Genomic DNA, 228,770 nt, shown 5'->3' with positions numbered 1-228,770 from the left:
CCAGACTGTCTGGTTCAATACCGGACACCTGGCAGCCCTAGCCTCACTTTTCTGTGGAGGAGGTGTGGGGTTTAGGATGGAGGCTGGGTACTGAAGGGTGCATGGGGTGCAGGAGATGGTGTGGTGTCTGACAGGGTGTTTGGGTGAAGGAGGGGGTTGTGACCTGGAGCAGGGGGTGCAGAGGATTTGGACAGTGACCTGGGGGGGGGGGGAATTGGGGTGGGGGTGGGGCAGGAGTGCCAGAGGCAGGCTCTGGCTGGGAAGTGCTTTCCTAAGCATCTCCCAGCCTGCAGCACCCCCAAGGCAAGCTGGGCTCCCTGTCTACTGCAGTTCCAGACTGATAGAAAATACAGGCTGTTCCCTCCATGTGGCTCTCAGCTCTGTTATTTCGAAATAACGCGTCTATGCACAAAATGCATTTCAAATTAGCATTTTGCTATTTTGAAATAGCGCGTCCACACTGAGTGGATGCTGAATCGCATTTAAGGCTGGCTAGAACCAGGTTTGGCACGGCATCACGTCAGGATTTACTTTGTGTGGTTGCTGCCTGAGGCTATCTAAGGCCTGTGTTTAAAGGGACCCCCCCCCCCGCCGGACAGCCGGTTCTCAGGTTTCCCTGCTTGCTTGCCTACCTCGATGAGGGACAGCAAAGCATTTTGTCTCTGCGTGTTCTGGTTGCCCTCACTCAGGACACCACAGCACTCTGCAACACGGAGCTGGAGCTGCCCCTGGGCACTCTGGTGCTTCTCGCAGTCGTGTTGCTGTGAGCCTGGCTGCACTTTCTGCAAGCTGCCATCCGGGGGGGTCCATCGGGGGCTGTCAGGATCCAGGAGGCCCTGCGGGAACACTTTATTCTGAGGAACACATTTTATTCTGAGGAACACTAAGAGCCTCCCTGGTCTGCCCCACTGAGGGCTTGTGCCTCATTCCTCTCTCACATCCTTCCACTTACCCCACCCACCCACCCCCCTTCCTGATGTTAAATAAAATAAACATATTTTCATGAATACAAACTCTCTTTCTTTAACAGAACTGGGAGGAGGGTGGGGGGGATGAAACTCTGGTGAGACTGGGGAAAGGAGGTGGGAGAGGGGAGAAAAGAGGGCGGGAGAGGGGAGGGGAAAACCTGGGAGGAGGTAGCTGAAAGGCGGAAGCAAGGGGAAAAAGAGGGAGGGGAAGCTTAGGGCTCAGGGTTGGGGGTCTTGCCGGATGAACTTGATTTTCATACAAACCGGCTCCTGGGTCCGCATGTGGCCTTGGTCACCAGGCTGGCAGCTATCCTGCCATAGAGGGCTGCATTGCTCCATCTAGTGCGGAGATCATGGATGTTGGGGGCATCCCCCCCAAACCTGAATAAGGTCTATGATCTCCACCTTGGACCAGGAAGGCGCCCGCCTTCTCCAGCCCGTCAGGCTCCTAGGAGCTGGCAGACTGCTCCTGGGGAGCAGTGGAGGGCTGGCTGCCAGTGGCTTGCTGGCTCATGTTTTGGGGCCACTGGATCAGGGGCAGTGACTGCTGGCTCTGGGCTGGCAGGCTTGGAGCTGGCATAGGCACTGTGGCCAGAGTCAACCCCTTTAAGGGCTCTGGGGTGGAGGGTGGGAGAGGAGTGTTCTTGGTTGAGGCTGGAGTGGCCACCAGGGCACCCTGGGAAGGCTGGAGGCCCCCTATTTCGAAATAGCTATTTTGAATTTGGCGTTATTCCTTGTGGAATGAGGTTTACCAAATTCAAAATAAGTGCTCCGCTATTTCAAATTAATGGTCATCGGAGCTTTCTTGCGCAAGAGAGCATCTACACTGGCACGGATGCTTTTGCGCAAAAGCACATGCCAGTGTAGACGCTGTCTTGCGCAAATACTTTAACGCAAAAACTCTTGCATTAAACGTATTTGAGCAAAATCTTGCCAGTGTAGACATAGCCTAAGTGATAGGCAAAAAGTAAGCATGGCTACAGAAGGAAAATCAAATATGAACACGCCATCTAACCTATTCGAATGGGCAATATCTAGAGTAAGCAGTTTTTTTCACCCCACTGGATATTACAGTCCTCAATATACGAGTTTGTCCCTCAAACCTGAGCCAGTCTCCTCTTTGGAGTTCTCTGTCTTCTACTCAGCATCCTTGTTGCTTGCAGCATATGTGAGGGCAGGAGAAAGGTAAAGCATGCCCCCGTGTGGTCCGTTTTATACCTTCAGTCTGTGGGCTTTTCTGTGCCTCTCCTTATGCTTCCTAGACTGGGGTCTGTCTCTGCTAGCAGCAGGCAACCTGGACAATTCTCTCACTGGCAGCCCTTACACCTCCTTCCCCTCTTGAGGAGGTGTTGCCCCCAGCTGCCATGCAAGAGCTGGCCTCTACCACCCTCCCACCTCGATGCCCATGGCTTCCTGCTGCAGAGGAATCAAGGCTCTTTCCCATGTTCTCAGCAGTTCCTAAGATGGAGAAGGAGAAAAACACTCTCCACATTCCACTTGAACCCCAGAACCTAGTGGGGCCCAGGCTAGTCGATTTTGTGTGCTCCAGCCCTGCAAACTTCCCGATGTTGAGGGGTGAGCCATGAGCCTCGGGGGTCAGAATCTGGCAAGCCAGGGGCTGCATCCGGCCACTGAGCCTTATGCTCCCCACCCGCACCTTGCCTTTTCCCTGGAGGGTCTCAGCTTAAAACTCCTTCTTTCTGTGGCCAAATACCTTAACCTGAGCTACTTGGAAAAAATCATTCCCAAGAATCAGGTGAAACTCTGAGGTGTTTCATTCTGTCACAGTGAAAACACTTACCAAACCTTCCCGTACATGGGTTTTAGCTGGTGATACAGGGATTGCCTCACTTCAAGGAGGCATTTAATAACAACTGAGGAATCTGTCAGAAGGAAGGCAGGGATGGATGGTGATAGGTTTGCTGTTGTTACCTGCACAGCATGTGCCATGTTTGTCTTTGGAAGAAAGAAGGGATTTCATCTGCACTAAGTGCAAGCTGGTCACCATTTTGGAAGAAAAAATTAGAGGACTAATATGCAGTATCGACCCTACATTCTATCAGAGAGGATGAAGACTTCCTCGATAGAAGGCAGCGTTTAATCCTGCAGGCACAGCAGGCTGAAGAGCCAGTCAGGGCAGAACAGGACAAGGAAGAGAACTGGCAGCATGTAACCTCTAGAAGGAGAAGGCGGCCAACTCAGGTTTCCCCCATCCCTGTAGAATTAAGTAACCGCTTTCAGGCTCTCTCCACAGGCTCCGTGATGGAGAATGCTTTGGCAGGGACCTCTCAGGGACAAAATCAGAAGGGAACACCATCTACCAGAAGACATGGGATGTGTAGTCCGAAGGATGGGGGTTCCATGACCCCCCTCCCAAGAAGAAGATGGCTGGTGGTGGTCAGGGACTCCCTCCTAAGAGGGACTGAGTCATCCATCTGCCGTCCAGACCTGCAATCTTGAGAACTGTGCTGCTTACCAGGAGCTTGTATTCAGGATGTGACTGAGAGTCTTCCCAAAGTGATTAAACCTTCGGATCGCTACCCCTTCCTGCTTCTTCATGTAGGAACTAATGATAGGGCCAAGAGTGACCTTGAGCGGGTCACAGCAGATTATGTGGCGCTGGGAAGAAGGATCAAGGAATTTGAAGCACAAGTGGTGTTCTCGTCCATCCTTCCAATTGAACGAGGTGTACCGGTAGTTCGGAATAGGAAGCCTAGTCCGAACTATCTAGTTCGTGCCGCGTGTAGCCGCGGGTACGGAGTCCGCACTAGCGGACATTTAAAAATGGTGGCGCCCGGCAACATGCAAATGAAGCCCGGGAAATTCAAATCCCGGGCTTCATTTGCAAGTTCATATGACTACATTAACCACCCTAGTTCGAACTAGGGTGGTAGTGTAGACATACCCCAAGAGAGGAAAGAGCATCTTCGCGGGCAGGCTTGCAAACCTAGTGAGGAAGGCTTTAAACTAGGTTTGTTAGGGGACGGTGACCAAAGCCCTGAGGTAAGTGGGGAAGTTGGATACCAGGAAGAAACACAAGGAGGAATGAGCAACAAAGGAGGACCCCTGATTCGGATGGAGAAGGTAGGGCAATCAACTGGTTATCTAAGGTGTTTGTACACAAATATGAGAAGCCTGGGAAACAAACAGGAAGAATTAGAAGCCCGGGCCCAGTCGAAGAACTATGATTTGACTGGAATAACGGAGACTTGGTGGGATGACTCTCATGACTGGAGCATGGAAGGGTATAAACTGTTCAGGAAGAACAGGTGGAGGAGAAAAGGAGGAGGAGTTGCATTGTATGTAAGAGAGCAGTATGATTGCTCAGAGCTCCAGTACTCAGAGGGAGAAAAGACTGTTGAGAGTCTATGTGTAAGCGGGGGAATGGACCCGCTATTGTGGGGAACTTTCCTGGCTTCTATACCACCCCGGTGAAATGGACCAGCAAAAGGATCTGAGGGTATGTCTACACTACAGCGCTAGTTCGAACTAACTTAGTTCGAATTAGTTAATTCGAACTAAGCTAGTTCGAACTAACGCATCTAGAACTAAAAACTAGTTCGAACTAGCATTTTGCTAGTTCGAACTAGTAAGTCCACATTGAGTGGACTCTGAACAGGGCTTAAGGATGGCCGGAAGCAGTGCCGGCAGGGCATAAAAGGAGGACTTAGAGCATGGAGATGCTGTCTCAGGCTAGCCAAGGGCTGCGCTTAAAGGGTCCCGACCCCCACCCCGGACACACAGTTCTAAGGGGTGCCCCGCTTGCAAAGAAGTTCTGGCTTGGAGTGCCCTGAGTGCCCACACTGGGCACATCACACCACTCGGCCATCAGCCCGGCTGCACTTGCTGCAGGCTGCCATCTGGGGAGAGGGAGTAATTGGGGGGCTGCAGGAGAGCTTCCACCCCCAGAAGCCCGCAGAGCCAGCCCAGTCCTCCCCATCGGGGGCTCGTACCCCATTCCTCCCTCACCTCCTTCCACTTACCCTTCCCTAGCCCCCCTTCTTATTGATGTACAAAATAAAGATAACGTTTCTTCCAACATTGACTCTGTCTTTATTGAAAAAAACTGGGGGAGACTGGGAAAAGGAGGTGGGAGAGGGGAAGAGAAAGGCTGGGAGAGGGGAGGGCAACTAACATGATCAGGGGTTGGGAACAGGTCCCAGATGAAGAAAGGCTACAGAGACTGGGACTGTTCAGCTTAGAAAAGAGGAGACGGAGGGGGGACAGGATAGAAGTCTCTAAAAGCAGGGGTTGGGTGGAGAGGGTGCATTCAGAAAAGTTCTTCCTGAGTTCCCATAAAGAAGGACTAGAGGACACCAAAGGAAAGGAATGGGTATCAGGCTTGAAACTAGTAAGAGAAAGTTGTTGTTGTTCACAAAGCACATAGTTAACCTGTGGAACTCCTTGCTGCAGGAGGCTGTGAAGGCTAGAACTAGAACAGAGTTTAAAGGGAAGTGAGATAAAGTGATGGAGGTTGGGTCCATGGAGTCCTATTAGCCAGAGGGTAGGAGTGGTGTCCCTGCCCAAAGTTTGTGGAAGGCTGGAGAGGGATGGCACGAGACAAATGGCTTGGTCATTGTCTTCGGTCCATCCCCTCCAGGGTCCCTAGGGTTGGCCGCTGTTGGCAGACAGGCTACTGGGCTAGATGGACCTTTGGTCTGACCCAGTACGGCCATTGTAAGCTCAGGGCTCAGTGTCGGGGGTCTCAGTGGACCCCCTTGATTTTCATGCACACCTGGTCCTGGGTGGCCAGGCTGGCAGCTCTCCTGCCCTAGACGGCCACTTTCCTGTGCCTAGTGCGGAGATCGTGGACGAGGTCCACGATGTCCGCACTAGCCCAGGAAGGTGCCCGCCTCTTGCGGTCCAGGGCAAGCTCCCGGGAGCCGCCAGCCTGGTCCCAGCAAGAGGGGGTGGGCTGGGGGGCATCGGGTGGGTGGCTCTGTGCCATGCCAGGTGCAGGGTCTGCTAGCTGGGTGCTGGCAGGCTTGCACCTGGCACGGGCACCGTAGCCAGCCCGTGCCCCTTTAAGGGGTCCGGGGCCGGGAGGGGGGCATAGAGTTTCCCTGGTGTTGGCCAGAGTGGCCACCAGGGAAACCTGGGGAGGGCTAGCCTCCCACTAGTTCGAACTAAAGGGCTACACAGCCCTTAGTTCGAACTAGCTAGTTCGAACTAGGCGTTAGTCCTCGTAAAATGAGGTTTTCCTAGTTCGAACTAAGCGCTCCGCTAGTTCGATTCAAATTCGAACTAGCGGAGCGCTAGTGTAGCACCTATTAAAGTTAGTTCGAACTAACGTCCGTTAGTTCGAACTAACTTTGTAGTGTAGACATACCCTGAGTCCCTGCTCCCATTTCCTTTACCCCACAGCTTCCCAGATCCTGAGGGCTTCCCCTCCACTCTCCTGAGTAGCAGAGTCCTCGAAACCCCAACAAGGCTGGGCCCAGGTTTCCTGGGGCTTAATCCCCGACCTTGTAGTCACTAGGGGCAGGAGTTAGGGTGTCCCCACTCCGAGGTGCTCTCTTCTCACTGGATGCTTTCTTGGCCCAGTGATCATTTCATAAGGTTCAAAGCAAATACAATTTATTAAACATCAACTGATTAAAGAGAAAAGAATAAAAAAATGAGACTGGTTAAATGAGAAGACACAGCCCTGCTCTGTAGCACAGGGACATCAAAACAGCAGTCTGCAGAGTGTAAGGACAGTCCACAGTCTCTTCCTTAGAGGCCCCTTAGAGGCCCTGGATGTGCTACAGGGGGGCTGCAGGCTGGACACGCTTGCTCTGGCAGTGACCAAACAGCCTCAAGCTCTAAGTGGCCAGACCCCTCTCCCAGTCTGGCCTGCTGGGCCTCTTGGCTGGTGATATCTCCCTGCCCAGAGCCTCTCCCCGCACTTCGTTGGTCCCAGCTGCTCACCACACCCAGCTGCAGGCTGTGCTGCTTTGCCAGCCTCCAGCTCCTTGCATTGCTTCTCTGACCCTTTTGGCTCTCTGAGCACTGCCAGTCTGCTGCTCAACACAGGGTCTGCGTTCCTTGAGCTGTGTGTGCCTGGCTCTGTTGCTGCAAAACTGCCCCTCAGCACAGCTTGCTCCTCTTAGCTGTCTCTCAGCTCTCTCCTTGCTCAGAGAGACCCAGGAAAATCCCAGCTCACAGGGAGGACGGGGCCTGGCCTCTCACTTTCCTCACTGGTCTGTCCAACCTGTCAATCAGGCCGAGCTGGAGTGTTGGCTGCTTTCCATTGTCTCTGGGGTCTGTCAGTCTCATGGACCCTTCCCCTTTTGACACTGGGAGCTGGCGAACCAAAAACTCCCACAGAGTTTTAGTAAGGGGCTCACAGTCCCCTTACATATGGGTTAAGTTTGGAGGTGGAAGCAACAGGGGTGATGTTGTGGTTGGGGTCTGCTATAGACCGCTGGATCAGGTGGTTGAGGTAGACGAGGCTTTCTTTGGACAACTGAGAGAAGCTTCCAGATTGCAGGACCTGGTTCTCCTAGGTGACTTTAATCACCCTGACATCTGTTGGGAGACCAATACAGCAGTACACAGACAATCCAGGAAGTTTTTGGAGAATGTTTGGGGATAACAGGGGCTCAGGGATCCCTGAAGGATGGTTCGATCATCATGAAAACATTACTGGGTACTCCACTTAAAAGACAGGGGGAATAAAAGAGTAGGAATGAGTGTTGTGCTGCTGGGATTTGCATTTGGATCACTATATTAAACTTATGAATGTTCTTGAAAAAGGGATGGACAGGGACTAATATAAAGCAGGCTGAAAAGAGTTACAAAGGCATCTCTCAAAACTGGGTGATTGGGCAACACAAGGGCAGATGGAATTCAGTGTTGATCAGCAGGGCTTGCCGAACTGCAGCGAGCCCTGCTCGCCAGCCGCGCTGTCCGGCAATCTGCGCATGCGCAGATCACCTGAACCCGGCTCTTCCAGGTTTGCAATCTACTCGCCATGGGCGAGTACATTGTATTATTGGTCAAGCCTTGTTGATAAGTGCAAAGTAGTACACATGGGAAAAACATAATCCTAACAATAGATACAAAAAACGATGGGGGTCTAAAATAACTGTTACCACTCAAGAAAAAGATCTTGGAATCATTGAGGATAGATCCCTAAAAACATCTGTTCTTTGTGCAGTAGCAGTCTAAAAACTAAAGAGCTACTTCTAGACTGGCATGATTTTCCGGAAATGCTTTTAAGGGAAAAGTTTTCCGTTAAAAGCATTTTCAGAAGAGAGCGTCTAGATTGGCACGGATTCTTTTCCGCAAAAGCACTTTTTGCGGAAAAGTGTCCGTGCCAATCTAAACGCGCTTTTGCGCAAAAAAGCCCCGATCGCCATTTTTGCGATCGGGGCTTTTTTGCGGAAAACAAATCTGAGCTGTCTATACCGGCCCTTTTGCACAAAAGCTTTGCGCAAAAGGGACTTTTGCCTGAACAGGAGCAGAATAGTATTTCCGCAAGAAGCGCTGATTTCTTACAGTAGGAAGTCAGTGCTTTTGCGGAAATTCAAGCGGCCAGTGTAGACAGCTGGCAAGTTTTTCCGGAAAAGTGGCTGATTTTCTAGAAAAACTGGCCAGTCTAGACACAGCCAAGGAGTATTGGGAATCACTAGAAAAGGAATAGATAAAAAGACAAAATACCATATTGCCTCTATATAAAGCCATTGTATGCCCACATCCTGAATACTGTATGCAGAGGTGGTCCGCCGCATCTGAAAAAAGGTATATTGGATTTGGGAAAGATACAGAAAGGGCAACAGAAATGATTAGGAGTAAGGAAGAGCTTCGATATGAGGAGAGATTAACAAGGTTGGAACTTTTCAGCTTGGAAAAGAAATGACTAAAGGGTGGGGAGATATGTTAGCTGTCCAGAAAATCATGAATGGTGTGGAAAAATAGAATAAGGAAATGTTATTTATTTCTTCACTAACATAACACCAGAAACTGACCCAATTACATGTATAGGCAGCATATTTAAAACAAACAAAATAAATTATTTTTTTCACAATCAACTTGTGGAACTCTTTGCCAGGAGATGGTGAAAGGCCAAAACTATAACAAGTTTCCAATAAGAACAAAACAAGTTCAAGGACGAGAGGTCCATCAATGACAACTAACCAGGATGGGCAGGGATGGTGACCCCTAGCTTCTGTTTGCCAGAAGCCGAGAATGGGTGACAGGGGATGGATCCTGAGGATTGCCTCTTCTGTTTATTCCTTCTAAGCACCTGGCATTGGCCTCTGTTGGAAGACAAGATACTGCACTAGAAGGACCTTTGGTCTGACCCAGGATGGCCAGACTGATGTTCTTAATATACAGCTGAAATGTATCTGCCCCCTTGCTGTAACCCACAAGATTCCACTCCCCTTCCAGAGCTAGATAGATCCCAGGACTCCTGATCTAGTCTGTCTCTTTCCACAGAGTTAGGAACAAAGTAAGACTATCCATTACAATGTTAAGGCTAACCAGTGTCCTTTAAGTCACTTGCCACAAGATGTGAGAATATGTTAGTTTTTGCCCCTCCCCCCCCAAAAAAGTAGAGTTTTCCAGTACCTTAGCAGCCCCTGGAGATGATGTGTGTGTGAGGGGAGAGGTTGGGTGTGATGTAGTGGGGCATCTTGCTGGTTGCTAGGCTAGGGCTGTCCCCTACTGGCCCTGTCTGTGAGCACGGCCCAGCAGGGGGGCCAGACACTGTCCTGACCGGTTCTGACTGGCGGGAGGAAGAGGGAGTCTGGGGCTGGAAACATGATGGAGACAGCCTAGGGAGGGGGCTTGGAGACTAGGGCCTCAGGCATCCCGCCTTAAGGGGTCGGGGGCATCCTAGCCCTCCTCTTGTTGCCACATCACGTCTATGCTGTGTTGTATTCTGGAAAATCAATAAACCCCTCTCTGTTCTGCTGGCTGGTGAAGACTGTTCTGGCTGCTACGGGGGTGCTGAATCGGGGGAACCCCGACTACACCATCACATCGGGGGAGGCGGATGGGGTTGATGTCCCCCCCTCCCTATTTGGTACTTGGCTTATACTGAGCATGCTCAGTAACATTACTAAAGCCTCTGTCCTCAGTATACCTCCCCCAGTGCTCTCATTCCCCTCCCCCCCACCATCATGGCATGCACAGGTCGCCTCCCGCCCCCCCACCAATATCTGAAATGGTGCCCCTGGAAGTGAGTACCCAGCCACCCTCCTTCTTGCTAGGAATAAAATGGGATCTTCCCTTCTCACCAGCTTTAAACTCCTTTTTGGTGGTTTGCTTTTAATAGACGCCCGGGTCTATTCAAAAGCGTCAGCTAGAGACAATATCTCATCCACATCTCATTTACATTTCTGTCCTCGACACTGCTTTACATCCACCTGACACATGCGTAGGAAATGCTCTTGAGCAACAAGCTCAAACATTCCCGCAAAGCCTGTAATACCTTTGCCCCCACCTGTTTTCCCATCAAATCTTTCATTTTGTTCGCAAATTTCCCATTACTTGTACCAATATTAGGGATGTAAGAGACTAGTTGACTAGTCGACTATCTGACAAACAGAAGCTTATCAGCTAGTCGACTAGTGATGTGACTAGTCGCTTCCCCCGCTCTTGCTGCCTCTATCAGAGAGAGGCAGCAAAGGGGGAGAGGGCAGGAGTTGATGCTGGGGGGGAGCCAGTTTAAGAGCCAGCTCTCCCCACCACCATCTCTGCGGGGGGAACAGGGGAGGTAGAGGAACAGCAGAAATGGTGTAAACAGAGACTGAAGTAGTCTCCGCTTACGCAGCTTCTGCTCCAATTCTGCTTTTGAAATGGGGCTTTTGTACATTTCAAAAGCAGAAGCCCTGCAGGGAAGTGCGGGGACTTCCCCATTGGCCCCGCTCCCTGTGGAGCTTCCTTTTGAAATGTACAAGAGTCCTGCTGAGGCTCATGTCCATTTTAAAGGCTGAGGCGCTGCAGGGAGTGTGGTGCCAGTGAGGAAGTCCCCACTGTCCCCCTCCCCCCTGCTCCCTGTGGGGCTTCTGCTTTTGAAATGTATTAGCCTCGCTGGGCTCTTGCTACAGTTCAAAGGCAGAGGCGCCCTTATAGATGAATCGACTAGTCGATGGAAATCCCTTTGACTACTCGATTAGTTAATTAATCTAAATTTAACATCCCTAACCAATAGCCCTCTTAAGAGTGTTTTTCAATTTGTAAGTCTAAAGCATCATAGAATCCTAGAAGATGAGGGTGGGAAGAGATCTCAGGAGGACCAAACCTTGCGCAAAGCAGACCAACCCCAACTAACACATCCCAGCCAGGGCTTTGTAAAGCCAGGGCTTAAAAACCTCTAGGGATGGAGATTCTACCAGCTCCCTAGGGAACCCATCCCAGTGCTTCACCGCCCTCCTACTGGAATAATTTTTCCTAATATCCAACCTAGACCTCCCCCACAGCAACTTGAGACCATTTCTCCTTGTTCTGCCACTACTGAGGCTCCATGCTCTTTGGAACCCCTTTCAGGAAGTTGAGGCAGAAGCAATGCACAGAGGAGGTACAAGGCGGCACATACCTGCCCCCCAAATGCCATGCATGGGAAGGGCAAGGGGCCAGTAGGGCCAGAGTCCCTGGGCATCTTGGGGAGGAGGACTAGTAGGGGAGCTTGGTGTCCATAGCAAGGGTCTGGCTCCCTCTGCACTCACCGGCAGTAGCAGGGGAAGTGCAGTAATGTGTCCCCAGCTCTGCTCTCCTGGCTGCATCACTGGGGGGGGGGGAACGGGACCACCCCCACACTCGCTGGCGGGAAGCAGAGCAATGCAGCTGGAGGAGCAGAGCAAACTGAGGCCATGTTGCTCTGCTTCCCCCGCCATTGCCGGTGAGTGGGGGGGTTGGGCCCCCACTGCCAGGCCCAGCTTCCTGGCCCCGCTAGTCCCCCCAGGACACATCGCTCGGGGAGCAGGGTTGGGGTGGAGCCAGGTTGGGGAGAGGTGGAATCTGGGGTGGAGGGAGGTTGCCCCGGGGGCTGGTCACATCACCCCTGCTCTGGTGTGCAGTGGTCCTCCTCTGGATTCAGATGTAGCAGCTGTTCTGACCAGCTCTTCCTTCAAAGCTAATTCTGCAATAACCCTGCATCTCTTCCTTGATCATTTCACTTCAGGACTCTTCTGTTTAGTTTTACTATATTGCACCCAGACAGGCGACTGTAAATGTCTATATTTAAACGCATTTTAAATCGATGTCCTCCTCCCATTTGGGTTTCCTGGGGAAATCTGAGCTGGGAAACAGATGCACAGGGGGTTTGGATCAGCACATGGTTGTACTTAGGAAAATACACGGGGAGGAGACAAGAGCAGACTGGCTTTGCAGTAGGAATGTTTTCTAGTTGCATGTTGCAGTTCTCTGGCACTGATTTCACAGCACTGACAACCCCACGCATTCAAAATGAATGAGACAGGCCTCAAAAATTCATCCGATTGGCTTACCAGGCATGAGCTGTAAAAAGAAAAATAATACATTTGGGCAGCTTTGTCGTTGAGCAGCTTCTGGATTTTGAGTCTTTGGTAAGGATGTTAAGTATCGACTAATTGGCTAATTGAATAGCTGGTGCATTTTGCATCAACTATTCAATTAGTCGATAAGGGCACGTCCGCCTTTGAAGTGTAAAGGCGAAAGCGCGGCGAGGAGTTCGGGGTCAGCGCAGCTGATCCTGGGCTTCACATGGCGCTGCAGCTTTGAAATGCCGTGAGGAGCCTGATGCTGGGCTCCCTGCGGCATTTCAAAGTGGCAGCACCGCACCGATCCCAGAGTCAGTGGGGTAGACCCCAGCTGATCCCAGGCTCCATGCAACACTTCTGCTTTGAAACGCCACGTGCAACCTGGGGACACCCCAACTGGCCCTGGGCTGCACACGCAGTGTTTCAAAGCGGCAGTGCTCCTTGGAGCTCAGGGTCTGGAACCAGGCTTCAAGCAGTGCTGCCGCTTTGAAGTACCCTCTCCTCTTCCCCCTGCCCCTTGCTGCCTCTATATAATAGAGGCAGCAAGGGGGAGGGGGAAGCGACTAGTTGACTAGTCAACAAGTCCTTCACATCCCTAGTCTTTAGGGTGATCTTAGGCCATCTTTTCAAAAGTTTCTCTAATCATGAGGGACTAGACACGCGTGGTTTTTTTTTAATGAAAGCTGTGAGTCTCACCAAATCACATGCCTCCAGAAGCAAACACCAACTATTGTGAGGCATGCAATAAAATCACAAGAGTTGGCAACAGCGATTCGTGGCCTGCCATTGTACTTTGTAACTATCTCTGTTTCAAGAAGGGATGGATCAGAAGTAGAACCGTTTCCCCAAAAAGCAAACAAAGCCTCTCTCCCCACTCCACCTTGAATGCTGCAATGCAGCACCTGACGCAAGCATAGTGTGTTTGCGTCCTCTGACATTTTCCCTTATTTTTCTGCCCTCACAGTTTTGCACCTGGTTGGCTACCCCGCTCTATCTGCTCTTCTTACGGGCCTGTGGAGTAGCAGGAGCCTGAATAAAATAAGGTTTATGCACCATGAAAGTGCTCAGATACCATAAGCAGATGCGCTGTGCAAGATGCAGCATACAATGGACTAGATCTAAACCATAACACATGGTGAGATCATAACTTCCAAAGGGAGAAAGGGAACACTGAATGGCGCTCAACCAAACCCTGACCGCTCCACAGGGCTGCCCTGTGCTGTTTGCCCAAGCCCTGCACCTACGATGAGAATATTTTCCAAACCAAAAATCAGGACACATGCTCTGACAAAGGACTGTTTTCTGATTTGTTAATTTATTGATTTTAAAAGTTTTAATATTAAATCATAGGGCAGCAAGTGAGTGGGGTGTTACAGGGTCTCCATGGAGGTGGTGAGGGTTCTCAGCAGAGCAGTGAATAAGTGGGCTGGGGGGTACAGGGTTTTAGTGGAGGTGGTGAGAAGTCTCAACAGGGCAGTGAGTAAGGGGGCTGGGGGTGCAGAGTGAGAGGGCTGCAGAAAGAATACATACACACCTGACGAGAGGGACTTGAACCCATGACCTGGCCCTCACAACCTGACTGGGGGGAAGATAGGACTTGAACCCCCAACCCTGTCTAGCCCAGGTGAGTGCCCTAGCCCCCAGGCCACACTGGAACCTACTTTACCACCAGGACGCCCCTTATCCCTCCTGTGCTGGGGCCGCCTGGATTTTGGCCGTCACAACCCGACCGGACCCGACCCGGGGGAGGGTACAGGCTGGGAGTACAGGGTCTTAGTGGAGGTGGTGAGTGGGCTAGCCTTGCTGGGGGCTTTCTCTCCCCTGTCCCCCACGGAAATATTTGCTGAAATATTGGAATTTCTGGGATATTTGTATGGTTTACGGGGAAAACAGGACAGAATATTTGAAATCAGGACTGTTCTGGAAAATCCAGGATATATGGTCGGCATACCTACTCCCCATCCTTGGGCAGGATTGGCATTGCTGCTTGCCAGAGCCCTCCCTGCAGGAGTCTGTGGCTATTGATGTCACTTGATCAGGCCTGACTCCCTGCTGCCTGGGGCTGGCATTGCTGCTTGCCCCCTGCACCACACTTTTCTGACAAAAGTTGGCACTTGCCCCATTTGCTTTTGCCGGCCAATTGAATCAGCAGCACTCATAGAATCACAGAATCATAGAACTGGAAGGGACCTCGAGAGGTTATCGAGTCCAGGCACAGCAGGACCAAGCACTGTCTAGACCAGGGCTACTCAACACGTGGCTCGCAGGCCACATGCGGCCTGTGGCCTGTTTGTTTGTGGCCTGCAAGTGGGAGCGAAAACAAAAAAGTAGTCATTATAACGGTCTTCTGTTGATACGCGTTTTAGTAGTTAAATTCCTGAACTGTCATTGCTCATTTAAAGTATTGTCATATGGGTGAAAATTGGGTAAATATTGCATTTTATTAATATCAGCAGAAGTGACTTAAATGGGGCCTAGGGCTGGCCTCACCATGAGGCCAACTGAGGCCACCACCTCAGGTGCCAGCTTGTGGGGGGAGTGCCACTAGGACCCAGAGTGTAGAAAATTGTGTCTGCTGCTGGTGCATATGTCTTCTCTCTGCAGTACCATGAGAGCGCTAGACCAGGAAGAAGGCAGAATTGAGACCTTTCAAAGTTTTGGCCCAAACAAGAGGGTATGGGGGCGTCATTTGAGCTCCCCGCCTCAGGTGCCAAAATGTTATGGGCCGGCCCTGATGGGGCCTGTGTGTTGTGTAGTCTTGGCTTAATCTTTATATTCATGCCCGTCACTGTGAAAGAAGCTATTTGCATATATTTGCGTCTATATTTGCATGCATAGGCAACCACACTGAAGATGCAGCCCTTGGCATGTGCTGTGAGTATCACTGTGGCCCCCGGGGCCTCCAAAGTTGCGTAGCCCTGCTCTAGACACCATCCCTGGTTGATGCCTGGCCAACCTGCTCTTCAATCTCTGCAGCCAGGGAGTTTCCACTCAGCAGGGCCAGTGCCCATGGTTGCCCCCCAAACAGGATGGTCAGCACAAGGCTTAAAAAGGGGCCAGTCCCAGCTGACAGGGGACCTCTCTGGTCACCCCGCAGTCCCGGGCAGGAGTTTGCACGTTAACCATCCCCACCTGGGGGGGGGGGGGTGCAGCCCCGAACTCCCGGCTGGCTCTGGGGGAGGGGGGGTCCCTCCACACCGGTCCTGATCCGCGGTGGCGAACCCCAGCTCCGCTTTGCACGACGGAGCCTCCTGCCTGCACAACCCGGGTCCCTTTAAGAGCCCGGCACGTGCCAGGGGGGAGGGGGAGGGATTTGCATCACACGCGCTCGCGCCCCTCCCTGCCTCGCGCCCGTCGCTTCCCGGGGAGCCTCCCGCGGCTCGCGCGGCCCCTTTAAGAGCTGGCCTACGTGGCAGCCGCGAGAGCGAGCGAGCGAGCGGCCGCCGGGAGCCACTTCCTGTAGCGCTCGCCGAGCAGCAGCAGCCGCCGCGGCAGGGGTGTGAGCCCGGGCGCGCCCCCGACACCCGCCTGCAGGAATCGCCCCGCCGCCGGGACCATGGGCCGGAACGACCTGATGAGCACGGCGGAGGACTTCGCAGACCAGGTGGGGGGGCAGGCCTGCGCCCCCATGCAGAGGGGGGTGGGGTTTTACCCCCCCATTGAAATATATGGGGGGGGGGGTTGGTCTGTGATAGCTGCCTCTGGGGAAAGGTGGGGCCTGTCCCCATAGTCCCCCCAGCCCAGAATAAATGGGAACCGGCTCATCCCTGCCATGAGGTCCTGCCCCTCCCAGATAGTGGGGGGGAGGGGAAATCAGTCAGTGCAACTGGGCTAACACCCCTACACTATGGGGGGGGGGATGGGGGAAATCAGTCAGTGCAACTGGACCAGCACCCCTACACTATGGGGGGATGGGGGAAATCAGTCAGTGCAACTGGACCAGCACCCCTACACTATGGGGGGGGGGGATGGGGGAAATCAGTCAGTGCAACTGGGCTAACACCCCTACACTATGGAGGGATGGGGGAAATCAGTCAGTGCAACCGGACCAGCACCCCTACACTATGGGGGGGGGGAATGGGGGAAATCAGTCAGTGCAACCGGACCAGCACCCCTACACTATGGGGGGGGGATGGGGGAAATCAGTCAGTGCAACCGGGCCAGCACCCCTACACTATGGGGGGGGGATGGGGGAAATCAGTCAGTGCAACTGGGCTAACACCCCTACACTATGGGGGGATGGGGGAAATCAGTCAGTGCAACTGGGCTAACACCCCTACACTATGGGGGGATGGGGGAAATCAGTCAGTGCAACTGGGCCAGCACCCCTACACTATGTGGGGGAATGGGGAAACCATGATAGATCCAGTGGGGGGGGGGGCTAGTGTGTGTCCCTGCCTCCCAGAATGAAGTGGGGTCACACAGGGGGGTGGCTCCCTGAGAGGTTCTGGGGTCTGCCTCTGTCTAGGTTCAGTACCTCAGTTGGAGATTGGGTGCCTGCTACAGGAGTGGGCAGCGGAGGGTCTGCAGCCTGCAGAGGATGGACTAGATTTGGGATGGTCTCTTCTGGTCTTAAGTGTATGAGCCTCCCCCTTCTCTTCCCCCCGCCTCCCAGCCTCAGGAATAAGGGGGGCTCAGTCAATGATGCCTTTACTGGAGGGGAAATGAGGCATTCGCCTCCTTTAGTTTCAGGTGTCTAATAATTCACCAACTACAGGAGGAGGAGTAGGTTTTGTTGCCCATGAAGGAGTGTGTCTCCCTCCTCTCAGCCCACCTTGTGCCTTCTTTGAATGAAACTGTCAGAGCAGCATTACAAACCCCCCTCTCTTGGGAGCCTGGCTCCTTCCTCAGTGTGAAGGGACCAGTAAAAGGGTGGGGAAGGCCAAGCCGTTCTCCCTAGCGTTGTCCAAGAAGTGTCCAGGTGGCATATAGCAGTGGGGAGCAAGGGATCTGGGAAAACAAATGTGCAGTGAAATGATAATGGGAAATCCGAACCCCAGACTACTTTGCTTCCATGTTAAGAACTGTTACATGGAAGAGATGTGGTAGGTCTCTGTCCGTGCTTTCGGTTCAGAACAAAAGTGGACCTGGGGATTGTTAAATATTCCTGTACGTACGGTGTTTGTAGGTGTTGATGCCAACCTCGACAAACCATCTTGTGCTGTTGTCTAGGACAGATGCTTGGGATAAGTCAAAGCTCAGAATCTCTCATCTTTATAATGAATGGAGTCCCTCTTTATGACAGTGTCCTAAAGCAAGATCTTTGTTGCCTTGGTGACCAGTATATTTAAAATAGGTAGTAAACATCTGGCTGCCTAGAGATAGAAGTCTAGAGCCGGATCAAGTAAGACTTTAAAGTGAGATGAAGGTTGGATGATGCATATTACAGGGTCTAAAATTGATATGCCACCTTTGAATCCCTGTCACTGAGCCAGCACTGGGGGGAAAAAACCTGCCATTCATTATTTTTTCTAAACAGATGGCTTGTTAGGGCCAGATTCTGCTGTCTTTATGTTGCTTTCAGTGGGACTTGGTGTGGTGTATTGTAGCGCTCAGCATGAATAAGGGTGTCAGAATCAGGCCCAGTTTGTGGTGTTGACCCATCAGAAGTGGGAGTCCAAGACACACAGTTGCAGTATTGTGTTCATAGCCTTTGCTAAATTTTATGACACTTCAGTCCTAGCTGTTACTGACTCTTTTTTTTTAAATACCTGTGTGTTTATTCCCATGTGACTATTTCTGGGATCTTAAATGTTTTGTAAGATTTCCTGAAAGCCTTTTTGTCCAGCACAAAGCCCTTTTTGCCCCTTCCTGGAATAACTTCTCACTGAAACAACTTTAGTTCTCTTTAACCCCATTTTATTTAAAAGTGACTATTCTTAGCTACGGCGTGTTCCTGATGTTTGCAGACTCTCAGCCATCAGATTGCAAAATAACTAAGTTTTGCAAGTAATTTGTTTTGCTAACTTTAGGTCCAAATAATTGCCCTCTGCTTATTCTAACCACTACATATGCTGCTAAAAACACAAACTCATAAAACCGGGGGAATCAGTTTACAAAACAACAAACACTGGGTATATTTTTGCCTAGTGGGCATTCTTTATAAGGGAAGCTATTATCCCATTTGGAACAAAACATTTGAACTGGGACTAGACTAGGGATGTTAAAATGAGGTTATTTTAATAATAAAAATTCTATCGACTACTTGATTAGTTGATAGGGGAAGGCAGCCAGCTCAATCCTGGCTTGTGCTACAAACCCTGCTACAGCCCCCCGGCTCCTACTCTGTTTTAAATTGGAGAGCTGCAATGGGATTTCGTCCCCGACCTGGTGCAAGCTGGGACCTCCCCCGATAGGGGCTGCTGCTGAAGAAATCTCCCCTAGTCCTTCATTCTACGCTACTGCTTCGGACAGCGTGGGTGGGTGGGGCCAAGCGGCACCGCAACAACCGTGCTGGGGGGAACCGACTTTTAAGACTGCTCTCTCCATCACCAACTCCTCCCTTCCCCCGTTGCCTCTGATATAGAGGCAGCAGGTGGGGAAAGAGGAGTAAATGCAAGTAGTCGACTTGACTACCTGATAAGCGTAGGCTTATCGGGTAGTCGACTAACTGACTACTCTTACACCCCTAGATTAGACTTAAGATTTTTCTGATTCCTGGGCTGGGTCTCAGATTAATACAGTAAAACTCAATAGTCCGGCATCTAATTGAACGGCACTCCAGATAGTCTGCCATCAAAATGGCAAGAGCCTCGTGAGTGAGCTTCAGAAAACTCTAAACTAAACTAAAACATGACAGTATACTGTATACAGTATGTACAATAAAAAGGGTTAAGAACACTTTCGATACGTGTGTGTGTGTGTGTGTGTGCGCGCGCGCGCGCACACCAATTTATAGTACCTCCTGATAGTCCGGCACCACCTAGGTCCTAAAGGTTCTGGATTATCAGAAGTCTACTGTACCTAAGATTTGGGTGCCTCCCCATTCCTTTGTTATAATAGTTTAAATTAGTTAAAACACTCTTGGTCTATCTTCATTGGAGCAGGTATAATGAGCAATTCCATTAATTATTAGGGCGGCTGGAACTTGTAACCTTTGGCACAAAGCACAGGCCTCTCCCCCTTGACCTGAAGCAGTAACGCTGTTAACAAGCTGCACTAATAAGCTTTTAAGCTATATGTGGCCCAATCACTAGAGGGGAACATGGCACAATTCAGAGTGTTACAGAGCTGGCAAAGTGTTCTGAAGGGGAGGCAGATTGGGGTTGGGATTACCTTGACTCTTTCTCTTATGCTTCGTGAGCAGCAGTACAAGAGACTCTGTTTTGTTTGGCACTTTCTCAGTTGTGAGTGTTAAATTGGGTGGATTTTGCAGGTTGGCATGTATGGGTGCCTTAGGGTAGAACCAGCTGCCCTGATTTCATGAGGTGGGAAATAATAATTTATAGCACCTAGTACAAACAGAAGATGCAGTCCCTTCTCCAAACAGGTTTCGGTGTAGCTGCAGGTTAGAATTGTTGTTTGTTTGGCATAGGCCCAGATCTGCCATGAAGGGGGGGGTGGGGGGGAGGAATCTCCATAATTATGAGTAAAACTTCTCAAGGATCAGTGTTGAGGGCTTCTCGATGAAAATAACATGGTCAAGACTGTAAGTCTTTAAGTGTGTTGCCAAATACTGTCCGCATGATCCCAGGAAGACAGCTGTAACTAGGCCCTCCAGCATTGTCAGCGCTCACTACCTGGATTTGCAGAAGAAGTTGCCTTTCTCTGAGGGAGCAGACTGCACCACTTTGGCCTCCATCCCTGGGCCCCATCCCCAGCATGGGGCTTAAGGCTCTGGTGTCCCCTGAAAACCCACCCAAGGCTTAATTTGTCCCCAGGCTTGCTGGGGATGAATGCATCTGCTGTGCAGAGTGATACTTGTTCGCTTGCTAGCATCACTTTGCGCACCAGACTTGCTAGCTAGTGATAGATAAATTACAATGATTTGGACGTGTGTACGTGCACATGTATTTGTTTTCCATAAAACTAATTATTTTTGGGGAAAAGTGTGAGAGCAGCCACCAGTGAGCACTCGGATCACCAAATAATTTATCCCAAGAACTCCTGCCCTATAGTCTGCTTTCGCCGAGTGCTGCTTTCCAACTTTTTCTATATCATAAATGTAGCTGGAGTCGACTTACCTTAAGCCAGATTTCTTCGGTGTCCGCACAGAAGGAGGTCAACAGGAAAAACTCTCCCATTGACTTCTCTTACTCCTCGCGACTGTCCGGAGTACTCAAGTCGATGGCAGCACCCTCAGCATTTGATTTAGCGGGTCCTTAGTAGACCCACTAAATCGAACGTCGGAAGATTGATCTCTGCAGTGTTGATTCTTCATTTCCTATAGACATGGCTTGACTCATCCTGGGATGCAGGAAGGGAGGCATCATTGTCCCCACTTTATGGATGGGAGTTTGAAACATTGAGAAAAGTGATTCATCCAAGGCCAGAATGTAGAGTTTTGTGCCAGGACTGAAATCGGATCCTCAGCCCAAGAGTGGGAGCAAGGAATGCCAGGCCCTGGCTCATGCTTCTCTTCATAGAGGAACAGAGTGGCTGGGATGGGTCCTGTGTCTATCAGAAACACATGACTGTAGACCACATGTTGCAGTCGAAGTTTCTCCCTGCTGCTTACTTGGCAGCTGCCTTTGCCACTTTGAGCCTACCGTCACACATTCAGGCTTAAACAGCGGAGCCTCTTTCCTGATGAACTTTGGAGCACTCTTCTTCAGAGTGCCCCTGCCGGTATTTGGGAGACGAGATCCGCAGGTGCAGCATGGCAAAAGGAGAGCTGCTTATGTAGAAAAAGTGGCCACACTCAATGTGCGGGGGTCTTGTTCAAACAGGATCGTGTGTATGTGGGGAGTTCACTTAACCACCATGGGGAAATACAGACCTAGGTTTGTCCATGGGAACAAGAAATCTGTGTACGTTCCCCTTCCGTGTTCCCTGTAAGATGCACCTGAGTGGCCACTGGGGAGAGATTCAGATTGCTCACAGCTGGCAGCATGTGTGCCTGTGGGTGGTGCACCTCTACACATTCCTCAGTGCATCTGAGAATTTATTCCACACATGGATGGAAAAAATTAGAGGGAGAGGATGGAAAAAATTAGAGGGAGACAATGGTAAGAAGTTACCTTGTCCATCTTGTCTTTATAAGACGTCTACATCAGACCCCAGAACAGAATCCAGATTTTCTGGCTTCCAGTTCTGTGCATAGGGTCTTAAAACCATGGTTTATCTAGTCTTCCTAGCTGCTGCTTTCACTGTTGCTTATTCCTTCAAAAGTGCCGTTAACGGGCACAATGCTTTTGAGGTGTGTCTATATAGACACAGAGTCACTGTTTCAAGACCTTGAAACTTAAAAAAACAAGATGACAGGATATGAGAACATGGCATGTGGTTGGGAAAGATGGCGATCATTTCAAGAGACAAGGTGGGTGAGATAATTATCTTTTTAGTGGGCCAATGTCTGTGTCTGAAAAGAGACCAAGCTTTCAGCAGCAACCGTGCAAATCGCCTAAGGGAGTAATGTGTGAGTCAAAGGTTAGAGGTCTTTATTTACTGGTTGGTTTAGGATTAAATAGCCTCCTTGGGGAAAGATTCATGAGAAGGGACTTGATCCAGGGAATGCTGGATCCCTGTGTGTGAGGTATCTGTGCATATGTTTATTGCTAAGCTAAGAAGAGTATTTAAATGCGTCCTCCACAAGGCTTTTGGTTTACTGCTCTCGTAACCGCTGTTTCCCAGGAGATTTGGCTGTGCCTGTGTGAGATGCAGTCGTTACTATGGTCAGTACAAGGGCCACAGAATAATAGATCATTTGGATATTCGTGTCTAGAAAGCACTAAGCTGCATGTCCAATGACTTTCATAGTCTCTCCTCTTCCTCATTCGAATCATTTGTGTCTGTGACGCTCATCTGATTGAGTTCTGTTCACGTCTAGCTCCCAGGTAGTTTCAGTTGGCTAAGATATTAACTTCTGTTGTAATCGGTTACCATGAAGGGTTACACAGCTGTACACCAGAGGTGGCTGCATTGCAGTAGAGGTTGAAGTGATTCTTGTCTCTAATGTGCACGCTGCTTTAGGGCATGGAAATGAGGTGTATAAATCATGATGACTAGAGAGGATCTCAAGCTGTAACACATGGCTCAGAACTTCCATAAAATGTGATATCTGGCCCTGCCGTTCTAGTTTGGTCCTGTTGATTCAGTCCCAGCACTGGAAATAGTACTGTAGAATTTAGACTGGACCTAGCTCTCACTAAGTTTGGTACATAGCAACTTTTAGTCCTAAAATACTAAACCATATTAACTAATGGTATAATCTCTTCCCCCTCCCGCTGTCTCCTTGGTTTTGTTGTGCATTCGTTTTCTGAATTTGATTCCTTTTCTTTGTTTGCTATGAACAGTGCTTACATGTAATTTAGTAAGCTGCATAAACGCATCTGTTTGTGTGATGGGTGTCAGAAGATGGTTTGTCTTATGATAAGGTTGCCTAGCATTGCTCCTGCCTTCAAGCTATCCTACTTGTCTTCTGCTGATTGGATGGCACGCTCTCATGTTTACTAGTTAGCATAAAAGTCTTTCCTGTATGAGCTGAGCAGGGAGGGAGTCTGAGTGAGGTTGAAATTTTAAACTTGCTGTCTGGGTGACAGGGAGGCAAGCCCATGTGACTAATGACCACAAAGGATGGTCGTTTCTGAAGCTGATGCTGGCAAGTAAACTTGCTCCTTGCTTTTAAAGGGAATGCTTATTTTACCCCCTTTCCATAGTTTTGTTCCCTCTGAGCTTCATGACATGCCCTCTGCTATTTCCCGTTCTTGTGTAGAAGTGGCCAGGGGAGGCTTCTCCCCACCTTTCTGCTATCCTGCTCCTGCTTTACTGAATCATTTTAACCTCTATCTCTCCCCCTCATCTTAGGCCTATATTTTTAAAAACTCCCTTTTGTAGAATGTATAGCTTCGTCCTTCCAGAGGCGACTGGTGTCTTCAGGGGGAGGGGATGCAGGGAGGGCCACCCAGAGGAGAATGTGGCAGCACCCCATTTAGCAGCAATTTTGGGGGTGTATAGTGGAGCATGATGCACCTCCTGAGTGCTACCACGAGTCACCTATGCCTCCTTCTTTGGCTTGTTAGCTTGATTTGTTGTTTAACAGTTGAAACCTCCTCTATTGATCTTACCATTGTATCTGTTCATCTGGATCTCTTCCATCAAGGAAAGATTCAGAAAGGAAAAAAAAAAAGCTAATTGCCTCTTATTTCTCCTAGCTCTACTCATATGACCACACCCTGAATCACCTTACATAATTTTGTCCCCTTGTGCAGTGTTTTCTCACGCATGTGGAGAGTTTTTCCTGGGCCCTGGTCTACACCTAAAATTTAGATTGACTTAGCTGCATAGTGTAAGGCCTGTGAAACATTTCACACCCTGTACAATGTAGTCTGGTCAACCTAATCCTCACTATAGATGCAGCTACGTTGGTGGAAGGAGTCTTCCATTGACCTACCTACCGCTTCTCCTAGAGGGGGATTAACTGCAAAAAACTCCCTTCTGTGCCATTGTAGGATGTGGCACAGTAGACCGCACCTATCCTTAGTTAAACATCTCTACAGCTCTTCATACAACACACAGCCAACTTGTGGAACTCTTTGCCAGAGGATGGTGGGAAAGCCAAGACTAGAACAGGGTTCAAAAACTAGATAAATCCATGGGGGATAGGTCTATCAAATGGCTGTTAGCCAGGATGGGCTAGGATGTTATCCTTAACCTTAGTTTTGTTAGAAGCTGGGAATAGGTGACAGGGGCGGGATCACTTGGTGATTACCTGTTCTGTTCATTCCCTCTGGGGCACCTGGCATTGGCCACTGTTGGAAGACAGGATACTGGGCTAGACAGACAATGGGTCTGATGCAGTCTGGCCGTTCTTATGTTCTCTTCAGCTTCTGATGTAGCTGAAGAACAGAGGGAAAAGCTGCTGTCAAGGTGGGGAATCCTTTCTCCCTCAAAAAGGCAGATGTGTACAGAATGCCCAGGGAGCGGCATCCATGCTGTGAGAGAAGCCAGGTTGGTAACCCACATGCTTCCATTGAGGTCTTTCGGCGGATGTCCTCACTCCTTGCCTCTGAACTCTAGGAAGAGCCAGCTGAAGATCAGCCACCAATGACTGAAAGTAGGGAGGTGGGGGTGAGTCCACCAATGGCCTAATGGTTACAGCCTCAGCCCCCAGAGCCTGGGGTTGTGGGTTCAAGTCTCCCCACCCACCTTGGGAGCAACTGGTCAGCCACCATCAGAGTAGGTTGGGTTTGCATACATTTTGGATGTAGAGGAAGAGGTGGCTGTTCAAAAGTGTCTGTTCCCTACCCCTTCTATGAATTCACTTGGCATTGGCACAAGCTGCTCAGACACTTAGGATAGAAAGTCTTGGTTTGTGTCCTGGATGTAGCTAGTCCAAGGGTAGGCAGTAATTTTCGCAGGGGGAGCCACTGAACGAATTTTGGTATGTGGTCACAGGCCGGCTCCACCCCCAGAAAGGGGAGGAGCTTTCAGCAGAAGGGGTGGGCCTAGGAACTTGCCTCTCGGCTCTGCCATTACCATGTTGTTTGGCAGCCACCTGGGATTGTTGCAGGCTGGTGGCTCTGGCCTCTGCTGGGGAAGCGCCGTGACTGGGAGCCGTGAGCCATTGAAAAAGGATCCTGCTGCCTGAGGCGCCAGCTAGAAATTCAGTGCACAGGTAGCAGGATATAACTAGAAAGTGGCCAGATGCAGTCTGCAGGCTGGATCAAAGTGTTAGGTGGGCCGGATCCGGCCCTCGGACCGCATCTTGCCCAGCCCTGAGCTAGTCTGTTGCCTAGGAGAGCTTGCCTTAACATCCCAGTGGAATACGTTCTAATGGGACTCGGTGCTATGAGCAGGACAGGTGCCATTTGCTCCCTGGAAACCCAATCTTCTTAGCAAGCTGTGGGTCAGCGTAAGCACAGAACTGCTCTGTTTATAAGGCCAGAGTGGATGTAGCACAGGCAGGGCTAAGCACTGCACCGGTGCACCTGCAGCGCTTTCATGAAGGCGTTCAAAGCCAACGGGGTGTTTTCCCATTGGCTTAGTTAATCCATCTCCCTGAGAGGCAGTGACTGGGTCAGTGGGAGGCGCTCTCCTGTCAGTATCGGGCTGTCTGCACAGGAGGTTAGGGATCAGTATAACTAATGTTGCTCAGGGGCGTGGATTTTTCATACTCCTGAGCAATGTAGACCCTAATTATAGGTCTGGCATGCAACTCAGATAATCTCTAGTCAAAACCTGGGCTTTTGAAGGTGGGTCACAGCCTGCCTCTTGCATTGTGCATTTGAGCCTTCCCTTGCAAATCAGCCACTGTTTCTTAGCAGTTCTTACCCATGCTACATTCTTTGTACACTCTGCCTGTTCGATAGTACATCCCAAATACATACCGATCCCATTCGGCTTGTTCTAGGAAGAAGACAAGGTTGCATCCTATTTCTGACTTGCTGGTTGTGTATTCCTTTTGCTTGGGGATTTCTGGTGCAGTGCACTGATAAAAAAGCAGGGAGTCCCCAACTGGGGAGTCCTGGGCTCCATGTAGTGCTGCTGCTTTGAAATGCCATCAGGGGACTGTTTGAGTCCCCTGCTGTCCCCATGTTCCCCACAGTGCTTTCACCTTTGAAGACAGAGGCACTCTTATCGACTAATCGAATAGTCAATGCAAATTGCATTAACTATTTGATTAACCAATTAATTGAAATTTTACGTGCCTAATGTTTATCATGTTGTACAACACTTTCAGTTATTTCCAAGCTATGGGATAAAACTTGCTTGTAATCTTTCTATCCAGTACTACTTAGAGCATTTCACTCTCTTCTCCCCCCTCTTTTTTTTGTTTTTTTTGTTTTTGCCTGTATGTGTGTCAGACTTTTCCTGGTGGAATGCTGTGCCACTGTACAGTGCAGAATTTGTACAGAATTTATGCTCCTTGCAGAATTTTTGTTTTCCCATGGAATCAGTGATCTGTGGTCAGAGTGTCATGCACAGGCCTGAACTTGGTTACGGACAAGAAGGACAGCAAGAGCCCCAACTGTGTTCAGAATTTTAAAATATTCACAGAATTTTTAGGTGCAGAATTCCCCCAGGAGTATTGTAGTTTGTGATTGTTCCTTTCTCTGCTACACAAAAAGGCCCTTCTAAATCAATCGCTGTATTGTCAAAAGTGCCTTAGAAGTTGGATCTATAATTCATCTTCCTTCCCTGATAAGCTTATCCTCTCTCAGGAAAGGTCATGTGGTTTTCTTGTTTCTAAGCCAAGTCAACATAATTGCCTAATTGTGGAAGAGAGTTTATTAATTTGTAGAGGTGGATTCTGGGACAATGTAGGTTCAGGCCTGTTTTAAAAAAAATGGGAACAAAATCACGGTATTTGTAGCTGAAAAATAAACCGCACGTTTACAGGCAGATGATAACATTTAAAGTAGGCCACGTTTTGGGTTTGAACTCTTGGATGACAGGTTTAACTTTATGTGCACTATTGATCAATTTTAGAGGATTTGTTTATTTTTGCTAGTTGGGGTGCATGTAGTAGTTTAGTTCTAAGTAACTCAAATGCAGTTTGAAGATCTTTTAAGCTGCCATGCAAATGAGCTTTTTTTTTAAAAAAAAATTCACTTTGGTAATTTGTCACATCTCCCTTGTATGTATTGGTAATTTGTCACATCTCCCTTGTATGTATTAATTAATACTTTATTTATTTATTCCATTTGTATCTCCCTAAATGACACAGATCATAAGAAATGTCTCTTTCCACGTTTGCTTGTATAGCTGTTTGAAAACTAACTATAGTAAGAAGTCCTGAAGTATAACATTCTGTTTGTACTTGGTTGAGGTTTGTGTTCAAAGTATGTTTAACTGACTTGAATGTTGACCCTTTAGACTCTGGTTGCACGTGACCTCCGAACTAGTGCAGTTTGCTCTTCTGATATTAACTATCTACCATGTCTGTGTTAACATTTCTGCTCCATTTTTATTCATGCTGACCTTGAATAGATAGGCAGCAAAGAAGGTTTCCAATTTGCACAGCACTTGGAACAGGCTTTATTAATTAGTCAATTATTGTAGTGGGAATAACTTTAGAACTACCTCTAATATCCTGCCACTCAGTTGTGAAGCCAACATTGTGAGAGCTGCAAAAACACCAACTAAAACCAGAAAGTGAAACAGATTTGTTTACTTTCATTGTCCAAACTGTGTAAAAATGCAAGAAGTGAGCATCATAAACAATGCAAAGCTAATTTAATTTTCTTTATAAATATACATTTTTACTGGTTAGGTTGCTTCATTCTCTGCCAGTATAAACTTACACGCTTCCATTGAAATTAACTGAGTTGCACCAGCAGAACATGGTCAGTGTTGGCTGTGATTTTTTTTGTTTGTTTTGTTTTCTTCTTTTAAGTTCTTGTTCCCTAAGGCTGTGTCTACACTACAAGGTTTTTGTGCAAAAACTGGTGGAGCATCCACACCTCAAGCGCATTTTTGCACTAGAAAATTTACAGTAAAACGGCAGAACAGAGGGCTTTTTGAAGTAGAGTTATCCCTCTCCCCACGAGGAATAACTCCTTTTTGAGCTACAGCTCTTGTGCAAAAAGGCATGTGTGGAAGCTCAACAGGGGCTTCCTGCAGAAAAAGAGCCTATCACAAAAAGCACCGGGGCTCTGATGGCCATTCTGTGACTGGCGATCATAACTTTCTTGCACAAGAGCGTTCATGCAGTGTGGATGCTCTCTTGTGGAAAAGCACTTTTGAGGTGTGGACGTGCTTTTGCGCAAGAAGTTTTTGTGAAAGACCTCTTCTGCAAAAAGCTTCTTAGGCTTTGTCTGCACTGCAGGGTTTTTGCACAAGGGTGCAAGGGGACCAGCAAAAGACATATACACAATGAAAATTGTGTATTTCCTCTTTGTGGCATTCCTGAAAACCTCTGTGCAATTAGGTTGGTTGGTTTGGTATTGTGATATTTTTCCCGCTCCCGTGTGCTGGACTTAGTTTAAATTCTAGCACTGAGTAAAATTACTTGAATCAAGTACAGTCCCATAAATAAAATGTTTTTTGTACATTATGGCTGTATCTACACTGGCCACTTATTCCGGAAAATCAGCCGCTTTTCCGGAATAACTTGCCAGCTGTCTACACTGGCCCCTTGAATTTCTGGAAAAGCACTGACGATCGACTGTAAAATTATCAGTGCTTTTCCGGAAAAACTATGCTGCTCCCGTTCGGGCAAAAGTCCTTTTCCGGAAAACTGTTCCGGAAAAGGGCCAGTGTAGACAGCACCGTAGTCTTTTCCGCAAAAAAGCCACGATCCCCAGCAGACCAGGGAGACGCGAAGCAGCTTTTCTCAGCAGACACCTCAGCTTGAACATAAAGGACTGAGGGAAGTGAGGTGTGGGAGAATAAAACTGAGCTCTGGAGAAATGTTTGGCTAGAGTTTCCCCTACAGCAGTGGTCCCCAACGCGGTGCCCGCGGGCGCCATGGCGCCCGCTGGGGCATTTGTAGGCGCCCGCCGACAACCCGGGCTGGCCCCGGCGCGCGGCGCACTGGAAGCGCCAGCCCCAGGTGCGCGACACTCACCGGCGCCTAGTGCGCGGCGCTCGGGCGGCCCCAGCCCCGGGGCACATGCGGGCACGCGGCGCCGGTGCCGGGCCCAGGCACGCACCTCGGGCGGTGGCGCCAGCCCCAGGCCCACGGCACAAGGGGCTCAGGCGGCCCCGCCCCCGGGCGCCGGTGTGGCCCCGCCCCCGGGTTATGTTCCGAACACTTGGTCGTAACTTGATTTGGTCATAAGTCAGAAATACCCTTAAATGCGCTGTTTGAAAAACTTGACGTACATGGCTCTCAACTCGAAAATATTATAACGGGGTTAATGGGAGGTTGGTCATAAGTACTGATGGTCGTAAGTCGGCAGTGGCTGTAATCTATCTTTCTCACAATAGCAGCATGACCTAAGGGTCAGGTTTTTTCCAGCCTTCTGTCCACTGGATCAGACACAACTCTCGTTCCCAAGACAAGAAGCTGTGTGCTCAGGTCCTCGTGCATTCTGGTGGCTTTTTTTTTTAATACTTGGTTGCATTGAACTGCAGTGCTATATACCTGCCTAGTTCCTCTTCCTGAGTAGTGATCTTTGTTATGGGGTCAGTTTTCATCTACAGTCAAACCCTAGTGTATAGGAGGAGAGTCTTGGATCTGATTCCACAGTGTGGAGGGCGCTCCTGTTCAGTGTCCATTAAGCAGAAGTGTATGGTCTGATCCATTGGCATCAGTGGCAACATTTCCATTGACTTCAGTGAGATCAGGGAAGATGTTAAGGCAAAGGTATTCTTAAACTAGTGTGATAGCGAGAGGGTCCCAGCACATCTGCGTTGAGCAGGATCTTGTGGGGAAAGTGGGATGTGCACATGCTGGTGACATATCTGCAGAGGGGTGTGGCTCTTGATTGCTTTGGACATGACTCCTCCTGCCCTGTCTGCCCATGCAGTTCCTGAGAGTGACGAAGCAGTACCTTCCCCACGTGGCCCGGCTATGCCTGATCAGCACCTTCCTGGAGGATGGTATTCGCATGTGGTTCCAGTGGAGTGAGCAGAGGGATTACATTGATAGCACATGGAACTGTGGCTATTTCCTGGCCTCCATTTTTGTGTTCCTAAATCTCTTCGGACAGCTGAGTAAGTGGCTCTTGAATGCCTTGCAAGGCAAATGCCAAAGCATGCTAGTGTTTCTGGCTTGTGTTGGCACGGGAAACCTGTTTTATTTTTCTTGGTGCATCAAGCGCTTGTTTGATGATGCTTCATAGGTTAGTTAAAGGCTTTCCATTGACCTCTCCTTGAGTTTGAGTCCACATGGTACCTCTTGGTCAATGAAAACTCTGAGGGAGTCCCTTAGTCCAGGGGTGGGGAACCTTTTTCGAGTCTGGGGCCGCTGACCCACTGAAAAATCAGTCGGGGAGGGGAGCACACAAATGGGAAGCAAAAAAAAACCTCACTGTGGCCCCCAACTGAGGAGGCAGACTCTTCCTCATGTTGCCCTCACATACCAAAGCCTAGTAGATTTTGTGCATGCCAGCTCTGCACTGGGGGGAGGGTCTGAAGCACCAGCATAGGCTCCCCAATGCTAGGGGGAGGAGGGTCCTAAGCCCCAGGGGCTGAATTCAGGCAAGCCAGAGGCTGCATCCGGCCCTGGGGCCTGAGGTTCCCCACCTCTGCCTTAGCTGAGAGAATTAAATAGATAATTCTCACTATCCATGTAGCCAGATCTTGATCAGTCATTCTGTAAATAAAATACTTCCTGTAATTTTTTTTAAGAAAGGGAGAAATTACTCCAGAATGTAAAGATGATCACAGTGCCATGTTTTTCTTGTCTTAGCCCAATATTGGATCTTGTGGAAGCTACTGTGAACTGGGAAAAACATTTTATGCAGGAAGCATTTAAAGTGCAGTAGCACCGTGTTAGTTCGCAAGGATTAGGAAGTGAAACAGACTAGTTTAGCTTCTGAGAGAACTGTGAAAGGTATCCTTGGTGAAAGAAAACTAAATTTTTGCCTTGATCAAATAATAAACTTTGATACAGGACTTTGAAGACTAGGAAAGTAGAGAGCGTGTATGACAACTTTAAAAGGGGGAGACACAGTATTAAAAAAAATAATAATAATAATTTGCAAAGTCTTTTTCCCCTGTAGATACTAGCTTGCTTGATTGCTTAATAGATTTCTTATAGCCAACAGTTTTCAGCTGGGAAATGCAATCAGTTTTCTACTGAATGCAAGATTTAATGGAAAGCTGCTGTTTTATATCCTGTAGTCTTGAAAGAACTATGGTATTCTCCCATCACCAACCTTAGAAAGGCAACCTCCAAGCCATACTTGGCTGTTTTTTTTTTTTTTTTTTTTTTTTTTTTTTTTAATTTCTTGTAACATTAAGCCTATGTGTGTACCACAATAGAGCTGAAGTCAGTTGACCTTGGGTTCTGGTTGCAAGGCTAAAAGCAGCTGTATAGACAGGGTGTAAAACCCACCTGCTCACCTTGTAGAGTTTGAAAGAGTGGGCCCAGCCTGAGCCCATAGGTCCACATTATAAGTCTCAGCCACGGGAGCTGGAGTTAGCTGACCAGGACCAGCTCCAGGTCTCTTATTGCAGAGCAGTTGTACCCTTATGAGACAGCTGCCAACTAGGATGATGTGCCGGGGACTAAACAACACACACACGTTTGCTCCCTTGCTACATCCCCTGGTGGAATAACGGGAGGGAGGTTCTTCGGGAGCAATAAGACAATGTCTCACTATAGAGAAGCTCTTTGGAGAATGCAGATTTTAAAGCTGACTTCCCCTCCCCGGAACCAAATGTTTTGACCCGCGATGCCTCCTAGCAGAGGCTCTAGCCTCTGACTTGGCTAAATGGTGTCCTTACCCTGCTGAAATTCAAACAAACCCAGCTGTTTCCTGTATGAGCTGGAGATGGGGTAATGCTCTTTTATTTCCTTCCCTCAGGCGGCTGTATCCTGGTGCTGAGTAGGAACTTTGTGCAATATGCCTGTTTCGGGTTGTTTGGAATTATAGCATTACAGGTAGGAAACCCCAAGTTTTCCAAAGTCTAATCCCTATCTTGCAGGCCCTCCCCACCAACCCCTATGGGACTGATCTAAGATGAAAGCCCTTCCCAATGAGCCAGTGGCCCTCCCTTAATTGGCCATGATCTCTTATGGCAACATGGTTACAGCTGTTCTTCCTCCAATATGCACCGCGGCCAGGTATTCTCCTTGGATGCTGATGCAGATTAGGGATGTGAATGGGTAACCAGTTATCATCACTAGTGATGGTAAAATGTCTTATTTGTGTAAACGTGTAACTGCTGAAATTTTTGCAGTTACATATTTGGGGTGGGGGGGAGAGGAGGCAGGAGCTGGCTCCTGTTTCTCCCCTCCCCCCTCGTTGCCTCTGTATCAGGAAGCAGTGGGGGGAGAGAGGGGCAAGTGGCTCTGCAGGATCACTGGCTCCTGCCTGCCCCCCTCCCATACTGCTGCCTCTGTATCAGAGGCAGCAGCGCGTGGGGCAGGCAGCTCTCCACTGCGCTGGCTCCCTTCTCCCCTGCTGCCCCATTGGTTAACCGTGTACTCAGGTACACATTCATATCCCTAACCATCACCCTAAGTGGGTGATACTTATCAGTAACTGGTTAACTGGTGCCTGGGAGCAGCCCCTGGCCACGGCCTGCTGAGGGCTGTTTCAGCCAGACTGGAGCAGCCCCTCACCCACAGGATCTTGCTTAATTGGTTAACCCAGTGGTTCTCAAACTTTTTGGGCTCCGGAGCTCTTTACATGCGTAAAAAAATTACACAGCGCCCCAGTGATCCTCTGATTGTATGTGTTGTACCTATCGCTGTTTCCAGTTTGTCAACCTCGCGGAGCCCCTGGAGATGTCTGTGCTCCATGGAGCACAGTTTGAGAAACACTGGGTTAATCAGTTAAACCTAATGTTTAACCAGTTAACTGATTAAATGGGATTTTACATCCCTAATGCAGACAGGATCAGCCAGCTGTAAGGGCTTGGAAAAACTAGCGTTTAACCAATTGTGTGCCATATAGTAGGAGGAGGGGGTTTCTTTTGCAGCTCAGTGGCTGTCTCTACACTACAGGCTTCTTGCGGAAGAACTGTTTTGCACAAGAGTTTCTGTGCAAAAATTCTTGTGCAAGATCGCATCCACACTGCCATGGGCTTTTGTGCAAGAGTGTCCATGGCAGTGTGGATGCTCTCTTGCGCAAGAAAGCTCTGATGGCCAATTTAGCCAAAGGGGTTTCTTGCAGAAGAAACTCCTCTTGCCCATCCATGCTGCCTCTCTGTGCAAGAGGGCTTATTTCTCATGGGAGGAGGAATAACTCTTGCACAAGAAGCCCTCTCTTCTGATGCTTTACTGTAAATGTACTTGCACAAGAACACACATGCAGTGTATACGCTCCGCAAGTTTTTGCGCAAGAAGCCTGCAGTGTAGACATAGCCAGTGAGTATCAGCAGCCTACTGCAGAAGGGACATATAACTACTTTGGTCTTGACCCCACAGGGATTGCTACGAGAATATCCCACAGTGGGAGGATCCCCATTTAATGTAAAACAACCGCCTCAAAAAAACTTATTTTGCACAGGAAGGTTTTTGTTAACACTTTAGACTTTATCTAAAGCAGAATACTAGGAGCTAGGGCTTCTGGATTGTTTCCAAATTTGCCACTGGCAAGTTGTGTAATCTTGGACATTTAAATTAGCATTCCTGCCTCTGTTTTCCCCATCTGTATAATGGGATGAATAGCTGACCACCACAGAGGATTCATAGGGGTTAATTTAACTATCTGCAAAAAGCTCTGAGAGTCACAGACTCGCCGTGCTATAAAAAGCACCCGGGCTAATCCTTACCACCTTCGTCCAAAATGGATTCTAATAAAAGCTCCTTATTGTCATCATGCCAAACCGCTTGCTAAACAAGTACCTTAAGACATGATTAAGTTCTGCACTTAATGAACAGTCCTAAATGCTCTTTCTTCCCTTCTCAAGGAGGCAGAAATGGATTAAGTATTTTTTTTCTCCCTTCCCAGACCATTGCTTACAGCATTCTATGGGATCTGAAGTTCTTGATGAGGTAGGTCCTAGTTAATGTCACATCTCTATGCTAGCTGCACAAACATGCTTTTGTGAATCCCATCCAGGGACAGGAATGAAGTGCGCTTTATGATGGTCACACTTCAGGTTGTGTCTACGTGAATCTTTAGTCAATACATATGTCCGCACAAAGCTGCTGCAATCAATATATGGCTTGTGCACGTGTATGCTTGGCTCCTTGTGTCAATACTGTACATATTGGCCAGGAATATGTCAGTGTGTAGTGCACCATGGGTAGATATGAATGTTCCCTCTAATTGTCCATCCATGTGTGGAATAAATTGTATGGACACCAATGCATGAGCACCACTAGTAGAGAAACATGCTCCCAGCTGCTGCCATGTGTGAATGTTCTGCTAATCAGCTGGGCCGTGTTTGAATTTCTCCTGGGTAGCTACAGCAGGGAACAGTGGTAGATACCCCATTGTGCAGCCTGCCACCATCCAGTGCACTTTGGGGGAAGTTTTGGCAATGTATGGTGAGGCAGAAAGGAATCATGAGGGGTGATTTGTGAGCAAGGAGTCAACTCCCCAGGGTGAGAGACTATCCTATATATTTGCTCCTGTTTTTAAAAAAATGCCACAAAATGCATGCAGCCTTCCTTGCTGTCTGCAATCTTTGATAAATGCCTGGAGCTTGCACAGCTCTGCACTGTGGTTCTAAGTGTTGCAAGCCCCGAAGGCCAGATCCCCTTGGATCTCAGTCAGAAGACCTACTGAATCAGTGGGGAACAGGACTTCTTGCAGGGCAGATTGCTGTGGGATGTAGTGAGAACCCATTCAGGTTTGCTGGGGGCATTCTCACTCTTTCAGGCAGCATGATCTTTGTGACTCGTAGAGCTTGCTGGATGGTATGGCTTTTATTTTTCTTGCACTGACATGAGGATTTTTCTTCTCTTTGCCTTCCCTCCCCCCATCTCTCCCTTCCCCAGGAACCTTGCCCTTGGAGGAGGCTTGCTGCTGCTTTTGGCTGAGTCACGGTCAGAGGGGAAAAGCATGTTTGCCGGGGTCCCCACCATGCGGGAAAGCTCCCCCAAACAGTACATGCAGCTGGGTGGCCGTGTGCTGCTGGTCCTCATGTTCATGACACTGCTACATTTTGATGTTAGCTTCTTTTCGGTAAGTATCTGGCACAGAACTGAGTCATGGCTTTGGGCTTCCCTGCTCTGTCCCAGTCTGGATGGGGTCCCCATCCAGCAATTCTTCTCGTGCGATTCCTCCTTGGGTTTACTGGGTCTTCTGTAAGATTGCTGGATTCAGGCCCTGTCAACATGATACGCTGTGCTCTAACCTCCTGGGCATGTTATGAGTTAATGTCTGTAAAGCACATGAGCTGCTTAGCATGAGGTGCTGGGAAAGGATAAAGTATCAGTCTCTTAGCTAATTGAGTTTTCAAGCAGTAGGATAATATATTTCTTCAGGTCTGAATGACAGCAGAGAAACCCCAACCCAAACTGCTCCCCTCTTCAAAACAAGATCTTCGGTTAGGAAGTGCTGGCTTGAAGCTAAATTCTAGCGACTGGTACCAGGATCCCATGCAAATGAGTCATGTTAATCTTGCCATTAGATTATTGTAATGAGTGCAGCATTCAGATGACTAAAGGCAGAGGGAAAAGAGCCTTTAGTTACTGGAAGAGCAGATGTCAGATAATTTAGCAATAGACTGGGGCAAGTTATCTGTAGCATGGCCACCTGTTGAATTGTCTTTACCTGGATGCTGCAGTGACTACATCTCCCTACATGCATATTTCTCTAAGGCGCTGCCTATACAAAGGCAGCATGCAGGGTACAGGCCCTCTATACGTACACCCGGCCATGAAAGGTTCTGGCTGTGGGGAAAGATTCCAACAGCTCTCTGCTGCCAGATGTTTTCTGCATGGCAGGGGGAGATCACAGGACACGACACAGCTAAAATTAGCAGTGCAGACACGGGAGGCACAACTTGGGTGTGCAAGGGCTATATAGGATTTATACCCTGGGTGTTCAGGTGTGTAAGACACTCAACCCACATCAGCTGTGGTTTGCTATCTGTGCTACAGGAGGCCCCGACTTATGACACAATTGGTTCCAGGGGAAGCATTGCAAGTCAGGGGTGTCATAACTTGAACCCTCATTTATGGTAGCCGCCACGTACTGTCGTAAATGCGGGCTGAGAACATAAGTCCGGGGTTTTCGGCCCCTTCTGCACTTAACCATTTTTGTAAGCACGGGAACTCAGGAGTTTTGTCAGAACTCAGGCGCCTCCTGTACTTGCACCTATGCTGAGTATGCCGTGCTCTATATGTAGACCTACCCTGACAGAGCTAGGTGTAATCCTGACTCTCCTCTCTCCTCCGCTGTTGCAGATTCTCCAGAACATCGTGGGCACAGCCCTGATTATCTTAGTGGCAATTGGCTTTAAGACCAAGCTGGCTGCCTTGACTCTGGTCATCTGGCTGTTTGCCATCAACATCTACTTTAATGCCTTCTGGACCATCCCGGCCTACAAGCCCATGCATGACTTCCTCAAGTATGACTTCTTCCAGACCATGTCTGTCATTGGAGGGCTTCTCCTGGTGGTGGCGCTGGGGCCTGGTGGCGTCTCCATGGACGAGAAGAAAAAAGAGTGGTAATGGGAGCAGAGTAGCTTCCCAGGACACAACAGCTTAGGTCCAGGACTGATGCTCTGTGGATTCAACAAAAACTGCCAGCATTTTACATATACCTGCCCCATCCCCTACCTTCCCATTAAAGGCACAGATGTCTTGAATTTAATTTACAGTGGCACCAGTAACCTGATGATAGATGATGAATCCTACTTCCTCCAGGAACACTGCCTAGGCTTATTGCTTTGAACTCCCTAGAATTGGAACTAACCCCAGGAATCCACATTTCAATGAGTACTTCAGTAATGGCTTTTAAATTTAAAGTACTGTGAGCACATCCAGAGCAGTATCATTCAGTGTGCTATTTGGTTATTTTTTTCAGTTTCCTTTTTAACTATCAAGTGAATTCCCTATTTCCCCTTGAACTAAAAATCCTCTTGTGTGTATAAAATCCAGCCACAAGTTAGAACATTGTTTAAGTGGAGAGTTAAGACATTTGGTTTTTAAAAAATTACAGTATTTTATATACCCAGGCTTAAGCAAGGGGAAGGCCTTTCCACACCCAAAGACAGAGAGAGGGAAGAAAAGGAATGTCAGACCTAGCTGCATCCTTCTCTAGGTGAGGAAAGGCGGGGAGCGGCATTTCCTGCAATGAAAATGGAATGTCACATTTCTGTTCCGGAGTGAGGGTAGCAGTGGTTTTATGTTGCTTCTAACATCTTAACTCTTTCAAGCAGGTTAGTAGGAACGGTCTCAAGACTTCAATTTTCAAAAGTGTGCCAAAATCAATCCTTTCAGCATTTTTTCACCCACCCATCCAACAAGGCTCCGACTCCCACAAAGCTCCTTTCAGCACCCAACCAGTATTTAGCTAGGTGGCTCCAGGTTCTTTCAATTGAAGCAGAAGCTGGTGGAACCAGTATTTGTGGTGCTGTGGAAGACCCTGTTCCTGGCACTGAAAAGCAGATGCTCATATGCTGAGCATTTCATAATGCATGTAAGTTCACATCACCTCAGCAGTGGGTTCAGAGCTGTCTGATCTCCCAGCCTGCAGCACTCTTTGCTTTTTTGATCCATTTCTGCCATCTTGTTAGATGCTGTTGCTCAGTGAAAAATAAAATTTTGCAAGTACAGAACTCTCATGGAAATGCACCTCTGGCATCCAACACACATACTCATGGGCTGGGGGAGGAGAGAACACTTGGCCAAGCAGACTTCATTGTTCCTGCACTAGATAGTATGCAAAAATCAGCTGCGTGCTGCCTTACCGTGCTGAGTCTAGGTCCTATGACTCAAATGGCACCTGCCTCAAAGACTTCTAATGAGGAACCTACGGGGCAGTGTCTTAACAGCTGGGGGGGGAGGAGGGAAGAGAAAGTAACAAGCAGTTAATCATCACCTGTGCATTTTGCTGGAGAAAATGATTCCCTAGTTTAACTGAGTTGAAGGGAAAGAGGCTCTGACTGTCCCAGCAGTGTAACACCTCTCATCCACCCCTGCAGCAAAGGGGTGTTTGTACTAGTCCTACTAACTTGGATTCTTGCCCTGTGACCTTAATTAGCAGCTAACTGGCCTGATTTCTTGCACCAGGGGCTCCCTTCAGAGTAGCTGCTCACATCCCCATGTGGAAAAGCAGCACAACTCACCATCTCCGGCAGGCAGGCAGCCAGCTCCTGGTCTTTCCTCCCCCAGGAATGCTGCTAAGCCCATTGACCAGGACAGTGCAACTTAACACTTTTGCCTTCACCCTGAAAAGCAGGATTCTCAGCAGGTGGGATTTTAGGAAGAAGCCACCTAGAATGTTCTGTCATTTACCTCACTCTAAGGGAGAATGGCCTCTGCAGAGACTGGAGGGGTGCTCACTGGACAGAGTCCTTAAATTCATTTGCAATCAGGAGGGTTTAAAGAGTTACCCGTGTGGCCTTTTTTTAAGAGCAGGTTTGGTAACAGTTTTGCCTCAATGGCTCTTGCAGTGCCTGTGTCTTCATTGTGCAGGAAAGTAGACCCTCCTCTCTGACACCCTTTCTGTATTGAATGAGACTGACTTTCACCCTGCAGTTACTGATTAGAAAACATCAGTTCCCCTTCTCTGCAGCAATAGTCTTTCAAACATTCCAGCTGTGGCAGATGATTCAAGTATTTATAAGTTAAAAGGTAGAAAGGTCTTGTAACTACCCCTTAAACTAACTTATAGCTGATTCCCTCATCCTGGCCAGGTAAGGAGCTCAATCACTTTGGAAGAGGGACTCTCAGACACTAACTGATACATGAAAGTCCTCTCTCCTGTAGGAAGTTCAGGCATCACAAAAAGCATGTTCCAGTTTAGGAAAAATTCCTTTGCTCTCTTCCTGACTGTACAATACCCAAGCCATGGCTTCTTAGCCAATATGTCCTTTGCAAAAGGGCTAAGCTGTATCTCATGTGCACTGCTGTACCACATCTTTCCCAAAACTGATGCAGTGACTTCTCCCACCATAGGAATGCTCCCTCAAAGGCAGGATGTCATCTACCAATTGGTTTTGCAAAGTGTTCTGAATTCAATTTTTTTTTTTTTTTTTTGCTTTGTGGAAAGAAATAGGTATAAAATCTCATTTTATGCTGTATTTTGTATCTTAGTTGTGTTTGAAAATGTTTTGATTTTTGGAAACCATCAAAATAAAACTTTGGCATCTTTGTTGTATCCAGCCTTAGTGCATGGTTGGTGACCCTGTTGGGGACGGTGTTCCCTTTGGCGTATTAATATCCTCTATGCCACAGGTAGCAGATTCCTGTGGGGACAGGAAATGGAATAAAAATGGCAATCCTTTCAGCAAGAAGTGCTACAGAGTGGCTTTTATATCAAGAATCAACCCTAAGAACCCCTCCCCAATTTGAGCTCCAGCTTACTGAACACCCTATCCCACCCCATCCGAAACAGATGGCTGGAACCTGACAATAGTTCAGGCAAGGTCTGACATCAGACATTTTGGTAGGATCTGTGCCACCTGACCCTGTGTAGAACACCGACCCTGCTACAGAACTAGCTCCAGCCAACTAGTATTTCACACTTACAGAAAAGTTTATTTGCCATTGGCTGCCGCCTTGAAGCTTTTGGGTTTTCGATGGTGACTCTTAAATTTCTTCTTTAAGGAACTCAGCTGTGGCTGTGGAGAGAGAAACGTTGCACTGTCTTTTCAGGAACCGCTCCCTGCCTCTGGCCCAGGTGACCACATGTGGTCAGGGCCAAAAGTCCCACCAAGTTGCTTGTTTTTCAAGCTGAGAATGTCAGTACAATTCCAGTCCTGATCACTGAGGACACGAGGCTAGTAAAGGACAAGACTTGGCCTCCAGTTCCCCATAGCCCTTGTTTAAAGTCCTTTCCCTTTCTTCCAACACACACCGTGTCTGTACCAAATGCACCTCATAGAACTGAGCCATAAAATGACATTGCCTTCCTCTGCTCCTACCAGGGGAAGAACAGACAGGAAATCCATCTCCTCCCATCTGGGCTGTCTTCTACAATCATCCTTTTCTTCAGCAAGGAGGTTACTTAGGCCCACTTTACACATTCAGGGCCTGAATTCCTGCTGTGTCCCAAGAACAGGTGAAGAGCTCCACAGGCAGAATCGGGAGCACCGAGAATGGGCAACAAGAGCCAGCCTAAACCTTATCAGCCTTTTTGTTCTAAAAGGGATCAATTAAGGGGAGCTCCACAGGCAGAATCGGGAGCACCGAGAATGGGCAACAAGAGCCAGCCTAAACCTTATCAGCCTTTTTGTTCTAAAAGGGATCAATTAAGGGGAGCTTAGCAGAAATACATTAAGGACCAAAGGGCACTTCTGTCTCCTCGGTCTAAGATTTCCATTCTTGAGGCAGCGAGGAGTAGGATTCAAAAGCAGCATCAGGCATTAACAACATCCCCAGTTACCCTTGCTGAGATAAAGAATAGAAACCCAGTACTCCAGGGTCTCAGCCAGTCACTGACTTCCAGGCTCAGGAAGAGACAAGCCTCCACAAGATTTTATACTGTCTGACCCCTTCTAGCATCAACCCCTCTTAGAGGAGAGAGCAGATGGATCATTGGTCTAACAGTCTGTCTAGTGTAATGCTCCTCACACAGAGGGGATCACATCTGATTTTGCAACCACTCCCCCTTGATGCGGCTGTGCATAGCAGCACAGCACTCACCTTTCCTCTTTTCTTGCTAGCTCGTCTGGGCTCCTCCATCTTCTCACTCTCCTCTGCGGGCCTGGCCACGTCTTCCTCGCTGTCCGTCACAAAGTCATTCTCACCTTCCCCATTGCCTTGCACCGTGGGCTTTTTTTCTGGGAAGAGTTCAGCTAAAACAAGAACCAACGTGGGATCAGTTTCCTCTGTACACTGGTTGCGACTTTGGCTCAGTCTCACTCTCAGGGCTTCAGGGACAACTTTCTTAAAGGTGACTTTGTCAAACTGAAGTACCAGATTCCAGCCCTTTCCTAAGCAAGGGCTGAGTATCCTCGATACCCAGACAGCACACTACTACCCAGACACCTAGAAGACACATATAACCCCAGTATTTCAGTAGTAACCATCCAGCACCTTTATTAGCCCAGCTACAGGGGGTATTCAGTGCACACACTTCTGTAGCCTTACAATCCCACCTCTGTTCCAGTCTCTTTTGGACAGGAACTCCATGGGATCCATTGTGCCTTGCAGGAAATCCTCTGCAGGGTGGGTGGGATTGTAGGCTCCAGCACTGTTCTGGGAAAGGTAAATCGCCTGTGAACACACAGGTTCCGGCAGGTCCTGAGGTGACCACCTCCTCTTGTACGATCTCTGTCTCAGTGGCAAGTGGTGTTTTAACAACGAAGATCTGGAGAAGATTAACTCCCGCCCAGTCTGGATTTTGTGCGTAAGAATCACCACCTTCTCACATACAGATGTGCCTCATGTTTCCCCCTGCTGGAAGAACCTCAGTAAAAGCACTGGCTGCTCCAGTCCTGCTGTTGCCTTCCAGTGCTAGCAAAGGAAAAGCCACATCTCTTTTTCCCAGCATTTTGTTCTTTTGCTTTGCAACCAACAATAGATTTTCTCCTCCATGCTGCCAACAGATCTGACATTAAATTAAGCTGGCTTCGTGGCTTCCCAGCTGATAAGCCAACCAGAAGCAGGAGGCATGGGGAACAGAAACAGAGCCCCTTTAAGACGGTTAGAAAACACCAAAGTTCCTGCTCACATGGGTATAGGTCACTCATGCTGTCATCGGTGTCCTCTCCTTCCTCTTCACTGGACATAGGCTCCCAGAATTCTCCCTTTCTGCAGGGCTGCCTGCTCCCATTGGCCTGGTCATCTCGCCGCCGCCGCTGTCTCTTCTGCAGGAGGCAGGCAGGGACGTACTCCACACCCTCCTTCTGGCACTCCTCATCTGACAATAAACCAGGCAGGGCTCATTCACAAACAATGCAAGCAGTTCAAGAATTTGGTAGTCTTGTTAACACACACAGTGGACTAGAAACTGAGCATGGTACGAGGCAGAATGTCAGAAATGCAAACCCCGTCTATAAGCAGATTTAGAGAGACTTTAAGCACACAAATGCGGACCGAGAGCTGAAACTTGTGTCACACCTCCCCATAGTTCTCTTTCTTGCGGCAGCATAGAGGGTGTACGTTGACTGTGAAAGGTGTCAAGCTCAACCGACTTCCACACTGGAGTCCATCAAGGCAGTATTTCACCAGCACTAGCAACACTAGCTTTCCACACACACGGCCTCAACTCGTACTGGGAGATAACTATGAGGGCTGCAGCTTAGTTCAGCCTCCCTGGTCCATTCAGGACTTGGCTTCTCTGATAAGAATGCCAGTAATATCCAAGGACACTGTGACTGCAGGGGAGATGGCTTTTATGAAGTGGCTACTTGCTCACTAGAACCTGGACTGGGATATGCCAGTTTGTTTCATGGAGGCCATCAGGAAGCCATCAGATGCCAACATTTAGTCACTACTGACCTGGCAGGATCTGACTGGGTTATCTGAAGGTGAACACTGGCACCTATAACCTGCAATCCCCAGTCCCTTTGCTGACGAAACACAACTATGCTGAAACATAACAATTCTCGATGAAGCAAAACTACATCAAGAGCAATGTTCCCTCTGATTTTTTCCATCTGTGTGTGCAGTAAATTTTGTTATGTGCACCACCAGTAGAAGCACATGCAGGGAGCTGTAGCGGTCCGCTACTTAGCTGGGTGGCATCTGAATCTCTTGTGCGTGGCTGCCCAAGCACTCGGCTTACAAGGAACACGAGTTAAGAGCCAGACTAAATTTGTCTTAAGCATTAACAATTATCCACAGGTTCAAGCTGTTATGCAGGTTTACATTAGTGAAGTCCAAGAAGTTCTCCAGTTGTGCTCTTCTAATAAGTGGCTAGTCACTTAGCAGTTGGAAATGGAGAGGAACTGGTGCAAAATTGTATTTAAGGGCAGCTAAAAAAGTAGACAATTCTCTAATTATATTTTCAGCACAAGTGATAGTTGCCACAAGGATATTAGGGGATCACAAATGGAAGGAAACCTGTCTACAAGACAATCCCTGAATTAAAGCGTGTAAAGAATTGCTACTCTACAGTAGACACTCCAGTTTGTTTCCTAAAGGAAATTACTAATCTCTACTTTTAAGATCACTTTTCCCTGCTGGCCAGAAGAAGCATACAAAGGCCTTGCTCTGTTTCTACCATATTATAGAATAACTTCCAAACACTCTACACATGCTAAGCGGAAGAGCGCATTAAATCATCAGAAAGGAAAGAGCAAAAACGTGACAGAAAATGAGAGAGGCACTTACATTTTTTCAGCGCTTTCTGATAGCGTTTTCCTTGGACATGACGCAGCACGTGCTCCGGAAGCTTGTTGATGTGCCTGAGAGTGAGCTTGCAAAACAACTGATGGCTAGAGAATAAATGAGAGTTTAGTAAAGTTATTAAATAAAATAACTTTTAGAGTCTCTGCACTAAGTAGCCAGTTCAGAGTACATAGCTCCCAACTCTATTTTACAAATGCTTGTCCAGCCCACAGGATGTTGACCCACTTAAACACTCGGGTATCACTACCCCCATTCAACATGCAATTAATATTAGCAAGAGCTCCAAGTGACCATTAAGGAAGAAATAGACACGCACGGATTCTTGGTACTGGGCACAATGTGTGGTTCAAACTCGCTGTAGTCGAATGCTCTTGCTGTCTTTATCAGTCTCAGATACTTCTTGCCACTAGTATAAGCTTGCAGCTCCGGCATCCGACATGGCAGCTCATGGCCCGTCAACCTGCATCTCACCTGAGCAGCCCATAAGAGAAGAAAACAGCCTATTGGAGAAATGCAAAGGCCCCTGTGATTTTGCAGCTCCTAGGCTAGGCATAAAGTTCTCACTCTGCCTCCCTGGCTCCAACACCACCAAGTGACCTTCCCTGCAATAAATAGAAATCAATGATTTAAAAAAAAAAATCAGGTTTCTTAATTTAAATCTGATTTTTTTATTTAAATCAGATTCTATTTTTTTTTAAATCATCAATATTAATTTCTCATTTAAAAATAACAGTTACAATTAAATCTTATCACAAACATGCTACACATACACTCACAGTCTCACAAACATGAATTAATGGCTCTAGTCTGTCCAGCCTAACAACCAGCTCTTGCTTCTTCAAAGTTTGGGGCTTTCAATTTCTATTTCTCAGCAGACTAAATGTGCAAAGACACAGGTTAGATAGGACTGTTTTTGTTCTGTGCTTTTGTGGTAGTGGACATGAGCCAAACATGGCAGAATTAGTTAAGGCATTGTCTAAAGATAGAGACACAGTATACAGGAAAGGACAGAGGCAGCATAGAAAGGAACAATGGAGTGGACTGGAAAGGAAAAGGGACGACATTATTCTTCACACACACAGCTTCCTATATTCCTCTATACTTTCGCCATAGAAAAACTGTCATGACTCCTGGGTGTAAGAGTCCCTGTCTGGGAATAGTTTGAACAAATATGTTCCCTGGGTAAAAAACGGAAAGGATGTCAAGTGTAAGCAGTGCGAGAAGATTATACAGGAGCTAGCTGCAAGAATGAAACATCATGAGGAAAACTGCTTATTGGAGGAAAATGATGTGGATCTGTCTGAAGAACAATGTGGATCGACTTTGCAATGCATCATTATTCTAGACTCCCTCTATGCCTTTTAAAGTATGTGTGACTGAACAAGTAAATTCCCAAGCTATTTGCTCTGTTAGATATTGCTAGAAGAAAAAGTTTAGCTTAGCTAATTCTTATAGCTTAATTAGTTAACTATGTTTAGAATCTATCACTTGAGTATACAGTATAGAAAGTGGCATTAAGAAATCTAGAGTTACCAGTTGCCACTGTCATTTTGTTTTTTTATATATACCCCTCATTTTGGAACATTATAGCCACAGACCATAATGGTGGTGCCATTTTACTTCATCAGAAGTCAGCTTTCCAAAAGGAACCCCATCCTACACTTGTTTTCAATGGGGCATACTCCAAAATTAAGTGCACTCTAAACAGCCAATCTTAGCTTTTTTGGTAACTTGGCATCAGAGCTGCATAAAAATGACAGTGGTATTGGGGAAGAGAGCTAGTTGTAGAAGTTTTAAGGATACTGTAGAGTTAGTGTTCTGATGACTTGTCTGTCTGAGTTAATAAAATTTGAAAATTAAAAAAAAGTGTAAGGACAGCCAACAACTCAGAAGATTGCTGCGATTGCAAATGTGAAACATTCATGGAACATTTCAGATTTAGTTGAATAAAATATAAGTACTATTGTGTTTGTGTGTGTAATTTAGTTTTTACTATTCCTAAAGTACTGCTGCTGCACGGCACACATAATGGCTGTGTCTAGACTTGCCGTTTTTTCCCGGAAAATCAGCCGCTTTTCCGGAAAAACTTGCCAGCTGTCTACATTGGCCACTTGAATTTCCGCAAAAGCACTGACTTCCTACTGTAAGAAATCAGTGCTTTTTGCAGAAATACTATGCTGCTCCCGTTGGGGCGAAAGTCCCTTTTGCGCAAAACTGTTGCGCAAAAGGGCCAATGTAGACAGCTGAGATTTGTTTTCCGCAAAAATGGCGATCGGGGCTTTTTTGCGCAAAAGCGCGTCTAGATTGGCCATGGACGCTTTTCCGCCAAAAGTGCTTTTGCGGAAAAGCATCCGTGCCAATCTAGACGCTCGGTTCCGAAAATGCTTTTAACGGAAAACTTTTCCCTTAAAAGCATTTCCGGACAATCATGCCAGTCTAGACGTAGCCAAAGAGTATTATGTACCATTTCCTAAAAAAAAAAATTAAAAAAATACACGAGGTGTAACCCTCTTCGATGTTGTAAAATGCTGCCCTGAGCTGTCAATTAACATGGTTTAGTGATCAGATTCGCACCCCTGTTTGAATAAATGGGTGAGGTGGCAGCAGTGGGAAATGGAGGTGAAGCAATGACTTAAATCGCCTTGACTTGCATCGAGCCCACACACAGCAGGGGAGGGAGGAGGCAGCGGACCCCTTCCCTGTGCACCGCGGGCGGGATCTAGCGGGGAACCCTCCCCCAGGCTCATACTTCCTCCGGCTTGGACCCCCCGCCCCCTCCGGGGCCTCTCGCCCCTCCCGCTTGCCTTGTTGCCCGGCTCGACGAGGCGCAGCACCGGGTGCTGCTGCAGGAAGCGCTGAACCTCCTCGGGCACCTCGCACATGGCAACGCAGGGAGTCAGCCGGAAGTCCGGAGCCTGGAACCGGAACCATAGAGAAGAGCGGGCGGACGGACACCCTCCCACTTCCGGTGGGAGCCGGAAGAGGAAGCGGGCGCGTGCTACCCCGGGGCAACTCGCTGAGGGGATCTCCCTCCCCCCCCACCGCCATGGCCGGGTGGAGCCGGTTGTTGCTGTGGCTGCCGCCCAGGCTCAGCTGCCAGGTGAAGCCGCGGGGTTGCGGCGGGGTTTCAGGGGGCGGTGCCCGGCTGCCCGCCCTTCGCTCCCGCTGCAGGCTGGGGGGAGACGGGCCCCGCCCCTTTGCCCCCCCCCGGCCTGAGCCCGCCCAGCCTCGGGCGTGTGAGGGGAATGTCTCTCCTCAGTCGGGGGCCACGTCACGGAGTGTGCGTCCCCCTCCTCCCCCGACTGACTTTTCTGTGGGTCAGCGGCCCCCGACCCCCAAAAACTCCCCCGCCCTTGTCCTAGTGGGATCACGGGGGGAGTGTTTCATTGTGCAAGACACGTGGCCTGTTTCCAGCGGGTTAAAATGTCCCATTGAAACACAATGCACGGGGGAGGGGAGAGGATCATTCATCGCAAAAGGGAAGGTCAAAATAACCAGGAGCCCTGTGGCTCATTAGATACTAACTGATTTATTTGGGCACAAGCTTTTGTGGGTAAAACCAGTTCGTCAGATGCTGGCAAACGGGAACGTGTACAATGGCGGCTGTCAACGACTCTCCATCTGTCTAGTCACTGAAAAGTCACGCAGCATTCTAATCCGTTCCAAAATCTTCTGAGGATTCATTAAATTCTAAGTGTTTATTACTGCAGGGTTATCAACCACACAGTGTGTTTCCTAAGTGTTTAGTTAATGTTTCTGACTTCCTGTGAGCCTAGGCCAGTGCTGAACACATCCTAGTTGCTCTGCTTGCATCTGCAGTCAATGCCATCACTTCTGGAAGGTTTTGTGTTTTATTTTTGTAAACTCGATGTTGAGCTTGTGAGATGACAGAAGGCCAGAGAGAAATGGGACCTCTTGTCAGGGATTGATCAGCAGCATCCAGATCTAAATGAAGCTAATTCTAAAATTTGACCAATAAAGACTGACAGCTGTCAGTGTGTTATTAATCAACATGGTATTGCTGGTAGGAGACAAGTTATTTGAATCTGGCCGTGGCTGTTAAGTGGTAATATGCCATTTGATTTAATGAAGATCCAAAGTTATGAAATACCAGAACTCTGATGACATTTATATTTAGGAATGTGAAAGGTTAACTGCTAAGCATCATCCAGTTAAGGGTTACCCGTTGGGGGTTGGAACAGCTACCTGCCTACCACAGGCAGGGGCCCACTCCAGCCTCATGGGTCCTGTCATGGAATGAGGCACTCCAGACCACGCAACCCCCTTTAATTAGTTAACCAGTTAAACCAGGTAAGGGCAATAATTTTTCATGGGGGGGCAACTCCAAAAATTTTGTAAGTGATCGAGGGCCACACTCTACCATTATATTAATGGAGGAGGTGTGGGGGTCTGGTATGGAGGTTGGTTGCAGAAGTGGTTGTAGGGTAAGGGATTGGGGTGAGAGACCTGTGAGGGAGTTTGGGTGAAAAGGGGATTGTGACCTGTGGCAAAGGACTGGGTTGAGGTGGAGGTGCAGGGTTTGGGAGGGGAGTATGACCTGGGGTAGGGGTGCAGAAATTTGGGTTGTGACCTGGGACAGGGGAATGGGGTGCAGGGTCTGGGTTGAGTATGGATGCAGGAGAGAATTCTGGTCCCGGGGAGGGATGTAGGAGGAGAATGTGCTGGGCCTAGGAGGTGGTTGTGACCAGGGGAGTAGTGCAAGACAGGGTGCGGGGATTTGAGTTGTGCTGGGGGCAGCAGATTGGGGTGCAAGGTCTGAGAGGGGGTTGTGACCTGAGCAGGTTGTAGGAGGGGGATGCAGTGTATGGAAGGTGTATAGGGGCTTTGGCAGGAGTACAGAAGGTTTGAGTTACATGGGGTAGGGAGAGAGAGGCTGGGGCGCCAGAGACAGGCTCTGGTTGGGAGACCTTACCTGGCTCCCAGCCAGCAGCCCAGCAGTTTTCTTAGCCAGGGGCCCTGCTTTCCAACCCCTGTATATTCTCAGGGGAGCTGCAGAAGCCATGTTTACTGGTCTGAATGGAATGATGTATGGGGGGATGAGGGAGGAGGGTCACTTCACATGCTGCCTGTCCTGCAAGCAGGCAGCTGCTATTGTGTGAAACCAGCCAATGGGTGCTATTGGGGTAGGGGCAGCATGAGAAGCCTGGCTCCCCTCCCTCCAGACTGTCAGCATTCAGAAACTCCCAGGTGGCCCTGCAGCTGGCTTTCCAGAGTGTCAAGCAGGGGGAGGGCAGGGCAGGCAGGGAACCGGCTGAGGCTCTCGCCCACAAATCATCTTTTGCCCAGGCCTGGGTTAAATGCTACATTTAGTCTACGTCTACACTGCGCTGTTTTGTGCAATAAATATGCAAATGAGGCAAAGCATGGAATATCGTTGTGCCTCATTTACATAATTAATGAGCAGTCACTTTTGTGAAAGAGGCTTTTGCTCAAAAAGAAGCCGGCTACACGGCTCCTTTTTGCGCAAAGCCCCCCTCTTGCGCAAGAGCCTTTTTCCACTTTTTTCAGGAAGAGTGGCTCTTCCGCAAAAGCCTCTTGCGCAAAAAGCAGGTGCTCGTTAATTATGCAAATGAGGCATGGTGATATTCCATGCTTTGCCTCATTTGCATATTTCTTGCGCAAAACAGCATGGTGTAGACATAGCCCTTAGTGGTTAACCAAGTAAATGGGATTTTATATCCCTAATTTATAGCAAGGGTTAGAGTTAAGAGAGAACAAATTAGGATGCTGTTTATGATTTCTAATACAGAATGTTATGAAGGAGTCTTAATTGAACTATATGCCTACAGTTGGAATTTGATTTTAAATTCTTTACATTGTAATCTAAATTAGAATGATTTAGGGATAATAGTTCAGATGAGATCTAGCAAAATATTTCCCCTGCAAAAAAGAATACCATTTTCTCTTATTTGGTAATGTTACTATAACAACCATTATCATCTGAGACTAATTGCAAAATAGATGACATCAAAGGGTAAGTATCAGGCATGTACATCCTACTCTATTAGCCTCATTTAGCACTGACACTTTAATTGACAGGTTTTTTTCCCTTTCTTTCTTCTCCATTTCTCCCCTCTTTTTCTGTTTTATATCTCAAACTGTGTGCCCCTTGCTCCATCTTTGTCATCTGAAGAAGCGGGTTCTGCCCAAGAAAGCTCATGATGCTATTTATGTATTTGTGTTAGTCTCTAAGGTGCTACAGGACCATTGTTGTTTATTAAAGCAGAATGGCTACAAGATGTCTGTCTTTTTGTTTAGATATCAAACTGTTTGCTCAGAAACAAATTTTTTGGATATCCTCTTATTAGAGCACATTCTGGTCTGATTCAGCAAAATAAAGGTAAGGAAGAATTTTTTGGCTCCTACTCCCTATTTGTCTTATTCCAGAAGGTGTCATAATTTAGTAGCCTTGTACATGTGCTGCATTGCAACAATATTTGGTATGGAGAGAGTGAAAAGAGGAACAGCTTCTGCTAGGTAATTATTTTGTGCTTAAAAAGTATTAGGATTCAATGTAATTAAAAGCTGTTGAGTTCTTTCACCTACCCCAAAGAATGCTGGGAAGGTTAACTACCTATAAAGTTTTCTGACAATGCAAATCTCCAAGTATCTTATTAATAGATACATTGTCAAATGTAAATAAAATAACTGACTAACATTCCATCAATAGAATGGTAGCTTTGGAGCACGTTCACTTTCCGTTTCTGATGGTGCAAATCCTTCCGGAATTTAGCTGGGTCCTTACTGCACAAATCCTTTCTCATTATAATGTATTCCAGAGATTTGCTTGAGACCCTGCAGACGTAGAAGTTCCTCAGCAGCCTCTGGTAAAACTGAAGAGGATGACTTACTCAAATGGGGCCTTTTACTGATCCCCATCACCACATTTTGTCTTGGTACATGGCAGGTAAATGCCACCATTTCATTCTCCTGAGATATTTATTTGAGTACTTAGGAAGGAGTGGAAACTGTTCAGAATGACCGCACTCGAAGACATGGCCTTAGTAAGTGACAACATAAAGGCCAAATTTGACTTGGTTTTTTTTTCCTTTGTGTCTATTGGTAAAGTCCATGCATGTTTTAGGATGGGAAATTCATTGTCCTTAAATTCATGATTCAGTACTTTTTTTTTCTTTGCCAAAATGTAGTAATCTCTCTTCATATCATAACCTTTCTTGTAATAGACCAGCATGACCAATGATGGAGGAAAAAGTCCTGACGATGAGATGGATTTCCTTTCCAAATTTGAAAGAATTTGTTATAAACAACTCCACAGTATATGACACTGTTGCACGCTAATACTTGCACATCTGTTCATTCCTAGGTCCAGCGTCGGAAATGGAAGCTAAAATTGATAGCAGATTTGGAGTCAAGAGTAGCATCAGAGCCCACTCCTCTTCCTATAGAGTAAGTGTGGGAGCTGAGTTGTTACTGTTAATGTGGCTCCAATGATGAGCTAGGAACTTTTGAAGTGGCCCTTGCTCCAGGAGGCTTACTAGACAATGTACAAGTGAAGGAATGCCACAAAAAGTAATGTGGACAAGCAAGGAGCGAAGTTAAATGGTAGTTCCACTATTTTAAATAGGAACTGTGAACATGTCCCTGGGAGAGGCATCATGGGGTGCCAAAAATATACTCAGGACATTAAAGACGTGTGAAAAGGCAAGGTCCCTGGCTTGTAGAGCTTGCAGTATAATTGAGACAAGAACGATGCACAGGATAATCCTCTGGGTAGGAAGCTATTAGAGGTATTGCCAGGGATGAGATCATAGGAGCAGCATTTCTTACACAGGCAGTCAGAGGTGTGCCACGGAGATATGGTGACCATACGTCCCTTCTTTCCGGGACAGTCCCGGATTTAAAGTCACCCAGCGCTAGCGCAATACAGCAGCAGCTCCCCGCCTCCACCCAGCACATAAGCGGCTCCCTTGGTGCTTTGCGCGGGCAGCCAGAGCCGCTGCCAGTGGCGCACGGTGTCCAGAGCGCCAAGCTTCCATGGAGCATGCGCTGCTGTCCAGCAAGCCTCTCCCCCCACCGCGTGGCCCTTCCCTCCCACTGTGGGACTACCTCTGCCGTGCACCGCCAGCCAAGCCTCCTCCATCCACAGGTGGCTGCCACCGCTGCTGGTTGGGGGTCAAACCCAGCAAGCTGCTCCTGGGAGCTGCCACCAGAGTCCCAGCTGGAGCGCTGCAGAGTGGGGAACATTGGGGCTCTACCGATGCGCTCTGTGCACAGCCCTTTCTCCCCCGCCCCTTCCCACTCCGCTGGGGAAGTGGCAATGTGCAGACCTGCTCGCACAGCTGCGCTTCGCAAGCCAAATCTGGGAGGGTGGAGGCTTTCTCATCCCCCACCCCACCCCTTGTTGCTCCTCGTAATGGGAGCCAAGGCTAGTGCGGGGACTGGAATGCAGCGCTAACATTGGCACTGCAGGCGGCCCAGCTCCAGGCCCGACAAGCAGTCCTGCCTTGGAAGCAGCTAGGGCCAGGGCTGCGGGGACTTCTGGGGCCCGACCACAGACTCCAGCCCCGCAAACTGGAAGGCAGAAGGTGGGGGAGGGGCTTGGAGAGAACTAGGGGGAAGGAGGGTGGGAGAGGAAGGGACTTGTGCTGAGGGGAGGGTGGGCAGGGCAGGAGAAGAAAGAAAAAAGGCACCAAGGCACAGGGTGGAGGAGAAACAAATGCCAGGGGGCCAACTGGAGATAATGAGGAAAAGGGCAGGAAAAGGGAGGGGAGGTGTCAGTGGGGGTGGGAGGGTGGAGGGGACAAGGTGAGGAGAGGGGAAGGGCATTGGGGGCAAGAGGAAGCGAGGGGAGGGGGAGGTGCTGGGAGAAGGGTTGAAAGGAGGGGTGGGCATGCAGAAGGCGGGGATGGAGCAAGTCGTGCAAGAGCACAGAGGGGCATGAGAGGAACTGGGGCAGAGGGTGTTGAGGGGATGGGCATCAGGAAGAAAGAGGGCAAGGGGGCAGGGGCAGTAAGAGAAGGGGGAGGCACCAGGAGGGTGCAGGGGTAAGAGAAGGTGCAGGTGCCAGGGGATTCTGGGGGTGAAGCAGAAGGGCAGACACCTGCAGGGGAGAGATCAGCACCAGAGGAGAGAGGGTTCGATGGGGGCCAAACTCATCCCCTATGGATAGGAGGATGGTGGGAAAAGTTCTTAGAGGGGGTTACTTTTACTTCTGATCGTGTGTCCATCTTGACCCTGAGAGTCAGGGGCATAGTAAACAGAGGTCGGGGTGTAGGTAATGTGTCCCTAATTTTGGTTCAGAAAATATGGTCACCATATCTGGAGAGAATAGAGTTCAAATGGCCGTCCTTAAAAGGGCCATGCTTCTTTTTTTTTTCTCCCCTCAACAAAAATCCTTGGTGTTCCCCATTAAAAGAAATTGTTTAGTGTTCCTTGGTCTTAAAAAGTTTAAGAAACACTGCATAGGAGGGACTTAAAAGAAGAGAGAGTGCTTGGGATTCAGTCCACAGCCTACTGAAGTCTGGAAAGATTCCCATCGATTTCAGAGGGCTTTGGATCATGCCCACAGTACCTGGGTTCTGCCTGAGCATGGAAACAGTTTGTCGGATGGAGTCAAGCAGTGTGTGAGAAGGGTTCTGTTATCAAACGGCCATCCAATATTGACTCTGAAAACACTCCCAATATGTGCATGTTTGGGGGTGGAAAAAGGAAGGGAAATCTCTCATGTTGTGTTAGCAGGACCTTGTTTGGCTGCAAGTGGCATGGAAAGGAGGCGATCTGCATCTGTGGATACAGTCAGAATACTGCTAACTGATCGTACGATGAATTGATGTAACCTTTTCTCTTGTGCCATCTAATTATGAAGCCAACTGCTTATCTCGGGGACAATGACCATCCCCTTTCCCCCATCCCTTCAACACGCTTTTTTTCACTGTTGCTGGTGCCTTCCTTCCTTGCGTTACTTGCCACCTTGCAAATTGTCCTTGAGGGAATAACCAGAAGGAGAGAAATCCTAAGTGAAATTACATAACTAATTGCATTTGTCATCTCAGTGCATCCTGTTTCCCTGCAGCCCCGTGGAGCTGAAGGAGCTGGAATACAGGTCTGTAAAGGTCCGAGGGTATTTTGACCACTCCAAAGAGCTGTATATTTTGCCTCGTTCATTGGTGAATCCTGAACGAGAGGCCAGAGAAGCTGGAAGCCTGACATCCAATCCAGAGAGTGGAGCAAATGTCATTACTCCTTTCTACTGCACAGACCTAGGGTGAGTATGTTCAGATGCTAACTAACAAATCATGTGCATAGCATACTACTGCAGTGCTAAAGCCATGCAAGTGAAACCCTGAAGAGCATGCAGCTTGTTCCTCCCCTCCAAAGGCTGAATTGAAGCAGTTGGATTTCTTGTATAAATCATTAGTTTTCCCCTTATAGGGATCTTCCTGATAACCAGTAGGGCCGCTGAGCCTTGTCTTCTAATTACGTGTAAAACCCATTATAATCCTCAACATTTAGCAGGCTGAAAGGTAGCCACCAAATGCATGGCTTTCTAATCTCCTTGGTGAATCATTCAGGAGGTAGAGTAAGGTGGTGGGACTCTTCTTTTACTCATGAAGGACTTTTCCTCTTTTCTTCATTTTTCTGTAGGATCACAATTCTAGTCAATCGAGGATTTGTCCCTAAAAAGAGGGTGAAACCAGAGACAAGACTGAAAGGACAGGTAAGAGGAATAAAGCCTCACAAACTAGAGCTTTGCTCTGTTATTCCCTGGGACAAGCTTTAAATATGCCAAGTAAGGCTTCTCTGTGTATTTGGCACAAGTAGGTCATGTGACTATGCAATATCTTGAAGTGGAAGGATACCTTCTACTTCTCAAAGCAGATGGGCTTTTTTCCCTCACTGGCTTGGATGAATGTAGTGGTTTTTTAAACTGAAAAACTGATACTGACTTGTTCTCCTGCTACACCACACACACCTCTGTCCTAACCTGCTGCACCACCAGTTCTCCCATCCCTGGGCCTTTATGACCCAGATAAATATTCACCAGAGCCCAAGTGAATTTTGAAAAGGTGTGAGCTGCAAAGAAATCCTGTTGTGGTTTTTTTCCCCCTCCTTTCTTTAGATCCGAGATGAAATAGACCTCATTGGGGTGGTGAGGCTGTCAGAAACCCGGAAGCCTTTTGTGCCTGAAAACAACATAGAAAAGAACCGCTGGCATTATCGTGACCTAGAGGCTATGGCGAGGGTGACTGGTGCTGAGCCCATCTTTATCGATGCAGATTTCAGTAAGACAGAGGGGAAGCGAATTCTTTGCCTTTTGTCCAATTTGCATGGGCCTTTCCCCTGCTCAGTCTGAGACTGGTCTCTTACTCTGAAACCTGTAGGAGGCAAGTGAGTCCTAGTGCAGTCGCTGACATAATCACCTTGCTTATTCTTTTCAGTGTAAAAATGGTATTCATTCATTAATTGTTTTAGACTTCAGTACTCTTTTTATAGCCCTAGTAACTTAGGCATTTCAAGACAGTAGGTTGGGCACAGAGATATTGCATCTTTGTTTCCTGTATTTTGCCACGTTTACTGTCTTGAAGATTTTCAGCAAGGCAGAGTGACAGCTCAATATGAAAATTCTATGCTCTGACCTTCATTCATAGAGCAAGTGGCCAAGCCAACACCCATGTATGTATGAAAACACGTTTCATGTGTATGGGCTCAGGAAGAAACACAGCACTTGTTCTACATACTGCTACTACAGCACAAATACCATTTACATCATTTACCATTTACTGTCTGCAATAGCCGTAGGTTTTGCAGAGCTCAAGAACCTTGTGGACACAATAAGCAATAGGATGGGGGAGAGACTGTCCCCATTGTACTTCTGATTCTAGAACAGTCAGGTGCAATGCAGCCTATTGCTTTATTTTACCATAGCCCCTTGAAGCCCTACTCGTAGACCGAAACCACATTGTGCTAAGTGTTGCTTTAGGCATGTTTTTAAGCTGATATATTATATAATGCTTATAGGGAGCACAGTCCCAGGGGGACCCATTGGAGGCCAGACAAGAGTGACCTTGAGGAATGAACATATGCAGTACGTAATAACCTGGTAAGGTACCTGGCCTGCATTTATTATTACTTCTCCTTCCAGAATTTGAAGTGTCTCCCTCATATAACATTGACATGTTATGTCTGTGGGAGGGTTGAAAGTGAGAGACTAGAAAACGTGGCTTTTCTCCTGCTTCACTTTGTGGTCAGGCACAAATCACTAAGCCTTTCTGCATTTCCCTATCTGTAAAATGAGCCTAATTAACGCATGTAAAATGCTTGGACACTTGTTGATGGCAGATGCTCCACTAACACAGATTACAACATTGTACTGCTCTGCAGCTGCAAAAGTGTCTCACCCACTGAAGCTGTAGCAATAGAGATGTAGCCGTGTTAGTCTAATCTAGCTGAAACAAAAAACAGGACTACGTAGCAAGGAAAAGTTCCAAGGTTGGTATTAGTGTGGTATGTCCTGTGGTTGTTCGTAAAAATCATCCTGAGGTTAGGTGATTGTCTGTAGGAGACTATGGGTCTGTCTCCCAGAACCTCTCGGAGTGTAGTATCCTGTTCTAGTTTATTGATAATGTGTTGGATGGGTTTAAGTTGGGGGCTATAGGTGAAGACAAGTGGTGTTCTATTGTTGGTTTTCTTGGGTCTGTCTTGAAGTAGATGGTTTCTGGGTATTCGTCTGGCTCTTTCAATTTGCTGACTCATACAGTTACCTTCATGCCTCTAGCTCCCATCCAGAACACACCATACGATCCACCATCTATAGCCAAGCCCTTCGATACAACCGCATCTGCTCTAATCCCACTGACAGAGACCAGAAACTTCAGGATCTCTACCAAGCATTTATAAACCTCAATTACCCACCTGGAGAAATAAAAAAACAAATTGAAAGAGCCAGATGAATACCCAGAAACCATCTTCTTCAAGACAGACCCAAGAAAACTATCAGTATCTAATATCATTAGCTCACAGACATTTACCTTCCTCCCTCCATCTCCCCTCTGTTCTGGAATTTGATTTGTGTTCACTTTTTGTGATTGTATCCCTTTGGTATATATGGTCATGCCTATTTTCTTCCACAATTTGATCTGAGGAAGTGGGTCTGGCCCATGAAAGCTCATCACCTAATAAACTATCTTGTTAGTCTTTAAAGGGCTACATAGTCCTGTTTTTTGTTTCCTTTCTGACTGGCTCTTCCATTCCCATTTGCAGGTATGGCTTGTGTGCTGCAACATCCTACATGTGGTACAGAAAGTTCATACAAAAAATACCCCTCTGAGAGAAGGTCCTTGTGGATCATTCCCCAGTGCAACAGACAAGACCCCAAGCTGTTGGAAGACCCAAAGAGAAGGAAGTGCTCCGGCTGTGAAAGAACCAGAGTTCAAAATTGCAGGGTTTATTTGAGTCTTCATCCCAAGCTGGCTCTGGCTCCTCAAGTGCTGCTTGTGGCTATGCTGCTCTGTAAATCAGTGCAGCTCATGAACTGGCCTAAACTGATCAGCTTCTGAACAAGAAATCCGTATGTTCCGGCATCATGATTCTAGCTACTCAGTGAAAACGGAGCTTTAGATTCCCAGGAGTTAACTGCTACTATTATAACAAACTCTTATTGAGAAAGTGTGATTTAGATGAGGTTGGCTGGGTAGTGCTTAGGCCATCATTTGCCTTACCTGTTTTACAAGGGGCACTAATTTCAAATTGATGGCTACTGTTGCCTGCAAGGTGATAATTCAGGAAATGCTTTATCAATCATAAGGAGACAGCATGTCTAGTTTGAGTATGCCTGTCATGATTGTGGAAATGATTAGAAATTCCTCATTTAAAGTCCACTTGTGTCAAACAATCAGGTCCTCAGGATTATTTTAAGAATGCATGTTACAGTGCAAGGATTGCAGATTTATAAAGGGCTCTTGATATATGTGGTCTTGTGCTCTGTGAATCTGAACCAGGAACTGTCTTAACTGTGGGGCAGATCAGACCTCCTGCACTTAAAGCTTCCTTAATGGGATAGACACCTCCCACTCTTAACTAGTTTTTCTTCACTCTGATCATGCCTAAATCTGCACAAGGGATGGGGGAAAAGAGTGCACCTTTCCTTAACCCATAGTCCACTGGTTACAATTCTTGTGCAAAATACATGGGAGTCAGTATTCTGATACCCTGCCCTAGTTCTGTTAACAGAGTAACTTCCTTTGAGGGGCAGGACCTAGCTAACATCCCTGCTTTGTAGCGGTAATCTTACTCCTACTGCATCAGGGGCTAGCCAAGTTAGTCGGTACAGGATAAACTTAAACAATGAATGGTTGGGTAGCACTTTATCAGTTAACAAAAACATGTAGATGTATCGTGAGCTTCTGTGGGTATAGCCTACTTTTTGTGAATTCCCTTCTCTACCTACACTCCTTACAGCATTCAGAGTTAAGTACTAAACACTTAAGAATTGGGAATGGTAGTTAGTTTTACACCATAGGGATAGAGGGTCTCTTTAAGACTGCCTGCTGAAGGCTAGGGCCACCAAAATTCCTCTTCTCATGTAGGAAGATGATCTGAGTGAGACTACTGGAGCCAGTGAACCTGTAGGGGAAGAGCTATTCTGTAGTGTGAGGGAGCAACTGTACCAGAGGGAGTGGGACTCCATCTCACCTGCCAGCATTCCAGTAAGTAGCACCCCCATTCCCCACCAGTGCTGTGGCCATTTGGGGGGGAGGGAAGAGGAGAGAGCACCCCCCATTCCAGGCAGCAGCTGGTAAGTCTGCTAGTAACTGAAAAGCTTAACTACAAAAAAAGTCAGTATTTATCCAGTAACTACCAAGTTATTGCCTGATCATAGCTCCAATACACTGCTGTGCTGTAGTACAGCAATTGTTCCCTGAGGCAGGTTAAAAAAAGTATTACCTTAAAATCAGTATAGACTACTCGTTTTAGCAGCATAGGTTGTATATTCGTTACAAAGAGCCTGAGCCCTGCTAGTTATGTAGATGCCCAAACAAAAGTAAGCACTGAAACCTTGGAAAACACACATCAAAACTAAACTTCTATGGACTAAGATTCTAAAGAGGTGTGGTAAGTAATCTAAAGTGACAATTTACTATGGGCAGCTTGGTGCTTGCCTATTGTGATTATTGCATCGCAATCTTAAAAAATAGCTAAATAGCCTACCTTTTAAGTCTCAGACCTGTCAGTCATGTGGCAGCAGAGCTTCTACAAAACACAAGCCACTTCTACATCAGGGATGTTAAATGGCATTTCATCAACTAGTCTTTTTTGGGGTGGGGGAGAGAAGAGGGGAACAACTGCAGAGCAGCAGCAAGGTTAGGCCCTGGGAGCTAACCCTACTGCAGCTCTGCCTTTTAAATGTATGAAGAGCTGCCACTCTATACATTGAAATGGAGGAAGCACAGTAAGGGGAACTGAACAACTAAAAGAGCAACTAGTCTTGCATCCCTAACCTATATCCCAGTAGGGATTGTACCACCGGTCCAGTTAAAGCTATTTCTAACAAATCCACAAGAACATGGCCAGGGGAGGCACGTACATAAAAACCAGAAGGAAAAAAGTCCCCTTAGGAAGTTGTGTACTGACAGGTGAAGTGCCACATTGCACAGGAGCTGCAGGTTCAGTTCCTACTTTTGCAGCTGGAGTCCTGAGGCGTAGCGCACAGCCACAAGCCCCCACTTCCTTTAAAAATCTGTACAGCTAAGACAGCATTTTGAATTGATTTTTCTGGTGAACGTCACTAGGTTTTACAGTAACTATTAAGACAGAAGTTACCCACCATTCTACACACTAGCAGCAAGAGGTGAAGGGGTTTTTATTTCAGTGAGTCTTGGCAGTAGGTCAAGGCTTCCTTTTCATAAGCTAGGTTTTACACTCCATGCCTAGGGCACTGATCACTCAAATGCTAAGACAAGAACCAAAGGTACTCAAGTGCTGTAAACAACAGCTTATGAAACCCATTCCAAAGCAGACACCATGCTGAAACACCTTTAGACTTTATTTTTTTAATATATACAGAAAGATGGAGACATCTAGTACACTTAGCCCAACTTGGTGGCCAGTTCTTTAGCCTTGGCCTTCTCGAGCTTGGCAATGCGAGCCACTGATTTTGGCCCCAAAACATTACCACCCCAGTGACGACGGATCTGGAGAAAGATTCAGAAAAAATGTTAGACAACCTTCCCAGAATAAATGTCAAGTTATTAGAATTAGCCAGTCCTGTATTCCACAGGGTGAAACGAGTAGTTCAGTTTCTACATTAATGTATGGCGGGCAGCCACCAGTCACTGACTCCAGGGCTGTGTCTAGACTGGGCGGTTTTTCCGGAAAATCAGCTGCTTTTCCAGAAAAAGCTTGCCAACTGTCTACACTGGCTGCTTGAATTTCTGCAAAAGCACTGACTTCCTACTGTGAGAAATCAGTGCTTCTTGCGGAAATACTATTCTGCTCCTGTTCAGGCAAGTCCTTTTTGCGCAAGAGGGCCAGTGTAGACAGCTCAGATTTGTTTTCCGCAAAAAAGCCCTGATCGCAAAAAAAGGGCGATCGGGGCTTTTTTGTGGAAAAACACATCTCGATTGGCATGGACGCTTTTCCACAAAAGCACTTTTTGGCGGAAAAGCATCCATGCCAATCTAGATGCTCTGTTCCAAAAATACTTTTAACAGAAAAGTTTTCTGTTAAAAGCATTTCTGGAAAATCTAGATTGGCATGATGCAGCCCAGGTGTTTAGTGTCCAAACATGTGCTGTAAAGACTGTCCATTTCCCCCCCAAATGATGGATGTTTAGTGAACAAACCCACAAGAATGAACCAGTTAGACCCTCGATTTCAGGGTTTGTGTTCACTGAATCTGTACATAATTTATACAAAGGAAGGAACACTTGACTAACAGTGGAACACATGGAGCCATAATTTTAACTCAGGGAAGTTCTGGAATAATTCCTGGAATAAGGCCTATGGAAAGTACCAAATGGTTCTGTACACATCTGAGCCTGACAGCCGCAGTGTTTATTTCTAGCTATTGGCATCCAAGTAGTGTTTTCAGCTTCTCACCAGTAACTAAGGAATTTGGAAGTGTATAGACACTCAGACATGGAGACAAGAGGGCCAGTAAGGACTGGGATTTTTACCTCATCATATCTGTCATTGTAGTTGGTCTTGACAGCCTCCACCAACTTGGCTAGGGTTCCTTTATCCTCACTGAAGAGATGCTAGTATTAATTTCTTTGGAACACCAACAAATAGCAACAGCAACATTTCTGTTGAACCTTTTGTCTCAGGGTTAAAAAGCTCTTAATGCCACATAATTTTTCAGATGAAGAAATTCTATACACACATCATTGTCAAAAGGTCCACCTTTACTGTTAACTACCATTTAACACTGCCTCTTCATGCTGCAGACTGAAACTATTCCCTCCCATCCCCCCAGTGTCAAATCAGGTTCCAGCCCAACCCCAGATGTCCACACTGTAGCAGATTTAAAAAAGTGAACAAAAGGAAATATTTCTTCATATAATGCAGTCAACCTGTGGAACTCCCTGCCAGAGGAACTTGAAGACCATGACTTGGTCTAGATAAATTCATCAATGGCTATTAACCAAGATGGATAGGAAAGATACCCCTAGCCTGTGTCACCCATTCCCAGCTTCAGGAAGTAGAGGGGGTCATTTGATTACCTTTCCTGTTTATTGCCTGTAGAGCAACTGGCATTAGCCAAGTATCCTGTCCTCTGACAGTGGCCAGACTGACCTTTGGTCTGACAATATGGTTAATTTTAAGACACCATAGTCCAAGCCTAAAATCAGGTGTCCTGAGCCAGTCAGCCATAACTCTTACTGCTGTGCAGATATATCCAGAGTGACACCTCCATAAATAGGGGGTTTATTAGGCCCTATTTACAGTTCAGTTTGCTTACTCTTCCAAAGAGCCACACCAGGCTTCTATTCCAGACTGCTCCCCCACCCCCCAGCAAGTCTAACTATGGGAATTAGCGGTCAGCTCTCAGCTTAAGACACCACATTTAGATTTTTAGAGGAACACTTACGGGTTAACCTGTGTGAAGGCAATACTGGTGCAGGTCTTTCTGTGGACCAGCCGTCCCAATCTGGCCTTGCCCTTGATGATACAATATGGAACTCCCATTTTGCGGCACAAGGCAGGCAGGAAGACCACCAACTGGAAACAGATTAAGGATATGCAGTGTCAGAGTCCCAAAAATAAAGGCCACCTTTTGGTTTTGTGGCATGCAAAGAATAAAGTGTTTGGCAATTGCTCAGGGTTAAAAAGCTCGTGTACTTTACTCTTCATGGCTGAGTTTCAGGTGAAGAAATTCACACATCATTGCAATGGCCAAACTCACTATGTAAATTTCACAACTTCGAAAGAATCTGAAATTTCTCTTGTGTGCATATTCTGTAGGAGTATGCTCTTTTCTATAAGTGTCAACGTAACTGCCTGAGCCAGATACCAAATCTGATTAGCAAATCAATGCCAGTTATGGAGTCACCCTTTCCTAGCTCAATGCAGCTAGAGAAATATTATTGAACTACTGATATTGCTCCAGAATTCCCTAAAATAGCAAAATCCAATCCAAAATTGAAGTATTAGAAAAGAAACCACGTACCTCAATGGGGTCTACATCATGGGCAATCACTACCAACTGAGCTTTCTTGTTCTCTACTAAGGTAGTGACAGTGTTGACGCCTGTAAAGCAAGATCGCTAGAGTAAGGTCCGTTATTGCCAAGTTTTTGAAAGAGCCAATACAAGGCCTTTGCGTATTACATGGCTTGAACATAGATCAATAGTTAAGGAATATTACTTTGATATTTCATGCAATCACCAGCTTCCATTATGATTTTAAAGTGAAGAACATTATATGGACAATCTGCTATAGCTCAGGGTTAAAAAGCTCGTATTGTTTGCTCTTCAGTTTGTATTTCAGGTGAAGAAATTCGCACATCATTGCCATAGCTTGTCCACTTGCTTCTGTCTTACATAGATCAGTGATTTGAAGTAGCCTGCTTTTCTGTAGCTGAATGCTTCAGTTGAGGCCTTGATTCTCTGGACACCACAGCAAGTTCAAACAAATGTAGAAAAAAATAGTTTACCGGCTCGGAGGACAGGTGGTCTTTTAGTAGGAACATCCCCCTTTCCTGCAGCTTTCTGTTCAGCACGAGCCAGCAGCCTCTGTTTCTTCTCTTGCTTGGTCTCAGGTCTGTATTTGTGAGCCAGTTTCAGAAGCTGAGTAGCTGAAAGAAACCCAGATTCTATTAGTTTTAAAGCCACAAATTCCCCCCTTATCTCTGCATGACACTTTTGTGCATCAGCGATCTTGGTGAACAGTCATCATTAATCCTCAAACAAATATTAACATCATTTGCACAATATCTTTTTATACTAGGCATCTCCAGTACTGATTTTCAGCTTTGTTTCTCTGCAAGTACCTTCTCATTTGCATGTCAAGTCAGGGGAGCCAGAAAGGTTTCACTCCTACCACCATAAATCTCTACTCAGTATCAACTAGGGATGTTAAATATCAGTTAATTGATTAGCCGATTAACATAATGAATTACTGAACTATAATTATTCAACTATTCTATAGTCCCCGGGGTTGGGGCCAGCAGCCAGTGCACTCCAGTCCCACTTCCAAGGAGCCCCCTGCCACTTTGCAGTGCTGCCTCTATCACAAGCAGTAGCACAGGGTGGTAGTGGCCCTGGTTGGGGTTGGGCAGGCTATCTAAGCTCCCAGAGCCGGGCTGCCTGCCCACCTGGCTCCGAATACACTTTAAATGCAGAGCTGCAGTGGGGGTAGGTTCTGGATCCTGCGCAAGCCAGGACTGAGCCAGGATGCTGGCCAGTCTGCTAAAAAGTATACTGGCAGAGCAATGTGTGTAGTCTAGAGCATTAGCCATAAGCTTAGTCGACTACACTAATACATCCCTAGTATCAACCAAGTCCCAGTTTTTGCAAGAACTATGGCTAAAGTCTTTGCTGCCCCTCTCCTTGTAACAGCATATTTTCTCTTACCCTGAGATAGAGAGTTACTCTACATTAAACTGAAAATTCTTCTACAGCTATTGTTTTTATAAACCATTTCCTTTTCAACTCCATTTTCCCCTTATTCTACCAATATATCTAACTGCTGTTCCCTCCAAACCCAACTCTATCCAGGAGAATGCCCATTTACAATGATGCACCTGGGCCCCATGCTCTCCAGGGGCGGTTGTATTTTTGGGAGACCATGGAGAGTGGAAATGATCTAAAATTTCCCAGATGGTGAAGCTTTAGTCTGACAGCTTTCAGATAAGCTCTTGACTAGAAATACAAATCCCATCCCCCCCCCCCCCAATCAGTATAAGAACTGACACCAAAGCCTTTCAATTAATAACTATCCTGTATATTTAATGTGTTAATCATTATGTTGTGCCAGTGCCCAATTGCAGGTAGAGCCAATCTAGCAGGCAGGCTAGAAAGTTTTTTGATCTAATTTTTACCTGTTTGGCGGTCCAAAGCCTGGGTGAACTGGTTAATTGCAGGGGGCACCTTCAAACGTTTATAGAGGATGGATCTCTGGCGCTGGAGTCTGATGTAGCGGGGCCATTTCACAAAACGTGTTAGATCGCGCTTGGGTTGGATATCCTGTCCTGAAACATAGGGCACAACTCAGATGGTCCAAAGCCATGCAAGCACCCTATGGAGCTCAAGTAAGAGTGCATCAGCGATCTTGGTGGATATGCATGTCAGCACGATCACTCAGATAGCAAATATTCTTTTACATCATCTGCACACAGTATGAAAAGCTGCTGTTCAACTAATTTAGCAGTCAATACGCTGGGGGAGTGAAGTCTGGTCTCTGTTAAAACTAGAGTTTGAAAGTGTTATTCTACCCTGACACCCCATCCCTTCTACTTCTAAATCCAGTATTTCTGTCCCTAGCTTATCCGAAGTGGCATTTTAGCAGGTGGTGTCTGTGCAGCTAGTATGTCTGAACAGAGTTGTGAAGCATGCCATCAACTTCAAATATTACAAAAGTGTTGGTTACACCTGGGACAAACTTAGTTACATGCCAAGACAAATAACATTACCTATTCAGAGCATTAAGTCTTGAACAGCAGCTGAAACATCCCAAAGCAACCCAAATACCCATTTACTCACCAATGCCAAAGTTCTTGGGCCTCTTCTCAAAGAGAGGATTTACAACCTTCTTGGCCTCCTGCTTCTTGACGACAGCAGGGGCAGGCGCTACCTTCTTGCCCTTGGCCTTTTTTCCTTTTGGCTGTAAAGGAACAGAGATGCTAAGTGACCTCCATTGCTTGGATGATTGTGAAATTGAGAGCCTATTAGCATGCAAGGCTTGACCCTACCCTTGCAGTAGTCCTAAGGCCTCAACCCCATCATCGTGATTTTTAAAACAAAGCCTCTGGTAAATGATTGATCTACACAGCAACCCATTTGTATGATCTTTTACTCTAATGCCAAAAAACCTCTTAGTGCAGGTGGTGTCACCCATTTGGGGTTGTAGCCACTATGCAATGGGAGCAAAAGCCCCCCCCCCAAAAAAATAAACTGGCATCTCACCCTCTCCTGCAATACTTGAGCTAGACGTGAATGTTCTTCCTACAGAGCAACTATTTCACAGGAAGAGCCAGGGGGCTGGTTTGGATCCAGGTCCAGCTTCACCTCCCCTCCCCCAAAGAGCAGGAGCTTTGAAGCTTCTTCATACTAGATGGCGGGTGGGTCCCTGGCTGGGGGCAGCTTTAACCTCAGCCCGATAGGGAGAGGATGGAGCGGGGGTCGGGGAGGAAGGGATCACGTAACAGCCTCTGCAAGCCACCGCGCCATGGGCCTGCGCAGGGACAGGTCCAGGCTCGGCCACCCCCGCTCACCCGTGTCCCGCAGCCGGGAAATGAGCCACCCCAGCGACGCAGGAGGGCGAGGCCCAGGCCAGCTCCGGCTGCCGCACACCCCAAAAGACACCCCCGGCCGGGCCCCTCGGGTTCCCGTGCGTCCACCCCACCCGGTAACGCCCGGCTACGGCCCCGATTATGGGGTGGATGGCGGCGGATTCAACCCTCTCCCCCCCAGCCCACCAGGCACTCACCATCTTGGATTGAGGCGGAAAAAGAAAGAGCGAGGCATACTGGGTAATATATGTATGGCGTTAGAAATCCCGCGTGAAATCCCGCGAGAATGAGAGATGGGGAGGAAGCGCACTGGAGCGGATTTAAAGGGGCCGTGGTCTATTTTCTCTTAAAGGCGCAGTTGCCCATTTTCAAGTGAAGCTGAACCAAGGGACGCAGCTTGTGGCACGCAGCGGCGGGACTCGTGAGACGTTCTTGCGAGGACCCCGTGGTTGGACGTCAGTAAGGAGCAGCGCTCCAACTGGGGGCATTCCAGGGAAGCCCCATTTCCCTTAGGGAATCAACTAGCTTTCCCTGAAAGGTGCATTGGGTACCGCTTAAAGTGGTCGAGAGGTCCCTTCAGATCTATGGGACGAATGGTCACCCGGCCAGTTGTCTCTTGCAAGTGAGTGGGGGAAGTATCTGCCACAGGGCGAGCCAGGCACGGATGCAAAGCTTAGAGTTTTGCACCTGGCTTCCCCTCCCCTGCTCAGCTCGAGTTCAACATGCAGTCACTTTGCAATGGGCCCCGCTGTCAAACTGGGCCAATTTAGGGGAGTGCATTGGTGGTGGGCGCCTTGTGCTATTTAAAAAAAAAAAACAAAAAACAAAAAACCCACCCCCCACACACACCACACTTTATTTTTTAATCTTCGGGGGTAGCCCTGCTAGGCTGTCCCTGGAAAAAAGTCTAGCAGCACCTTAAAGATGGTAACAAATGATGTAGCTGGTGGTATGAGCTTTCCTGGGCACAACTGCAGCCAGCTGAAGCAGTGGGTTGTGTCCGCGAAAACTCAGGATACCAGCTACATGTTTGGTTCTTCTATAAAGTGCTACCAAACCATCTGTTGTTTTTTCTGCAACAGACTAACTCAGCTACCCTCCCCCTAGAGTTTTTCCAGTGACAAAGGTTTGGAGACATCCTGCAGTTTCCATTCCACGTGCAGGACCTGCCCTTCAAACACGGGATTGGAGGGGGGGGGGAGAGTCCTGGAACCTTTTGTAGAGTGGGGGGGCGCTGGAGTCATGGAACCAAAGTGCAACGCCTGGGGAGGCTGGAACCCACTTCCAGCCAGGGCAGGCACCCCTAGTGCCAGCTCCCGGGGCGAGCGGTGCCTCTTCCAAGAGCAACGCAGCCAGTCTGCGGCCGGGCCAAGAGGCACAGCCCGGAGCCTCCCTGCAACTTTAAAAACGCCTCTGCTCCCTCCCCGGCGCTGGAAAGGCGGCTCTAATTGGGGCCAGGATTGGCGTCCTCAGCAGCCAACCACCCGCGAGGGGCGGGCCGGGCGAGTCGAGGGGTGATGGGGAGCCGCGGGGGCTGGCTGCGCTGAGAGCAGCGGGGCTCCGTGCGGGTGATACTGGGAAGCAGCGCCTGCGGGCTGGTGATGCCCTGTGTCTCCAGGTGAGTAAAGCAGCATGGGGGGGAGGTTGCAGAGCAGTAGCCTGAAGTGCTGCGAGGGAAGGGGGGGGGGGTTGTCTGTAGAAAGTTGTCCCCCCCCCCTCTTGCTCTGCTAAGGGCTGTAAAATTAATGCACAGTCTAACACGACAGCCCTGCAGGTAAGCACTCACCCCAGCAATCGGGGAAAACAATAGCTCCTAGAGATACTTGCGCCAAGTCCTTTCCTCCATTCCCAGGGAGCTGGCGTGCCAAGGAAGTTGCCTGGAAATAGCTAGTCGTAGGCCTCCCATAACTTCTCCTTACAGCCCCTGACAGGAACTACTTGGCCCGTGCGGATTCGTTTAAGCGGTTGTGGATATTTCAGACTGAGTGGCCCAGTCCTGTTGTTGTTGGTTATTCAATTGCAACCCTTCCTGGCTCAAGTATGGGAGAGCAGACTAGCTTTGGTGGGTTCTCTCTAGCAGGATTAGGAGTGTCCTAGAAAGCATGTAGATGTGCCGTTTAAAGTTGTGATTGCTATTATTAGGATTTAATATTTTGTGGGCTGGGGCTTGTAATTCACTTTCTTTCTTCCCACCTTTTAGTTACAATATAATTTAGCACAATGTCACAGCAGCGAGTCCTGCCTCAGAGTAAAGAAACCCTCCTTCAGTCCTACAACAAGAGACTGAAAGATGACATCAAGTCAATCATGGATAACTTCACAGAGATCATCAAGACTGCTAAGGTGGGTGACCATTTGAGAGAAGGCAAATACCCATTTGGTAGTAGTCACTAAGGCATGGGTATAGGAGTCCATTCCAGAGTAGATGAATGGCTGGAGCCCCTTTAATTCTAGAGAAAGGGGCAAGTACTTGTACATAACTGATGATGCTCATGTAAAGCTTGCTTAAAAAAAATCCAATAAATAGAACATTCCCTTAAAGTATAATATAGTCCACAGTTAGATTTAGGCAAGCTATTTGAGAGGTCAGTTTCCTGCATCACTTAAAGGAACAGAATTCCACTACTACCATCACATTCAACAACTATACTTCAAAACACTTACCCCAGACGTATACATCCTGGAGATGATTCCTAATAGCCTTCAGCCTGTAGCTCCTGTCACAGCTGTAGGATTCCTAATTCCTTGCCCCTACCCACTCACTGCATTTATGTTTCTTCCTTGTATTTATTAACCATTCTTTTTAGCATGTAATATATAGCACAGTCCTCAGGACTGTGACCCACCTAGCCCAGTCCTCGCCTTCTTAAATCAGTTTCCTTATGTAAAACACATGTGGGTGAGGCAAAGGCCAATTAGCCAGTTTGGAAAGGGTAACACATGGCAGATGGAGCATTAATGAGTGCACTGAACAAAAGAATAGACCTGTTCATCATGCTAATCTGCTGTAGATAATCTGATCTGACTCCTTGTTTTGTAATGAACCATTAGAAACTAGCTCTCTGGCTGAAATCTAGAGCAGACATGACTTGAGTGCTGAGAAAAGTGATGCTTGTCTATAATTTTTGGAGTATTTTAGACTCTGTTTAGAGAAAAGATACCATAATAATTTAAGATTGTAATTTAATCTTCCTGTCAATTGGAACCCAGATCCTAATTATGCATTTGCAGGATTAGATCCTGATGTAAAATGGGTTGACATAAACATAGATCCCATAAAATTTGCTCAGAATGATCTTTACACCTTAAAGTAGGAGTTCCCAATCTTTTTCGGTCCCCATAAACCCTTGGCTTTTAGTAAACCTTCCTGTACCCCCTATTCAATATGGAAGGAAATAAATTTTAGACTCTAGAATCTACAACTTTTTTCACTAACACTACTACTTTTGGAATATTTCAATTAGGATAATCTAGTTATTTACCAAATATTCCCCGTACCTCTTTGACAAGCTTCTCGTACCCCCTGGCGTACCCCAGGTTGGGATCCCTGCCTTAAAGGCTAGCAGTACCAATCTAGCACACAGGGAAAGGCTGTATTTGAAAACTGAACAGTGAGATCTACGTGGCTCATAAAGATTCAACAGGTGAAGCTTTCACTTCCTGGAGTCAGATTCTTCATTTATGTATGTCAAGCTTAGCCTTAGTCTTTAATGAGGCTTTAATTGCTTTATACTGAGTGGGGCCAAGTTTGGCCTCCTGAGTTTTCAGCAGTTCATTTTAGCAGGTGAACAACTGCAACTTATGCCACTCGCCTTCCCTAAAACAGCCCAATCAAGCAAGTGGGAAGTGCTGGAAAGTCAGTGGTGGGAAGAATCAAAGATAATCCAGGGAAAACAGAGAGGCAAACATTGTTCCACACAGCAATTCATTCACGTGGGAAGAGATGGGAGATCAAAGAATGGTGCACTCTTAACCCTGGTCCTATCAAAACATCTGCTAGATGGAATCAAGGACACAGGCTCCTTTTATATGTGGTTTGAACTACTGTAAAGCAATACCCTCTTCTGGGCTGCAGGAATATTGGCTGGAGATGCATGGCTTTTTTCTTTAATTTTTAGATTGAAGATGAAACCCAAGTCTCTCGAGCGACCCAGAGTGAGCAGGACAACTATGAGATGCACGTCAGAGCTGCCAACATTGTAAGTACAGCTTGTGTGCCAAGCAGGTGTACCACAGAGCGGATCTTGTGCGCTCTGGTCTGTTATTAGCATCCACCAGGGGCACTCAGAATGCTGATGTGAACAGCTGCGAGAAGTGTAATCCACACTGAGTGGCTTTCCCCAGTGTAAAGGAAGGGAGTGATTTTTCTGTTTGCTCTGGATTTCTGTTTGGGTCCCAACTTTGGCTTTTGGAGCTGCCTGGTTTTAAGTGTGAGACCCCTGCTGCAATCCTCCGCCTGGCTTAATGTTAAGACATTCTTTTGCCTGGGGAGGGTGACAAAACATGGGGTTTATGCTATTGATGGCCACGCTGGGGCAAAAGAACATAATTGCTCATGCATATGAGCTGCATCCCTGTGGTGTGCATGGGCAACTGTACCAGGCTTATGCATTCTTCCTCTGGCACGACAGGCTTTTGGCTAGCGTTTTAGCCAAGTGGCTCTCATGTCGCACAGTCTGGTATTGGGAGGGCTTGAGGGAGCCGGCCAGCAGATCATGTTGCCAGGCTGTAGTAAAGGACCCCAATCTGTGTCCTATATGCTTAATCTTTTATCTACCTGCAAGGTCCGAGCTGGCGAGTCCCTGATGAAGCTTGTATCCGACCTAAAGCAGTTCTTGATCCTCAATGACTTCCCCTCGGTGAACGAAGCCATTAACCAGCGCAACCAGCAGCTGCGGAGCGTGCAGGACGAGTGTGACAAAAAGCTGATCTCGCTGAGGGATGAGATTTCCATTGACCTGTATGAGCTAGAAGAAGAATATTACTCTTCCAGGTACAAATAGGGCCACGGACTCCCCTGTACTAACAAGCCTCCTCCTGTCTCCAGTAGGGATGTTTAAATACGTTTATTTAGGTAAACATGTAACCGCTGAAATTTTCAGTGGTTACATGTTTCAACGGGGGGCTGCGCTGGAGCCTGTGAGCCAGCTTTTAAGCCAGCTCCCTGTGCATACCAGCTCCCATGGAGCTGCCTGACTCTCCTCGTGCTGTTCCCTCTGATACAGAGGCAGCAGTGCAGGTGGGAGGAAGTGGGAGGGGCAGACTCGCTGGGAGCCAGCTTAAAAGGGCTGCATGTAACCGGGAAGATTAACCAATGAGCCCAGGCTCATCGGTTACACTATCACATCCCTGGTCTCCAGTCCTTTTTGAAAAACAGGGTAGGAGAGCAGATAGGCCTCAAGACACAAATCTCTAAGTGGACATTTCCCCCTTAAGATTCACACCTGTGTTAATTAGATCAAACTTGTCTTCTACAACTTAAAACAAGCCTGCTACGTCTAGACTGGCATGATTTTCCGGAAATGCTTTTAACGGAAAAGATTTCCGTTAAAAGCATTTTCGGAAAAGAGCGTCTAGATTGGCATGGACTCTTTTCTGCAAAAGCACTTTTTGTGGAAAAGCGTCCGTGCCAATCTAGACGCGCTTTTGCACAAAAAAGCCCCGATCGCCATTTTAGCCATCGGGGCTTTTTTGTGCAAAACAGTACTGTGCTGTCTACACTGGCCCTCTTGCGCAAATGATTTGCGTAAGAGGGCTTTTGCCCGAACGGGAGCAATGTAGTATTTCCGCCAGAACACTGACAATCTTACATGAGATCGTCAGCGTTCTTGCGGCAATTCAAGCGGCCAATGTAGACAGCTGGCAAGTTTTTCTGCAACAGCAGCTGATTTTGCGGAAAAACTGGCCAGTCTAGACACAGCTGCCACGAAGATGCTAAGCAGTCAGACTAGGATGAGCAGAGCCCCTCACAAGTATCCTAACTACATGATGTACCTATTTTCCCTAGACCTCACCACCATTAACTGTCTGGAGTCTATTTTAAATGAGCTCCAGGGACATCATCAAGTAGCTTAGAATCAACTTTTTTCTGTCTCTAGCAGGGTGAGATGGTTGGTGAGTGTTTTTTTGCAAAACCTACCACTAATCTATCTTTTGTGAAATCTGCTTAAAGACTTTCAACCAAAGGTAGAGTCTGGTGGATGCAAAACTCTGTGGGGTTTTCCCCCCTCTCCCTTCCCTCCTGATATAGCGGTAACCTCCAATGTGGCAAGTTAATGTGATCCAGTAAGTGAAAGTGACTGGAAACAGATCTGAAAGGAACTAGTTTGACTGCATGCTACGCCCGGGAAGTGCAAAAAGTTAATAGTATAAATGATGAAAAACAAAGTAGGTCTTTAACTTCTTTCACTTTTAATCCGCTTTGGTAAGCTGATTTTTTTTATTAGTCCCTAAAAGGTTTTGTGGTAACTACAGATGTTCAAATCAACTGGAACTTTGAAAATCTGGCCATAATTTACTGGTAACACAGGTTTTTTTAGAAATAAATGTTAGCCCAACAGTGTCCTATTAAACCTGATACTTCAAGAAAAGTCACCTTGCATAGCTGGGAAAAAGAGAGGAACCATTATGAAAAGGACAGTGAAAGTCCCAGTATGTATGTCGGGAATGAGTGGAAAGGGAATTGAGTAAGGTTCTAGACTATTGACTGATCTAAGCAAAAATTCAGGTTTTAACTCGATCAGAACTTTATTACTTCGTGACTTGGTCATCCACTGCAGTGCTGGCTTGTTGTCTAACGGGTGTGTAAGGTTATGGTGACCCAAACGTGAGCCTGCAGTGTATGTATGTGACATTGTAACCAGACACTCTGGCATGTACATTTGTCATCCTAACATCTTTGGACTAACAGGTTCTGACCATGCTGGTGGGGTCGCTATGACACTGCACTAAGCAACCCTTCCTAGCAGAATGACTATCTAAGCAGGAGCAGGTTTTTAGTTTTGTTTGTTTATGGTCTTCCCCACTCCCCTCCCCTTTGCACCAAATCAATCCACTTTTATTTTGTTTCTAATATGAAGTGCTCATTTGGTGAGAAATCTTGCATAGACTATAGAGCTATGCTTTCTTTAATAATGCTCCATGGCCTGTAGCTACACCTAATGTGTTATCCACTGGCCCTTGAGCACTTATTCCCTTTTCCTTCCTTTTACAGAAACCTTTATTTCCACGCCAAAGAAATGTCTGTGCGTGTTTAAATAGAAACAAGAAGTGGCTTGTCCAAAGTACTTTTATACCTAGAGTTATAAGGATTTTTTTTAACCAGTTTTACTGTTTGATATGGAGACAGGGGTTTTCCATTTTGTACTCAATGACACATGGCTGTCGGACATTGATTGTGTTTCAGTGGCTGTAAATGCAAGACTCAGAGTGCACCTGGAGAGGGTGAGATGACTGATTCTAGAGAACTCAGCTGAGGGTCAGCAGCTGTCAACACCTTGTTGACTAGGCATGTCATTTTGTTCTATCACGGCCTAATCCTGCTCTCCCTTACCACGTTGGCAGCTTTGCAGCTGACGTCAGTAGGAACAGGACAGTAGGTTTCTCCCAACCACCATCCAAATGGCTCTCCCAATCTCTGGTTTCCCTTTGTGGTTTTTCACCATCCCCAGTAGCTAGGACATTTAGGGTATGTCTACACAGCAACATTATTTTGAAATAATTTAGTCCGCATCTACACAGCAGGCAGTTATTTTGAAATACAGGAGGCCCCTGACTTGCGATGCGATCGGTTCCGGAGGAAGCATCGCAAGTCGGGGGCGTTGTAACTCAAACCCGCATTTATAGTGTGCACTGTTGTAAATGCGGGCCAAGGACATAAGTCGGGGGTTTCCGGCCCTTTCCGCACTTACAAAAATGGTTGTTAGTGCGATGGGTCGGAAGTCGGGCGGTCGCATCTTGGGGGCCTCCTGCACTATCAAGCTGGAGGACTTCTTACTCCGTTTCCTGTAACCCTTGTTGTGCAAGGAGTACGGGAAGTCAGAGGAAATAAGTGCCGTGTAGACACTCCCGATTTCAAAATAAGCTACACAATTGAGGTAGCTCAATTTGTGTAGCCTATTTCAAGTTATTCCCTGCTGTGTAGATGCACCCTTAGAATTTTCCTCCTAAAACGTTGCTTCCTGGCATCCCTTTGGGTGAGGCTGCACACCCCATCTGGTAGCCTGCAGGTGTTCCCTGTGCATTGCTTGTCCAGGCAGAACTCCTGTTAACTTCACTGCTTGTCTGTGAGAGAACACTAGGATTAGGCTCTGTGCTTTGGAGTAGGGATCACCACAAAGGGCATATTTTCACAAGGGATGTGAAAGAATAACCATTTAAATGGTTACTCGCCGGCTCTCGCCCCGCTCCTGGGGAGCCAGCTGCCACCCCACACTGCTAGCTCTGCCAGAGCCAGCAGAGTGGGGGCAGCAGACAGCTCCCTGGGAACAGGACTTTGGACGGGAGCCAGTGCTTGTTGGGAGCTGGCTTAAAAGCTAGCTTCTGGGGTGCCGGCTGCTGCCCCACACTGCTGCCTCTGATTCAGAAGCAGCAGCACGTGGCGACAGCTGGTGCATGCCAGGAACTGGCTGCTGCACTGCACTGTGTGTATGTGTAACCGCTGAAGTTACACAGTTACCCAATTAACATTGCTAGTTCTCACTCCTGTCACAGTTACAGTTTGCAGGATGCTCTTGCCCCTATATACTAATTACCAGTCTGTGTGGGTTTTTGCTAGTAAGCATTGATTTTGTAAGAAAATTTGGGAGCCAAGATTCTTTCAAAGCAACCCATGTGCTTTTTGTGATCTAGGCAGGTGCCGCCTCACATCAATTTATATGAGAGCAGGATCAGGCTACCCTAGAACGAAAGGATGTGCCTAGTCCTAAGCAGTGTAAGGAGTTGAGAGTGACTGACCCCCAGCTGAGCTCCCAGTCCCAGTAGTGTGCCCGAGGGGAGCATTTCATCCTGAGCATCAGGCTCCCAACATCTCCTTTGGGGTCACATCCAGCAAAGCCTCCGGGTCCTTTTTCCTGTGAGGGACCATAGTAACTGTAAACAGCAGGGTACTGGCTGGAGAGCTGTCGTGTAAATGTTGAGGGCTATATAATTGGGGAGAGCAGAGAAGAGGAGTTGCCCACTTCCTTTCCAGAGCTGCATTTCAGCCAGATGCTAGGCTGAAGAATTCCTAGTTGTCCTCCAGGTGAGGTGTGCGGGACACCATGACCTAGTTCTCTGGGATCCAGTTGTGAGTGGCTGAGACCCCGTGGTAAGGGAAAGGGAATAGTTGGTGGATTCAAAACTTGTGAGTCCCAGTCCTGTAGTCTTGCATGCATCACTCATTCGCAGCCTCGTTTGGCACTGCAGGATGAGGTGCGAAGTCTTCATATGCCAGCAAAGAGACCTCAGGTGGTGATTCTACAAAAGCTCCAGATGCCAGGTGCCCTCTCTCTTGCAAACCCTGTGGGGTGACAACTGGAAAAGAGGTGACTTGGCATTGGGTGAGCTCAGTATTATGGCCAAAACCCAAGTGCTTTAAATCCCTACAGAAGGTGCTTATTCCCCAAAGAAGTTGCCCGTACACTCCAGCTTGCCTTATGCATTCCTGGTCTCCCCACTCCCATCCCTCCGAGAGCATGGCTTGGCGACTGGAGGGAGAGTTTAAAGTTCCACCTGTTAGAAGCATCTCCTCAGTTCAAAGTATTTAGTCTCTTTTTCTATATATTTTTACCCTTTAAAATATATCCCATAAATCTCTATTTGAGTCTATTGATTGTAAATAAAACAGAAACAAGAAAACCACTGGTCCCCTTGGGTTTGTTTTTATTTTGAACACAAGCTATTTCCTATTCCAGCACTCGCTTCAGTCTCTGGGTGTCTCTTGCATGGGCAGCTCCTTCCTCTCTTCCAGCTTTTTTTCCCTCTGTTTTTAGTTTCGGTATAAAACCCTGCCACTGTGCATCTACCTCAGACTTCAGAGCAGGACCCAGGGCAAGAGTTAGCCACTAGCTTAGGGACACAGGATTTGCCATAACTAGATGCACCGGTAGAGTGAACAACCTTGTCCCCTGCTGTGATCAAACCCCTCCATAACCTGTTTTTTGTTTTGTTTTTTCAGAAGAGCTGAGCACACACAATTGCTGTTGAAGTTAATGGGATCTACAGGTGCTCAGCATCTCTGAAAATCTGGCCAAAGACAGAGCAGGGGAAGGCATACATCTCCCATACATTTTTGCCAGTTTTGTAAGGCTGGAGATGGGTGAGGGGAAGGATTTTTTTTCCTCCCTTGGTTCTACAATAATTAGTTTAAGGGCTGCAGCATGACAATCAGTTGTCTTTTTTGTTGTTGACACAACTTTTGTGGCTGTTCTTCATAACTTTGGATTAGTGGAGAAGATGATAGAGACTTTTTTTTTTGGCTTTAGCAAAAAGAATGGAATTATGACCAATTCAGACCATTCAGTGACACAACCTGGTAATGCTCCTTGAAAGAACTTCAAGTACTTTGGGGGGCCTTTTGATTTGGGTTTTTTTGCCCCCTGGTAAACCAAGAATCACCTTGGGCTGTAAATGTTTACGGACAAGCTTTTGAAAGTGGCTGCTGGCTTTTAGCTCGGAGCCCTGAGTTGGAGATGTGCAGAAGACTCGCAGCTCCTGTCAGTAGCGAGCACTCAGCTTTTCTGAAATTCGGGGTCCTGTGCCTTAAATTGGGCACCCAAAATCACAAGTAAAATTGGGCCAAAAGGTCTGATTTTTCCTCTCAATTGGTTCCTGATCCAGCTCCCAATGAAATTGCCCTGATGAAATCCTGCCACTACTTGCCATTGATGTTAATGGGGCAGGATTTTGCCCCCGCTGTCTTTCCTTTGACTTGAATGCAAATTAGTGGGGCCCCCATATCAGTTTCAGACTGGAGTCACACCACTTGCTTCAACGAAAGGACCTCTGATCCTCCCAAGGCTAGTGAACCCTGTTAGGGCACGTCAGTGTCTTGAGACTCACGATAAAGTTATAGCCCACAGTCATTATGTCCATGGACGCTTTTGCCATTTTCTTAACGCTTTGCTTCTGTCTTGCTTTCTCCCCTCCTTCCTCCCCTCCCCCTCTGATCGCACCCGCTCTCTCTCCTTACTGGGGTGGCTTGTTCTGGAAAGCTACAGTCTGTGTGACACCAATGATCTTCCTCTGTGCGAAGCCTACTGGAGAGAAGACCCTGCTGTGCTTTCCCCCGAAGATCTCTCCATGCCTCTGTCTGCTGCCCTGGCAGAGCAGATCACTGCTGCCCCTCAGGGCTCCACCCCATCGCACCCTCACGTGAACGGGCACGGGGCAGGCCCCGCGGAGCATTCCTGAAGAAGACGCTGTGCCAGCTGAACAGGTTCAGAGCAGTGGCGCTGAGCTGCTGGAGTCTTCCCTGCTGCTGGAGTAAGCCAGCCTGTCCTTGTGTTTGCAGGTCACCTGCTGCTTGTTCACTGGGTATCAGCAGTGACCTCACCTCTTGAGCCACACCTGTGAAAGTGTTTCCTTAGGGCTGTAGTAGAAAGTAATGGGCCAATAGGAAATTGACTGCTGTAGCCACTAGGAGCTAGAATGTGTCTTATTTTAGTGCATGATGGCGACAAGTAGGAGCCTGGAGTTGTCCATATGAATCCTGGGTGGGGAGCTTGTTACGGTGCTGTGTGTGAATCTAGTGTATTACGGTTCTGAATAGGAAATTTGGGCCAAGGTTTTGGGTGGTTTGTAGGTTTTTTAGTATTTATTTCTTCCAAAGACTCAAGATAATTAACATTTAGGTGCTTCCTATATCAGTATTCCCAGGCTCGTCCTCTTCTGGGGTGCTGCTAGAATGACCGTGACTGTAGTTTGAAAGAATAATCATCTCATTGTTTGTAGACAGCACTCGTCACCTTCCAGGTGCTTTGCAAACTTGGATCGTTGTGCTCAGAAACTACTGAGATGGGAGAGCCAAAACGACATGGACTCCCTGCTGCACGTATGCCACAGACATAAAAGCTATTCTTTTTGAAGTGCCAGGGAAACTGAGGCAGCAGTGCAGTGACTTGCCCAAGGCTACAGATGGAGGCAGTGTCAAAGCCAGGATTAGAATTAAGGAATACTGGCTTCCAATGTGTTGCTCAGACTACTTTTTTTCAAATGATCGATGAAGCTGCTATGAAGTTAGTTTTAAAGGCACTGATGAGTGCTGTTTTAATCAAAAGCAGTGTGGCAAGTTGTGGTTGGATGTGTGCTCGTGGGTAAGAAGCTCTTTGCCTCCTCTTAACTAGGAAACCATCCTGTGCAGTTTCCAAGAGCCATTTCTGGTGCCTCAGCCATAGTTAGCCAGCTGCACCTGGGTACTCAACTTGCACTGTCCTTAGTAGAGCTCTGTGTAGCTATTACCTCACCCACCTTCTTCATATCCTGGGACCAGCATGGCTACAGCACCAGTGCAAACAGCTTCCTCCTTTTAGTCATTTAGGCTAACTCTCATTGTATAATTTGAAAGAAAGTATTTGAAAGGGGATGTCACCATTGCAGATCAATGTCTAACTATTGCAGAACTAGTGGTGAACCAAGAATGCCAAGAAATCCCTTGTCAGTATTCTACTGTAGCTTCGCGTTTCTCTGGGAGGTTGTTTTCTCCTCCATTTATTTGAATAAAGCTAACTTTGTTTTGTATAATTTTTAAAGTGTGTTTGCACTGCCAGGGAGAGGTGACTTGATAATTTTAAGTGTGCATGTGTAGTGGACAGAGCATTTCCCAAAATGTTCACAGCAAAACCCAACTCCAGCTCCTATTTCAGCTGCCACTGATTTGGGGGTGGGGCTGGGGCTATGCAGAAGAGTTACTGAAATGTGTAAAGTGAAATCCATGGGGCTCATGCAGTGAGGTGCCCCACAGCTTTCTGAAACTTTGCTATGCTTTCTCCCCTACATCACAGCCCAGATGAGATTTCCGACTGAGTTAGGTAACCTAAAACCCACTGAAAAAGCACCCATAAATCCTAACACGCATGGGCCCTACCAAAAAGCCTGACCTAAAAGATCACTGCCCCAAACAATACCTGGGGAGACAGATTCCCTGCACCAACCTCAGATACTACCAGTTCTGTTCATTCCCTTTGGGGCACCTGGTATTAGCCTCTGTCAAAAGACCGGAAAGCTTTGGTCTGACTCAGTATGGCCGTTATGTTCTTATGCTCTGAATATGAGTTCTGCTTTAGTGCCATGAATCCAATGAAAATGTCAAATAAGGCGACCATGACCTTTGCTGAGTGGGAGAGTAACTTGTGTTTTAACAAGATTTTTATTTTACTTTTTAAAACCAGTAAAGCACGATTGCAGGTGCTACCCTAATATGTCCTTATCGGAAAATCCTTTTCTCTTTCCCTTCCTCACAAGGACAAATACTGGTCTGGATGCAGTTCTGCAATCTTTGCTTAACCCTAATGTTTCACTGTCATTAACCAGTGTTCACCACAAATATGATTACAGGAGGAGTGAGATTTATAGCTTGGGGAGGCAAACCCATATAGAAATACTCTTGTGTATATATAATGCTTAATCAACAGAGCCCATTGTAGTGTTTGTGGTACTTCAGTAATAAAAAATAAACATGTCATGTTAGCTTGTATAGGGTGCATTAGGTCATCTGTAAACTATAGGGCTGTGTCTACACTGGGCCACTTATTCCGGAAAATCAGCCGCTTTTCTGGAATAAGCTGCGAGCTGTCTACACTGGCCCTTGAATTTCCGGAAAAGCAACGATGCTCTACTGTACAAAATCAGCCGCTATTCCGGAAAAGCTATTCTGCTCCCACTCGGGCATAAGTCCTTATTCCGGAACAGTGTTCTGGAAAAGGGCCAGTGTAGACAGCCCAGTAGTCTTTTCCGGAAAAAAGCCCCGATCGTGAAAATGGCGATCGGGGCTCTTTTCCGGAAAAGCGCGTCTACATTGGCCACAGACGCTTTTCCGGAAAAAGGGCTTTTCCGGAAAAGCAGCCTGCCAATGTAGACACTCCTTTTCCGGAAAATCTGAAAACGGAATAGTATTCCATTTTAATCATTTCCGGAAATTCATGCCAGTGTAGACACAGCCTAGGGCTGTGTCTACACTGGGCCACTTATTCCGGAAAATCAGCCACTTTTCCGGAATAAGCTGCGAGCTGTCTACACTGGCCCTTGAATTTCCGGAAAAGCAACGACGCTCTACTGTACAAAATCAGCTGCTATTCCGGAAAAGCTACGCTGCTCCCGCTCGGGCATAAGTCCTTATTCCAGAACACTGTTCCGGAAAAGGGCCAGTGTAGACAGCCCAGTAGTCTTCCGGAAAAAAGCCCCGATCGCGAAAATGACGATCGGGGCTCTTTTCTGGAAAAGCGCGTCTACATTGGCCACAGATGCTTTTCCGGAAAAAGGGCTTTTCCAGAAAAGCAGCCTGCCAATGTAGATGCTCTTTTTCCGGAAATACTTATAACGAAAACTATTCCTTTTTAAGCATTTCCGGAAATTCATGCCAGTGTAGACACAGCCTAGGTGCACTTGCTGGATAGACATAGCAGGATTCTGTACTGATTTGCTACAAAGCATTTTTAGCAGAGATTCTGTAACACTGACAGACTGAATCAGGGACCTCATGAGCTAATAGCCAGCTGGCTGCTAGCTAAGGCTGTAGAGCAGATTCATTGTTCTGTCAGTGGTCTCAGTGCCCCCAGCTGGAACAATGCACCACACCCAGCAGGTGCTTGGGTTACAGTTTCACAATACATGGACTATGTCTACACTCACGGCTTCTTGCGTGAGAAATATGCAAATGAGGCTGTGTGGAATATTGCTGTGCCTCATTTGCATATCTAATGAGCCACAATTTTTGCGGAAGAGGCTCTTGCACTCTGCCCCTTCTTGTGCAAGAAAAACCCTCTTGCATAATGCCCTTATTCCTGAAAATAATCAGCATAGCGGCATTGCGCAAGAGGGTTTTTCTTAAGCAAGAAGGGAAAGTGTAGACAGCTTCTTCTGGCGCAAGAGCCTCTTCTGCAAAAATGGTGGCTCATTATATATACAAATGGGGCTCGGCGATTATTCCACACTTAGCCTCATTTGCATATTTCTCACGCAAGAAGCCGCAAGAGCAGACATAGCCATGGTGTTTTTTTCTAAAAGCCCAGGTTACTGAAGTCACATGGTTTCATGAGACTCTCCAGTATTTTAGAGTAAATAACTCCCAGGGCAGTTTAAACAAGATTAGGGACAAGATTGTTTGGGCCTTACGCTTGCATAATTACATCACGCCTTCCTAAAATTCCTTGTATTGTTTGAGTTCACTGCCTGGCCTAACTGTAGGATGACCAACAGGAAAATCTAAAAAATTGGGACACATTTTTTTCATAGGAAGCAGATTATAGCTGCATCTCTTGGATACCCCAACAATATTTCTATCACTATCCAACAATATTAGGACTTCTAACTGCTTTTTTGTGTAATAAACTTCAGTGCTGGCTTTTTCCTCCTGGAAGTAGCAGGATTTGTGGTAGCTGAATGGGCCATGCAAACTTTTGAGAGCCTCAAAAATAAACAAGCAATAGCCCCGGTGTGGACATAATCCTGGAACGAACATTACTTTATTCTAGGAATAATTACTCCCCTGTCAACGCCGAGTAATAATTGTGGGATAAGAGTGATTTTGTTCGGTATTGCAGTCTGCACGAGGCGCTCCTCTGGAATAGCTATGCCAGCTAATTTCAGCTTGTAGACAAGGTGGCAGAGATGCCTCTGAGGGATCTAAGCATAACCCCGCTCTGAAATCCCGTAGGCACAAAGCCGGCCTTCCCCCAAGCCCCACACGCACAGTCTGGGGCAGCAGCGGGGAGATTGGCAGCAAAGCTTTTTAATGTGCAGGTAGCTGCACCGGGAGGGAGAATTCCTGGGGATATGCAAATGCAGCCTCATTGTGGAGGGGGAGGGGGAGGGGGAGGAAGAGTGCACGCGGGAGGGAGGGTGCAGCTGGGGTACCCCACGTGCGCTCCCGCTCTGCAGCGGCTGCCTGCAGCCCACGACGTGGCGCCAGGGCGAACGGGCGCGTGCTCCAGGGCAGCCAGCGAGGCGCGCGCAGCACTTCCTCCTCGGGCCCCGCCCTTCGCTGCCTCGGCCAATGGGGAGCGAGGCTGGTTCTGCGTTCGGCTAGTGCTGCCTGCCTGGCCATGCGGGGCCCCGGCTGGCGGAGCGTGGCTGAGACAGCGGCCGGGGGTGAGCTGGGGGGGCCGGGCCTTTATCCTATGCCCCTCCCCCCTGTAACCCCTATGTCCCCATTGCCCCTCCCCCACGGGACCCCCTTGCCCTCTAGCCCCCCCACCCTGTGCCCCCCTGCCCCTCCCCCCTCTCCTCCCCATGCCCCTCCCCCCCCCCCCCTGTACCCCTATTGCCCCTCTCCCCTGTAACCCTCCCATGTCTCCATTGCCCCTCCCCCCCACGGGACCCCCTTGCCCTCTAGCCCCCCCACCCTGTGCCCCCCTATTGCCCCTCCCCCGTAACCCACCCCCTATGTCCCCATTGCCCCTCCCCCCCACGGGACCCCCTTGCCCTCTAGCCCCCCCTCCCTGTACCCCCCTATTGCCCCTCCCTGATGAAACCCATCCCCTGTGCCCCATTGTACCGTCTTCCCTGTTACTCCCTGCGCTTCTCTAGTGCGGTGCCCTCCCTGCTGTAACACACCAGTCCCCTGCGCCCCCCACTGCACCTTCCTTCCTGTTACCCCATGTGTTGCCTCTATGGCTCCTCCCTCCTCACTACCTGTCCCCTGTGCCCCCTCTTGTGCACCTTCCTCCCCATTGCCCCCTCTTTTCTGTGCAGCTGTTTCCTCCATTGCCCCCCATGCAGTTGTAAACTTGCTACTTGTTACCGTTCTCTTTTTGGCATTCAATGAAGCCCTTTGCTACGCGCTCATGAACCAGCTTTTATTTCCATATCCAGGTAAGAAGATGGATGGTGCAGCCCTCTGAAGACCCGGAGTGCTGGTGATCCGCTCGGACGCTAAGCGAGGCAACCCCGCTCCCAAGGAGGAACACTTGTGTGCGGAGCACGTCGTTTCTTGAATTGAGCCTCTCTTCTGGGGTGTGACTGTAGATTTTCAGTCTGTAGTTTAGTGGTGTTGCCACCAAGTGACCTTGAGTGGGCATGGCTAGTCTGGCCATCAAAGACTCATACCTACAGAGTTTAGCTCAGAAGATTTGTGTGCAGCAGGTCCAGGAGCCATGGAAAAGAAAACTCGGTATTATTTCTATTTGTTCTAAGCAATGAGACTCCTTTTTTTAATGCTAATTTCTGAGCTCTAGGAATCCTGGTTTGTGGCATGGTTTGCTTGGTAGGGTTAGCACGCCGTTTGGTCTGGTCTGTATGACTTGGTAGGTAAAAGTCAAACCATGCTGTCATGTGGGCCCTGATCCTGCAAACATTTAAATGTGTGTTAATATTACCTAATTAGCCCCCTTGATAGCTGCGTATCATTAAATTATACATTGGTTTAAGTAGTTGCTGAACTGGGGACAACATTGGCCATAGCTAGGCTGTAGCTGGGTTCTTCTAACCAATGTTCCCTCTAATCTTTTCCATTCATGTGTGGAATAATTATATTGGTAGTGCGCATTCTAGCAGATGCACACTACCAAAAGAAAGAAAAAAAGTAGCTATGGGTGCTCTGCAAATCAGTTGGGTGGCATTTGACTCTCTCCTGAACGACTATTTACAGGAAACTCTGCTCTAACATCTGTCATTTTCAACAACACCTAAATCCCATAACTGAAGAGGGGCTTATGTTAGCATTAAAATACATTTAACATTAAAATGCAGCATGTTGAATGGGCCCCTAAAGTATTTGTTTGGCGAGGACGACAGTGAAGAAAGAGCTGTCCTGTGACTTTGTAAACCTTTCCTGTGCCTTTCAGCTTCCAAGCGAGCTCGGGCTGGGGATGCAAGCAGCCAGCCGAAGAAAAAGAAGAGAAAGAAACCCAGAAAGCAAGCTGAGAAGGCAAATGTCCCTCCAGCTAAGCAGGCAGTCCCCAGAACCAGCAAATCTGCTAAGCAGACAGCCTCTAATCTTAACTCATCTACTCCAGCCGAACAAACAGCACCCAGTGGGAACAGATCCACTCCAGCTAAAACAGCAATGAGGAAAAGTGAGAAAGGAAGTACAGGTGAGAGGGCCTGCGTGGTGAGTTCACGGGGCTAACTCTGTCTGAATTGAGCCTTGACTTCTTTCCTTCCCTATGCTAGCGGACTGGGAAGACTGTTCACTCTCCAAGCATGAGTATTGATCTTTGCTAAGATCAGACTGCAAACTGGGTGTGAGGTTCACAATAAGCAAGTTGTATTGTTGAAGCTGGATATGTTTCCTAGAGAGGTGCAAAGGAAAGCTGTCTAACTGCATGGGGTGGGGGGAATGGACTCTGTTAAGTCAGATCTAATCAAAGGTAAAAGTAAGGGGATGTGGTCCGGCAGGAAAGTAAGGGGAGTTACTTGGCAGGGATCAAGGTTGCAATAAGACAGTACCTGTAAGAAATTTTAAGTTAGTTTCACCTAATCTAATTTTGCAGGAGCTTTTTGTAAATCGTAACACACGTTTCCATGAATTTCTGAAAATCTAAATTACAGTGCAAACAAGTCATCTTCAACTAATAAACACTCAGGCAGCAAGCCCTGCAACAACTTGCCAGAGTATCCGAAAGTTTGTAGGACTCTAGATAAAATGGAAACCAATTAACTCATTTTTCATCGTCCCATTTGGGAGGAATGAAACGTGGTTCGTGTGTTGTACATCAGGACGATTTACTGGACTAAACCTTTAGTGTGGAATGACTAGATTCCCTGGAACCATGCTTCTGATCTTAGCCCTGGTCTACGTTAGGGAGTTATTTCGAAGTAACTCCCCTTATTTCGAAATGAGCTGAGTGTCCATACTACCAACCCTATTATTTCAAAATAATTATTTGAAATAATCCCACCTTTGTCATTTTGAGTTCTTTGGGGATCTTCTGGAACAGCGGCTCCCAGCCTCCAGTCCGTGGTCTGCTGCCGGGCCGCAGCAACTGTCAGAGCTCAAGCCGGCTATTCCTGGCTGCTCAGCTCCGGCAGCCATGGTGGCAGTAGGATACGGAGCAGGAGATGCCTCCCTCCCTCCTCCCCACTCCATGCTTGGGGAGGGAGGAGGCATGAAGAAGGAGAGAGGCAAATGCTGCCAACGGCTGCTCCCTCTGCCCGTGCAGCCGCTTTTACCTGCAGCGGCAGAGCAACTAAAGGTGCCTCCCCATGGCTCCGCGCTTCCCCCTCTCCCTCCCCCTGCCATGCAGCTGCTTTTGCTCCCCCCCACCCCCCCCAATAATGGCAGCCAGCCGGGTCTCCATGCTCCTCCCTCCATCCATAGGGATGCAAGGTGCGCTAGGGAGGGAGGGGGTGCGAAGGAGAAGGGCTGCTCTTCCTGTCTACATGGCAGTAACGGCCATGCTCCCTAGAGAGGGCAGTCTTGCTCTGGGGGGATGTGGTGGGGTAATGGGTGAGGGCATGGTGGGGTCACAGGATAAGAGGGTGTTGGTTGGTATGCACTGTAGGGGTCGGAGGTCAAAAGGCATGGGGTGTAGGAGTGGGGGTCAGGGTGCTAGGCACCAGGGAGCAAGGGGCTGGGCAGACTTGCAACATTTAATTTGCATATTCATTATTTGCATAATAAATATGCAAACAAAATGTTACCGGTCTGCCAAGCATTTGTGAATGTGTTTGCCAGTCTGCAGCATAAAAAAGGTTGGGAACCACTCTTCCGGGAAAAATCTTAAAAAACCCCAAACCATGAAGTTTCTTTCCTCATGGAGCAAATCATTAGCCTAAATTTTCCTTTTCCACAATCCTTTGTAGCATGTACAGTATAATTGATGCCTTTCCATGGTACAAAACCTTTAGAAATCCTTCAAGAAAATATAACATTTTACTCATTAGACATCTTCTAGATACAAAGATTGTGTGTGCACCGTTGAGACCCAGATTCACACTGTGGTTAGGAAGGGGGTTCTGCAAATCCCTAAACTGTCGCTTTTCAGACTCTTCCTATTGTGGAACACTTTGTCAACTAGAGATGCTGGCATGACTGACACCTCTGCCAGTCGCCTGCCTGCTCTGCTGGGACTGGATTGCTGATCCCCTGAAAAAGTGATTTTCACACACATGGTAAAGGAGAGAGGCTGAAAATTAAACCCGCTTTAGTTTGATTGCTGTGGGTGGTTTTGTTCTTTATTTCCACTGCCTGGGACTATGACTCGTTTACAGGCACCCTAGAATCTGCCCCACCTGCTTCCAGTCCCTTGCACAGTTTGACAGGCTGCCCACATGTATTGAGGAGTGAGAGTATGTCTGCACTACAGCTGCACAGCTATGGTGCTACCACTGTCAAGCTGTAGCGTAGGTGATGTAGTTAATCCACCTCTCCGAGAGGTGGGAGCTAGGTGGATGGAAGAATCCTTCTGTTGACATAGCTGCATCTACAGCAAGGGTGGGGAACCTCAGGGCCAGATGTAGGCCCTGGCTTGTCTGGATCCGGCCCCTGAGGCTTAGCATTGGGGAGCCCGCACTGGTGCTCCCTCCCTCCCTCCAGCCAACCACCCACAGGGCTGGAGCACACAAAATCTACTAGCCTTGCCCCCCAGGCTCTGGTGTGTGAGGGGAATGTGGGGAGTGTCTTTCTCCTTCTCAGTCAGGGGCGTCTCACTTTGCATCTCACTTGTGCGCGGCCCTGACTGGTTTTTCTGGGGGTCAGTGGCCCTGACCCAAAAATGGTTCCTCCCCCCAATCTACCATGAGGGTTAGTGTAAAATTTTTTCACAACTCTGAGCAACATGACTAGGTCAGTCTAATGTTTAAGTGTGAAGTGGGCCTGCGTTTGAAAACGCACATTTCACACAAATAGAAAGGAGAGTCTTCATAATGTTCTCTTCCCCCACCCCTCTTGTAGTCTTCAGTGAAAAGGCTTTTGTCTGGATTTAGACATGACCCAGTAGCATTTGCAAGTGTGATAGCTCAGAGCTGCACTGAGTGCATGAGAGAGAAACTGACCAGCTGCCAGATGGTGTTAAAATATTCTTCCGGGCTCAATCACTTTGAGTAGTGTGAGGGATGGCGGAGAGGGAATTCTAAAGAAATGTTCCTTTCTGAGGACAGTGTCTTGCATTTCCTTCTTGGGTCCCTCTGGAAACTGTCAAAGATCTTTCCTGTGTGGCTAGTGGCCTGTTCAAAGTGAATTACAGGCAGTCCCCAGGTTACGTACAAGATAGGGACTGTGGGTTTGTTCTTAAGTTGAATTTGTATGCAAGTCGGAACTGGTACATATTGTAGGGGAAACTCTAGCCAAACATTTCTCCAGAGCTCAGTTTTATTCTCCCACACCTCACTTCCCTCAGTCCTTTATTCTCGAGCTAAGGTGTCTGCTGAGAAAAGCCGCTCCGCGTCTCCCTGGTCTGCTGGGGGAGGGGCGCTAGCTTCGCGTCTCCCTCGTCTGCTGGGGGGAAGCAGCTAGTGCAGGGTTGCCTCACCCCGTTTGTAAGTAGGGATCCGATGTAAGTCGGATCCATGTAACCCGGGGACTGCCTGTACTTCATTCTCCCACTCTCCTTACCAGGTGGACAAAGCGATCCTGGTTCGTTTTCTGCTGTGAATCTCTTGCGCCAGAAGTTGCATGAGAAGATGCAAGAAATCTCTGGTCAGGTAAAGGTGTTAGCCACTTGTTGGATAGATTGGTGGGTCACTTTCTTCCCCCTGCATTTCAGCTTGTTGCTGAGAGACATACGGACTGGGTGGCCACTCTGAAATATCCAGAGCTTGCAAAGTGACCCATGAAGGGAATTCATTCTCCTTGGAGATGATGTTTTTGGGGTTGTCTCAGGGGAACACTCCTGTTGAGGTTACTCAGGGTTCTGTGCAGGAGGTGAAGGTAGCATATGGCCTAGAGTGACAAGGGAAACTAGACAGCCGGTTGATGCGCTCCAGTCTTGGAGGAGAACATTGAATCATAGAATTCTAGAACTGGAAGGGACCTCAAGAGATCATCAAGTCCAATCCCCTGCCCTTACGGCAGGACCCAAGTGCAGGAGGTGCACATTGGTGGGACTCTCAGGAGAGGAGAAACAGCTCCAGAATCAAGTTTTGAGGAAATCCCAACCTTTGTGGACTCCACATGTCCCTTGTCTCAGGCTAATAAGGGAGAAGTTCATGCATGTATGCACGAAGGATGGAGGTTCTGAGATTCCCAGAAGGCTGAGATCTGGCAGGATTTGGGATGCACAACTGGAACTGGAGTGCTGGGTACTCAGCACCTCTGAAAGTCAGACTCCTAACCATAGATTTACCATCTATCCTGAGACAATGTTTACAGTTGTCATGAGAAATGTAAATCCAGGGAGTTGTGGTTATCTCAGCTGTAATTCTGCACAATCCCATTACAGCTTTTCTTGTCTTCTGGCCTTTCCCACAGGGGGGCGCTAAAGAGCTATCACCAGCAGTGCTGGAGAAGAGGCGCCGACGGAAGTATGAGAAGGAGAGAAAGAAGCGCCGAAGAAAGGAGCTGAAGATGAAGGAGAAAATGGAGAAGGAGGGAGCCCAGGAGGCAGCTACAGCTGTGGAGCCGCAGCAAGTGAAGGAGGAGAGCAAGGATGGGATCCTCTTCAACCGGGTCAAAGTCTGCGAGGAGGAGGAACTGAGCCAGACAGAGAGGAAAAAAGAGAAGAGGAAGAGAGTGAAAGGCAACCTCACTCCTCTAACGGGCAAGAACTACAAGCAACTGCTGAGCAGGCTGGAAGCCAGGAAGAGCAAACTGGAGGAGCTGAAAGACAAGGACCAGAAGAAAGCCCAGGAGCTGGAAAATAAGATGAAATGGACCAACGTCCTTTACAAGGCTGAAGGCGTGAAGATCCGCGATGATGAGGACCGTCTGAAGGCGGCCCTGAAGCGCAAGGAGAAGCGCAAAGCCCAGCGCCAGAAGCAGTGGGGGAGGCGGACGGAGCACGTGGTAGAGAAGATGCAGCAGCGGCAGGACAAGCGGCGCAAGAACATTCAGAAGAAGAAGTTGGCCAAGGTGGAGCACAGGAAGGACAGGGCCCGGAAGAAGGGCCGCATCCTGCCAGAGGACTTGGAGAAGGCTGGCGTGAAGTGAGCCTAGGGCCACCAGTGTTGGTGGCCTGGAAATGGACTCTCAGCCTGTGCTTACGGAGCTTGTTGTGGCTTCTATTAATAAACTGTTTTACAAACCAGCTCTGATACCCGCACCTGGTGCCGTTATCCTCTCACTGCCCATGTCCAGGTTTAGGCACCTACAGATGTGTGGCCTGATTTCCAGGGGTGCTGAGCATTGGGCAGGGGTTGGATGCGTGTGCCTCTGAAAATCAGGCTGTTTAGTCAGCTGCTTATTGTTAAGTTTGGAAGATGGGGCCCTTCCTTTTTCTAGCTTCATGGTGCCGAGAATGGAGTGTTATATTCCAGGTATCGGCTGACTAGTCCTCATTTCTCTCTGATCTCAACTATTCATTCCTGGGGGAGGAATCCTGCAGCGTCTCTAGTTCATTATCATGAGTCTGTAGCATGTTTTTATCTAAAATTCCTGTGATGGTGGGTGTCTAAAGTAGCCCTCACTGGAAACGCCAATTGCCAAGGTCAGGGCAGGAACATAGGTGGGTAACACTGACGTTAGACTCCCCAACCAGTCATAAAGTGGGTTTCTGTTCTCTCACACTTGTTATCGAGAAGCCCAGAAGAAATCCCACAGCCCCCTTCATTGCATTCCAGTTCTCTGGCTCCCAGTCAGAACCTAGGTCAGGGTGGGCAGTAAAAAAGTGCAGCCTGCTAGGGTTAGTCCCAGATGGGCCCTCACCTCTGTGTTGACCTGCATCTCCGCAGGTATCAGGTGATTGCAGCTCTTGGTCATGGATCACTGTTCGTGGCCCACGGGAGTGGGAAGCAACGTCCCGTTCTGCGCCACTTCCCGCCACTCACATTGGCCACAAACTCTGATCCGCGTCCAACAAGAGCCACAATCGCCTGATACCTGCAGAGGTGCAGGTAAACAGAGAGGGGGGGCCCACCAGGGACTGACCTTACTGAACTGGATCTGGCCCACAGACCGATATTTGCCTGCCCCATACCTAGGTCCAGTACAGTAAGAAGTTACTTTAAAAAAAACCTTGATCCCATATACAAAATGTTCTCATCCCAAAGGGTCAGACATATTACCAGCTCAGTATAGGTTTGGATCTTACCCAAACTCCCATGCTGCCAGCCAGTCTTTTGTATCTGAAACTAAAGGTTTATTATACGGAAAAAGAACAGAAGGAGAGATGTTACATTGTGAAGTAATCAAATACCTGCAAACACTTCAAAGTCTATCAGGTTCCTAGCAGTACTGGTGAGTTTGTTGGCTTGGAAGTCCCTCTGGAACACATCTGTTGCTTAGATGGGTCATTCAGTCCTTTGTTCAGAGCTTCATTTGTAGAAAGAACAAAATACCGGACTATGTAGCACTTTAAAGACTAACAAGATGGTTTATTGGATGATGAGCTTTCGTGGGCCAGACCCACTTGCTCATCATCTAATAAACCATCTTGTTAGTCTTTAAAGTGCTACATAGTCCTGTATTTTGTTTCAGCTACACCAGACTAACACGGCTACATTTCTGTCACTATTTGTAGAAAGGTTACTCCAGAGGTAAGATGCAGTACAGAAGATAAGATGGAGATGATGCAGCTGCCTTTTCTATTCCTTTTGCCAAGTAGCTTGTACTTCCTTTGTCCCAGACATAAGCTGCCCACCCAGCACGTGGCCTGGAAGCTGTCAAGAGTTCTGTCATAGGCCTGACCTTACATGCCTTACTGAGTTATAAGGAGTACCCCTTGCCTTCTCTCAATGGGTCAGCTGAATAGCTCATGTGCCATCATGTATATTTCCAAACTTGGGTGCCACCAGCAACATAGCACAGGTTGTGTAATCCAGAGATGCATATGTGTCCCTGACCCAAAATACAAAGGGGATACAGCCATATAAATGTGATTTTTTTTTTGTCAGTTTACGACATTTGTGCATCTATCTTACATGGCATATCTGGCATAACTCACTGACATTCTACTATACTATTGATACTCCTAATGCCCTGAAGCACAGAACTCCACGTGGATACAGAATTGGTATCTGCGTCTGCAAAATGATCTGTGCACATGGAGAGCTGCACATTTGCAGGCTTCTAGATTAAAAATCTGCATCTGCAAATGTGAGCTGCCGTGATTCACATCTGCAGACATAAAGTGGATATCTGGATTTGCAGGGCTCTACTGAAGGTGTTTCCCAAATTCCATACAGCATCTTGACTCAGCCTCCTTTAATACCTTCTGTGGGAGGCAGCATGGATCAAAGTTTACAACATGTTTCCTATTAGTACCCAGCTTAAAGGTGCTGATAATCTAACCAGCAGGACAAGTTCAGAGATTAATCTTGGTTATGTGCCTCCTCAGGCATATTGTGCGTATACTGCAGGCGCATCTAGACTACATGCGACTTCTAAAAAGATATGCAAATTTGGCTCAGATTTGCATATTTCTTTTTTCCTGGAAGAGGCTTTTCCTATATTTGGCTCGTCTATACGAACTCCTCTTTCGAAAGCTCCCTGTAAACCTCCCTTTAGGAGAAATAAGGGGGCTTTCGAAAGAGGGTTTTTTCCGATATTTGGCCCCATGTAGACGGGTCAAATATCGGAAAAGCCTCTTCCAGGGAAGAAAACCGGAAGATGTGCACATTTCAGCTGAATTTGCATATCTTTCGGAAGCTGCGCATAGTCTAGATGTGTTGTAAGAGGTCTTCCACACCCACTCCTCTTTCTCCCTTTATTCATCAGCTGCAGATCTCCACAGAAATCCATTCCGATGTTTCCAGTTCTGAGATTGTGCTGAAATTCAGTTTTGGTTTCCCCCCTTTTCTCTGGAGTGCCAAAAGGAGCCCTTGCTTTTTGCTTTTGAGCCCATTGCAATTTGTGAACTTAAGGGCAAGGAAGAAACAAAATGAATCGCACCATGCTCTTCAAGAGCATGGCAGACTTCTCCCTGGCAGCCACAGATCTCTCAGCTGAAGCACATTTTTTCCATATGTCAGTGCAGACACACCATTCTAGTCCTCCTGTTCCAGCACAAATCCATTTTTCATAAACAAAATGAGCAGAACTTCCATGGTGGTTTGCCATGATTTGGGATCTACCTGTTAACTAGGGAGGTTAAAATGTGAATGTGTAACCACTGAAATTTTCTGCAGTTACACGTTTATATGCAGGTGGGAAAAGCCAGCTCCCCACCAGCACTGGCTCCTCCCTCTCCCCGCAACGCTGCTGCCTCTTATATAGAGGCAGCAGCACTGGGGGGGGGGGAGGGAGGTTGGCTGTATGTGTTACCATGAGAGTTAACCGATGAGCCCATCCCTAGAGTTAACTGATGAACCCATCCCTACTGTTTAACCTGATTTTTATGGACTAATTTATTATAGCTTCACCAATGATCTGACCAGAAAATACATAGGTTCTTGTTCCCAAATCAGGTGACAGAATTAGAGAACATAGTCCACTACTTTGTACATGCATTCCATGCCCGGCTCCATGCCAGTGAGCTGGGCTTCTTACCCATTTAAAGTTTGAGAATAGATTGAGTTCATTTTGGCCCCGAGACCTCTAATCATGCTTTGCACTTTGTACAGGCACTCGGGTGTGGCAAAGACATTCATGCTGAGGACAAAGCCAGATTTTAGAGATTTCATTACAACAAAGGAAAGAACAATCAGAGCTCCAAACCACAGGGCTACAAAGAAATAGCACAGTTCTGTAGATCTCATCTGTTTACCAGACTAAAACTCATGTACTCGCACCCCCCTGGGGCACCTGGGAGTGGAAGACAAAGGCCCAGCCTCCTCTGATGGTCCCAGATCCTCAATCCTGAGATGCTGGGGAGCAGTGTTGGGTGTTAAGTAGCCAAGCTGTATTGCAAAGCTGAGCTGAAAGCCAAAACATGCTGGTTTTATAAAGAACTGGATGGAATGCTGGGTGGGGACTAAGGATGTTAGATGTCGGTTCATTGAGCAGTTGAGTAACCATATGAATTCTTGTTGGTTACTTGACTGTTCTATGGTTCTCAGGGGCAGGGCCAGCAGCCAGTGTGCTCCAGCCTCACTCCCGGGGAGCCCCCTGCCACTTCACACTTCTGCCTCTCTATTTGTGGCAGCAGTACGGGGTGCCAGGCAGGAGCCATTCCGCAAGGGGAGCCAGTTTAAAAACCAGCTCCCAGTGCAGAGTGGCTTACTGCTGTGCCAGGTTGCTGCCTCTGATAAAGAGGCAGCAGTGTGGGGTGGCAGCAACGCCTGTCCATGAGGAGGTCTGAGGGGGTGGTGGGGAGAGGCTGCTCTGCCTCCTATGGAGCAGCCCCTGTCCATGCTGGCTCTGAGTTCCCAGTGGACAGAGGCCAGCCTCTGTCTGTAGGATGCTTGAACTTCCCGGTGGACAGGAGCTGCTGCCGGGACTAGCCTCTGTCCATGGCAGGCCCAGCCTCACTGTGGACAGTGGATGCTCTGTGGGAGGTTGCTTCATAGCATCCTCCCCTGCCCATGTTGTTGCCTCTAACAGAGGCAGCAGTGCTGGGGAGGGGGGACAGGCAGGCAGCACCATGGGGGGAGAACCAGCTTTTTCGATACAGAGGCCGCAAGGAAGGGGAAAGGTGTGTAGTCGACAAGATTAACCGATAAGCCGAAACTAATCAGTAAATCATATATTCGACTACACCTCAACATCCCTAGTGGATGACGAAACCCTGGGGCACTCAGGAGAGAGAGCTAGAAATACTTGTCCTAGGTACACAGACACAAGTTGATTGAAGAGGGGCAGGAGGTCAGGGTCGATGAGGTGACAACCTGTGCGCCTGGCAGCGAGGAATTGTTGTCAAACGATGTTTGTGAGGCTGTGGAAGAGGCACCACGTGTTGAAGCAATGGAAGGGATGCAGGGTACGTTGGTGTGCAGGCAGGTGGGGTTTGGGGCTAAGTAGGGGGCAGCCATGTGGGGCTGGATAGAGACTGTGCCTCGGCAAGTAGTTGCTGTGCAGGTGGATGGGGTTGGGGGCTGAGCAGGTGTTGACCATCGGTGGCCACGCGGGGTGGTAAGTTGCTCTGTGCAGTTAGGAAGGGGGACACCGCAGTATGGGATGACCAGAGGCTGGATTTCACTCCCTGGGTCTGTTCTGGCCAAACAGCATGGATGCATGCAGGGATCGCAATAGAATCTTCCTGGGAAATGGTGTTGGAAGTTCCATGACAGGGCTGCCTTTGCCCCACCCCTGTGGTACCAGGCATCAAACCAGCCCTCTATGTGCAGCCAAAATCAAAACCACACAGTTTGGCTGGATAAGTACTAGGGAGCCCCCTCCTTACTTGCCTCCAAAAGCTCAGCTTGGGTTTACTTCTTAACTTTCCCCATGGATATGTCAGCAAGAGTGCAGCCTGTGAACAAGCGTAGAATGATCAGAAATTGTTTCCTTGTACAACTGTTGCACAACCACGCTCTGTGCTTTCTTGGGGAGTCATCAACAATCCTCCTTTCCCCTCTCTGCTTTCCCCCCTCCTTTTCAAACTCAGCACAATCACAGTGTTTGCAGAGCTCTGTGCTTGCCTCCAGGCTAATCCAACGAAGTGGGAAGTTTTCTTCAGTGCATGTTAGTGAAATGTAAACAATCTTTTCTCATGAAAAGTACAGTCACTCTATTAATGGTTACTTTTGCAGACCAGACCTTGAGTTCTCAGATGTCTCGTCCACCATCAGACAGACTACGGCAACTGAGGAAAAAGAAGCCAAGGACGCGTGATGATCTGGTGAAGGATTTGTTGGGTCACTCCAGGGGCGGACTGGCCCGGCGGGATACCGGGAATTTCCTGGTGGGCCATCTGCTGAAGGGCCGGCTGGCGGCTGCTGGAAAAGGAGGGGGATTGTGATGGAGCGCCGCAGCCCCGCACTTTAAATTCCCTGGTGCCAGCCCTGTACGGGGCCCAGTGGGGGCCGCGCAGCAGTTGAGAGGGGAGATGCCCGAGCATGGTGTGACGTCACAGCCCGGGACTTTAAAACTGCCCTGCCCAGAGTTGCACTGCGCAACCCAGCTCCAGGCCTGGCAAGTGGGGGAGGTGCTGGGATAAGGTTTGAAAGAAGGGGTGGGCATGAGAAAGGTGGGGATGGAGCAAGTCATGTGTGAGGGCACAGAGGGGCATGAGGGGAATGGGAGTAGGGAGTGGTGAGGGGGTGGGCATCAGGGAAAACAAGGGCAAAGGAGTCAGGAGCAGTGAGGAATGGGGGGGCGCCAGGAGGGTGCAGGGGTAAGGGAAGGTGCAGGTGCCACGTGATTCTGGGGGTGAAGCAGAAGGGCAGACACCTGCAGGGGAGGGACCAGACCCAGGGGAGAGAGGCAGGGCAGGTGTGTAGAGGGAGGTGTTAGGAGAGGGGATGAGGAGGGCTACCTCACATGATCAGAGTGGGGCTACTGGAGGAGTGGGCACAGGGAGGGGAGAAGGGCTGGTGGGGGGGGGTAGGTTGCAGGAAGGCTGAGGGCAGTGAGAAGGGCAGGAGTCAGGACAGCAGAGGAGGGGGGCAGCAGGCACCAAGGGAGCTGATGGAGTAAGGGGAAGAGGCATGGCAGCAGAGGGAAAGGGTAGAGGTTTATAAAATATTTATTAATAACTTGGGTCCCACAGTGGCACATCCAAACAAGCCACATGAACTCAGTACTGGTGCACAACACAAAATTCATTCTGCTCATAGGAGGAAACTCTTAGAGGGAACACTTCCCCCACCCTCTCCATCCCCTCCGCCCCCGAGTTAATGTCACACACACTGGGTTAATGCAATTGCAGGATAGTTGCATGAGGGGGGTTTGGTGGGGGCCAAACTAATCCCTATTGGTAGGAGAACGGTAGGAAAAGTCCTTAGAGAGGGGTCACATGACACCTGAGTGTTACCTCCAGAGGTCTGGCTAATAGGAGTCAGGGGGTGTGGCTAATGGGGGTCAGGGACCTGGTTAACAGGGGTTAGGAGTGTGACTAGTGGAGGTCAAAGAGTAAATTTAAAAAAAAATTCTTTGATGTGAAAAAGTGGGCCGTTCTCAACCCATTTCCCAGGCCTATTTTGATTGCCAGTCTGCCCCTGGGTCACTCAATAAGTCAGAGAAAAAAGGGCAACAAAGAGAGTAGAACTGGACTATGGAGAGGGACAGGGAGCAGAGAGCGCACAGATGAGAGAGGGAGAGGGAGCAGAGACAAGCTAGGGCCAATCAACAGACACAGGAGACCACTGAGCACACTACAGCTCATGAAGGACCAAAATGCCATTCTGAGGAGTATAGTACTGAGGAATAATAATGGTGACCATAACCAAAGGCCTCCCATGCACAACTCTTTTTCCAGCGGCCATGCCTCTACTCCCCCACATCACCATGCATGGCTGCAAAGATGCAATTTTGTATTCAGCAACCCTTCCAATGCAGGCTTATCACAATGCAGTCATGGTTTCTTCCCCTTGCACCTCACTCGCTGTGAAAGCAATGGGGACAACTGGACATTCGCACAGCTGTGAGGTTTTCAAAGATAAATGTCATGCATGTTTCCACGAGTTTTTATTTTGTGTTAAATAACCCATTTGGTACCAAGGGAATGCCTGGCTGACAATCCTAACACATGCAAATCTTGGGCCCCTTTATTGGTCAAAGAGGTTCCTCATACCTCTCTGATACCAATGGCCTCCCTGGGTATGTCTAGACTGCATCCCTCTGTCGGCAGAGGGATGCAGATTAGGCAGGTCGACATTGCAAATGAGGCAGGGATTTAAATATCCCGGTCCTAATTTGCATAAAAATGGCCACCGCGTTTTGCCGACTCAGCACTTTGTCGGCAAAAAGCAGCAGTCTAGAGGGGGATCTGTCGAGAAAGAAAGCCTTTTTTGACAGATCCCGTAAACCTCCCTGCAGGAGGCATAAGGGATCTGTCGAAAAAGGCTTTCTTTCTTGACAGATCCCCCTCTAGACTGCCGCTTTTTGCCGACAAAGTGCTGAGTCAGCAAAACGCGGTGGCCATTTTTATGCAAATTAGGCACGGGATATTTAAATCCCTGCCTCATTTGCAATGTCGACCTGCCTAATCTGCATCCCTCTGCCAACAGAGGGATGCAGTCTAGACATACCCCCTGTGCGCTCCTGCAATAGCTCCAGTGTCTGGCTGTTCAAAGTGCCTCATTACTCCGCACATGGAGAAGCAGTTCACCCTTACTTTCCCAGGGCATGTCTACATTACATTACTCCTTCGAGAGAGGAATGCAAATGCAGAAAAGCGAAACTGCAAATGAAGCGCGGATTTGAATTTCATTTGCATAATTGCGGACCGATGCTTTTCTGAAATAGCGTCTTTTGAGAAAACAAACGCGGACCCCGTGGGGTTATTTTGAGAAAAAAACCCTTCAGGAGTACGTAAAACCCAAAGGAGTATGGGGTATTTTGAAGGAAGGGTTTTTTCTCAAAATAACCCCATGATGTCATGCACGTTGCTCTCAACTAGGTGCCCCTGCATGTAGCGTCTTTTCCTGTATTACACACACACACACACACACACACGTGCACACACACACTACAAGCAATAAAAAGAAATTATCGTTCAGAAGTCATGCATTTGTATTTAGGGAACACAGCAGAGACAGAAAAAGAGTCCATGGTGGAACTTGGTGAGGGGGATCAGAAATGCAAGAAGGGACAGCCTTTTGCTTCACAATGCCCTGGAGGTTGAGTGTGAGGCTGCCCTTGAGTCCCCTTTCCCCCGTGTCCTAGGGCCCCTGGAGGAGGCAGCTACAGAACTGGGTGAGGAGGAAAAGTTGTTCCGCAAGGTATGTGTTCTGTCCAGGTATGTGTCTTGGAAAGCTGCCATGCTATTCCATCATAGGCATGAGGGATGACAAGACATTATCCTGGTGCTACGTTTGCAGTTCTCTGTGGGGTCTCCTTTCCTGATGTGTCTTCCCTTGTCCATTTTTGCTTTCAGATTTGTGCATATTGGCCAGCTAGTGAAGCCAGGGGAGTATGAATCAAGCTCCCTGTTATTCCTGCAATGAGGGCACGCGTTACAGGAGATACTTTGTGGAGCCTAAAACCTAACCTGTTAACATACAGTGAAGGTCTCTCTAAAGACAACGGAGATGTGTTCTGTGCAAGGCCAAAGTTAGGCTTTCAAGTGTACAGCAGGTACACAACAGAGTTCTCAAGGGAACATCTGGACTCACACCATTGAGAGGCAGGCATGGTAAGGGAACTGCCAAAGCACAATGCTGAGGGTGGCAGGCGAGGACGGAGTGTGGTTGTGTTGGTGGGCTAGGGCAGTGGCTCATGTGGCTTCCCTCCTCTGTGTCCACCACACCCCACTTCCTGGGAGAGTGCCACTTTTTCATCCTGCAGGAGCCTGCAGGTGGAAGGAGCCATGTCAGTGGAGCAGGTTAGCAGCTCACATGGCTTCCCTCCTCCATGTCTGCTGCATCTCACTTCCCCGACAGAGGTCAGGAGCGGCAGAGGAGGTACCAGAGGCTGAAGCCATACTTCCCAGGGGATGGCAACTAGAGTTTAGCAGCCTGCCCCCCTCCCCCCCACACACACACACACTGCTGCCTCTCTATCCAACAGAGCAACATGGGGAGGGCAGGCGGGAGCCAATACACGCAGGGAGCTGGCTTTTAAACCAGCTTCCTTAGCCCTGGCTCCTGTCTTCCCCCTGCAGTGCTGCCTCTCTGGGAGGGGCAGGGAGCTCCCTGGGAACTGGCATGTGTGGGGAGCCGGCCATGGGCACTGGCTCCCGACTCCCCACCCCCATGATAGAGAGGCAGCGAGGGGGAGGGGAGCCTATGAGGAGCTGGCTTAAAAGCTGGCTCCTCACGGGAACCAAATCCATGGAGCCACCTGCCCCTGATACAGAGGCAGGGATGCTGGTGGGCAAATGTGTGTAGATAACCAGATTAACTGATAAGCCCACGTTTTTCGGTTAATCGTGCAGTCATCTAAATGTTGATATCCCTACCCCAAAGGGCCAGCCAAGATGCAGGATCCCCCCAGACCTCCATCTTGCCCATCCGTGAGGTAACAAAATCCCAGAAATGTGATTAAATTAAGAGCCCACACAAAAGGGAACCACTGACTGGAAAGAAAAGCAGAGACCAATTACGTGGACGGGAGCCAAATGCCGCCATGCATAATGAACAAACCAACAAGTCTGAACAGAGGGTATGGTGTACACCCACCTGTAGGCCTGTGGTTCTCAAACTTTTTGGCCCATGGCCCACCTGGCTCCATGCACACCTGTCCCCAGACCGCCAGTTGCTAATGGAAACTTGCCGTTAATTGCACCCGAGCCGTTTTGCTAGTGCTGCTGCACTTCTTGCCTGTGAGCTGGATCGTGCAGCGAGGCTTGGGGCTTCCTCGCCCTTCCCTCCCGCAGCAGGAAACCAACACTGACACTCCAACCTCGCGGCGGGAGGAAGGAGGGTAAAGCTGGAGTGCCCGCGTGGGCTCCCCACTGCGAGGGAAGAAGGGGAGCTGAGCTTAAGCTGCAGACCACCTGGAAGGTCCGTGGACTGCAGTTTGAGACCCACTGCTGGAGGTGTACATCTATGATTAAAAAAAAATAGATATTAATGTTAAGTCATGGGATAAGAATTTTAGTCCTGATGTTAAATGTGGTGCTGCTACTTCTCAGTTATTACTTGGAAACAGATTTAAAGCAGAGAAACTGTAACAACTCTGCTGTGCTGTGTGAATGGGGAAACTGAGGCACACCAAAGCCCTGACAGGGTGTCAAACAACCATCCACAGCCACTGTCCAGCAAGGGAGCTAAAACTGACTCACCTGCATGAGTCTACACCAAGGGAATTGTTCAGTCCTTATGTAGGAACTCAGGAATGCCCACCAGGCATGCTTTGACCTGTGTGCTTCAACCCCATAGAGTGAAGGTATGCTGAAAGCAATAAGGACGCTGAGCAGGAGACAGAAGATTCCAACAGAGGAGATTGGCTTAGGTTTAAGGGCCAAACCAGTATGTAAGCAGGATCTGAAGGAATCCTTCCATTACAGCTAGCTGGAATTGGAGAGAAACCTTGGGTGTGCCTATGTAAATACAGTTTGCTCTTGCTTTGGTTAAATGTTGTTAGGTATTCAGCAGATGGACTGGTGTTTTGCTCATTGTCATCAACTTAATTTGTGACCTGCTCTGTTTGTCTTAAATGCAGGGATAGCTAAAATATGGTGACCAATGTTTGTAATTGTGTGGGAATGCAGAAAAGCAGGACTGTGCTACATTGTTCCAAATGAAAGGGCTCACAGTTATCAAAAAGAATCTTGCATATGCAGGGGCTCAACTTTCTAAGCTTTTTGAGGAAAGGGATGGTTATACTAGTAGGGAAGTGTATAGCTTCTCCTGCCTAGACTTGTTTGACCTGTTTCTCCCCCTCCCCCTTCAAACAACAGAGCTAGATACATTAAACGCTTCTTTTGTTAATGGTGTTGGAGTTATGTTTCTTCTACCTTGCTTGCCAAGAGTTGAAATCACTGGGAATGGAAATCGTTTGATACTGATGGGCAGAGGTTACAGCTAAAAAGTTGATTAGTGATAGAGATGCAGCCGTGTTAGTCTGGTGCAGCTGAAACAAAAGACAGGACTATGCAACACTTTAAAGACTAACAAGATGGTTTATTAGGTGATGAGCTTTCGTGGGCCAGATCCACTTCCTCAGATCAATTTGTGGAAGAAATTGGCACAACCATATATACCAAAGTGATACAATCAAAAAAAAGTTAACACATATAAAATTGACTAATCAGATTTAAGAACAGAGATGGGGCAAGGGGGTAAAGGTAGCTTCCCCAATTATCACCCCTAATGTCATTCCCTCACAGACACTAACCTTCACCCCTCACCCCTCCTCTGTTATTAAATCTGATTCGTCAATTTTATATGGTGTTCACTTTTTTTTGATTGTATCACTTTGGTATATATGATTGTGCCAATTTTCTTCCACAAATTGATCTGAGGAAGTGGGTCTGGCCCACGAAAGCTCATCACCTAATAAACCATCTTGTTAGTCTTTACAGGGCTGCATAGTCCTGTCTTTTGTTTCAGCTAAAAAGTTGATGGCAGCAGATGGCGGCGGGGAGCAGCAGAAGTGAGCAAGTGAATGACCAGTGATGTAAGATGTTTCTTTACCTCTCCACGCTCAGGCTAGGTCTGCTCTACAGAGTTTCTGCACAAAAACAGAGCCTCTGCACTTCAAACGCGTTTTTGCTCAAGTAAAATGAAAGAACAGTAGGGTTTTTCCAGAGTAGATACTCCTCCTCCTACGAGGAATAACTCCTTTTTGCGCAAGAGTTCTTGTGCAAAAAGGTGTGTGTGGATGGGGAACAGGGTTTTTTTGCACAAAAAGAGGCAATCGAAAAAAGCATAGGTGCCCTGGCAACCATTCTGTAAATAGCAATCAGAGTTTACCTTTCAAGAGAGCGTCCATGCAGTGTGGACACACTCTTGCACAAGAAGTTTTTGCGGACGATCTCTTCTGCAAAAAGCTTCTTGTGCGAGAAGCCTGTAGTGTAGACATAGCCTCAGGAAGGTGAATTCTGCACCTTCACCTCTGTCCTCTAGTTCTGCTTTGACCAAGGGCAGTGACTTCATGTAGGGTGTGGAGAAGTGTTGGGCATATTAAGAGGACATCCAGATTTGTGGACTTCAGAACCTGAGAGGAAAAGGACATTGCCCAAACTATTTGGGTAGGGCTTTTACTCATGGCTTTTGTTTCTATTATTGTGTCTGTCGGGGGTGTTTTTCCAAATTAATTCCAAGTTACTTCTCCCCCTTTTGTTAAAAGTTTCTTTTCTATGCTCAGGCTCTGTGCTTGCAAGTGGGGAAGTATTGCCTCACAGAGGCATCCAGGTGGGGGCTTGAGCCAGTTCTGTGTTGGATGAGTGGAGAGGTACTCCTAGATACAGAACCTGGCCCTGGCTGCTGTTGGCTGTACCTGGTAGAAGGGTTACATCCAGAGGGGTGAAAAACCGCGTACTCCAGATATTGCCCAATCTAATTAGGTTGAAAGTTTAGACTGTGTGTATATTTTCTGTTCTTTCTTTTTGTCTATCACTTAATATCTATCTTTTACAGTCAGTAAACTTGTTTTACTGTTTAATTTTACCAGAGTTTGCCTGAAGTATCTGGTAGGTTGCTCAGGTTTACCAAGGCTAGTGTACATCCACTTTCCATTGATGAAGTGGTGAACTGGTTTAATAAATGTGTACTGCTCATGTTGAGCCGTGAAAGATGGTATATTCCTGAGGGACAATGCTGGGAGCTGAGGGAATTTGGTTGGTGCCTTTCTTTGTGTGTAACAGAGTGCAGTCACAAAAGACCCGTTGGGCTGCTTCCTGGTATGCTGACAAAACCGCTGTGACACGTAGTGGGGATTGTGTTCACTTTGTTTGCATTGCTATGTTGTGTGTGATTCCGACTGTCCTGTTGTAACCCTGTGTGTGCCTCAGTTTCCCTGGGCGCTGCACTGGAACCGGGCGGGAGATGGGAATGTTGGGTGTGTCTTCCACTGAGGGGCATCTGCCCCAGGCTGTCCCATCTTAGCACATACACAATAATAGCTCAGGCTGTCCTGTAACTTGAGCCTGGGTGGGGAGCAACCGAGTTACACCTTGCCCTGGAATCTGAACAAAGGAGGGGGCGGAGCTGCCTCCAGGTGACAGGACAAGTTGCTGGATGTGTGGGTTCTCTCCGCTGGCCGAGGATGCAGGGAGGGGCCCAGGGTACAGGGCCTGGGTCCCCCTCTCCCCAAGCTGGATTGTACCGGCAGCTTCTGGTTCCTGTGTTCACAACACATCTGTGCTATGCTGTGTCCCTGCCAACGAATAAACCTGTTGCTGACAGAGGCACACCTGGCCCAGTGCTCTATGGGGCTTCTCACCACCCTGCCCTGCTGGGCCAGATCTCCTGGTTCCCCTCCTCCCCCCCAGCCATGGCACAGAGCTGAGATCACTGTACCCCCATAACCCTCCTCCCTGAGGAGCAATATAGACACTGAAACTCTTCAGGGCCAAGGAAAATGCAGTTTTGGGCCCTGGTTGCAGGAAACCGCTCCCCAAATGGGCTCAGAACCCCGGATAAATTATTCAGGTAAAGCCCCTTTAACAATGAAAGGAGGCTGTATACAGATTTCTCCGCCAAGATAACAATTATTTGCACTGGGCTTGATAACAAATCCAAGTGATTTTATTATATACAAGCAGTGAGATTTAAGTGATTGCAAGTGAAAACAGGCTGAGTGAAGCAGATTACAAATTTAAACTAACAGACAATGCATAGCTCGTTCTAGCACTTACTACAAACTCATCCTAAAACTGTTCTTATTCCAGCTAAGCCTCCAAACTAGGGAAGTTCCTTTTTCCCCTACAGTCTCTGGTTTGTTCTCTTGGGAGTGACATGCCAGCCAAAGACAAAGAGACTGACTAACTTTGCATCTCAAATAGCTTTCCTTTTAGGCGAGAATTCTCTGTTGTACATTCTCCTCTTCCATGGACAATTACCTGGTTGGAACCAACCAGTAAGTGGGGGAGGAGGATCACATGACTTCCTAAGACCAACCACTGCTTAGAGTTTAAGGACAAAGGAGGCTGTTTACAGGTGATCACCCAGACATTTCGGGAAACACCCTGGATGGCTTTCATTTGCACATTTGAAACCATAAACTATTCCATATTCCTAACTCCATGAACAAGAGTGATACATACACCAAAGTATGACACACAGATCTAGCAGACTGAGACATACACATTGATGGGTGACATGAGGTATTTTGCCGAAAGCATCTTATGCATATTTATGTCCATAAGTCAATTTCATAAAGCATTGGGGGCGGTGTGTGTGTGTGTGTGTGTGTGTGTGTGTGTGTGTGTGTGAAACCGTCACACCAAGTTCTGCTTGTTCCAGGGCCTCAATCTGGGGTCCCTAGTGGATGCATTCCTGGTCTCGTAGCAGACTGGCCAACTGCCAGGGCCCAGCTTAGCGGCGTAGCGCGCCACAGAGGAATGGAGGGGGGGGGGGGCGCCACAGAGGGAGGGGAAGGAGGGGCGGGGCACCACAGAGGGAGGGGAAGGGGGGGCGCCACAGAGGGAGGGGAAGGGGGGCCGCTCAGCTGCGCCCCGGGCGGGAAGCGGCGCGTGGGGAGCGCGGCCCCCAAATGGCCGCTTACCGCTGCTTGCTCCCCCACCGCGGCCCAGCTGAGAGGCGCAGCGCTCGGCCAAACCGCCAGGGAGGGAGGAGAAGGGGGCGGGGCACTGACGTACACAGCCAGGGGGCGTGGCCGTGTACGTCAGCGTTACAGACTCACAGACAATGGGCTACTATATATATGATGATTCTTCTGAGTTATACGTACTTGATTCATTTTTTTCTTTCATATATATATATATACATAAAAATAGTGTACATTGTGTAATTTGTTTTTGTTTTTTAAGTTCAGATAACTGAGATAAGGGGCAGGATGAAACGTTACTAACTGAGTGGAGCACAGAAACGTAAACTGACGGAAGAAAAGAAACAAAAAACTAGTGAAATTTTCCAAAATCTTCCAAAGCTGACATCATTTTTCAAAGCGAATCCATCAGAAGCAACATCTTCTCTCAGTAGCACAGACATCGTTCCAAAACCTGTAGGTGTTTCAGAGACTGACCCTTCTTTTATTGGTGAAACAAACACCATTCCAGAACATGTGGATGTGTCAGAGACTGTAACTGATCATCCTACTCCTGGTGGTAAAACAGACATTGTTCTAGAAGGTGTGGATGTGTCAGAGACTACACTTGCTCATGCTGTAAATAATAGGAGAAAAGATCCTGGTATGTGGGTTGATGACAATTTAATGTGGCACAGTCCTTGTAACTCAAAGCATCATCTCTCAAGATTTTAAAAAACAACATTCTTGGCACTATCCCTATGAGAGAGATTGGCTTGGTGATGATTGGCCTTGCTCAGAGCAGGTCTCCAAAGGGCATGATCGCCTATGTGCCACTGGGAGCAATTTGGCATGTCAGTGCTCAGTGTGTTGTTGGCTCATTAGAGGCACCAGTGGTTAGGAGGCAGACATTTCTAGAGGAGACCAGGCCTGAGACGTATGACACATTCATTTAAAATCAGGAGAGCAGATCGTGGCTGGGCTTACAAGTGCATGGGAGGAAAGGAGATGGAAGTGTCACACCCCAGCACCATATGGGTGAGTTTCCGACCTATGGTTTGACGGAGCACAAAGTGAGCAAACTAGCTACCACAACTGCCGGCACATAAAGTCTGCAAGGAGCATGCTCAGCAAACGGAGGTGTTTATTCAAATCCCCGGCTGATGAAGAACGTCTCTTTTTAGAGCAGCAATAAAGCACACCTTGGAGAACGCCCTCACCCTCCAGCCCGTCTCCATATGTTTTGTCTTCCAAAGAAAGGCTGGCTGTAGGCCACAGGTGTGGCAACAGTTATTGTACGCGAGCAGCTTACTCCTGCCTTGGATTACATGGACCGAGGGAGAGTTTCTGTGAGCGAGGATTGGACTGTGTCAGAGCACGTCAGGATTCTCATAGGCTTGCAGACTGCCCATCTCATTACTATTTGTATTGATAAGGATATAAAATAAGAGGTTTTGGTGCCTGCTTCCCTCTATAGAGAGCTCGCAGCTCCCAGCTTCTTAAGACTGCTCCAGACAACAGATGTCAGCAATAAGATCCCCAGTTCCTCCTTCTTCACACTCAGTCTGGTGGAAGTAATTGGGTACATGATGAACAAGGACCAAGGTACCCGTACATTTTCCTTTAAGACATTCTATGAGCTGTGTCATATCTAATCTTGTTTGGCTTTTGAAAGACTGCAGCAAGTGTGGGGTTCGTAGGGAGACCATTTTTAAATGCAGAGAAAGAACTTTAAAGTGGCAGATAGTAAATACACAAGACAAACCAATATACTGTTAACTTAGGTATATTTCCTGCTCTTGGCTATGCCAAGATAGATTTGGATTAATTCTACTGACTCTCGTAGATCTGATTTATGCTGGGATAGTTTATACCAGAACAATATGGTTATGTCTACACTGCGAAGTTAATTCAAAATAACAGCTGTTATTTCGAATTAACTTTAATAGCGTTGTGACCGCACCGAGGGGTGCGATCACCCCCTACCAACAGGAAGGGGGGGTCAGCAAACCCCGTCGCTTGGTTCTGGTTGGCTGGTCTCGGAGTCTAGTCTGTATTGATGTCTTTGGGTGCGATCACCCCGCTCTACCGAGTCTGGGGGATCCGCGAACCCAGGGGTTGTCTACCCCTCTGTGCGGGACTCTTCCCTGTGGTCTCGCCTGGAGACTCCCTCTCACCGGCGCTGGAGTGACTCTAGGCTCCCTACGGTGGCGGGAGGGGAGGGGGACCCGGGCCCACCCTCTCCACCAGGTCCCAGCCCGGGGCCCTAAGCACAGGGGTCTACTTGCTACCTGTGCGATAGACGTGGGATGCACTCCTGAAACACGTCTACCCACGGACACCAAAAGGGCCCTGCCCCGGGCTGCTCCCTCCCTCCCACGTATCCTGTCATCCTTCCCATGGGGCCCCCGGAGCTTACCGTGCTTTGGTCATCCGACGGAGGAGACATCTGCTCTCCGCAGTAGGTTCCAGGGCCATCGATAGCCCGCGTCTGTACGGGTCCTCGGTCTCCGGGGGTTTGTGTCAGGGCACCGGACTCCCTGGGGGGTGGCGCTACCCTGCTCCCGACCTCAAGCCTCTCTGGAGCCGGTCTCAGGAACCGCCCCCTTCCGCGCTGCCGACAGGCCCTTTTTAAATGGCCCGCCGGAGGTGACATGCTCCCGGAGCACTGCCCCTCCTGCGTTGGCTCTCGCTCCCCCACCCCGTTTGGCCCATCAGTTCTGGCGTTCGCCCTCAGCGGACACACGCTAGGAGCCGGGCTAGCCGCGGCTCGGTTTCTCAGCTGCAGGGGAAAACCCTGCGGCCACTGCCTGCTGTGCGCCAGCTCCCAATAGCCAGACGTTGCAGCCGGGGTCGCTGCGTCCCCCAGCCCCTCTCTGTGCTCCGCCGTGCGAGCTGCCTTCAGCCTTTCACAAGCATCTATACATACAAACTGCTATTTCAAAATTAATTCAAAATAGCGGAGCGCTTAATTTGAATTTGGAAAACCTCATTCTACGAGGAGTAACACCAAATTCAAAATAGCTATTTCGAAATAAATGCTGTGTAGACACTAAATTCGAAATAGGGGGTCTCCAGCCCTTCCCAGGGAGCTCGGGTGGCCACTCAGGGCACAACCAGGAAAACTTACTCTACTCTCCCCCAGCCCCAGAGCCATTAAAGGGGTAGACCCTGGCCACAATACCTGTGCCAGCTCCAAGCCTGCCAGCCCAGAGCCAGCAGTGGCCACCGGGGCCCCTGACCCAGTGGCCCCAAAATATGAGCCAGCAACCCACTGGCAGCCAGCCCTCCACCACTCCCCAGGAGCAGTCTGCCAGCTCCCAGGAGCCTGACAGGGGCTGGAGAAGGCAGGTGCCTTCCTGATCCAAGGTGGAGATCATGGACCTTATTCAGGTTTGGGGGCGATGCCCCCAAGGTCCATGATCTCCGCACTAGATGGAGGAATGTGGCAGGATAGCTGCCAGCCTGGCCACCAAAGGCCACATGCTAACCCAGGAGCAGGTTTGCATGAAAGTCAAGTTGGTCCGGCGAGACCCCCAACCCTGAGCCCTGAGCTTCCACGCCCCCTTCTTCCCCTTGCTTCCCCCTTCCAGCTCCCTCCTCCCAGGTTTCTCCTCCCCTCTCCCACCCTCTCTTTTCCCTTCTCCCAGCTCCTTTTCCCAGTCTCCCCAGGTTCATCCTCCCCCAGTTTTGTTCAATAAACCCAGTTTCTATTTTTGAACATTCATGTCTTTTTTTTTTACATCAGGAAGGGGGGCTAGAGAGGGGTAAGTGGAATGACGTGAGGGAGGAATGGGGCATGAGCCCCCAGTGGGGAGGACCGGGATGGCTCTGAGGGCTCCTCGGGGTGGAAGCTCTCCTGCAGGGCCTCCTGGATCCTGACAGCCCCCCGATGGACTCCCCAGATGGCAGCCTGCAGCAAGTGCAGCTGGGCTGATGGCAATGATCCCACGAGATGCACTGGTGTGCCCAGGGGCAGCTCTGGCTCTGTGTGGCCGAGTGCTGTGATGTCCCAAGTTTGGGCACTCAGGGCACTCCAAGACAGGACTGCTTTGTTGTCCCTCATCGAGGTAGACAAGCAAGCAGGGAACCCTGAGAACTGTCTGTCCGGGGTGGGGGTAGGGTCCCTTTAAGTACAGAGCTCACTTAGCCTCAGGCAGCAGCCCCACACACTAAGTCCTAACCTGATGCCCTGCCGGCACTGGTTCCGGCCAGCCTTAACTTCGGTTCAGGGTCCATTCAGTGTGGATGTGCTATTTCAAAATAGCAAAACACTATTTCAAAATAGGTATTGTGTGTAGATGCCTTAATTCGAATGAACTATTTTGAATTAAGTTAACTCAAATTAACGCTGTAGTGTAGACATATCCTATTTGTCCCATTTTCTTGCAGAAATTGAATCAAATTCATATCTGTGTCTGGAGATGAGGGAAGTGTTAGGCGCACATGCAGTTTTTAATATTCCTTCCCACTTTCTTTCTCTGAATCCCTTTCCCAATTTTCTCTTTTTCTCTTCTTTTTCTTTCTTCTCCACATATTTCCCTTGCTCTCAACCACTTTCATATTTTGTCCACAAAGGAATGGAAGCAGTAAATGCTTTCGATAAGTAGTGTATACATATAGGCTACATCTAGACTGGCATGATTTTCTGGAAATGCTTTTAACGGAAAAGTTTTCCGTTAAAAGCATTTTCGGAACAGAGCATCTAGATTGCCATGGACGCTTTTCCGCAAAAGCACTTTTTGCAGAAAAGCATCCATGGCCAATCTAGACGCACTTTTGCGCAAAATAGCCCCGATCCCTACAGGCTCCTGGCTCTTGGCGTCCTCCTCCTCCGTATCAGGGACGGGTCCCTCTGCCCCGGGGTCGATCACCACCCAGGGGGCATGGACGGCGTGAGCCCCCAGGATGCGGTCCAGGGCCTCAAAGTGGGGGCAGGTCTCCGGGTCAGCACCTGGCTAGCAGGCCCTGGAGTAGGACTGCCACAGGTCCTTGATTTTGCAGCGGACCTGCTCCCGGGTCCAGGCTGTCAGCCATGTGGCTGTAGACGGCCGCATTCCTGTGGCTAGTGCAGAGATCGTGGACGTTGGAGGCCTCCCCACAAACCTGGATGAGGTCCACGATCTCCGCACTTGACCAGGCAGGTGCCCGCCTCTTGCAGCCCTGGGCATTCTCCTGGGAGCCACCAGCCTGGTCCCGGGAAGAGGAGGAGGGCTGGGTGGTAGGGGGTGGCTGGCTTGTGCCGTGCCAGGTGCAGGGTCTGCTGGCTGGGTGCTGGCAGGCTTTCACCTGGCACAGGCACTGTAACCAGACCGTAGCCCTTTAAGGGCTCTGGGGCCGGGAGGGGGGCAGAAGAGTTTCCATGGTTGTGCCCAGAGTGGCCACCAGGGCAAGCTGGGGAGGGCTAGCCTCCCACTAGTTCGAATTAAGTGGCTACACAGCCCTTAATTCAAACTACTTAATTCGAACTAGGCATTAGTCCTTGTAGAATGAGGTTTAACTAGTTCGAATTAAGCGCTCTGCTAGTTCGAATTAAGTTCGAAGTAGCGGTTTGCATGTGTAGCGCCTATGAAAGTTAATTCGAACTAACAGCTGTTAGTTCGAATTAACTTTGTAGTGTAGACATACCCTAAGACTGTTATTAGGGATTCCGCAAAATTCTTTCGAGTTTAAAAGGGTTCCATGGACAAATAAAATTGGGAAACACTGCTCTAAAATCTATACATTAGAAATACAGTAAGAAAATCAATTGAAACGTTGAAAATATTTGTATTACTTAAGGCTTTCATTTAACTGATATCCCTTCCTCCCTTTCCCTTGAGCTATAATTGGAGTTTTTATAAGGAAAACCTTCTCTTTGACAGCTTTTTAGGTGACATTAAAGATCAATTTTAGGGGAAAAAACAAAGGTAGGTTAGGTGAGGCTAGAGCTGCTGTTGACATCTGAGCCAGTTTCTTTAAACACAAAACAAGATAAACATAAACAAAAGGGAAGTGAAAGAATAGCAAAACTAGAAAGAGAGACAACTAGAAAGAAAGGGTTGTCTTTCACTTGCTGCCTCTCTGCCAGGAGAATATTGGCATAGAATCATAGAATCATAGAACTGGAAGATACCTTAGAAGGTCATCAAGTCCAGCCCCCTGCTCTAGGCAGGACCAATTCCAACTAAATCAACCCAGCCAGGGCTTTGTCAAGCCGAGACTTAAACACCTCTAGGGATGGAGACTCCACTACTTCCCTAGGTAACCCATTCCAGTGCTTCACCACTCTCCTAGTGAAATAGTTTTTCCTAATATCCAACCTGGACCTCTCCCACCACAACTTGAGACCATTGCTCCTCGTTCTGCCATCTGTCACTACTGAGAACAGCCTCTCTCCATCCTCTTTGGAACTTCTCTTCAGGAAGTTGAAGGCTGCTATCAAATTCCCCCTCACTCTTCGCTTCTGCAGACTAAACAGACCCAAGTCCCTCAGCCTCTCCTCGTAGGTCATATGCTCCAGCACCCTAATCATTTTGGTTGCCCTCCGCTGGACCCTCTCCAATGCGTCCACATCCTTTTTGTATTGGGGGGCCCAGAACTGGACACGATACTCCAGATGTGGCCTCACCAAAGCCGAATAAAGACATCTCTGGATCTGCTGGCAATGCTCCTCTTAATGCAGCCTAATATGCCATTAGCCTTCTTGGCTACAAGGGCACACTGTTGACTCATATCCAGCTTCTCATCCACTGTAACCCCCAGGTCCTTTTCTGCAGAACTGCTATTTAACTGGTTGGTCCCCAGCTTGTAACTATGCTTGGGATTCTTCCATCCCAAGTGCAGGACTCTACACGTGTCCTTGTTGAACCTCATCAGATTTCTTGTGGCCCAATCCTCCAATTTGTCTAAGTCATTCTGGACCCTATCTCTGCCCTCAAGCGTATCTACCTCTCCCCCCAGTTTAGTGTCATCTGCAAACTTGCTGAGGGTGCAATCCATCCCCTCATCCACGTCATTAATAAAGATATTGAACAAAACCGGTCCTAGAACCGAACCTTGGGGCACTCCACTAGAAACCGACCGCCATCTTATTAGCTACTCTGAGATCCGTCAGTTTTACATAATCCATTTAGGTCAGTGTTCCTCAACCAGGGGTACACATACCCTGGGGGCTGCACAGAGATCTTCTGGGAGTACAGCAACTCACTTAGGGTATGTCTACACAGCAAAGTTATTTCGAAATGGCAGCCGTTATTTTGAAATAACTTTCTGAGCGTCTACACAGCCAAACTCCTATTTCGAAATTACAGCTGGTCCCCGAGTTATGAACACATTACGGACCAAACGCTTGGCCATAACTCGGAATGGTTGTAACTCGGAACCCATTGAGTTACATTGCGACCACGCTATTCATAAATGCAGATCGCGTTCGTAACTTGGAGCCTGCATTTACAACTGCTTTGGTCGTAAGTGCGGATGGTCGTAAGTCGAGTTGGCTGTAAGTTGGGGACCGGCTGTAATTCAAAATAGTGGAGGGCTTATTTCGAAATTGGTAAACCTCATTCCACAAGGAATAGTGCCAATTTCGAAATTGCTCTTTCGAAATAAGCTCTGTGTAGCTGCTTATTTCTAAATAGGAGGCCTCCAGCCCTTCCCAGGGTTCCCTGCTGGCCGCTCTGGCTACAAGGTAACTTCTGACCTGATGCTTTGCCGGAACCAGTTTCAGCTGGCCGTAAATGTGTTTCAGCATCCAATCAGTGTGGACATACTATTTCAAAATAGAAAAAAGCTATTTTGAAATGCATTTTGTGTGTAGATGCGTTATTTCAAAATTAGATATCTTCTAATTAGATTTTTCAGCTCTAGCCTCACCTAATGTGGCAGAAATATGCAGATGAGGCTAAGCGTGGAATATCGCTGAGCCTCATTTGCATATCTAATGAGCCTCCATTTTTGCAGAAGAGGCTCTTGCGCCAGATGGAGCTGTCTACGCTGCCCCTTTTTGTGCAAGAAAAACCCTCTTGCACAATGCCGTTATTCCTGGATGGACCACATCTGCCAGCACGGACTTCAGCCTTAGGGAGATGGCTTTGGTGACAATTTTATAGCCCGTGCTAAGGAGCAAGACAGGACACCAGTTCTTCAGATCGCGGAGGTCCCCCTTCTTGGGCAGCAAGGCGAGCACGGATCGCCTGCACGATAAAGGGAGGACCCCGCTCTCCAAGGACTCAGCCCAGACACTAGCGAGGTCTGGGCGGAGGACGTCCCAGAACATGCGGTAGAACTCCACGGTCAGCCCATCCATGTCCGGGGATTTATTTGTGGGCATGAGATGGAGGGCTTCCGAGAACTCAGCCAGAGAGAGAGGCAGCTCTAGCCGGCCTCGGTTGCCTGCGCTGACGTCCAGAGAACTCAGTGGACGTCAGCGTCAGTTGGATCCGGGGAGAACAAAGAGGCATAGAAGGCATGAGCCCTCTCGTGCATCTCCTTGGATCCATGAGGGGGGCACCATCCTCCGCTTTTTAGCCCCCCTTTTTTTCTCTAGGGCATAGAAGAAGTGGGAGCCACAATCCATCTCCTGAAAGAGATGGATGTGAGAACGAACAAAGGCACCCTGGGCCTTAAGATCCTCGAGGGCCCAGAGTTCCTCCTGCTTCTCTCGGTACGCTCCGCAGGGGGATGGATCTCCAGGGCCGGTGGCAAGTCACCTCTCTAGCTCTAAGACCTCTTGTTCCAACTGCTCTATCGCCACATCCCTCCACCGGCTGGCCCCCCCGTGTGTAATCATGGCAGATGAGCCACGTACACACCTTCCCCACATCCCACCACTGCCGCGCTGAGGGAAAGGCACACCACTGCCCGCGCCAGGCCAGCCAGAACTCCCAGAAGGACGCTACGAAGCCCACATCCTCCAGCAGGCTGTTATTGAAATGCCAGTAGGCTGGCCCCGGCCTCTCCGAGGAAAGAGAGGCCTTCACAGCCACCAGATGGTGGTCCGAGAATGGGGCTGTCCTGATGCTGGAGGAGTGGGACCGGAAGAGATGATGATAAGAAAGATAAATGCGGTCCAACTACGAGTGGAATGACCGATGACCCACCACCTGGACGTTGGTAAACACCGTGTCCATGCCCAGGTGGAGGTCTCACCAGACGTCCATCAGGGAATGATGGTCTGTTATCTCCCTGAGGACATCTGCGGCATCTGGGCACTGCTTGATCCCTGTACGGTCCCATTCCTCTAGGGTGCAGTTGAAGTCCCCACCCAGGACCAGGCATTCACGAGGATCCAGAGCCAAGGAAGGCAGACGCCTGCTGTTAGAAGCGGAGTCTCTCCAGGCTGGATGTTGGGGCATAGATGTTAATAAGGTTTAATGTCAGCCCCTCTATCCAAACCCGGAGATGCAGCAGGTGACCCTGCATGACCTCGGTGGTCCCCAGCACCTCGGGCTGCAGGTTTGGGGAGAACAGAATGGCCATCCTGGCTTGATGGGCCGATAGGTGGCTGAAATAAACTCTGTCCCCCCACTCCAGCTGCCAGCTAGTCTCGGTGGCTGGAGTCATATGGGTCTCCTGCAGGAATGTGACAGAGTACCCCCCCCCCACAATGGAAGGAGAGTACCCGATCCCTGCAGAGACCCGACCTGCAGCCCTTGGTGTTCAGAGTGGTAAAGATGATCGGTGGCATCAAGAGGGCTGGGGAAGATCCTTGCTGTCAGGAGTGCTAGCAGTCCCCATTGGGCCCCGCAGCAAACCGTGACCGTACCCAACAGTGAGTAGGGCATAACGGAAGCTGCAGACCCGCTGATAGGCTGCAGCCTCCCACCACCCGGTCCCTTTACCCTCCCCTAAGAGGGCCCTTATTGTTTGCAAGACAAGATGGAAATCTCCCCAGTGCTGAACAGTGAGAGAGACTTTGTTCTTGGAACCACGGATGTCTTCCAAGAAAGCACGCATCTCGCCCTTCAGCGCATCTGGCGTCGGGCTCAGGACCTCGAACGCCTTGGGGCCAGACTCCTCCATGAGCCCCACGACCCGTCCTCATAGGGGTGCAGGGACTCTGAAGTCCCTGCTGGGAAGATGGTAAGGACAGTGGCGGAGGGAGAACAGCCCCAAATGTGCTGGGAGCAGGAGAAACAAAAACCGCCTCCATGGGGCCAACGTCCGGGCTAAACGTGGCAACCCCAGGGGTGACAGTACCAGAGTAAGGGGAGGAAAAGAGTTCAGGGAGGGGATCAGGAAAAGTAGGGAGAGGAGGAAGCAGAATAGGGGGAGGAAGAGGTAGAGGATTAGGGAAAAGACAAGGACGGGGTGTGGCCAGACAGCCCGCCTCCATCACATCCATCTTATTTGCCTCTCTGAAGCATACAGGGCAGAGAAGGAGCAGTAAAATCAGCATAGTCTATGCTGGCTCATCTGATCCTGAGAAGCTGAAACATAGATATGAGAAGAAAGAGATTAAGGCAATAAGCTGGCCTTGAGGCTGCGAGAACTGCCACCGGCTGGCACCTATGTTGATTCGAACACACACACAGTCCCTGGAAGAGGAATTTCCCACTGAGAAAAGAATCCCCAGTAATTCCAATTTAGTTATCTCTCTTACAAGTGTAAATTAAGTTCACAACTCCCTTGTAAGAACTGGTCTCACAAAAGACAGACCAGCCCCATTTGGCATGACAGATAAGAAAGAGAAATACGTGACCCCATAAGTATAAAAGATGGGCCCAGCACACACTCACTTTGAGTGTCATTCTGCCCTCTACCTGCTGGTCGGGTTAGGTGTTTGACCTCCCGAGGTTCTATGGGGACGCCCACCTCGTATTTTCGTCTTTCCTAGGAATTGAGAGACCGGCCCTGGCCTGACATGCTGGAGTCGAGAGGCACAGAAGGGGGTAAAAATTGTACCTGGATGTGGTCCTCTGTCTTAAGTGTACACATAGAAAGAGTAAGCTGTTACTTGGTACCATTATTTCTATTTTTCTATCTTTATCTTCTTTGTAACCATTTTTAAGATCTATATTTTGCTAGCAGTATCTATATTTTGCTAGTAGTTAAGAAATAGAGCAATAGCCATTGTAACCATATGATTTATAAGCTTCTTTAATAAACCTGTAACTGTTTAAGTTTTAACCTGACTCCTTCAGTTGCTGTAACAGAACCAGGCACAATTTAAAAGAACTTCCTGCCTGCAAGCTAAAGAATGGGACAAAGCCTGAGTCTGTGGAAAGGAGCCACTTGCCATTTAGCAAGGAAAACAGGATCAGGCCCGGACAAGCAGGCAGAAATGGAAAACAGGATCAGGCCCAGACAAGCAGGCAGGTAACAGATAAGATTGAAAGCCTTGTAGTAGAACTGAGAAAAAGGCAGTAAGTACTGGAAATCTAAACCCTTAAAACATACTTACAAGAGTAATATCTTTGTCACTTGCACTGCTCAGCCAGGCTGCCATGTGGGAGCAAGCGGTGCAAGTGGCCGTTGGGCCCTGTGCTCCCCATGCAGCACAGCATGGGGAGCATGGGGCCCAAGCGGCCACTTGTGCTGCTTGCTCCCATGCGGCGGCCCGGCTGAGTGGCGCAGAAGTCAGCTGAGCGGCGCAGAAGTCAGCTGAGTACCACGGTGGGAGGCAACAGCGCTGCCCAGAGGGAACAGCCAGGAGGCGGGGCCTGGACGGGCATGCATCTCTGACATCAGGAAAGGGTACCGGATTCAAAAGGAGGAAAGCGGAGTGGATGCGGAGCAGACAGAGAGGAGAACAGGGAGGCAGAGAGGAGGCAGAGGACAGCGAGGGGGAGAGAGAGAAAGAGAGAGAGTGAGAGAGACGCAGCAGGAGGAGGAGAAGAGAAACACAGAGTGAGAGGCGGGAGGGGGAGAAGAGACAGAGAGAGACGGAGCAAGAGACTAGAGGTGCAGGAGGAGAGACCTGAAAATCCCGTCTTATGACGGGCTAATTGGCTAGTTCTAATAATATTTACCAATTGATTACGTATTATGTAGGATACGTAACATGCCTAATGCCCCTATTTGGCGTACATCCTGCTATTCAGGATGTTGCTGCTATGTGCGCAGTTGACAGTTTCATGGCTGCATCTGTACTTTTTGCTTATCAGAACAGAAGAACCAGTACAAGTCCGCTTGTGTGTTCTTGATGTGGTCTCACGTACCATGCCTTAATCTGCATTATTATGCCTGACTCAGGCCTTGCCTGTGAGCTTTCGCGCACCAGACTTGAAACAGGCCAAAAATCCACACTTTGGACAAGGCAGACATCATCATGTATTGCCAAGGCAGAGTAGTGCAGGCTCCCCTTCAGGGCCCCAAAAATCTACTACCTTTGGGCTTTAGAAAAGTGAATTAAGCACTGGGGGGAAAGCCCTGAGCTTCAATGCTCTGCCAACTGGTGGGGATGTAGCTAGGGTTGCCAGATGGTTGAACCAAACATACCGAAACCCCCTCCCCCCCAGAAAAAAAAAAGACACCGGGGAAGTGGGGTGGGAGACCAAGGTTGTTGAGGGGGAAAAGAAAAAGAGGACTCCTAGACTTAAGCAAAAATAATTTTAAAAAAATAATAAAACAGCATGGCCCCTTTCAGGGGGAGTGCAGAGTTAGAATAAGGATAGGAAGAGATGAAAAGTTCAGCTCTAAGACCCAGGGGAGGCATTGCTTCCCCTTGGTCTTTAGGCTTTTTGCTGGCAGCCATTTTGTGTTCTTGTTCAAGCCAGAACTTAGCTTCCCTGCAGAACCAGGTAAGCATGGAGTCTGGGGGCAGGGAGCTGGGGGTGTCGGGGCTCAGGTGCTAGGCTTGCCAGGTGTCCGGTATTTTCAGCTCTTGTCCAGGAAAAAAAAATCAGAAAATACCAGACATTTTAGGTGTCTGCTATTTTCTGAATTTTTTTTTTACCAAACAGGAGGTGAAAATACCAGATGGCTTGGGTCAATACCAGACACCTGGCAACCCTAGCTATAGCTCAAGATGAGTATCTTGGTAAGTATCTTTTTACTTTTCTATATCTTACTTGCAAGCCACATGTGTGAGGGTTTTATTTCTTTTTCCTCCTCCTAATTTTTCTGTGGGTCAGTGGTAATCAACACAGAAAAAGTTCCCCAGCCTGGTATGAAGTTTTACAGAGAAAACCCATAAAAATGCTCACACCCTTTGTCAATGTAAGAGAGAGATTCATAGCCCAAGGTAGCAATTATTTATACTAGTTTTTTTCAGAAACAAAAGTGATTAAGTATGGAAAGCAGGATTTAAGTGGTCATAAGAGATAGAGGGAATAATATAGGTTACTAAAAAAATAAAAGCATGCTAGTTAAGTTCAATGCCATGAATTGTTATATCATAATTTCTCACCCTAGTTCTTATTTCTGAGATTTCAGACCAGAGATGTCTGACTTGAGTCCAGCTGTTCCCTTCCACCCCCATTGTTATAGTCTGTAACCAGGTGTGCCTCACTGCCAGGGGCATCTCCTGCTGGACACTCCAGGTATTAGATTTTGGTGCCGGCATGCCTCTTTCTGGCCAGTCTCTCACCCACAGTTACCTATTTTCTCCACCTCTGGGTTCTGCCCTACCACAGTGAACCCTCACTCCGGGGTCCTCCCACACTGGGAACCCCCAAACCCCTATGCCCACCTTGCCTCAGTGACCCACTGCCAGTCATCCTCTAGCCCCTTACCTCAAGGCAAACCACAGTCTGAGATGGCCACTCCTCATTGGCAAGGGGGTGTGGACCTGCTGCCTTTGCCTACCCTGGCTGCCTCTCTGCAACCTTAGTACACTCAGGCCTTGCAGCCTGGGAGCTTGCCTGCCCAGAACTTTGCCAGGTCTGCCTGCCTTTCCCCAGCCCTAGTATTCTCAGACCCTGCAGCCTGGGAATGAGGTCAGGCCACAGCTTCCCCACCCTGCCTGCCTCCCTGCCTCATCCCAGCACTACTCTGTATCAGGATACCTCCAGCTTCCTTGGCAATCAGGTTCCTCCTGTTCCCCAACTAGAGCACGAGTTAATCTGTCTCGCCTCACCTCCTGGAGCCTTTATTTATACTCCCTTCCTTTGGGCCCCAATGAGCTAGTACTTGCCTTAGCTGTGGGGCATTTCTTCCAGCCCTTTACCAGGCCTGGGTTTTACCTTTAAAGCAGGACTGGGGAAGCTTTCTTGGGCTGGAGGCCACTGGCCCACAGAAAAATCAATCGGGGCACAAGTGAGAAACAAAACCCCAAAACAAACCACCCCTCATATCACTGGCATGGCCCCTGACTGAGAAAGAGAAAGACATTCCCCACATTACCCTAGCACACCAGAATATAGGGGAGCCCAGTCTAGTTGATTTTGTATATGCCAGTCATGCGGTGGGATGGCAGGGGGGGAGGAGAGGGCTGGTGTGCCAGCACAGACTCCCCAGTGCAGGGAGGGAGGAGCCCTCAGCCTCAGGGGCTGGATCCACCCCCTCTCCAGGCCTGAGGTTCCCCACTTCTGCTTTACAAGGCCAGTGCAAGGCAGACGCCCCATCACACAGTCCTGTTGTTTACAGGTGTTTTCATGTATCCTCTTGGGGTGGAAAGGCAGAGAGTAAACTCAGCTGAAATCAATCCATTCCTTGTTTCCCTTGCCTTATATAGAATTTCCCTAGGGCAGGGAGCCTTTGTTCAATTCCCCCCATGCAATTGTGGAAAAGTACCAAATTCAAAATGGATTCTAGCATCAAGTGATGTGATTACATGTCCTTGTGGGGATGCTGAACCCTTCCTACTGGATGATTCATGGGGACGGGGAAACAAACCCATGTTGCTAAAAGTCAGGCGATGTAAGACAGTCCCTGCCTATTTCATCCGTTCCCAACAGCGGGTCCGTGGACTGGTGGTGTGTCACAAACTCCTGCCTGGTTGGCCCTGGCATCCTGCCAGGCCACCCCCACAGCTGATAATGAGCCCCACCCTCTGGTGAGCACAGTTCCCAAAAGTTCTCCTCCCATCCACTTTCCTATGCGGCAGCACAGGGAGTGGCGTGGCTGCTCGGGGGGCCAAGGCTGCTGCAGGGGAGGCCAGCCCGCACGGTGGAGTGGGGCAGTTGGGCTGCATGACGGAGCAAGGCTCTTCTGGGAGCCAGGATCCCTTCAGGGGACAGGGCTTCTGCAGGGGCAGCTGGGGCACATGGTAGAGGAGGTCTGCGCCAGGGGTGGCTGGACCATGTGGGAGAGCAGGGCCCCACCATTTTCAGCCCAGCCTCTCCCCAGCTTGGTCCCTCTTTTCTTTTTTTCCCCTCCCTTCTTCCTCTTGACCTCAGCCTCCCTCTTCTCCTGCCCTGCCTGCTGTACCCCTTTGCCTCTGTGACGGCGCGTTGGAGTTCCCCCGTCTCCTGCACCCCGAAATGGCACAAACAGACTGCACCAGCTGGTGGAATAGAGGAAGTTTATTGCCTCTCCAGGATACAGCACAGATGTAATCTGGTCACAGAGCTGGGCTAGGATGCCTCAGGCCCCCTTGAGATGGGGGGAGACTGGGCCCCTAAACTCCAGCCCCTTTCCCTAGGCTGTCTCCTCCATGCTCCCAGACAGCAACTAACCCACACTCTTCCAGCCCTGCCCCCCAGCCAGGGTAGCATTCCACCTTCCTTTGTTCCTCTCCATGGGGGGGTGTCTGGTTCAACAGGTTTGGCATCACCTTTGCATAATGAGGTTTTCCCTGCTGGGTCTTGCTCCAGACAGCAGAGGTCACCACAGCCCAGCAAGTACCCCCACTACGTCACAGCCTCCCTCCAAAAATTAGTGAAAACCACAATGTAGGATTTTGATCTTCCCATCCACACAATGACACGTTTTGCGTGCGTACAGACGCAATGTAAAATAACACGTGATTGCTCAAAATTAATCACCACAATGAATATGCAAATACATTAATTACCATAATGAATACACAAATGTTTCTGTGCTGGTCCACCAGAAGTTGTTGAATCAGTTGGCCGGTCCCTGGTATAACAAAGGTTGGGAATTACTGGCCTATTTCCTGAGGATATAGTCACCTGGATGTTTGGAAGGAGTCTCATTAGGGAGGTGTGAACCAATTTCCCCCAACCCTCCGCTATGCAGAGGTGACTGGTGAATGGGGGTGGTGGGGACCACTGGGAATATGACCTCCCCACAGCCTGGGGAAGGGCTGGGACAACCCCCCCTCTGCCCCGGCTCTGTCCCTCCCTGCCTTTGCTCAGCCCTCTCTCTACACCCACCCCATGTGGGATGAGTGGGGCTGGGTGGCCAATGCCAGTAGCAAGGATCCCCCACCCCTACTCGCAGTGAGGCAAGTGCAGCAACGGCCCCAACTCGCTTTGCTCTCCTGGCTTCTCTGCTTCTTACCAGTGAGTGTGAGTTGGCCCTGCCCCTCCCCTGGGCATTGGGAAGAGCACAGGGAGCTGGGCCCATTGGGGGATGGACCCCTGCTGCAGGTGCCAGATTCTACCCTCAGTAGTCTCCCCCGCGGCTGACAGTCAGCCCCTCCTGTGCACAGCATTGTGGGGGAGGGGTGTGTGGGACCCCCTCCTGCATTCCTCCTCCCCGTGTCACCTATGCCGCCAGAGGCTGTAACCACACCTCTTGCCTTACCCCGCATCCTGGCTAAAGGAAGGGTTGGCCACCAATTCATGCTGCTTTGAACAGAAAGGACCAGTCTCATGCACGTCTCCTTTATTCCAGGGAAAAGAGGATGGGTCAAATACTGTTCTACAAGGCGCACTTTGCATGTGATGGGCTGCGCTGTTGTGCTGTGCTTCAGTCTTGGCTACTTTTGGTAAGTAGATTGCTTTGGTAAGCAAGAGTCTCCATCGCTCCCCTCCTGAGGTAGCTATTGCCTAAATTCCCGGCAATCTGTGCGGACCAGCCGGTTTAGCACCACACAGGTGCTCAGGGAATCTGCCCCTGGATCTGCCACATTTGGGGAAAGGTTGACTGAAACCCCGACCTGGACTTGCCATGGACAGGCACCCCTCCCCCACTCCAGCTCTGCTATGGCCTGGACCTGACCTGACACCTCGAGCTACTGTGGAGCCCAGACCTGCTGCAGCGCCCCTTCCCCAGCTTCAACCCAGCCCCAGCCTAGACTTGCCGGTCCAGGGTCCAGAGTCCAGAGTCCAGGGGCCAGAGTCCTATTCTGTGGCTCCAACCCCAGAGCTGCCTTGGCAGAGAGGTGCCTCTTCTCCCCCCACAAACCAAGTGTTGCTGTGGAGAGAGAGAGCTGGGGGAATCCTCTCCCTGTAGTAGCCCCACCTACACCCCAAACCTCTGCACCCCAACCCTCTGCCCTAGCCTGAGCTCCTCATCCCAGGCCCTACCCCAGAGCCCGCAGCCCAACTTTCTGCTCACTCTGACCTCCCTCCCATATGTTAAACCCCTCGTCCCAACCCCCACCACATGAATTTTGTTATGTGTCACACGTCTCCATATTGGTGCACAGGACACAATTCATTCTGCACATGGGTGGGAAAAATTTGAGGAGCCCTGAATATCTACAGAAACTCAAATCTGTGGTGCAAAATCTCAGTTCTCAGAGGTACAATAGATTCCCCAGTGTGGTGCTAGCTTTGCTGGGCAGAAAAATGAGCGAGGGAGCAGACTCTTCTGTCACACCCTGTGCAATGGAAGTGACATGAGAGGGGCCGTCACAGCCTGGCTAACAGCATCGTTTACCTCAAAGTGTAGAAATCATTAACTCTTGAAATCACTGCCCCTCCCTGTGAGCGTCCTACAACATCTATCTAGTTGCACAGCACATTTGCTATTTTAAAAACATGGCGGCTCAGAGGGAAGCTTTCCCACTGTCCCTGAAGGTTCCATCAGTTTGTCTCGTGCCAAGAATTGAGCTTCTGCTGCTGAGCTCCTGCTCCTGTCACTGCAATAGAGACCAAAGGGGGAAAGGAACCGCTCAGGGAGAGCGATCCTTCTGCACCTGGGCTGGGAAAGCAGCAGGGATCCACCCTGGCTCTGGTTACTGACCTCATAGAATCCATGGGGTATGTCTACACACCAGGACTAAAGTCAATTTAAGCTGTGCAACTTCAGCTACGTCAATTGTATAGCTTAAGTCAAAATAGCTTAACTCAGCTTTAAGGTGCTGTCTGCACAGCAAGAAGTCGAAAGAAGAACATTCTTCCTTCCACTTCCCTTACCCCTCGTAAAATGAGGGTTACAGGAGTTGGAGTAAGAAGTCCTCCAGCTCGACATTATTCTGAAACAAAGGCTTGCAGTGTAGACGCACTCTTTGTTATTCCGGAATAATGTCAGTTATTACGAAATAATGCTGCTGTGTAGACGTACCCATGTAGCTTGTTTGGCAGGGAGGCTGGCCTCATGGATAGGGGCAAAGGCAAAGACATGCCATAGCTTTATTTTAGTAATGCTTGACAGTCTCATCACCAAAATAAGGAAACGTGGTCTAGATAAAACCCTTACAAGGTGCACCCAAAACTGATTAAAAGACTCTAAACAATAGATATTAATAGGTGGCTGTCAAACTGAGAGGGTGTGTCTAATGGGGTCCCACAGCAGTCTGTTCTGGGTCCAATACTCTTCATTCTTTTTACTAATGATTTGGATAATGGCATATGGTTATAAAATCAATGGATGACACCAAGATGGGAGGGGATGGTAGCTCTTCTGGGGATTGGATTATAATTCAAAACAACCTGGACATATTGGAGAACTAGTCTGAATACAACGAAATTCAATAAAACAAGGACAAAATACTGCACTTAGCAAGAAAAAAATCAAATGCCCAACTACATAATGGGGAATAATTGGGTAGGTTGTAGTACTGCTGAAAAGGATGGGGGGTTGCCGCAGATTACAAATTCAATATGAATCAACAGTGTGTTTTTTTCAGTGTTGGTTCTAGGATATCAGAGAGACGAGGTAGGTGATGCAATCTCTTTTATTGGACCAAATTCTGTTGTTGTAAGGGACAAGCTTTCGAGCTTCACAGAGCTCCTCTTTAGGTCTGGAGCAAGTATTTGAACTAAATACAAGTTGGGAGAGGCTGTTGCACATGCTGTGGGAGACACCTAAAATTAAGTGAGTAATTAAGGGTTAGCTGACAGGGCTAATTGTCATCAGGCCAAATTATGGATTTAGTTTCCCAAACCTGCATCACTGATTTTTCAGATTGGGTCTGAACAGAAGAAAAAAAATCAGTTGGTTTCAAATTGAAACTGATTTTTTTTCCCCTGGCAAAATAAAAGAAACTTTTTGGGTCAAACAAAACATTTTGTTTTCAGTTTCGGGTTATCTTGGGAGTATTTTTCATCTTTTTAATTTTTTTAAATAAAAATGAGTGAAATTTGAAAACAAAGGAGCTTTTGAAGCACAGAAGTAGAAGCACTATCAGGTAACACAGAGATAAACAGAAATACTGTTGAGCGTGAGGTCTTCACAAGCTTGGTAAGTAAACACTACATCTGTTTTGCCATATAACTCTTTTCGATTATCTTTTAACAACTCTAGTTGTGGCATTCCAATGGTGATGTAGGATGTAAGCTCCTTATTGCAGAGATCATGATACATCATTGAGTGCACTCCCAGTGCATGACAGATAATAATATGAAACTGCTTTTCTTCATCTACCACAGCATTCTAGCAACTTTTGGTTTGTCTGGTTTGTTTTGTTCCGTTGTGAGGCTAAATTGCTGGGTTTGTTTCTTTGTTGTACAGTTTGCATCTTTAAACATGCCTAGAGATTGGACTAGGTGTAAAGCCTTTATGTTATTTAGATCTCCATGTTTAACATGACATTTGGATTTAATGTGCAGGAGTATGTCCAATGATACCTGGCAGGAAACACCAGTCAAGATCTTCAACACAATGAGGTAACTATCCCCTGTTGGACTTCCCTGGATTTTGTGAGCCCTTGAGGTCTCACAGTTAGAGCTCTGGAATCAATTCCACTTTGCTGAGATTCCTAACCACTTCTCTTTTAGTTTTGATAAATGCAAAGTAATGCACATTGGAAAAAATAATCCCAACTACGCATACAAAATAATGGGAAATAACTTAGCTATTATCACTCAAGAGAAAGATCTTGGAGTCATTGTGGATAGTTCTCTGAAAACATCGACTCAGTGTGCAGCAGCAGTCAAAAAAGCAAACAGAATGTTAGGAAACGTTAAAAAAGGGAGCGAGAATAAGACAGAAAATATCTTATTGCATCTATTGAAAACCATGGTATGCTCACATCTTGAATACTGTGTACAGATGTGGTCACTTCATCTCAAGAAAGAAATATTGGCATTGGAAAAGGTTCAGAAAAGGGCAACACAAATGATTAGGGGTTTGAAATGGGTGCCATTTGAATAGAGATTAAGAAGACGGGGACTTTTCATCTTAGAGGAGAGGAGATTCAGAGGGTAATATGACAGAGGAGTGTAAAATCAGGACAGGTATGGAGAAAATGAATAAGGAAAAGTTATTTACTTGTTCCCATAAGATAAGAACTAGGAGTCACCAAATGAAATTAATAGGTAGCAGGTTTAAAACAAACAAACGGAAGTTTTTCTTCATGCAGCACACAGTCTACCTGTGGAATGCCTTGCTAGAGGATGTGGTAAAGACCAGGGCTTAAACAAAGTCCAAAAAGGACTTAGCTATATTCATGGAGCGTAGGTCCATCAATGCTTATTTGCCAGGATGGGCAGGAATGGTGTTCCTAGTCTCTTTTTGCCAGAAGCTGGGAATGGATGACAGGAGAGGGATCTCTTGATGGTTACCTGTTCACTCCCTCTGGGGCATCTGGCTTTGGCCACTGTCGGAAGACAGGATACTGGGCTAGGTGAACTTTGGTCTGATGCAGTATGACCATTCTGTCAGTGATTTTTATCTCTTAGTATGCAGGGCAGAATCAGTTCTTCCACAACTGATTTCATCTCTGAGTGAGGACTTCAAATAACAAGGCGTTGGTGACAGGGCTTTCATAAGCTTTCTGAACACATGATTAAGGAATTAGTGTGTCACAAATGAGATAAGCTTTATGCAAGTTGCCTCACGTAACATATGGTTGGAAAGATTGTCATCAGCTGAATAAGATTATCCCATGTATATGCATGTATCATTTGTGTAGATCAAGTGAGGATTACTGAATGAGGTCTCTATAATGGCATATTTGCAGGTTTGGGTCACTCCCACCGATTGGTGGGAATCTTTATCTGTAAACTGTCCAAGGCTTTTTGAAGAGCTATGAAAATCGTTCCTTAACTTGAAATAATTTTTGTTTTCCTGTGTTCCTTTTAGAAAGATTTACTCAAAGCCACAGATTCTAAGGCCACCGTAAGTAAAATTAAAAGTAGGTGTTCTTGTTACCTCCAAGATGTCACAAAAGTTAATAAACTGAAGTCAGACCAAAATGCAAAAGGAAGTTTCTGAATTTATAATCAGAGGCCTGACTGGGACCTTGAGACATAGGCGCTGACTTTCCCTTTAGCTGGGGGGGCTTGACACCCTCCCCTCCGCCCTTGTCCTTGCCTTGCCTTTTCGTGCCCCTGCTCTGCCCCTGCCACCACCTACATTCCACCACGGCCCCCAAGTCCCCTGCCCTGCCTCCTCCTCTGAGCATGCTGTGTCTCTGCTCCTGCACCCCAGAGCATCCCGAATGCTGCAGAACAGCTCTTTGTGGGGGGTGAGAGATACTGTATGGGAGGAGGAGGAGTTGGTTAGCAGGCCTGCCAGGGGGCAAGAGGCACTGGGGGGGGGCAATAGGGGGAGCTTGGCTGCTCGTGGCTGATGAGCATTGCTAATTTTTCCCAGTGGGAGCTCTAGCTCGAGAACATTCATGGAGTCGGTGCCTGTGCATCGAGAGGTCATCTAGTCCGGTTCCCTGCACTCGTGGCAGGACTCACGAGGGTGTGTCTACACTGGCAGATGTACAGCGCTGGCAGTTACAGCTCTGCTCACAGAGCAGTGCAGGGAAACTCTGTTGTGCTCCTTGTGATGGTGGAGCGCACCTGCATTAGCAGCTCTTGCAACAGCCCAGGGAGCAGTGCGTTGTGGCAGCTATCCCACTGTGCAACTAGACACAGGGCGCTTTGAGAAGGGTTTGCAATGCCGCATGGAGCGGGCAGTTTCACATGACGCTGGTTTCCCAATCCCACTGTTCTATGGTCATCCTACTATACCCACAGCTGCTTTTCAGCTGAGGTGGGGAGGGGTCAGGAGGAGAGTGTGTGACAGGGGGTGTCATTACCCTCATTAATCAGTGAGGATTACTACAGGGGATCTCTGTAATGGCATATTCCCTGATTTGGGTCACTCCCACTGTTTCAAGGCTGTGATGGCGCATTAGCAAGAGACAATGAAGTTGAACCTTCCTGCAGAGGTTCATGAGATATGGAGACAAGGGCCTTCCAGAGACATGATCCCTATCACCTGATACTGGAATCTATATTGAAATCTGCACTTGTGCCGAAACTGAAACAACCGACTCCTGTTTATACTAATCCTATTTAAGGGCGGAGAATGAGTCAGTTTTCCTGGCTACCCCACCCAAGATGACTGCTGTTAACAACTAAGACTTAACTAGCAGAAGGAACTGACCTTAGGCTAGAAGGATGTCTCTTCTGTAAAGATGATTATAAGAACGACTTTGTAGGGTAAAATATTAATTAATCATTAGTTTAATTATTTCTTCATGCCCCGGGAGGAAGAGGGGGCACCCCAACATCAGCACCCTGACATCAGCACCCCTCCTCTCCCTTCCCTGCTCTTTACTGCAAGCAGGAGGCTCCCGGGGGGTGGGGAAAGCTCTAAGGCAAAGGGCAGGAGATGAGCACAGCAATGGGGGAAGGGGCAGCTGAAGTGCTTTGCTTGACAGCCTCTTGGCCAAACCAGTCAAGATCACCTGTCAGAGGCTCCAAAATCTACCAGAGAATGTGCCTTACACTTTCCTGCACTGGTTTAAGTCTAGATTTAAATACACTGCAAGGCAGTCTAGTTTTAAGTGCACTGTAAGGCAAGAGGCACAATTTCTTCTGTGATGTGTTCATGAGCATATGGGAAACGAGTAACTGAAGAACTATGTTTCCCTGCCACAGCATGACAAGCCAGAGAACTTAAGACGCAGATATTTAACTAATCAGATAGTCGATAGAATTTTTATCGCCTACTCAATTAGTCGATAGGCAGCCCGGGTCAGTCCCAGCTCACACAGGGTGTGGAACCAAACCCCGCTGTAACTCTGCAATTTTAAACACAATAGGAACTGGGGGACAGGCTACCCAGCTCCTACTGCATTTTAAATTGCAAAGCCGCAGCAGGGTTTGGTCTCGTCCCCAGCACAAGCCAGGACTGAGCCGGGCCCCTTCCCACTGGGACCTCGTACAGACAGGGGCTGCTTCGTGGCAGAGCCTCTGTTCCACACACACACCAACCGCTGCCTTTATCAGCAGCGATCTACTGGGTGGTGGCCACTGTCCTAAAGTAAGGAGCTGCTTTACAGTCTGGCTACGTCTACACTGGCATGATCTTGCGGAAGAGTTCTTGTGCAAAAACTCTTCCAGAAGAGAGCGTCTACACTGGCATGTGCTTTTGCTCAAGAGCATTTATGCCAGTGTAGACGGTCTCTTGCACAAGAAAGTTCTGATGGCCATTTTAACCATAGGGCTTTCTTGCGCAAGAAATTCATGTTGCCTGTCTACACTGGCCTCTTGCGCAAGAACAGTTGCACAAAAGGGCTTATTCCAGAGCGGGAGCATCAGAGTTCTCACACAAGAAGCCTTGATTTTATACATTAGAACATCAGTTTACTTGCACAAGAACACGCGGCCAGTGTAGACAGGCAGCAAGTTTTTGCGCAAGAGTGGCCGCTTTTGCACGAGATTGCGCCAGTGTAGGCACAGCCGAATCTTTCTTTTTCCTTAGACACTTTTCCCCAGAATAAACCCAGTTACAGGAAAACCACTGCACAGACTAGTATAGTACTTACAAAATAAATAATCTCTTGCGTTTGCCATTATGTTTGCTACTGGGCTTTGAATGATGTTGCAAATCAGAATTTGATTCGGTAACAGTAGACAGATAAAAGTACTTTACTTTCGGGTAATTAGAGGGACGATGAGAGAACCCCACCCACCCAAATATAAGCAAGTAATTCCAGAGAAACTTGACCTACAGATTCGAGATTACCACATGGCATGACATCCATACCAGAGGCGTTTATATGAAAGAATTGGCCATGTTTCTGCCAATCAGTATTGGGTTTTGTGGTGAGGTTTTTTTCTCCTTGCTCTTTCTCATGAACTAAAAGGGATCGTATTTCCTCTCTTGTTAACATATAAGGTGGTACCTTCTGCTGGCTTGGGGAAAGAGCCTAATGCCCATCCCCTACCCTCCCATGCCTGCCACTAGCCATGCAAATTTAATTAATAACATTTCCAGCACTTTCTCTCCCAGGACTTGGATGAGGCACAAGAAATAAAACATCCAAGGTGGAATCTTTTGTTCCCTTCTCTTAAATGTTGAATGGTGTTAATCTTAACACTTCTGGTGACTGTCTATTTTGTCCTATGCTATGTTTAAAACAACAACAACAAAACAACCAAACACTAAATGTGACATGCTTTCTTCCTGTAGCCCAAATACCCAGGACCGGGATGACTTTCACAATATAAATCTACCAAGGTGGGGCCTTTTGTTAATTCCATTTAATATCTTTGACATAATTCTGAAAATGCTTGCTAACTTGACTGGCCTTTACTGATGTGATAATACCATTTGCTTCAGTGGGACGACAGGCTGAACCTCACTAGTCCAGCACTCTCCAGTATAGTAATATCCGTGGTCCAGAATGATTTGAATTAGCCAGATGTCCACTTCTCATGGGCGTCATCGAATTTCCTGTGGTCCTATAGAGTTTTTTTATATCCAGCAGTTTTGGCTCTCAGGGTTCTGTGCTCTTTAGTTCTAATTTATCCCTAAATGACTTCTAAGAGCCCAATAAGCAGAAGTGTTGGTAGTGCTGATATAAAATATTGACTACCCGTGGTCTGGAAAGTCTCTGGTTCGGCATTGGTCAGGCCCCGAGGGCGCTGGACTAAAGAAGTTCAACTTGTGTAGATTTGCAGATGTATCTCCCTTGGACTTGTAGTACTTTTAAACAAGTTATGCTCTAATAATGCTATATTTTTGGTAAACGAAATGTTCAGTGTTTTCTTTCAATGAAAAAACAAACCAATATCACACTGACGTTCAAGAAAGAAAGATTATACAGTAGCATTTTTTAAAAATTTCTTTTATATTTAGATGCTGGTAAATGTGAAATAACTCAATAATTCATTGGACTAGTTATTTTCTATTTTGTGATGTCTTTTTGTAAACCAAAGTTCCATTGTTCTTCCTCCATAGCAACCGTACCTACCTCCTGGAGAACTTACTGGAAATTGAATTACCAAGGTAGAATTTTACTTAGTTTCTTTTAAGCATTTGATCTGCTTTGAGAAGAGCTCTGGGGTTCCTGAAGGATGATCATCTATGCTTGTGGAAGTCCACTACTATGGTTTAGCATTGCATTTGTGTTTTATGAATTGTCAAGAGAGCCTGATGACACTGAGGGAACGTCTAGATTACAGTCTTTTGTTGACAGAAGTTTTGTCTGTCAACGAGGCTTCTGTCGACAAAGAACGTCTAGACTACAACCAGTTCTGTCGACAAAGTGGCTTGCAAAGTTCTGTCGACAGCGTAGATGCAAAGGACAGTGTAGATGCAATAATGCCTTCTGTCGACAGAAATCTGTCAACAGAAGGCATTATTCCTCGTAGAATGAGGTTTAACGCCATCAACAAAACTGCTGAGTTCTGTCGACAGAACTCAGCGGCAGTTTAGATGCAGGTATAGTTTTGTTGACAAAACCCTGTAGTCTAGAGACACCCAGATTTACATTAGCTTGGATATTACCTACCTCTCAGTAGTGATATCATGGATTTCCCTCTATGAATGTTACCAGCCTGCACTTCTATTATTCAAGTTCTGAGCCACACCCACTGCTCTATCAAGGTGCCCCATTCCCCACCAGCAAAATTTTTCTTCTCCGATCCTGCATGCTCACACTGCTTTTCTAATGCACATCATTCCTGACTTTTGCTATCTCCATCTGAGCCTCTCTTAAGTATAGATTGTCAATGAAGACACACAATGTAGGGGTTTTCTGATCCGAACCAATATTAGAGACCATTAAACTCATGTTCATTTGTGACCTGAACGAGGATTTAAACTCAGGCAAGAGGTATAGTTAAAACCCTTTCCTGAGGAGTCTTGAGTATTGGTCCCTGAGGGTATGTCTACACTACAGCGCTAATTCGAACTAAGTTAAGCTAATTCGAATTAGTGCATCCAGACTTAAAAACTAGTTCGAATTAGCATTTTGCTAATTTGAACTAGTGCATCCACACTGATTGGACGCAGGGACGCATTTAAGGGCGGCTGAAACCAGTTCTGGCAGGGCATCAGGTCAGTAGTTGCTTTGTGTGGCTGCTGTCTGAGGCTATCTGAGGCTCGTGCTTAAAGGGACCCCTGGACAGCCGGTTCTCAGCTTTTCCGCTTGCTTGCCTACCTCGCCGAGGGACAGCAAAGCGTTTTTCTCTGCACCTGTCTGTGTCGGTGCTTCCCTTCGGGGCCGCCGCCGCAGGTGGCAACATGGAGCCAGAGCTCACCCTGCAGTTTCTGGTGCAGTTTGTGGACTTGCTGCTGCAAGCCTGCCAGCAATGGCTGGAGGCTGCCTGGCACCACCTGGTGCATGTCAGCCCCCTGCCTCTCCACCTGGCCTCCCTGGGTGCCGTGGAGGAGCCGCAGCAGCACCCGGATGCCGGCGTGCCCCGCCGCATCTGGCGTCTGGACACCAGCACTGACTGGTGGGACCGCGTCGTCCTGGAGAGCTGGGGAATCAGGCAGTGGACCCAGAACTTCAGGATGAAGAGGGACACCTTCCTGGAGCTCTACAAGTGGCTCGCCCCTGGTCTACAGAGAAGGGACACTTGCATGAGGCCCACCACCCCCCTCCAGAAGAGTGTGGCCATCGCCCTCTGGAAGCTCTCCACGCCGGACAGCTACCGATCCGTCGGGAACCAGTTCGGCGTGGGGAGATCCACCATTGGAGCAGTGCTCATGCAGGTACGGCACTCGCCGGCCACTGGGCCGTGGGGGAGGGGGGTTGCAAGGAGGGGAAATGGAGGGATGTGGGGGAGAGGAGGCAAAAGTGCCCCGCACCGGAGGGGTCGGTCTGTCCCGGCCGTACTACACGCCACCCAGGGGGGTTGCTTCTGGGAGTGGGGTGCGGGGCACTGCCAGGGCACGAACACTCCCAGCCACCTGGGCGCCCCTGTGATTCATGCTTTGCTGTGTCTCTCTGCAGGTGGTCAAGGCCATCAACCGGGTGCTGATCCGCAGGGTGGTCCGCCTCACCGACCCAGACGCCATCATCTGGGGGTTCGGCGCCCTCGGCTTCCCCAACTGCAGGGGAGCCATCGACGGGATGCACTTCCCCATCCGTGCCCCGGATCACCAGACCTCCCAGTACGTGAACCGCAAGGGGTACTTCTCCGTGCTCTTGCAGGCCGTGTGTGACCACCGGGGACAGTTCACGGACATTAATGTGGGCTGGTCCAGCAAGGCACACGACGCCAGGGTGTACCAGAACTCCTCCGTGTGCCAGAGGCTGCAGGCTGGGACCTTCTTCCCCGACCGCCAAATCAGGGTCGGGGACGTGGACATGCCCGTGTGCCTGGTGGGGGATGCGGCCTACCCCCTACAGTCCTGGCTCATGAAGCCCTACACGGGGCACCTCAACCCATCCCACCAGGCCTTCAATGCCAGGCTGACCAGGGCCCGCATCATCACTGAGGGGGCCTTCGGGCAACTGAAAGCCCGATTTAGATGCTTCCTCACCCGTCTCGACCTCGCAGAGCACAATATCCCTCCCATGGTGGCAGCATGTTGTGTGCTGCACAATTTGTGCGAAAAGAAGGGGGAGGCTTTCCTGCCAGCCTGGATGGCTGAGGCTGACCGCATGGCTGGACACTACGCTCAGTCCCACACCGCCGCCATCCGGGAAGCCCAGCGGGGGGCCGTCCGGATCCAGGAAGCCCTACGGGAGAGCTTCCATGTGGAGGAGGACTGAACTCTCTCTGCATACCCCACTGGGGCCTTCTTCCACCCTCTCCCCCTTCCTCTCCCTAACCCCCCTTCCTAATGTCAAATAAAGACACCTTTTTTGCCAACAAAATTCTCTTTTTATTTTACATAACTGGGGTGGGGGGAGGGAGGAATGAGGGTGGGAGAGGTGAGGGGGAAACCTGGGAGGAGGGAGCTGGAAGGGGAGGAAAGGGAGGAAGGGAAGGGAAAGCTCAGGCTTGGGGGTCCGGCTGGCTCTCCTGTCTTGCAGCACTGCGGGTGAGGGGGCATTGGGGGGGAATGTGTGTGGAGGGTGGGGCAGGAGGGATGGGGGGTGTGGAGGAAGCAGGAGGGGGAGCAAGGGCAGCAGGAGCAGGGGGAGCAGGGGTGGGAGGAGGAGCGAGAGCTGGGGCAGCCGCAGGAGCTGGAGCAGGAGGAGGCAGGAACCTGTCGATCAGGGTCTGGAGGTGGCCTCTGAGGGCACGGCTGTGCTCCTCCAGCGCCTCCAATCTCCACTGGTGTAGCCGAAGGTCCTCCTGGACCCAGTGGTCCTGGGTGCGGAGCTGGTGCTCCAGGAATCACAGGTGCCGCCGCTGGTACTCCTCCTCGTTCCTGGCACGCCTGCTGGCCCAGGTGTGGGTGGCTGTTGCAGGCGGGGTGGTGCGCCCTGCAGTCCCAGGTGCTGCGGCTGTGGTGAAACAAGAGCAGCGGTCAATTCTCCCTGGGGACAAGGTGGGTGAAACCCAGTCCCCCTCTGCAAAGCCAGGGCCCCTGCATGACACCCAGCTGCTGCTCCATGATGGGCAAGGCCCAGGTGCACGGTCCCTGGGCTCCCTCTCCCCCCACAACCTTCCATACACATAAGGGGAGCATGATGGTACTCACATGTGGAGGCCTCCCCAGGCTCAGACAACACAGGCATTGTGCTCTGTGGGGTACCTCGAAGGTCCTGGGTCCCGGGCAGGCTCCTGGCACGCTCCTGGCTCTCGGCATCCTCCTGCTCCTCCTCCGTGTCTGGGATGGGTCCCTCTGCCCCGGGGTCGATCACCACCCGGGGGACGTAGATGGCATGAGACCCCAGAATATGGTCCAGAGCCTCAAAGTGGGGGCAGGCCTCCGGGTCGGCCCCTGGCTGGCAGGCCCGGGAGTAGGACTGCCGCAGGTCATTAATTTTACAGCGGACCTGATCCCAGCTCCGCTGGTGGCCTCTGGAGGCCAGGCTGGCAGCCACGTGGCTGTAGACGGCCACGTTCCTGTGGCTAGTGCGGAGATCATGGACATTGGAGGCTTCCCCCCAAACTTGGATGAGGTCCACGATCTCCGCACTTGACCAAGCGGGCGCCCACATCTTGCGGCCCTGGGCAGGCTCCTGTGAGCTGCCAGCCTGGTCCTGGGAAGAGGGGGAGGGCTGCGGGGCAGTGGGTGGCTGGCTCATCCCATGCCAGGTGCAGGGTCTGCTGGCTGGGTGCTGGCAGGCTTGCACCTGGCACGGGCACCGTAGCCAGCCCGTGCCCCTTTAAGGGTTCTGGGGCCGGGAGGGGGCAGAAGAGTTTCCCTGGTGTTGGCCAGAGTGGCCACCAGGGCAAGCTAGGAAGGGCTAGCCTCTCACTAGTTCGAATTAAGTGGCTACACAGCCCTTAATTCAAACTAGTTAATTCAAACTAGGCGTTAGTCCTCGTGGAATGAGGTTTACCTAGTTTGAATTAAGCGCTCCGCTAGTTCGAATTAAGTTCGAACTAGCGGTTCACGTGTGTAGCGCCTATCGAAGTTAATTCGAACTAACGGCTGTTAGTTCGAATTAACTTTGTAGTGTAGACATACCCTGAGTGGGGGGAATCTTTTAGCTGTAAACTCCAGAAGGATTTTTTTTAATAGCTATGAAAATCGTTCCTTAACTTTTTTTGTTTTCATCTTTTCCCTTTAGAATGATTTACTCAAAGCCACAGGTTCTAAAGCCACCGTAAGTAAAACTAAAACTAAGTGTTTTTGTTTCCTCCAAGATATAACTAAAGTTAATAGACTAAAGTGAAACCAAAATGATTAAAGAAGTTTCTGAACTTAGAACCATAGGCTTGAAAGGGACCTTGAGACATAGGTGCTGACTTTCCCTTTAGCTGGGGGTGCTCAATCTCTTCTCTACCCTCGTTCCCACTTTACCCATTTCCCCAAACTCCCAGTCCAGCCCCACCTCTTCTTGCTCTGCCCTGCTCCTGTCCCAGCTCTGCCCGCATCTCTTCCTCTGAGCATGCTGTTTCCCTGCTCCTCTCCCCTCCTCCTGGAGTATCCCGAATGGTGCAAAACAGCTGTTTGTGGGAGTGGGGGGGGTGCCAAGAGGAAGGGGGAGGAGTTGGTCAGCAAGTCCGCTGGTGGGCAAAAGTCACTGGGGGGATGAAGGAGCTTGGCTGCCTCTACATTTTTCCTGTGGGAACTCCAGCCCCTGACACCGATGGAGTCAGCAGACTGATGGGGGGGATAGGAGGGAGAAGTGTGTGGGTATGTATTGGGGGTAGAGACTGTGTTTTGGGGGACATCAGAATGTTGCTTTGTAAGTTCAGACAGCTACACAGCAATCTCTCTCTCTCACACACACACACACACACACACACACACACCTCTGTCTCTTTGTACAGTAGCATGAGCATTCCACTGAATGGCTTGCTCTGTGTCCCAGCACAGATCAGCCGGATGTCAGAACTAGAGCTTTGAAAGGGGATATGCATGTGCCGGGCAGACAGCCAAATTCAAAATAATGAGCAGAGTGGCCACTTGAGGGATTATGGGACATATCCGGAGGCCTGTGACTATGTAGAAAACTATTGAAGTGTTTACACTGGCATCCCAGTGCTGTAGCCACAGCGCAGAAAGCTCTATGTCTCTTGTTGAGGTGGTTTACCTAGAGTGCAACAACTGTGGAATTAGTGCTCACTAAGTACCTTGCCAGCGTGGACACTTTAGGAGTTAAATCCCTGGGAGCTGGTTTACTGCCCTGTAATTTCCCAGTGTAGACAAGGCCTAAATATTAACTAGACCATTCCTGATAGCTTTTTGTCTAACCTACTCATAAAACTCTCCAATGATAAAGATTCCACAACTTTCTTAGGCAATTTATTCCCATGTGTAACCACCTGACAGGAAGTTTCCCTAATATCCAACCTAAATGACCCTTGCTTATTTATCTTCAGTGGTTAAGAAGAACATTTTTTCTTCCTCCTTTTTGAAACAACCATTTACATACTTGAAAATGGTTATAATTTCCTCTCTCAGTCTTCTCTTCCATAATAAACAAACCCACTTTTTCATAGGTCATGTTTTCTAGACCTTTAATAATTTTTGACATTCTTTTCTAGACTTTTTCCAGTTTGTTCACAACTTTCCTGAAACGTGGCACCCAGATCTGGAAAAGATGCTTCTAGTTGAGGCTAATCAATGTGGACTAGAGCAGAAAAATTACTTTGCGTGACTTGCTTACAATATTCCTGCTAATATATCCCAGAATTATGTTCAATGTTTTTGCAACAGTGTTACACATATTTAGTTTGTGGTTCACTATAACCCCTAGATATCATTGTACAGTACTCCTTCCTAGGCAGTCATTTTCCATTTTCTATGTGTGCAACTAATTCTTCCTAAGTGAAGTGCTTTGCATTTGTCCTTACTGAATTTCATCCTATTTATTTCAGACCATTTCTCCCATTTGTCCTGATCATTTTTAATTCTAATGTTATTCTCCAAAGCACTTGCAACTTCTCCCAACTTTGTATCATCCATAACCTTTATCAGTGTTCTCTCTACCATTATCTTATTAATTGATGAAGATATTGAACAAAACCAGAGCCAGAACTGATCCCTCTACTCATTATGATCTTCCAGCGTGACTGTGAACCATTGACTGACACCAGTTTTCCAACCAATTATGCACCCACCTTGTAGTAGCTCCATCTAGGTTGTATTTCCTTAATTTGTTAATGAGAAGGTCATGTGAGACAGTATCAAAAGCCTTTACTAAAGGCAAGATAAACCATATCTACTGCTTCCCCACTCCCCCATCCACAAGTCTTGTTACCCTGTCAAAGAAAGCTATCAGTTAGGTTTGACATGATTTATTCTTGACAAATCCATGCTGACTGTTACTTATCATCTTATTATCTTTTAGCTGTTTGCAAATTGATTGCTTAATTATTTGCTCCGTTATCTTTCTGGGTACAGAAGTTAAGATGACTGGTCTGTAATTCCCTGGATTGTCTCTGTGTTAATGTATTCGTCCAAAATCTCAGAAACACCTGGATCTTTAAACAAAGTTCAACCCAGGATTTTTTATTCAGTTACAAACTTTATGCATGATGGATAGAGGCCAGTGCTGATAGTTTCTTATATTATTACTAAATCTAAAAGGGTTAATCCAGAGAGATTCCAATAACCTGTTACATTATATAGTCTTATTCCACAATGCCACGTGAGTTCGTGGACTTGTGTATTTCTATACACCTATTAGGGTATGTCTACATTACAGCACTAACTCGAACTAACTTAGTTCAAATTAGTTAATTTGAACTAAGCTAATTTGAATTAGCGCATCTAGACTTAAAAACTAGTTTGAATTAGCGTTTTGCTAATTCGAACTAGCATGTCCACACTGAATGGACCCTGAACTGAGGTTAAGGATGGCCGGAAGCAGTGCCGGCAGGGCATCAGATTAAGACTTAGAGTGTGGAGCTGCTGCCTCAGGCTAGCCGAGGGTTGTGCTTAAAGGAACCCGACCCCCACCCCAGACAGACAGTTCTCAGGGGTTCCCCGCTTGCAAAGCAGTCCTGGCTTGGAGTGCCCTGAGTGCCCACGCACATCACAGCAGTTGGCCATCAGCCCGGCTGCACTTGCCGCAGGCTGCCATCCGGAGGGGGGGGGTCAATCAAGGGGCTACAGGAGAGTTTCCACCCCGAGGAGCCCGCAGAGCCACCCCAGTCCTCCCCATTGGGGGCTCGTACCCCATTCCACCCTCACCTCCTTCCACTTACCCTTCCCTAGCCCCCCCTTCCTGAAGTACAAAATAAAGGACACGTGTGTTCAAAAATAGAAACTCTCTTTATTGAACAAAACTCAGGGAGACTGGGAAAAGAAGGTGGGAGAGGGGAAGAGAGAGGGTGGGAGAGGAGAGGGCAACTAAAATGATCAGGGGTTGGGTACAGGTCCCATATGAAGAGAGGCTAAAGAGACTGGGACTTCTCAGCTTAGAAAAGAGGAGACTGAGGGGGGATATGATAGAAGTCTATAAAAGCATGAGTGGTGTGGAGAGGGTGCATAAAGAAAAGTTCTTCATTAGTTCCCATAATAGAAGGACTAAAGGACACCAAAGGAAATGAATGGGTAGCAGGCTTCAAACTAACAACAGAAAGTTGTTCTTCACAAAGCAAATAGTCAACCTGTGGAACTCCTTGCTGCAGGAGGCTGTGAAGGCTACAACTAGAACAGAGTTTAAAGAGAAGTGAGATAAAGTCATGGGGGTTGGGTCCATGGAGTGCTATTAGCCAGGGGGTAGGAATGGTGTCCCTGGCCTCTGTTTGTGGAAGGCTGGAGATGGATGGCACGAGACAAATGGCTTGGTCATTGTCTTTGGTCCATCCCCTCCAGGGTACCTAGTGTTGACCGCTGTCGGCAGACAGGCTACTGGGCTAGATGGACCTTTGATCTGACCCAGTATGGCCGTTCTAAGCTCAGGGTCGGGGGTCTCAATGGACCACCTTGATTTTCATGCCAACCTGCTCCTGGGTGGCCAGGCTGGCAGCTAGGCTGCCGTAGACGGCCACTTTCCTGTGCCTAGTGCAGAGGTCGTGGATGAGGTCCACGGTGTCCGCACTAGACCAGGTGGGTGCCCGCCTCTTGCGGACCTGGGCAGGCTCCCGGGAGCCACCAGCCTGGTCCCGGGAAGAGGCGGAGGGCTGGGTGGCAGCGGGTGGCTGGCTCGAGCCGTGCCAGGTGCAGGATCTGCTGGCTGGGTGCTGGCAGGCTTGCACCTTGCACGGGCACCGTAGCCAGCCCGTACCCCTTTAAGGGCTCTGGGGCCGGGAGGGGGGCAAAAGAGTTTCCCTGGTGGTGCCCAGAGTGGCCACAACGGAAAGCTGGGGAGGGCTAGCCTCCCACTAATTCGAATTAAGTGGCTACACAGCCCTTAATTCGAACTAGTTAATTCAAACTAGGCGTTAATCCTCGTAGAATGAGGTTTACCTAGTTCGAATTAAGCGCTCTGCTAGTTGGAATTAAGTTCGAACTAGCGGTTTGTATGTGTAGCGCCTATCAAAGTTAATTTGAACTAACATCTGTTAGTTCGAATTAACTTTGTAGTGTAGACATACCCTTAGTTATCTATTTTTGAACTTTAACACACAGCTCTGGTAGTGTCTTTCTAAGTGTTGTGAAGGCAACTGCCTCCGTATTTCTTACTTCTACAGTGTGATTCTAAAGAAAACTTCCTCTTCCACAGGAGAAATGACGTCCTTATGATGACTCCATGGTTTGCACCAATAGTTTGGGAAGGGACCTACAACATCGAGATCCTGAATGAGCAGTTCCGACAAAGGAATGTCACTGTAGGACTCACGGTTTTTGCGATCAAAAAGTGAGTATGGCTTATTCACAGAACTATATGTTAGTTACGAAAGGTGAAAGATAACCACTAAGGAGTGGGAATCTGTTTTGTGTATGTGTGTAGTGATGGTGTCTCCCTTGTTCATTTCACCCTTCCTAGCAGGAGTGTTTATGGAAGACTGCTGATTGACTTAAAACACATTTCAGTGACAGGGAAAGGACTGGGGTTTCACAGTGGGATGGAGGAAGAAATTAGAAGGATCTGGCATCTGTGAAAAAGGGTCAAGTTAAGCTGCTTGTTGTGTGTATTAAAGAGAGGGGGTCTGAAAGGAGTAGAAACTATGGAAGCAACTATGGTTTTTGCACAAAAAGGAGTATGGATGGGGTTTTTTTTGTGCTAAACCCCCGTTTTGTGCAAGATCCTTATGCCTGTACACCGGAGAGGCAGGAAGATATTGCGCAAAATGGTGTTTTTGTGCAAAAAAAAAAAACAGTCCACACTGCTCCTTTTTGTGCAAAAACCCCTGGCGCGAAAAGAAACCGCAGAAAATATGCTAATAAGATCATGACTTATGCTAATGAGTCCCTTATTAGGATATTTTCTCCTGGAAGAACTCGTAGTGAAGACGTAGCCTAGGTGATCTTCTATCTTCTCACTACACTGTTATCCTTCTACTTGGGGTGGAATATTTCAGAAATAGAACCATGTAACTAGGAAAAAAACTCTTTCCTCAAGAGTCCTTCTTTCAAAGGAAGAATTTCACTTTCATGTTGAGCAGGGCTTTATCAGATTTGTAAATGAAGGAAAATACTTGGTGGCTTGTGATGGACCCACACATGCTATGCCAAGACAGATTAAGGAACTATTTATTAACATAAGTATTTTGCAACAGCTGTGCATGCCACAGGGAAGTGTTTGTTAATCCTGCATAGGGCCCTACCTAATTCATTTTCTATTTTGATTAATTTCATGGTCACAGGATTTTTAAAACAATACATTTCATGATTTGAGCTATTTAAATCTAACATTTCATCGTGTTGTAACTGTAGGGGTCCTGGCCCAAATCGGAGCTGAAGGGGTATCACAAGATAATTGTAGCGGGGGGGAGGGAGTTGCAGTAATGCTGGTGGCAGCGCCGCCTTCATGGCTGAGCAGCTGGAGAATGGTGGTTGCTGCCTGGGATCCGAGCTCTGAAGGCAAAGCCACCGCCAGCAGCAGTACAGAGGTAAGGATGGCATGGTATAATATTAACCACCTTTACTCGTGCACTGCAGCTGGTAGCAGAGCCGTCCCTAGGGTACTGCAAATCAGGGAGGCTGTTCCAGGCCCCCTGCTTTGGGTGCGCCGCTTCCGTGTGTGTGCATGCGTGTGTGTGTGTGTTGTGCAGGGCTTGGGCTCACTCTCCAGCAGTGGCAGCCCTAGGTACCGACTCCGTGGGTGTTCTGAGGTCCACGGAAATAATGCTGGGTACTCAGCAGCCTTCAGGCAGCCAGCTATCAATGCCTTTCCCTCCCCCATCACAACCTGCTTACTGGTGGGCCCTGTGGCTCAGCGCCTTTCCTTATTGCCTGCTTCAGATCAGTAGTTTTGTGGCTTGTGGAGGTGCTGGGGGAGGATAGGGGAGGAGCAAGGACAGGCTGCCCCTCACAGGACTTGCACATGTAGAAAGTAACCCTCAGCCCTGTTGGGATGGAAAGATGATGCCTGTTATAATGAGGTCTCCAAAGCTGTGTCAACAGTCAGGAAATTGGGATCTGGGATTTCCCACCAGTGATATTGACTGTAAGAGCTGCAGTGTAGACCAGGTGCTGACGTTTTAAGCCTGTCGTTCAACTCCCCTCTGAGCAAGAGGGAGGCCTCAAGGTTCTGGAAGGGGGGAATTAGAGTAGGAGTCTCCCCCACCCAGCTCTCTGGTGATGGAGGGAGTGTAAGGTTCCTACGAGTTGTCTCCTCTTGCTCCGTGGAAAAGGGGAGAAGGGCAAACCATGAGTTGAAGAGCTACTCCAATGACTAATTGGTTTACTTACACTCAAGGCCCCGCTTTGCTTTCTAGCCCCACCCCCTTCACTTCCCCTGTTCCAGCCTGGAAATCACAGCCCAGCACCACCACACTGACCCAGAGACTGACCAGTGCTGGAGAACCCAGCCCAATTCTACACTCTGACTAGAAAATGGGAGCAGCAGGGTTGCCCAAGAGTGGGTTGCCTCTGTGATTTCAGTCCTCAGCTCCCAGCTTCACACCCTGAGAAGCAACTGTGTGGAGGTGACCACTCCCTGGAAATTAGTTCTACATTTTGTTTTCATCCTTTCCTCCTGTAAGTGACTCAGCTGTTACCTCCATTAGGAATCTTATTTTCTTCATGACCGAGTCGGAGCTGCAAATAGCTTCCAGTGAACACACCCATGAAGAGCAGGCATCTCCCACCACCTTCCATTAAAACCAGTTGCAGCCTATAACAGTGTTCCTCAGCCTGTGGTACACATCCCCTTAGGGCTACATGAGAGAAGTCTGGGGGGTACATCAACGCTGGTGAAATTTAGCAAAAAATGTCTGGGATTTTGCCCTGCAAAGGGGATCAGGGAGGGGGAAGTGGCACGTGTATGTCTTCTGGAGCATCCAAACTGCATGTGGCCAGTAACTGCATTGGAAATGACTGTGAATGAACAATTCCAGTCTTCACTCTGTGCTGTATATCTATTTACAGGCAGTCCCCGGGTTACATCGGATCCGACTTACATCGGATCCCTACTTACAAACGGGGTGAGGCAACCCCAAACTAGCTGCGCCCCCTCCCCCCCAGCAGACCGCCGAGACGCGCCGCGGTCCTGCCGCCCGCGTCCTCCGTGGCGAGAAAAGCCACTCCGTGTCTCCCTGGTCTGCAGGACTGAGGGAAGTGAGGTGTGGGATAATAAAACTGAGCTCTGAATAAATGTTTGGCTAGAGTTTCCCCTACAATATGTACCAGTTCTGACTTACATACAAATTCAGCTTAAGAACAAACCTACAGTCCCTATCTTGTACGTAACCCGGGGACTGCCTGTACTGTATAAAGAGCAGCCAAACAAGGACAAAGACCGGGAGGATGTTTCTCATTCACTACTACAGAGTTCTAAAGGGGCAACAAATGAGGTTGATGTTAATTTCTAAGAGCTACAGCGTACAACTCTCATGTTCATCTCTCTCATAGTCAAATGAAGGGAGCTTGGATATTTGCAGTGTAACTGTAAAGCTCCCTCTCTCCTGTTGGGTGTGAGTTGAATTCTGGAAGATAGTGGTGCCTCAACTGGCCCTTGAGGGGTTTTGATGGATGTTTTAGAGTTTCCTTTGCTGGCTCGCTCCAATATGACAGCAGGATAAGGCTCCTAAGTGCTGGTGGTCCTAGTGCCCTGGCTGTTTCCCAGCCATTGATGTCAAACCACTGCCAAAGATCTTGGCTCATCACTGGCTACATGGCGGGGAGCTCTTGTAACACTTGGTTCAGATACAGACAGGATACATGTCAGCTCTTCACTTTTCTCAGGTAGACTCCCTTCCTGGCTGTGGGGAAGGATAGAGCGCCATGGTGTCTGTGCTTCATTTCTTGGCACTTCCACATGTATTCATGGGCAGAGCACTTGTGTAATCAGCACAGTATCTAAGGGTACGTCTACACTACAACGTTAATTCGAACTAACTTAGTTCGAATTAGTTAATTCGAACTAAGCTAATTCGAACTAACGGATCCAGACTAAAAAACTAATTCGAACTAGCATGTCCACATTAAGTGGACCCTGAACCAGGCTTAAGGATGGCCAGAAGCAGTGCCGGCAGGGCATCAGAGGAGGACTTAGAGCGTGGAGATGCTGTCTCAGGCACCCCGGACAGACAGTTCTCAGGGGTGCCCCGCTTGCAAAGCAGTCCTGGCTTGGATTGTCCGGAGTACCCACACTGGGCACATCACAGCACTTGGCCATCAGCCCGGCTGCACTTGCCGCTGACTGCCATCTGGGGAGAGGGGGCAATTGGGGGGCTGCAGGAGAGCTTCCACCCCCAGAAGCCCGCAGAGCCAGCCCAGTCCTCCCCATCGGGGGTGCATACCCCATTCCTCCCTCACCTCCTTCCACTTACCCTTCCCTAGCCCCTCTTCTTGATGTACAAAATAAAGGACAATTGTGTTAAAAAATGGAATCTGTCTTTATTGAACAAAACTGGGGGAGACTGGGAAAAGGAGGTGGGAGAGGGGAAGAGAGACGCTGGGAGAGGGGAGGGCAACTAAAATGATCAGGGGTTGGGAACAGGTCCCATATGAAGAGAGGCTAAAGAGACTGCGACTTTTCAGCTTAGAAAAGAGGAGATGGAGGGGGGACAGGATAGAGGTCTCTAAAAGCAGGAGTTGGGTGGAGAGGGTGCATACAGAAAAGTTCTTCATTAGTTCCCATAAAGAAGGACTAGAGGACACCAAAGGAAAGGAATGGGTAGCAGGCTTCAAACTAACAACAGAAAGTTCTTCTTCACAAAGCAAATAGTCAACCTGTGGAACTCCTTGCTGCAGGAGGCTGTGAAGGCTAGAACTAGAACAGAGTTTAAAGGGAAGTGAGATAAAGTGGTGGAGGTTGGGTCCATGGAGTGGTATTAGCCAGGGGGTAGGAGTGGTGTCCTTGGCCAAGATTTGTGGAAGGCTGGAGAGGGATGGCACTAGACAAATGGCTTGGTCACTGTCTTCGGTCCATCCCCTCCAGGGTTCCTAAGGTTGGCTGCTGTCGGCAGACAGGCTACTGGGCTAGATGGCCCTTTGGTCTGACCCAGGACGGCCATGGTAAGCTCAGGGCTCAGGGTCGGGGGTCTCAGTGGACCCCCTTGATTCTCTTGCACACCTGCTCCTGGTGGCCAGGCTGGCAGCTCTCCTGCCCTAGACGGCCACTTTCCTGTGCCTAGTGCGGAGATCGTGGACGAGGTCCACGATGTCCGCACTAGCCCAGGCGGGTGCCCGCCTCTTGAGGTCCCGGGCAAGCTCTCGGGAGCTGCCAGCCTGGTCCCGGGAAGAGGGGGAGGGCTGGGGGGCATCGGGTGGGTGGCTCGATCCGTGCCAGTGCAGGGTCTTCTGGCTGGGTGCTGGCAGGCTTGCACCTGGCACGGGCACCGTAGCCAGCCCGTGCCCCTTTAAGGGGTCCGGGGCCGGGAGGGGGGCAGAAGAGTTTCTCTGGTGTTGGCCAGAGTGGCCACCAGGGAAACCTGGGGAGGGCTAGCCTCCCACTAGTTCGAATTAAGGGTCTACACACCCCTTAATTCGAACTAGCTAGTTCGAACTAGGCTTAATCCTCGTAAAATGAGGTTTTCCTAGTCCGAACTAAGCGCTCCGTTAGTTCGAATTAAATTCGAACTAACGGAGCGCTAGTGTAGCGCCTATGAAAGTTAGTTTGAACTAACTTTGTAGTGTAGACATACCCTAAGACCTCACTCGCTCCTGTAGCACAGACTCCATCAGAGTCATGTACAATGCTTTGGAGAGCTGAATGTGGCTCAAGAGATGAAGGTTGATTATCACCAGGGTTTGGAAGGAAGTAATCCTCACCAGGAAACTCGCAACAAATATTTTTTAAAACATTGTTTCTGATTAAAATATAAAAGTTATTTTTGATGTGCATGAGCATTATCAATTCCTGCTTGCAGCAAAGCCTTTTAGGTGGTGTCACAGTGATTTGTTACTTCTTAAGAGAAATCTTATATTAATTGGTTTTTTTTTAAGGACAAAACAACAGACATTTACACAGCTTTGATCATCAGTAAGTGCTTTCAATTGGTTCATCTTTCCCTCCCTAAATAACAACAGCTAAATCCTAGATCCTTCTAGTGAGTCCAGCCAAGTCACCAGCCCTGTCAGTTCTTTCACCGCCTCTTATCCTGTTCCACACTATGTTCAGAATTTTCATCCTCATCTTCATGATGCAGTATAGCTCTGCCCCTTCTTCCAGTCTTCTCCACCATGCCTTTTATTTCTAATAATTTCTTTTTTTTTTTTGGTAGGTATGTCGTGTTCCTCCAGAAATTTTTAGAAACCGCAGAGATGTATTTTATGGTTGGATATAAGGTGAACTATTACATTTTCACAGACAGACCACAAGAAGTTCCTAAAGTTGAGCTCAAAGAAGGAAGGAACGTAGTAGTTCTGAAAGTCCAAAACTACTCGAGGTGGCAAGAAATCTCTATGCGACGCATGGAAATGATCAACCACTTTTCTCAGAATCAGTTCATTAATGAGGTCGACTACCTTGTGTGTGTTGATATAGACATGAGGTTTAATGACCAAGTTGGAGTAGAAATCCTGAGCAACTTGTTTGGCACACTACACCCAGGATTCTACGCTGCAGAGCGTCAGTCTTTCTCCTATGAACGTCGACCTGTTTCTCAAGCTTATGTGCCCCATGATGAGGGTGACTTCTACTATATGGGAGCATTTTTTGGAGGAACAGTAAAGGAGATTTACAAGCTGACCAAGAAATGCCATGAAGCCATCATGGTGGACAAAGACAATGGAATTGAGGCAGTATGGCAAGAAGAGAGTCACTTAAACAAGTATTTTGTTTACCACAAACCAACTAAAATACTTTCCCCAGAATACCTGTGGGATGACAATATAGGTAGGCCAGAGATCCTTAGGAAAAGGAGGTTTCTTGCTGTACCAAAGAACCATACTGCAATCAGAAATAAATGAAATTCTTCTCTGACTGGTCTTAGTGTTGTGGTGGGCAATCTGCAGGACAAATGTGGCCCAAAGTAATTTGATGTTGCTGATGTTGATCATTTGCAGGCACCACACATCACAGCTCCTATTGGCCAAGAACAGAGAAGGGCATCCACGGAATGCTATAGGGGTGGTGCGCACAGTCAATGCTAGCAAAATCTGTCGTGGCCTGTAATCAGATTAACCTGAAGGGCCACAGGTTGCCCGCCACGATCTTAGTTCAAACTTACCTAAATGATATTGCAGGTTTCCTTGGTTGATGAGAATATTCCCATTAGAGATGACGATCTAAAATAGCGGTGGATAGAGTGCAAAGAACCACATATTATATATTTATTTTTATGTATCTACCTATATAGGTGCCGGTACTCCGGGGGTGAAGTTGTTGAGTCTAAAACCACGTGTCCCAGTCGTTCCAGGAAAAGAGGTGCATGCAATTCATTTAGGTTATGCAGATATATATAGTACACAAAATATAGCGATGAAAATAACAGTACAGGAAATTTCGGACAAGAGCCACTCTCACTAGATTGAAACAGGAGGTGCGGGCTTTGGGATGGGAATTAGGGATTTGGGTGTGGGAAGGGGTGAGAGGTGCAAGCGCTGGGAGGGAATTTGGGTGCAGGAGAAAGTAGAGAAGGGGATGCTGGCTCAGGGAGGGGGCTCCAGGCTGGAGAGTGTTGGGGTCAGGTGGAGGGTTGGGTGCTGAGCAAACCGCAGGCTTGCAGATGTGCGGGTGCACAAGTTTGGGTTGGGCTGTATGAGGGGTTCAGGGCAGGGAGGCTGGAAGTATCACGGGCTCAGGACACAGATTTGCAGTGAGCGGTTGGTGTAGCAATCTTGTGGCAGAAGACTGGGGATGTGGGGGTGCAGAAGTTTGGGATATGAGAAGCTCAGGACAGGGAGTTCCAGTGTATGATAGGCTCAGGTTTCAGGTCTGGGTGTGTGTGCAGGAGTGTTATGATTCTGCGGCCAGATGCAGGCGTGGCTCCAATTGGCGGCTTGTTGATCAGGCTTCATTTTTAAATAAAATATTATATAAAACACAACATGTTTCAGTGTTGTCTTTATTTATGAGAGGGGCGGAGAGCCTGTTTTGAGTTAGGGGTCACTGACGCTGAGAAAAGTTAGTTGGGTCCACACAAGTGAGATGCTAAAAAACAACCCCTCCAAAAACCCCCAAACCCCAACTGTGCTGGTGGGGGCAGGGAACAGGGCGCTGGTGCAGGGGGCAGGGACTCATGGGGGGGGTTTGGCCAGGGGGAGGGGACAGGGACAACTGGGGCCAGTACCTGGGGATCCTACAGCTGCACGCCAGGTCTAGGGTCTTAGTAAGCATGTGCACTGCTTCCCCCTCCCCCAAACAGCTGGCGTGTTTCCTGAACAGCTATGTATGTGGCACACCAGCAACTTCCTTCCCCTGCTGCCTGCCTGTTGGGGGGGAGAAGAGGGAGGAGGAGTCCCAGGACCGCACCAGCTCCAACTGCTCAGGAAGCACACATTCTGCTCCTCACTCCCCACGACAGCCGCGCGCTTCCTGAGCAGTTGGAGCTGACTCCTACTCCCACCCCCCCAACCAAATCCCCCCATCCCCTCGCCCAGAGCCAGGCCCTCCCTCTGCTCCAATCCAATCCAATCCCGCCCTTTGGTCTAACTTAAGATCCGGACCCACCGACACACCTACCGCCATGCATGTCTCCCTCCAGCTGTTGGGGTGCGTGCACTCAGTGGCTAGCCTTAAGCGTGCACTGGCTGGAACGCCGTACCCAGGGGGGAGGCTGTCAGCAGAGTGGCAGGCTGCGAGCACACGTTGGAACACAATTCAGAGTGGCCAAGGTGTGAGCAGCCTTTTGCAGAGCCACCAGCCTGAGCGGTATCATCAGGAGCTGCAATTTTCTAATCAAAGTGCTGCATACAGCTTGTGAGCTGCGGGTTGGTGTAGCCAGATAGGAACCCCCCCTGTAACATCCATTTTTGCTTGCCTGGAGTATACAGGGCACACAGAGCAGTAAGATCAACATAGTCTTTAAAGCCTTGACAGAAGGCCCGGATATGCTGGCTGCTGTGTCCCTGGATGGCTGTAAACAGAGATACGCCAATTGTTGTCCCCGAGGCTGCAAGAACTGCCTTGGCTGGCACCTATATTGATACAAACACACATTCGTCTGCGGGGGAAGGAATCTCCCGCCCAGTAAAGAATGTCCAGTACTCACAATTTAGTTATCTCTCTTGCAAGTGTAAATTAACTTGAAACTCCCTTGTAAGAACTGGCGTCACAAAGACGGACCAACACAATTTGGCATCTTAGATAAGAAAGAGGATACAGGCCTCTATTGGTGTAAAGATGGGTCCAACTTACTCTGAGAGTCAATCTACCATCTATCTGCTGGTCGGGTTAGGTGATTGGCCTCCCGAGGTTCCATGGGGACGCCCACCTCATATTCGTCTTTCCTAGGAATTGAGGGACCGGCCCTGGCCTGACACGCTGGAGTCGAGAGGCAGAGAAGGGGGTAAAAATTGTACCTGGATGTGTTCCTTTGTCTTAAGTGTACACATAGACTTAGAGCTCTTTAAAGATTAAGCTGTCACTTGGTACCATTATTTCTATTTTCTATCTTTATTTTCTTTGTAACCATTTTTAAGATCTATATTTGCTAGCAGTTAAGAAATAGAGCAATAGCCATTGTAACCATACGATTTATAAGCTTCTTTAATAAACCTGTAACTGTTTAAGTTTTAACCTGACTCCTTCAGTTGCTGTAACAGAACCAAGCACAATTTAAAAGAAATCCAGCTGGTCATAAGGGACAGATACAGGCAGAGCTGGGCATTTGGATCGTGTCGCTTCCAGAGGACAGATCCGTAGAGGCATCTCTCAGCTTTCCCTAGGCTGCCCGCTGTGAAGGGATCATGTATCCTAGCAGTCAAAGTCTGAGGTGTAATAAGCTCTCCCTGTAAACTCTGGGGCATCTGTCAGCCTGTTGGCTGCCCACCCCGAAGGAACCTGATCCTAGCAGTCAAAGACACGGACATTAAACTTCTCGGGGCGCCCGTCAGCCTTCCCTAGGCTGCCCACTGCGACGGGACCTTGTATCCCAGCAGTTGAAGACTCGGGTGTAACACACACACACACACTGCCCTGACCATCGGCTAACTGTTGACCACCCCTAGAATATACAGACAGTTGGTAAAACTCCATAACTTTTTCTCACATCTCATCGAATCATAGAATCATAGAGCTGGAAGAGACCTCAGGAGGTCATCTAGTCCATCCCCCTGCCCAAGACAGAACCAACCCCAACTAAATCAACCCAGCCAGAGCTTTGTCAAGTCAAGACTTACAAACCTCTAGGGATGGAGATTCCACCACCTCTATAGGTAACCCATTCCAATACTTCACCACCCTCCTAGTGAAATAGTTTTTCCTAATATCCAACTGAGACCTTCCCCACTATAACTTGAGATCATTGCTCCTCATTTTGCCATCTGTTACTACTGTGAACAGTCTTTCTCCTTGAGGATCGCCTCAATGATTTTTCCAGGGACTGACGCGCTGACGGGTCTGTAGATCCCTGGATTGTCCTTCTTCCCTTTTTTAAAGCTGGGCACTACATTTGCCTTTTTCCAATCATCTAGGATCTCCCGATCTCCACGACTTTTCAAAGATAATGGCCAAAGGCTCTGCAATGACATTTGCGAACTCCCTCAGTACCCTCGGATGCATTAAATCTGGACCCATGGATTTGTGTATGTTTAGCTTTTCTAAATAGTTTCTAACCTGTTCTTTCCCCACCAAGGGCTGTCCACCTCCTTCCCATACTGCGTTGCCTAGTGCATTAGTCTGGGAGCTGACCTTGTCTGTGAAGACAGAGGCAACGAAAGCATTGAGTACTTCGGCTTTTCCCATATCATCTGTCACTAGGGGTATGTCTACTCTAGACTACATGGCTCCGTCGACGGAGCCATGTAAACTAGTTTACCCAACATAGTCAATGAAGCGGGGATTTAAATAATCTCCGCTTCATTAAAATAAAAATGGCTGCCATGCTGTGCTGACAATCAGCTGATCCAGCACAGCGCACCAGTATAGAAGTAGAGCGCTTGACAAGGGAAGCCTTTGTCGACCTCTCCTGTAACCCTCGTTTCACACCCCGTGATGGGGGGAGAAGGGCAGGGGAAGTGAAAAGAGAGGGGAAAAAATGTTTTATCATGTGGAGCAAAATACTATCCACGTTATCCTTTCTTTTTAACTAGTCTGTGACTTCAGAAGAACTGTATGACTTTGCCAAAACTATGATGAAAGAAATGAAAAAAAGAAGCAAATATCTGAATTGCCTGCTGATAAATACACTCACTTCCTATTGTACTATAAGATAACATTAGCTGGACTCTTTATTTTATGTAGACCTTGGGTGAATTTCATTATTCAAATGAGAACTATATTAATTACTCCTGTATTTTAATAGGGTTACAGAATGCATATTTTGAATTTTCATGTAAAATACATATGCAATTGAATTTCAAATTATCACAAGCTGCCCAAGAGGTGGTGATGTAAAGCCCAAACTTGCAAGGTCCTGAGTGCCCCACCAATGAGTGAGGTTGAGTGCCCTACCATGTGTTGAGGGTGCTCAGAACTACTCTGGAGATGCTCAGCACATTGGAAGAGGTGATTCTTAATGAGAGGTTGTGAGAGTGTGTTTCAAAAGTCTCTTTAAAAAATTCAGATTCATTTGCTGAAGGAGTTGATTGGATAGCAGATTTTGTATCGAGTGATTAATCTTCCTTATTGGTTGGTACATCTTCTTTACAATGTGTTGTCTTTTGTTAGCTAATAGGAATCATTATTTTAATTATATTTATTTGAGGATTGTTTTTAACACGTAACGCTCAACCTCCCATAGCTGCAGAAAAAGGGAAAATCTATTGGAAATGTTTCTAAGGGCACGTCAACACTGCATGCTTATTTCAAAATAAGATATTCCAGAATAGCTATTCCGAAATAGTTTATTTCTAAATAGCACGTCTACACTGCAGGGAAGCCTCAAAATTAGTTCAGGGCAGTCTTCCCTAATGTAGACTTGCTATCTCGAGTTAGAGCCCCACGAGGCACTGGGGAGGGGCTATTTTGAAATAGGAGCAATGGAGCATCTACACACAACTTATTTCGAAATAGCTATTTTGGAATAGGCGTTATTCCTCGTAGAATGAAGTTTACAGATTTCAGAATAAGATGTCCATTATTTTGAAAGAATTTCGAAATAACGGAATGGCTGTGTAGACGCTCGCATTGTTATTTCAAAATAACAGTAATTATCTCGAAATAACAGTGCAGTGTAGACTCACCCTAAAGAATAAAACTCTTTCATCTAGCCTGTGGGGCAACATGCTTAGCTTCTGGTGCCTCCATGCAATAGAATAACTAACTGCCTGTTCTCTTTAATAATAGCTGATTTGGTTTTCCTCCACCTCCAGGACCCCAGCCCAGCACAGACAGAGTTTGCGTTGCAGGGTTCTATTGCAAATGCCGTCTGATCGGAGAGTCTCAGGGAGGCGAGTAGGATGGTAGTCATGGGGGTAGATAATATTCCACTGCTGAATCTAAGCAGACTTGGAAAGTCAGTTATTGAAGACGTAGCAGTAAGTGTTATCAAAAAATTACTCCAATAAGTAAAAGCTTCTCAGTGCCTTAAGATGCAGCAGCTCAGGCACTCCACTGATCAGATCCAGCAACTCTTCAGAGCACAGCTGGAAGAATGGGACAGTGCAAAGGTGCGGTTTATGGGCATGCTGGAATGTCTTCAGCATAAGATATCTGCTGTGAGACTGAACATGTTATTGGCAGTTATATTAAACTCATTTGCTTGCTTGCACCCCTAGTTTCAGTCTTATAGCTGGGTACAGGGTTTTGAACCCATGTTATGATTTTGTTTTCTTTCCAGTATTTTTACTTTTATTTTCTGTTCTTTAAGTGCTCTGTGTTAACCGGAGTGGTGATCCTCAGTTGACACTAGTAAGCTGGTGTGTATATCACTCCTTTGGGAGCAGAGAATCTGGAAATTCAGTGAGTATTTAGAGGGTTGCGGTTGGGCACTCCAGAGGGACGCTTGAAGGACTCTGGTGTTGTTCTGTGTCTATCCCTAACCTGTACAGAGAAAGCAAGGCCTCTGAAGGCCCAGAGGACAGTGCTAGGGCCAGCAGAGGCTGGTGGAGTCAAGGACCTGATCGACAGACAAGACTTCCTCTTGCTAAGGGCAGGTGATAACAAGGTGCCTAACAATGCAGGGGACCCCAGGAAGCATCATAGCATTACTGATGTCTCAGGGTTCTCGGGTAGCGCCTACTTGCTTCCCTCACCCTCTGACAGGTCTCTGTCTCCCTGCTGATCTACCTGGTGATTCTCTCTATGTTGCTGTTCTTTATAAGGGAGTCAGCTGATCCCTGCTCAGCTGTATCTCCTTAGTAACTCCGTATAGCTGACCCAAGGGATTTAGCCATTAAAGAGCATGCCACCCTGTTACATCTGATACATAAAAGTTGTGTTTCTACTTATCCCTCTTTCTCTTTAGAACCCAGTCGCTCATTCCCTACAGAAAATGCTAGTGATGTCTTTGTTTGATTGAAGACTGAGAACAAGAAAAAACTGCGTCCAGCTCTGGGGCACCCAGACAACTTACCCCTGCTGGAGGTTTTGTGCCAGGAAGAGGTAAAAAGACAAAAAAAACCACAAGCTGATGGGATACTCCTGAATACCCAGAAACTGCAGGTATGAGTGACACAAACTCTAGTTTGTTAGCACCTGTGTGATTTCTTGCTTGAGATCAGTGGTCGGAGTTTAGGTGTGTTTTACCTCCATTGTTAAAAGTGAACTGGGAAACTTGTTTTAATGGTAGGGAGCCCCCAACAAAGACAATATCTTTTGACTCTTCATTCTGTGCTGTCATCATTAGACCCTATGATCTTCATAAGAGTGCATGGATACAGATTTATAGTTAATCTGTTATTCCCATAGGCTAAGTCTACACTACGAGTTTTTTGGTACAAAATATGCTAATGAGGGACTCATTTGCATGAGTCGTGATCTCATTTGCATATTTTCTGCTGAGCCATTTTTGCACTGTGGTTTTTGCTCAAAAACCAACAGTGTGGACGTTTTCTTCTTGTTCAAAAACACCTTTTTCTGCAAGATCCTTATGCCCCAAAAAAGGAGGTTTACCACACTGACAACCCACCCTCCAGGACCTGTCTATTTGAGTGCTGCCATTCCCCTTCGCTGGCTCTCATCACTCATCACTCAGGACTGTGGTTGCCTCTGCTACCCAGACTTGCGTTCTTTCCATCTCAAAGCATAGTGGCTCCCGCAGCTGAACCCCATCAAACCCCATTCATCTTACATATGTGGTGAAATGGAAACTCTTCTTCTGTTGGGACCTCCAATGTAACCTGAAACTCTTATTGGCCTCCAGTCCCCAGGTGCTGAAGTATCTGGTCTCCTTGAAACATCAGAGACTGGCTACCTCCTCGTTGAAGGTTCACCGGGCAGCTATTTTGGCCTTTCACCAGCGTGAGGATGGTTACTTTGTTTTCATGAGCTCCTGGTTGGGCATTTTTTCGAGGGTATGGATAGACTCCACCCACCAGCGCAGCCCCCTGTCCCTGCTTGGGATCTTAACCGGGTCCTCTCAGCCCTCACAGGTCTCCCATCCTCCACCCCTTTGATCCTTTATCAACATGTTTGTCACTTTACCTTTCATGGAAGGTTGCCATCATCTCTGCTAGGTGGGCGTCAGAACTCTGCACCCTCATGTCAGAACCTCACAATGCTGTTTTCCATAGACACATGGGTCAGCATCGCCTTCACCCAGCTTTTCTTCCCAAAAGTGTTCTCTCCCTTCAATATTGGTCAGGAAATTTCCTTGTGGTTTTCTACTCCAAACCTAGAGCTCATAAGAACAGCCATACTGGGTCAGACCAAAGGTCCATCTAGCCCAGTATCCTGTCTTCTGATAGTGGCCATTGCTAGGTGCCCACATAGGAAATGAACAGAACAGGTAAGCATCAAGCAATTCCACCCATCACCCATTCCCAGCCTCTGACAAACAGGGTAGGGGCACCATTCCTACCCACTTTGGCTAATAGCCATTAATGGACCTAACCTTCATGTATTTATCTATTTCTTTTTTTGAACCCTTGTTAAAGTTCTGGTCTTCAAGACACCCTCTGACAAGGAGTTCCACAGGTTGATTGCGCGTTGCATGAACAAAAACTTCCTTTTGTTTGCTTTATTAATTTTGTTTGATGATCCCTAGTTCTTATGTTATGGGAATAAGAAAATAACATTTCCTTATTCATTTTTTCCATCCCAGTCATGATTTTATAGACCCCTATCATATCTCCCCCACCTTAGTCTCCTCTTTTCTAAACTGAAAAGTCCCAGTCTTCTTAATTTCTCTTAATAGGACACCTATTCCAAACCTATAATAGTTTTTGTTGCCCTTTTCTGAAATTTTTCCAATGCTTTTCCATCTTTTTTGAGATGAGGGGACCACATCTGCTCACAGTATTCAAGATGTGGGCATACCATGGATTTATACAAAGGCAATAAGAGGTTCTTTGTCTTATTCTCTATCCTATTTTTAATTATTCCTAACATTGTTTGTTTGTTTTTTGACTGCTGCTACACATTGAATGGATGTTTTTAGAGAAGTATCCACAATGACTCTAAGGCTGTGTCTAGACTCCATCGATGGAGCCATGTAGATGAGGGTTGTAGGCAAAGGGAAATGAAGCCGTGATTTAAATAATTGCGGCTTCATTTAAATTTACATGGCTGCCGCGCTGAGCCGACAAACAGCTGATCAGCTGTTTGTCGGCTCAGCACGCTAGTATGGACGCTCCGCGCCAACCTGAAAGCCTTTTATCAACATCCCCCTTGTGCCTCGTAGGATGAGGTTTACAGGGGATGTCGATAAAAGGCTTTCATGTCGGCAGGGGAACGTCCAGACTAGCACGCTGAGCCGACAAACAGCTGATCAGCTGTTTGTCGGCTCAGCACGGCAGCCATGTAAATTTAAATGAAGCCGCGATTATTTAAATCGCGGCTTCATTTCCCTTTGCCAAAAAACCAAATCTACATGGCTCTGTCGACGTAGTTTAGATGTACCCTAAGATCTGAAGAAGTGGGCTATTCCCACGAAAGCTCATGATACCATCTACATGTTTTGTTAGTCTTTAAAGTGCTACCGGACTATTTGTTGTACTTTAAGTTTATCCTGTACAGACTAACTCGGCTACCCCCTGAATGTCTTGAGTGGTAACAGCTAATTACTCCCCATCATTTTGTACATATAGTTAGGATTATGTTTTCCAATATCCATTACTTTGCATTTATCAACATTAAAATTCATTTTCCATTTTGTTTCCCAGTCACCTAGTTTGGTGAGATCCTTTTGAAGCTCTTCACAGTCTGCTTTGGCTTCACTATCTTGAGCAGTTCAGTATCATCTCCAAATGTTGCCACCTCACTGTTTATCCCATTCTCCAGGTCATTTATGAATATTTTGAATAGGATTGGTCCCAGTACAGACCCATGTGGAACACCACTAGTTACCTCTTTCCATTCACAAAACTGATCATTAATTTACCCTTTGTTTCTTATCTTTTAACCTGTTATTAATCCACCAGAGGACCTTCTCTCTTATCCCATGAAAACTTACTTTACTTAAGAGCCTTTGGTGAGGGACTTTGTCAAAGGCTTACTAGAAATCTAAGTACATTATATCCACTGGATCCCCTTTGTCCACATGCTTGTTGACATACTCAAAGAACCCTCGTAGATTAGTAAGGCACGATTTCCCTTTACAGAAACCATGCTGACTTTATTCCATCAGTTTATGTTCATCTATGTGAGGGTATGTCTACACTACCACCCTAGTTCGAACTAGGGTGGTTAATGTAGTCATTCAAAGTTGCAAATAAAGCCCGGGATTTAAATATCCTGGGCTTCATTTGCATCTTGCCGGGCGCCGCCATTTTTAAATCCCCGTTAGTGCGGACTCCGTGCCTGTGGCTACACGCGGCACGGAGTAGGTAGTTCGAATTAGGCTTTCTAATTCGAACTACCGGTACACCTCGTACCCTGACTGTCAATTCTATTATTTACTATAGTTTCAACTAATTTACTCAGTACTGATGTTAGACTTACAGGCTGTAATTGCCAGGATCACCTATAGACCCCTTTTTAAATATTGGGATCATATTAGCTAGCTTCCATTCATTTGGTGCACATGATGATTTAAAAGGTGGGTTAGAAACCATAATCAGTTCTGCAATTTCACATTTGAGTTCTCTGAGAACTCTCGGGAGAATGCCAATGCGAGAACAGAGACTGCACTCCCTGGATGTCAGGCGAGCTCTTGCATTCTACATCGGCAGGGCTAAACCTTTTCGTAAATCCTCTGTTGGAAATAATCCAGGAAACTCTGGATGCAGGTGAAAACAAGCGGAGGATTTATTATACACCAGCTGATGGAGTGACACGCAGGGGTTACCCTGGTGAACACTGGTTAATTAACACAATATAATAGGTTATATAGTCAGCAGGTGGACGGAGGAAAATGATTTGATAGGTCTAGCAGCAAGACGAAATGAGCACATAAGCCAATAGAACTACTAAAGATTACATAATATCTCCGCCCATTGCAAAGTAACAACTCATTAATTAATATACAGGTGGTTATTGTTCAAATGCCGAAACATGTCAGCAAAACAGTAATAACATTTTACTCTGCATAAATGATGATGTTTCTATAGCAGGCAGGTATGGCCTTGAGTTGGTGCAGTGCTTGGTTCTCAGGCTCATTATCTAGGAGTGAAGCAAGGCAGTTAAGCAAATTTTATGAATGTTATCTTAAGCAAAATGTGTTACGTTACTAACTGAGATCCTGTCCGAGTGTCTTAGAACGTGGTTGCTATGGTGCCCAGGGTCTTTTTACTGCCTGCAGCTCTTATCCTGACTGTGGTGTTCCCAGGCCTGATCCCAGGATGGAGTCATGCTGTTTAGAGGCCTACTAGCACATTTAGGGCTGCCTCAGTTTACCCTACATCCTCCCAGCTGTTCATAGCAGTAGCAGATCACATGAAGGGCTACCTGATTCATCACAGCACAACTCCTCCTGGATCACGGTGTGCATGCACATGTGTTATGACCCTGCTAAGGTTTCCCTGTTTCTCTCATGGCGCACTCAAAAATGTGGGTGCAGGCCTTTTTGGCTGCTTTTCTGGCCCACGTTCTTCCAGGAAATCTGCAGGACTCCAACATGGTCCTTAGTCCATACCTTTACTTTGCACTATGCTATTGAACATACGTCCAGACGTGATGCAGCTTTTGGTGCCACAGTACTTGAATCAGCTACTAATTGACTCCGACCCCTCCTCCTGGGAATGGCTTATGAATCACCTCAACTGGAATACATACTAGCAAGCAATGGAAGAAGAAAAAACAGCAAGAAGGAAGAGCCGTGCGTGGGTAGGCAGGGTCATATATAGTGCACCACACCTGCACCACTCCAGGGGGCTCCACAGTTGACCCAATGGAGAGCAGCAAGAGTAAACTTTCTAGCAGGCATAGACACAGTGTGGGCACACCTCAGTTGGAATACATATGAGCAGCACATGGTGAAGAACAAGTTACAATGTTGAGTAACCATTTTTTATTCCAGTGTCCTCCGTTGCATCTTCTGGGTACATAGACAAAATGGACAAAAACTTGCAAACCCTTCACATTAGAAATGGGCCAAAGCTCATCCACATTTTTAAGGTGTCCATCGCCATGACAGCGAGGGCACCAAAACATCATTTTAGAAGTTACCAACAGTCCTGCCTGCCTGTCAATTTTAGTTTGAGCTGCTCACGTGTAGGGCTTTAAATTTAGGTGGTTTACTTGAGTACAATTTAATGTGGTACGGTCCCCGTAACTTTAAAATCATCGCTCAAGATTTTAAAAAACAATGTTCTTGGCACTATCCCCATGAGAGGGATTAGCTTGATGATGATTGGCCTTGCTCAGAGCAGGTCTCCAAAGGGCATGATCCCCTATGTGCCGCCGGGAGCAATTTGGCATGTCCGTGGTTGGTGTGTTGTTGGCTCATTAGAGGCACCAGTGGTTAGGAGGCAGATATTTCTAGAGGAGACCAGGCTTGAGTCGTATGACACATTCATTTAAAATCAGGAGAGCAGATCGTGGCTGGGCTTACAAGTGCTTGGGAGGAAAGGAGATGGAAGTGTCGCACCCCAGCACCATATGGGTGAGTTTCCGACCTATGGTTTGACGGAGCACAAAGTGGGCAAACTAACTACCACAGCTGCTGGCACATAAACTCTGCAAGGAGCATACTTAGCAAACGGAGGTGTTTATTCAAATCCCCGGCTGATGAAGAACGTCTCTTTTTAGAGCAGCAATAAAACACACCTTGGAGAACGCCCTCACCCTCCAGCCCGTCTCAATATGTTTTGTCTTCCAAAGAAAGGCTGGCTCTAGGCCACAGGTGTGGCAACAGTTATTGTACGCGAGCAGCTTGCTCCTGACTGGGATTACACGGACCGAGGGAGAGTTTGTGAGCAAGGATTGGACTGCGTCAGAGCACGTCAGGATTCTCATAGGCTTGCAAACTGCCCATCTCATTACTATTTGTATTGATAAGGATATAAAATAAGAGGTTTTGGAGCCTGCTGCTCTCTATAGAGAGCTCCCAGCTCCCAGCTTCTAAAGACTGCTCCAGTCAACAGCTGTCAGCAATAAGGTCCCCAGTTCCTGGTGGAAATATTTGGGTACACGATGAACAAGGACCAAGGTACCTGTAAATTTGCCTTTAAGACATTCTATGAGCTGTGTCATGTCTAATCTTGTTTGGCTTTTGAAAGAATGCAGCAAGTGTGGGGTTTGTAGGGAGACGATGTTTTAAATGCAGAGAAAGAACTTTAAAGTGGCAGATAGTAAATACAAAAGACAAACCAATATACTGTTAATTTAGGTCCATTTCCTGCTCTTGGCAATGTCAAGATAGATCTGAATTACTTCTACTAGCTCTCGTAGATCTGATTTATGCTGGGATAGTTTATACCAGAACAATATTTGTCCCCTTTTCTTGCAGAAGTTGAATCAAATTCATATCTGTGTCTGGAGATGAGGGAAGTCTTAGGCACGCATGCAATTTTTAATATTCCTTCGGGCTTTCTTTCTCTATATCCCTTTCCCAATTTTCTCTTGCTCTCAAACACTTTCATTTTTTTTCCACAAAGGAATGGAAGCAGTATATGCTTTTGATATGTAGTGTGTATATATATATATATTGTAGACCGAGAGTTATTTTTGTCCTCCCGATGGGGCCAAATTCTTCTCATTTACAGTAATGCAATAATTAGCAGAGTAGAAAGCAGCTGCTGCATATCAGCCCCAGTAAAGTCTCACCAATGTAATGGGAGAGAATTTGTACCTGTGCATTTTACCTATATGCATTTATGTTTATAATGAATTTAGGACTCAATCCTGACCCACTAAAGACAATGGAAGTTCAGTCAAGGCAGGATGGGGCCCATACTTTTTGATCTATTTGGGGAATATGAAAGATTACCCATAAGCACATGATATAAAATACGGTGCTGGCTTTCTATCAGATGTAAAAAACACTTTTTTTTTTTTGCTCTCCCCAGTGTGTCAGTTGATTTTGTATCTTTACAAATAATTTCCAGGGAAAATCTCTCACACACAAAAATCCCAGGCTCTTAGTTGGATTTGCAACCTTCCTGCATTCATCATTCTAGCACATAGCAGAAACGCACCATTTGTGAGTGTAACTCTATGGCATTCAGAGCCTCAACCTCTGACTGGATTGTGCAATTAATATGTTGCTCTGGTGTAGTCAGTGGAGCTGTTTCCATTAGGACTACTTGCATGAGTGAAAGTTTCTAGAGTTTGCTCCATCTCCCTTTCTTTCCTCTGTAGACTACAGATTTCATGACCCTTTCTTCATAACCAACATGTTTTCTTGAAACTGGATTTATTCTGGGGAAAAGCGTCTAAGGAAAAAGAACGATTCGGCTGTGTCTACACTGGTGCGATCTCGCGCAAAAGTGGCCACTCTTGCGCAAAAACTTGCTGCCTGTCTACACTGGCTGCATGTTCTTGTGCAAGTAAACTGATGTTCTAATGTATAAAATCAGGGCTTCTTGCGCGAAAACTCTGACGCTCCTGCTCATGAATAAGCCCTCTTGTGCAAGAGCTCTTCCAGAAGAGGCCAGTGTAGAGAGGCAACATGAATTTCTTGCACAAGAAAGCCCTATGGTTAAAATGGCCATCAGAGCTTTCTTGCGTAACAGAGCGTCTATACTGGCATGGGCAAGAGCACATGCCAGTGTAAACGCTCTCTTCTGGAAGAGCTTTTGCAGAAGAACTCTTCCGCAAAAGAGTTTTTGCGTGAGAACACACCAGTGTAGACGTAGCCTTTCTGTTTAACAATTAGCCTGTGAAACTTAAAAACATTTCCATCTCCTGATTCTTCATAATTTATGTGATCCAACTATGAATGGTCCAAAATCTTTTTAAGATTGAATTCTCTCTCTCTCTCTCTCTCTCTCTCTCTCTCTCTCTCTCTCTCTCTCTCTCTCTCTCCATATTTCAGCTTTTAAAGCAAACCTATTTATTTGATGAAAAGAACAGGGCGTTATCCCAATGTATCTATTATGTCAGAAAGCATGATTTGAGATGAGCGACTTAAAAATGTGGTAGAACTGGTACTTGCTTCCCTGGTTGTTTCTGAAAGAGCAATTGATTAAGATTTAGTTTGCTTCCCGTAGAGCTGTGGGCAGGGCAGTGTTTTCTGGGGACACGTATGTGACAGCTATAGAAAGAGCTGCCGGTGACGTGGCTTGAGCAGATTTCAGTTGCAACTCGGGGCTAGTCAAAGAAGGGTGTTTCCTAGGGGTAGATCCCTTCTATTGTGAGAGAAAATCCACAGGAAGCATTGGTGGATCTACTCCAGTCCAAAGAACTCTGCTCATTTAACCAGCATGGGTTGACAATGAACACTAAGTCCCTTTAATTTTTGAGAAGTCCCATTATCCATTGGCTTGGAGAGAGAGAGAGATCTTGGATCTGCTGTGTTAATATCTAAGGAGTAAGTGGTCCAGGAGAGGCACCACTGTCACTATACAAACACTAAACAGTTGATCTGGCTCAGTGTTTTTGACTACAAAGAGTTTTTGGCCAGCTTAGCCCTATGACAACCAATGCTACTGAAATGATCTTTTACTAAAACATGTACCTGGTTTTGCTTGGGTCCTTCAGGGCAGGGGGTTGTGGGTGTGGGAAATGCAGGAGTCAGGAGGGGACTCAGGATGGGGGGGAGCTGTGGAGGTGTGCAGGATGGGGGTGTGCAGGACTTAGGATGAGTGGGAGGGCTTAAGGCAGGGGACTGGGAGGTTGCGGGGGGAGGGCTTACTGGGGCTGCCCATGGGAGTGAGGGTGGTGCTCCTCCAGTGGCAGCTCCTGTCGGGGGGTGGGGTTGCGCTGGCCTAGAGGCACTTCCTGGGGATGAGCTGCCCAGCCCCCTCAGTCTGGTGGCTACTTGTGGAGGGGGTGGGGGCTACCTGGCCCCTTCAGCTGGCAGCTCCTTGTGCAGGGGGGTTGGGGCAGGGATGGCTGGATCCCCCCACCGGTGGCTCCTCCCAAGGGAGGAGGATCTGGAAGGGCCTCTAGCTTCCTCGAATGGCCTGTCTGAGGGGAGCAGAGATATGCAGGTCAGCCCTGGCCTCCTGCCTGTCCTATCAGCCCCCTCCCTTTCCATGCGCTGAGAAAACATGCGGATTCCTGGCACAAACCTACCCTACCTTCCTTTAAATTAGGATAAGAGTAAGCTGCCTACCAAATTTGGGAGAGGGAAGGTCCTAGCTCTTTCCATTTAGGAGGAATTCTGGAACAAACAGACTCACGAAAGGACAGACTCACAGACAGACAGACGCACCAACTCTCTAAAACAGGGGTTCCAAAAGTGAAAATAAGAGTTCCGTGAGAAAATTCCATTACAGTAAAATGTATGATTTAAATAATAGTAATTAATATGTAAGCATTTATGAGTGTACGAGTTTTACTGAAAACAATTTTCAGGTGTGTTTGCCACAATAAGTGTCCCTGTGTAATGCTAGCTTAGCCAGAGAGAGGGGACGATGATGTCACTCATCAGCACTGCGTGCGCAATGAGTCAATGGTGCAATCTCCTATAATATACCACCAACTTTCCATATTAAACCACATATAAAAAGAATTTGCCAAGAAAAAGAAGAAAAACCACTCTTTGCATTGAAAACTGCCAATATAATGAATATTAGGTTTTCAGCGTTATTTTTTGTACACATGAAACGTGATTTTTGTTTTTAAATATGTGGAATTGAACTAAATATTGATCTCATGACCTTGTTTGGCACTTGTTTATTATTATCCTTATTTATTTGTGGTCTACTTTTTCAGCTCCATATATAAGACTGTTATGAGGGGTTCCACAAAATTCTTTCGAGTTTAAAAGGGTTCCGTGGCCAAATAAAATTGGGAAACACTGTTCTAAAATCTATACATAATTAGAAATACAGTAAGACAATCAATTTAAGCATTGAATATATTTGTATTACTTAAGGCTTTCATTTAACTGATATCCCTTCTTCCCTTTCCCTTGAGCTATAATTGGAGTTTTTATAAGGAAAACCTTCTCTTTGACAGCTTTTTAGGTGATATTAATGATCATAATAACTCATTTTTTCAGGGGGAAAAAACAAAGGCAGGTTAGGTGAGGCTAGAGCTGCTGTTGCTGTTAACGTCTGAGTCAGTTTCTTTAAACACAAAACAAGACAAACACAAACAAAAGGGAAGAGAAAGAATAGCAAAAATAGAAAAGGGAGCTGCTATCTTTGGGTTGGCTTTCACTTGCCGTCTCTCTGCCAGGAGAATATTGGCATAGCTTATGATCTTATTAGATACTCCGAGATCTGTCAGACTTATATCATCCATCTATTTAGGTCTGTGTTGCTCAACCATGGATACACATATCCTGGGGGCTGCGCAGAGGTCTTCTGTGGGTACATCAATTCACTTGGGTATTTGCCTATTTACAACAGGCTGCATCAAAAGCCCTAGGAAAGTGAGAGAAAGTACAATTTTATTCAAGCTCTGACTTGTTTATACTGCTCCATGTACTGTACACTGAAAAGTACAATATTTTCAACTTATTTTACACTTACTTGGTAAAATGAAACCATAAGCAATTTTGCGGCAACAGTGCGCTGGGACATTTGTGTCTGATTCTGTAAGCCAGTCGTTTTTAAGTGAGGCGAAACTAGGGGGTACACAAGACAAATCAGACTTAAAGGGATTCTATGGTCTGGAAAGGTTTAAGTCATTGCTTTTAACAGCCTTCCTGGTCAAAGACTCATACTGTTGTTACAAGAAAACGCAATCTTGGCTGGCTAAGCTAGACACTTATTAAACTAAAGCAAAGAGACACAATCTGGTGGGGAAGGAGGACACAAGTGGGAGAGGTTAAAGCAGGAACCCATGTCTCCCATTCCAGGTGCTTTGCGAGGTTTATGTGAAGCTTGTAAAGGTGGGCCTTGCATCTTGTTCTTTAGGACATCTTACAATCTCACAGTAGAACCAGGGTGCCCAGGAAGTAGTGGGGGTGGCAGGATAGTGAAGCTTGCTTCTTTCACTCCAGCTGTTCTCGGTGTTTTGACATCGATTTTGGCTCATTACTTCCTGGTTCCTCCCTCCTTGTTTATCAGTCATGATCTGAACCCCGTCCTTGGGTGGTGCTGGACCTTTAGGTTTGTATGAATTCCATCTGCCTTTCAGTTTTCTATCAACATTCATTGTTACTCGTGATTGTGATGTCACAGAGGCTCCCTTGGGACTGTGCTGATCATGCCACTGAGCCCGCTTACCTGCCCTTTGGGGTGCCCTATCATCCTGTGCTGCTGGGCCAGAAGATCTGGTCTCCCCTAGTGAAGGCACAGAGTTGGGGTAACATCCCCTCGCCCCCCGCCACAGATGCTGAACCAGCCCAATTCTGGGAAGTCTCAGCTATTGGGCTATTGACAGCATCCAGGAGCATCCCCCCAAAAGAGACCAAAACCCCAAATAAATCCACCTTACTCTGAATAAAAAAAGTTGCGCAGAAAAACTATGTAAGATTTGCTCTTTTTATTAGTGACAAGGAGATATGCACAGCTGTTGCTCTCTCCCAGATATCAGTTCATAGAATTATAGAACCATAGACCTGGAAGAGACCTCAGAAGGTCATCAAGTCCAGCCCCCTGCTCTAGGCAGGACCAATCCCAACTAAATCAACCCAGCCAGGGCTTTGTCAAGCTGAGACTTAAACACCTCTAGGGATGGAGACTCCACTACTTCCCTAGGTAACCCATTCCAGTACTTCACCACCCTCCTAGTGAAATAGTTTTTCCTAATATCTAACCTGGACCTCTCCCACCACAACTTGAGACCATTGCTCCTTGTTCTGCCATCTGTCACTACTGAGAACAGCCTCTCTCCATCCTCTTTGGAACCTCCCTTCAGGAAGTTGAAGGCTGCTATCAAAGCCCCCCTCACTCTTCGCTTCTGCAGACTAAACAGACCCAACTCCCTCAGCCTCTCCTCATAGGTTATGTGCTCCAGCCCCCTAATCATTTTGGTTGCCTTCCGCTGGACCCTCTCCAATGCGTCCACATCCTTTTTGTAGTGGGGGGCCCAGAACTGGACACAATACTCCAGATGTGGCCTCACCAGAGTTGAATAAAGGGGAATAATGACATCTCTGGATCAGTTGGCAATGCTCCTCTTAATGCAACCTAATATGCCATTAGCCTTCTTGGCTACAAGGGCACACTGTTGACTCATATCCAGCTTCTCATCCACTGTAACCCCCAGGTCCTTTTCTGCAGAACTACTACTTAAGTGGTTGGTCCCCAGCTTGTAACTATGCTTGGGATTCTTCCGTTCCAAGTGCAGGACTCTACACTTGTCTTTGTTGAACCTCATCAGATTTCTTGTGGCCCAATCCTCCAATTTGTCTAAGTCACTCTGGACTCTATCTCTGCCCTCAAGCGTATCTACCTCTCCCCCCAGCTTAGTGTCATCCACAAACTTGCTGAGGGTGCAATCCATCCCCTCATCTACGTCATTAATAAAGATATTGAACAAAACCGGTCCTAGAACCGAACCTTGGGGCACTCCGCTAGAAACCGACCGCCATCTTGACATCAAGCCGTTGATCACTACCCGCTCGGCCCGGCCTTCTAGCCATCTTTCTAGCCATATTACCGTCCATTTATCCAATCCACATTCCCTTAACTTGCTGGCAAGAATATTGTGGGAGACCGTATCAAAAGCCTTGCTAAAGTCAAGGTATATCACATCCACTGACTTTCCCATGTCCACAGAGCCAGTTACCTCATTATAGAAGCTAATCAGATTGGTCAGGCATGACTTGCCCTTTGTGAATCCATGCTGACTATTCCTAATCACTTTCCTCTCGTTCAAGTGCCTCAAAATGGATTCCTTAAGGATCCCTTCCATGATTTTTCCAGGAACCGAGGTAAGACTGACCGGCCTATAGTTCCCTGGATCGTCCTTTTTCCCTTTTTTGAAGATGAGCACTACATTTGCCTTTTTCCAATCATCTGGGATTTCTCCCAATCTCCAGGACTTTTCAAAGATAATAGCCAAAGGCTCCTCAATGACATTTGCCAACTCCCTCAGTACCCTCAGATGCATTAAGTCCAGACCCATGGATTTGTGTATGTTTAGCTTTTCTAAATAGTTCCTAACCTGTTCTTTACCCACCACGGGTTGTCCATCTTCATCCCATTTACACTGGGCTTGTTAATAAACAAAAGGGTTTTTATTGAATATAAAAAGCAGGATTTAAGTGATTGCAAATAAAACAGACAGATCAAAGCAAATTACTAAGCCAAAACATGCCAGTTAAGCCTAACACACTAAGACAAATTATTTCAACGTTAATTCCTCATCCTTCTCCTCATTCCAGGTAAAATCCTTCAAGACAGAATTGATATTTTTTTCCCTGGCCTGGCCAGTCTACAGCTTTTTAGAGTTCTATAGAGTTCTTTGTTCTCAGGTGTCTTCATGTATTTCATCTTAAAGTGGGGAGGCAATTTCAAAAGACAGCTAAAGACAAAAGGCTGATTGCTTTCCATTCCTTAAATAGACTTTCATGCCAGAGTGGGGAAGGAGCCATGACAGCAAGCGTACTCCAATGCCAGATTAATAAAGGAAAAGAAAGAACTTTTATTATTACAACAATATTCCTGTTGCAAGCATAATGACTCGATGGAAAGGTAACAAAACATACTCATGGGCTGAAAGTAGGAATAAGACATCCTCCGGAAAAGGGCTTATTTTCCGGAGAATCACGTCTAGACTGGCGCTTTTCTCCGGCTTATCCCCAAGCCGGAAAAAAGCGGCAGCCATGTAAATGCAAATGCCGCGGGGGATATTTAAATCCCCCGCGGAATTTGCAATTCCGAAGTCTACATTAGCATCCCTTTTCCGGAAAGGGGTGCCAATGTAGACATAGCCATGGAGAAACTCCATGGGCCTAGAACTTAGTTACAAAGAAAAAACCAAAACATCTTTTAAACAGTGCCAGATCTCAGATCCCATACCCAACCCTTAAAACAATAAAGCCTAACGAAACTATCTAAACTTTACCCTACTTACAGAAAATGAAGAATGGAGTCTTGGAGAGAGAGAGAGACATGATTGTCCCTCTCTGTAGCTGTAGAGAACACACACCCAGAGAGACAAAAGGGAGAAAGGAAAAAACCCAAATTCCTTTGTCCTGGTTTGAAAGTCCCACCTACATTCCTACTGGTCACTCCACCTGGCTAGGTGTAGTTAACCCCTTAATCCCCAGGCTGCTGGCTAACCCTCATAATCATGACAGAGGGCGTCCTGCTGTGTCCCACCCCAGGGTCAGGAGCATATCAGGTCTCTTCACACATGCGTGTGGCTATCAGGCCAAGGCCCCTGTGTGACAGGTAGCTGGAGCCACCTGCCCAGGAGTGGCACGGCACTTGCTCACCTATGCACAGGTGGCTGAGTGATCCGTGGTGATGCGTGCTGTCCCTGATCTCCCTCCCCATCCCTCCCCGAGGAAGGGGACAGTGATGGCACTTAAATGGTGTGGCCTCCCTGGAAGACCCTGCTGATTCTGCTGCTGGGACAGCTCAGGGGTCCTGGTGGTGTGGCGGCTCCTGCTCTGTGCCCTGATCAGGGCCTTCTGGTCCCAGCTCGCTGCCCCCCGGAGTGGCATGAACCATCCCGCCCCCCAGGATGTGGTCCAGTGCCTCGAAGTAGGGGCAGATGTCTGCCCCTGCTGAGGAGCTGCCCCGAGTGGCCCTGGCGTACCCCTGGCACAGCTCTTTAATTTTCAGGTGCACCTGCTCCTGGGTGCACCTGTGGCCTTTCTGGGCCATCGTGGCAGCTATGAGGCCGTAGACAGCCGCATTCCTCCATCTAGTGCGGAGGTCATGGACATTGGAGGCCTGTCCCCAAACCTCAATGAGGTCCATGATCTCCTCACTAGACCAGGAGGAAGCATGGCATCTACGACCCCTGGCTGACTCCCGGGTGCTAGGGGACGGCTGGCTGGCACTGGCTGCCTGGCTCATCGTGGGGCCACTGAGTTGGTGCAGAGACTGCTGGCAGGCCTGGATCTGGCATGTGCAATCTGGCCAGAGTCTTTCCCTTTAAGAGCTCCGGGGCTAGGGGAGAGGAGAGGAGTTTTCCTGGTTGTGCCCAGAATGGCCACCAGGGCTCCCTGAGAAGGGCAGGAGGCCCCCTATTTCGAATTAAGTGTCTACACAGCACTTAATTCGAAATAGCTATTTCGAATTTGGTGTTACTCCTCGTAGAATGCGGTTTACCAAATTCGAATTAAGTGCTCCGCTATTTCGATTTAATTTCAAAATAGCGGTTTGCATGTATAGCTGCTATTAAAGTTAATTTGAAATAATGGCTGTTATTTCGAATTAACTTTGCAGTACAGACATACCCCAATTGATTAAATTAGAAGTAATACACCTTTACTTAACAACTTAAAGAAACAGGGTTTACTAGACTAAACATGAATAAAATCAATTAACAAAGTACACAGAAATAAAGGAAACTTATCTAACTGGCATTTACACTGCCACCATCTATCCAACCCCAAAGTGTGCATTCCTCTGGATTCACTTGCTTGTGTGGGTGCACTTGAAGGTCTGCAGCTGAAGTGGAGACAGCACTATGCAGGTTGTGTGTCAGTTCAGCCAGGCAGCCAGCTGCAAAATCGCTCTGCCACCGGAGTAGGCTCCAGCAAATATCAGCAGCTCTGGTTCATTGGGTAGATCACTCTAGCTCTTTTTGGACCAACAGTCAGTTTGTCTTCTATGCTCCATCCCAGACCACAGTTACCCTCTGTGCAGGGTTATGCAGGCCCTTCTCAGCCACAGGCACAGCCAAAGTCTCTCCCTTCCAGGGACAATCACCAACAGCCCCTGAAGCAGCCTGCGAAATCCAAGCCCCAGCAGGCTCTCAGTAACAGGCTCTAGCTCCAACAAAACAGCTCCTGGCCTGGAAAAGGCTCCATATCAGCAATCTGGCTCTTCTCTCCAAATGGAGCCTCCCCTAATTCTCTCTCTCCCTGCCTGGAAGAGCCACAGTTCCCTCCTTTTTTCCAAGGGCTCATGGGAGCTATAGTCTCTAGGGCTAGATTGCAGCACAAAGGATCCTTCCAGTAAAAGTCAGAGGCTCCGATAGTAAAGGGAGCCTACACAGGAAAACCAAAATCATTCACAGATCATTACCTTGAGCATCAGACCATTAAATTCTTAAGTACCACTAATGGCTCTCACTAAAAATTCTAGCCCAATAAGTAGGTTTACACTTCATATTTCTAACTTCACATATGAGAGCGATAAATGCACAGAAATAGAATATATACATTCAATAGATTGTGACTTTAAAAATGATTCATTACATGATGCTTTTCACCTAAAGCGGCTTCGAGGTCTGCATGTGCATGTTCATAAGCCAATTTTCATAAAGCACCAGAGACCTGTGACAGTGACATTTTATGGATTTTTATTCACTTTCCAACAGCTGGACTCACCTTGGAGTAGAATCATAGAACACAAGGGGTGTGACTAGACTACATGGCTCCGACAATGGAGCCATGTAGATGAGTTTACTAGGCATAGCAAAATTAAGTGGCGATTTAAATAATCGCCGCTTCATTTACATCAAAATGGCAGCTACGCTGTGCCGATCAGCTGATTGTCAGCACAGTGCGGTAGTCTTGACGGGGATCAGCCAAACCCAGAACACTTTGTCGTCAGATCCTGTAAGCCTCGTTTCACGCCGCTTCATTTTGCTATGCCGAGTAAACTCAACTACATGGTTCCGTCGACGGAGCCATGTAGTCTAGACACACCCTAGAACTGGAAGGGACTTCAAGAGGTCATCGAGTTCACTCCCCTGGCCTCCCAGCAGGCCCAAGCACTGTCTCTAGATCATACCTGACAGGTGTCTGTCTAACCTGCTCCTAAATATCTCCAATGATGGAGATTCCACAACCTCCCTAAGTAATTTATTCCAGTGTTTAATCACCCTGACAGGCAGGAAGTTTTTCCTGACATCCAAACTAAATCTCCTTTGCTGCAATTTAAGCCCATTGCTTCTTGTCCTATCCTCAGAAGCCAAGGAGAATAATTTTTCTCCCTCCTCCTTATAACACCATTTTAGATACTTGAAAACTGCTAGCATGTCCCCCTCTCAGTCTTCTCTTTTCTAAACTAAACAAGCTCAGTTCTTTCAGTCTTCCCTCATAGGTCATGTTTCTAGACCTTTTATCATTTTTGTTGTTCTTCTCTGCACCTTCTCCAGTTTCTCCAGAGTACGCCCTGCTTATTACAGTATTTCTCTTAAACCAATATCTGACTTTGATTCATAAACAAAACAGAACTACTGTAATCTGTTCTCAAAGGTTGTGTCTAGACTGGCAAGTTTTTCCACAAAAGCAGCCGCTTTTGTGGAAAAACTTGCCAGCTGTCTACACCGGCCACTTTGAATTTGCGCAAGAACACTGACGATCTAATGTAAGATTGTCAGTGTTCTTCCGCAAATACAATGACTCTCCCATTCGGGAAAAAGCCCTCTTGTGCAAATGCTTTTGCGCAAGAGGGCCAGTGTAGACAGCCTCTTTTTTTTTTTTTGCCACTTGCACACTTAAAATTTAGGGTTGCCAACCTTCTAATTGTACAACACCAACACCCCTAACTCACCCCTTCCCTAAGGCCCTCCCCCTTCTCTGAGGTCCCACTATTGAATTTTCCACCCCCTGTCCTCTATTGTGTGTTCTCCTCTACCTTTACTCATTTTCACTGGGCTGGGACAGAGGGTTGGGGTACAGGAGGGGGTGAGGGTTCCAGCTAAAGGTGCAGGCTCTGGGTAGGGCTGGGGATGAAGGGTTCAGGGTGCAGGAAGGAGCTCTGGGCTGGGGCAGGCAGTTGGGTGCAGGGGTTTGTATGGGGTGCAGGTGCTAGGAGGGAGTTTGCATGTGGCACAGGAATCCAGGCAAGAGGTTGAATTGTGGGAGGAAGTTGGAAGTATGGGGGTCCTGGTGGCATTTACTGTGGCTCAGAGAAAGCAGTTGCTAGGTCTCTGTGGCCCCTAGTTGCATGGTGGCTCATCACGAAGACTCGGTGTGTTGCCCTCATGTTACCAGGAGAGGTTTTGCAAAGTCAATGGGGAAGCCAAAACAACACTTTCAGGGAGGAGGGAGAGAGAGGAAAAGTGAGAAAAGCAACCAGCTTACTAATGAAAGTTATTTATTTCTAGGGAGTGACCATACATGAGGAGCCAAACAATCACAACAGTTCTAATACTAAATCTAATTTAAATCTGATTACAAATGTTAGGGCTAACAAACCATAACTGATCATATAAGGCAGGGTCAGGAGGCTATATGCCTAGAGAGGGCGGTGCGGGGGAGGAGAGAGATCTCATCATTCCATGAAACTTTGAACTGATCGGGATTCCCAGATGGTGATGGTAGCTGGGGGTCTATAGTGTTGGAGACAGGCAGAGCAGAGAAGAGTCCCCAGCAGGATCAGTCAGGAGAAGATGAAGTCCCAATGGAACTGATGCAGAATTTAGATCCAGGCATCAGAACACTTTACTTGAGCATGAGTAGGGATTTTTGTAGGGAAACAACAATGGTTCAAGAAGGAACACTAGACTTGTTTATAGGTAAATGGATGGTTCAAGGGAGTATCCCAAAGTTGTTTTGTTTAGGCTAGATAATAGGGACTGATTATTCCTGGCTAGGGGTGGTGTTCATAATGCAATTAGGTAGTTTCAGTATGATGGTTACTCATAGAGGATTTATTACTAAACTTGATCTGATAATAACTGATCTAGATGCGGGCAGGTGTGGGGTCATTTGCATGGGGAGCACAATTTCCCATCAGGCAATGCTTTCCTCTTGTGTCCCAGTTCTTGCTTTGGACGTGCTGTTCTCCATGCTGTATGATACGCAACTTCAGCTACGTCAATTGCGTAACTGAAGTCAAAATAGCTTAAATTGGTTTTTGGCGCTCTCTACATAGCAGGAAGTCAAAGGAAGAACACTCTTCTTTCAACATCCCTAACTCCTCATTAAATGAGATTTAGAGGAGTCGGAGTAAGAAATTCTCCATCTCGACATTATTTAGAAATCATGGCTTGCTGTGTAGACACGCACTATGTGATTTCGAAATAACCATCTACATGTTTTGTTAGCCTGTACAGGATAAACTTAAAAACCAAAAACTAGTAGCACTTTATAGACAAACTCAGCTACCCCCTGGAGCTCTGTATTTTTGTTAGTCTCCAAGGTGCTACAGGACTACTTGTTTTTAAAGTTACAGATTAATACGACTACCCTCTTAGCCTTCTGTCTCCAGTGTTTTCACTGGCAGCCTCACTGCTACAGCAGCATGGGCATAAATGGTAACTTTATCAGTCAGTTTGAAACATCAAATTGTACCAACATTGGCTTGTTCAAGGCTTTGCTTTTAGGTGCCTCTCTGATCACTGGCCCCCGGTGTTGGTGCAAGAGATATAATCTTTGCTGATAAGTGAGACATTTATTAATAAGAAGGCAAAGAGAGAGAGAGAGAGAGAGAGAAAGAGAAGAAAAGGAAGTTAAAAGGTAGGAAAGATAAATGATGTCATGGAGGGGTGACAGCAGGAGTGCAAACTTCACATTGCAGGTGCTGTTTAGGTCTTAGTTGAAGCCAGTAAAGGTGGGGGTGTGATCTGGGTCTCTCTCTGTGGCTCATTCTGGTCAGAACAGCTCTCAGGATCAGGCTGATGAAGGCCCATTAAGGTCCCATAGGATCTCAGGATATGATGGGGTGGCAGCCATGACGGTAACGCTTGCACCTACCAATCCACTTGACTGCATCTTGGCATTGTGATTCTCTTCCAAAGTCTCTTCAAGAACCCACCCAAGGCAGGGTCGGATTGAGATATGTCAAATTTAAGAGGCCTCATAGCATTGCCAAAAATGTGTAGTATTCTAACAATAAGGATGATGAAAATAGAAATAATAACGTTTTATTGTTTATAGGCCAGGATGCAACTAAACTAGTCATGTTTCTGTATGTAGAGGCCCTTCGTAATCTGAGGCCTCCCTAAGCTGTAGCTTACTTAGCTTGAGTCTAAATCCAGCATTGCCAAAAGGGCATGATGGGTAGAACAGCCTATTGCCTCATTATTTTGTCCACCTATTGGACTTAATTTCCTAATTCGTTTCCAATTCCATTCCCTTTTGTCAACCAGTCATGAACTTCACCATCCTTTTTATCTGGACTAGTTTGCTCTTTCTTTAACAATTGTTCAGTTTAATAAGCGATTTTATGGTATAGGTGGAGTCTGATTTTTGTTCTTGGTTATATTTGTTAGAGTTGCCCAACACAACAGTCACTTTTATGATGGCGCAGAACAATCAGCAACATGTTAGGCCAGTTCCTCTTACTTTTTATGAACTGTGATCTCTGTGTTATGTAATTTCTTATGCATTCGCCCCTGGGGTAGAAGAAGGTCTTGCCACTAAATCATTGAGCCAAAAGTCTGGATTTTTTTTGACAGCTACATCACCAATTAGCTGTATGAGCTACGGGGAAGGATAGCTCAGTGGTTTGAGCATTGGCCAGCTAAATCTGGGATTGTGAGTTCAGCCCTTGAGGGGGCCATTTAGGGATCTGAGGCAAATCTGTCAGGGATGGTAATTGGTCCTGCTATGAAGGCAGGGGACTGGACTCGATGAACTTTCAAGGTTTCTTCCAGTTCTAGGAGATAGGTTTATCTTCCATTATTAAACTTGGGCAAAGTATCTTCTCCAAAAAGTGTTGTATGTAAAAATATAAGCTGTAAAATGTGTATATGTAGTTGTGTATGTAGGGGTAAATCCTGCACAACTGAAGTCAATGGCAGTATTGCTATTCATGTCAATAAGGCAGGATCAGGCCTACAGTGAGTATATATAAATGTCACCAGCTTGTAACTTATGAGAATAGTAGAAATTGTTGTATTGCTCATAAGGCTGTAGGTTTTAATAACACTGTTATGTATTGCAAATGACTCTCCTATATTCCATTCTCTGGGCCCCACTTTGTCATCGGCAAAATAGTCATAATAATAAGACTGACAGAAGTTCATGGCCACGTGTAGCAAAAACGGTGAAGCTCAACTACATAGCAGGAGTGCTTGAAACTTTATGCAACCATGTACTTGGAACGTCACTATAACAGATCCTCCGACCAATGGAACCGGTCCAGTCACAGCAAGCCCCTTGAGACTATCACTTGATGTGCTGAAATACCACTGAACCCACCTCTGTGCCTTTTGAAGCACCCACCACCAGTGTTCCCACTAAGATTTTCCACCCATGAGCAAAGCAAGTTTTGTCTTGTGCACCAATATCAAGCTCACGTGTTTGTTCGGATGTGTGCCCCCGTGGCACCCACCAGTTACTAACATACCATATATCTATTTAAATGTTATGGAAGAAAGAATGCTAAAACAGCCCTTTCCCACTCACAAAGAATAAAAAGAGCTGTTAAATCTGAACTTTCACACAAGCATCCTTATTATTATGGCTGACCCTAAGTACCAATGTACTGTGTCATGTCATCAATTACAGATAAGGTAAAAAGACTTTCCCCTCCCCACACACACACACACATACCTGCCAAGTTTGAACAATACGCTGTTTTTCTGAAAGACCTGGGTTGTGCTGCTACACAACACCAGTAATAAACGGTGGCAGGAATGGTTTCCTTGGCAAGGAGCACAAAGGGAATGAGGTGAATATCTTTTTACTTTTCTGCATCTCACTTACAAGCCCCATGTGTGAGGGTTTTATTTTTTCCCCCTCTTCCTGATTTTTCAATGGGTCATTGGCAATCAACCCAGAAAAGGTTCCCCATGCTGGTATGAAGTTTTACAGAGCAAGCCCATAAAAATGTTCAGACCCTTTGTCAATGAAAGAGAGACACTCATACCCTAAGTATGTAGGTTACTAAAAAAAAATAAAAACATAGAAGCTAAGTCATAATTTCTCATCTTAGTTCTTATTTCTGATATTTCAGACCAGAGATGTCTTTCTGACTTGAGTCCAGCTGTTCCCTTCCACCCCCATTGTTATAGTCTGTAACCAGTCCTGCCTTGCTGTCAGGGGCACCTCTGGCTGGACACTCCAGGAGTTAGTTTTTTGGTGCTGGCGTGCCCCTTTCTGGACAGTGTCTCACCCACAGTTACCTATTTTCTCCACCTCTGGGTACTGCCCTACCACAGTGAACCCTCATTCTGGGGTCCTCCCACGCTGGGAACCCCCAATCCGCTATGCCCACCTTGCCTCAGTGACCCACTGGCAGTCATTATCTAGCCTGGGAGCTGCAGCTCTGCCTGCCTTTCCCCAGCCCTAGTATTCTCAGACACTGCAGCCTGGGAATGAGATCAGGCCACAGCTTCCCAACCCTGCCTGCCTGCCTCATCCCAGCACTACTCTGTATCAGGATACCTCCAGCTTCCTTGGCAATCAGGTTCCTCCTGTTCCCCAACTAGAGCAAGAGTCAATCTGTCTCTCCTCACCTCCTGGACCCTTTATTTATACTCCCTTCATTTGGGCCCCAATGAGCTAGTACTTGCCTTAGGTGTGGGGCTTTTCTTTCAGCCCTCTACCAGGCCTGGGTTTTACCTTTAAAGCAGGACTGGGGAAGCTTTCTTGGGCTGGAGGCCACTGGCCCACAGAAAAATCAATCGGGGCACAAGTGAGAAACAAAACCCCAAAACAAACTACCCCTCATATCACTGGCATGGCCCCTGACTGAGAAAGAGAAAGACATTCCCCACATTACCCTAGCACACCAGAATATAGGGGAGCCCAGTCTAGTTGATTTTGTATATGCCAGTCATGCGGTGGGATGGCAGGAGGGCTGGTGTGCCAGCACAGACTCCCCAGTGCAGGGAGGGAGGAGCCCTCAGCCTCAGGGGCTGGTTCCAAGCAATCTGGGGGCTGCATCCATCCCCCCTCCAGGCCTGAGGTTCCCCACTTCCGCCTTAAAAGGCCAGTGCAAGGCACACGCCCCATCACACAGTCCTGTTGTTTGCAGGTGTTTTCATGTATCCTCTTGGGGTGGAAAGGCAGAGAGTAAAGTCAGCTGAAAACAATCCATTCCTTGTTTCCCTTGCCTTATATAGAATTTCCCTAGGGCAGGGAGCCTTTGTTGGGCCCGTTGGGGGATGGACCCCTCCTGCAGGTGCCAGGTTCCACCCTCAGTAGTCTCCCCCTCTGGAGGGTGCTCAGCCCCTCCTGCGCACAGCATTGGGGGAGGGAGGTGTGAATGTGATCCCTCCTGCATTCCCCCTCCCCGTGTCACCTATGCCGCCACAGGCTGTAACCACACCTCTTGCCTTACCCCGCATCCTGGCTAAAGGAAGGGTTGGCCACCAATTCATGCTGCATTGAACAGAAAGGACCAGTCTCATGCACGTCTCCTTTATTCCAGGGAAAAGAGGATGGGTCAAAGACTGTTCTACAAGGCGCACTTTGCATGTGATGGGCTGCACCGTGGTTCTGTGCTTCAGTCTTGGCTACTTTTGGTAAGTAGATTGCTTTGGTAAGCAAGAGTCTCCATTGCTCCCCTCCTGAGGTAGCTATTGCCTAAATTCCCTGCAATCTGTGCGGACCAGCCGGTTTAGCACCACACAGGTGCTCAGGGAATCTGCCCCTGGATCTGCCACAGCTGGGAAACGGCTGGTTCGAATCTTGGCCTGGACCTGCCATGGACAGGCACCCCTCTCCCACTCCAGCTCTGCTATGGCCTGGACCTGCCATGACACCTCGAGCTACTGTGGAGCCCAGACCCACTGCAGTGCCCCTTCCCCAGCTTCCACCCGGCCCTAGCCTAGACTTGCCGGGTCCTGGGCCCAGGTGCCTATTTTGTGGCCTCAGCCCCAGAGCTGCTTTGGCTGAGAAAGGTGTCTCTTCTCCCCCCACAAGCCAAGTGTTGTCCCGGGGTGAGAAAGATCTGGGGGAATCCTCTCCTTGCAGTAGCCGCACCTACACCCCAAATCTCTGCACCCCAACCTTGTGCCCTAGCCTGAGCCCCTCATCCCTGGCCCTACCCCAGAGCCTGCAGCCCAACCCTCTGCTCACTCTGACCTCCCTCCCATATGCTGAGCCCCTTGTCCCAACCCCCACCACATGAATTTTGTTATGTGTCACACATCATCTCCATATTGCTGCACATGACAATTCATTCTGCACATGGGTGGGAAAAAGTAGCAGGGGCGCTGAATATCTACAGAAACTCAAATCAGTGGTGCAAAATCCCAGTTCTTAGAGGTACAATAGATTCCCCAGCATTGTGTTGGTCTAGCTGGGCAGAAAAATGAGCGAGAGAGCAGACCCTTCTGTCACAACCTGTGCAACCCAAGTGACATGAGCGGGGCTGTCACAGAATGGCTAACTGCACCCTTTAGCTCAAAGTGCAGAAATCATTAACTCTTAAAATCACTGCCCCCCTCCCTGTGAGCATCCTACAGCATCTATCTAGTTGCACAGCACATTTGCTAATTCAAAAACATGGCGGTTCAGAGGGAAGCTTTCCCACTGTTCCTGAAGGTTCCATCGGTTTGTCTCGTGCCAAGAATTGAGCTGCTGCCCCTGCCGCTGAGCTTCTGCTCCTGTCACTGCAATAGAGACCAAAGGGGGAAGGGAACCGCTCAGGGAGAGCGATCCTTCTGCACCTGGGCTGGGAAAGCAGCAGGGATCCAGCCTGGCTCTGGTTGCTGACCACATAGAATCCATGGGGCATGTCTACACAGCAGGGCTAAAGTCAATTTAAGCTGTGCAACTTCAGTTACGTCAATTGTATAGCTTAAGTCAAAATAGCTTCACTCGGCTTTAAGGTGCTGTCTACACAGCAGGAAATCGAATTAAGCCATGCAACTTCAGCTGTGTCATTCTTTTTTTGTGACAGTACTGCCCACTATGCAGTACCGGCACCTCCAATCAGAGCTTACCTGGAAAGAATGGAGTGTACTGACACCTCTGTAATGAAAATGGCCGAACGCCGGCTAAGCCACGTGTCTTAATGGGACCATGGGTCTTAAAAGGGCAAAACCGGGGGGTTGGTTTTTTTTTTGCTCAACAACTGGAGTACTGCCCCCCCCTTTTTTTTAACAAAAAGGCACAGCAGCTACGTCAGTTGTATAGCTTAAGTCAATATAGATTAACTGGGCTTTTAGGTGCAGTCTACGCAGCAGGAAGTCGAAGGAAGAACACTATTCCTTCGACCTCCTTACTCCTCGTAAAATGAGGGTTACAGGAGTTGGAGTAAGAAGTCGTCCAGCTCGACATTATTCTGAAACAAAGGCTTGTAGTGTAGACGCACTCTTTGTTATTCCGGAATAATGCCAGTTATTCCAAAATAATGCTGCTGTGTAGACATTCCCATGTAGCTTGTTTGGCAGGGAGGCTGGCCTCATGGATAGGGACAAAGGCAAAGAGATGCCATAGCTTTATTTTAGTAATGCTTTTGACACTGTCACAGTCTCATCACTAAAATAGGTAAACGTGGTCTAGATAAAACCCTTACAAGGTACACCCAAAACTGATTAAAAGACTCTAAACAGTAGATATCAATAGGTGGCTGTCAAATTGGGAGGGTGTGTCTAATGGGGTCCCACAGCAGTCTGTCCTGGGTCCAATACTCTTCATTCTTTTTATTAATGATTTGGATAATGGCGTATGGTTATAAAATCAATGGATGACACCAAGATGGGAGGGGATGGTAGCTCTTCTGGGGTTTGGATTAGAATTCAAAACAACCTGGACATATTGGAGAACTAGTCTGAATACAATGAAATTCAATAAAGACAAGGACAAAATTCTGCACTTAGCAAGAAAAAAATCAAATGCCCAACTACAAAATGGGGAATAATTGGGTAGGTAGTAGTACTGCTAAAAAGGATGGGAGGTTACCGCAGATTACACATTCAATATGAATCAACAATGTGGTTTTCCATGTTGGTTCCAGGATATCAGACACCAACTGATCAGAGAGACAAGGAGGTGATGCAATCTCTTTTATTGAGCCAAATTCTGTTGTTGCAAGGGACAAGCTTTTGAGCTTCACAGAAGCTCCTCTTTAGGTCTGGGGCAAGTATTTGAACTAAATACAAGTTGGGAGAGGTTGTTGCACATGCTGTGGGAGACTACCTAAAATTAAACAAAAAACAGGACTATGTAGCATTTTAAAGACTAACAAGATGGTTTATTAGGTAATGAACTTTCGTTGGCCAGACCCACTTCCTCAGATCAATTAGTGGCTACATTTCTATCACTATCTAAAATTAAGTGAGCAATTAAGGGTCAGCTGGCAGGACTAATTCTTACAATGAGCCATAAAGCCGAAATCCATGGTTTTCAGTATCTGGCAGAATTATGGATTTACTTTCCCAAGCCTGCATAACCGATTTTTCAAATTGGGTCTAAACCGAAGGAAAAAAGTCAGTTGGTTTCAAATTGAAACTGATTTCTTTCCCCTGGCAAAATACAGTAAAAGAAACTTTTTGGGTCAAACAAAACATTTTGTTTTCAGTTTCGGGTTACCTTGGGAATATTTTTCATCTTTTTAATTTTTTTAAATAAAAATGAGTGAAATTTAAAAACAAAGGAGCTTTTGAAGCACAAAAGTTGAAGCCTTATCACGTAACACAGAGACAAAAAGAAATACTGTTGAGCGTGAGGTCTTCACAAGCTTGGTAAGTAAACACTACATCTGTTTTGCCATATAACACTTTTTGATTATCTTTTAATGACTCTAGTTTTGGCATTCCAATGATGATGTAGGATGTAAGCTCTTTATTGCAGAGATCATGATATATCATTGAGTGCACTCCCAGTGCATGACAGATAATAATATGAAACTGCTTTTCTTCATCGACCACAGCATTCTAGCAACCTTTGGTTTGTCTGGTTTGTTTTGTTCCATTGTGAGTCTAAATTGCTGGGTTTGTTTCTTTGTTGTACAGTTTGCATCTTTAAACATGCCTAGAGATTGGACTAGGTGTAAAGCCTTTATGTTATTTAGATCTCCATGTTTGACATGACATTTGGATTTAATGTGCAGGAGTATGTCCAATTATACCTGGCAGGAAACACCAGTCAAGATCTTCAACACAGTGAGGTAACTATCCCCTGTTGGACTTTCCTGGATTTTGTGAGCCCTTGAAGTCTCACAGTTAGAGCTCTGGAATCAATTCCCCTTTGCTGAGATTCCTAACCACTTCTCTTTTAGCTTTGATAAATGCAAAGTAATGCACATTGGAAAAAATAATCCCAACTACGCATACAAAATAATGGGAAATAATTTAGCTATCACCACTCAAGAGAAAGATCTTGGAGTCATTGTGGACAGTTCTCTGAAAACATCCACTCAGTGTGCAGCAGCAGTCAAAAAAGCAAACAGAATGTTAGGAATCATTTAAAAAGGGATAGAGAATAAGACAGAAAATATCTTATTTCCTCTGTATAAAACCATGATCTACCTGTGGAATGTGGTGAAGACCAGGATTTTGACAGGGTCCAAAAATGACGTGGCTAAATTCATGGAGAGTAGGTCCATCAATACTTATTTGCCAGGATGTGCAGGAATGATGTTCCTAGCTAGCCTCTGTTTGCCTGAAGCTGGGAATGGATGACAGGAGAGGGATCGCTTGATGATTTCCTGTTCTGTTCATTCTCTCTGGGGCATCTGGCATTGGCCACTGTCGTAGGCCAGGATATTGGGCTAGATGAACTTTGGTCTGATGCAGTACGGCCATTCCTATGTTCTTAAAACTTATTTGGGGTTTGCTGCCACGTTTCAAATGAAAACTCAATTTAAACTAGCAGTGACCCCTCAGAGGTAGGCAGAGTGGGACAGCACGGATCTAGTGATTATCTTCTTCAGAATTAGATACATTAAGAGAGCAGGTCTGCAGCTGGTATGAATCAGTGATCTGCTCAAAAGAGCTATGCCCAAGTAGGCTGGGGGGGAGTGTCCTTTTCCTCTGAGGTTCTTAAGTCCAGTCATCCAAACCCTTTCACATGCCTGACCCTCTCTGCACCCCACTCACAGTTGCTTGTCAGTGTTGCTTGGCCAGTGCAGAGCTAAAGTGCAGCTGTAACCACCACCAGGCAGATTTGAACCTGGGCTTTCTGGAGCTGAGTATAGGAGCCTCTACCCTCTGAGCAAAAAACCAGCTGGCTCCCAGCCCAGGCTGTAGAGGTCTCTTGGTCTTAACTGTTACTGTGGTCTAGGTACCACTTGCATTGCTCAGTAACCTCACTAGGGGCTGTGTCTACTCACTAGGGGCTGTGTGGCTACTCTTGCACAAAAACTTGCTGCCTGTCTACACTGGCCGCGTGTTCTTGCACAAGTAAACTGACATTCTAATGTATAAAATCAGGGCTTCTTGCGTGAGAACTCTGATTATCCCACTCAGGAATAAGCCCTCGTGCGCAAGAGCTCTTAGGAAGAGGCCAGTATAGACAGGCAACATGAATTTCTTGCACAAGAAAGCCCTATGGTTAAAATGACCATCAGAGCTTTCTTGCGCAAGGGAGCGTCTACCCTGGCATGGATGCTCTTGTGCAACAGCACATTTTTTGCACAAAAGCACATGCTAGTGTAGATGCTCTCTTCTGGAAGAGCTTTTGCAGAAGTACTCTTCCGCAAAAGAGTTTTTGCGTGAGAACGCACCAGTGTAGACATAGCCTTTGGGCTGTGTCTATATTGGCGCGATCTTGCACCAAAGCAGACGCTCTTGTGCAAAAACTTGCTGCCTGTCTACACTGGCCACGTGTTCTTGTGCAAGTAAACTGACGTTCTACTGTATGAAAGCAGGGCTTCTTGCGCAATCACTATGATGCTCCCACTCAGGAATAAGCCCTTTTGCACAACTGTTCTTGCGCAAGAGGCCAGTGTAGAGAGGCAACATGAATTTCTTGCGCAAGAAAGCCCTATGGTTAAAATGACCATCAGAGCTTTCTTGCGCAAGAGAGTGTCTATACTGACATGGATGCTCTCGCGCAAAAGCACATCTCTTGCGCTAAAGTATATGCCAGTGTAGGCGCTCTCTTGCACAGCTATTTTAACGCTCTCTTGCACAGCTACTTTCTCTAAAGAGTTTTGTGCAAAATCATGCCAGTGTAGATATAGCCTTGGTGTGTGGGTTACACAGCTACGGAGTTCACTTTCCACCCTACGTGGAGTAGGGTGTAAAAAGGCACCTTATTGTTCCTGCTGCTTGGGCACTCACTCACTGTCCCTCTCTGCTACTTGTTTGCCACTCGTTTGCCAACCGACTATCAGTCACCTTCTGCTACCACCTGCCTCTCTGCTGTGACCTCTGCACATTAGTCTCTTCGTAACTTTCATCTCTGTGCAGGCTGGGCAGAAACACTGCCCCATCTCATGTAGTTTCAGCTGTCAGTGATTTTTATCTCTTAGCAGGCAGGGCAGAATCAGTCCTCCCACAAAGGATTTCAGCTCTGGGTGAGGACTTCAAATAACAAGGCAGCGGTGACAGGGCTTTCATAAACTTTCTGAACACATGATTATAGAATCAATGTGTCACAACTGAGATAAGCTTTATACAAGTTGCCTTAGGTAACATGGTTGGAAAGACTGTCATCAGCTGAATAAGATTATCCCATGTATATGCATGTATCATTTGTGTAGATCAAGTGAGGATTACTAAATGAGGTCTCTAATGGCATATTTATGGGTTTGCGTCACTCCCACCAATTGGTAGGTATCAGTGAGTGGTGGGAATCTGTATCTGTAAACTGTCCAAGGCTTTTTGAAGAGCTATGAAAATCGTTCCTTGAAATAATTTTTGTTTTCCTGTGTTCCTTTTAGAAAGATTTACTCAAAGCCACAGATTCTAAGGCCACCGTAAGTAAAATTAAAAATAGGTGTTTTTGTTACCTCTAAGATGTCACTAAAGTTAACAAACGAAAATCAGAGCAAAATGCAAAAGGAAGTTTCTGAATTTATAACCAGGCCTGACTGGGACCCTGAGACATAGGCGCTGACTTTCCCTTTAGCTGGGGGGGCTTGACACCCTCTCCTCCGCCCTTGTCCTTGCCTTGCCTTTTCGTGCCCCTGCTCTGCCCCTGCCACCACGTACATTCCACCATGGTCCCCAAGTCCTCTGCTCTGCCACCTCCTCTGAGCATGCTGTGTCTCTGCTCCTGCCCCTGCACCCCAGAGCATCCCAAATGCTGCAGAACAGCTCTTTGTGGGGGGTGAGAGATACTATGTGGGAGGAGGAGGAGTTGGTTAGCAGGCCTGCCAGGGGGCAAGAGGCACTGGGGAGGCACTGGGGAGGCTGCTCGTGGCTGATGAGCATTGCTAATTTTTCCCAGTGGGAGCTCTACCTCGAGAACATTCATGGAGTCGGTGCCTGTGCATCGAGAGGTCATCTAGTCTGGTTCCCTGCACTCGTGGCAGGACTCACAAGGGTGTGTCTACACTGGCAGATGTACAGCGCTGGCAGTTACAGCTCTGCTCACAGAGCACTGCAGGGAACCTCTGTTGTGCTCCTTGTGATGGTGGAGCGCACCTGCATTAGCAGCTCTTGCAACAGCCCAGGGAGCAGTGCGTTGTGGCAGCTATCCCACTGTACAACTAGACACAGGGTGCTTTGGGAAGGGTTTGCAATGCCGCATGGAGCAGGCAGTTTCACATGATGCTGGTTTCCCAATCCCACTGTTCTATGGTCATCCTACTATACCCACAGCTGCTTTTCAGCTGAGGTGGGGAGGGGTCAGGAGGAGAGTGTGTGACTGGGGGTATCATTACCTTCATTAATCAGTGAGGATTACTACAGGGGATCTCTGTAATGGCATACTCCCTGATTTGGGTCACTCCCACTGTTTCAAGGCTGTGATGGCCCATTAGCAAGAGACAATGAAGTTGAACCTTCCTGCAGAGGTTTGGGTCAGCCCATGAGATATGGAGACAAGGGCCTTCCAGAGACATGATCCCTATCACCTGATACTGGAATCTATATTAAAATCTGCACTTTTGCACAGTAAGAGGGGAGGAGAGCAAACTGAAACAAAGGACTCTTGCTTATACTAATCCAATTTAAGGGTGGAGAATGAGTCAGTTCTCCTGGCTACCCCACCCAAGGTGACTGCTGTTAACAACTAAGACTTAAGTAGCAGAAGGAACTGACCTTAGCTTAGAAGGATGTCTGATCTCTGAAGATGATTATAAGAACAACTTGTAGGGTGAAATATTAATTAATAATTAATTTATTTAGTGTATTAAGCTTACTTTGTTTTGTTTTATTTTCTTTGTAACCTAATTTGTTCTCTGTGCTAACTCTTATGATCTCTTACATCCTTCCTACCTTTTATACTTAATGAAATCACTTTTGTGTATTGATAAACCCAGAGTAAATAATTGTTACCTGTGTGGGGCAAGGAGTCTGTGCATCTCTCTCTTTATATTGAAAAAAAGGACAAATTTACAATTTCTGTATTCCATACAGAAGGAGACAGATTTATTTGAGGTTCAGCTCCCAGAGATGCTGTGTGCTAGAGTACTGGGAAAAGGTCCTACAGCAGTGGTCTCTACCCTTTTTAAGCACAAGATCACTTTTTGAATTTAAGTGCAATGTAAGATCTACCTCAAACCCAAATACCCTGGCCTCGCCTCCTTCGTCCCCCTTCTTCGAGGCCCCAGCTCACTCCATCCTCCCTCCCTACTCCATCCTTCCTTCCTTTCACCAGGCAGGGGCAGAGGGTTGGGGCACAGGCTCTGGTCTTGGGCTAAGGTTGCTCTGGTGGCCACTCTGGGCCAAACCAAGGAAACTCTTCTGCCCCCCTCCCGGCCCTGGAGCCCTTAAAAGGCCACGGTCTGGCTACAGTACTTGTGCCAGTTGCAAGCCTGCCAGCACCCAGCCAACAGACCTTGCACCTGGCACAAGATGAGCCAGCCACCTGCTGCCACCCAGCCCTCCGCCTCTTCCCAAGACCAGGCTGGCGGCTCACAGGAGCCTACCCAGGGCCGCAAGAGGCGGGTGCCCGCCTGGTCTAGTGTGGATATCGTGGACCTCATCGAGGTTTGGGGGAGGCCTCCAACGTCCACAATTTCTGCACTAGGCACAGGAATGCGACCGTCTACAGCCGCATGGCTGACAGCCTGGCCATCAGAGGCCACATGTGGACCCAGGAGCAGGTACGCTGCAAAATAAAGGACCTGCAGCAGGCCTACTCCAGGGCCTCCCAGCCAGGGGGCTGACCTGGAGGAATGCCCTCATTATGATGCCCTGGACTGCATCCTGGGGGCTCACTCAATCCATGACCCCTGATGGTGATCGACCCCGGGTCAGAGGACCCCGTCCCTGACACGGAGGAGGAGGAGGAGGATGCTGAGAGCCAGGAGCCTGCAGGAAGCCTGCCCAGGAACCAGGACCCCTGAGGCATCCCACAGAGCACATCGGCTGTGTTGTCCAAGGCTGGAGAAGGCTCCACATGTGAGTGCCATCATGCTCCCCTTATGTGTTTGTGGGGGAGGAGAGGGAGCCCAGGGACCGTGTGCCTGGACCTTGCCCACCATGGAGCAGCAGCTGGGTGTCATGCAGGGGCCCTGGCCCGTTCCCCACATGCCAACTTGACCTTGCAGAGGAGGGCTGGGTTTCACCCACTGTGTCCCCAGGGAGAACTGATCACTGCTCTTGTTTCACCACAGCTGCAGCACATGAGACTGCAGGGCACACCACCCCGCCTGGAACAGCCACCCGCACCTGGGCCAGCAGGCGCATCTGCAACCTGGAGGACTATCAGCGGTGGCAACTGTGGCTACTGGAGCAACAGCTCTGCACCCAGAACCACTGGGTCCAGGAGGACCTGCAGCTGTGGCTGTGACAGCAGAGCTTGGAGGTGCTGGAGGAGAAGGGCCCTGCCCTCAGAGGCCACCTCCAGACCTTGTTGGACAGGTTCCTGCCTCCTCCTGCTCCAGCCCCTGCAACTGCCCCAGCTCTCGCTCTTTCTTCCACCCCTGCTCCCCCTCCTGCTTCCTCTGCACCCCTGTCCCTCCTGCCCTACCCTCCACACCCACTCCCCCCGACGCCCCCACACCCGCAGTGCTGCAAGACGGGAAAGCCAGCAGGATCCCAAGCCCTGAGCTTTCCCTTCCCTTCCTCCCCTTCCTCCTCCTTCCAGCTCCCTCCTCCCAGGTTTCCCTCTCCCTTTTCCCACCCTCATTCCTCCCTCCCTCCACCCCAGTTATGTAAAATAAAAAGAGATTTTTGTTGCCAAAACAGGTGTCTTTATTTGACATTAGGATGGGGGGTTAGGAAGGGGAAGGAGGGGACAGTGGAAGAAGGCCCCAGTGGGGCATGCAGGGAGAGTTTAGTCCTCCTCCACCAGAAAGCTCTCCTGCAGGGCTTCCAGGATCTGAACGGCTTCCCACTGGGCCTTCCGGATGGCGACAGTGCAGGGCTGTGCGTACTGGCCAGCCATGTGGTCAGCCTCAGCCATCCAGGCTGGCAGGATAGCCTCCCCCTTCCGCTCACATAAATTGTGCAACACACAACATGCTGCCACCACAGGAGGGATATTGTGCTCTGCGAGGTCGAGGCCAGTGAGGAGGCATCGAATTCAGGCTTTCAGTCGGCTGAAGGCCCCCTCAACCACAATGTGGGCTCTGGTGAGCCTGGCATTGAAGGCCTGCTGGGGGGGGTTGAGGTGTCCCATGTAGGGCTTCATGAGCCAGGCTATAGGGGGTAGGCAGCATTCCCCCACCAGGCAGACGGGCATGTTCACGTCCCTGACCCTGATGTGACGGTCGGGGAAGAAGGACCTGGTGTGCAGCCTCTGGCACTCAGAGGAGTTGCGAAACTCCCTGGCGTCGTGTGCCTTGCTGGACCAGCCCACATCAATGTCCGTGAACTGGCCCTGGTCGTCAGACACGGCTTGCAGGATCATGGAGAAGTAACCTTTGTGGTTAATGTAGAGGGAGGTCTGGTGTTCCAGGGCATAGATGGGGATGTGCGTCCCATCGATGGCCCCCCCGCAGTTGGGGAAACCAAGGGCGCCAAACCCCTGGATGACAATGTCCAGGTCAGTGAGGTGGACCACCCTGCAGAGCAGCAACCTGTTGATGGCCTTGACCAACTGCAGATAGACACACCAAACCACGAATCACTGGGGTGCCCGGGTGACTAGGAGTGTTTGTTCCCTGGCACTGCCCCGTGCCCCACTCCCAGAAGTGACCCCCGCTGCGATCCTGGCCGCTGCAAGCGGTGTGTAATATGGCCGGGACAGACTGAACCCTCCCATGCAGGGCACTTTAGCCTCCTCCCCCCCGTTTTCCCTGGGGCGGTCCATCCCCTCCTTGCAGCCCAGTGGCCAGTGAGTGCTGTACCTGCATGAGCACTGCTCCGACGGTGGATTTCCCCACGCCGAACTGGTTTCCGACGGATCAGTAGTTGTCCAGCATGAAAAGCTTCCACAGGGCGATGGCCACTCGCTTCTGGAGGGGGGTGGCGGGCCTCATGCGAGTGTCCCATCGCCACAGAGCAGGGGCGAGCCACTTGCAGAGCTCCAGGAAGGTGTCCCACCAGTTGCTGCTGGTGTCCAGACGCTGCTGCAACTCCTCCACGGCCTCCAGGGAGGCCAGGGAGAAGGGCTGGGGGCTGATGTGCACCAGATGGTGCCAGGAAGCCTCCAGCTGGCAGGCTTGCAGTAGCAAGTCCAAAAACTGGAGCAGAAGGCCCAGGGTGAGCTCTGGCTCCATGGTGCCAACTGCAGCGGCGTCCCCAATGGGAACCACAGACACAGGCAGGCAGAGAGGAAAACGATTTGCTGTCCTTACAGAGGTAGGCAAGCAAGTGAAAAAGCTGAGATCTGGCTGTCCGGGGGGGTCCCTTAAAGCACGAGCCTCAGATAGCCTCAGACAGCAGCCACACAAAGCAGCTACAGATCTGATGCCCTGCCAGAACCGGTTTCAGCTGCCCTTAAATGTGACCCAGCGTCCAATCAGTGTGGACGTGCTATTTCGAATTAGCAAAATGCTAATTCGAATTAGTTTTTGGTTCTAGATGCATTATTTCGAATTAGCTCGACTTAACTAATTCGAAATAAGTTAGTTCGAATTAGTGCGGTAATATAGACATACCCTCAATGATTTCTTGGATTTATTTTCTTTTTCATGTTGTCTTCTTGTAAACCAAACTTCCATTACTCTTCCTCCACAGCAACCGTACCCACCTCTTGGAGAACTTGCTGGAAATTGAATTACCAAGGTAGAACTTTATTTAGTTTCTTTTAAGCATTTGATCTGCTTTCAGAAGAGCTCTGGGGTTCCTGAATGATGCTCATTTATGCTTGTGGAACTCCAGTACTATGGCTTAGCATGGCGTTTGTGTATTATGAATTGTCAGGAGAGCCTGATGACACTGAGATTTAGAGAAACTTGGATATTACCTACCTCTCAGTAGTGATATAATGGATTTCCCTCTATGAATGTTACCAGCCTGCACTTCTATTATTAAAGCTTTGAGCCACACCCACTGCTCTATAAATGTGCCCATTACCCATCTACAAAATTTTTCTCCAATCCTGCATGCTCACACTGCTTTTCTAATGCACATCATTCCTGACTTTTGCTATCTCCCTCTGAGCCTCTCTTAAGCATCGATGTAGCAGTTTTGTGATCAGAACCAATATTAGAGACCATTAAACTCATGTTCGTTTGTGACCTGAACCAGGATTTAAACTCAAGCAAGAGGTATAGTTAAAATCCTTTCCTGGAGAGTCCTGAGTATTGGTCCCTGAGTGGGGGGAATCTTTTAGCTGTAAACTCCAGAAGGATTTTTTTTAACAGCTATGAAAATCGTTCTTTAACTTGAAATAATTTTTGTTTTCATCTTTTCCCTTTAGAATGATTTACGCAAAGCCACAGGTTCTAAAGCCACCGTAAGTAAAACTAAAACTAAGTGTTTTTGTTTCCTCCAACTTATAACTAAAGTTAATAGACTAAGGTGAAACCAAAATGATTAAGGAAGTTTCTGAACTTAGAACCAAAGGCTTGAAAGGGACCTTGAGACATAGGTGCTGACTTTCCCTTTGGCTGGGGGTGCTCAATCTCTCCTCCACCACTGTCCCTACTTTCCCCATTCCCCCACACTCCCAGTCTAGCCCTGCCTCTTCTTGACCGTGCTTTGCCTGCTCCCATTCCATCTCTACCCCAACTCTTCCTCTGAGCATGCTGTTTCTCTGCTCCTCTCCCTTCCTCCTGGAGTATCCTGAATGCTTCAAAACAGCTGTTTGTAGGAGTGGGGGGTGCCAAGAGGATGGGAGAGGTGTTGCTCAGCAGGCCCACCAGTGGGTAAAAGTAATTGGGTGGATGAAGTAGCTTGGCTGCCTATACATTTTTCCCTGTGGGAGCTCCAGCCCCTGAGCATCAATGGAGTCAGCACCAGTGCCTTTAGTCCAGTCCCCTGAACTCGTGGCAGGGCTCAGGGTATGTCTACACTGGCAGATTTACTGCACTGGCAGAGTGCTGCAGGGATACTGCTGTTGTGTGTCCGCACTGTGCTCCTTGTGATGGTGGTGTGCATCCACATTAGCAGCTCTTGCAATGGCCCAGAGAGTAGTGCATTGTGGCAGCTATTCCTCAACTAGACACAGAGTACTTTGGAAAGGGTTTGCAATGTGCATGGGGCAGGCAGTGTCACATGATGCAGGTTTCCCAATCCCATTGCTCTATGTTCAACCTATTACACTGACAGCTGCTTTTCAATAGAAGTGTGGAAGATGGGGGGAGTGTATGACAAGGAGTGTGTGGGTATGTATTGGTGAGAGAGACAGTGTGTTTTGGGGGATGTCAGCATGCTGCTTTGTAAGTTTAGACAGCTACACAGCAAACTCTCTCTCTGCCTCTCTGTCTCTGTCTCGCTCTCTCTCTCTCACACACACACCTGTCTCTTTCTACAGCTGCATGAGCCTTCCACTGAATGGCTTGCTCTGTGTCCCAGAGCAGATCAGCATGATGTGAGAAATGGAGCTTTGAAAGGGGATATGCATGCGCCTGCAGGGCAGAGAGCCACATTCAAAATAATGAGCAGAGTGGCCACTTGAGGAATTATGGGACATATCCCGAGGCCTGTGACTATTCAGAAAACAATTGAAGTGTTTACATGGGCATCCCAGTGCTGTAGCCACAGCGCAGAAAGCTCTATGCCTCTTGTTGAGGTGGTTTACCTAGAGTGCAACAACTGTGGAATGAGTGCACACTAAGTACCTTGCCAGCGTGGATACTTTAGGAGTTATAGCCCTGGGAGCTGATTTACTGCCCTGTAATTTGCCAGTGTAGACACGGCTTAAATATATACTAGACCATTCCTGAGAGGTGTTTGTCTAACCTACTCATAAAACTCTCCAATGATAAAGATTCCACAACTTCCCTAGGCAATTTATTCCCATGTTTAACCACCTGACAGGAAGTTTCCCTAATCTCCAACCTAAATCTCCCTTGCTTATTTATTTTCAGAGGTTAAGAAGAATATTTTTTCTTCCTCCTTTTTTAAACAACCCTTTATATACTTGAAAATGGTTATAATGTCCTCTCTCAGTCTTCTCTTCCATAATAAACAAACCCACTTTTTCACTCTTCCCTCATAGGTCATGTTTTCTAGACCTTTAATAATTTTTGACATTCTTTTCTAGACTTTTTCCAGTTTGTTCACAACTTTCCTGAAACGTGGCACCCAGATCTGGAAAAGATGCTTCTAGTTGAGGCTAATCAATATGGACTAGAGCAGAAAAATAACTTTGCGTGACTTGCTTACAATATTCCTGCTAATATATCCCAGAATTATGTTCAATGTTTTTGCAACAGTGTTACACATATTTAGTTTGTGGTTCAGTATAACCCCTAGATCCTTATGTGCTCTTCTCCTTCCTAGGAAGTCATTTCCCATTTTCTATGCGTGCAACTGATTCTTCCTAAGTGGAGTGCTTTGCATTTGTCCTTACTGAATTTCATTCTATTTATTTCCGACCATTTCTCCCATTTGTCCTTTTCATTTTAAATTTTAATCTTATTCTCCAAAGCACTTGCAACTTCTCCCAACTTGGTATCATCCAGAACTTTTATAAGTGTACTCTCTGCCATTATCTAAATAATTGATGAAGATATGGAACAAAACCAGAGCCAGAACGGATCCCTGAAGAACTCTACTCATTATGATCTTCCAGCGTGACTATGAACCATTGTCTGAGAACAGTTTTCCAACCAACTATGTGCACACTTTATAGTAGCTCCAGCTAGGTTGTATTTCCCTAGGTCATGTGAGACAGTATCAAAAGCCTTTACTAAAGACAAGATAAAACATATCTACTGCTTCCCCTCTCCCCCATCCACAAGACTTGTTACCCTGTCAAAGAAAGCTATCAGTTATGTTTGACACAATTTGTTCTTGACAAATCCACGCTGACTGTTACTTATCACCTTATTATATTCTAGAAGTTTGCAAACTGATTGCTTAATTATTTGTTTCGTTATCTTTCTGGGTACAGAAGTTAAGATGACTGGTCTGGATTCCTGGATTCCCTGGATTGTCCGTTTGTTAATATATTCATACAAAGTTTCAGAAACACCTGGATCTTTAAACAAAATACAACCCAAGATTTTTTATTCAGTTACAAACTTTATGCATGATGGATAGATGCCAGTGCAGTGCACCATTAGTTAGCTGATAGTTTCTTATATTATTACTAAATCTTAAAGGGTTAATCCAGAGAGATTCCAATAACCTGTTAATTATATAGCCTTATTGTACAATGTCACATGAGTTTGTGGACTTGTGTATTTCTGTACTATTAGTTATCTATTTTTGAACTTTAACACATGGATCTGGTGGTGTCTTTCTAAATGTAGGGAAGGCAACTGCCTCTGTATTTCTACCTTCTACAGTGTGATTCTAAAGAAAACTTCCTCTTCCACAGGAGAAATGACGTCCTTATGATGACTCCATGGTTTGCACCAATAGTTTGGGAAGGGACCTATAACCTCGATATCCTGAATGAGCAGTTCCGACAAAGGAATGTCACTGTAGGACTAACAGTTTTTGCAATCAAAAAGTGAGTATGGCTAATTCACAGAACTATATGTTAGTTATGAAAAGTGAAAGATAACCACTAAGAGGAGTGGGAATCTGTTTTGTGTATACGTGTAGTGATGGTGTATCCCTTGTTCATCTCATCCTTCCTAGCAGGAGTGTTGTTGGAAGACTGCTGATTGACTTAAAACACATTTCAGTGACAGCAAAAGGACTGGGGTTTCACAATGGGGCAGAGGAGGAAATTATAAGGATCTGGCATCTATGAAAAAGGGTCAAGTTAAGCTGCTTGTTGTGTGTATCAAAGGATATATCTACACTACCACCCTAGTTCGAACTAGGGTGGTTAATGTAGGCAACCGAAGTTGCAAATGAAGACCGGAATTTGAATTTTCCGGGCTTCATTTGCATCTTACTGGGCGCCGCCATTTTTAAATCCCCGCTAGTTCGGACTCCGTGCCCGCGGCTACACGCGGCACGGAGTAGGTAGTTCGGATTAGGCGTCCTATTCCGAACTAACGGTACACCTTGTTCCACAAGGAGTAACAGTAGTTCAGAATAGGAAGCCTAATCCGAACTATCTACTCCGTGCTGTGTGTAGCCGCGGGCACGGAGTCCGAACTAGCGGGGATTTAAAAATGGCGGCACCCGGCAAGATGCAAATGAAGCCCGGGAAATTCAAATCCCGGGCTTCATTTGCAACTTCGGTTGCCTACATTAACCACCCTAGTTCAAACTAGGGTGGTAGTGTAGACATACCCACAGAGAGGGGGACTGAAAGGATTAGCAACTATGGAAGCAACTATGTTTTATGCAGAAAACTAAGCAGTGTGGATTTTTTTTTGTTTTTGTTTTTTAGCAAAAACACCATTTTGTACAAGATCCTTATGCCTGTCCCGGACAGGCATAAGGTTTTTGAGCAAAACAGGGGTTTTGTGGAAAAAAAAAATTCAACACTGCTTCTTTTTGCGCAAGAACCCCCTGCCCAAAAAGAAATGGCAGAAAATATGCTAATGAGACCATGACTAATGCTACTGGGTCCCTCATTAGCATATTTTCTGCTGGAAGAACTACCCGTAGCGAGTAGATTTCAGCCGTGCACCCCGTTCATTTGCGGCATGCAGGGCCGGATTAAGGCATAGGTCAGCCGGGCAGCTGCCCAGGGTGCCAACCTATGGGGGGTGCCTGATGGCAGCTGTAAGGGGCGCATAGTGTCCCTTATAGCTGCCATCAGATGCTGCACACCTGGCTCCTGGATCGCGGGCTGCAGCAGCTCCCAGCGGCCACCCTGCAGCGGCAGCCCGGGGTGGGGACCACATTAACCTCTGCAGCACTGGCCAAAAGCACCCTTCCCCCCATGGCTGCAGGGCCCTGCATGGTCAGGCTTGGCACGCCCTGGGCAGCCCTAGGCTGTACACCCATGCGCCGGTGTGGGGGCGGGGCCTCGCATGTGCCCTCCCCCAACCCGGGTCACAATTAAACTGTCTGCCCGGGGTCCTGGAATGGCTCGGTCTGGCCCTGGCAGCGTGCGCATGCGCCTTGTGGCTCTGGAGCATGCGCAGTACGGGGCCTGCAAGCGGTTTTCGCCGCCATTTGTCAAGCCCTAGTTATCACTCTACTTGGGGTGGAATATTTCAGAAATAGAACCATGTAACTGGGAAGAAAAACTTTCCTCAGGAGTCCTTCTTTCAAAGGAAGAATTTCACTTTCATGTTGTGCAGGGCTTTATCAGATTTGTAAATGAAGGAAAATACTTGGTGGCTTGTGATGGACCCACACATGCTATGCAAAGACAGATTAAGGAACTATTTATTAACATAAGTATTTTTTGACAACTGTGCATGATACAAGGAAGTGCTTGTTAATCCTGGATAGGGCCCTACCAAATTCATGGTCCATTTTGATCAATTTCATGGTCACAGGATTTTTAAAACAATACATTTAATGATTTTAGCTGTTTAAATCTAATAGTTCAAGGTGTTGTAATTGTAGGGGTCCTGGCCCAAAAAGGAGCTGAAGGGGTATCACAAGATAATTGTAGCGGGGGGAGGAGGTTGCAGTAATGCTGGTGGCAGCGCTGCCTTCAGGGCTGAGCAGCCTGAGAATGTTGGTCGCTGGCTGGGATCTGAGCTCTGAAGGCAAAGTCACCCCAGCAGCAGAGATAAAGATGGCAAGGTATGGTATTTACCGCCATTATTCATGCACTGCAGCTGATAGCAGAGCCGTCCCTAGGGTACGGCAAATCAGGGAGACTGCTCCGGGCCCCCTGCTTTGGGTGCGCCGCTTCCGTGTGTGTGTTGTGTAGGACTGGGCTCAGTCTCCAACACTGGCAGCCCTAGGTACCGACTCCATGGGTGTTCTGGGGTCCACGGAAATAATGCTGGGTACTCAGCAGCCTTCAGGCAGCCAGCTATCAATGCCTTTCCCTCCCCCATCACAACCTGCTTACTGGTGGGCCCTGTGGCTCAGCGCCTTTCCTTATTGCCTGCTTCAGATCAGTAGTTTTGTGGCTTGTGGAGGTGCTGGCGGAGGATAGGGGAGGAGCAAGGACAGGCCGCCCCTCACAGGACTTGCACATGTAGAAAGTAACCCTCAGCCCTGTTGGGATGGAAAGATGATGCCTGTTATAATGAGGTCTTCAAAGCTGTGTCAACAGTCAGGAAATTGGGATCTGGGATTTCCCACCAATGATATTGACTGTAAGAGCTGCAGTGTAGACCAGATGCTGACGTTTTAAGCCTGTCGTTCCCCCTCTGAGCAAGAGGGAGGCCTCAAGCTCCTGGAAGGGGGGAATTAGAGTAGAAGACTCCCCCACCCAGCTCTCTGGTGATGGAGGGAGTGTAAGGTTCCTATGAGTTGTCTCCTCTTGCTCCGTGGAAAAGGGGAGAAGGGCAAACCATGAGTTGAAGAGCTACTCCAGTGACTAATTGGTTTACTTACACTCAAGGCCCCGCTTTGCTTTCTAGCCCCACCCCCTTCACTTCCCCTGTTCCAGCCTGGAAATCACAGCCCAGCACCACCACACTGACCCAGAGACTGACCAGTGCTGGAGAACCCAGCCCAATTCTACACTCTGACTAGAAAATGGGAGCAGCAGGGTCGGCCAAGAGTGGGTTGCCTCTGTGATTTCAGTGCTCAGCTCCCAGCTTCACACCCTGAGAAGCAACTGTGTGGAGGTGACCACTCCCTGGAAATTAGTTCTACATTTTGTTTTCATCCTTTCCTCCCGTAAGTGACTCAGTTGTTACCTCCATTAGGAATCTTATTTCCTTCATGACAGAGTCGGAGCAAAAAATATTTTCAGTGAATACACCCATGAAGAGCAGGCATCTCCCACCACCTTCCATTAAAACCAGTTGCAGCCTATAACAGTGTTCCTCAGCCCGTAGAATAGTGATAGAGATGTAGCCGTGTTAGTCTGGGGTAGCTGAAGCAAAATGCAGGACAATGTAGCACTTTAAAGACTAACAAGATGGTTTATTAGATGATGAGCTTTCGTGGGCCAGACCCACTTCCTCAGATCAAATAGTGGAAGAAAGTAGTCACAACCATATATACCAAAGGATACAATTAAAAAAATGAACAAATATGAAAAGGACAAATCACATTGCAGAACAGGAGGGGGATGCAGGGGGGGGGAGGAAGGAAGGTAAGTGTCTGTGAATTGATGATATTAGAGGTAGGGAGAGTGGGATGTTTGTGAGTTAATGGTATTAGAGGCGATAATTGGGGAAACTATCTTGGTAATGGGTGAGATAGTTCACATGTTTGTTGAGTCCTTTTTGGCAAGTGTCGAATTTTAACATGAATGACAGTTCAGAGGATTCCCTTTCAAGTGCAGATGTAAAAGGTCTTTGTAGCAGAATGCAGGTGGTTAAGTCATTGAGAGAGTGTCCTTTCTGGTTAAAATGGCAAGAAACTGTTTTCTCTTTGTGATCTTGTCTGATATCTGTTTTGTGGGCATTAATCCTTTGGCGAAGTGTCTGAGATGTTTGTCCAATGTACATAGCAGACGGACACTTTTGGCACATGATAGCATAGATTATATTTCTGGATGCGCAGGAATATGTGTTCTTGATCTTATAACTCACTTGGTTAGGTCCAATAATGGTATCAGCAGAATGAATATGTGGACAAAGCTGGCAACGGGGTTTGTTGCAAGGGAAGGTACCAGGGTTGGTATTAGTGTGGTATGTCCTGTGGTGGTTGGTAAGAATCATCTTGAGGTTAGGTGGTTGTCTATAGGAGACTATGGGTCTGTCTCCCAGAGCCTCTTTGAGTATGGTATCCTGTTCCAATATAGGCTGTAGTTTATTGATAATGTGTTGGACAGGTTTAAGTTGGGGGTTGTAGGTGATGACAAGTGGTGTTCTATTGTTGGTTTTCTTGGGTCTGTTTTGAAGTAGATGGTTTCTAGGTATTCGTCTGGCTCTTTCAATTTGCTTTTTTATTTCTCTGGGTGGGTAGTTGAGGTTTATAAATGCTTGGTAGAGATCCTGAAGCTTGTGGTACACATACCCTTTTGGATACACGAGAGAAGTCCGGGGGGTACATCAACGCTAGTGAAATTTGGCAAAAAATGTCTGGGATTTTGCCCTGCAAAGGGGATCAGGGAGGGGGAAGTGGCACGTGTATGTCAAATTGAATGTTCTGAGCTGCGTGCCTGGATGTTAACAGCAGCTCTGCGCACACCCCAGTGTTGGTGAGAAAAGCGCATGGCTGCAGCTACGGCAGCCCTGGTGAGACCTGGAGCAGTTCCAAGTTGTGGGGCTGGTTTGGACGGGGAGAAAAAAAATCACTTCCACTGCTGCCTCTCTTAGAATCATAGAGCTGGAAGAGACCTCAGGAGTCATCAAGTCCAGCCCCCTGCCCAAGGCAGAACCAAGAGCAAAGTATAGTAAAATATCAAGATTATTTTTCCATTATTATCCTGTTAAGCGTGGATAAGTTGGTTTTTGTACCTGTGCTGAATAAGCTGCTAAATAAATATATGCAAGGTTGATTTGGCCACCAATCAGATGCAACAACTTTTCAATGTTCTACATCAATGAGACACGACACATTAGGACAGAAAGCACAGAATACCAGGTCATTTTGAAAATACAGGGCCAATCTGGGAAGATGGAATGATAGAAATGAGGATTGAATTTGTCCAGGATACTGGAGCTAACTTTCCCACTCTTGTAAAAAGTTTAATAGGATTGATAATGATTACATGCAAGCAGGACTTTGAAAGACAAAACTCCAAGCAATGTAACACCCCTATATATGTTCCTGGCACAATGATTCTGGCACTATCCAAGAATCGATATCAATTAGAATCTCTTCCCAATAATATGTTGGCTATAAGTAGCACATTTGTACCCTTTGTTTTATAGGGAAGGTTGCTAAATGATTCCTGGTGCACCTTTACATTTTTTTTGAAATGAGAAATGGGCTTACTTAAAAGTGCTTAGCTTAAAATCAGAAATCAGTTTCTTCAAGCAAGGCTAAATATGTTGCAGAAAGGTCTTCTGGCGCATCCAAACTGCATGGGGCCAGTAACTGCATTGGAAATTACTGTGAATTTACAATTCCAGTCTTCACTCTGTGCTATATATCTGTTTACTGTATAAAGAGCAGCCAAACAAGGACAAAGACCGGGAGGATGTTTCTCATTCACTGCTACTGCGGTCTAAAGGGGCAACAAATGAGGTTGATGTTAATTTCTAAGAGCTACAGTGTACAACTCTCATGTTCATCTCTCTCATAGTCAAATGAAGGGAGCTTGGATATTTGCAGTGTAACTGTAAAGCCCCCTCTCTCCTATTGGGTGTGAGTTGAAGTCTGGTGCCTCATCTCACCCTTCTACTCTTGAGAGGTTTGAAAGGATTTTTTTACAGGTTCCTTTGCTGGCTCTCTCCAATATGACAGCAAGATAAGGCTCCTGAGTGCTGGTGGTTCTAGTGCCCAGGCTGTTTCTCAGGCATTGATGTCAAATCACTGCCAGAGATCTTGGCTCATCGTTGGCTACATGGCGGGGAGCTCTTGTAATACTTGGTTCAGATACAGACAGGGTATATGTGAGATCTTCACTTTTCCCAGGTAGACTCCCTTCCTGGCTGTTGAGATGAATCAAGCGCCATGGTGTCTGTGCTTCATTTCTCGGCATTTCCACGTTTTCATGGGCAGAGCACTCGAGTAATCAGCACAGTATCTAAGATCTCACTCGCTCCTATAGCACAGACTCCATCAGAGTCATGTACAATGTCCTGAAGAGCTGAATGTGGCTCAAGAGATGAAGGTTGATAATCACCAGGATTTGGAAGGAAGTAATCCTCACCAGGAAACTCAAAACAAATATTTTTTAAAACATTGTTTCTGATTAAAACAGAACAGTAATTTTGGTGGGGCATGAGCATTATCAATTCCTGCTTGCAACAAAGCCTGTTAGGTGGCATCACAGTGATTTGTTCCTTCTTAATAGAAATCTTATATTAATTGTTGTTTTCTCCTATGAAAAAAGCCAGATATTTACACTGCTTTGATCATCAACAAGTGCTTTTAATTGGTTCATCTTCCTCTCCCTAAATAACAACAGCTGAATCCTAGATCACTCTCGTGAGTCCAGCCAAGTCACCAGCCCTCAGCAGTCCTTTTACCACCTCTTATCTTTTCCCACACTAAGTTCAGTATTTTCATCCTCACCCTCATGATACTGTACAGGTCTGCCCCTTCTTACACTGCCACCCTTTCCCCCGCTCTACTCCATCTTCTGTACTTCACTTTTTTGCTCTCTATGTCCCCTTCTTCCAGTCTTCCCCACCGTGCTTTTTATTTCTAATAGATAATTTCTTTTTTTGTGTAGGTATGTCGTATTTCTCAAGACATTTTTAGAAACTGCAGAGATGTACTTTATGGTTGGACATAAAGTAAACTATTACATTTTCACAGACAGACCACAAGAAGTTCCTAAAGTTGAGCTCAAAGAAGGAAGGAACGTAGTAGTTCTGCAAGTCCAAAACTACTCGAGATGGCAAGAAATCTCTATGCGACGCATGGAAATGATCAACCACTTCTCCAAGAAGCAGTTCATTAATGAGGTCGACTACCTTGTGTGTGTTGACGTAGACATGAGGTTTAATGACTTAGTTGGAGTAGAAATCCTGAGCAACTTGTTTGGCACACTACACCCAGGATTCTACGGTGCAGAGCGTCAGTCTTTCACGTATGAACGTCATCCTGCTTCTCAAGCTTATGTGCCCCACGATGAGGGTGACTTCTACTATGCTGGAGGATTTTTTGGAGGAACAATAAAGGAGGTTTACAAGCTGTCCAAGAAATGCCATGAAGCCATCATGGTGGACAAAGACAAGAGAATTGAGGCAATATGGCAAGAAGAGAGTCACTTAAACAAGTATTTTGTTTACCACAAACCAACTAAAATACTTTCCCCAGAATACGTGTGGGATGACAATATGGGTAGGCCAGAGATCCTTAGGAAAAGGAGGTTTCTTGCTGTACCAAAGAACCATGCTGCAATCAGAAATAAATGAAGTTCTTCTCTGACCGGTCTTAGTGCAGTGGTGGGCAACCTGCAGGCAACATGTGGCCCAAAGTAATTTGATTGGTGTCTGCGAGACATTTTGCTGATGTTGGTCATTTGCAGGTACCACACATCACAGCTCCCATTGGCCAAGAACAGAGAAGGGCTGCCATTAAATGTTACAGGGGCAGTGCGCACAGTCAATGCTAACAAAATATTTTGTGGCCTAGAATCAGATTAACCTGATGGACCACAGGTTGCCCACCACTATCTTATTTCAAACTAACCTAACTGATATCGCAGGTACCCTTGGTTGATGAGAATATACAGACAATTGGTAAGGCTCCATAACTGTTTCTTACAGCTCCAGTGGTTCTGGATATGGGAATGGTTTGCAAAATGACATTTATCATAAGGATACTTTGCTGATTCCATCAATTTCTTTGCCAAAAATACATTGATATTTTTGTGTAATACAGTGGTACTGGCATTATGTTGTATTTAGCGCTGGGGAAATAGAGACCTGTGGATTCAGATACTTATCCAAACCTCTTTTGCCAGACATCTGATGCAAAGAAACTTTCATGACTCTTCCAATTCTTTCTGCTTTTATTTGGCTCTGAAGTGTTGTGGAAACACAAGAGATATTAACGTGTGAGTGAGTGTGTGACCGTAAGAGGTATTTTGGAATTTCTATTTGTTACAAAAACCAAAATATCAGTGGGTATATCTGTCTGTTAAAAAAAAATACGACTTTTTGCTTATCTAAAAAATATTTGGTTCAATTTGATTTTCCACATGATTTGGGTAACTATCCTAACCTGTAAGATATTTGAAATGTGTCTCAAAGTTCTGCTGCTTCCATTCTTCTTATGCTCTCTCCCTTGCAAAATACCCTTGACAATGAAAGAATTTTGTTTCTTAATAGCTGCAATTTATTTGGATCCAACTTTTCAATCTCAGCTAGCTGAAAATGGCATCAAATTTTTAGGTTTTCATCTCATTTATAATGAAAAAAGCTCAGGGTTATCGGATCTATTTTCAATTAATGTTTTCTTCTGAAGTCATAGGACTGTGTTTAAATGACCTTAGCTTCTTGGGAAGACATGGGAGAAGTAGTATCACAATAGAAAGGAACCCCATTAGTGGTGCTCCTAATACCTCATAAATCTTTGATTCCGCAAAGGAGATTCTAAAAATGTGTCAAAGCCACAGACTTTTCCTCTCTGTGACACATAACTCATGAGTTAAGACACATAAGAAATCCTAAAACAATAAAATCTTATTCCTGAATTTAAAACAACTTCTAGGGAAATTATGGAATCTCCATCATTGTGGATTTTTTAAGAGCAGATTAGATAAACACCTGTTGGGAAAGGTCTAAACTGAGGTAGGCAATTTTCAATGGCAGGCTGAGTCAAGAATTTGGTAAGTGGTAAGCAGCCGCACTTTCCTGAGCTATCAATGGAGAGGGTGTGGGATCTGATACAGCATTTCCATAGAGTGTGTGGGTGGGAATTCTGACCTGGGGAGAGGACAGGGTCAGTGAAAGAGTTTGAGTACAGGAGGGGGTTGTGACGTGGGGCAGGGTACTGAGGTCTGGAAAGGGGTGGGGTGCCAGTTGCAGGCTCTGGTGGCCCAGCAGGACCCTCAGGCTGGTTGCCTGACAGCTGCATCCCCATATGCTATGTAAAGTGGCTAGGGTCTGGGACCAGCATCTGTGTGTCTACTTGCTGTGCCCTTTGAGGGGGGTGCAGTGGGTCTCTCTATGTTGTATGCACCCACAAGCACTGCCCTTGCAGCTCCCATTGACCAATTTTCAGCTGGGGGCAGGAATAGGGTGCAGAAACTCCTCTCCCCCCAAAGTGGCTCTGGTCACACAGAGACACACAAGCTGGCCCTAGCATCTGACCGTTTTGGCAATGTGCGGCGCCATGGCAGGCAGAGAGGTTGTCTGAGTGTCCTGCAGTGGGATGGAGCCAAGGGTTTGGTGGGCTGGATGTGGCAAGCTGCTCTATTTTGCCCACTCCTGGTCTAGATGGTGCTTCTCCTGCCATGAATGCAGGGCACTGGACTTGATGAAGAGGTCCCTTCCAGTTCTTTGATTCTATGAAATGCAGCGGCTTGGATCTGGAGAAGGGAGAGGAGGCACAGCTACAGCTAGTGTGAGGCTTCTCTGGGCTAGGATTGCTAGGTGTCCAGTATTGACCCGGACAGTCCGGTATTTTCAGCTCCTGTCTGGTGGTAAATTCAGAAAATACCGGACACCGAAAATATCCGGTATTTTCTGGGCTTTTCCCTGCCAGGAAGCGAAAATACCGGATACCATGCTTACCATGCTGATTTTTAATTAAAAAAAATTTTTTTTGCTTGACATTGCTGTCAGGATTCTCAACAGAATATTTTTTGCGGGGGGGGGGGGCAGTGTTTGGTATTTTTGGTTAAACCATCTGGCAGCCCTTCTCTGGGCAGATGAGGGACAAGACTGCAGCTGGCGCAGGGGACCTCTGAGCGAGTGGGTGATAGGGCTGCGACCAACCAGGGGATCCTCTGGTCAAGGAGTGGTGCTTGGGTTTTCTCTGGGTGGACAGAGATACCAGCTTGTGGCTCCATCCAAGACAGGGAGACAGGAGCTCATTAACTGTGCTGTCCTGAGCACAGTTACACGGGGCAAATGTCAGAACCCCTCCCCTTTCAAAAACCTCCTTCCATTTGCATACCTCTTCCGGAAAAAAAGACAGTGTAGAGCCGTACCCTAAGAGTCCAGTAAGCAGTAGCAATGTAGGGAATGCCTGTAGACAATACTGACCTCCTGTGGTTCAGTGGGTTTCTCCCAGAGGGCGAGGACGAAGGACTCATTGTTTGTAGACTCCTAAGGTAAATACCGTGGTTAGTTCTTCATCTGCCAAATGAAAGGTTCTTGCAGACACCGAGCGCGGGACAGAAAATCTGCTTTTTCTTTTTCTCACAAACCGTGGAGCGTCCAGACGGGAATTCCCTGCAAGGCTCTTCCAGCTCTCCGGGTCTAGGACTCTGTGACTGGGGGGAGCGGCCGGCTCGGCAGCCTTGGAACATGCAGCCCCCGCCCCAGTCACCCGGTAGGTCCACGGGAAACAAAGCGCCGAGAGGGGCTGAAGAACTTGACTGTGCGGCCCTCGGCCGCCTGGGAGACCCGCCCCCACTTCTCCCCTGGGACTTGGGGGGGGGGTAACTGCCCCAGCCCGGCTCCCCCGCCCCTGTGGGAATAGGGGTGACAGGCAGCGGCCCAGCCTCGCCCCCTCCCCTGCCGGCACGGACAGCCCCGGGCCCAGGCGCAGGCAGCTGCCTCTGAGGACGGGCGCTACTCAGGCCCCCCCCCGGCAAAAGGGCGGGTGATTTTCCCTGGGGGCGGGGCAGCGCTACCGTACAACCGCCCCTCCCCCTCCCCGGGGGGGGGAGACGTGCGCCTCCGCCTCCCCGCCTCCCTCCCTGCGTTTCCAGGGCAACAGGTAAGCGCCTGAGAACTCGCGCCGGCGTGCAAAGGTTCTCGCGAGAAGATGAGTTCTCGCTCCCTATGTCGCCAAGTCTCGGGTTGCCATGGAGACCAGGGTACACCCAAGATCACTTTTTAAATGACAGAACAAGCCAAGATCTACCACCCCCGCCTCTTCCTTGAAGCCCCGCCCTCTCTCTCTTCTCCTCCTCTCCGTCACTTGCTATCCCCAACCCTAATACTGCTGCTTTTTCCCCCAATTCTTCTGTAGGAAGACGTTTTTCCAACATTTGGCCTGTCTAGGCTGGACCAAATGTCAGAAAACCCCTTCTTTTGGAAGCCCCCTTCTTCCTCGTGGAAAGAGGAATATAAGAGTGACTGAATGGGGACAGGTTTCTGAGGCGGGGGAGTGGGGAGAGGGAGCTGGGGTCTGGGCAGAGGGCACTGGGAACGGGGGAGAGGGAACAGGGTGCTGGGAGGGCTGGGGACAGGGTGCCAGTGGGGACAGGTTTCTGAGGCTGGAGAGTGGGGAAAGGGAGCAGTGGGGGCAGAGAGTCCCCTGCACCTGCCTCCTCCCAGGATTCTTCCCACCCACCGCAAGGGAAGAGGGTCCATGCCTCCTGCGGTGCAGCCAAACCCCCACATGCGCCTGCCCTGGGACCAAACCCCAGGGCCGACCCCTGTGCTCGACTCACCCCTCCTGTGGCGCAGGGAAGCTGTCGCACTCCTCCTCCGGGGCCGACGCCACTTTCCGCAGCGTGCCAAGCACGCCACCGAGCTGTGGGAGGGGAGCAGCCAGCGCACTTCCGGAACCCCCAGAAGTGGCACGAAGCTGCAGGCAGGACTTCCGTCCACCCCGTGGGAAGCCGGCACTACACTGGAGGTAGGTAGTGGGGCTTCTCGGGGGTGGAGAGAAAATGGGGGGGCCCGAATGCCTCGCGATCGACCGGTTGGTGACCACTGTGTTAGGAGGTCGGAGGAGAAATTGCATCATGGGAAGAGCATTCTTATGTCGGTTTGTACCGCTCTGTGACTCCGTGATGTTCACATAAGGGATGTTAAATATTGGTTAATTTAATAGTCGAGTAACCTCACTAATTCTTATCAATTAGAAGTCAACTATTCTATAGTCCCCAGGGGCGAGGCTGGCAGCCAGTGCATTCCAGCCTCACTCTGGAGGAGCCCCCTGCTACTCTGTGCTGCTGCACCTGTCAGAGGCAGCAACACAGGGTGCCAGGTGGGAGCTGGTCCGTGAGGGGAGCCGGTTTAAAAACCAGCTCCCCTTATAGGACCCAGCGCTAGCTGGAACTAAGCTGGGCCAGCTCTTAATACACTTTAAATGCAGAGATGCAGTGTGGATAGGTCCTGGACCTGGCATGAGCCAGGACTGAGGCAGGCTGCTGGCCAGCCTGCTAAAAAATTTACTGGGGGGGAGGAATGCACGTAGTCTACAACATTAACCTATAAGCTTTTGCTTATTGGTTAATTAACTACACTATTACATCCCTAGTTCACACCCTACCCTGTATGACTCATGTAGTCCTCTGAAATATCTTTAAATAATTAAAAAGATGTCACAGCTGATGCAGTGAACTCACAAATTGCTTTGTATGTTTTGATTGCTTATTTAGGAAATGTGAAAATGTTGTAACCCTCAATAGATGCTGGGCTTTCAGTGCGAATCAGTAAGGCTCCCCTATCTGGAATCTAGGCTCTGGAAGAAACCTGTGTTTTCATTAATAGCTCTCAGGATGGCCATCATCTTTAGTTTTTAGTTTCTGTAGGTAGAGGGTTTTCATAACGTTTCTCTTAAGGCCCTGAACTTGTAGATGACCATGCCTGACAGATACTTGTGCTTTTGTGGATCCCACTGATGTCACTGAGATTACATTGGCACAGGAATTCACTCACATAAAGTCACTTATAGGATTGGAGGCTATGTAATTTGTTTAAAAAAGCCTTGAGTAAGGAACAATTTCTCTTTAATGGGAGAACGACAACCTGATGTTCTTTAATTATCTGATTTCAAAATATGTCTGGTTTTGGTGTGCTTTTAACAGTTTGTCTTGAGATTTTAAAAAATTAATAAAACCATATAAGTTTTCCTGTTCTCCTGTTTATTAAGAGTCTTTCCAGGACAAAACTGCTTACACACAGAAACTCCAGTCCATTTCTCTGCCAATATTTGGCTTAAGTTTAGGAGCTCAGGGAGGCAATCAGGACAAAGTACTCTTCCTCTCCTGTTGGCTTCCTGGGATTGGCCTGAAGTAGCCCCTGTTTGCTTACCTACTGGAATAGCCAGATGGCAGGCAGTCCTGTTACATGCACAAACTAGAGAAATCACCAATATTTTTCCATCTTTAAGCTATAGTATTTGTATACATTTATAATAATATGAAGGTCCACATTTTCAGCCCTGTGTCTAATTTTAAAGTTGATGGAGTCCTTTTAAAGATTTAATTCTCTTGCCTCTCCCTCTGTGTCTGTCTCCCACTGCTCCCAAGTTGTTGATACAAGGAAATTGTTCTGCAAACAAGCCAAGACCTGAGCATTCTGGAATATGGTGCTGGTGGGAGCAGTACGTGTTGTCCCCAGTGGGAAAGTCTACAGGCATATTTTTGATGATGAGGTACAGAAACATCAGAGGCTAAACCAAATTTACTCTTCATTCCTGCTGTTGTGAATTCAATACAGTTAGATAAGACATGAATTTGAGCCTTTGGATTTTTTATTCGTTTTAGCAGAAAATAATGTTTATATCTTCAGGCTGCCCTCCTCAACAAACCTTTTGATGTTGTACTATTTGTCTTTTGAACCTCAGAATGTGTTTACCAAAGCCAAAATTTGCTATATTAATGACATGGCAATGATGGATGAGTTCAGAGGTTTAGTGTGCCAGACTCATAAGGATTTGGCTATTATACACAGGTGATTTAATTTTGAAATGGAACATCCGAATAGTTTAGTGGGTGGAATATGGGATTTGAATTCAGGATTACCTAATTTGTGTTCCCGAGTCTGCCGCTGACTTGCTGTGTGACCTTAAGCAAGTCATCTAACCTTTCTGTTTCTCAGTTTCCCCACCTGCAAAAAAGGAGATGTTCTTATTCATATTGTAAAGAACCTTGGATAAAAGGTGTTATGTAAGGGCAAATAATTGTTTATTACTTTTATCTTTTCAGCTACTTTCCCCCCACTTTTTTCAGTGTAGCTTCTTTGCTTTTCTCTGCTTTCCCTGGATTACTGAAAATTCTAAGATCTTAATTATATTTCTATGAAGGTTCACTTAGTATGCTTTCTGGAGGAAGCAAGAAACAAGGCAGTGCAACCTAAGTTTCCTATGAAGAGTGGAAGGATTCCTGTGGTTAGAGACATGAAAATGTGTGCTGGTAAAGGACTGTTATCTCATCGCCAGCAGAAATGGTTTGAGGAAATGCCCAATGATGGTTCCATTGAAATCCCAGTGTTGTACAAGTATAGATTGGAAGTATACATTTGTAATTATAGATTGGTAGGTGTTGGGTTAAATCTCTTTGAAATTAGTGGGTAGAATAGCCAAACTTCATTATTGATAAAAGAAAGAAACAGCTCCTTTATGGAACCAGCTGAAATATTATCAGCTTCCACCCAAAACAAAGAAACATGCAAGGCCCATGTGGGTGGCAGGCTTTCAGTAGGTTTGGTGGAAGTGTGTGTGTGTGTCTTTCTCTTTGAAAGGAGAAGAAAAAAAACAGCAGAGAAGCTGGGAGAGAAACACCAGAAAGTCAAAGCCTCAGCCAGAGCAAGCATTGGGAATGTTGCATTGAGAAAGGCCTAGAGAGAGAATTTTTGGTCTGTGTGCTAGCTGGACAGGGGCTTGGAACTAAGAGCAAATCAACTTACATGCTGTTTTGAGAGGACTTTGTATATTCTTTGTAATGAAATAGGATTGCATCAAAGAAAGACCTGACTTCAACATCAATTTTTTCTCCTAACCAAAACAACCCATTAGATTGCAAACTTTGGCCCAGCTACTTGGGTCAAAAAGGGGTAACCACATGTATTATGACTATGGACAATGAGGTGTGAGCATGGAACTGAAAGCTAACAACTCCTTGAATTTTAATTGTGGCTCTAGTAATAATTCTTCTACTGGGCAAATTACTGAGTATCCATGTGACTCTATTCTCCTAGCTGTAAAGAAAGGCAATACTGGCCTGGCCATCTACTGCATGTGGAATTTGCAGGGGCAGTGAGCTATATGGGCTCATGGAATATTCCTGGCCTATAGGAACCAGTTCCAACAAAGTTTGGGGCCAAGTTTCTCCCCTGGCTCCATCTGCTGCCCCCGGGCAATTTAAAATGGTCCGGGGGCCCTGCTGCTGCCACTGGCAGTGCAGTGGGGTTAGTTCTGCTCCCTGCCTGATCCCTTTGCACAAGGGTATTGGCATGTCACTGCAGCCCCTGGGCAAGAGGTGCATGTCTCCGTGTACTGTCTTTACCCCAAGCGCCTCTGCAGGCTGCAATGATTTATAAAATCATGAGTTGTGTGGAGAGAGCCGATAAAGAATAGTTATTTATTAGTTCCCTAAATAGAAGAACTAGAGGACACCAAATGAAATTAATGGGTAGCAGGTTTAAAACTAATAAAAAAAGTTCTTCTTCACACAGCGTGTAGTCAACCTGTGGAACTCCTTGCCAGAGGAGGCTGTGAAGGCTAGGACTATAATAGAGTTTAAAGAGAAGCTAGATAATTTCATGGAGGTTAGATCCATAAAAGTCTATAAGCCAGGGGATAAAATGGTGTCCTTGGCCTCTGTTTGTCAGAGGTTGGAGAGAGATGGCAGGAGAAAAATCGCTTGATCATTGTCTTCGGTCCACCCTCTCTGGGGCACCTGGTGCTGGTCACTGTCGGCAGACAGGATACTGGGCTAGATGGACCTTTGGTCTGACCCAGTACAGCCGTTCTTATGTTCTTATAATGCATGGAGACCCCCCAGTTCCCAAGCCTAGAAGCTATTGCCAGAGTGGGGTACCCCAGGTAAGCACTGCACCCATCACCCTCTCTGCCAGCATCCCCTCCTGTGCTCAAACTCTCGGAGCATTCAATCCTTATTCCCTCCTCCTCCCCCTTCCCTATGCCATCCCTAGAGCCTGCATACATCAACCAGACTCCATCCTAGAGTCTGCACTCTAGACTCACTCCCTCACCCAAACATCCTCCCAGAATCTTGGGCAGGTGGGTGGAAAGAGGGAATTGGATCTGTTCTGGACACCACCAAAGTTTCTACAAACTTGCCACCCCGAGAGTCTGTTCTGCTTCATGCATCCTGAACAAAGTGTCTGCTAAGTTCTCTATTAACAGTCAAGGTGTAAGAGCAGGAGTCTCAAACTCATGGCCCAGAGGCCATCTAGGGTCCGAGTAGTTTTACATTCCATCCTGGGTATGTTTTTCCTCTTCCCCCCGTTTCACCCCTTTCTCCCAAACCTCTTCCCCTTAATGACGTGGCCTTGGGGATTAGCAGGGGGTCATGGGATAGGGGAGAGCAGGAACACTCTCTGCATATTGTGATAATACTTAATGTCATTTAGATTTTTTACAAATGAATCTGACTTTCAAAATACAAAGCAATGCCTTTTGGAAATCCCTATTTTTTCTTCTGTGGCATAGTTCAAGGCTTTCATCATTGTTTCTATTTCAGGGAAATGACAAGATTTCTAAAAGGTGAAGAAAACGAAGATGTGATTGCAGTCCGTGAAGCTAGAGGCCTCAGTGATTTCATTAGTAAAGTTTACTACTTAATCTTAAGTTATTTTTTTATGATTCTTTGGGAATTTTCCACATGGAAGGGAGAGAATAATCGCAGAAACATTGATTGTATTATTGTACTTGTTTAATTACTCAGACTTTAGAGACATGGAGTCAAATTCAGCCCTGGTAAAAACAGGCACAAGTCCTTTGTAGGGATGTTAGCATGTAGTCGTTTACACGATTAACCAATAAGGCTATTATGTGACCATGCGTTAATTTATATTGGTTCAAGGTTTCCTTTGGGTTTTTCACTCAATAACTTGTTCCAGTGTGAAAATTTAAGACAAAGTTTTCTTGTGGCTGGACCAGAAAATGGGAATCAATATTTCTTGATTTCTATTCTGCGTCCTTCACAATTTGGCAAGTCACTTAACATCTTTTTGCCCTAATTATTCCCACCTGTTCAACTGGAGATAATATATGCCTTACAGAGGGAATGTGAAACTTAATAAATGTCTGCTAAGTGTTTTGTCATCATAGGATAAAAAGTGCTGTATAATTTCAAAGTGCTGCTGTTATCTGTGCCCTTTTGTGTTCTTGTAGTGGATTGTTCCTACTGCACAAAAACCAGAGATCTTAGCATTGATTTAGTAATGTGATGGTGGCTACCTTACACATTCTGCAGCATCACATCTAGTCTGCACCATTTTTATTTTCTTCCTTGGCAGTTCCTGAGAGGACAAATGGCAATATCATTGAACATATCTCAGAGCGCGGACGAGGCCGTCATAATGAAGCCACAGGTAGGCTAAAGCAGGAGTTAGCCTGCATTGGGAGGGTGAGACTCTAGGAAGTCTGGAGTGTTATGTAAGCATCAAGGCCTAATACCCAATATCTAATCTCCCAGTTTTAGGAAATGGAACTGTTCATTTTGGAGCCTGGTAAGTTGCTTTGGACAAAACTGTCAGAATCTGATGGAACAATTGAACTTCTATTAAAAAAGATTGAAAATGACTCTGATCTGGAAGCCTTTTCAATTGAAGTAAGGGAGTGTATTTGATTTAATCTAGTTCTCTAGCTTAAGCCCTTGTATCTCCTTTTTTATTTGCCTGCCATCTGTATGTGTAATGTCCATTTATTTTTAATTTTTCAATGGGTCTGACATTTAAATTTTTCTAACAGAGTTTTGGAGAGTTATGGGATGTCATCTCTCAGGAATCCTTGTATAGAAGGCAGTGGATTCAAGAGATGGATGAATCCTTAATCAAGTGTGAAGTGGCTTGAGCTGAGAAAGTGAGCTAAAGTTTGAATGGTTATTAATTAATTCCTAGATTAAGAATTTGTTCCCAACCCTGGATGAGGAGCAGGAAGCAACTTTCTCCCTATGGGTATTATTCTGTTCCAGGCCCTAACCAGAGCGGAGCCTTCCTTTAGTGGATTAAGCTGTCATTCTCTATCCAACCTGCACAGGGGAGAGATTTGTACAACATTCATAGCTTGTTTCCTCTCTCCCCCGACACCTGCAGGGGAGATGTGAAGAGGCCATGCAGGTATATGTGAGGTGTCTGATTCTCCTTTATGCCTCTGGTTGATTGGTTAGGGTAAAACCATGATCAAAACCTAAAGTATTTGTTAATATGCGAATCAAACACCACCACTAAGAAATTCTATGTGCTATCTGATTAGCTATTGTGACGACTAGTGTAACATTTCCAGTCTTTTAAGCACTAGAAACCAATGTTCACAACATATTCTTAACTCATCAGAACTCTAGAGTTCTTACACCCATACTATATGTTTCTTAACTAACTTATTCCCCAGGAACTTGGGCAGGGAGGGGGAGGAAAGCCTGGCTATAATGAATCATTCACTAAACAATTGTATACATGATGGAAACAAATAAACAAACACAATCATCCTTGGTACTTAAGTACTCATCTTCTGAAGTTTGTTACATGTCTTGTAGCATTGCTAGGGAACCATTTTACTTCAAGGTTCAGCATTTGATTATCACTTAATCTATTATTTGTTATAATATGATAGTATCGGATGAATGGTCTGGCATTTTCTGGTCTGGCAACATGCATGGTCCAGCATGATTTTAGCTAGCTGGCTGTCCTCTTATCATTGGTGTGGCCAAGTTTCCCTTGGTTCTATATATTTTGTTGACCACCGCCAGTCCTGGCTCTCAGGCTGTGTCTAGACTACATGCCTCTGTCAGCAGAGGCATGTAGATTAGACACATAGGCAAAGTCAAATGAAGCCGCGATTTAAATGATCGCGGCTTCATTTAAATTTACATGGCTGCCGCGCTGAGCCGACAAACAGCTGATCAGCTGTTTGTCTGCTCAGCGCGCTAGTCTGGACGCTTCCTTGCCGACATCAAAGCCCTTTGTCGGCAGCCCCGTTATTCCTCGTGGGATGAGGTTTACCGGGGCTGCTGACAAAGGGCTTTGATGTCGGCAGGGGAGCATCCAGACTAGCGCACTGAGCGGACAAACAGCTGATCAGCTGTTTGTCGGCTCAGCGCGGCAGCCATGTAAATTTAAATGAAGCCGCAATCATTTAAATCGCGGCTTCATTTGAGTTTGCCAAAACAAACAAATCTACATGGCTCCGTCGACGGAGCCATGTAGTTTAGACGTACCCTCAGTGTTCTGTGCTGTTGTTTAGCTCTAATTTACCCCTAAATGTCTTCTAAGAGCCCAGCAAGCAGTGGAAGTGTTGGTAATGTCGCTAAGCATAAGCATGGTTTTTATGTTTTATGCACTTCTTTATTTACTTCTTGTGCCAATACAATAAAATTGTATAACAACACTAATACTTTGTTATGAAGCAGGCCGATGAGACTTGGCTAGGCATAGGCTTATATAGGGTGTATCAGTACAATCATATTATTGAGCAGCATTGTAAGCATTGTTCCATTTATTCGTCTCACTGAAATAAAAAGGAAAAGAGACTCACTTGCTGCAATTTTGACCTCCTGTGGATAGGCAAATTCTCAGGTTTGGCACTGTCAGGTCCCAAGCATGAGGGACTAGAGAGGTTCAGCTTGAATGCAGATTTGTTTTGCCAGTCTTTCATACTAACTAACTATTTGTAAGAAAAATTCATTGTGTATTGGAATTAGACATATGAAACTGCTCTGTGCCTCAGTTTCCCCATCTGTAAAATGAGAAAATGATAGTACCCCTATTTTCAAAGCTCTTTTTATTTGTAAAGTCTACTATTGTATCTTTTAAAAGTATGATATGGTGTTTAAGGAGAAATGGTGGTTCCATACTTAAGGAGCTAACCAGGGATTTGGGACACCGTTTCTTGCTTTGCAAAAGACCTTCAGTCTGCCCTTGAGTGAGTTACTTGGCCTCTCTGGGCATAGATCCCTAGAGGGGAGATACTAGTATTTCCCTACCTCATAGAGGGATTGTGAAGATAAATACACAAAATTAAAACTTATGCACTCAGGTGCTGTAGTAATGGGATAAATAAATGCCTTATTTTCGTACCCTTCATTAAGGATCTCCTCACAACACCTCTGTGATATAGGGAGAATAATAGCCCCGTTTTACAAATGGCGGCTCAGAGAGTTAATGAGTTGTCTAAAGCCATACAGGAGCTTGTGCTAGTACTAGAAATAGTGCTCAGATTGTTTGACTCTCAGTCCTATGCCTTTGTGACTCATATACCGCAGCAAGAAGCTTTTGGGCGCAGTGCTCTTGTTTACATAGAGCCTAGGATTTGAAAGTAAATATGTAATAGGAAATCGATTCAGATATTTGACATGGCTTTCAACCTGTCTGCGGTTATCTAAAACAGTGGCTCTCAACCTTTCCAAACTACTTTCAGGGGTTTTTTTTGTATGTATTCCAAGTTTCACATCACTTAAAAACTACTTGCGTACAAAATCAGGCATAAAAATACAAAAAGTATCACAGGACATTATTACTAACAAAAAATGCTTACTTTTTCATTTTTACCATCTATATATATTTTAGAGATTTTTGTGTCTGTCTGTCTGTCTGTGAGTCTGCGTGTCTAAAAGTTCGTTTGTTCAAGAACTCCTAAATGGTAAGAGCTAGGACCACCAAATTTGTGTGCCACTTCCTTTTATCCTTAAAGCAAGGTCGGGGTTTGGCTGTCCCAAGAAAATGAGAAGTGCTGTGAATGGGACTGTTTTCCATAACACAGAAAGGGAGGGGCACAGAGAGGCGGGATGCAATACTGAGGGTGGCTAATGGGGGCAATGAACCTGCAGAGGAGAGCTATATTGCAGAGTGACCCCTGGGGACAGCTGTACCATCAAGGCTAGGGCTCCATTATCTTGCTTGCCAGCAGACCAGATAAATAATCCTCCTGCCCCAAACTAGGGTTGCCAGATGGTTGAAACAAAAATACAGAACACCCGTCCCTCCCCCCCCCAAAAAATACACCAGAAAAAAATTCTGTTCAAGAAAAAAAGGGGGGGGGGGCAGACCAAAGTTTTTGAGCAAAAAAAATAAAATAAAAATAAAACAGCATTAAAACAGAATGTCCCCTTTAAGGGTACATCTAGATTACATGCCTCTGTCGCCAGAGGCATGTAGATTAGGCTACCAGACATAGTAAAATGAAGCGGCGAGTTAAATAATCGCCGCTTCATTTAAATTTACATGGCTGCCGCGCTGAGCCAACAAGCAGCTGATCAGCTGTTTGTCGGCTCAGCGCGATAGTCTGGACGCGCGGGTGGCGACATCAAAGGTATTTGTCGACCACCCAGGTAAACCTCATCCCAGGAGGCATACCTGGGTGGTCGACAAATACCTTTGATGTCGACACCCACGTGTCCAGACTATCACGCTGAGCCGACAAATAGCTGATCAGCTGTTTGTCGGCTCAGCGCGGCAGCCATGTAAATTTAAATGAAGCGGCGATTATTTAAATCGCCGCTTCATTTTACGATGTGTGGTAGCCTAATCTACATGCCTCTGGCGACAGAGGCATGTAGTCGAGACGTACCCTAAGAGTGAGTGCAGGGATAGGAACAGGGGACCGGTTGAGCACTAAGGCCCAGAAGAGTCATTGCTTGCCCTTGGGTTTTTTGCTGGCAGCCATTTTGTGCCAGCAGCCTTGCGGAACCAGGTAAGCATGTGGTCTGGGGTCGGGGAGGTGGAGATGTTGGGGGCCAAAGGGATTCAGGGTGGGGGGGTGGAGGCCGGGCGCTGAGTGTTTGTAGGGTTTCCAGGAGCCCAGCATTTTCACCTCCTGGCTGGGGGAAAAAATCAGAAAATACCGGACATCTTAGGTGTCCAGTATTTTCTGAATTTTTTTTTACCGCACAGGAGGTGAAAATACCAGGCTGTCCGGGTGAATACCAGACACCTGGCAACCCTACCTCAAACCCTTCCCCTCTCAACCCTTGGCCACAGTGCCAGAGAGAGCGGGGAGAGAAAAGGCCCCTGGAAGCTGGGAGGAGCTGGGAAGAGACAGAAGACTCCTAAAGGCTGGCAGGAGGGCTGAGGAGAGACAGAAGGCCCGTGGTGGCTGGGGAGGACTGAGGGAGAAACAGCCTCTGTCAGCTGGGGTGGGCTAAGAAGAGGAGAAGGCCCCGCTGGGTGATGGGGGGGGGGGAGAGAAAGCCCTAATGAATGGAATCCCCTATGCTGAGCCCCTCCTCATCTCCAAACCTTCTCTCTTGCACCATCTCCCACATTCCCAGTCTCAGCCCTCCCCAAACACATCCCCAAGTTCTGCCCTGATTTCTGCACCCCTCACACCACCAACCCCCTGTCCTGAAGGCCCCGAGCAATGTCAGGTAAGTCCTATTTTTAAAATAAATCAATTAGAATATAAATATTGTATTAACATTTCAGTGTATAGTATATAGCAGGGGTCAGCAACCCCTGGCATGCGTGCCGCCGATATTTACTGACACATGGGGCAGGAACTCAGCCCTACCCATCCCCCCCACCCAGCGGGGAGCCAGTGCTGCAGCTCCAGCCTCAGCCATGCAGCTGCAGATTAGAGCACCAGCTTTGGCTTCCTGCATGTACATGTGTGCATTCCTGGCTCTGCTTCAGGAAGGGGTGGGGCTGGTCAGCTGATACACATGGCGCACCGGAGGCCAGGTTCTGCTGCACTGCTACCCGTGGGCTGTGTGCAGGGGCAGGGAGCCCCTCCTCCAGTACCCCACTGTGCCTAGTCAGGCTGGAGCCAGCCCTGGGAAGCCCTGGTCTCTGCCTGACCCAGCCTCGGAGCTGCAGCCTGCAGGCAAAGGGCTGGGCTGGGCTTGATTGGGCAAAGAAGAGACTTCCCTCCCTCTCCTTGCTACCTCTCCTCGCCCCAGCACTGCTGCCCTGCTGGTGAGTGCACTGGGGGCACAAGGATGTAGGGGCAGGATGGGAGGGGGTGGGGGTTGCACTGAGGGAGGATCAGGTGGAGGGAGGGGATCATGGGACTGAGGGGAGGGAGGATGGAGCAGAGGGAAGATTTGAGGGGGATACGATTTTACTTTGCAGAAGTTGCACTTTCCTTTAATCTCCACTTCTTTGCCTCCTTCCCCAATTAGATATTTGGCTGCATTCTCACCTTTCACCTGTTTTTCATTCCTTCCTCTCCCCCCAGCCTTCTCCCACTCCCAAATTCTCTCTCATACCCACATCCTCTCCTGCTGCCAAACTCTGTTCTAGAACCTGCCCTCCTTACCTCCTCCTGCACTCCACCTTCCACACAGATCTTGCACCCCTATCCCACTCACTGGCAGCCCTGTCCCACACATTGAACCCCTCATTTTTGTTCCCACCCCAGAGCCTAAGCAGGTCCACAAAATCCATTAACTCTGGAACCCCAGAAAATAAATCTGGCCTATGGGAAGCCTTGAACCTCAGGCCTCTGTGTCCCTTCTCCTCATCCCGTGAGTCTAGAGTGCAGAGGAGTGAGGTGTCTCAGATAGGGGCCACATCAGTGAGGGTTCGGGGTTTTGGGAGGAGTTTTTTGCTTCTCACTTATGTGGTCCCCAACTTATTTTTCTGTGGGTCACTGACCCCCGACCCAAAAAGGTTCTCCACCCCTGCCATAAATAAAGAAAACATTAACAGCTTTTATGTTGGACATAATAGTTTAATTTATTTAAAATGAAATTTGATAAACTAACATGAGAAAGTTAGAATGCTTAATCTGTTTAATAACTTAAATTAAACCATTCTCCCAAGCTGCAGCATGAGCAAAATGACATGGGCGTAATTATGTAATGAATAGTGAGTTTCCATTAGCAACTGATGGTCCACAGAAAGATTTGCATTGACCCAGGTGGGCCGTGGGGTGCACAGTGGAGAGAGCTCCTCCCTTCCCCTGGGGAGAGTGGCACGGCTCAAAGCAGGAGGGTTCAATTGGTACACCACTTTGGAACACCACTTGGTACACCACTTCGGAAAGGTTGCTGACTCCTGGTATATAGAATAGCATAAACAAATCATTGTATGACATTTTAGTTTGTACTTTACTTTGCTAATGCATTTTACGTAGCTTGTAAAACTAGGCAAATGTGTAGATGAGTTGATGTTCTCCCTGGAAGACCCCTGTGTACCCACAGGGCTACACGTACCCCTGGTTGAGACCCACTGATGGATCTAAAGGGTGAGATTTATTGAGAAGCAGTTGATTTTAGTAATGCTTGTATCAAATATTTTAGTTAGTATGTTTTTATTAAAGGTATCACATTTTAGAAGACAAATACAATAGTTTTTTTAAGTCATACATCCAGTTTTGAATTTATAATATGAGAGCATTTCAGAGAACTGATTTTTTTAAGGAAACAAAACATCTTATTTCAGAAACAAAATACAGGACTATGTAGCACTTTAAAGACTAACAAGATGGTTTATTAGGTGATGAGCTTTCGTGGGCCAGACCCACTTCCTCAGATCAAATAGTGGAAGAAAAGAGTCACAACCATATATACCAAATGATACAATAAAAAAAAGAACACATATGAAAAGGACAAATCAAATTTCAGAACAGAAGGGGGATGTTTGGGGGGGAAGGTAAATGTCTGTGAGCTAATGGTATTAGAGGTGATAATTGGGGAAGCTATCTTTGTAATTGGTAAGATTTTACCCATTATCTTACCCATTACAAAGATAGCTTCCCCAATTATCACCTCTAATACCATTAGCTCACAGACATTTACCTTCCCCCCCTGCATCCTCCTTCTGTTCTGAAATTTGATTTGTCTTTTTCATATGTGTTCTTTTTTTTAATTGTATCCTTTGGTATATATGGTTGTGACTATTTTCTTCCACTATTTGATCTGAGGAAGTGGGTCTGGCCCACGAAAGCTCATCATCTAATAAACCATCTTGTTAGTCTTTAAAGTGCTACATAGTCCTGTATTTTGTTTCAGCTACACCAGACTAACACGGTTACATTTCTATCACTATCTTATTTCAGATCACTTATCTTAAGAAATATTGACTTTTGGGGCTTTTCCTTGTTTCTCTTTCCTTTGGTTTCCCAGATAAAAGATTTACTGAAGAAACATACCAAGATCCTAGAGGATATTTTTTCTCTCTCACCCTCTGACGTTCACAGGTGCATACATACTGAAACCATGGTAAATCTTTCATCTTGATAGTCTATCATTCATTGGTCTGAGAGGCTATAGAGAAAGTAGCAAGATAGAATATCCTCTGTGCACTATAAAGAGTGATTAATTCCTCTTTCAGTCAGGATGTGTTCACTTTTTTACCTCTTTCAAACTTATCACACCTCAATAATAATGAAAAGATTCAAGAGCTAATCATCATTTCTCATAACTTTCTCCACCTGCAGTTTCCTCCATTCAGGTGCTATCTTATATCTCTGGCATGCATCAGTATTTTCCAGTATTCATCATATCATTCCGTTCTGAAACATATGGGTTCATTTTCCATACCTCATAACTATTCATTAGGGAAAGAAAACATCCTCCACTTTTAATATGTACAGTTCCCTCAAGGTAAGCGCTGATAATGATATGATCAATATCAGAGCTGTTGGATCACTCGTGTAATTCACTGGACATATTGTGTGAAGGTTTTTCTTTCAACATATTTTTATATTTATAGCATTTACCTTACTGAATCATATAGCTGGGCCATTATGTCTAGTATCCTGCCTCTAATGCTGTGCCTAAACTGGCAATTTCCAAGAAATCTCCCTCTGTTGCATCTCCATAGTTAGGGGAGACTTCCTGACTGTAGACAAAGTCATCACTGTCTTAGGGTATGTCTACACTACCCTCCTAGTTTGAACTAGGAGGGTAATGTAGGCATACCGCACTTGCAAATGAAGCCCGGGATTTGAATTTCCCGGGCTTCATTTGCATAAGCGGGGCTCTGCCATTTTTAAATCCCCGCTCGTTCGAACCCTGTGCCGCGCGGCTACACGCGGCACGAACTAGGTAGTTCGAACTAGGCTTCCTAGTTCGAACTACCGTTACTCCTCATTCCATTCCATTCCATGAAATGAGGAGTAACGGTAGTTCGAACTAGGAAGCCTAGTTCGAACTACCTAGTTCGTGCCGCGTGTAGCCGCGCGGCACAGGGTTCGAACGAGCGGGGATTTAAAAATGGCGGAGCCCCGCTTATGCAAATGAAGCCTGGGAAATTCAAATCCCGGGCTTCATTTGCAAGTGCGGTATGCCTACATTACCCCGCTAGTTCGAACTAGTGGGGCAGTGTAGACATACCCTAATACTTTGAGCTTCAGAGGAAGTCTAAAAACCTCCCAAATTGCATAATGTGGCTCTTGTGCTATGTCTGAATCTGACTTCTTGATTTGTTCAGTGTTGTTTTTCAAACCTATCAGTCATCCCAGTTTAGGAGGATTGTTCTATATTGCACAAAATACTCTCCATTTTTCCACTGTCTCTTTAAAATCTCTTCTAGTTCATTGCAGTGGATTAAAAACCTAAAGCTGGAAAAATTGTATATGCTTTGTGCTGCCCTTTATTCCTATTTGGCTCTTTCAATACACAGATGATAAACCAAGCACTTCTAGCCAATCAGAGGGCGATAGCCAAATTGTTTGTTAATCTGATAGAGGCAGATCTGAAGAGGGAGCTGTCTGAAAGGCTCAAGTGGCAAGAGAGAGTGAAGGCCTGGAAAATCATACAAAAGGACTATGCGGTTCGCAGTTTCAGGTCCATAATTTTGCAATGGATTATATTTTTAGTGGGAAAACAACTAAATGACTAGACCCCATTTGTGTTTCTGTTAGAAAATGATCTTTGATTCTGTTCCCTTTGTAAAGCTGACAATGTTCTGGCAATTATTCTGGCACTTATGCTCCTTTTTAGTGATTGGGGTTAAATCTAGATGGTCTTATTATGTAATTTAGAAATGTGTGTCTGTCCAACTGAGAGTCCATTTGTTCATAAACTCCTAAACACCACGAAATTTGGTATGCAGCTTCCTCTTATCATAACTTAAAGCAAGGTCAGGGTTTGGTTGCGCCAGGACAATGGGATGTCCCTGGAATTTTATTGTTTCTCATAAAATGGAAAGGAGGGGGTCTGGTAGGAAGGATATTTATACTTACGAATGACCACAGGGGGGCAGCAACGGGCCAGAGACTGGGACAGCTATAACTGCATTGGGCCAGCAGGAGTCAGGGGTAGAGAAAGGGACAACTATCTGCTATATATTTCAGAGTTTGTGTGTCTGTTTATCAGCATGTCTGTTTGGGCGCAAGAGGGGGGACATGCACCCCTCCCGCAGGTGTGCCTGCTGCAGCTGCAGCAGCTATAGACAAGCACTTCTCACCTGGTCCCTAGCTGCTATGATGAGAGAGGGCTGGGGTTATCCTCTCTCCCCAGGGAACCTGCATACTGAGCCCCTCAGCTCCAGCCCCACTTAAGAACAATGATTTAAATGAAGAAAAACAAAGTTTATTTGTTTTAAGATCTCGAGCAACGTCGGGTAAATCTTCGAGTTCAAAATAACGTTTAGATGTCAAGAAACAGATTGTCCCAAATATGTGTGTATTTAAATGGTTTCTTGTGTCCTGCAGAGAATTTATGGCCTGCAAGGAGATACAGGAACCCCCAGGAGTAAAAAGAGACTTGGAGAACATGAGACAGGAGCAGATTTCACTCAGTAGAAAAAGAATGGAGCTTCTGCAAGTTCTTTGGTATGAAGCAAGAGACAGAAAAAATTGTGTTTCTTGTTATAGAGAATAATGAACCTTATTTACTACTTGACTACTTGTTCATTTTACCTGTGACAACTTGCAGACTAACAAAAATAATATATAGTATCATGAGCTTTCATGGACAAAACCCACTTCTTCACATGAGATCACTTCACTTTCCTACAGAAGAAAAAGGACAATAAACTATCTAAACTCCTACCGGCCTCAGGATACTATAATTCCAGTACCCTCAGCTCATCTAACAGCACTGTCATTCTATCCAACAACACTCTTAGCCCAATAGAAGAATCTTTCCTGGCTCAGAGACTCTCTGCTCCGCCACTTCCACACATATAACTCTGTTCTGCAGTGACCTGGAAGCCTTTTTCTCCGCCTCTGTCTGAAAGAATGTTTCCAACAGACTGCTGAACATCATGCTGACCCTCAAGATCCCCTCTACCAACTCCAGAAAAGGAAGATCTCTATGTGGGTCCCTCCTGATGGCTGTAATGAGAGTCTGGACTTCTACATGCACAGTTTGACATTGTGGACAAACAACATCATATGACTAATAACTTCAGCGATGCAGAATGCAACCTTATCCACAGCCTCAAAAACAACTCTATCATTATAATCAAAGAGATTGACAAAGGGGATGCTGTAGTCATCATGAACAGGACAGATTACGATCAGTAGGCTGCCGGACAAGTCACCAATAACACATTCTACAGACCTTTTTCCTCTGATCCCACTAAGGAATACCAAACGAAACTACACCATCTGCTCATGAAACTCCCTGTACAACTTGAGACTAAATCTAGGCAAACTCCCCCCGAAATCCCTGACCAGGAGTATCTATCTGCTACCCAAGATCCATAAACCTAGAAATCCTGATGGTCACATCATCTCAGGCATCGGCACAAGTACAGCAGGATTATCCAGTTATGTTGACTCTCTCCTCAGACCCTCTGCTACCAGCACTCCTAGCTACCTTTGAGATACCACTGCCTTTCTGAGGAAACTACAGAGCATCTTGGCCACCATGGATACAGAAGCTCTTTACACCAACATTCCACTCAATGATGGACTCTTAGCTGTCAGGAACACTATCCCCAGTGATGCCCTACCACACCTGGTGGCTGAGCTATGTGACTTTGTCCTCATCCACAACTATTTCCAATGGGGGACAATATATACCTTGAAGTCAGTGGCACTGCTATGGGCACTGCATGGCCCCATAATATACCAATGTTTTTATGACTTACCTTGAACAACAAACAACGCTTCCTCAATTCTTGTCCTCTACCACCCTTCCTCTGCTTATGCTTCATTGATGACATCTTCATCATATGTACCCACAGAGATTTCAACAATTTCCACCCCACCATCAAACTTAGCCTGGTACATCCCACACAGCAGATCCACTTCCTTGACACGACAGTACAATTATCAGGTTTAATGATCCCCCACTTTGGGGTCTTGTGTGTATATATATTGTATTGTGTACAATACATGAATTGTATATATGTATTGTATTGTGTGTGTGGGTGGGTGTATATATATATATAAAGCCATATAGCCGCCTTGAATATTGCCATATAGCTGCCTCAAATATTTTAAACTAGCCAATTGGCCCGTCATAAAACAGGTTTTCAGGTCTTCTCTCCTGAGCGCTCTCACTCTGTCTCTCTCTCTCTTTCTCTTCCTACTGCCTCCCCCCTCTCTCTCAGCTCTCTTCCGCCTCCTGCCTCTCTTTCTGTCTCTTTCTTTCTCTTCTCCCTCTCCTGCCTCTCTCTCTACCTTTCGCTTCTCCTTCTCCTCCTGCCTCTCTCTTCCCTCCGTCTCTCCCCGCCCCCCTTTCCCCCGCCGTGGCGCTTGGCTGAGTGCTGCCTGCTCAGCCGGGCTGCTGCGAGGGAGGGGGGTAGGGTGGTGATGTACACTGCTGGAGCCAGGGCCATGTACATCACCGCCCTCCCACCTCGGGGGGAGCCCAAACAGCCCCTTGCAATGCTGGCTCCCCCAGCGGCCCGGCTGAGGGGCGCAGCACTCCGCTGAGTGCCACAGCAGGAGGGGAAGAAGGAGGACAGTGACGTACACAGCCCCTCCCTCTGTGGCAGCTGAGTGTTGCACCCCTCTGCGTGGGGGAGGAGGGGCGTGGCAGTGACGTACACGGCCAGGGGCCGGGGCTGTCTACGTCACTGCACCTCCCCCCTCCCGCAGCGGCCCGGCTGAGGGGCGCACCACTCAGCGCCACGGCTGGAGGAGGAAGGGTGGGCAGTGATGTACACGACCCCACCTCTGGCCATGTACATCACCGCCCTACCCCACTTCCTGTCCCACCGGGTCCCCGCCCTCCTCCCATCCAGCCCCATAGCCCCGATCTCCTCCCCCCCCCAGCTCTGCTATCCACCCCGTCTTCCTGCCGGCCAGCCCCACGGCCCCCCGGACACCTCTCCGCCAGCGCTGCTTCCCTCCTCACTTCCTCCGGGCCCGGGGCAACTGAGAATACAACAGATGCATATGATTTTCAATCACACTCACAAACATATACACACACACACACACACACACACACACAGGCTGTGTCTACACTGGCACCCTTTTCCGTAAAAGGGATGCTAATGAGACATTTCGGAATTGCAAATTCTGCAGGGGATTTAAATATCCCCCGCAGCATTTGCATGAACATGGCTGCCGCTTTTTTCCGGCTCGGGATTTTGCCGGAGAAAAGCGCCAGTCTAGACGGGATCTTGCGGAAAATAAGCCCTTTTCCGGAAGATCCCTTATTTTTACTTTCAAGATCCCGTCTAGACTGGCGCTTTTCTCCGGCAAAACCCCGAGCCGGAAAAAAGCGGCAGCCATGTTCATGCAAATGCTGCGGGGGATATTTAAATCCCCCACGGAATTTACAATTCCAAAGTGTCTCATTAGCATCCCTTTTATGGAAAAGGGTGCCAGTGTAGACACAGCCACAGAGTCTTGCCAGACGATGTCATAGTTACCAGTCCAGAGTCTGTATCAATCTAGTGGTCAGCTAGATTGAACACAGGGGGGAGCAGGGCCTTTGTCAGTTGATCGATCCGGTGCACCTCTGGATTTGGTGTTGGCAAGACGAACCCAAAGTTCCATAGCAAAGCACCCTGCTTTTATAATCCTTTTCTCTGTTGAAATCAATGTATTCCGCTGTGTCATTCTGTGACCAGAACATTATCTTTTGATGTCAGTGTTCCCAAAACATTTTCCAAGGCTCATCCTGTAATCAATCATCTTTTGGGGGTGCCTGCTTGCTTCAAGGCTCGTTAATCTGTCAATATCCAATCATCCTATGAGTCGGGGTATGCATCGATGGTTATAGATGGCTTCTTTGCAGCCAGGTTGTCTCGTCTTCACCCAGGCTTGTGACTCCCTCTTCTCTGGTCATCTGGTTCTGAGAAATGACTTTGCACCTTATCTCGACACATTCATACCCTTTCACACATAACTAATGTTACAAAGGCTTTCAAGACAATGCAGCACATCAGCATCTGTATTGGTGAGACAAAGAGGCGTTATAAATCAAGCAATTAAGGCCTCAGCCTTTAACATTCTTGTAGTCTCCATTAACACAGATACAATATGAGATCCTGTCTCTTTACTTACTAAAACTTTAAAACAAGGAACTATAGAAGATATATACTTAACTAAAGGATTTGACTTTCTACAATATTAAATATGGTTATATATACTACCTTACATTACTAAGTCTAAAATACAAATATGAAAAAAAAATCATGAGCATCACCTCATGCTACGCTGATTATTTTCAGGAATAACGGCATTGTGCAAGAGGGTTTTTCTTGCGCAAGAAGGGGCAGTGTAGACAGCTCCTGGTGCAGGAGCCTCTTCTGCAAAAATGGCGGCTCATTAGGTATGCAAATGAGGCTCAGCGATATTCCCTCATTTGCATATTTCTCACGCAAGAAGCCGCAAGTGTAGACATAGCTCAAATGTTTCATTATTAACAATATAAAGTAGCTTCAAGTAGTAATGTACAGGGATAACAAGAAGGAGGGAAATGGGAAACAGTTGTACTAAGGACTGCAGCTCAACTCTCCCTTCCCCCCCAAGTTTGTAACATCCTTGTAGATAAAGTGAAATGGAAGGAGTCAGGAACCCAATGAATATGATATACCAGGCCCCAAATTTCTCTGAATGGACCTAATGTAAAAACTCTAAAAACTAGAAGTCAGTGGCTCTAAAAATGTAATATAGTTGCAAGTCAGGATGAATGAATAGGTGAAAATTCCATAACCCTAATTTGACTGGACTGAAAAATGTGAATGCCTCTCATGGGAATTGTGTGAAACTTTAGAATATATAGTAAATAATCAGCAGTGGAGACAAAGAAAATCTCATATTGTGGATCTGGGACTCCCTCTATTCTAAAAAAGAAAAGTTGCTACGTGTAAAGCATATTAAAATATTCTGGCAGAACTTTAAAGACTAATGAATTTAATACCCTAATACATTCATTAGTCTTTAAAGTGCCAGAAACTCCTTATTGTTTTTTGCTGAAACAAACTATCTCGTCTGCCTCTCTGAAACTTATTAAAATACTGTAATTTTAAAATAATGATTCCTTTTCATTTTAAAATTACTGGTAATATAGCAACTAAACAGATAACAATTCATCCATTTTCTAGAAAGCAGCTTCTTTGCAGCTATTGCAGCCAACCCCATGGTTTTGCCTAGCTGATTTAGCTGAAAATCTGTCTTCTGAGAAACAAAATGTGGAAAATGTGTTGTCATACTACTTCACAGTTTTAACCCACTGAGAGCTGGAATGGATTATGTATGAAATTGTGTCTTTTCTTTTCTATTTTAATAGTGATCTTTTGCCTCCGACACATTCAAAAGCCGAGATAAATGAATGGTACAAATTGCTTGTGGCTTTAAACAAATGTATCCGTAAGCAAGGAATTCACCATGATGACTTGGGATTGAAGCAATCATTTTATTTCTAAGGCCATGATTGAACTGTACCCTGCATCTGTACATAAATATGCTGCCCTGCTCTTGGTCTTTTGGTCATTCTGTTTAGAATGAGAAAAAAAGTGATTCCTTCCTCTAAGTTTTGCATTATGCCTTGTCTTTCTATATATGTGTCTTCTAACCTGTAACCTTCCCAGGCAAGAACTATTTTGATATTGGTAATTGGCATAGCTTCACAAACAGTGTTGGGCTGTTATAAAAGATAATAAATCACCATTAATAAGCATAATGTTTAAAAGATTTGGGTAAAGGCAGCCTACGGGTTGTTGGCCATACATGAGTGTCAAGCATGCCATCAGGGTAGAATGAAGCTAGACACGACTGTACATTGATTTTTCCATGTACTCCTATGTGAAAAGGTGAAGTCTTCACACTGGACTCTTATTTCCTTTCCTTCTTTTCTAAAGACACCCAAAACGTACAGCTTATGATGGTAATTCGCAGCCAATATGAGAGAGTTTGCCAGGACTGTTTGGCCAATATACAGCTATTCAAGGTTGGTGTCATGAGAGTGAAAGTTCCTGAATTTGGAGATCCAGTGAAGGATTTTGGTAGCAGCAGATCATCCAATATAATATCTAGTTTGAGACCCACTAATTTGGCATGACAATCCAAATTGGTCTCTTTTATCCTATATGTTGTGTATTTTTCTACATAATAACATGTGGTATTTGTATTTAGAATATGTAGAATAGTAACTACTAATACTAATTTAGTGGAGGGAAGAGAGTCAATTGCATAAGATTGGAGATTGAAGGTCGGGACCCCAGCATGGCTGTTGGTTCTTTCTATAGCCTTGTTTGGGGAAAACATTTAAACTCTGTGTCTCAATTTCTCCATATCTAGAATGGGGCTAATGTCACTGATCTACTGCATGTGGGAGGGAGGTTGAGGCTTAAATCAATGTTTGTAAAGAGATTTGAGCGCTTTGGATGACAGAGACAATATGTAAATAAATAGAATTAAATATTTACAGTTTTCTTGCCATTATAGTTTAATCACGGGACTCAAATTACATAGGCATTCATTTTCTAAAACTATCACTGATTCTTATAAACAACATGTCATCAAAGACTTAGTGCTCTTACTAGGGAGAGGAGTACACAACTTCTCACCTTACACATCCACTGCTTATACCTAGCTTCATTTGTCCTCAACTGATGGTTTCTTCAGGAAAATATACTAAGATTGGATGTTTATTTCTAAATCTACCAGTTCACAAGAAAAGAATAACTGGGATGCCAGGGATTGTGTCACTCATCTTTTCTCTCTAACATATATTTTATTGGACTACCTTGCATTGTTAAGAGAAATACAGCTATTTATGAGCTTACATAGAGTTACTGGTCCAGACCTGAAGAAGAGCTCTTTATAGTTCAAAAGCTTGTCTCTCTCACCAGCAGAAGTTGGTCCAAAACAAGATATTACTTCATCTACTTTGTCTTTCTAATATTTTGAGACAACATGGCTAGAATAACACTGCACATGTCAATAACTTAATATTCCTTTTCTTTATAATAAACTGTTGAGTTTAAAAGTTTGCACAGAGAAAGAGGCTGAAAAGGTTGTGAATCCTGACTTCTTCAGAATGGTTGGGAAACTGCAGCGTCGGTTTGAACAAGAGCTGGAACAGATGTATGTATGTTTACAAAGGCCATTCTTTTTATTACATCCTGGAAATAATCAAATATAACATCTATCCTACAGCCTATGCTGGTTTAAAATGTTTACATTTTAATTTAATCATTCTATTGATGCCCTATTAGTGTGCCATATTATCATTGACTGCTTATCCTGCAAACAGGGAACTTGAGAAGATTGAATGGTAGTTCATAACTTTTGTTTTTACTTTTACAGTGACTATATATGAAAAGAACTTGCCTGTTGTGCTCAAGGCTCTAGATCAGGGCTACTCAACTTTGGAAGTCCCGGGTGCCACAACGATACTCACAGCACATGCTGAGGTCTGCAAATTAAATGTGGTTGCAAATAGATGCAAAGAGCTTCTTTCACGCTGACTGGCTTGGCTACAAAGATTAAGCTTTAAGCCGTGGTGCCAGACCCAAACATGGCCAGTGTGAGCCAGTCAGCACCCTCAGGCTCTGTCCACACGGCTAAGCAGCCAGCACTTCCCACAATGCCCTGGTGCTCCTGGCACCTCCTCCCTGGGGGCTAGAAATGCTGATACCTTGGACCCATCTGTTCCAGCCAGACTGTCGACTTACGTCTTTCAGTGCTCACCCTGCCTGGGAGACACCTCATCATGGTGGAGCGTGTTCACAGTGGAGGCCATGTTCCAAGGATCCCACCCGCGGGCCATATGTTGAACTCCACATAAATCGAAACCGCACTGCAGGATGCAAACAAACAGGCAAGTGTCGAATAGCCCTGTTTTAGATGGCTAAATAAGGCTAATGCTTTGTGGTTGCTACTCTTGTGAAGAATGGATGGTCTTTTAGTATTGGCTGGGAATTGGGCGATCTGGTTTTATTTCTGACTCTGTCACTGATTTGTTGTGTGACCTTAGAAATCATAAAATGAAACATGATATATAAATACAATCTATTATTGTGTTGATCTCTTCTATTTGTATACACTAGCTATTGTTTTTAATTTGCTATTATGGGAAGAGGTGAATTTCCTGTATTATCTTCCAGCATTAGATGACATGACCATTATTTTGTTTGGTAAATGACCTGAGCTTTAGCCATATGAATGTGTTTTATTTTGATGTATACACACATGACATTTAGATGTTAGAAAGCTATTTTTCAATCCATTGACTTGGACTAATAAAGCATTATAGTGTATGGGTAAACTAAGACAGGCCATGGTATGTTGCTAAGAACTCTCATTCATATCCTATATACAATAGATTGAGAAATGTGTCTGGGATGGAAGCTAGAGGCATGAAGGTAAGTGCAGCGATCGGTGGGTTTCTGATATAAGGTGGTGGAAATTTGTCCATTATTTAACTGTACAGTAGTGTCCAGGAAGTGGTTTTCTCATGTAGACTGGTCCAGGCTGAGGTTGATGGTGGGGTGGAAGTTGTTGAAATCCTTGTGGAATTCTTCAAAAGTCTCTTTTCCATGGGTCAAGTACCCCTTTATATGGCCTTTAAAACAAAAAACATTTTATACTGCATTTGATCAAATATTTAAGCCTCATGGCATACATGTGAGGAAGATCTCATCCTTATTTTAAAGACAAAGTGAGACACAGAAAGTTTATTGGATTGTCTAGTCACAAAACAAAGCACTGACAGAGCTATGAACCAAAAGCACCCGACTTCCAGTTCCTTGCTCTAATTTCTAAATCCTGTCCCTCCGAGCCCTTTTCCTTACCCTTCATTTTGATGGAGCACCAGTTCTTCTGCATTTCAGCAGTTGCTTTTCTATAGCCAAGGAATCCATGGTAAGAAGATTGAACTGTGATTCTGTAAAAATGAGAAAATAGCAAGTTGTGCAGGCTAACCTTAGTTGTGTTTGGTTGAAAGAGTAGTGTCAGTGTTGTGTAACTAGTAAAAAACCTTATCCCAGTGGAGTCAGACTTCCCAGAGCTTGGGTTTTTTACTAAAATTTTTGAAGGATCTTTCTGCAAAACGAAATCCGCTGTTTCTCCCACATATTCATGCACTGTCTCCAAAAGTAATAGGCTTGCTTTTCAATCATAGGATCCACTTCTGTTTTTTTGAGCACTTCAAGAAGTGGTTTATTTACCCAATCCATGTCCAACTCCTGAATCATTGTAAGTGCCAAGAAAGAGGAGCTGAATTCAGAATTGCAGCTGAGTCTTCATATGCATCAGCCAAGGCACAAGAACATAGAAAAGGCTATCCATAATGTCAGGGCTGGTACATATATTTACTTTGGGTATATGCTATGGATAATGCTAATTGATTCAATATCAGGGAATAACGTAGGTTCGAGGGGACTTTTCTAGGGCATACCATAAAGTTGTTGGCTTCTTACCTATTGCGGGGGGAGGGAGGGTGTTAATTATCCTTTATTCATAACTCACATTGGTTTACATATTAGGAAGAGATTCATCTCTGAATCTGAACTGATTGTCTGAATCTGAATCATTGCTTTCTGAACTGATTGATAACTGAAGTCAATAGGAGCCGTGGATGCTCGGTACCTTTGAAATTCAGTTAATAAGGTTTTGGCATGGCAGACAAAAGAAAGAAGGGTGATTTTAGAATTGTTTTTGAGAATGAAGTGACAAAGGTTAACAAGAGCCTACATATAGAAAGAGAAGGACACTAGGTTTAGAGCTGTCTGGAAAATGAAATGTCTATCTTGTGGAAAATTCTAAGGCGTAGGAAAAATTAACATATCAATTTGGGACAAAAAATAAAACCCTTTAAATTTTCATAGGTCAAAAGGCATTCTGAAAAGTTTTATTTTAGGTCAGGCTGCTGTCAGGCTGTCAAGTCAGTTACTCCAGTTCCTTTTGCAGAAGTGGAAATTAGTATCTCAAGACCAACACCTTCTGTGCCATTACTCTTTAATGTGTTACATCATAAATAATATGTTACACACTAGGTACTTGTCAATGTCTCTTTCTCTCCCATATCCATAGCTCAACCTCTTTGCCTCCCTGTCTTTCAACCTCCCTGCTTCCCCTTAATAGAGGCAGCGGTACTTAGAGGTAGAGAAATGGGCAGATGGAGAGCCAAGATTTTCAGCCTCCCTTCTTCCCCCACAAGTTGGCTGCAGCTCTCCTTCAGGCAGAAAGCTGGGAATTATTTTCCTAATGGAAAGACAAAAGAGCATTATCCATTGAAAAATCATTCAGAGAAGAAATTTCTCAACCATTGTCACAAG

General features: G+C 47.2%; 9 protein-coding genes, 1 long non-coding RNA gene and 5 other non-coding genes across 26 annotated transcripts; 7 read left to right on the top strand and 8 right to left on the bottom strand.

Moving 5' to 3' along the window:
• The first annotated feature begins 15,777 nt into the window (after positions 1 to 15,777).
• Positions 15,778 to 39,505, top strand: SURF4 (surfeit 4). Its single transcript, XM_075905951.2, has 6 exons — positions 15,778 to 16,022; positions 29,992 to 30,178; positions 31,996 to 32,072; positions 34,090 to 34,133; positions 35,085 to 35,271; positions 36,498 to 39,505. Exons 1-6 carry the CDS (start codon positions 15,975 to 15,977, stop codon positions 36,762 to 36,764), a joined length of 810 nt encoding a protein of 269 aa, XP_075762066.1. The 5' UTR covers positions 15,778 to 15,974; the 3' UTR covers positions 36,765 to 39,505.
• On the bottom strand, positions 39,324 to 46,518 carry SURF2 (surfeit 2). 3 transcript variants are annotated; one of them, XM_006123729.5, is made up of 7 exons: positions 46,361 to 46,518; positions 43,873 to 44,027; positions 43,539 to 43,642; positions 41,935 to 42,123; positions 40,905 to 41,056; positions 39,789 to 39,880; positions 39,324 to 39,505 (listed from the first exon to the last, which is right to left on the bottom strand). In XM_006123729.5, exons 1-6 carry the CDS (start codon positions 46,436 to 46,438, stop codon positions 39,797 to 39,799), a joined length of 762 nt encoding a protein of 253 aa, XP_006123791.3. In that variant the 5' UTR covers positions 46,439 to 46,518; the 3' UTR covers positions 39,324 to 39,505; positions 39,789 to 39,796. The 3 variants fall into 3 exon arrangements, with proteins under 3 accessions (XP_006123791.3, XP_075762067.2, XP_089629043.1); XM_075905952.2 differs by having other exon boundaries at positions 43,873 to 44,158; positions 46,361 to 46,498; XM_089772917.1 differs by having other exon boundaries at positions 43,873 to 44,056; positions 46,361 to 46,477.
• Positions 46,514 to 57,506, top strand: SURF1 (SURF1 cytochrome c oxidase assembly factor). Its single transcript, XM_075905948.2, has 9 exons — positions 46,514 to 46,656; positions 49,836 to 49,917; positions 50,357 to 50,484; positions 50,902 to 50,984; positions 53,611 to 53,802; positions 54,183 to 54,255; positions 54,658 to 54,820; positions 55,557 to 55,638; positions 56,799 to 57,506. The coding sequence occupies exons 1-9, from the start codon at positions 46,603 to 46,605 to the stop codon at positions 56,863 to 56,865; spliced, it is 924 nt and encodes a 307-aa protein (XP_075762063.2). The 5' UTR covers positions 46,514 to 46,602; the 3' UTR covers positions 56,866 to 57,506.
• Positions 57,507 to 59,562: 2,056 nt separating this feature from the next.
• RPL7A (ribosomal protein L7a) lies at positions 59,563 to 68,179 on the bottom strand. 2 transcript variants are annotated; one of them, XM_075905950.2, is made up of 8 exons: positions 68,150 to 68,179; positions 64,737 to 64,857; positions 64,076 to 64,225; positions 62,690 to 62,830; positions 62,205 to 62,284; positions 61,626 to 61,756; positions 60,712 to 60,781; positions 59,563 to 59,728 (listed from the first exon to the last, which is right to left on the bottom strand). In XM_075905950.2, exons 1-8 carry the CDS (start codon positions 68,162 to 68,164, stop codon positions 59,624 to 59,626), a joined length of 813 nt encoding a protein of 270 aa, XP_075762065.1. In that variant the 5' UTR covers positions 68,165 to 68,179; the 3' UTR covers positions 59,563 to 59,623. The 2 variants fall into 2 exon arrangements, with proteins under 2 accessions (XP_075762065.1, XP_006123788.1); XM_006123726.5 differs by lacking the exon at positions 68,150 to 68,179 and adding an exon at positions 65,683 to 65,787.
• LOC112545929 (small nucleolar RNA SNORD36) lies at positions 60,853 to 60,927 on the bottom strand. Its single transcript, XR_003089518.2, has one exon. It is a non-coding gene; the product is annotated as a small nucleolar RNA SNORD36 (small nucleolar RNA).
• Positions 61,849 to 61,927, bottom strand: LOC112545927 (small nucleolar RNA SNORD36). The gene has a single exon (XR_003089516.1). It is a non-coding gene; the product is annotated as a small nucleolar RNA SNORD36 (small nucleolar RNA).
• Positions 62,472 to 62,549, bottom strand: LOC112545928 (small nucleolar RNA SNORD36). Its single transcript, XR_003089517.2, has one exon. It is a non-coding gene; the product is annotated as a small nucleolar RNA SNORD36 (small nucleolar RNA).
• On the bottom strand, positions 62,901 to 62,963 carry LOC112545931 (small nucleolar RNA SNORD24). Its single transcript, XR_003089520.2, has one exon. It is a non-coding gene; the product is annotated as a small nucleolar RNA SNORD24 (small nucleolar RNA).
• On the bottom strand, positions 64,293 to 64,367 carry LOC112545930 (small nucleolar RNA SNORD24). The gene has a single exon (XR_003089519.1). It is a non-coding gene; the product is annotated as a small nucleolar RNA SNORD24 (small nucleolar RNA).
• MED22 (mediator complex subunit 22) lies at positions 66,947 to 78,422 on the top strand. 2 transcript variants are annotated; one of them, XM_006123723.4, is made up of 5 exons: positions 66,947 to 67,103; positions 67,686 to 67,828; positions 69,604 to 69,684; positions 70,270 to 70,478; positions 76,684 to 78,422. In XM_006123723.4, exons 2-5 carry the CDS (start codon positions 67,706 to 67,708, stop codon positions 76,874 to 76,876), a joined length of 606 nt encoding a protein of 201 aa, XP_006123785.2. In that variant the 5' UTR covers positions 66,947 to 67,103; positions 67,686 to 67,705; the 3' UTR covers positions 76,877 to 78,422. The 2 variants fall into 2 exon arrangements, with proteins under 2 accessions (XP_006123785.2, XP_006123784.2); XM_006123722.4 differs by having other exon boundaries at positions 76,678 to 78,422.
• Positions 78,423 to 81,612: 3,190 nt separating this feature from the next.
• SURF6 (surfeit 6) lies at positions 81,613 to 88,805 on the top strand. The gene is made up of 5 exons (XM_075905947.2): positions 81,613 to 81,769; positions 82,493 to 82,790; positions 83,464 to 83,712; positions 87,177 to 87,262; positions 88,029 to 88,805. Exons 2-5 carry the CDS (start codon positions 82,697 to 82,699, stop codon positions 88,704 to 88,706), a joined length of 1,107 nt encoding a protein of 368 aa, XP_075762062.2. The 5' UTR covers positions 81,613 to 81,769; positions 82,493 to 82,696; the 3' UTR covers positions 88,707 to 88,805.
• Positions 88,806 to 120,511: 31,706 nt separating this feature from the next.
• Positions 120,512 to 145,803, top strand: LOC102451371 (histo-blood group ABO system transferase-like). 2 transcript variants are annotated; one of them, XM_075905816.2, is made up of 8 exons: positions 120,512 to 120,603; positions 123,614 to 123,670; positions 125,088 to 125,123; positions 128,421 to 128,468; positions 129,192 to 129,239; positions 133,876 to 133,911; positions 138,427 to 138,561; positions 144,536 to 145,803. In XM_075905816.2, the coding sequence occupies exons 1-8, from the start codon at positions 120,560 to 120,562 to the stop codon at positions 145,221 to 145,223; spliced, it is 1,092 nt and encodes a 363-aa protein (XP_075761931.2). In that variant the 5' UTR covers positions 120,512 to 120,559; the 3' UTR covers positions 145,224 to 145,803. The 2 variants fall into 2 exon arrangements, with proteins under 2 accessions (XP_075761931.2, XP_075761932.2); XM_075905817.2 differs by lacking the exon at positions 125,088 to 125,123.
• A 12,088-nt stretch (positions 145,804 to 157,891) lies between these two features.
• LOC102455524 (histo-blood group ABO system transferase 1-like) lies at positions 157,892 to 198,982 on the top strand. 2 transcript variants are annotated; one of them, XM_075905159.2, is made up of 8 exons: positions 157,893 to 158,104; positions 175,413 to 175,506; positions 179,043 to 179,099; positions 181,818 to 181,853; positions 187,171 to 187,218; positions 187,856 to 187,891; positions 190,925 to 191,059; positions 197,885 to 198,982. In XM_075905159.2, the coding sequence occupies exons 1-8, from the start codon at positions 158,089 to 158,091 to the stop codon at positions 198,570 to 198,572; spliced, it is 1,110 nt and encodes a 369-aa protein (XP_075761274.2). In that variant the 5' UTR covers positions 157,893 to 158,088; the 3' UTR covers positions 198,573 to 198,982. The 2 variants fall into 2 exon arrangements, with proteins under 2 accessions (XP_089629063.1, XP_075761274.2); XM_089772937.1 differs by lacking the exons at positions 179,043 to 179,099; positions 181,818 to 181,853 and having other exon boundaries at positions 157,892 to 158,104.
• On the bottom strand, positions 162,102 to 163,331 carry LOC112547166 (uncharacterized). The gene is made up of 3 exons (XR_003090908.3): positions 162,937 to 163,331; positions 162,540 to 162,634; positions 162,102 to 162,431 (listed from the first exon to the last, which is right to left on the bottom strand). It is a non-coding gene; the product is annotated as an uncharacterized LOC112547166 (long non-coding RNA).
• Positions 198,983 to 201,230: 2,248 nt separating the features above from the next.
• On the top strand, positions 201,231 to 209,690 carry LOC149521747 (coiled-coil domain-containing protein 180-like). 6 transcript variants are annotated; one of them, XM_089772939.1, is made up of 6 exons: positions 201,231 to 201,439; positions 202,746 to 202,917; positions 205,315 to 205,508; positions 207,716 to 207,798; positions 208,494 to 208,568; positions 208,673 to 209,690. In XM_089772939.1, the coding sequence occupies exons 1-6, from the start codon at positions 201,351 to 201,353 to the stop codon at positions 208,708 to 208,710; spliced, it is 651 nt and encodes a 216-aa protein (XP_089629065.1). In that variant the 5' UTR covers positions 201,231 to 201,350; the 3' UTR covers positions 208,711 to 209,690. The 6 variants fall into 6 exon arrangements, with proteins under 6 accessions (XP_089629065.1, XP_089629069.1, XP_089629068.1 ...); XM_089772942.1 differs by lacking the exon at positions 201,231 to 201,439 and adding an exon at positions 201,523 to 201,660 and having other exon boundaries at positions 202,746 to 204,663; XM_089772941.1 differs by lacking the exon at positions 201,231 to 201,439 and adding an exon at positions 204,539 to 204,663 and having other exon boundaries at positions 202,225 to 202,917.
• The last annotated feature ends 19,080 nt before the right edge of the window (positions 209,691 to 228,770 follow it).

The sequence above is a fragment of the Pelodiscus sinensis genome, chromosome 23, assembly GCF_052426305.1.
Source record: "Pelodiscus sinensis isolate ZL-2025 chromosome 23, ASM5242630v1, whole genome shotgun sequence".
Classification (NCBI taxonomy): domain Eukaryota; kingdom Metazoa; phylum Chordata; order Testudines; family Trionychidae; genus Pelodiscus; species Pelodiscus sinensis.
Note: the sequence above shows the minus strand (reverse complement) of the source record. Positions and strands in the feature narration are given on the sequence as shown.

What these genes read in the sequence shown, in the direction of transcription:
- SURF4 (XM_075905951.2), top strand. Translation starts at nt 15,975, where the DNA reads ATGGGCCGGAACGACCTGATGAGCACGGCGGAGGACTTCGCAGACCAG. An exon ending in CGGAGGACTTCGCAGACCAG is followed by an intron (nt 16,023 to 29,991) that starts GTGGGGGGGCAG and finishes CTGCCCATGCAG; the next exon opens with TTCCTGAGAGTGACGAAGCA. An exon ending in GATCTGAAGTTCTTGATGAG is followed by an intron (nt 34,134 to 35,084) that starts GTAGGTCCTAGT and finishes TCCCTTCCCCAG; the next exon opens with GAACCTTGCCCTTGGAGGAG.
- SURF2 (XM_006123729.5), bottom strand. Translation starts at nt 46,438, where the DNA reads ATGTGCGAGGTGCCCGAGGAGGTTCAGCGCTTCCTGCAGCAGCACCCG. An exon ending in TCGTCGAGCCGGGCAACAAG is followed by an intron (nt 44,028 to 46,360) that starts GCAAGCGGGAGG and finishes TGGGCTGCTCAG; the next exon opens with GTGAGATGCAGGTTGACGGG. An exon ending in CATGAGTGACCTATACCCAT is followed by an intron (nt 41,057 to 41,934) that starts GTGAGCAGGAAC and finishes TTCTTGTTTTAG; the next exon opens with CTGAACTCTTCCCAGAAAAA.
- SURF1 (XM_075905948.2), top strand. Translation starts at nt 46,603, where the DNA reads ATGGCCGGGTGGAGCCGGTTGTTGCTGTGGCTGCCGCCCAGGCTCAGC. An exon ending in CGCCCAGGCTCAGCTGCCAG is followed by an intron (nt 46,657 to 49,835) that starts GTGAAGCCGCGG and finishes CTTTTTGTTTAG; the next exon opens with ATATCAAACTGTTTGCTCAG. An exon ending in TTTGTCTTGGTACATGGCAG is followed by an intron (nt 50,485 to 50,901) that starts GTAAATGCCACC and finishes GTTCATTCCTAG; the next exon opens with GTCCAGCGTCGGAAATGGAA.
- MED22 (XM_006123722.4), top strand. Translation starts at nt 67,706, where the DNA reads ATGTCACAGCAGCGAGTCCTGCCTCAGAGTAAAGAAACCCTCCTTCAG. An exon ending in AGATCATCAAGACTGCTAAG is followed by an intron (nt 67,829 to 69,603) that starts GTGGGTGACCAT and finishes TTTAATTTTTAG; the next exon opens with ATTGAAGATGAAACCCAAGT. An exon ending in ACGTCAGAGCTGCCAACATT is followed by an intron (nt 69,685 to 70,269) that starts GTAAGTACAGCT and finishes TCTACCTGCAAG; the next exon opens with GTCCGAGCTGGCGAGTCCCT.
- RPL7A (XM_075905950.2), bottom strand. An exon ending in GCCCAAGAACTTTGGCATTG is followed by an intron (nt 64,226 to 64,736) that starts GTGAGTAAATGG and finishes CCTATGTTTCAG; the next exon opens with GACAGGATATCCAACCCAAG. An exon ending in ACAATGACAGATATGATGAG is followed by an intron (nt 59,729 to 60,711) that starts GTAAAAATCCCA and finishes ATCTTTCTCCAG; the next exon opens with ATCCGTCGTCACTGGGGTGG.
- SURF6 (XM_075905947.2), top strand. Translation starts at nt 82,697, where the DNA reads ATGGCTAGTCTGGCCATCAAAGACTCATACCTACAGAGTTTAGCTCAG. An exon ending in GCCATGGAAAAGAAAACTCG is followed by an intron (nt 82,791 to 83,463) that starts GTATTATTTCTA and finishes TGTGCCTTTCAG; the next exon opens with CTTCCAAGCGAGCTCGGGCT. An exon ending in AAGTGAGAAAGGAAGTACAG is followed by an intron (nt 83,713 to 87,176) that starts GTGAGAGGGCCT and finishes TCTCCTTACCAG; the next exon opens with GTGGACAAAGCGATCCTGGT.
- LOC102451371 (XM_075905816.2), top strand. Translation starts at nt 120,560, where the DNA reads ATGGGCTGCGCTGTTGTGCTGTGCTTCAGTCTTGGCTACTTTTG. An exon ending in AAGATCTTCAACACAATGAG is followed by an intron (nt 123,671 to 125,087) that starts GTAACTATCCCC and finishes TGTTCCTTTTAG; the next exon opens with AAAGATTTACTCAAAGCCAC. An exon ending in CCACAGATTCTAAGGCCACC is followed by an intron (nt 125,124 to 128,420) that starts GTAAGTAAAATT and finishes TTCTTCCTGTAG; the next exon opens with CCCAAATACCCAGGACCGGG.
- LOC102455524 (XM_075905159.2), top strand. An exon ending in TTCAGTCTTGGCTACTTTTG is followed by an intron (nt 175,507 to 179,042) that starts GTAAGTAGATTG and finishes TTTAATGTGCAG; the next exon opens with GAGTATGTCCAATTATACCT. An exon ending in CCACAGGTTCTAAAGCCACC is followed by an intron (nt 187,892 to 190,924) that starts GTAAGTAAAACT and finishes CCTCTTCCACAG; the next exon opens with GAGAAATGACGTCCTTATGA.
- LOC149521747 (XM_089772938.1), top strand. Translation starts at nt 202,648, where the DNA reads ATGCCTCCTGCGGTGCAGCCAAACCCCCACATGCGCCTGCCCTGGGAC. An exon ending in AGGCCTCAGTGATTTCATTA is followed by an intron (nt 207,799 to 208,493) that starts GTAAAGTTTACT and finishes CTTCCTTGGCAG; the next exon opens with TTCCTGAGAGGACAAATGGC. An exon ending in CCGTCATAATGAAGCCACAG is followed by an intron (nt 208,569 to 208,672) that starts GTAGGCTAAAGC and finishes CTAATCTCCCAG; the next exon opens with TTTTAGGAAATGGAACTGTT.